We start from the raw sequence: 264,548 nt of genomic DNA, 5'->3' as shown, positions 1-264,548 counted from the left end.
AAACTATATATCAAAGATCAAAGGAGACCAAGGGACTATGGTCATAAAATGCAATGTGGTATCATAGATTGGATCCTAGAGCAAATGAACTGCATTAGTAAAATTTTTACTAGAGTTTAGCTCATAGTAATGTAGCAATATTAATTTCTTAATTTGTGACTTCCTAAACTATAGGCTGCCAGGCTCCTTTGTCCATGAAATTCTCCAGGCAAGAATACTGGAGTGAGTAGCCATTCTCTTCTCCAGGGGATCTTCCCAACCCAAGGATCAAACCCATATCTCCTGTGTCTCCTTCACTGCAGTAGATTCTTTACTGTCGGAACCACCATGGTAGCCCATGTTATAATTCAGTTCAATTCAGTTCATTCGTTTAGTCAGGGCTGAATCTTTGCAACCCCATGTACTGCAACACGCCAGGCAACAAGTGCAACAACTCCCAGAGCTTGCTCATCAAGTCAGTGATGCCATCCAACCATCTCATCCTCCGTCATCCCCTTCTCCTCCTGCCTTCAATCTTTCCAGCATTAAGATCTTTTCCAGTGAGTCAGTTCTTCACATCAGGTGGCCAAAGTATTGCAGTTTCTGCTTCAGCATAAGACCTTCCAATGAATATTTAGGACTGATTTCCTTTAGGATTGACTGATGTGTTCTCCTTACAGTCCAAGGGACTCTCAAGAGTCTTCTCCTACACCACAGTTCAAAAGCATCAATTTTTCAGCACTCAGCCTTCTTTGTTACCCAACTCTCCAAACTATACATGACTACTGGAAAAACCACAGCTTTGACTAGACAGATCTTTGCAGGCAAAGTAATGTCTCTGCTTTTTAATATGCTGTCCAAAAAGAAAGTGTAAGTTGCTCAGTCGTGTCTGACTCTTTGTGACCCCATGAACTATACAGTCCATGGAATTCTCCTGGTCAGAATACTGAAGTGGGTAGCCTTTCCTTCTCCAGGGGATCTTCCCAACGCAGGCATGGAATCCAGGTCTCCCGCTTTCCAGGCAGATTCTTTACTAGCTCAGCCACAAAGGAAGCCCAAGAATACTGGAGTGGGTAGCCCTTCCCTTCTCCAGCAGATCTTCCTGAACCAGGAATCAAATTGCCACATTGCAGGCAGATTCTTTACCGACTGAGCTGTGAGGGAAGCCCTCTATGTGCTGTCTAGGTTGGTCATTGCTTTTCTTCCAAGGAACAAGTGTCTTTTCATTTCATGCTGCATTCACCATCTGCAGTGATTTTGGAGCCCAAGAAAAGAAAGTCTGTCCCTATTTCCATTGTTTCCCCATCTATTTGACATGAAGTGATTAGGAAAATATAATACCAATGAAGAGCATATATAACTCTCCATCTTGCTTTTGAAACTGTTCTATAAATCTAACAGTTTCCAAAATAAAAACACAATAAGATACCACTAAACACCAAGCTGAGAGACTAAAACTAAAAAGATGGCCACGCCCAACCGCCCTGGAGAGACTGGAGCAATGAGTCCTCAGATAATGTTAGCTTAAGAGAAAATTCGTGCAACTACCTTAAAAGACCATTTGGCACCATTCTTTAAAGTGGAAAATAAGCACATATTTGAAAATAGTGTTATTTGCTCAGTCATGTCTTATTTTTTCAATTCCATGGACCGTAGCCTGCCAGGCTCTTCTGTCCTTGGGATTCTCTAGGCAAGAATACTGGAGTGGGTTGCCATTCCTTTCTCCAGGGGATCTTCCAAACCCAGGGATCAAGCTCAGGTCTCCTGGATTACAGGAAGTTTCTTTACCATCTGAGCCACCAGGGAATATATTTTACATTTTCCTACTTTACCTAAAAGATTATGAGAAAATTTTTGTGTGTCCTGATTCACTAAGACTATTGTATTGCAGGGACTTGCTTGGTGGTCCAATGGCTAAGACTCCAAGCTCCCAACGCGGGAGGCCAGGGTTTGATATCTGGTTGGGCAACTAGATCCCAAGAGCTGCAACTAAGTCACATGCTGCAGCTAAGGTTCCCACGTGCCACAGATAAGACCCAATGCAGCCAAATGAATAAACCTTGGCAAAGGGAACGGCGACCTACTCCAGTATTCGTGGCTGGGAAACCCCAGAGACAGAGGAGCCTGGCAGGCTACAGAGCATGGGGTGACAGAGATGGACCCAACTTCGTGAGTAAACACCAATAAACATAGTATTGCCAGATCTCATATTCATACACAGTTGTCTGAAACTCTAAATAGTTTGGAAAGAACTTCCTCTTTAATGAACGATTCACCTCATTTCACTGTTTTATTTTAAAAAAAAATTTAGGCTTATTGTATTGATACTATGCTTTCCAAGATGCTGCCCAGGAGGCCCTCCTTCTGATTCACACATCAAAACTTTGAGAAGACTGGCATGGCAGTAGTTTGGGGAGGGGTAAGAGCAGATATAATATATATAATAATCAAATCCTTTATGATTATACAGTGGAAGTGAGAAATAGATTTAAGGGACTAGATCTGATAGAGTGTGTGATGAATTATGGACGGAGATTTGTGACATTGTACAGGAGACAGGGATCCAGACCATCCCCATGGAAAAGAAATGCAAAAAAGCAAAATGGCTGTCTGAGGAGGCCTTACAAATAGCTGTGAAAAGAAGAGAAGTGAAAAGCAAAGGAGAAAAGGAAAAATATAAGCATCTGAATGCAGAGTTCCAAAGAATAGCAAGACGAGATAAGAATGCCTTCCTCAGGGATCAATGCAAAGAAATAGAGGAAAAGAACAGAATGGGAAAGACTAGAGATCTCTTCAAGAAAATTAGACATACCAAGGGAACTATTCATGCAAAGATGGGCTCAATAAAGGACAGAAATGGTATGGACCTAACAGAAGCAGAAGATACTAAGAGGAAGTGGCAAGAATACACGGAAGAACTGTACAAAAAAGATCTTCATGACCAAGATAACCATGATGGTGTGATCACTCACCTAGAGCCAGACATCCTGGAATGTGAAGTCAAGTGGGCCTTAGAAAGCATCACTATGAACAAAGTGAGTGGAGGTGATGGAATTCCAGTAGAGCTGTTTCAAATCCTGAAAGATGATGCTATGAAAGTGCTGCACTCATTATGCCAGCAAATGTGGAAAACTCAGCAGTGGCCACAGGACTGGAAAAGGTCAGTTTTCATTCCAATCCCAAAGAAAGGCAATGCCAAAGAATGCTCAAACTACCGCACAATTGCACTCATCTCATATGCTAGTAAAGTAATGCTCAAAATTCTCCAAGCCAGGCTTCAGCAATACATGAACTGTGAACTTCCAGATGTTCAAGCTGGTTTTAGAAAAGGCATAGGAACCAGAGATCACATTGCCAACATCCACTGGATCATGGAAAAGCAAGAGAGTTCCAGAAAAAACATCTATTTCTGCTTTATTGACTATGCTAAAGCCTTTGACTATGTGGATGACAATAAATTGTAGAAAATTCTGAAAGAGATGGGAATACCAGACCAACTGACCTGCCTCTTGAGAAACCTATATGGTTTAAGTGGTATATACTTACCCTCAACCTCACTGAATCAAAGCAACAGTTAGAACTGGACGTGGAATAACAGACTGGTTCCAAATAGGAAAAGGAGTACGTCCAGGCTGTATATTGTCACCCTGCTTATTTAACTTCTATGCAGAGTACATCATGAAAAACCCTGGGCTGGAAGGACCACAAGCTGGAATCAAGATTGTCAGGAGAAATATCAATAACCTCAGATATGCAGATGACACCACCCTTATGGCAGAAAGTGAGGAGGAACTATAAAGCCTTTTGATGAAAGTGAAAGAGGAGAGTGAAAAAGTTGGCTTAAACTCAACATTCAGCAAATGAAGATCATGGAATATGGTCCCAGCACTTCATGGGAAATAGATGGGAAACAGTGGAAACAGTGTCAGACTTTATTTGGGGGGGCTGCAAAATCACTGCATATGGTGACTGCAGCCATGAAATTAAAAGACGCTTACTCCTTGGAAGAAAAGCTATGACCAACCTAGATAGCATGTTGAAAAGCAGAGACATTACTTTGCCAACAAAGGTCCATGTAGTCAAGGCTATGGTTTTTCCAGTGGTCATGTATGGATGTGAGAGTTGGACCGTGAAGAAAGCTGAGTGCTGAATACTTTGAACTGTGGTGTTGGAGAAGACTCTTGAGAGTCCCTTGGACTGCAAGGAGATCCAACCAGTCCATTCTGAAGGAGATCAACCCTGCGATTTCTTTGGAAGGAATGATGCTGAAGCTGAAACTCCAGTACTTTGGCCACCTCATGCGAAGAGTTGACTCATTGGAAAAGGTTCTGATGCTGGGAGGGATTGGGGAAGGAGGAGAAGGGGATGACAGAGGATGAGATGGCTGGATGGCATCACCAACTCGATGGATGTGAGTCTGAGAGAACTCTGGGCGTTGCTGATGGACAGGGAGGCCTGGCGTGTTGCGATTCATGGGGTCACAAAGAGTTGGACACGACTGAGTGGCTGAACTGAACTGAACCGAAGAGCAGAAAGGGGGCGGCAAATAAAGTATTTATAGTTAGCAATACTGTATGACATTCTTAAAATATGCTAAGAGAGTAAATCTTATGTTAATTGTTCTTACTACACATAAGTAATAATAATAATAATAATGAAGGTGGAAGGAGACTTTAACTGGCAATGGATGTATCTATGGCCTTGGTGGTGGTAGTGGTTTCAGTGGTATATACTTACCCTCAACCTCATTGAATCAAGTATGTACAGCTTTTCACCTGTCAATGTTGCTTCAATAATATGGTTTTTAAAAAGCAAATAAAATTTACTATATAACAGAATAAAGGATAAAAGCCATATAATCATTTCAGTAGTTAGATGCAGAAAAAGCTTTTGACAAACTTTAATACTGGTTCTTGACAGAAGTACTAACACAACTCAATGGGGAAAGGAAAATTTTTTCAACAAATTATGCTTAGAAATCAAATGTCTTTATAGAAAAGAATGCATGCATGTGTGTGTGCTCAGTCACCGGTCATGTCCGACTCTTTGCAACCCTATGGATAGAGCCAGCCAGGTTCTTCGGTCCATGGGATTCTCCAGGCTAGAATACTTGTGTGTTGCCATGCCACCCTCCAGGGAATATTCCTGACCCAGGGATTAAACCCAAGTCTCCTGCATCTCCTTCATTGCAGGCCAATTCTATACCACTAGCGCCACCTGGGAAGCATATAGAAAAGAATAAACATCGACTTTTACCTTACCACATACCCAGAAATTATTCAGTGAATTATCAGTTCAGTTCAGTTCAGTTGCTCAGTCGTATCTGACTCTTTGTGACCCCATGAATTGCAGCACACCAGGCCTCCCTGTCCATCACCAACTCTCAGAGTCCACCCAAACTCATGTCCATAGAGTCGTTGATGTCATCCAGCCATCTCATCCTCTGTCGTCCCCTTCTCCTCCTGCCCCCAATCCCTCCCAGCATCAGGGTCTTTTCCAATGAGTCAACTCTTCCCATGAGGTGGCCACAGTATTGGGGTTTCAGCTTTAGCATCAGTCCTTCCAACGAACACCCAGGACTGATATCCTTTAGGATGGACTGGTTGGATCTCCTTGCAGTCCAAGAGACTCTCAAGAGTCTTCTCCAACACCACAGTTCAAAAGCATCAATTCTTTGGCACTCAGCTTTCCTCACAGTCCAACTCTCATATCCATACATGACCACTGGAAAAAACCATAGCTTTGACAAGATGGATCTTTGTTGGCAAAATAATGTCTCTACTTTTTAATATGTTGTCTAGGTTGGTCATAACTTTTCTTCCAAGGAGTAAGCGTCTTTTAATTTCATGGCTGCAGTCACAATCTGCAGTGATTTTGGAGCCCAAAAATAAAGTCTGACACTGTTTCCACTCTTTCCCATCTATTTCCCATGAAGTGATGGGACTGGATGCCATGATCTTCGTTTTCTGAATGTTGAGCTTTAAGCCAACTTTTTCACTCTCCTCTTTACTTTCATCAAGAGGTTCTTTAGTTCTTCTTTACTTTCTGCCATAAGGGTGGTGTCATCTGCATATCTGAGGTTATTGATATTTCTCCTGACAATCTTGATTCCAGCTTGTGGTCCTTCCAGCCCAGTGTTTCTCATGATGTACTCTGCATAGAAGTTAAATAAGCAGGGTGACAATATACAGCCTGGACGTACTCCTTTTCCTATTTGGAACCAGTCTGTTATTCCACGTCCAGTTCTAACTGTTACTTCCTGACCTGCATATAGGTGTCTCAGGAGGCAGGTCAGGTGGTCTGGTATTCCCATTTCCTTCAGAATTTTTCACAGTTTATTGTGATCCACACAGTCAAAGGCTTTGGCATAGTCAATAATGCAGAAATAGATGTTTTTCTGGAACTCTCTTGCTTTTTTGATGATCCAGCGGATGTTGGCAATTTGATCTCTGGTTCCTCTGCCTTTTCTAAAACCAGCTTGGACATCTGGAATTTCACGGTTCACGTATTGCTGAAACCTGGCTTGGAGAATTTTGAGCATTACTTTGCTAGTGTGTGAGATGAGTGTAATTGTGGACCTAAATAAAAGAGTCCGAAGTACAAAATACCTAGAATAGAAGATTAGAATATGTTTTCACAAAAATGAGGCAAAGGTTTATTACAAAGCGTATAAAGTGTCTGTGTGCCATTTGGAGGGCTCATGTGTTCTGTCTATGGGGGTATATAGGGTACCAGCCAAAAGGGAGAAGCCAAAAGCATAGTGTTGGGAGCTAGGTATGTGGGTTTGTAGATGGGGTGTTCCTCAGGATCTGTGGTCTGGGCTCTTGGTGGAGCCTCTGAAGCAATTGATAGAACCTGTAGTCAATTGTTCAGATCATCAGGCCATTTACTATGAGTTCTTAACCCTCCTTTTCTGCTGTTAGCCATCCCCAGACTACAGCTGTGACAGTCTTCTCAAAGTTCTGATGAGTGAGTCAAAAATGGGCTGGGCCTCTTGGGGAGCATCCTGCAAAGCTGGGGAAGCATAGTATAATATCTGCTTTAAAGTTCTAACTGATCATATAAACATCTGCATCATCTTGGTTTGGCATCTTGATTGTCTTTATTCTTAGAATGGATTATCTTTCCTAATTCCTTTTACACCAGTTAATTTTGGATCATGTCAAGCAAATTGTGAATATTGTTTTTGTTTGTGTATTATTCTGCTATAATTCTCTGGAAAACATTCTTACTCTTCTTTCTGTGGTCAGTCAATCCAGTTATATTTTGATGGCAAGTTCTAGCTCACCTTCTGAGGATGGTGGCTCAAGTCTTAGTTTAGTTTTTTAAAACTTCGTTGTTTCAGTCAATCCTGTCCATGCAGCTAGGCTGAGACTTGTGTAAGATTCATTCCCAGAATTAAAGCTTCTTTCCTTAGTTTTCTTCTATCCCCTCCCAACACCTAGCCCATTTCTGCTCCTTTTGTTGCTCTCTATGGCCTGAAAAAAGTTGAGTTGTTGGAACATTACTGCATCACTCCATCACTCTGCAGCTGAGGTTGACTTTCAATACCGCCAAATGAAAAAGAATCCTGAAAATTCACTCTCATATTATTCCTCTTCCATATTGTGACTCCTCTTCATAGCTATTTACCTTTATTTACTCTCCTTAGTAAACAAAATGTAGTTGTAATTTTTGTATCTTATAAAATTTGTAGCTGTTGTCAGCAGGAGAGTTGGGTTACTAGGGACTCACATAACCAAACAAAAACTAGAACTCACACTGGTTTTGTTGTTGTTGTTAAGTGTTCTTTTCCTTTTTTTGCCATAAATTCCAAAAGAATTATTCTTTAGAACATAGGGGAGAAAAAAAGTTTGTTACAAAAGAAGCCACGTTCAATTATTTATCCTACACCTTCAGTGTATAAGGAAGCTCATGCTTTAGAGGAAGGAATTTCTGTGTTTTTCTTTTTTTTTTCCTATTTGAAATTAATTGGTTGTTCCTGCTTGAAAAAGTTGCTTTGCTCCTTAGAGCTTCAATTTACTTGGCAATATATTACCAGACCTTGGTATAGAATTTCTTTAAAAACTCCGTATTTCTATGGAAAATAGGAGTTGTTATATTAAAATTTTGACACAGTTATTTCACAGATAATTTTGTTTATTGTTTTTGGTTAGCATAAAGCATTTTAGCGTTAATGCACCCACCTTGTCAAAGTAAAAGAGAAACCTAAAAAGCGTGAAGAGATTGGGTTTTGATCTGTGACTTAATCTACGTTGCTGTCACCCTTGTTAGTTGAGCCTGAAATAATCATCTGCTGATTCTAAGCATATTTTTCTTTGCCTAGTTTTCAGGCAGGCTTTGAATTGGAGATCTAAATTAGAAATTATCCTATCTGTTTATTAACTTATAGATCAGTTTCATTTTTTAGAGAAAGCAATTAAGAATATGGTGTGCCACAGTAAGAGAGGCTGTCTGGAATCTCTTTACGGTCCTCATCACTTAGAAGAATAGCTATAGAATAAAACACTGTGACTATAATTTTTACTTTAATAAGCTTTTTGCTGTTCGATAAATGAATGAGGAGTAATTTTTAAATTAAATTTGCCCCTTCATGCAGTTACTTTTATTTCTACCTCCTCACTACATACCCACTTGTTCATTAGAATTTGTATCCAGATATTACTTAAAACTGGCATATAGATAAAAAGCTATGACTAAAATAATTTATTTGGGATTTCAAGCCATAAATTTTACTTCATCCTGGCCAAAAAGAAAAGAAAAAAGTCAGAATGGAAACAGTGACTTTTAAAATATAAAAGTTATATTTTTTTGAAATACTGATAGCATTTAAGACTGGACTTTGAAATTACATCATAATAGCTAACACTTTTCATAAAACATTATCAAGTCAATTTCCTTGGCAAACTCATTTAGCAATAAATACTGAAATACATTCTGCCTTAAGTTATTTTATCATCTAATTCATGCATACTGTGTTTGAAACTTCACATTTGGGTGGCACATATGAATGGAGCATGATAATTTCCAAAAAGTATTGTTGAGAGCCTCTGAATTTCAGTGACTGTGAATAATTTATTATTTCAGATTTTCAAAGAACTTATCCAAAATTTTCACTTTAATGTAATTCCACCATCTTTATTTTCTACTCATTTTTCTTAGTAACATCTCTGGAACCACAGTGCATGTTTATATAATTATGACTTGGATATTCATTTGTGCTCTTTCAAATTGTGTGATATATAAGAAGATTCTTGAAATGATACCAGAAGAAGTTTCTGGGAGGTTCTAAGTTTTACTAAGCAATTTTTTGATTAACTATCCTTCTGGCTTTCTACCACTTGCAAATGGAGAAATCTTATTGCCATCACTGTAACAGAGGCTTGAATTAAAAGCTCTTTGTAAAGTGTTGTCTTGTTCTCCTAAGATGTCCTATGCATGGTAAGCTTCCAATATAAAGTGTTGATAATGAGCAAAGTGCTAGCCCATCTGATTCTGATAAATTGGTAGGCTAAAATGGTATAAAATTGGCAATTCCCCTGGTGGTCCAGTGACTAAGACTTTCATTCTCAATGCAGGGGGCCAGGGTTCAGCCTCTGGTCAGGGAACCAGATCCCACATGCCATAACTATTCTGCATGCTGCAGCTAAAAGATTACACGTGAATCAGTGAAGATCCCAAGTGCAGGCTCTAAAGAGAATCCCCAGGTGATAGAAATTAAGACTGAAAAGTTCATTGGCTAGATCTCTGGAAACCATTGGGCATGACAGATAGAAGCATTGAGTTTCAAACTTTGTGTGCCTCATGCTTGTATTTTAATGACCTCACTTCAGTAAGAGGCTGCAAAGGGACTGATGCCTGTACCTGGGGCTTTCAGAGAACTGAAACCTCCATAAAAGGGCTTTACCAAAATAAAATCTATTTGCTGACATAGGAAGCAGATAGACAACAATGAATCTTATCTCTGCCTAGATTCTGGGTTGAAAAACAAGGGGTAATTTGTAAACTTGAACCCAAGTTTTTGAATTTTTGAATCTAAAAACTGCAAGAGGTAGGAACCTACATGTCAATAATTAAGATAAACATTGGTCTCACACCAGTGTGTTCCTCAGCTCAGTTCAGTCACTCAGTTATGTCCGACTTTTTGCTACCCCATGGACTACAACACACCAGGCATCTTTGTACATCACCAACTTCTGGACTTTACTCAAACTCATGTCCATTGAGCCAGTGATGCCATCCAATCATTTCATCCTCTATTGTCCCCTTCTTCTCCTCCCTTCAATCTTTCTCAGCATCAGGGTCTTTTCAAATGAGTCAGTTCTTTGAATCAGGTGGCCAAAGTATTGGAGTTTCAGCTTCAACTTCAGTCCTTCCAATGAACATTCATAACTGATTTCCTTTAGGAAGGAATGGTTGGATCTCCTTGCAGTCCAAGGGACTCTCAAGAGTCTTCTCCAACACCACAGTTCAAAAGCATCAATTCTTCTGTGCTCAGCTTTCTTTATAGTCCAACTCTCGCATCCATACATGACCACTGGAAAAACCATAGCCTCGACTAGATGGACCTTTGTTGGCAAAGTAATGTCTCTGCTTTTTAATATGTTGTCTAGGTTGGTCATAACTTTCCTTCCAAGGAGTAAGTGTCTTTTAATTTCATGGCTGCAGTCACCATCTGCAATGATTTTGGAGCCCCAAAAAAGTCTGCCACTGTTTCCACTGTTTCCTCATCTATTTGCCATGAAGGGATGGGGCCGGATGCCATGATCTTAGTTTTCTGGGAATGTTGAGCTTTAAGCCAAATTTTTCACTCTCCTCTTTCACTTTCATCAAGAGACTCTTTAGTTCTTCACTTTCTGCCATAAGTATGTTGTCATCTGCATTTCTGAGGTTATTGATATTTCTCCAGGCAATCTTAATTCCAGCTTGTGCTTCATCCAGCCCAGCATTTCTCATGATGTACTCTGCATAGAAGTTAAATAAGCAGGGTGACAATGTACATCCTTGACATGCTCTTTTTCCTATTTGGAATCAGTCTGTTGTTCCATGTCCAGTTCTAACTGTTCCTAACAAAGGAGAAAGGAAACCAGTCTAAAGTTACATTCCACAATCCAGGTCGAAAGAAAATCTCACAGAAGACCTCCTTAAATGATATCACAGTAAAATATTTTTGTGCATGACCAGCTGTGTGTAATCCCATGGACTGTAGCTCTCCAGGCTGCTCTGTCCATGGTATTTTCCTGACAAGAATACTGGCATGAGTTGTCATTTTTCCTCCAAGGGGTCTTCCTGACCCAGGGATGGAATGATTGTTTCCTATGGCTCCTTCATTGGCAGCCAGGTTCTTTATCACTGAACCTCCTGGGAATCCCATAAAAGTAGTTTATAAGTAGTTATAAGAACTGAAAAGCTAATTAGAGAGTTGTAAGATAAACTGGAGAATATCATCTGTAATGCAACACAAAGATAATGAGATAAAAATATGGAAGATAGGCTCAGGGATAAGGAGAAAGAATAAGAATGTTCAATTATGTTTGAGGGGAATTCCAGAATAAGAAAATCCAGAAAAGGGGTACCTTTATATTTGAAGACAACATGATTGAGAATTTTCAGGATTAAAATCCATTTTCAAGAAGTGTAAATTCTATAAAGAATAAATAATTCTACAGTTAGACATATTTTAATGAAATTTAAGAATATGAAATCAAACAGAATATGTAAAACCCAACTAAATAGAAAAGATAGGTTACACACAAAAGAGTTATAATTAGAATGACTATAGATAGCTCAGCAAAAACTACAGGAGTCAAAATTATGAAATAATATCTTCACAATGTAGAACAAAAATGACTGTCAATCTCCAATTCTCTGCCAAGTTAATTTATCAAGAATAAGGATCATATGAAATGAATTTCAAATAAATAAAGACTCTGGGCATTGGTGATGGACAGGGAAGCCTGGCATGCTGCAGTCCATGGGGTTGCAGAGAATTGGACACAACTGAGTGACTGAAATGAACTGAAAGACTGAGAGCCCCTTACAGACTCATCCTTCAGGAAAAAGGGTTTCAAATCCTGGAAAAATGTGGATACAAGAATCAATGGGGAGCAAAATACTGAGAAATATGTGAGTTAATATATTCTTACAATCTTTGTGTTGTTAGTATAGAAAGTAAAGCTATTAATTAAACTTAAAGTCAAATACAGAAATTAAGAGTAACCACAGAAAGACTACAAATGGAAATGTAAAACTTGAAAACTAGTAGTAATCAAAAAAGGAAATAAATATTACACTAAGAAGCTCCAATCCTTTGGCCACCTGATTGGAACTCATTGGAAAAGATGATGTTGGGAAAGATTGAGGGCAAAAGGACAAGAGGGGTGACAGAGGATGAGACAGTTGGATGGCTTCACCAACTCAATGAACAAGACTTTGACCAAGCTCCAGGAGATAGTGAAGGACAGGGAAACCTGGCATGCTGGAATCCGTGGGGTCACAAAGAGCTGGAGACAACTTAGTGATGGAAGAGAAATCCAATGGAAGAACAGGGAAAAGAGCAAAGAAGAAAGCATGATATGGGAAGCCTAAAATTGTATATTCAAATAAAAGTTGAATGCATACAGTAATAATAGATAGTATTATAAACATATTGGGCTTCTCTGCTGGCTCAGGCTATAAGAGTCTGCCTGCAATGCAGGAGAGCTGGGTTCGATCCCTGGGTTGGGAAGATCCCCTAAAGAAGGAAATGGCTACACACTTCAGTATTCTAGCCTAGAGAATTCCATGGACAGAGGAGCCTGGCAGGTCACAGTCCATGGGGTTGCAAAGAGTCAGACGTGCCTGAGTGACTAACACACACACATAAGCATATTAGATGTGTTTTCTCATTTAATCTTTACACTGATGTTGGGCAGTAAATATAATTGCATGCTTGTTCAGTCATTCAGTCGTGTCCCACATTTGGCAGTGTCCAGGGACATTTTTGGTTGTCATAACTCAGAGAGTCTTATGGTGGGTAGAGGCCAATAATGATGCTAATATCCAACAGTACACAGAACAGTTCCCCCCAGTAGGCAATTATTTGGCCCAAACCATCAGCATTGCTAAGGTTGACAATAGGAAACCCAGTTTTAATTCACAGTATATCCATTTGACTTTTTATCTTCTCTACTTTCAGTTTCCCGATTAGCATGGTGGATGGGGTGTCTTACCTACTTGGATTCCATATAACATGTAGTTTTCATGTCTGCTACATGGGAAGTGAACACTGTAAGTGGACACTTGATCAACTGAATTTTTTATTCAACAGCAATCTTTAGTGTCTTTTATGTCTTGGATGCTCTCTTCAAAGTTTGTGTGAAAGAGTCTAAGTAGGTAGTCTTTACCATGTAGGAATTCTGAACTTAATAGTGAAAGAGATATATAAATCGATAATTTACAATACACTATGTACTTCAACAAATATATGAGGGAAAACTTGCAGTGGGGAATGAAAATAAGCTGAAGTTAATTCTTCTTAGAGGAGAAGATTTAGTTAAACAAGGACAGTGAGTAATGGTTTGAAGAAAGAAAAGAATTTGAAAAAAAAATACAGGAGACATCTTGTGATGGGAGATGAGTAAATGAGTTTATTCTAGCACTTTGATAACAAGTTTAATAAGAAAAACAACTAATTAATGGTTTTTAAAAGTCATAAAATTGTAAGCAGGGAATGATTATAGAGTTTGTCTATAGAACCTCCCAGTTTTATAGATATTGGAAAGAACATATTTGTCATTTTGAGTCTGAAGGCAGGAAAATAACGAAAAAATTGATGTCCCAGCTTAGCAGCAGGTATAGGAATTCATTCTTATTAAAAACATTGTTTGTTTAGGTCTTCAATTGATTGGATGAGGGCCACTTTCATTAACGAGGGCAATTTGCTTTAGTCAGTCTCTGGATTTAAAAGTTAATTTCATCCAGAAGCTTCCTCAGAGAGACACCCAGAATAATGTTTAATCAAATGTCTGGATACCATGTGGCTCCGTTAGGATGACATATAAAATTAACTATCACAATGAGTAACAAACAAATAACTGATACTCTCTACTAACACACTACAAAGTGTTTTGGAGGATTTTGTTTTATTCAGCCTAGAAGAACTAAGGCAATGGCACCCCACTCCAGTACTCTTGCCTGGAAAACACCATGGATGGAGGAGCCTGGTAGGCTGCAGTCCAAAGGGTCGCTAAAAGTCGGGCACGACTTGAGCAACTTCACTTTCACTTTTCACTTTCATGCATTGGAGAAGGAAATGGCAACCCACTCCAGATTTCTTGCCTGGAGAATCCCCGGGACGGAGGAGCCTAGTGGGCTGCCCTCTATGGGGTTGCACAGAGTCGGACACGACTGAAGCAACTTAGCAGCAGCAGCAGCAGCAGCAGAAGAAGAAGAACTAAGGATTTCATATGGTAAATCAAAATAAACCACAGCCTATTTGCAGTGCTAGACAGTTGTGCTGACTATTTTAGCTAGGGAAACTAGAATTAGGAAAAACATGACAGATATAAAGATGTAACACTAACAAAATTGTTTTCTACCAAAATTAAGAATTTTACTAGTTTTGTATAATAGTGAGAGCTTCCCTTGAATGTATCTTTCAGCATTTCTCTTGAATTGTTTATCTGAGTAATTATTCTAAATTCCAAGATCTTCTCCTTGTACTCACTTTTGCTTTTTCCTTTGCATTCTATTTTTGTTTTATTCATGAAACATTTTCTCTAATCTCTCTGAAGCCTCTGATTGGAGTGTTGTTTTTGTTGGAGGATGGAGGGAATGAAAATTACCCACCAAACAGAGGAGACATCTTGAGACCAAAAAGTGAGACAGACAGCTCCATAAAATCAATGGATCAGTTTATTATTGGGGAAATTTATAAGGGCAGAATTGGGCAGAAAATGATCTGTAAGTATTTGCGGTTGCAACCACACTGTTCACCAAAAGGGGTCATTTGGGAAATTTTAAAGTTAACCTAGGGTCTGGGGTAGGGGCTTAGAAGTGGAATGTGCATTCCTAAGTCAAAATTCATGCTGCTGCTGCTGCTAAGTTGCTTCAGTCGTGTCTGACTCTGTGTGACCCCATAGACGGCACACCACCAGGCTCCTCTGTCCCTGGGATTCTCCAGGCAAGAACACTGGAGTGGGTTGCCATGTCCTTCTCCAATGCATGAAGGTGAAGAGTGAAAGTGAAGTCACTCAGTCGTGTCCGACTCTTAGTGACCCCATGGAATGCAGCCTACCAGGCTCCTCCGTCCATGGGATTTTCCAGGCAAGAGTACTGGAGTGGGTGGCCATTGCATTCTCCACAAAATTCATGAATGAGTAACTATTTTCATGGACACCTGGAATAGGTAAGGGAGGTTTTCATCATTGTCTGGGGAATAACGGAGCAGGCCACCTGAACCTAATGATTACTAAACAGTATCTAATGTTCTGTCAACTACCTGGGCATCCCTTAGTCTAGTCAAGTTGACACCTAAAATTAACTATCACAAAATAAGGCTCTTGACCACTTGAAAACATGCTTAACTACCATCAGAATGAGAGCAATGCAAATATGTTAAAATATATTTTTCACCCATCAGAATGGCAATTATTTCCTCTAAAAATCGATAATACACTGCATGGGCAAGAATATGGGGAAATAGATAATCTGATGTAATCTTGATTAGAAGATATTAATATAACTTTATGGATAAGTATTTGGCAATATCTACCAACATAAAAACTTCCCTGGTGGATCAGACTATAAAGCGTCTGCCTACAATGTGGGAGATCCGGGTTCAATTCCTGGGTCGGGAAGATCCCCGGGAGAAGGAAATGGCAACCCACTCCAGTATTCTTCCTTTGAAAATCCCATGAATGGAGGAGCCTGGTGAGCTACAGACCATGGGGTCACAAAGAGTCAGACCCGGCTGAGCGACTTCACTTTCACTTTCACTTTCATGAACATAAAGGGCTTCCCTTGTAGCTCAGTGGTTGAGAATCTGCCTGCAATTCAGGAGACCCTGGTTCTGTTCCTGGGTCAGGAAGTTACCCTGGAGAAGGGTTAGGCTACCTACTCCAGTATTCTTTGGCTTCCCTGGTAGCTCAGATGGAAAAGAATCTGCCCACAATGGGGGAGACCTGGGTTTGATTCCTGGGTCAGGAAGGAAGAGGGCATGCCAACCCACTCCAGTAGTCTTGTCTGAAGAATTCTCATGGACAAGAGGAGCCTGGTGGGCTATAGCCCCATGGGGTTGCAAAGACTTGAACATGACTGAACGGACTAAGCACAGCACAGCACATCAACATAAAAATTCACATACCATTTTACTCTCAGTTATACTTCTAGGAATTTATCCTTCAGCAATCATCCATGTCTCTCAAAGAGAGACAATATAATGCAGTAATTAAGAGCATGGATGCTGGAGCCACACTGTTTGGGTTTGAATACTGATTTTGCATTTACTAGTTGTGTGGCCTTGGACAACTAATTTCAAATCTCTTATTTCAGAGTGTTTGGATTTGTAGATTGGGGATAATAATAGCAAGTGTCTCATAGGGTTGCCATGATTATTAAATATTTAATAATAAAATATTTGGCACATAATAAGTACAATGTAATTAGAGTGATCATGCATCTCAGTTTGCCTGGGATACTGCCCTGGTTTATACTCACCCTGTCCTGGTATAAATACTAATACCCCTGTTCTTTTAGTCTCAAAGATGACCTGATTTGGATGACATATAGATACCTTATAGTTAAGTGTGAAAGTAATTATAGATAAAGATATTAATTGTGGATATGCTTATAATAACCAAGGTAGGAAATAATGTCCATCAATTGATTACTTGTTTAATACATGTACATATATACATATATATATTACAAATTAAATATATATTCCATCTTTTCGGAGGAATAATCTGCATCTATCAAAAAAGAAAATTAAACCTAGCAATTACTAAAACACTGGTTTCCAAACTTATTGGTCTCAGGATTCCATAAACTATTAAGATAATTTTAAGATATCAAACACTTTTTGTAGGTTATATTTAGTGATCTTTACCATATTAGAATTAAGAATGGGAAAAATCTTAAGTATGTATTTAAGGCTCATTTAAAAATAACAATGATAAACATATTCCATGTTAACATTAAAAAAAACTACATTAAAATTAGCAAGAATGTGCATTGTTTTATGTTTTAACTAATGTAAAACACTCTTAACTACTTTAGCATCCAATGTGCTGTACTATCACATTACAGCTTCTGGAAACTTCATTGCACACTAGAAAGAATATGAGAGAAAAAAAATTAACTTTTAGTTTGCTTATGAAAATAGTTTTAACCGTACTGCCTCCCTGAAAGGATCTGTAGTATTCTCAGTAGTTTTATCTCAAAGCATACTCTGAGAATTACTGATTTAGAACTGGAGCCCCAAACTAATTTTTTCAGGAGGATTATTTTATTATTGAAATTTGTTAGAAGTGCCTGCACATGATGATAACAAAAATAAGAATTTTAGTCAGTTTTACTATGGTTTGCAAATCCTCTATCAACAATGCATCTTATTGCTATACTTGAGGTAGACCCCTCTCACCACATCACCATTGTATACCACTGTGTGATTAAGAGCAAATCCATCTGATAGATAAAAGCTCACATCCTACCTGATATAGCATGTTAAAGAATTATGTTGGTATTAAGGTCTAGTGATATACTCACTCATAGTCATTTAAATTGGGGGAAAAAAAAAAACTAGTAAGTTAGGCTTCAGTGTCCATGAATCAAGACTCCAGATATAAAAACTGGATTTAGAAAAGGCAGAGAAACCAGAGATCAAATTGCCAGCATACATTGCATCATAGAAAAAAGCAAGGGAATTCCAGAAAAACATCTACTTCTACTTCTTGGCTATCCTAGAGCCTTTAACTGTGTGGATCACAGAAAACTTTGGACAATTCTTAAAGAGATGGAAATACCAGACCACCATACCTGCCTCCTGAGAAACTTGAATGCAAGTCAAGAAGTAACAGTTAGAATTGGACATGGAGCAATGGACTGGTTCCAAATTGAGAAAGGAATAGATCAAGGCTGTATATTGTCACTCTGCTTATTTAACTTATATGCAGAGTACATCATGTGAAATGCCAGACTGGATGAAGCACAAGCTGGAATTAAGATTGCTGAGAGAAATATCAATAATCTCAGATATGCAGATGATATCACCCTTAAGGCATAAAGTGAAGGAGAACTAAAGAGCCTTTTCATGAAAGTGAAAGAAAAGAGTGAAAAAACTGGCTTTAAACTGAAGATCGTTGAATCTGGTCCCATTACTTCATGGCAAAAGATGGGAAAACAATGGAAACAGTGACAGACTTTATTTATTTATTTATTTATTGGTCTCCAAAATCACTACAGACGATGACTACAGCCATGAATGAAATTAAAAGATGCTTGCTCCTTGGAAGAAAAACTATAATAAACCTAGACAGCATACTAAAAACCAGAGACATCACTTTGCCAACAAAGGTCCGTCTAGTCAAAGCTTTGGGTTTTTTCAGTACACATACGGGTGAGAGTTGGACCATAAAGATGGCTGAGCACTGAAGAATTGATGCTTTCAAACTGTGGTGCTGGAAAAGGTTCTTGAGAGTCCCTTGGACTGCAAGGAGATTAAACCAGTCAGTCCTAAATGAAATCAGTCCTGAATATTCATTGGAAGGACTGATACTGAAGTTGAAGCTTCAGTACTTTGGCCACCTGATGCAAAGAGCCAACTCATTGGAAAAAAAAAAAAAAACAACCCTGATACTGGGAAAGTTTAAGGGCAGGAGGAGAAGGGGCTTTAGAGGAAGAGATGGTTGGATTGCATCACTGACTCAATAGACATGAGTTTGAGGAAACTCTGGGAGACAGTGAAGGACAGGAAAGCCTGGTGTGCTGCAGCCCATGGAGTCGCAGGGTTGGACATGACTGAGCAACTGAACAACAACAACAAAATACACAGAAGCAATTCCCATCAAAGATTATGAGTCCAAGTGGGGAATGAGGATAAAAATTCTAGGAAGAAAAAGAAAAAAACAGTTTTAAATCATTCTCTGGACTCTAAACAGAAAATTCAAACACACTCATACTAAAACAGATTCAGCAAAGTAGAAGGCATTTAAATCTTTTACAACTTGAAAATAGTTAATTATCATTCTGAGATAATTGCAGCTTAAATTCAGTCATTCAGCCTCTGTTTTTACAGCCTGGCGTTTTCCACCAAGAAGAATAATCTGCCCTTCTGAAGAATTTTATTTTCCAAGATCTTTCAAGGGTTCTGCCAGCACAGCCCTGACTCACCAGCTGAGGCTTACTGACGAGGGGCAGGAGGGGAGAGAATTCCCAATGCATATGCTCCAACAAAATTCCTGGAAGCCCCTGTGCATTTTGTCATGACAATTAGACTGTGTACCCACACAAAATATTCTAATCATCTTCATTAAGCTAGTTTGAAGGAAACTAAACTAAAAAAGATCAAAATGTGAAACATCTTTCGGTGTAGCTTGAAATGAGAGAGAAGAGGGTCCATGTGAAAGTCCTGTTAAAACTCAAGAAAGGTGGAGAGCAAGTAGAGTCTGATTAATGCAAATGCAGTGAATTTGGAGGCATACATTATATCTTTTGTGATGAAGAAGTAGAAATAGTGCAAAAATCCCCACAATTTAATGGATGAGGAAATAAGGACTGACAGGGAATATGAGTGGTATTCGTCATGACACATGGAAGCTCCTTAGATTACCAGATGTCAGAACTGGAATGTATTTTACAGACCATCCAGACCACTCAAACCAACCACTTTACTTTTTTCAATGGAAGAATTAAGGCCCAGGGTAGATAAAATAAAAAGACATGATGTTTCTAATGCTGTTACTTTATTTATCATCTGAAAAGCTATAAAAGATACATAATACCTTTTGGAATCTCCATTTTCTTAAAAGGAGCACATATTGATTATAGTTAATGCTTTTGTTATACTTTCTTTCCTTATAACAATATTTAAATATTTTAACATTTTGTAAACTGATAGAGGGCTTCCCCAGGGGCTCAGTGGTAAAGAATGAGCCTGAAATGCAGGAGACACAGGCGACACAGCTTCGATCTCTAGGATTGGGAAGAAAGGGAATGCAGTACTGTCCTAAGTCAAAACCAAAGCCTAATATAATGAGGTGAGCTTTATCATTTTCCAGTAGCTACATTATTAAATAAAATACAAAGACACTGATGCACTTGATGCTTAATGTTTACAGATACTGTTCTTAACTCTTCAGAGAAGTCATCAATCAATTCAACAGGGTTCTTTTCCTCCAATAGTTTACAGTTATCCAAATGAGATTAATTACAGGAAAAAACAAAATTTATAGGCAGAAAAAAAATTTGCCTATACATTTTAAACTGAGGTATTGGCAGAATAGGTCAAGGAGAATTTATTTCTATTTAGAGTTTGGGAAATCTTCAAGAAGTTAATTTGAGAACAGATCTTGAAAGAATGATATGACTTCAGTGGACACAGATGGAGAAAGACGGTCATTTCAAATCAAAAGAAATATACACACAAAGGCAAAGAGATATGAAATTCTAATATGCTTTTTAGGACAGACAAGTATATTGGCTATGTGTACTTAGGATAGAAAAAAGAAAGTGTAGTGGGCTTACTGATTGCAATTCTTGCCCAGACACAGCTGTTCTTCGAGGCCACTCAAGTACCCAAACATCACTGAGAACTTTCTCTTAAGTGGCATGATCATTACCATGTGACCACGTCTCTAAATGCCCCTTGATGAATTAGAGCTAAGCTGTTTCACAAGCTCATCAAAAACCTATACACCGACTTGACCAAAAAGATGAATGAGGCCAATCAAGTGCCATCTTTGATTAATTTAAGAACATAGATTTTCAATGTAAGGTAAAGACATAGAATATATTCTGAATATATTCTGGAAGAGAAGTTATAGAGAAAGAAGAACTTAAGACAGAATCAGGACTATAACAAATTCTAATTGTGAGGGGTTCTGTGAAGAGAACCCATGAAGTTCTTAGGGGAGTCAGAGAGCGGTTTGTCCCCAGCCTTAACCCTTCTTTGATAGGTCCTTCTTATAAACCAAACCTGGAAGGAGTTTGGTTTCTCAAACCAAAAGAAATTGGCTAATCCAGAAACTAAGAAAACTAATGTAGAATTGGGGCACATTTTAGAGTACCTCTTATGGCAAGCTGAGTATTTTAGACTGTACTGTATATATTAACAGTTTCTGGTTTGAGATTTACCAAGAAGATTTGTTAGAAAGGTACTCAAGTTCTGGCTCACTAGATGGAGGAATCTACCTTTTTAGCAAATTCCCATAGGGATTCTGAATCAGTGTTTATGGATCACAGTGTGAAAAACTCTGACATATATATACATTTTAAAGTAAGGAATTCCCATAATAATTTATATTTTAATTTGTGGGACACATGCAAAGCAGTGAGACCAGGAAGTGAGCTATTAAATATTCTAGATTGGAAATAAGCATTGTGGCTATTGATGAAATAATCTTTCATAGGTTTTCTCAATTGTAATTTAGAACTATTATACTATCTCAGTTTCTCATATGTTTCCTTTGCCTTCTTCCATTATTTTCCGCCTCTGTCTTATATATTCCAGGGGAATTGAGCATAATTCTATAGACTGATGTGAGAATTAGTACATCTGATATCAGGCTCTAGTGATCTAACTAAAACTAGCTCTGCTGCTGCTGCTGCTGCTAAGTCGCTTCAGTCGTGACCGATTCTATGTGACCACATAGATGGCAGCCAACCAGGCTCCCCCATCCCTGGGATTCTCCAGGCAAGAACACTGGAGTGGGTTGCCATTTCCTTCTCCAATGCATGAAAGTGAAAAGTGAAAGTGAAATCACTCAGTTGTGTCCGACTCTCAGTGACCCCATGGACTGCAGCCTACCAGGCTCCTCCGTCCATGGGACTCTTCAGGCAAGAGTACTAGAGTGGGGTGCCATTGCCTTCTCCAAAACTAGCTCAGCAGATTGCTAAGAAAATTGGAGGAGGTTTAGACAGAATGAGTAAGATCTCATAGTGTACAGGACAACATCTTACTGCTGACAAGTCATTTACATAATTAAGGAATTCTTAAGTCTTAAGGTAGACAATGGGAAAGGAGGGGAAAATCTAGATGGTAAAAAGAACAGCTTTTAAAATAAGACAGATAAAATCTAGGCACAGGTAACTGTGTATTACAGCTTTTCTTAGTAGAGAGAAATCGATATTTTTAGTTTTATATAACAGTAAACTAAAGCAAAAGCACTCAATATGCCAGCAAATTTGGAAAACACAGCAGTGGCCACAGACTGGAAAAGATCAGTTTTCATTCCAATCCCAAAGAAAGGCAATGTTAAAGAATGCTCAAATTACCACACAATTGCACTCATTTCACACGCTAGTAGAGTAATGCTGAAAATTCTCCAAGCCAGGCATCAGCAATATGTGAACCGTGAACTTCCAGATGTCCAAGCTGGTTTTAGAAAAGGCAGAGGAACCAGAGATCAAACTGCCAACATCAGCTGGAAAATCAAAAAAGCAAGAGAGTTCCAGAAAAACATCTATTTCTGCTTTATTGACTATGCCAAAGCCTTTGACTGTGTGGATCACAATCAACTGTGGAAAATTCTGAAAGAGATGGGAATACCAGACCACCTGACCTGCCTCTTGAGAAACCTGTATGCAGGTCAGAAAACAAGAGTTAGAAGTGGACATGGAACAACAGACTGGTTCCAAATTGGAAAAGGAGTACGTCAAGGCTGTATATTGTCACCCTGCTTATTTAACTTCTATGCAGAGTACACCATGAGAAACGCTGGGCTAGAAGAAGCACAAGCTGGAATCAAGATTGCTGGGAGAAATATCAATAACCTCAGATATGCAGATGACACCACCCTTATGGCAAAAAGTGAAGAAGAACTAAAGAATCTCTTGATGAAAGTGAAAGAGGAGAGAGAAAAAGCTGGCTTAAAGCTCAACATTCAGAAAACTAAGATCATGGCATCTGGTCCCATCACTTCATGGCAAATAGATGGGGAAACAGTGGAAACAGTGGCTGACTGTTTTTTGGGGGGCTCCAAAATCACTGCAGATGGTGACTGCAGCCATGAAATTAAAAGACGCTTACTCCTTGGAAGGAAAGTTATGACCAACCTAGATAGCATATTAAAAAGAAGAGACATACTTTGTCAACAAAAGTCTGTGTAGTCAAGGGTATGGTTTTTCCAGTGGTCATGTATGGATGTGAGAGTTGGACTATAAAGAAAGCTGAGTGCAGAAGAATGGATGCTTTTGAACTGTGGTGTTGGAGAAGACTCTTGAGAGTCCCTTGGACTGCAAGGAGATCCAAGCACTCCATTCTAAAGGAGATCAGTCCTGATTATTCATCGGAAGGACTGATGTTGATACTGCGACTCCAGTACTTTGGCTATCTGATGCCCAGAGCTGACTCATCTGAAAAGACCCTCATGCTGGGAGAGATTGAGGGCAGGAGGTAAAGAGGACGCCAGAGGATGAGATGGTTGGATGGCATTGCCCATTCAATAGACATGAGTTTGGGTGAACTCCAGGAGTTGTTGATGGACAGGGAGCTCTTCGTTGCTGTGGTTCATGGGGTTGCAAAGAGTTGGACACGACTGAGTAACTGAACTGTACTGAACTGAACTGACAGAAAGTGATTTTTGAATTATCATTTTGCATTACTTTGGGGATTTAATTTTAAAGAACTCAAGTAGTTTACTCTGTCTCTGAATGTGCCCAAAGATACCTTAACTATCAAGTTGCAAATCATTTCTAATCCAAAAGGAAAGAAAGGAAAAGGAAAAGGAAAAGACTTGATACGTTTGAGAAGACTTTATGTTCTGTAATTAGGAATTTAATGATAAAATAGAAGACATATAAGGATCCCCCACAGCATTTTTGGCTTAAATTAGCAATATGATTTCCTGAATTCCCTACTTTTATTTCCATCAGTCTACATCTCCTGTGTTGTAAATAAGAAACTGAGTAACTAGGCTCAGATGCTCTTTTGAAGGTTCCTTGAAATAGCCAATCTGCATAGGCTTCTAATTGCCTTAACTTAAAAAGGAAGTATACTTTTAAAGAACATAACTCCTTACAAAACCAAATTGATAGCACTGCAGAATAATTACAGCTTATGCTGGTTGCTATGACACCTCTTATACCTACGTCATTCTTTATCACAAGTGCTTTTGAGTGTTAGTAAAACAAGAGAATAGTGACATAAGATTAAAGGCATGAGAGAAAAAAGATCTACTCATTCAAGGTGACATTAAGAGATAATTTAATGTCAGTATTCTACTTAATGGAAACATAATTATCTTCATAGCAAATATTAGCACATATATCTTATGATGCAATGACTTTAAGAGCTGGTACTTGAGGGAAGGATCAAAAAAGAGTGTAAAAGTTTCTCGCAAATGTAAAACATAAAATACAATAAATCTATATATGATAAAACTGGGGAAATGTTTAAGCTTTTCTTTAACTAACCGCTAAGTAGTCTGAAGGGCCTTCCTTTGTGGCTCAATAGTAAAGAACCTGCCTGCCAATGCACAAGATGTGGGTTCTATCCTTGGGTCAGGAAGATACCCTGGAGAAGGAAATGGCTACCCACTCCAGTATTGTTGCCTGGGAAATCCCACGGACAGAGGAGCCTGGAGGGCTACAGTCCCTGGGGTTGCAAAAGAGTCAGACACAACTTAGTGACTAAAGAACAACAAAGTGATCTGGAACAGATTATTGATCTCATAAAACAGCCCTGTTTCAAGAGGAAAATTCAATAGTAGAGTTCTGTGATGAAGATTTTGTCCTCTGGCAAACCACCTTTGTGTGGGAGGCTGTCAGAACAGGGCTTCACCCATTTGGTGGGGAAAAACAGGATGACTCTTGCTGAGGGAAAGAAAAAGGAAAAGATCAGGAAGAGAACAGCAGTTGAATGAATGAATGGTAATGAGTTCAGAGGAGCTCCTTAATCATTTTTCTACCACCGGCTTCTATCTGGATAGGATCAAAAGGGCTTCACTTAATGAGAAGATTTATCTTTGGTGTCTATGGAGCGAGAGTTGATCTGACATTGTTTAAACAGACAACATCAGAATGCAAGGATTTAAAGCTAGTGTATTACTAAAATGTTCAAAGAATCTCATGACAAATACATTCAAAATACACAATCTAAATCCTTTTCAAAGGGCACCTCACATTAATCCCTCAGCTGGGGTTCCTCATTTTTATAGCATCATTTATCACTTTAATGTAACATTAGTTTAGTGGCTAAAAGGCATGGCAGAAAACCTGCACTGAATGTTGGAACATTAATGACTTAAGCAAAAAGAAAACACTTAAAAGACCAGCCAGTGCTCTAGTTCTTTCCCCTAGGTTATAATCACAGATGCAGGAAGCAATTGCTGCTGTATAAATAATACTGAAATGTGGCTCATATTGGCAAGACCAGACTTATTTGTGACGCTAAAGGGTAAATAACAAAAGGTTTGACAACCTGACTCAAGGGAGAAATGTGTGTTTATGCGTGTTGGTGGGAGTGGTAAGGGGGAGAGGAATGAGATCAAACAGTTCTTTGCTTCCAGTGCAGATTTTTCTAAAGAAAAAAAGATAGGGGTGGAGATGAGACAGAGGGGGTGGAGGGTGGAAATACCAGGGCATCCTAGCAGCACAGATGGCATCGGGACTTACCGCCTCCCACTACACCTGAGGCTGTGGATGCTGCGGAAAGTCGGGTATGGATGTGGGTGTGGGGAGAGTCGGGGAAGCATTGCAAACTCCATTTAGAAGAGGAATAGCCCAGTATTTGTGAATTTAAATTCCCCACATTGCTTCAGCAACTTCTTTTGTTGCTTTCCTGAAATATATATCTGATTCTTTCCCTAACAGGGTCTTGGGAAAGATACTTTTGTTGAATTATTCTATCCACATTTATGAAATGGACCGGAAACGAGAATGGTAAGGATGGGACTGTCTAGATAAACTCTTTAAGCCCTTCGTGAATTAATCTTTTATGGATTTGCTTTGTTATTATTAATATAGCTGATAATTTTTCAAATGATAGCCTTGTGTGTTGATGGCATCATATCAAAAGGCTGAATTCATGGGCACACTTTTCAGAAATTCCAGAATTTCCTAAAGGTGAAGCCATCTAGAAACTTCTGAGCACCTTCAATGTCACATTACTTAGTGACAAATATTTTCTTCTTTGGGCTTCTGCTTGACTAGACTTTACTGTTAGCATATAAACACTCGAACAAAACACTAACATCATTTCTAACAGCTTAAGTGCTTCCCTAGGATGACTCTGAAAACACCTGTCTGAGAAACTCAAGGCTGCCAAGAGAATGTTTTGTTCCTTCCAGCCAACCCCTAAAGGTAGGGCGCCTGTCTTCCAGTCTCAGCGAGAGACCTGGAGCCTAACTTCGATGAAAGCCACTTAGCAAACACAGATGGGTTTCACAAGAAACCCTCCCTTGCTACTTTTTGTAATTTCTCACTTCCTTGACTCTACTGAGCCCTCGTTCACTTCCTTCCTTATTTGTCCATTCTCCCTTTAAATGCCCAGTCACTTCTATATAAGTCTAAATTGAATTTGGCTCATGCTGCACTCTTTTTCCTATTGTGACAGTATATTACTGATTAAAATCTGTCCCAACCACTTAAACTAGTGTCCAGCTTTATCTTTGACATTAGACAACTGCCCTCCTCATTTCAAGGTGAGTACTGCCCTAACATCTGTTTGGTTCAAAAGGGTAAAATACAAGCAAGTTTCTCATCCTGTGTTTTATATAGCCCATGGTGGGCATTTTCCATCTGCCCCACCTCTTCTGCTGTCTTTGGGGCCCATCTGGCTTTTGTTTTAATCTCAAACACAGCAGATGACATTCTCTGCCAATGAGTCCTATTTTCAGCTCCTTTGGGCAAGCTACAGAAGCTGATCCATGCTCCCAGATTTACAGCCAGTTTTAAAACACTAAAAATCTAGTACTTATTATTTCCCACTGACTTAGGCTAGGGTCTAAAAGAACTGACTGATTCTTCTGCAAAGCCTTGAAAGCTCATTTTTAAAGTATCTATATATCAACTGATTGCTTGAGAATGGCCCTGTATGGCTTGTGGGTCTTGGAGGAATTCTTACTAGCTGAATTGGGTCTTCCTCCATGCCAACTGGAGAGGTAGGTCAAGCTTAGACCTTTCACCCTCTCACTCTACATTCTAAAGGTAGAGTGATCCCCATCTGCTAGTTCAGACTTGGTGTCTTCAGGATGAATCCTCACCTAAGGCCGCTCTAGGGCCTCTAGAAGCTAATCTATTGTGACTCTTTGCTATAGAGCATTGCTACTCAGGGATTTCCCCAGGGACTCAGTGGCAAAGTATACACCTGCGATGCAGGAGACACGGAAGACACAGGTTCAATTCCTGGTCAGGAATAGTCCTTGGAAGAGGGCATCACAAGCCACTCCAGTATTTTTGCCTGAAAAATCCCACGGACAGAGGAGCCTGGTGAGCTATAGTCCATGGAGTTGCAAAGAGTTGGACAAGACTGAAGTGACTGAATGTAGCACAGCACTTTACTACTCAGGGGAGGACCATCAGCAACCGCAACACCCAAAGACTTTTTAGAGATGCAGAATCTCAGGTCCTACCCAAGGCCCACTCAATCAGAAACTGGATTTTTAAAAGACACCTCGGTGATTCAAGTGCTCCTGAAAGTTTGAGAAACATTGCTATTTATAGTGCTCTGGCTTTCTCTTGGAATCCTCATTATAATTTCTGACTTCTGTCTTCCTAACATGGCCAGGAAGCTGTGGGTGTAGACTCTTCCTTATTCTTTGCAGAGTCTTCCTGTATAGATTATGGTCCTGCTCTGTAACCTGAAACCCACCACAGAGGTACCTCTCTGCCTGCCTGCTGGCACTCAAGAATCTCATGAATGTTCTATATTCCCCTCTTAAAATACAAGGTTTACACTTGGAAGATGGTCATGCCTTAGCCCCACTACCCTCATTAACACCTGATTCATCTTGGTTAACATACCGGTTCTAGGTCAGCCTGTCCTCACTAGCCCTATACTATAAAGTATACCCTTTTGTGCGCAAAGGATCCAGAATACCAAGAGCAAATGCACTGAAGTGATGATTGGGGGATATTGTAAGTAGATTGGGACTGGGGACACAAAACATGGGATTTAGTTTCATTTGGTAGAAAATATAATTTCACTTATCTCAGAGATTATTATGATTTGAATAGTAGTATGTATAGAAGCACTTGGTAAAGTTAAGCACTAAAGTGCTATTTGACCAAGTGGTAATTATGGGAACAAATGACTTCTCCATGCTGCATCCCTCTTACAGATATGTTTTTAAAACTATTTCAGGACTATAATAAGTGATAGATAAGAACTTAAGGGGAAAATAGGGGGGAAAGTCATTCTCATTGAACGGACTTATATTTTTTCTTTAATTTTCATTTTTGTTTAGATTGTTATACGTGTTTAATACATGTTGAAACCTTTTCTTAAAAAGAATAAGGAAGGAAAAAGAGGTTTAGTATGACATTAATTCAAGAATTTCTATGATGTGACCACAAGACACCCACTTTCCACATCTCTTACTTTTTTCCTCCTTTACCATCATCTCATCGCACCCCACAAAACTATTCCTTCACCTACTTATCTTCCCTGAAAACACTTGAGTTGCCTTTCTCTCAACCTAGATGTTCCCTTCCTACTTTAATCTCTACTGGTGAAAAGATAAATTTTTTTCATGTGCCAAATACCTCCCATTTACTTATTATCCTAAATCAAATATATCTGGATTTTCTTCTACCCAAAAATATTGGCAGGAAATTTACTGCAGTCATTACTTTCAGGAGGGCAGAGGGGTCTCCTCTCTCCCTCAAAATTATGTACGAATCTGGAGGGCTTATAGAGTCCAGAAAACTTAAAAAATAGTTTTTTGGAACTTAGCCATTCATGGTTGTTTCTGCCAGGGCTAAATATACAGAAAATCCAATTTTTATGCAAATTTTCTTGATTTTTAAAAGTTGGCAAACAATTTCGCATCCTTAAAAATCCTTCATGAACCAGTCAAAAGATATTTGTGGCCAAATTCAGCCCACAGGCTGAGAGTTGGTAACCTCTGTCTTAGATACTAGGATCCAAATTCTTCCCCATCTACTTAAAATGATGAAAACAGAGAATTTTTAAATTGGCTTTTCATTCTTATAATTTTCTTACAACTCTGAAAATAACACAGAATTTGAAGATTACTTTGTTATGCATATTAAAACACCATGAAGTCTTCCAAACTTAGCTCAGATACCTTCCGTGTCTTTCAGAAGACAGCGAGTACTATCTCATGCAATGAAATTGATTGGTAACTCTTCCATACCCTATAATGTTTTGGATCCTTTATCCCTACCATCCCCTCCTCTTTCCTCCTTCCTCTTTTCTTCCTGATTTCCTCTGACTAGTTTGATATCTAAGATTTAAACTCAGAGAGCAGTATAATCCAGTGACTGAGTTTTTAAACACTATTCAGTGGAACTTACAATACGGTGAAAGTGAAAGTGAAGTCGCTCAGTCGTGTCCAACTCTTTGCGACCCCGTGAACTGTAGCCCACCAGGCCCCTCAGGCCACGGGATTCTCTAGGCAAGAATACTGGAGTGGGTTGCCATTTCTTTCTCCAGGGGATCTTCCCCACCCAGGGATTGAACCCAGTTCTCCCGCATTGCGGGCAGACGCTTTAACCTCTGAGCCACCAGGGAAGCAAGGAACCAGTAAATTACCCAAGCTGATACTCTTCTAGGGGGAAAAAAAAAAAAAAAAAAAAAACTTCTTATGGACTTAAACAGGGCTGTTTCTCATTAAATTAGTTTATAGACATAGAGTTTTCCTCTACTACACTATTATTCTTTTGAATGGAAGATTTTTATCTGATTGACTTATTAGTCTCTCGTAGAATATGGCACATTAACTGCCCCATAGTAAGCATTAAAAATGTTTATTGAACTGAAGATCCATATTTGAACATTGCCACTCCATGCATTCTGATTTACATGCATTCAATTATTGTCCCACACTCTCCCAACCTTGCCTTCACTGTACTCTACTCTCTTTACAGAGAGACTCAGAAACACATTCTGTATCACCAGAGAGAATCTACTATCCTTTACAAACTTTGTGTGATGGAAAATATAACAAAGAAGGCATAGGTCTGAATTCTGATTCTAGTCCATAGTACATATATGTTGTTTCTCAGGCCTCTTTCTCTTATGAAATAGAGCTTGCACTAAACGTGCTCCTTTAAACTCTGGAAGTACATAAAAGTGGCTTTAGAATTAGCACAGCAGGATTCAAACCTGACGTCTCTATTTTTCCAGCTATATGAATTTATCAAGCTACTTAATCTGTAAGACAAGTAAAGTTCTTATCACAGTACCTGGGAAAATAGGATGCTCTCAATAATTATAAGATATTTTATTATTATACTATTTTTGATTATTATAAATCCTTTAGGGTGACTTTATCTAAGGCACATATATAGGGCAGCTCATTTTTGGTCATGGGATATGTCTGCTTTTAGCTTCCATAAATCCACCTCAAATTACCAGTGGTTATGTAATACATAAGATGCTCATATGGACATGGAACTGAAAAACCAAGTCATGTAAAGAGTTGTTTTGCAGCTGACATTTCCTTGATTTATTTCTCAGTCATTTGACTTGCTTTTCTTTTCAAACCTGAATTGTCCAGATTTATGATTTTGTGTAGGCATAGCTCGTGTCTGATCCTTAGTGAGGCACTGTTAAGAAAAAAACAAGATCAAAAGAATGAATTCGTTATATTTATGAATCTTTCTGAAAATTAATCAAGGGTTTCACTTTCACCAAGAGAAATCAGTAGAGACAGGCAATGCCCATAATTTCTCATTGCGAAAATAGTAAACTTTCTTTCCTTCGGGGAGAGCTGTAAAATTTTAGGAACTGTCTTAAAATATAAATCTACTAAAGACTCAGCTTTGTTGAATTATAGAGTGTTTAGCCTCAGCTCTATATGGATCTTTGTGGTTATTTAGCCTATACGTATATATTTGTTATTCCTCCTAGCATCTGTTATTTGAAAGTTTAATGAATCTCTCTACTCTGTTTTTATCCAGTAGCAGAAACTCTGAACCAAATTAGACACAAGATGGATTCCTGTGTCATTCCATTAGAATGTTCCCTCTAAGTTGAGATGGATACCCTGCAAGCTCCTAAAGGAAGGAACTGTCCAGACAAAAACTTCCTAGCTATTGTGAGAGGTTCCTTTTGCTCCTGATTGTTACTGTTATTTCCTACCTTTCTCTTTTAATTTCAAAATGGCTTCACAATATCAAAACTAGGGGAAGAAGGGACAGATATTTAGAATCAAAATTGAATGTGCACTTTTTAAGGACCCAAATTTCTCCCCAGTCTTCCCTTAAGATTTGTCTGTAGATCTGTCTCTATCAGTTCTCTCTTTTTGCTCCACTAAGTCGATTAGGATAAACCTGAAATCAATGTTTATTGAAAGTATTATTCTTTTTGAAGACTAAGAGCTTCACCCTCCCTCTAATAAATATAATATTCTGTCAAAATGTGTCACAAATTTAATTCAATTGATGTAACAGTCCAGACTCAGTTAAGAGATAAATAGAAAGCACTCAGATTAACCTAATGAAGTTAAGTGTAACGAACTATCAGCCATGATAAAAGAATAACTGTAAGATATAAGGAAACAACCGTAGGGCTGATGGAGCGTCTAAGAAAGCACAAACTTGAAAGTGGTTCAGACTTCACTGCAGAAGGTGTGGTTTGGCCACAGGATAGCAGAGGTCACTGGGACAGGTCTGGAGCCTCCCGGGCAAACAATAGGCAACCCTTTGATTGCAAATGAGGTGCGGGGGCTCAGCAAACTAGTGCCGTAGTGCAGTGGGACAGCTGGCCTTGACAGGGCAGAAAGGCTTCAAGAGGAGACAGACCATGCTGGGGAATGGCAGAGGCCTGCAGATGAAATCACGGCAGGTCTGTGACCCTCTGGACCACAGGGGCTTGGGGATCACCCAGAGAGTCTGTGTGGCTCTGGGAAGATTATCACCATACAGAGATGGAGTGATCCTAGAGAGATTCTGAGACCATGGTTGGAGCAGTTTCCACCATGTCCTCACACCCACACTGTTGACCCGTAGTCTTCAGAGGAAGCTTCTTCCTTCTGCAGTGTCCCTCCAGTAACCTCTCATGAGAAAGCTTGGTGCTCACTTTGAAGGAGAAATGATTGTAGGAATCCCATTGTTGATTACCAAGTGTGCATTGAAGAAAGCATTTGAATCTGAAAGAAAATACTTTTTAAAGAAAACTATTTATTATATATTTATTCATTTATTTGGGGCTCTGCTGGGTCTTTCTTGCTGGACGCAAGCTATCTCTAGTTGTAGCAAGCAAGGGGCTACTCTAGTTGTGGGGCACAGGCTTCTCATTGTGGTGGCTTCTTTTGTGTGTGTGTATATGTGTCTGTGTGTCTGTGCTCAACCACTCACTCTTTGCAACCCTATGGACTAGAGCCCACCAGGCTCCTCTGTCCATGGAGTTTTCCAGGCAAGAATACTGGAGTGGGTAGCCATTTCCTACTTCAGGGAATCTTGCCAACACAGGATCAAACTCGAGGCTCTTGCATCTCCTGCATCAGCAAAAAGATTCTTTTCTACTGAGCCACTTGAGCCCCAGTTTCTCTTGTTGCAGAGCCTCAGCTCCAGAGCATGAGGTCTTCAGTAGTTGCAGCAGACAGGATCAGTAGTTGTTGCTTGAGGACTCTAGAGAACATGCTCAGTAGTTGCAGTGCACAGACTTTGTTGCTCTGAGACATGTGGGATTTCCTCAGAACAGGGATTGAACCCGTGTCCCTTTCATTGGCAAGTGAATTCTTAACCACTGGACTGCCAGGGAAATCTGACAATAGTTGTTAATGTACTAGTGTAATTTGACCCTAACTCAGCTCTAATATGTTGGAAAATTCTCTATACTTAAGGATTAGACAATCAGGATTAAAATAAGAATGTTACTAGTATTACTTAGTTGCCTCTATGTGGTTTTAGGCTATACATTTTGCATTCTTGAGTTTTAATTTTCTTGTCCATGAGATATTCATAGAAACTTCCTCAGAAGATTTTTGAGAGAATTAAATGAGATATAATAAATGAGAATTCTTCATACTGAAAATCTAAGTGTATTTTATTTAGTCTGTCTCTTTAAATCATTACATTGTTCATAAATCACATGCTAATAGATGCATCTGGAAACTAGATTGTTAACAAAAATAAGATAATTCCATCTCTTATTTTTAAGTAAAAAAGAGGCTTCAGAGGTCAGTGAATCATCTCCTTTGACAGTTGTGAAAATGAGTCTCAGGAAGCAAAAGGGACTTGCCTAAGTTTGTACAAAGATGGAGTGGCAGAAATAAAGCTGAGGCTTTTATATAGCACTGCATCTTGAAATTAAAAATCAAAACCCAAACCAAAGCTCCAAACTAAAAAACAAAACCCAGATTTTAATTTGGTTTTATTGTTATTTCCGGTGAGTGTGGTAATAGGAGCAATGAGTGCAGTTAAACAGGATGGGGAGGGATGTTTTTTGTCAGTGTGTCTGTTTTGGTATATGTGGGGAACCTCTGTAATCTGACCAGTGAATTTAGCAGATGCAAAGTTTTCCTATTAAAAAAGGTGAAGGGTTGGGGTGGTCCTTTCATCATCAGCAAGTCACGTTCAAGAGCATGCTCTTTCAGGAACAATTGTTTGAAGCTTTTTCTCAAAAGCCTTTCTTCCTAGCTATTTCGTGTACTTACCAGTTCCTGAATCTCCTCAGTATTTTAGCCCTAGCATCGCTCTGCCTTCCTTGAAGGAGAGAGCTCAATACAAAACGCTTGTTGCTAAGCAGTGCCTATTTTTACTCCACTTGAACAGAATAGAGGCCCACTCGATGAGATTCTATCACTGAGGCTAGCTACTAAGCAGCTTTTGTAGGTTAAACATTCACTGGTGCTTTTCTGTGAAACTATACACTCCGTATTTTGGCATCCAGGATGAAAGTGTAAAGCTGAAGCCAAGGACCTGTAGTGGTAACATGTTCTTAAAATAATTGGAAAAACTCAAAATATCTCAATACTTCAAGTATTTATTGAACTCCTAATACAGTTGATGATTCTGTATTATGTGTGGCGGAGAGGGAAATTATGAAATTAAACAGATTTGGCCCCTGATTAGACTCTATATATTACATTTAAAAAAGAGGCAGGCAAACAAAAATACCAAATAACAAGTTATAATAAGAAATAAACATGCTGACGAGACAGGATAACAAGGAGAAGGGGAATTTGTTTAAACAGAGAACAAAGAAGAGAGATTTCTGAGACTGTGATGCAAAGACTAAGAAGGCATCTATCATGTGAAAGGTTTTCCAGAAAGAAGAAACAGCTTGTGCATATGTCCTGGGAGAGGCAGTGTCAGAATGGGAGGTGGGATAAGAAGTGTACAGTGGGGTATGGAAGGAATGAACTAGCCATGAAGAACTGAGAGACCACTGCAACTGGCAGTTAGTAAGTAAGGAGATGAGGCTGATGTTATAGAGAGGGATGCATCTTAGCTTCACCAAGTAAATGAAAACCATTGGGAGGACTTTATGCAGTGAATGATTTGATGCATTTACATTTTTACAAGATTGTATTCATTTTCTGGAGAGCAACTGATAGTAAGGGGACAGGAATGAAACAGAGAGTCCACTTAGGAGGCTATGGCAAAGGTCCAGGGAAAAGAATGATAGATAATTGATGAGAGGCAGTGGAGGTAGCATAAAGGCAAATCTGAAGTATATTTGGAAAGTACAAGGAAAGAAACTTGGTGATGAACTTCTGGGCTTCTGCCATAAACTTGCTCCTTTTTCAATCTTCCCAAATTTCACTGATGGCCACTCCATCCTTTCTACTGTCCTTTGAAATTTATCCCTTGCACTCTTCAAACACTCAGCAATCGGCTCTACATTGAAAATGTATCCAGAATCAGCCATCTTCACTAACTTTGTCTCTAAATCTCTAGCCAAAGATACCATCCTCTCTCACTTGAATTATTGCAATAGCCTCTCCTGCTTTTCTGCCTTTCCTCCTGCAGCCTATGGTCGCCCAGCTCTCAGATACCCCATTAAAAATTTGATCAGGTCAAGTTAATTCTCTGCTCAAATCTACCACTTCACATATCACTTTGAAAAAGAGAAAAATACCTTACAACAGTTAAAAGTTCCTACATAATTTGGCCAAACATTATATCTCTTTCTTACGTTATACTCCACTACAGCTATACCGGTATCTTTGCTACTCCTCAAACATGGTAAGATTTCTCCCACCTCAGGGCCTTTACACTTGCTATTTCATCTTCTTAGAATCTTTCCCCTGTAAGCTATGTGATTTACTATCTTACCTTTTAAGTCATTGTTCAAATGCCACCTTTTCAAGTAGACCTTCTCTAGCCACTACAGATAAAATGATATTATATCTAGTACTCACTACTCTTTTCTTGCTCTAATCTTTTCCATAGCATTTATTTCATCTCTCATACTATGCATTTTACAATTATTTTTATTTGCATAAATGATTACATCCCATTAAGTGGTGAAATTTTAAAACTGATTTTAATTTTTAGAACAGCTTTTTATTTTCAGAAAAAAAAAAAAACTGAGAAGATAGAAGATAGTACAGAAAGTTCCTGCATATCTAGTACCCGGTTTATCTTATTGGAGAAGGAAATCGCAACCCACTCCAGTATTCTTGCCTCAAAAATCCCATGGACAGAGGAAGCTTAAGGGCTACAACTCTGTGGGATCACAAAAGAGTCGGACATGACTTTAATGACTTTAGCCATCATCAATTTCTCTTATTATCAACATCCTACTGTAGTATAGTACATTTGTCACATTAATGAATGGATATTGGAAAATTATTAACTGAAGTCCATAGTTTCATTCCAGTTTCCTTAGTTTTTCTTTAATGTCCTTTATCTAGTCCTGAATTCTATCTTGTATACTATATTATATTGTTTCCTTAGGCTGTCGTTATTGAGGCTTGCCTTGTTTTTGATATTTTTCATAGTTTTGAAGAGTAATGGTCTGATATACTTCAGGATGTCCCTATATTGGAAAATTTCTTATTTTTTCTCATGATTACACTGACGTTATGGCTTTTGGAGAGGAATGTCACAGAAGTAAGTTGCCATTTTCATCACATCGTATCAAGAGTGCACACTATCTACATGACTTATGACTGATGAAGTTGACCTTGATCACCTGGCTGATCAAGGTTCCTCTACTATACTCCTACCTTCCACCCACAATTCCCATATTGTAATCTTTGGAAGGAAGTCATTATGCAGTCCTCAGTGAATCATTGTACACAGTACACAGTGAGTCCACACAGTCCAACTCCTTGAGGGCAGAGTATCTCTGCAAATTATTTGGAATTTCTCTGCATGAGAAATTTGTTTCTTCTCCCTCATTTATTAATTTATTCAATCAATTAGCTTGATCAGTATAAATATATATTGATTTTATTTTGTTTTGAGTTACAGTCCAGTACTGTCTTATTTTGTTCCTCCAGTTGCCCCATGTTTGGTCATTTGAAGTGCTTTCTGTTGCTCCTAAACCTGTTTGACATATTCCCATCAATTGTTTTTATCACTTTCTTAATTGCTGGCATTACGAGATGGTCCAGGATTATCTGTATAGTCCCTGTTTCTGTCTTAGAATCAGCCGTTTTTTTCAAGGAATGAAGGTGAATCTTTGTCAATTCAGTTGTTTCTATATCCCCAGCACCTAGAACAGTAACTAGCACAGAGGAGTTGCTCCATATGTGTTGAGCAAATGAATGAATGAACTGAAATCAGGATTAAGGGATAGGGCAGTTATGGTCAGAATCCCCTCACCACATCAGACTCTTATATCATCAAGTCCATTGGGATCTAAACACTTTGGCATAAAACCTTCTTTAGCAGAACTGCAGAATCTAGATTTGCTCTCTTCTCAAAATTTTTAAGGAAAATTTTTTAAGAAAACAGGCATCCTGAGAGAAAGGTCTGGAAACATGCAATTTATTACTTTAAATTACTAAGCATTGCTTCCTTCAGTCAGAATTAAATACCTACCCCTCAATGCTGCCGCCTTCTCATGCCCTAATTAGAGAACAGACTTTATCTTCCTCAATCGTCTTGTCTCACTTGCAGTCATTCCCTGGGCTGTGAACAGCCTGATGACAGGAACCGTGTCTTATTCTGTGCAGTGCATATAGTAACCAAGCTGACACACTGGAACGTGGTTAGAGTGGATGCGTTGCACAAAGAGAGAATATGAGAATAAGTTAACCATCATTGCTGAATAACAATTCAAATTACAAGCAAGCATAATCAAAGTATTTTAGCAGTGGGACAATTGTTCACAAAAGGGTATACTTCGGTTTTGAACACTTACAGGATGGAGGAAAATTCAAAAGAATGTATCGACTCTTCGAAAGGCTAAATCATTGTCTTTCCCAACTTTTATCTCTGTCATTTCCCATAAATTCCAGTAATCAAGAATATTTTTATGCATGAAGAATCACAGAACTCTTAGGATAACCCTCAGATATAGTATACCTTTCTCATTTTAAAGCTAAGGAAACTGCAACCCAGAGAATGGAGAAATGATTTTTCCATGGTCACATAGGCTTGATATATGGATCTCAGTCTCCAAACCACCATGGTAGCCTTATTATTGCTCTAGCAAGAGGTCTCCACCAATATTGTTATCTGCATACAAGTGTATCCTTCAGTTCTTTACTACACTAGAAGATACATATCTGCTCAATAAAGCAACAGATAATGTAAGTGAACTAATTCAAAGGTCTAATATTTTTGCTCATTTAATAATCTTGAAAGTGGGAAAAAGAGTGCACATTTAAAACCCACAAAAGTCAAAGTTATTTTTTCTAAATATTAAACAGCTAAAATTTGGTCAAAATAGAAAAGGAGAAAGAAAGCAATATATATTAAGCACTTACCATGTAAAAATTAACTATACAGATTATTTGGTTTGATGCTTCAAACACCAAGGTCAGTACTGGTGTGAGATATTAAATATATTACCTCCAGTCACACAGCTATTAATAACAGAGCTGAAATTCACACCTGGGTCCTGTAACTCCTGTGTCTGGATATGCCCTTTTTCTATATCATACTTCAGAACTCCAAGACTTGAGCTATTCTATAATCAGAATAGCAATAATCTCATTATGCCTATGTTATATATCATATGCCTATGTTAAAGTTGTACTGATTTAATTGATTATTTGTAATGTTCACCATTCAGTCTAATTTACTTCAAACAATATTTACTGTGTGTTCTGTGTTCTGGGCACTATATACCATGTTCAGGACAAATAAAAAGATGGATTCACCTGATCCTAAATAGGAAACACATGCTCATACTTAACTGCAATTGACAAGACTATATTGAAATTCCTCAAACAGATGGACAAAATACTAAATTAAGTACTGCACATGTGTGTTTGTGTGTACACATACATATATAGCAAGGGTACTGCCTGGTGTGTGTGGGATGTGTGTGTGTGTCTTTGGGCATATATGCATATGAAAAATCAGCACCATAAGTTTATACTTGCCCTATATACATATCATATATATGTAAGTAGATGCAAAAATGCTATAGTTTAGTTTCAGTAGGTTCTTTATTTTACCTTCCTGGGGCTTAAAGTACAGTTTAAGGTGTTTATTTGCTAGTTTGTACATAACCCAGATAAAATTCACATCCACCTTATATGCATTTTTTTCATAGTGATGATAGTGGAGATGATGTAATCATGGCTCAACATTTGGAAACACAATAAAAACAGGAATAACAACATCAAAGAAAAAAATAGAAAAAAGTTCTGACTGGCAAAAATTTTTTAAGAAAAGAAACTACAAGGACTTGGGATTTTCTAATAAGTTCATTTTTTATTTCAGACTTGGCACATTGTGTAAGCATGCCATATTTGTCAAATTCCAAATTTATAACTCTCCTTTTCTATTCTCTAGTCTCAAATTAATTTTCTCTGTCATACCTCAAAGAAATTCAGAAAAAATGCTCCTCTGCTGCTCCATTTGTCCTGGCATATATAAATGGTGAGTTTATAATAGTCATTTTATCCAGCTAATCTCTTCAGAACATTTGTTCTTTAGTCATTGTGAAATCCACATATAAGAGCAGGTCACTTGCAGTCTGACCTTTAAAACTCTCAGTAATGGGCTGCACGTTTTACCTGTCAGATGTTGTCTCTCCTCCATTCCCCTTTGCAAGAGATGGTCCTAAGTCAGAAGTCATGAGCTTGAGTACAGACAATTGGGGAAATCCTCTTCTTCTGCCTCCTTTGGAAGTTTAGCTATATGAATGTCAAGACTTCCATCAGCAGAAAATAAAACATAATATTTAAAACCAATTAATGAGCAGAACCCAAACTAAAGCCAGGACTGGGAATAGGAGAGGCAAGAAGTGATCTTTAATTATTTACAGTGATTAATTTAAGAAGACCTGGCATAGGATATAAAGTGAGAGTGTGAGATGTTTGGTTTGAACAGAATTGTTTAAAACCAAGGAATACACATGAAGGAGATTATTTTCCAGATTGAACCTATTGGAGGGATTTTTTTAAAAAGCTTCTCTGAACTCCTTTGTACTCTATAATTGTGTATAGTTCTCACCTCATCTTCCTTCTGTGATATCTATCTGTGTACTCTTACCTCCTCTGAAGGGCTTCCCAGGTGGCTCAGGGGTAAAGAATCCACTTGCCAATGCAGGAGCTGCAAGAGACTCGAGTTCAATCCCTGGGGCAGGAAGATTCCCTGGAGGAGGACATGGTAACCACCCACTCCATATTCTGACCAGGATAATACTATGGACAAGGAGCCTGTCGGGCTATAGTCCATGGGGTCTCAAAGAATCAGATACAATTTAGCAGCTAAGCATTCGCACACCCACATTCTCTGAGATTCCAAAGTTTTGTTGAAGGCAGAAAATGGGTCTGATTCAGAAAATCCTTCTCCATACTGCCTTTCAAGGTGCTTTGTACATAGTAGGTGCATGGTAAACAATGACTGATAGGCTGCAGGCAGCAGGCATGAGAAGAAATTTGAGGATAATATTAAGGTGATGTAGATTAAAGGGTGTGGTTTCTGTATCCCTGAATTGTGTCATCAATCAGTTTCAGAGAATCATTTTTGCTCCTTATACCTTAGAATAAGACATGCCAATGGAATGAGAAATGGAATGATTCAATATTGGCTAATACATTAGGGCTTCTTATGTGATAAGATATTGTCTTGTTAAATCAGGAGGGCTGACTGGATGAAACCAAATCACCTGGCATCTGTGGTCATGTCAGGCAGCTGCCGTCAAATGCCTGGGAAATATGCTGGCAGTCTCCCTCTTGAGATGCCAACTTCATTTAATTAGTTTGCAGACTATGCAATTTTACCTGTTAATTTTACACTGACATTCTTTTCAAAAATCTCAGCTTTGAGTTTTTCATTTTCCAAGGTAAAGAACTCCAAAGAGTGATGATTATTGAATGTGAATGGAGTATGAAAAGCGTTTACTGAGCAGACCATATGAAACAATAATGATAATTACCATAATTTTAATGAAATTGTCTTCTTGTGTCTTTCTCATGGGAAAGTCAAACCACAATGCAATACTAGATTGTCAGTACTAGAGTCTCAGAGTTAACACTGAATCCTAGTGATGAAGAGACCGACTAGCCCTGTGTTCCATGGGCGTAGACAAATAATAAAGCCAGGACTTTAAGGCTGTTTGGGGGCTTGTGATTGAGTAAGACTGTCCCAAAGAAGCTTCATAAAGAAGACATGGTGGCAGACCTAAATTCAGGTCCCTTTGCTGACATTTACTACATATTTACAATCACGTCAACCAATCTGAGCCTCTTGTTAAGATGGGTATACCAATTCCTGCTTCTTAACTTTCTTACATAATCGTTTTGTGGATCAGGTGACAGATGATCATTCCTTGTGAGGTATTGCTAGTTGCTAAGTCACTTCAGTCGTGTCCGACTCTGTGACCGCATAGACAGCAGCCCACCAGGCTCCCCTGTTCCTGGGACTCTCCAGGCAAGAACACTGGAGTGGGTTGCCATTTCCTTCTCCAATGCATGAAAGTGAAAAGTGAAAGTGAAGTTGCTCAGTCGTGTCCGACTCTCAGCGACCCCATGGACTGCAGCCTACCAGGCTTCTCCATCCGTGGGATTTTCCAGGCAAGAGTACTGGAGTGGGGTGCCATTGCCTTTGTGAGGTATATAAAGTACATAAACATGAAGAATTATAATTATTACAATTCCAGGGAAGGGCCTCTCCCTCTTCTTAAATTAAGTAGGAGGTGGTTCTCCAGCTACTCTCCATTTGGTGGCTCTGAATTCTCACAATATAACAGGAAAGCATTTTAAAAACATATCTCTTGCTGCAGTGTTGATTGAGCAAAAAGTGTTTATTGAATGTTTGTGTTAATCAATAAGTATATATCAAGTACCTATCACATGTAAGGAATTGTATTAGACTTTGGGGAGAATAAGAATTAGTGTCATCTATGGTTTCCTTAAGATACATGTGGTTTCTAAGAAACAGGAGACAATTTATTAATTCATTTTAAGTCAAGCAGTGGGGCAAGAACTCCCATTTTCTATGCACCACAATGCACCAGCCACTATGGTAGATGCTTTAAAAGCATTGCCACATTTGATCCTTATACTTATTTACCTTTTGAGGTACAGGCATTTCTAATCCACAATTTTTTATGTGTAAACACTGAGGCTTTATGACTTTATGTCAGATAAGAATCTGCTATCAGTCAGTCAGAAAGTCGGAAATTCCAACCAAACTGGGGCCAGGACAAATAACAGGAAAGCTTGGCCAAGTATGGTAGGGCCTGATAGGAGTGTCTTCGCCTCTCTTCTTTTCTATAGTTCCACTTCCATGTGATCATACTTTTGGAAAACTTACATTTCTCTAGCTCTCACACTCTACTTTTCTCTCCAGGAGTCCACTCCACAATGAACTCTTTATTTAAATGTTAATGATTTTATACGATGTCATTTATCTTCACAAAATATTTGATTATTACAAAGAGATGAGGTTTCTGACCTCATTTTTAAGGTGGGAAAATTATGCATGTTAAATAACGTCTCAGAAACATCTGACATGTTTTGTAAGTATCTGACTTAAATATCAGTTATCACAGGTCATTTGGTGAAGAAAAGAACAAGTGTGCACTTACTGAATGAATAAAACTTAAAGCTAGTATTGTTATCTCTAAATATTATTTACTACAAAGAATGTATACCAAATCATATATTTTTGCCGCATTGTTGTTAGTCAGTCCCTAAGTCACGTCCAGCTCTTTGTGACCTCATGGATTGCAGCACGCCAGGTTTTCCTGTCTATCCCTGTCCAGGAGCTTGCTGAAACTCATGTCCATTGAGTCAGTGATGCCATCCAACTATCTCATCCTCTGCCACCCCCTTCTCCTCTTGCCCTCAGCATTAGGCATGAACAAATACAAAGAAAAATTACTAAACTCATAAAACTATATATCTAAAGGAAAAAAAAAAACCTTTTAAGTAAAATAATAATAATAACCAAAATTAATCACAAGTTAGATATCTAAAACCTAAAATGTTAAATAATATTCTCAATTTACTTATATCTTTGGAATTTTCTGTAGTTCATGATTTAAACTTCAGGGATTTGTTTGTTTTCTTTTTTTTGTTTTTATCCCAAACTGAATACTGTGTTTTGATTTTTCCTTCCAAAGAGGTTTCTCTATGCCCAAATTACTTATTTGTTAACTTCTTTCTTGGGAGAAGGAACATTTATTTTTAATTGTTTTCCATAAAGGAAGATATATTACACTCCCTTTTTAGAGGAGTAGTACCAATTTTATTTCTTTCACAAATAACACTGTAGAATAATTTAAATAGACCATCATGAAGCTTAAATGCAATTCTATCATCTTAAAATTTCCAATTCTTTTAATTTTTGTATTAGACTGTATGCATGCTCTGTTATTAGATTAGGCTACAAGCCTATAAATATGAATTTTGAATTCTGTGTTTTAAAATTTAAATATCATGAGAATTTTATACTGTGTGTAATTATAATGTCTAATGAATACATAATACTCTATCACATAATGGTTTAAAATTGACTAAGTCATTTTCCTAATTTTTTTTAACAAAGCAAAGTTATCATTTTTTAAAATTGTGGTAAGAATACATGCAGCATAAAATTTATCATCTTAAGCATTTTTAACTTCACAGTTTGGAAGTGTTAAGTATATTTGTATTCTTGTGCATCCAATCTCCAGAACTCTAATCTCTTGCAGAATAGAAATTCTGTACCCATTAAACAACTACTCTTTCTCACATACCCCCATCCCCTGCTAACCGCCATTCTCCTGTTTGTCTCTGTGAATTTGACTACCCTAGGTACCACATGTAAACGGAATTACAGCATTTGGTTTCTTGTGACTAGTTTATTTCACTTAGCATAATATCTTGAATGTTCATTCACATTGTATCATGTACCAAGATGTTCTTAATGTTTGAGGCTGAATAATATTTCATTGTACGAGTATACCACATTTGTTTATCCATCCGTCAGTCAGTGAGCATGCGTCACTTCTACATTTTGACTGCTGTAAATAGTGCTGCCATGAACATGGATGTACAAATATGTGTTCAAGATCCTGCTTTTAGTTACTTTGTGTATAAAATGAAAAGTACAATTGATGGATCATATGGAATTATATTTTTCAGTTTTTGAGCAATTATCATACCATTTTCCAAAGAGGCTGCGCCGTTTACATTCTACTAAAAGTGCACGTTTCCCAAACTCTACATATCCTCACCCACACTTCTTCATTTGCCGTCTTAATGGAAACAAGGTGGTATCTTACGGTGGTTTTGATTGACATTTCTCTGGTAATTAGCGATTCTTAGCATCTTGCCATGTGCTTATTGGCCTATATATCTTCTTTGCGCAAATGTCTATTCAAGGTTTTTGCCTATTTCTTAATTGGACTATTTGTTTTTGTTCCTGAGTCATAGGAATTCTTTATCTCTGAATGTTAACTTCAGGTAACCTATAGTGGATATATTTTTCTCTTTGGTTAAACTATTTTTTAGGTAAATTTTCAGGATTAAACTTTTGTCTGGAAGAATATAACATTTTTAGGATCTTGACTTTAATTGCCAAATTACTTCTTCAAAGAGTTGTGCTTATTAAGCTTAGAATCATGGAAATTCAGCACTCCACCAGTAATGCCAACATTTCTTAACAAAATTAGCTTCTTTTTTTCAATAGTAAGTGTAAAAATGTTCCTCATTGTCTACATTTGCATTTCTTTGATTATTAGTAAAGTTGAATACTGTTCCAGATTTTACATTCCCTTGTTAATTAATAGTTCGATCACATATTTGCTGATTTAACTATTGGAATTTGGACGTTCATCTCATAACTTTTCAAATATTCTGCAATATTGTCTCTACGTACATTTTTTTAATTTTAGTCATGCTTTAGTTTTCATTATTAAAAAGTTATGTATACTATCATGTAAGAATTGAATCGCCAGTCTATGTCTGACGCAGGATACAGCATGCTTGGGGCTGGTGCATGGGGATGACCCACAGAGATGTTATGGGGAGGGAGGTGGGAGGAGGGTTCATGTTTGGGAACGCATGTAAGAATTAAAGATTTTAAAATTAAAAAAATAAAAAACTAAACTAAAATAAAATAAAATAAAACAAAACAAGCAAAAAAAAAGTTACGTGTATGCATAATAGTTAACTAAATCTTTCTGAGCTTTGAAATATGATACTAGATTCTACTTCCTGCTGTATTTTTGACTGTATATTTTCTATGATTCTTTCTTTAAAACAAGGTCAACCTGTGCAATTTTTTTTTCAAGGTATCTCACAATTGACAGGCTAGAACTGTGGAATTTACACAATCTGTTGCTCTCCTGAGTGGTGACCAAAATGTCAGGCTATGCTGCTATGTGGCCAGCTGAACATATTTGTGGTAGGAAATGCATCTTTTGGAAACATAGCACCAATAAATACAATGGCCTTCAGGGGCAATGAAAGTGTCTTGGTGTCAATAGCAGCAATCAAAGCCATATCAGAAGCACTGTGGCCAAGAAAAGAAAATGAAGAGTCCTTGTTTGGTTGAGGCGAGAGGGCTGAGAAATAGTATCCAGTGAATTTTACAGGAACAATAAAATTAAAGCTCTGACCACAGAGGGTCTTTCAAAGATCTAGGATGAGTAGCAATATTAAATTTTGAGACCTTGGCTAAATTCCAACCTGGATAATTGTATTCACTCAGTTTTAACTTCCCTCTGCACTTTCTAATGCAATGTCCTTCTGGGCTTCCTGGTGCTAAACACTGCATGCTGCTGCTCTGCGTGGATGAGTAACTGGTACCCTCCATCATGGAGAAGGCCTTGAAGCCACCAGGGAAGCAGCCATTAAACATATCATTCTAGTCTTTCACTTCTGAAGACATACACTTCCAAACATTTAGGCTGTTGTAGAAAAATCTGGAGGTCTTTAAGTGTGACGTTTTTGCCATGGGTATCCTCCCATGACCCTAACAATCCATTTCAATAGATGGAGTTGGTCAAAAAGATCTTGAGACTTCAGATCTGACAGTTTGAATTCCAGTTTAACTCCTCTGCTCTTATTACATGTTTGACCTCAGGCAGCTTACTCCCTAACACATCAACTTTCCCAAGGTTGCAGAAAACAATGCCTGAACATGGCCAGGCCTGCCATGACTAGTCTCTCACTAGCCTTTCCTACCGTAGCTCTTACTTCTAGGGATAGAGATTATAGATAGGGAAACTGGGCCATTTCTTTTCTCCTTTCTGCGCACATTCATGTCACTAGGCCTCTGCCCTTGCTGTTTCTCTTGCCTAAATGGCCCCAACCTTCCTCTTGTCTTGACAAATCTTATCCATCTTTTGGCTTCCCAAGTAGTGCAGTGGTGAAGAATCCACCTGCCAGTGCAAGAGATGTAGGAGACTCGGGTTTGATCCCAGGGTCAGAAAGGTCCTCTGGAGTAGGAAATGGCAACTCACTCCAGTATTCTTGCCTGGAAATTTCCATGGGCAAAAGAGCCTGGCAGGCTTCATCCATGGGGTTGCAGAGAGTCAGACATGACTGAGTGGGCACACACACACACACACAGCCATCATTCAGGAAGAATTTAAATATTATCAATATTTAATTAATATCTAAGTATTGTATACTTACTGTGGAACACAATATTGGGTTTTACATTTACTAATTGTTTAAAATCTCTGAACTGTTTAAACCTTTCTTTTCATATGATAATCTTTCTGAATAACAAAGCAGGTCTCAAATGAGAAAACAATATTATAGTTTATTCCAGGTTAATAAGCATACACAACCAAATAATCTCTTAATTTGTTCTTTTTTCCTGCGGACTTCACGTTATGGTTAATGACTAGAAATGTGCAAATTTTTCCAAATGTATTTTAAATTTACTTCTTGTGATAAAAATTGTGGTGTCATTCTCTCAGATAAATACAATTTAAATCTAAGGTTTTTAAATGTTGTTCTTTTGGAGCCAGGTTAAGTGAACATCTGTGAATTTTTTTCAAATTAATATTTGAACTAATGTATTTTTCTGGCCTCCAAAATCACTGCGGATGGTAATTGCAGCCATGAAATTAAAAGACACTTACTCCTTGGAAGGAAAGTTATGACCAACCTAGACAGCATATTAAAAAGCAGAGATATTACTTTGCCAACAAAGGTCCATCTAGTTAAGGCTATGGTTTTTCCAATAGTCATGTATGGATATGAGAGTTGGACGATAAAGAAGGCTGAGCACCGAAGAATTGATGCTTTTGAACTGTGGTGTTGGAGAGAACTCTTGATAGTCCCTTGAACTGCAAGGAGATCCAACCAGTCCATCCTAAGGGAGATTAGTCCTAGGTGTTCATTGGAGGGACTGCTGTTGAAGCTGAAACTCCAATACTTTGGCTACCTGACACGGAGAACTGAGTCATTTGAAAAGACCCTGATGCTGGGAAAGATGTAGGGCGGGAGGAGAAGGGGACGACAGGGGATGAGATGGTTGGATGGCATCACTGACACAATGGACATGGGTTTGGGTGAACTCCGGGAGTTGGTGATGGCCAGGGAGGCCTGGTGTGCTGCGATTCATGGGGTCACAAAGAGTCGGACATGACTGAGCGACTGAACTGAACTGATAATCTTGGAAATGTAGCTCCTGAAGATAATCACTAAGGAATCATTATACCTAGTTGTTCTCTATATCAAATTTTATTTTTTAGAGTCCCTTCTGGAGTAAGGTGATTCATCTCACACAATGACCACAACCCATAGGTTAGTGTAAGAACTGAGCATCTCTAATTATTTGCAAAAACATTCAGAAAATTATAAAACAAAGTAAAAAAGCCCCAGGTGATTCACCTGCTTAGTGATAAGGGCTAATCATGACTGTTCTAGAACAATATTGCCAAACCCATGGCCATCTTAAAGGAAAGGAGTGAGACAGTCAGAAAAATAGAAGATACTGTGTCCAGATAACACAGAAAATGAGAAGCCACATCTAGGCTGGAGCTCAGGCCACCCAGCATCAGTCAGATGCACGATTCTGCCTCTTTACTCTCTGACAAATTCACTGTTTCTTATCTTTTTCGGGATTTTCTGTATCCAAGCTAACTCTCTGACTAGATTTTACAGGTTACAATTATAGCGATACAACAGACCAGCATGTTAATCACTGCTCATTTTCAAAACTTGATGCAGAAGTCTCACTATCGCTTCTTTCTGCTGCTTGGGATGCAGAGCCAGTCAGATTCGTCCCAGGTCCGACAACGCCTCTAGTGCTATTGCTTAATGGAGATAACCTCTGACTTGAGGGAACCAACATGCTCTCCAAAGACAAGCTATCATTTACTGATTAACTTATTCTCCAGGCAGGTTATGACTCTGTAGCGCTTGAGCTCCCATAAAGAGTGTGTGCCTGAATAAAACTACAAAGGAAGTATTTTACCCCAACAGAAATGAAGAAATTGATACCATATTAAGTCAAACTCTGTCGCTTGTGGTAATGTGATTTTCTTGGTTGTGTTTACTTTGTAAAAATTGATCATGCTATACACATATGATTAGTGCAAATTTATGTCTTTGTGTTATGCTTCCATAAAGTGTTTATCATAAATAATAATAACAATACTAATAAAATAGCACTGCCCTAGCCAGGCAGTTAGAGCAGAGTAGAGAATGAGAAAAACTGCAAGTTCTAGAGTCAAAGCAAAACACAGCTTTATATATTCCTAGCTCTGTGATATTTGGCAAGTCTTTACCTCCCTGAGACTCAGATTTTGCCATATCTCTTAAATAAGAAAAATACATGCCTACCTTGTGGAGATGCTGTGATGATAATATAATATTTGTAAGAAGCACCAGGCTTATAGAATGCCTGGCCCTCAGCAGATGTCAGTAACTCATTCATCTGTTCAAACACTTTTTATGTCAAGAACCATTCTGGGATATAAAAGCCAGTAAGTCATAGTTCTTGCTCTCTAATGAGTAATTTCAGTAATAGTTTACCCATTTTTATTCCCTTTTCCCACCTCTCGGGGGCCACGTGTAAACACCTTCCTATGGGCTCACATGGAAGACTGTACTCTCTTTCCAAAGGCGTGTACCCCATCATGTTGTAGTTATTTTATTTATATATAAACAACAGTTAGATGGATGGATGAGTGAATGCATGCATTTCCTTCGTCCTGTAGTATCTTATCTCTTCCTTCCTTATAACCATATATCTTAATTTCACCTCTCCTTCCAATCCCTGTCACACTGTTTCGTCCCTTGATCCGCTCCAAACAGAAGCAATATTCCTTCCTCAATACTCCAATAATAATTTTATTTGAACTTTTTGGGAAATCTCAGTGTAGTATGGGAAACTGTGACTTTCACAATCTGTTAATCCTGTGGTTTGCTACTGGGTTCAGCCTTAACTGACTGTGTGTCCTTAGGTAAGTAAGCTTCTCTGGCTCTATTATCTCACCAGTAAAAGTGGGGAAAACTATACCTACCTCCGAAGGTTGTTGTAAAGTTTGAAAATGATGCAGTTCAAAGGACATGCCACAGAACAGTTGTTCATTGGAAAAGAGATATTATTTCAACCTTGTTTTGTATAACCTATGTAGACATTGTGTCTTTTTCTATAATTAAAAATCAACATTAACCCTATTTCAGCACTGTTCACAGTGCTCGTAAAGAGCAAATGTTCAACACATGTTTGAATAAATGAGTGAATAAAAGATAAAACAATTTCCCCAATGCTAGTGGTAGAGAAAGAAACCCATACATAGTTCCCAAATCCCAGAAAACTAGTTAAAAATCTCTTTCTGGAGATGGATAATATAACAAGTGCCTGCCTGCTAGGGGATCATTCAGGTTTCCTATTGCTGCACACACACACACACACACACACACACACACACACACACAAACACACACGCAAAAAAGAGGTGAATGGCATAGCCCTTTCATATTGTTGTAAGAACAAGCAATGTTAGCATGATTTTAACTGGCACCAACTGGCTGTTATTCACCAGATGGTGACCAATTTAGATTGAGTCTGCCCTAAAGAATATTGCAGAGTTTTCACTTATGGGATAATACAGGTGATGGTATCTATGTGAAGAACGTGTCTTCCACTTTGATTAGATTTTTGGAGGCTGGAAGCTGGCAAATGTGCTGTTAACTACTTACAAGGCTAAGTTAGAGTCATAAAGGTAAGTTTCCCATGTTTGCATGCAAAGCTCTTGTCTTTAAATTTCCTGCTGTAGTGAAGTGTCAACATTGCATAATAACCATCCTCCAAGACTTTATTAAAATCCTGACCTTTGCTTTAAAGCTTCTGTTTGGAAGGAGAAAAGCAAGGAGAGAAAATTAGGTCTTTTCTAACAGTCTCCAGGAGCTTTAGGCCATAGGCCAAGAAGACTCAGGCTGTCTCTTGGAAAACATGTCTTTGCCTGTCACCCTGTCACTCATCTAGATCGGTTCCCTTGGAGGTACTGGGGGAGCACCACCATGAAGACAGCATTCTAAGGGAGGAGGAGCCAGTTTTAGGAGAAGCAATGGGGAGATTGGGGTGCTGATTCACTAGGGCTATCCCATGAGGGGAACAACAGACCTCTAACAGCTGCAGAACTCTTAGCAGATAACAACTCCATCCAAACCCCTGCACTGACTTGACCAATCTCAAGCATGGCTTCTAGCTGTGTGAGCTCCTGTGATGACCGCAGCCTTCCATTAAAATATCTGCCTGAGAAAACTCAAAGCTGCCAGGAAATTTTACTATTTGTTCCATCCAACATTTAATGATGGATCTCTGACTTCTGTTTCTTAGAGCATTTACAGTAATTGACTATGTATCTGTTACAATTCAAAAGTGTCTTTCTGTAGGACTTGAGAGCTACTTCTTTGAAACATAAGCATCAGGAAAAATAGGGCCTCTGATCCCAGGTCTCTGTGGGAAGACCAAATCCTAACTTCAATAACTTCCAGTCACCAGTGACAGCTGGCCTAATTGGATTTACATTGATCACCCTCCTGTAATTTTTCACTTTTCTGACTCTATTGAGCCTCTACCCTTTCCCCACCTTCTTTCTCTCTTTACAATACCCAAATCTCCTCTGCACAAATTGGAATGGAGCTCAGGCCTTTGCGTTCCTGTCAGGAGTTCCTGAATCTAATCTATTTCCATTGGTTTAACTAATGTGAACTGTGTTTATCTTTGACATCTCCATATGGAAGAGCCCCCACTTATGGGGTTCACCTCTATGCAAAGAGAGTTCTGGAGGGGATCTAGAGTTTACCTTTCACCTTTCTTTCATGGCTGTAGTTAACATAGCCTGCTAGGTTAAAGATATGAATGAAGAAAGCTCCCCACTGCATAGACCGATTTCCTCTTCCAAAATACTTGAGCTTCAGTAGCTTGATATGTGTGTTTTGGCACACGAGCATGGACCTCTGATAAGACAGGACTGAGAAGTTAGGAATCTCCACCTTGATGACTTGGTTTCATCTACTTTTTTTCCTATACCCAATGAACCAAACTGAGGGAAAAGAGGCAATAAGGAAGAAGAGACAGAGATTACATGTAAACACAGGGAACTTGGGGAGTGAGGAAAGGCATAATTGAGTCCTATAAGAGGGCTGTGGACAGCTAGAGAATGCCTATAGGAATTGGATTTGGATGAAAGTAAATTGGGCAGAGAAGTATTAAAAAAAATTGAGAATTTAAAAGGATATGGAAGGTGACATAATTACTTTTTTTCCCTTTTCACATTTTTCTTTTTGGCTCAGTTCTTTTTGGCTCTTCACCTTCCTTCCAAAAACTTAAAGCAAAATATCTCTGTACAGTACTTTCTTTACCCTGCTCCCAGCCAAGAAAAGGTATTTATTGTTTTTCTTCCTCTCTTCCAATTATTCTGGCCTGGCAAAAAAAAAAAAAAAAGAATCAAAATTGGGGGCAATTAATTTGTGACTTCATATCTTTGGGTCTCAGCTTAGCAGTGAGAGTTTTGAACTAGATTCATAGTTCAGCAATTGTTTATTAAATGAATACTATATGCAAATACTACTTATTTACTAGGGAAACATCATTTTATCCTCTTGGAGCTTACACTCTACTGAAATAAATAGTCAGCAAACAAATAAATTAAAGAGTGACATAATGAGATAGAGAATTTAAAATATATTTGATATGATTGTCAGCAAAGGCTTTGATGAGAAGGTAACAGTTGAGCAGGGATATAAATGAAGCTTGGGAGCAAGCCACGGGGAAGAGCATCCCAGGAACAGGCAACAGCAAGTGCAAAGGGCCCATGATGGGACCATGTTAGTGTGCTAGGGGCAGCAGTAAGGAGCACACGGTGAGAGATTTGAGGAAGTAACTCAGTGTCAAGTCATGTATGGCCCTGTCTGGAAAATTTTCTCATCATGATGACAAGTCATTAACTATTTGAGAGCAGAGTATGATTTAATATTACCAGTAAAAATAACAACTAATATTTGCATAGCACTTCATTTGCATTTCACATGTGCCAATCTCTGTTCCCAGTGTTTCACTCATGTGCTGTGCTTAGTCGCTCAGTTTTGTCTGACTCTTTGTGACCCCGTGGGCAGTAGTCCACCAGGCTCCTCTGTCCACAGGGATTCTCCAGGCATGAATACTGCAGTGGGTTGCCATGCCCTCCTCCGGGGATCTTCCCAACCCAGGGATAGAACCCAGGTCTCCCACATTGCAGGCAGATTGTTTACCATCTGAGCCACCGGAGAATCATTTCACTCTTATTAACTCATTTAACTTTGCAACCCTATACTGTAGATATTATTATCATCTTTATTATTTTACAGATAATGAAACTGAAGCAAAAAATGTTAACTAACATGAATGTTTTATGTGAATATGTTATAGAATTTGAATTTGAACCCAGCAATCTGGCTCTGACCTCAACCACTAGCCTATATTTATTCTGATTTCTATTTATAAAGATCACTGTGAAGTATGAGGAAAGACTTTGGAGGGCAAGAGTTTAAGGAGGGGGGGGGCATTGAGGAGAGAAAAGAATGACTTGGACTCTGGTGGTTGCGGTGAGGAGAGAAATAGTGATCAGATTTAAGATGTATTTTGAGGGCAGAGAAGACAGATTTGTTGATAGATTCTATATGAGCTCTAAAAGAAAGAGAGAGATCAATGATGAATCCAACTTTTTGGCTTAAGCAACTGGGCAAAAGTAATGTTTTTTACAAAGCTGGGTTTCCTTGGTGGTTCAGATGGTAAAGAATCTGCCTGCAATGAAGGAGACCCAAGTTTAATCCGTGGGTCAGGAAGACCCCTGCAGAGACAAATGGCTACCCACTCCTGTATTCTTGTCTAGAGAATTCCATGCCTGGTGGACTATAGTCCATGGGTTTGCAAATAGTTGGACACAACTGAAAAACTAACGCTTTCAATTTTTTCACTTTTCTTACAATCCTAGAAAAACTGGAGGAGGAGGCATACATAAACAGCTTGTTTTGAACATGTGAAGTTTCAAATCGGTATGACACATCTAAGAAGAGATAAGAAGGAGGCAACAGGGGAAACAGAGTCTGTGATTCCTATGGTGTATTCAAATGTGAGAGATTTTATCACATAAATGCCTGAGATGAGATGTTCTAGGGAGGGACTGTACGCATGCCAAAGATTGGATGGAAAACAAGGAGTCAAGTAAAAAAGAGTTTGAAGGAGAAACAACTGTATCTGATGCTTCTAAACAGTTAAAGTAAGAAGGCCATGAATTGACCGTTGAAGTTGGTAAAGTGAAAGTCATTAGATACATTGCCTATGAAGCATTAGGGACAAAGTCAGATTGTACGGGTTCAAGAGAAAAGCAAATTCTGAGGCCCCTTTACAACTATTTGCAAAATAATTTAAAATAACTTGAAAAAAGAAGTAGAGGCTAGCAGCAGAGGGAAGAAGCAAGTAATGATACTTTTCCAATAGTCAGTCAATTTCAAAATATTTTGCTGAGCATTTCTAACGCACCCAACACTGTTAGGCACTGACGTCACTGAGTTTGCAACCTCATTCATTCATCCACAGTTGTTCACTGAAGGCCTTGTATGTGAGGTTTCAAACATTTTCTAATTGTACAGTAATATTTTGCCATTAAGCAAATTAAAAAAGAAAAATACTTCCATAATTCTGACACATGAACATTTTCCACAGTCCTTTCAATCACTGTCTGTGTTTTCATACCTTTTACACAACCTTTTTAATTATGTCTTTTCCTTTGTAGATATAGTCTCATGATCCGTTAATTATGACAGCAAATACTTTATTGTGTGAGTATACAGCACTGGTTATTTAACCATTTTCATTCTCAGTCACTTGTTTGTCTTAAAATTACAACATTAACATTGTGATGACTTGTCTATATGATATCATCCTCATCAAACTAGGAATATCTCCTCAAAGTCCTAGAGTATATCTGGTTAAATTCTGAATCACCAACATGTGCCTGGCAGAGTCAGGACTTCTCGAAAGCACATAAGACTATCTAGTGAGGTGGTTAAGAGCAAGAAGACTGCCTCAGTTTTCATTTTGCAGTCTTATCTTGTAGGCTTGTGGCCTTGGGCAAGATATGACTTCTCCGTCAAGTCTTCATATTGGAGATAATAACAGTCACTTAGATGATTGTGAAATTAAATTAACTGATATATACCAAGTGCCTGCTACATTGTAAGCATATATTATAAAAGTGTTCAATGAGTGTATTATATAAGAAAAAAATATTCGATGTCCTGAAATATATTTCACGAGTGAATAATAAATCAAAGACCAGTTTTGCTTCTACTTCATAAAATAAACTTTTAAAATTTTAGGTTGTTTCCGTTTTGGTACAATGTTGTGAACAGGTACGCTGTGCCAGGTATCCAGAGACAAATGCTTTCTCAGGATTGATTTCCATAAACGATAGAAATAAGTGAAACAACATGAACATGACTACAGCTTTAGTAATATTGTTATTTTACCTTAGGAAGTTCAACCATTTGAGGCAGCAGTGTCTGAGCTTTGCATTGCTATTCATCTCTAGCTGGTACCTAGAGACTGGCACCTCCTAGTTTCACTTACTAATTCATGAGGATCTTTTTCCTTCACGTCTTTTTTCTCCTTTTCTTTAATTTCTTTCTTTGGACTCAATTTCATGGATAAATAAATAAACAAGATTCAATTAGGTAACTCTAAGAACAGAAAGAAAGTGAAAATGAAGTCACTCAGTTGTGTCTGACTCTGCGACCCCATGGACTATAGCCTACCAGGCTCCTCCATCCATGGGATTTTCCAGGTGAGAATACTGGAGTGGGTTGCCATTTCCTTCTCCAGAAGATCTTCCTGACCCAGGGACTGAACCTGGGTCTCCCGGATTGTAGGCAGATGCTTTACCGTCTGAGCCTCCAGGGAAGTCCTAAGAACAGAAGGTAAGTCATAAATGTGGTACAGTAAAGCATGTGTGAAGAGACAGGTCAACTTGGCTTTTGTTGGGAGTCTCAGATATTAGGAAAGGTGTTGAAGGGCCTTGCCAGCCGGGAAGGAATGGTGATGGACTAGCAATAGAGAACAACAGAAGGTTCTTGAACAAAGAAGTCGACAGTCATTGTAAAGCTCCGGATGACTACATAGACTACCACTAGAGTGGGAGAAGTTGGCTGAGGGCTCTTTCAGAAATCTGGAGAAAAGGGAGTGAATGAAAACGAGTGATTCTTTTGAGATCGCTTGGTTCTATATCGATTAATTCATTCACTAATTCAGTATGCATGTACTGAGTGCCAACTTTGCGCCAGGCAACTTGCTAGGCACACCAGTACACGCCAGGGGAAAATACAGATTACATTTTGCTGTCATGAGCAATAGTTTGTTCCCAGGACTGTTACTTGCAGCGGAGCGGGGGCTCCGGACCACCAAGGTCGAGTATGTTTCTTCCTGTAGCGCTCTGGGTTTGGCACACGATGGGGGCGCAAATTCTGCACAGACTCATTCATGGCTTTGGTGCAGCAGAGAGTTAAATACACAGAGCCAGGAAGAGGCAGTGTGACAGCGTTCTCGACCATGAGACCAGAATCTTGCAATGAGCCCAAGTGTACGTCTCTGTGTGGAGCAGAGCACATCTACCCGAAGCGCCTGGCGTCGTGCCAAGCTGCGGGACCCACGCTCTCCTCTGCGCGCTCCAGTCTGCCCAGGAGGTGGCGGGGCGCCGAAGGGCCTAGCGCAGCCGCGGGTTGGCGGGCCGCGGGCACGGCGCCGCTCCTCCTCGCCGCGGGCGGGGCTGCCCTCGGTGCCGCCCCACGGCCTCAGCTCTTGGAAGCCCAGAGCGCGGGTGGCTAGCGAGCCGAGGCGGCGGGTGGAGCCGGAGCCGCGCGACGGCGGCCAATCGCGCAGCGGCAGGGGAGGAGCCCCAAAGGGGGAAAAAAGAAAGTGCGGCGGAAAGTAAGAGGCTCATTGCGGGAAGACTGGCCGGATCGGGGTCCCCGGGGCTGGGCTTTGGCCAAGCGCACCGAAAGATTCGGTGCTGGGCGATCCTGCACTCATTCCCGCCGCCTTCACCACGTCCGCTCTTCCTCCCAAGAAAGGTGAGTCTGGTGCGGTGAGGAGGGCTTGTGGGATCACCGACCTACCGAATCTTAGGGTAGACGGATTCTGACAGATCTTCTCCTTCAATCCTGTTTTACAAAAGGGCAAACTGAGGCATAGAGCGCGGCAGCGGCTGGGAGAGGTCGCACAGCTAGTTAGTGCTGTGGTCGGGACTCGAACCCACTGTCCCGAGTCCCATCCTTGCTTTGTAAACATTTAAGTAACGCAGTTACGGGAGGGCTGCGCGTCGCTGCACCCTTCTCCCAGCTCTGAGGGATCTACCCTGGTATACCCCCGCCTTGATTTCTCCGGAGTGCTGCTGTGAACCATGAGGATAGATGGGGGCAGTGTATCCCAGCGTTGCCACTGGGTATCACGTCTCTTCCAGCTTGGACCTGTGACAGCCTGGGTAAAGGCTGCTTACAGCTTCTCTCCCTCTTTCCCGACCTGTTTTCTCAGAAACATGCCCCGCCGAGGGGGGTCTGTCAGACTCCTGGTGGGGTCAGTGGAGAGGTGAGGGATATCCCAGCACTAGTCACCCCGTTTGGTACCCTGCTCTCTTCAGCCATAGGGGAAGCGGGGCCAGTGGTACTGTGGGAAATACGATGCTTCTCATATAGGATTAGCTGACCGCACAGAACCATAGCCACTCTCACTGCTAAGTCCTGGGCAGGAGGGAGGCAGCTGAGTTGCACAGAAAAATCACAAACATAAAAGCAAACTTCTGCCGTTTCCTTTAAGAGTCAGTCCCCAGCCTGTCTTGCCTCCACCCCCTCGTTGTGAAATCCTGAAACACTGCTCTGCTCCAGAGATCTCAGGTTAGCTACCAGCTGAGGAGGAGTATTTACCTGGCTTTCTCTCCAGCTCTGCCACGTTTTAACTGTGTGAACTTGGGCAATCCAGTCTTTTTGATACTCAGTTTTGTTTTTGTTTTGTGTGTGCCTGTGTTTTTGGTCCAGCCATAAAATGGAGATTTTAGTGGTCACAAAGAGTCCTTAGGTCACTTGGGAGGATGAAACGGGGTAATTCAGACAGCATGGTTATCACAGTGCCTGACTTGGCACCCGGTCAATTTGACATTGATGGCAGCGATTGTAAATATTGTTACATGTTAACCTTGGAGACAGTGGGTTTTTTAGAGCTGATTTTTCAGACAGAGTGACTTTTTTTTTTTTTTTTTTAAATCTGGATGTTGTGGTGTTTCCTTCTTTGGAGTCTGAACAGCTCTTTTATAGTGTTTTCTGAATGCCCTCTACATGTGACTTTGATCGTAGATGCTTGACTTGGAATAGAAAATGTTTCTCAGTGATGCCGATTCCCTGCTAGTTTTTAGGTCAAACCTCAGTTCTGTGAAACTTTGATCTGAGGCTGCCTTTATTGGCAAAGAGGGTCTTGAATTTGATGAGAGGTAGACAGACAAGAGGAGAAGTTACAAGTTTCATCTATGTTGCAGACTATTCTAAGCCTTTTATTCCTGCGGTCTCAGGTCAGACTATACTTTTCAGCTAGTATAGGAAAACAAGAAGATTTACATGCATTTCTTTTGGATTATACAGTGGTGCTCCTAAATTCAGTCCCTCTGGACACAAACATCTAATGTAAACACAAACATCCACATATGCCCACCCTCTCTAGTTATCCTTTATTATTGGCATTATTGGTATTTTAAAATGAAGTAGTGTCCCTTATATACCCCCATCTGGAATGGTTGATTTTATTCTGATTGACTTCATACAGTTATATGCTATTATCTCCTGGCTGTGCTATAAGTCCCTGAACTGAGCATCCAGTATTTAGTTGGCTGCCTGCTTCACGGTCCATTGCATATGGCTGTAGTACTGAAGTGTGCAGGGTGGGGGTGTGATACACCTGGAGGAAAGGACAGAGTTTGGTGGTACCCCTTAGGTAGCTCCCACACCAGGAATTTGCAGAGGATGGGAATGCTTGCTTCTGTCAGCCTGTTCCGTGTGCATGCATTGTGATGAGCTGGCCAGGATACATCTGAACGCGTGCCTGAGAGACCGGGGACTTGTAGGGAAAAGGAAAATGTTCAAAATAAGGTCAGAACAAGGGGATGGGAGATTGAAAGCTGACTCCTTTTAGTTCTGGTATTTCAAAGAAAGGTTATTCAGTAATACCTTTTCTCCTTATCTAGACTGTTTGTTACATATATATATATATATGCCTTTACAATTTCTAGTGCATTCCATATGTATTATCTTCATTGCTACTTACAATAGCCTTGAGAGAAGGACATAATGTAGTAATAGTGGAAGGATAATATGATGATATGATAAAGTATGAAAAAGGCCGGTTTTCCGATCAAATTCAAATTCGGTCTCTAATTCATATGTAGCTGGGTAATACTAAGCAGTTCATCTCACTGTTTAAAGTGGAAAAAATGCTTACCCCAAGGATTCATATAAAGAGTAAATTAAGTCAAATAATGTAAAATGAGTGTAGTGAGTAGGTGCTCATTAAATGATATCTTTTCTTAGCTGATCTCAGTTTATTGAGAAGAAAATTGAATGAGAGTCAGAGAAAGGAGAAGTTGTCAAGGGTCAGGTGGTTAGTAAATTTCAGTCTTAGAAATACAGTTCACATCTTTTGACTTCTAGTGGAAGGCCTTTCCCGTCACTTCCTGTCATCTCTCCAATGACATCATTAGCCATTTACTTCAGTTGTTAGGGTGACCTTACTTATTTGGTGACTTCAGGGTATCCATTTTGTCCTGAAGAGGACAGTTCTTTTCTGAGAGAACTATGCTCTGTAGAGGCTGGTGGGGCAGCTGTCGGGAGAAGAAGTTTCAGAGTGATGAATCTCTAGGGCAGCCTGTCTGTTCACATGTGTTTGATGCAGTACACCTTCAGTTCCTAGGCAGAAGAGTACCATGAGGACATAAAGTGCAGAGTTATGTCACGGCTTTCTTCCTGTTCTGGGTGGTTTCTTCTTTCTGCCATCCTCGTGCTAACACTCAGGGTCTTAAGAAGACTGAGGAACAAATGCCATGAGTGACCACTGCATTTTTCTCTTCTTTTGTCCAATTCCAAGGATGGAAAGGGTGGGATATAGTGAACAGTGTGCAGAGGCAGCATTTATAGGAAAGACCACTGCCGGCTGGCGATGCTGATCACTGGTCTGGGGTTTCAGTCTTCCCAGTGGAAACTGATGGCTGCAGGCTTATGTAGGAAAATGAACAGATCTGTTTCTGGCCCAGACAGTGGGGCCATTTATCTGTTGAGACCCCCACAGGCCTTCAGGTTTCTTTGCTTTATAGCAAGCGGACCGGCTGGCAAATACATTTAGGGGAGAAACACTGTGCTTCTTGTTTTTGGCATCTGGAGGCATATGTTTGCTTTTGCCAAAAGGTAGGCGGTCAGCGTCATCTTACCTGGCATGGTTAGAAAAGCAGAAAAGAGCTGGAGAAAATCAGAGGAAGAAGCAGAAGAAAAAGCTAAAGGTTATCTCTGACATACACACAGTTTCATTTGTTGCTCAACTTTGTCAGGCTTTTGCTGGTGACACAGATGTAGGATCTGGTGAGTCACTATTGCCTTGCCTGTGAAATATTAAAGAGAGCCACCTACTGTGCTCTCTACCCATTTTGGAAATTGTTCTGTGGGAGAAATAGAAACCCCAAAGAACAGGAAGGTTGCAGAACATTTAGTATCTGGTATTTGGGGGGATTAAATCAGGTTAGCTACTCATTTCCTCTGTTTCTATTGAAAGTGAGCATTCATGGCTTACATTGGCAAGGTTGTTAGGGGACCTCCTTCTGGTCTGACCATGTTCTGACTAGCCCTAGCAGCTGTGGCAGTGTGGAATCTTAGCGTCTGGAAGGTTCCTGAGGTGAGATATTATGCTCAGCACCTCATTCATGAGAGGTATTTACTATACATTAATTCCTTCTTCTGCCATCAGTTCTTTTAATTTATTAATTTGTTCAGTTGTGAAAATCAAAATGATTTTTGATTAAATCATTCAGTGATCTGTTTTTAGTGATCCCCATGAGGGTCGGATACGACTGAGCGACTTCACTTTCTCTTTTCACTTTCATGCATTGGAGAAGGAAGTGGCAACCCACTCCAGTGTTCTTGCCTGGAGAATCCCAGGGACAGGGTAGCCTGGTGGGCTGCCATCTGTGGGGTTGCACAGAGTAGGACACGACTGAAATGACTTAGCAGCAGCAGCATATGGCTTGTACTAAGTGGTTTAGCAGCATCATATCATTCAATCCTTATAGTCATCCTGTGTACTTTTGAGGCAACTGAGACTCAGAGAGGTTACATAGCTTTGTGTCATGTAGCACAAAGCAGGCACCACTGCTGAGATGCATCTTTGCCTTTCACTTTAGAGCTAGGAAAGACCTGAAATTCTGCAGCCTCTGAACTAGAACTGAGGACCTGAATTGAGACCCATGACCCACCCCTCCCCATTCTATCTTCTGATCCTGGCATTATCTTGCCTGTGCTGGGGGAAGCTGCATTACCTTTGGGCCTAAAGTGTGAAAGAGCTGGTCTAGTGAATCTTTAAGGCTCGTCTGCTGCAATGCATTGTTATTTTTCTCTAAGATTCCTTTCAACTCTGAAATTCTATCACCACATCTCTTTGTAAAATTCAATGCTAAAGATTGAAAGGGAAATGAAGAGAAAATGCCCTGATTGTTTTATGCCAAGAAACCTATTTTCTGGTTAAACAGAGGAGGGCAGAGGAAATCAGCATTCATCAGTGCATGTACTTCTGTCATTTCATTTAAGCATAAAATAACTCTCAGGTCTATATTATTGTCTGGCTTTTACAGATGAAAGAACTGAGGCTCTGAGAAACTTAGAGAATTGCCCACAGTTTTCCAATTAGTGAGGATTAGAACCTGTGTGCCTGAGCACACAGCTCTTCGGTCAACTCTCCAGTGTTTATTAGACACTATACCATAAGACCTGAGGGCTCACATAGCTAGATTTATCAATGTCTCCTCCTGTATGCTCACACCACACCACCTTAAACTACTATCTCCTTTCTCCTACTTTTCTTTCCAAACCTGCTACTCAAATTTTTCTTGATTTTTCCAAGTTTTGGAGATCCTTTAAAATGCTTGTAACATTCTTTCTGTCTCTATGATAATTATGTTTTTTAAAAAATTTCTTTTTGTTACTGTTGGCCAGTAATTTGTCCCTTAGTATTCTTGTACAAGTCCCTGATGACTACCTAAACAACTGAGGGCATGTTACCCTGCCCATTCCTAGTGCGGGGTCCTGCACTCAAAATGTGCAGAGTTTAAGGAATGATGGGTTCATGCTATGTCACGTACTGTAGCATGGGCTTTCTAGTTTCTCATACTTTTATGTGTTCAGTCACTCAGTCATGTCCGACTCTTTGAGATCCCATGGACTGTAGCCTGCCAGGGTCCTCTGTCCATGGCATTTCCCAGGCAAGAAAACTGGAGTGGGTTGCCATTTCCTCCTCCAGGGGTTCTGCCCAACCCAGGGATTGAACCTGCGTCTCCCCCGTCTCCTGCATTGCAGGTAGATTCTTTACTGCTGAGCCACACCAGGGAAGCCCATACTTTATCATATCATTCATTATTGCAAAGCCTGTCTCTACAAACTAATAAAGTAACTTTATTATTATTATTTTTTAATTTTGTAGTCACAAAATCACACAAAGGATGAGGAGTCACAAATTTTAATAAGGTTGAATATCACTGGCTAAATCATGGAAAAAGACATTTTTATCCCAATAATACAGGGCATTTTGCTGCAAACACAGTGAACGATGACACTGAAGTTCATGCTTACATATATTGACAGCAAGGCCAGTGTCAGGTGACATAAATGAATTACCTGCGAGAAAGTAGGAAGTTTCCAGGGAAGTGGGCAGCTGCAGTGAACTTTGATCTTGATTTCCAAGAGCAGTGAAAAAGTCCAGCTCTTACTTGATATAATTGGATGACCTTTTTTGACTAGTTTATATGTAGGAGATGCCTGCGGTTTTTTCCTGTCCAGCATATAAGCCCTTATGATTACACAGGCTTCTTCTTTTCCCAATCAATGCTAAAAGCAACAGAAAAGAGAACCAGTCATTTTATAAACTCTGATAGCTGAAAATGTTCTTTTCATAGATAACACAGTCCCTTCTTTAAGCCAGTTATGGTCAGATGCTATGGTGACCTAAAATTATGGTTGTGTAAGATTGTAGGCTTTACCATCAAACCATCTTCCCTGGGTTTGACCTTGAACAGCTTATGTGGTCTGTCTCTACTTTATTCTTATCATCTGTGAAAGGGATAATAAACACATTTCATCTAGCTTTTGGTTGCTGTTAGTCAGATGCCAAAACATTTGTTAAGATCATGATATGTAGGAATTTTAACCTTTATTAGAATTAACAACTGAAATGATATTCACATGCATGCCCAAATTTATACTGTATTAGAAACTAGAAGGCCTAGGTTGAAATTAACAGTTTTTGGCCCTCAAAATGCTTGTTATTCTATACAATGCAGACAAATTTTTTTTTCTTTCTTACAATAATCTGATGTAACCAAAGTAAATGTTTTCAGCATTATTTAACATCCTGAGTTTGAGAGGCTGAATATTTGCGGAGGTCACACAGCCAGTGAATAGTGGAGCTGGGACTTGGACCCTAGCTTTCTAACTCCAAGGTTGTGTTTTTTCCCCCTTGATCATTCAGTCCACCAACCCTGGTACTGGTCAGTGGCTTTTCCTTCTCTGAGAGTCCATTTTTTCACCTCTAGAATGAGGAAGTTGGATGAGGTGCTCTCCAAGGCATGGTGTGCTATGAGTCTGTGCCTGTAGAGTTGTTGACTTAGAGGCACCATGGGAAGCTAAGAGTAGAACCGTACTCTTAGTCCCATGGAGGCATCCACACATATGTCATGGCATGAGGAATGTCATAAAATCCAGATACCTGGCAGCCTTCTTGACCTCAATGAGAATCACAAGTGAGCACAGGACTAGGAGGCAGATCCTAAAGACACCTTCTGTGTCCTTATGGATGCGGCTTTGCCACATTCTCACAACCTGCAACTGTTTTCCCCTTCTGGATCCAGGTTTTGGGGTGGGAGGAGTAAATAGACACTTGGATTAGGCATATTGACATTTATTGTTTGGTAAATGAAAAGAGATTATATATATTTATATATATATATAATATACATAAAGGAAGGAAGCTCTTCCTAAAGGAAGCTCTGTAGCACCATTGGTCACCATAGTAGTATGTGTTAGTTGCTCAGTTGTGTCTGACTCTTGGTGACCCCATGAACTAGCCTGCCAGACTCCTCTGTCCATGGGATTTTCCAGACAAAAATACTGGAGTGGGTAGCCATTCCCTTCTACAGAGGATCTTCCCCACCTAGGGATCAAACCCTGGTCTCCTGCATTGCAGGCAGATTCTTTACCATCTGAACCACAGGGAAGTCCCTATTAACCACCATAATCTTCTATGAAGAAATAAAGGAATAAAATATGTAGCTTGAATTTGGATTGTTGTATTATGAGTGCATATTTTCTGCTTTCTTCTTTTGAGCTAACTTAGTGCCCATTGAAGAACCTTGGCTGTCACTGAAATAGATATAAGATTTCATTCAGCTTATAGAAATGATGGACACTTGTGAGTGTAATACATACTAGAGAGCACTTTTCCGGAAGATTATACTTCCATTTTCCAATTTCAGTATAAGACAATGATAGGATTGGGCTCTGAATGGATAAAGTGAGAAAGAAAAGCTGCCTGGCTTTGAAGTCAGAGTTGGATTTGAATCCTAAATACTGATTGTTTAGCCTGCCCAGACTTAGTTTTGTCATCTGTGAAGTGGTAAAAAAGTCCGTTCTAGCCATCTCCTGGTTAGACAGACGTCTATATTTATATCTACACTTATATATATATATTTACTTATAGAGGTTAAAGTAAGATTAAATATATTAAGTCCATGGCTCTTAATATCTGGCTCCTAAAAGGCCTTCTTTATCTACTCCTCCCTCTTAACTCAGCACTACTGTTACTCCAAAACCTTTCCCCCATCTTTTTTAAAAGTCTGTATTGAATTTGCTGCAATATTGTTTCTGTTTTGTGTTTTGATTTTTTGGCCGGGAGACATGTGAGATTTTTAGCTCCCATACCAGGGATCAAAGCTGCACACCCTGGGTTGGAAAGTGAAGTCTTAATCAATGGATCACAAGGGAAGTCCCAGCCTCTCCCCTTTGATGAAACTCAGATAAAACCATGCTGAAGCTGAAGCTCCAATACTTTGGCCACGTGATGCGAAGAGCTCACTTATTGGAAAAGACCCTGATGTTGGGGAAGATTGAAGGTAGGAGGAGAAGGGGACAACAGAGGACGAGATGGTTGGATGGCATTACTGACTCAACGGACATGAGTTTGAGCAAACTCCGGGAGACAGTGAAGGACAGGAAAGCCTGGCGTACTGCAATCCATGGGGTCACAAAGAGTTGGACACAACTGAGCAACTGAACAACAAAAACAACAACAACGGATAAATAAAACCAGATAAAAAGTGGGAATATACCAAGTAGGCACTTCAGCCGGTCTGAGAAAATCTTTCCCAGTTTGGCCATCACTGGAGATAAATGCCTGGTAAACGCCAGGAAATAAATATGATAATTTACTTTAAAACATTTAGAAAGTTTTCAGATGGTTGAGGAATTAACCCAGTGATAAATTGTGGAGCGTGGACCATCTACATGGGAATCATCTGGATAGTTTGTTAAAGTAGCAGGTACCTAGGGCCTCTGTACTGAAGTCTGGGGATTGCTAGATTAAAATTTTCTATACTGAGAAGCAGTGTATTCTAAGAGTCCACAGTCATTTTACATAGGTTCAAATTCTAGCTCCATCTGTGTAATACAGGGCAAGTTATATAACTTCTCCATGTAAAATGAGATAAACAAAGTAGATTACTCATTGGGTTGTTATGAAAACTAAATAAGTTGATATCTAAAAAGTACCCATAAGACAGACCAGCATAAGTAACCACCCTTTATTTTCCTCAGTGTATAAGCCAGTCTTTAAGGCCTCCTATGATTTCCATTCTGTTTCCTCTCTGACTCAGGGTCCCAGATAACTACATGGCTAGCTCCTTCATCTCCTTGAAGCCTTTGCTCAGTATCTGGTCAGTGAGGGAAATTTTGACTGTTTTATTTTTTATTTTTAAAATATTTATCTTATTTATTTATTTGGCTGCTCTGGGCCTTAGTTGCAGCACTCGAACTCATAGTTGTGTTGTGTGGGATCTAGTTCCCTGATCAGGGATTGAACCCAGGCCCCATGTATTGGGAGTCCTAGCCACTAGACCATTAGGGAAGTTCGTTGACTGCTTTTATATCATTATAAAATTGCCCTTCATCCTGCTTCCTGTCCACACTCCTGGCATTCCTTACTTACCCTGCTCAACTTTTTCTTTAGTCCATAATAGTTATCACCTTGTTGGCTTCCACATGCTATTTAATATATTGTCTATTGTTTAGTGATTAGTTTACTTCCACTGGAGTAAAATCCATAAGGGCAGGGACCTTTATTTTTCTCACTGCTGTATCCTGGGTACCTAGCAAATAGCATCTGCCTAAATGAGGCAAATAGCATCATGAGTAAATGATGAATGAATAAATGTAAAGATGTTAGTATTATTTATCCACAAAGAGTAAAAAGAAATGGATGGAAACGGATAAGTAAATGAATTACAAACTTAGGTTCAATCTCCAAGGACACTTGGAGAAGGAAATGGCAACCTACTCCAGTATTCTTGCCTGAAAAGCCCCTTGGACAGAGAAGTCTAGCAGATAACAGTCCATGTGGTCGTAAAGAGTCGGCTATGACTGAGTGACTAAACAACAACAAAACGAATATAAAATAATGAAATAACCAGTTCATTATATATACATACACTTATACATAGATGCCTATGTATGTGTACATGTATATTAGGATACTGACTATATATTTAGAATATTGAAATTAAATTTATATGTGTGCAAAATATGTGCATATATATGTGTATATACATACATTTATAAATTATCCAAAATTGCCTTGGAAAGCAGATGTGATTGAGGTGATTCCTTGATGTTAGCATTACTATGAATAGTTTGAGAAAGATACCAAAGGAAATATATATACGTATATGTATATATGTGTGTTTATATATGTATACACATAAACAGATGACAAATAAGTAAACAGAAAAAATACAAATAATTTCAGGATAAGAGATAAGGGGGAAGAGGGACTGAAATGAAAATAATGACAACAACAACAATGTTGGAGGCTTTTGGGGAGGGGCAGTTTTAAGTTTCTACCCCTTAGTCAGGGGTAACATCTCTGAGAAAGTAGTGTTTGAGCTAGAAAAAAGACTGAGAAGGAGCCAGGATCATTCTGGTCATGGTTGAAGTGGCAGAGGTCTGGTGAGAGGGAAAGAAGGCCTGGGGAATGAGGTCCTAAGATAAGCAGGGACTAGATCAGAGTGGCCTTCGAAGCTGAGGTAAGGGGTTTGGATTGTATGCCAAGTGCAGCAGGAAGTTACTGAAAGGGCTAAGGTAGAATGATGACCAGGTTTGACATATTTAAAACCTCAAACAGAGAGTGAAGGAAAATGGAAGAACTTATTTCTAAGGTGAAGAAACAAATTGTTCTGATCTCATGTAGGTTCCTAGAACAAATGAGGATACAATTTAGTTTCATTGATGAGTCATTCATAGCCTTTCTTTCCCATTGTAATGTCCAGCAAAACAACAAAAGAAGCAAGTTAAATAGGCAAAACCAGTTTCCTTTTCTTTTTCTCAAACAGTATCATTATTTTTTCCAAATACACTAAGTAATCAATGGATATGTATACACTGTTGCTCAATTCAATTCAGCTGGTAATTTTACAGTTCTTGTGTAGGTGTTTTATGTAATCAATCCCCCAAGACATTGGACCTGGAGCTCTTTCTTTATAAGATTTTAGGTACCATTTTCTGAAATCTGCTCTCCTAAAGGGTGAGCATGTAAAAGGAAAGTTTAATTCTACCTGAGCTCAATTTCTTCTTGCTAGTCTAAAAGTCTAAATGGCACCTAACTCTTCTCTCAAAAAGTAGAACTTCTCCATGAAGTCTTTACTGCTGTGCATAGGTAGGCTCATACATGCCTTCTGATAATGTAAACTTTACAAGTATTAACTTATCAAAGCCTCAGAGTAAGTTTAAGAGGTAGGTGCTGTTATAATCACCATTTTACAGAAGAGAAAACAGGCCAAGGTTACAGAGTTAGTCAACTGTAGAGTCAAGTTTGAGCTTGGGCAAGCTTAACCATTGTTCCATATTGCTTGCCCTTGATTGTAAGAAGTGACCCGCAATAGTTTATTTATCTCTGTGTGTTCCATTTCACGGTGCTTCCTATGAAGGAATAGTCCAATAAATGTATTGAATCAGTGAACAAATGTGTGACCTTTTAAACTGTATTATTTTATTAGCATAGAGTAATAAACATGTGAGTTTTAGACTGCAAAAACTGGGCAGGGTAATGTACTTAATCTCTCTGAGATATGGTAAAATTACTTCACACCTCTAACCCTGTTGGCATAAGGATGTAGAACTTTTTTAGAATTAAATACTTTTATAAAGTGCTTAGCAGAGTATCTGCAACATAATTAGTACTTAGTTCACTTAAGCTTCTTTTATTATTTTTTGAACTAAAACAACCTCTCCAAACATACTTACACATACCATTTAGTTTTTCAGTTACACTAGTTTTATTAACGTCCTTTAAAAATCAAAGCCCCAAATCCAATCATATAATCAGTGTATAATTTTCTTCCAGGACCCATTCTGGTACCTTGCCCTCAGCAGGACACGTCAGTAGGTAGAAGGGCCAGTCATGGGGAACAAGATGGAGTAAAGGTTCTGTAGATCTCCCTTGATTCTATCCTCCAAGCATCCCCTCAGGCAGCATTTCTAATCCTGCCCATCTCCAGCCAAACCTGGCTTGATGTAAAATTATTTTATCTTCCAGTGATGGCCCCAGAGCATTCTGGGTGACTAAGGAAAAACAGCCAAAGACTCAAATTTTTGCCCCAGATAACACTTAATGAGGCTAATTTATACAACTTGCCAGGCTTTTAGGACCTCTTGGTAATCATTATCACTAATATTGATCCAATGCTTCTTGTGTGCCAGGAGCTGTGCTGAGTGCTTTATTTCTATGATCTCGTTCAATCCTTTCTCAAACGCATGTGAGTTTTAAATTTTAATTGTGAACTACCGGAAAAAAATTTTAAAGTGCCACAGTTGCCTCCTTGTGTGTATTGGGAGCTGTGATGATCAAAAACAAATATTTCTTACTAATGTTTTTTTGCCACATTTTTCTTCCAAGGCTAACTGAGCAGGGTTGTAACACCTTTAGAGTCTCCTGGGACCTTCCCTGCAGTGAAGAGGTGTTTGGCAGAGAAATGAGGCAACGGTTGTGAGGGAAGGCGAGAAGCTTCATTCTAGTTGACAGTTTATTTCTCCCTGGAAGAAGCTGGCAACAATGAACTCCGTCCTATTTTGTTGGCTGCCTTTACTTGCTTCTTGGTAGGAAACCAATGTGGTTCTGATTTATAATGACTTCCTTTTCTGCTTTCTTTATGAGATATTTTAAAGGGTGTGATTTTTTATGGTCCCACTTCTCCCAAATCTGATGATTTCCTTGGAGCAAAGGTACACAAACACTAGAGAAGAGCACCTGAATCATGGTTGATACTCATTACATATTTGTTGAATAAATGCATGGCAAAATCAAAACAAAAAGTCCTTTTTTTTTCTGAGAATGGCTGCCACTATGGGATTTTTAAATGATGAAATCTCAATAGATTTTATATTTTTTTAAAAATAATTTCAAAAGAAGATTATTCTAAAATATGTAACACTTAATATTGGTGATTCAGGACAGTTTATTGGATGGACTGTAATTCCTTTAGAATTTATTGAGGTGAGATCATTTACCTGTATACTAAATGGCCTCAAACTGGTATCCTTGAAATTTGTGTAATCTGATTTTCATACATTTTCTCTTTCATTGTCTGCTATTATTTCCTGCTTTTAACATGTTTTACTCTACCAGTTTTCTCGCTATGCTCTGTACAGTTAGCTCTTCCTGTTTTTCTATAGGTTAAGGAGCCAACTAATGAGTTTTACTAGAACCGTGTATAAGATAAGAATAAATAGTGTTGGATTCAGACTGGAGAGGCTCTTCTTTAAGGGAAAAGAATGGCAAGGTAAGGTAGCTTAGAAATAATCTCCATATAAGTGAGAGAATGCCATACCCAGTAGAATTAGTTCTTCTTGCCCATGTTATTAAAAAGGGATTGGTGGTATGGAGAATTCATTTACTCCTTTGAATACCAAGCAGTTTTTGAGATCCTTCTGTAGTTAAAACCCTGATGAAATTTGGAGATTCAATTGCAACTACATAAGCACAACTCCAGAAGAAGAAGAATTTATAGATCATTATGAAAGAAAGATGCACCAGAGGTTGTATTGATAATATAACTTGTATAATAGTTTAGCCTAAGAGTCTATAATGTAACTTTTAAAATATATGTGGCAAAATATTTTGATGTTTTGAAGGAAGAAGCAGCTGTGTCACTCAGGAAGGGGTTTATGAGAAGTGGTATTTGAAGTGAATCTTGAAGTGATGGACAGGCAGGTTTTGGACACAGAGAGATTGGTGAGGAGGAATGATGAATGACGTATGCATTAGGGACTGACCAGGGAAGCAGAAATGATATGGATGAATGGTATGGACTGTGGATTTGTCATAAGGATTAGCCTCACAATGGTGGGAGAAGCAGGGCAAATAAAGGCCCCAAAGAAGATGGTTGGGGGATCACTAGGAATGCTGAGAAGGAACCAGCAAAGAAATCCGTTGCCTCTGCCTGTGATAGGCAGGCAGTCAGGAAGAAATGCTGTGATATGGAAAAAAGCCACCTGGAGCCTGTGGGAAAAACTGCACCTCACCCCTTAACTATCTTGCTGCGTATCTAACTATATCCTGTGAGTGTCCTGCAAACGGACCTGATACTCTTCTCCACGGAGCTTCATAAATACCTGGCCTTGGGGGGAAGAAATTGAAGGAGGGATCTGGCAGGAGCTGAGGGAGCAGTGGACCTATCTGCAGCGCCCACCTAGGAGGTGATAGGAGGTGAGCCACCAGATCAGCAGTAACGTGCGTTGGACGCAGTAGTACCCAGGTACCTAGACAGATCCTCCCAAAGCAACTTCTGCTGCTTTATTTCTCCCCTGAAAATCCCACGCACATTTCCTTTTGGCTGCAAAGAGTCGGACACGACTGAGCGACTGAACTGAACTGAACTGAACTCACAACCATACAGAGAGGATGATTTTGGAAAACTTAATTCCAGTTGAACTAATCTTATGAAATTAAAAACCACAAATGATACTACAGATAAAGGAAACATGATGAAAACATAAAGCAGAGGAGGGAATCGGGTGCCTTACTGGTCGGAGCCCAGTTTGACCAGGAGGTGGGTATATGCCCATTGGGGTCACTGGAGATTGGACTTTAAAAAGGTGAGTAGAGGCTATGTTTTGAGGACTTTACATACTCAGTTGAGGAATTTGTGTTTAATCCTATGAGGCAGGGGGAAGCACTGAATATTCTTGAGTAAGAGAGGGAAATAATCAGACCTGTGTTTTAGATTGGTCTGGCAATTAGTGTCAAAGCATTGGACCTTAGAAAGGGAATAGGTGGGGCAATGAGTGATCATTCTATTATAATAATCCAAGCAAGAAAATTTACATTTCCAGAGCTCTCTTCTGTTCTCACCGAAGGAGGTGACTCAGAGTCATCATAAGAGGTTGCTCAGGACCATCCTGAGAATAAAAAGTCTTTGTGTACATTGCAAGCCAAGCCGGTTTGATCTATGGCTAATATTGTCAACTATAATGTCCTTGTGGCATACAAGATAACTGTCCTTTAAAACTCCCTAATGCTTCTGCTGTGGTGTGTGAAGAACAAGAGAACGTGTGTATGTAGTTGGAAGTGAAATGAGCTTATGCAACCGCATCAGTATCATTTTGAGAGGAAGATGCTATGATTTATTTATTTTCACTTAGTAAAATAATGCTTTTCGGTTTTACTGAGTGGTGATAGGAGTGTTCCCATATGTCGGTCCAGTGCCTAACAATTTGCAAACCACTTACATGTCCATTATCTCATTTGATTTGACAACAACTCTGCAAGGTCAATTTGGTCTGAATTAGTATAAGTGAGAAAACCGAAGCTCAGAGGTGGCGATGACCATCAAGTGACCTCTTAGCCCTTGATGATTCAAGAACACTCACTGCAGTTCCATAGATTCAATGGACACCTTTCTGTCGCTCATCCTTTCATTTCACTCTGTGCACCACTGCCTGCTAATCTTCTTGGGACACATCTCTGGTTTGGCTCCGTTTCTGTTCTAAATCTGTCCATAGGTTTTGCACTTCATTGCCTTCAAGGTCTGTCTCCATCTGGAAAGCAGGCTCCTTGTAACCCAGGTGTTACCGTTCCAGCTGTCTGACACCTCACCCTCCTGCAGGATTTTTACTGTCTTCCCCTCAAAGCACAGAACACCAAACATAGGGCAAAGAGGAAAGCCTCCTTTACAAAAATATATCTGAGCAGGTACCTTAGCATCCTGAGGAGGTGCACACAATCTGCACTAGGCCATTCCATAAATCTTCCCTAACAGTGGTTCCAAGCACATATTCCTGCACGTTTAACAATCATATCTCCTGGCTTTTTACTTGTCAAAGCACAGCAGAACTCAGTCACTTACCTTGACATTTAAAACACACACTTACACTCAGTACTGTATGACTGAGATTTCAACAGTGAACAGCAAGTGCATACTAAAGCTATAGCCTCCATTCAGTGCACCTCTGCCGTGGTTTGTTCTCCTTGAGGGGTCCCTATGGCATAGCAAGTTAGGATGACAACTTCAGGTCCTATACCTCAGGTCATCTAGGGTTGTTGCTGTTATTAATGCATGGCACAAGGGAGCAGGAGGAGGTGTATAGAAATCAAGCTTCAAGGAATACTTGCGGGAGTTCTCTGAGAAAACTGAACTGTAGAGTCAGAGAGACTAAACCTCTGACTTTGCAAATAGGCTGGAAAAGGATATCCCTGGTTTAGAGTCGGTCAAACCTGTCTATATCTGGCCTTCCAAGTTCTAGTCCAGTGTACTTTCTGCTCTAATATACGGCTTCTCCTACTTTGGTTCTCCCACCTGAGCATTGCCCTCATTTCTTTCTACCCAACAGGTGGGTTTTCTGCTTCCTGAATTTGCTACAGTATGTAGGGGAACATTTAGGAGAATTGAAAGCTAGACTCCTAGTAATGAGAAAAAATAATTATAGCTAAGGAATTGGAATGCTTACTGTGTGTTGGGTGCCTTATAAAATTATCTCACGTGATCCTCATACCTCTAATGCCATGAGTTGTCTCACTCACCCCGCCCACAGATAAGGAGACTCAGCCTGGCTAAGAATCTTATACAGCCATTGGGGATTGGAGGCCTGGTCTCTGGGATTCCAAAGCCCATGCTGAAGCCAGATGCTTTGTCCCACTGTGATGCAGTGTCCCCTCTATCCTGGGACCTCATCACATTGCTTACGCACACATGAGCATCTTGTAAATGATGTTTAATTGCAACGCTGATCAGTCTGACAATTTCCTAGATATCCAGCTTGGGTGAGCTAGTTCACTGGTCATTTCTGGCCTCTTATTGCTTTCCATTCTCCTTTTTCAATTTCTTTTCAAGTCCAGGTAGCATAGAAGGTGCCTTAATGAGTTGATGCCACTTCTTCCTGTTTTAATGGCATTTTCATTTCCTCAGTATGCTTTTCTCACTTTGAGGTTTGGAGAGGTGAGTAGAGGAATAAGAACTTTCCAAAAGCCCTAGTCCCCCACCTTTGGGAGCTCTGTGGAGACTTGAAAATGATGCTTTCAGATACTGGAACTACTGGGTTAAATGTCCAAAGGTTTCTGTGGAAGAGAGAGTCATGTTCCTGACATGGCTCCAGGGACCTCAACCAGGACAGGTAGGCAGAAATTGCAGGGGATCAGAGTCTTGCTTGACATTACGAGATGCGTGTACCATTCAGGTCACATGAAAAGTGAACTGGTAATGATTTCACTATCCCTAGAGATATTTAACCGTCACCCCCCACCCCCACATCCACTTGGCAAGGATATTACAGGGAGAATTGAATATCGGAAAAAGAAGTTTGAATTGAAATGACTTTTGAGGGCCTTTCCGGCTTTGAGATTCTGTCTTGAATTCACTTAGAAACTTTATCTTGGGAATAAAGGTTTGTCCTTGTTATAATGAACACCATCTAGTGATATCGCCCCCTCCCTCCCCACTGTGTTTCCCCCATCTGAACAACTACTCGATTTAAGAAGGGGACTCAGGATGAGGAAGGATGTGGTTTCCTCCCGCTTGGCAGCACTTCGTGTCAGAATGGAAGCTTGTGTCTGTGCCTGGCACGGATCCGTGGGGCCCTCTTACCAGCCCGGTCGTGTCTGTGACCAGAACACGTGGGAGGTGCACTTCCGTGTAGAAAAATCTCCCCCTGGCAGCCAGCTCTGGATTTTTGCTTTTCAATTACTAATGAATGCAGTCTTGCCTAGGGCAGACCTCTTGGAAGAACTGAGACACACCTTGAAACAAGTCTGAATCAGATCAGACAAGCTTCCCCTGCAAAAGAATCCCTCTGCAGTTGGCAGCATGTGAGAAAGCGTCTTTGAGAGCCTTTTCTTCTTGCCATTTCAAAGGATAGCCGCTTGCAGCTCAGGATGTCAGGAGTGCAAGGTTCCTGTACCCACCCCCATTTTCTTTTATTTTAATTTTTTTAATTGGCTTACTACTAATCTGAAAGTTGTGCTGTTCAGAATTGATAATTGATTTAATATCAGAATTGAGATAGTATCTCCGTTCTTGAAAGAAGGAGTGTTAGAATGATAGAAAGTGTCCAGGAGTTGATTAACAGATTAAATTTGAAAGAATAGGAAGAGAGTTACCAAAACTGACAGTGGGTCATTCAGATGGGTACTGCGTGTCCCTAAAAATGGACAGTGCTTTTCAATTAAATGAGATGATCTTTTCCCCTCAGGACTTAAAAAGAGTTTACCAATGTCCAACCCAGCTCAGCTTTTTTTTTTCCTCAAAGAAATGCTATGTAGCTAAGTATGCTTTGAGCTTTCCTGGTGGCTCAGATGGTAAAGAATACACCTGCAATGCAGGAAACCCAAGTTCAATTCCGAGGTCAGGAGGATCCCCTGGAGAAGGGCATGGCTACCCACTCCAGTATTCTTGCCTGGAGAATTCCATGGACAGAGGAGCCTGGCAAGCTACAGTCCATTGGGTCACAAAGAGTCGGACACAGCTTAGAGAATAACACTGTTTTCAAGTATGCTTTGCTGAAATCTATTCTGATTGGGTATCTCAAACTATGAAGTCATATCCCTTAAAAGGAGGCTTCAGGAACTCACAGCTGTCTGATCAGGCCAACCCCACTGTTCTTAGGAAATAAACACGTTGAAAACATCATAGCTCCAAGAGTATCTTGGGATCTGTTCCAACACTGCCTGAGGGTAGCTTGGCCAAGATTCATACATATACAATACATCTTTACAAAGTTGTGGGCCAAAAACACAACTTCAGTTCCCCTGGCAGCAGGCTCATGGCTCCTGGGCCCAAGTAGCTGTCGTCCTTTGACATAGGACAACTGCTTGACTAGAAATGACACTTTGCTGGGATATAAATGGGATATTATTTTATGGGATGGTTATGTTTCTTAGTAGTTTTTCAGAGTTGGAAGGCAGCATGGCTTCAACAGAGAAAAGCTTGAACTGTGAATCAAAAGCATTTTGATTTTTTTTCACATTTCACAAGTGAACTATTGACCCCAGGAAGGTCACCTCTCCTTTCTGGGCTTCTGTTTCCTGAATAGTATCCCAAATAAAATTATTTGACTTCCAAGGCCCTTTCTAACTTTCTAGAGGTCACTTTGATAAGAAGATAGATAAGGAGGGGGGTAATTAAAAAAAGAAACAATTAAGAATAAGGTAAGGCATGGAAGGAAATGTCAGCCCACTCCAGTGTTCTTGCTTGGAGAATCCCAGGGACGGGGGAGCTTGGTGGGCTGCCGTCTATGGGGTCACACAGAGTCGGACACGACTGAAGTGACTTAGCAGCAGCAGCAGCAGCAAGGCTTAGGAAAATCTGTCTATTTGAAATAGAGGAACTCTTTGTTGCAATAAGCATTTACTGCAAATACATGAAACTTCATCTGTACAGGTATTGGATAATACAGGATATTCTGATTTCCCCTTTGCTAAGACCTGACTAGAAATATGAATCATAGCCACAGGAAAGCTTAGAAATCATCAAGTTTAAGTCATTTGCTTTACATGTAAATAACCCCAAGGCCCTTATCCAGAGTTACAGGGAGACCTGAACTATTGCCTTCTTGGGCAATGCCCTTTCAAATGCATTGCCTATTCAGTTTATTTAGCAATGATGAGTCTTTAGAAAAAGAATCAGGCCAAATTCTCAAAGTTGATTTCTTCCAAACAATAGTTTGGTGACTGGAAGAACATGCTGACAAGGAGATTTGATTTATGTGTATGACTTATTTCTCCCATGATAAACATCTTGTACCTAAGTTCCCTTTATGCAACTCTCTTCTGGCCGACATATAACACCTTTCTTTCTCTTAGGTTTAGAAGTCTCTTTTCCTTGGAAAACTACGCCTTATAACTCATCTTTGATTCCTTATGAGGGCCATTCACCTTGACAATTCTGATTATAGTGTTTCTTAAGGTAGAACCTCAGCTCTCTGAAAACACTCAATTTTTTCTAGGATGTGGAACATTATGAAAAGTTAAGTTTTCAAATCCTAATTACCAATTTTTAAATCATGAAATAGCCACAAACATGGGATAAGATTTAATCTATCCTGGATTACTTTGGTCACCTGATGCAAAGAGTGACTCTTTGGAAAAGACTCTGATGTTGGGAAAGATTGAAGGTAAATGGAGAAGGGAGTGGCAGAGGATGAGATGGTTAGACAGCATCCCTGACTCAGTGGACATGTGTGAGAGTGTGCTTAGTCACTCAGTCATATCCAACTCTTTGAGACCCCATGGACAGTAGCCTACCAGGCTCCTTTGTCCATGGGGATTCTCCAGACATGAATACTGGAGTGGGTTTGAGCAAACTCTGGGAGATAGTGAAGGACAGGGAAGCCTGCCTTGCTGCAGTCCATGGGGTTGCAAAGAGTTGAACACAACTTAGCAACCGAACACACACACATTCTGGGTTATAGATCTGATTATTTAACAACAAGCTGACCTTGGATCAGTCATGTTATCTTTGTATTTTTGTTTTTCTGCCTGTCACATGAGGTGGTTGTCCCAAGGTCTTCCACAGGTCTTCTAGGATTAATGATCTTATAACTTTGAATATTAATAGTATGTTTTTCTAAAGTGTATTCCATACGACATAGCTAGCTGTCTTATAATGAGTATCCTGAGAAATTACACTTCTAATTAATAAGTCAAAGCCATCATTTGAGCATCAGTTATTTTTTACCATGCATAATGATGTCCCCAGCACCTACTGAAATATTTAAGGCTCTAACACTATGTGGCCTCAGACTTTTACAACACTGTTTTTTATATTTCTTTTTGCTTTTTAGTTCTCTTGTTTGCATTTTTTTATAATCTTTTGATAATTTAACGGTCACATTTTGAAGGAAACCTGTATTTATTTTGGCTGCACCTTCTGGCTTGCAGGATTTCAGTTCCCTAGCCAGGGATTGAACATGCACTCCCTCAGTAGTGAAAGGTCGGAGTCTTAACCAGGACGGCCAGGGAATTCCTCCTTTGGTTTTAGTGCTTCAAGTTTCCCACTGCCATTAACATGCCTACTCATAAAAAGATTTGCCTTCCATCCAAATTTACTACTCTTCTGTACTCTGGCCTAAAGACTCAGATAACCAAGTTGTTAGAGTGAAGATAAGAGGAATGTACTATAAGCAAATTGACTGATTTTTTTTGGTTGATGCAGAACTGTTTTGGGTTGCTGTCTAGAGCACCATTACTGGCTCTGGAGTGTTTACTTGGTGGCTGACACTGTGTAGTAACTGAGTTACCAACTGTTGAGGTATAACTATATGCCTTTGAGCCTGTGTGTTTTACTTTCCTCCTCTTTTAGAGGTTATGTTTCTTAGCCACTGGAATAATTTAAGATTTTTACTGTGATCTTCTGAGTAGATGCTAGGGATCTTATGGACTTTTTTTTTTTTTTTTTAATTAATACTAAAATCACCATAAGCCTAAGTATGGTATGAGAAGAGCAAATTTTTAAAAAGTAATCAAAATGTCGTCAATAGGAAAATGGTTAAATAACCCATGGTATATAACTGGTTAATAGAATTGTATTTAGCTATTAAAAGGAATAAAGTATAATTTTATAAACTGGTGTGGAAAAAAGGAATGATATATTGTTAAATAAAAAAGAAATTTGTGGACCCACGAGATTTTATTTCTGTAAAAAAAGAAAATAGTTATGTATGAAAAAATGGAAAAACCTGAATCTAAGAGTTACAAATGAATATGTTGGCAGTGGATGTAATTAAGGCTGAAAAGAAAAGAGAAGGGGACATAATGTTTTTCTTCCTATCCAACATAATTTTTTAAAAGGTCATAATGAAAGTTATGACCTACCTAGACAGCATATTAAAAAGCAGAGACATTACTTTGCCAACAAAGGTCCATCTAGTCAAGGCTATGGTTTTTCCAATGGTCATGTATGGATGTGAGAGTTGGACTATAAAGAAAGCTGAGCACAGAAGAATTGATGCTTTTGAACTGTGGTGTTGGAGAAGACTCTTGAGAGTCCCTTGGACTGCAAGGAGATCCAACCAGTCCATCCTAAAGGAGATCCGTCCTGGGTGTTCATTGGAAGGACTGATGTTGAAGCTGAAACTCCAATACTTTGGCCACCTGATGCAAAGAGCTGACTCATTTGAAAAGACTCTGATGCTGGGAAAGATTGAGGGCAGGAGGAGAAGGGGACAACAGAGGATGAGATGGTTGGATGGCATCACTGACTCAGTGGGCACGGGTTTGGGTGGACTCCGGGAGTTGGTGATGGACAGGGAGGCCTGGCGTGCTGCGGTTCATGGAGTCTTAAAGAGTTGGATACGACTGAGTGACAGAACTGAACTGAACCGAATAAGGACTTCCCTGGTGGCTCAGACAGTAAAAGCATCTGCCTACAATGCAGGAGACCTGAGTTTGATCCCTGGGTCAGGAAGATCCCCTGGAGAAGGAAATGGCAACCCACTCCAGTACTTTTGCATGGAAAATCCCATGGACAGAGGAGCCTGGTAGGCTACAGTCCATGAGTCACAAAGAGTCAGACTCAACTGAGTGACTTCATTTCACTTCACTAATGGAATTGTAGATAATTTCATCCTCAACATTGTAGTATTATGAAAATTTAAAAGCATACAGGACAGTTGAAAATATTACAGTAAACACTCATATAACCACCATCTAGATTATGTGGTTAATAATATATAGTCCCTGCCTTATTACTTATCTATCCATTTATGCAGGCTTCCCAGGTGGCTCAGTGGTAAAGAATCTACCTGCCAATGAAGGAGATGCAGGAGACGTGGGTTTGATCCCTGGGTTGGGAAGATCCCCGGAGAAGGAAATGGCAACCCACTCCAGTATTCTTATCTGGGAAATCCCATGGACAGAGGAGCCTGGTGGGTTACAGCCTATGTGGTTTCAGAGAGTCGGACACAATTGAGCGACTGAGCAAAAACACACATCCATTTATATATATATGGGTGATATTTATGTGTTCCAGGATGTTCAGACTTATTTAATGAGTTGACGTCTTACTAAATGAGTTTCATAGTCTATCCCACAGAGCCATAATGCCATATTCACAGATTTTACTGATTTGGACAGAAAGTGAAAGTGAAGTCGCTCAGCCGTGTCCGACTCTTTGCGATCCCGTGGACTGTAGCCCACCAGGCTCCTCCGTCCATGGGATTCTCCAGGCAAGAATACCGGAGTGGGTTGCCATTTCCTTCTCCAGGGGATCTTCCTGACCCAGGGATCAAACCGAGGTCTCCCACATTGCAGGCAGACGCTTTAACCTTTGAGCCACCAGGGAAGTGGACAGACACAGAAACAAATACTGATAGAGGAGTTATGAGTATCCTAGGCATCCTGTGGATTTCCTTGACCTGAATAACCGTGCATTGACTCTGTGCTGTGCCTTTCCATGTAGGCATCTGTGCAAACCCTACACATTCTTCTAGACCGATTTAGTTTCTTTCTCCAGCACATTATATTAAGAAATATTTCTGGAAATTGTCAGTTTAAAAAAATAACTACAGATTATTGGTGATTCCACTGAACCACTGCTTAATTTTATAGTTCTGAATGCCTGTCCCTGAAGAAGCTTGGGGCAGATCACATTTAGTTTTGGTTCTACACAAACTCATTTGATGAAAGGGTATTCAGCTGCTGATGGGCTATGATTTTCAGAAGGCAGTTACATTAAAAAACAATAATGATTTAGGTACTTAGTTATAAATATAAAAATATGGACTATGAATAACATTAGACCAGACCTAACTTCTAGAATGTTCATTCTGCATGTTTTATTTTAACAGGTAGAATTTGCCTTATTGGTGATTAAATGAATGCACCCTACCCAAAAAATGGGCTTCCCTGGTGACTCAGTGGTATAGAATCTGCCTACAATGCAGGAGACCTGGGTTAAATCCCTGGGTCAGGAGGATCCCATGGAGAAGGAAATGGCAACTTGTTCTAATATTCTTGCCTGGAAAATGCTACGGACAGGGGAGCCTAGAAGGCTACCATCCATGGGGTCTCAAAAGAGTCAGATATGACCTAGCGACTAAATAAGAAACACACCCCAAAGGGGGTGAAATCCTTATAAGAACGCCATCATTTTTCCCTGGCTCGTCATAAATGGCCCACTTCCCATAATTCCTTGTGTGCTCCCCTTCCGATTACCCTCTAGTCTTGTAGATATCTTGTATTCGTCTAAATAACTCATGCACTTTTGCTTTCAGCAAATCAGCTGCTGGCCCAGCTTATTTTCTCCTTTTACAATTCCTTCTCCTCTTTCCTTCTGTCCCTTCCTCTCCGCTCCCCCACTCTCCTCTGTGTGACCTCTCTGGTCCCCACCACCTACAATGACACGTCTGTTCCCTCTGCCTCCCCACCTGTTTCAGTGCAGGGTCTTCTATATGAAAGTTCTCTAAACCTATGAGCTAGAAGGAATCACATCCAACTTCAGGTTCACGTATTCTTTATTTACAATTACATTTTATGCCTTAGGCTGTTGCTTCTCAATCTGCATGTGGTCCAGGGAGCAACAGCATCAGCAACCTCTGGGGGTGAATTAGAAAGATAGAATTTGGGGTTCTTTCTTCTTGTCTGTCGCTTCTGTCTTCTCTTCTCTTCTCTTTGCTGATTCAGAGTCTCTAATTTACCAAGATCTGCAGATCATCTTTATACACATTGCTATTTGAGAAACAGTGTCTCCAAAAGTATATCTAGCTTTGCTTTTCACTTGATTGCTTTCAAGTCTCGGATTCTGATAGATTGAGTCTTGGGGTCAGGGACTGTGTCTTCCTCCTCTTTTATCTGCAGGGCATGAGGAATGGCTTTGCATGTAGGAGTGCCCCTTCAGTGTGGATTGTTGAATGAAAGCCTGTTATTTCATTGAGGAGGGTATGTGAGGGAAATATGTATGTGAATGCAGGGTATTTTCACGAATCTTGTCAGTGAGATATCTTTCAAACTGTCTCATTCCTGTCATTGCTGTGGTTAGGTTTTATAACCCTTGGTCCAAAGGGGCTTACCCCATTATCAAACCTGTTTCCTCCTTTCACTTCTTTCAGAACTGCCATAGTGACATGGGGGTATTGGAGCTTTCAGAAGCTCATGAGAATTTACCGTTCGAGGAATTGCTATTAAGGCACAGAGAAACACTTTGTATCTGTATTTTATTAATAGAGTTGTATCTGTACAACAGACATAATTGTATATTTGTGTCAAGAATTGGAAGCCTGATCACAAGCTAGAGTAAGGTTCAGAATCAGATTTTGGTGTATCTGGTCTCAGGAAAATAATGTGTCAATTGATTATACTTGCTTTATGAAAATTTAGAAAAGGAGAAGCTTCATAATTTCAAAAGGGCCTTTTCTACCTCCTGTTATAGACTCTGCAGATTTTTCTCCTACCGTCGCCACCCTTCGCACTCTGCCTAGAGTTACTATTTTTCTTCTTGTCAATCACTTCTGTCTTCTCTTCTAGTCATGATGGATTTGTTTTGTGGTTCTCTCATTCATTCTGATCATTATTCCCACACTGAAAACTTCTGAACTGTATAACTCTGATGAAGTCTCTGGTCCTTCACAAAAATGTAATTAATAAAATTATAAAAATATGAAAAAATAAACCAAATAAAAATATTAATTATGTAGTAACAAAATGAAATAAAATAGTATAATAAAATAAGTCCAAATAATATAAATATAAATCATATTACTATAAATTAAATAAGATAAAGTAAAAATGAAATAAATTACTAAATAGTACATTTTTTTGACTCATGTAAGAACAAACCCAGTGAAAATTTGCATTTTTTCTCCTATTAAAAAATAATCTTGAATATGTCATGCTAGTTAAATCCATTTTTTTATATTATTAAGATGAAATTTTTTGAACACTTCTTTTGACTTATAGTCATTAATTTATTTAGGGGATGTTTCCTAGGTCTGTGCTCTCTATATAGCATTGTAATTAATGAAAAATGAATTATAAAAGAGAAAACAAAATTTGCTTTTCCTTCAAGTCTTTAAAGTGCTCATGATAAATAGAAGAAGTGAGAAGTGTTTAAGAATGGCCATAATACAATGTGCAATAAGATAGATATTAACAAATGTTTAACAAAATTGTCATAGAACTATTATTTAGAGAAATCCAGAAGGTGCTGGATATGTGGAAATGGCAGAAGGTTTTTTAGACCAATGAGGGACTAATTTCTATGAATTATGATTATTATTATTCACATTCATATTCTCATTCTGCCTCTTTCTCTCTTTTCTTTCTCTCTCACTGTCTCCTTCCAGCTCTCCCTTACTTCTTCCCTCCTTCCTAAGGTCTCTTTTTAACTTTCTTAACTTTTGTCTTTACGGTTTTTTTGTCTTTGGTGGACCAGTGTCTGTATGATATCTGTCATGAAGTTGAAAGCCTCAAAAGTCACAGAATTCTTATTTTGGAAATCATTCCAGAACCCTTTTCACGAGCTGGTCTACAAGGACACTGCTACCTGTCTTGGATGTACAATTAATCTTTTATTTGTTTTCACAGATATGAATGTATGTGTGTGTTAATCTGTGACCCCATGGACAGAGGAGCCTGTTAGGCTCTTCTGCCCATGAGATTCTCCAGGCAAGAATATTGGAGTGGGTTGTCATTCCCTTCTCCAGGGGATCTTCTTGACCCAGGGATCAAACCCAGATCTCTGACACTGCAGGCTTCCCTGAGCCACCAGGGACGCTCATAGGTATGAATATTCTTTTGTTATTTTGAAATCTGCTTGCCTTTTCTTCCAGAAGTCCAACTGGCCCTTTCTTCAGGTTTTCCTGCCAGTTTGTAATAACAAAAATTAGTCTCTATCTTTTATGTCTCTATCTTTTAGGGTTTCTTCCTTAGTTTAGTGAAAATTATGTTATTGGTTTTGGAGATGTTGGGAGAATATAATTAAAAACAAAGCCTCTCAACTTAGAAATCCTCTCCACAAAGGTAAGAAAGAAAGAAAACACTCTTATGACTGAATAAGCATTAAAAATAGATGAATCTCATGCTATCCACTAAGAGACTGCAAAAACAGAAAGAAATCTCAAACATTTATATAATCAAGTGGCCTATTGTGTGTGTTTTCAGGGTAAACAATACCTTGTTCTCAAGTAAGAGGATTTCATAGTATCATTTGTTACACATAGTTCATCCTGACATTACTTGGTAATGGGACTGACTGTTAGTTAATTGACTTTATTCAAAGGAAAACATTCTCATATCTTTAATTTTTAAATTATTATTTATTGTGGTAAGAAGACTTAACATATGATCTACACTGCTGACAAAAATTTAAGTCTGCAACACATTACTGTTGACTAGAGGTCAATAATATACAGCTGGTTTCTAGAACCGATGCATCTCTCTCTTAACTGAAGCGGTATGCCCATTGATTATGGACTCTCATTTCCCCATCCCCTAAGGCCATGGCTACTACCGTTCCACTCTTTGGTTGTATGAATTTGACTATTTTAGATAACTCACATAAGTGGAGTCATAAAGTATTTGTCTTTCTATGACTGGGTTATTTCACTTAGCATAATGTTCTCAAAGTTCATCCAAGTTATCGTCTGTTGCAGAATTGTCTTCTTTTTTAAGGCTGAATAGGATTCCATTGTTTGTATTTATACAACAGTTTTCTTTATCCATTCATCTGTAGATGGACATTTAGTTTTTTTCCACATTGTGGCTATTGTGAATTCTGTTGCAGTGAGTATGAGAGTGAGCTGATTTTAATTTGTTTGGATCAATACCCAGAAGTGGGATTGCTGGGTCTGACAAGGACTGGTTTTGCAACCCTAGTGCAGCTGTCAAGGGATTAATCTCCAGATCTACAAACAGCTTTCCATAGTGTTAGTCGCTCAGTTGTGTCTGACTCTTTGCCACCCCATGGACTTTAGCCCACCAGGCTCCTCTGTCCATGGAATTCTCCAAGCAAGAATACTGGAGTGGGCAGCCATTCCCTTTTCCAGGGGATCTTCCTGACCCAGGGATCAGACTCAGGGGTCAGACTTAGGGATGGAACCCATGTCTCCTGCATTGCAGGCAGATTCTTTACAGTCTGAGCCATCAGGGAAGCTCCACAAACAGCTTATGTAGTACAATAAAATAATAATAATAATCCAATAAGAAATGGGCAGAAGACCTAAATAGACATTTCTCCAAAGAAAACATAAAGATGACCAAGAACACATGAAAAGACTCTCAGCATCATTAATTATTAGAGAACGACAAATGAAACCTACAATGAGGTATCACCACATACCAGTCAGAAAGGCCATCATCAAAGTCTACAAATAGTAAATGCTCGAGAGGGTGTGGAGAAAAGGGAACGCTTCTACACTCTGTTGGAATGTTAACTGGTACAGCCGCTATGGAGAACAGTATGGAGGTTCCTTAAAAGGCTGAAAAATAGAGCTACCATATGATTCAGCAGTCCCACTCCTGGGCATATATTCTGATAAAATCATGGTTCAAAGTACACATACATCTTGATGTTCATTGCAGCACTGTTTACCATAGCTAAGGCATGGAAACAACCTGAATGTCAATCAGCAGAGGAATGGATAAAAAGAGAAATGCTACATATACACAATGGAATATTACTCATCCATTAAAAGGAATGAAATAATGTCATTTGCAGCAACATGGATGGGTTTGGAGATTATCATACCAAGTTAAGTAAGCCAGACAAAGACAAATATCATATATCACTTATACAGAGAATTTGAAAAACAATGATACAAATGAACTCATTTATAAAATAGAAACAGACTCACAGACTTAGAAAACAATCTTATGATTACCAAAGGGGAAAGGTGGAGAGGAAGGGATAAATTGGGAGTTTGAGATTGGCATATACACGCTACTATGTTTAAAATAGATAATCAACAAGGATCAACTGTATAGCACAGGGCTGCTCAATACTCTGTAGTAACCTAAAGGGGGAAAGAGTTTGGAAAAGAATAGCTATATGTATTAACTGAATCGCTTTGCTGTACACCTGAAACTAACACAACATTGTTAATCAAATATACCCCAATATAAAATTAAAATTAATAAAGGAAATAAATCTCCTTCCTTATTCTCAACAAGGAGAATAAAGCCTCTTATCTTTAATTTGGACATATGTTAGTATGTTTCGTTAACTCAGTTTAGAATTAAAGTCATTTTGTTCTGAGTTTATGATCAACTAGAAAGCTGAAGTTGGTCTTTAACCTTGTGTAACAAATTATATCCTTTCACAATGGAATCTGATTTGAAAATTCATTAGCATTTTTAACTTTAACAATTTTTTATATTGTGGTAAAATACACATAAAATTTAAAATTTACCATTTTAACCATTTTGAAAGCATACATTTTAAAAGTGACATGTTAAGTAGCTTTACATTGTTGTGTAGCCATCACCACTATCCATCTCCAGAACTGTTTCATCTTCCTCAGCATAAATCCTACCCTTTAAACACTGACTCCCTATTCCCTCCCCTTCTAGCCCCAGGCAACCACCATTATTAGCATTTTTACCTACCTATTAAAAACTGCCCGTGAAATGTCAATACCCTGCCCCTGGGCGATAAGTGGAGTTCTTTTTGGCCTGGATTTGAAACACAAAGGTATTTCCTTGGGAAACTGACTAGGAAAAACAACTTTAAAACCTTTGAATGTGGGGTCCTCATTTATACAAGTGATGCTACACTAATTACAAATAATCTAAGTCTGTGCAGTTCCCAGAAACATCTCATTTGTGCCCCTCCATTACTTTCAAAGTAATAAAAATCACTTTTCCAATGAAAATATTTTTTGCTTATAACTCAAGGATTTTGCTAATATAGATTGGCATTTTTCACAACCTTGGCTCCAGTGAATCTTTATCTTTTCTAAGCTGATATTTTGGATTATTTTGTGAAATATAGCAAACTAAATATTGACTACTTCCTTTGTCTCTTTTATTTGTAGTCTGCCATGGGCATTGGCCGGGGGGGTGGGGGGGGGAATGATGTAAAAGAACCAGGAAAAATACTCTGCTGCAATCTGAGGTCCCTATTTAAAACCAAACTCTGCTATTTGGTTGCTGTGAGATCTTGAGTAAGACACTTCACTTTTTTGCACCTAATTTCTTCATCTGTAAAGAAGAAAAATTATATTCCTTTCTGAATAAGGGTTGCAAATGTCAAATAAAATAAGACTGGAAATAAAATGTTGTCTATACTGTCAAAGCGTGGATTATTTCAGTGGAGTAAGGTACCTAGCATATATAAGGATTTGGAAGATATTTGTTGAATGAATGAAAGGTTACAATGTTCTCAAAGTTAAATTTCCTCCCTCTTGAAACTCCCTCCCATCTCCCACCCCACCCTGCTGATGTATGGCAGAGACCAACACAATGTTGTAAAGCAAATATCTAGCAATTAAAAAAAATTAAAAAGTTAAATTTTCTAGATTTACCTTCTCTTTACAGGTACTCTTGGCTTGGCTTTGAAGTGAAGTGAGTGAAGTGATTCAGTCGTGTCTGACTCTTTGCAACCCCATGGATTGTAGCCTCCCAGGTTCCTCAGTCCGTGGGATTTTCCAGGCGAGAGTACTGGAGTGGGTTGCCATTTCTTTCTCCAGAGGACTCTTTGCAACCCCATGGACTGTAGCCTCCCAGGTTCCTCAGTCCATGGGGTTTTCCAAGCGAGAGTACTGGAGTGGGTTGCCATTTCCTTCTCCAGAGGATCTTCCCCATCCAGGGATCGAACCTGGGTCTCCCGCAGTGTAGGCAGACGCTTCACCGTATGAGCCACCAGGGAAGCCTTGGCTTATTGCTGCTCGACTCTGCTTTCCTCTGGTTCCTGATCATGAGACAAGCCTGGGACCTCAGACCTTTGGCTGCAGTCCTGCGATGCTTGCACTTGGGCATACTTCTCCTCAAGCAACAAAATACCAAGAAACTGTATGAGACTAAAAACAACTGTTTTCATGCATGATTGGGGCAAATTGGACCTGAAAGCTACAAAGAGACCAAAAAACCCGATAGCAGCTTCTGAGATGCCTGGAGCAATAGCAGAGTAGTGCACAAGTCCCACACAACACTGCCCAAGGGGTGTGCAAAACACCTCGGTCACTCCCTCGGTCTGACCCCTGGACGCATCTCTACCCTCACCACATATAAGGAACAAGCTTACCTTTCTTGGGGAGCAAGCAAGCAAGGGAACCTGTTGTTTGTTCTCACTTTCTCATGCTGCGGCAGGGGCCCTGATGAAGCCATGTCTGAATTTGTTGTCTGGCCTCTAGTCAATTTCTGTTGATTGGGGGAAGTTCAAGAACCCTGGTTGGTAAGAGTCACATGCCCCTCTCCTGACAGAAATCATGCTTCAGGCTTTAAGAATTCCAGAGTGCAAGATTTGGGGAGTGATACAAAGGGGTCAAGGAAAGCTTGTTACATTCTTCCATCGGCTTATCCTTTCTAAGTCTAGATAGTGCCTCAAAGCTTTTGAGGTGTTAGAAATGGCAGGTAGAAACACACTCATCCTCTGGAACACATACAGTTAGGAAGAAGGGAATATTCTTCTTGCCCAGCACCAGCACACTCAAGGGGTTTCACCCTGGCCAAAAGATAATGAGCTGTAGTATCGTTGAACCAGACACTGTAAATCCAAATTAAGCAGTATTCCAGGGTTACTCCCAGGAGTTCCCTATATGGACACGTGGGCAGGAGCTCACTCTGGGTCTTTCTCAGTGTATATTATGCACAGAATAAATGCAATTGTGTGTCTTATAAGGCATAACCAGGTCTTACCCTGATGAGACAGAAGACAGTCTCAGGGTATTCATGTAAACTGTCTCTGGATTTTAGTAAGGAAACGCCCCTCTAAAGATGACCTGGAGAGAGAAATGACTGTTGAGAGGCCAGAGCTGTGGAAAACAAATAAAAGAGTTTTGGTATTTTCCTGGACTGAGAAACAGCTTGTAAAATCACGGTGTTCAGATGGTGGCAATCGCTCAGTCCGCAGGTCGGAGCCCTGTCATGTGCTAGGTTTCCTGTGAGGCCTTGTGAGACAGACATTCTTCAGAGGTAGACCCTGTTCTCAAGAGAGAAGACTTATGCACTTAACTATAGTACAAGGCAAAGGATTGCATCACTGCAACCAGATGGGAAAGTTGTAAGGAGAAGAAATAAATTACGTCTGGCTAAAGGAAGCAGGGGGGGTTTCATGAAGGTAAGATTTTTTTGAAATAGATCTTGAAGGATGAGCAGCGTTTGTAGATGTGAAGGGGGGAAGGCAGGGCATTCCAGGCAGAATGGATGATTAAAAGGGAAGGGAGGAGCAGGGTTGATTTATATCCCTATCCATGTGTGTACCTGTGGCCGGAGACTGGGTTGTATGAAGAGTGATGTGGAAAAGCATTTTGCCGCCAGATCCTGGAGGAGCCGGAATGTCATATGAAGGACATCAGGGAAATAGAATTAAGATGTGTTGTGTGGGAAAACTGATTTGGTCCTTGTCGTTAGTCAGCCTTTACAGGTGTCCCCATAGCACCCAAAACTTACCTAAGGCTTTTATATCCTTCTTGTTTGTGATGTGGTAAACGTCTCTTCTTTTGACTTTGGAGAGCGAGATTTCAGTCTGGTATTTTTTTTAAGCATCGGTGGATAGAAAGAATATTTACATGCAAAAAAGCCACTGTTTTTTAGGTCAGCCTAATTAATACACATTCTCTCGTCTTTCTCTTGTTCAGAGTAGGGCAGCCCAATTAAAAATAATAGCACTTTTAATGTTTCTAGCATATTTTAAGGTTGCAGAGGTGAAAGGGTTTTATCTCCGGTCTCTTCATGTATGCTCACTCCTTTTATAACTGGAGAAATAAGAGCCCCCCTCTGTTTTCTGACACTTTCTCTGTGGTAGCTGATGTTCTGATTTGGCAACAGCATCAACAATTTGGAAGAAGTGAAATCATAATCAACTCTAATTAGCGATACTGGCCGAGCATAGCGTTATTGTACTTAAATCCACTAACATGTCCTATGTCTCACTTTAGCTAGTCACTATGCTCCTGTTTCTGAATTCTTGCTTGCCACAGGGATGGCTTCCCAAATTAGAAAATTGATTTGAATTTCCCACTTTTTTTTTTTCCAGTTAAGAATTCATGACCCTTACCTTACTAAGAGTTTTCTCTAACATACCTCCTGGGAGAATTAGCAGGAATTTCTCAAAGCTTGTTCTATTTACTGGGATGCCTTATGCAGATGAAACCCCTGTTTTTCTGAAAGAACTTCAGTCAGCATTTATAAGCTGTGCCCAGAATCCTCCTGCTTATAGAGATATTTTAAACAAGGATCCTAAAGTCAATCGAGTTTGAGGAGCACTGTTAATGATTCTTAAGTAATTTGGTTTCACAGTGTGCATTCTAAAGGCCCAGAGAAGTCATGTAGAAAAAAGATAACTTTTAAACTTAGTATTTCGCCTAATATTAACAACCTCATGTTTCTCTAAAATGTGGGCACAATACCAAAAATGTAATTTCTTGAAATCACTTTGTAGAAGCCCAACCTGGACAATGTGGATCAATATGTGGTCTTTAGAGGCTCCAAGTTAATCTGAGAAGAAAATATAAATATGTATCAAGAACCTTGAATTTAGTAGGTGTATTAGGACCATGTGTCGAATTTATCCTGTCTACCTACCAGGATTTATGTGAGGGTTTTTTGTTTTGGTTTTTGTTTTTTTATGATTTGGTGATCTTTTAAAACCCTGTGTCAACAGAGATGCTGCATCTGATATTATTTTCCTGAATCCAAAGAGACACCAAAGGGACTAAAATAATGAAACATTAATTTCGGCTGCAAGAATGCCAATGTTGCTGACCCTGCCGGGTTATTGCAGAGCGAGATTAATTATGCAGATGTGCTCCCCTAGGCTTTGGAGTTGAAGTGCCCTGTTGTAATTCACTGCAAGATCATTCATGTAGCCAGCATATTGATATGATTATTATTCCACCAAGGTTTTATCCGCCCCTAGACAGTTACAGAACAAGCATCTCTCATTGACTTCTTATTTAAAATTCTCAGGGCCACAGCAGGCATTCAGATCCTTTTGTTGGAGATAGTTACAGATCAATGGCATGAAGCAACATGGGATTTTCTTTAGGACATGAAGAATGCTGAGACTTTCTGCTAAGCAGAAGGTAGACATTCAGACTATAGTAGAAAATGGTGCTTCTGTGGCCCCGTATCTCTAACACAAATTTTTAAAATAATGACAAGAGCAGAGAGGGAGCATGTAGTGGAAAGATTAGGAGGTTTGATATCATGGTATCTTACTTTGAATACTGGGGTCACATTTATTAGCTTCCCTGGTGGTTCAGATGGTAAGGTATGTGCCTGGAATGTGGAAGACCTGGGTTCAGTCCCTGGATGGGGAAGATGCCCTGGAGAAGGGAATGTCTACCCACTCCAGTATTCTTGCCTGGAGAATTCCATGGACAAGGGAGCCTGGCGAGCTATAGTCCATGGGGTTGCACAAAGTCAGACATGGCTGAGTGACTAACACTTTCACATTTATTATCAGTGGAACTTTGGAAAAATCACTACTTCTGTAGAATGGGATTGACATTAAATACCATACTCTACAGAGCCTTCAGAGGTTTAAATATGTGTGGGGAAAAACAAACAAATAAACAAACAACTTTTTGAATGGCAAGTGTTTTAAAAATATTTTTTGTGCTGATGAGAAAGGCTTCCATTCTTGAACTGGCAGTGTCGGCATAACTGAACATGCGTTTTATGGCCCCAGTGCTTGGGTAATGTCCTATTAACTTCTATTATCACCAGTACTGCTACCTAGGGCAGAATGTGGTAACCATGCATTGATACAATTAGTGGCTCCAAGGAGTATATGGCCTTGAAATGATGTGCAGAATAAAATTCTTATTCTGAATCACTGTTCTCTAGTACATGGTTTTAGGGACTTAATAACTGCAAGATAATACTCATCTAATTAGAATCTTTCAACAAGTTTTCCTTCCTGTTCTATGCTCGGTGATAAAAAGTAATTTTTGTTTTAATTTTGTCCTAAATGTCCATCTTTCTATGCCTGGTTGCATTTCAGAGTGTTACCTGTGTTCAGAATCCAGCTGTAAGGCCATCCAGTTCAACCACTCCCACCCAACTTACTCCCAACATTAAAGCACAAGGAATCAAGTAATTCCTTCCTTAGAGCACGTTCTTTGGACTTACATGATTAATAGTAGCATGGATACACACAGCTAAACTTTTGTACAGTTATAAAAATAATGGTGATTTAGTAGCTAAGTCTTGTCCAACTCTTGTGACCCCATGGACTGTAGCCCACCAGGCTCCTCTGTCCATAGGATTTTCCGGGCATTTCCTTCTCCAGGGTGTCATCTTGACCCAGGGATCGAACCCAGGTCTCCTGCACTGTAGGCAGATTCTTTACCAGCTGAGCTGCTGTTATTTTCCCCATTTTACAGCTGAGAAAACTAAGGCACAGACAGATTAAGTAAGTAACTTGACCAATATTCCATGACTACTAAATGGCAGAGCCAAGGATTGGAACTTTTGACTAAAAGTGTAAGCTTTTAGCTGCAAGGTTAAATTAGCAAAGTGTATGCTGGAGATCACTGCTAGGTTTTGATTTTCCTGATGTCTGAGATATATCATTAGTAAAATCTGTTTCATCCTTTAGCATTTAGTACAGAAGGTCCACATAGGGAATATTCAGGTACTGTTTATTAGCTTTGCATTGGGAAAAAACACCCCTAAAAGGCTTATAGTGCAGCAATGAAACACCCCTCTTGTACTCTGTTAGTATTTTTTTTAGTATATGTTCTGCCGCCCTGTTCTATTTTCTTGTCAAAGCATTTTACAATCTTGTATTAAGTACTGCCTGAGCACCTTTCTGTGAGGACACTTTTTTTCCCCTAAGTAGCTGTATAGTGAAGATAAGGCATACTTGTTGAAATTAGGGTCACTTGAGTCTTTAGTGGTTTATAGATCAGTGCATAATAGCCCTATAAAATTCCAGCTTACTCTCATTCTGATGAAAGGGGGATTGCGCGGTCTTACTCTATTTGCAGTAAAGTCACCAAATGTCAAATGCACATATAAAGGGTTATTGCCAGAACTCCCCCACCTTTTCCCTCCATCCAGAGTGATCTGGTTGACTGAGGTCACATCCCAGACTATGGGACTGGTGGGTACACATTACCATCTGTCAGGATGATCCTGGTGTCCAAAAATCAGTGAAAGAAGCCATAGAATTTTATCAACAGGGACACAGACTCACACAGACCTCCTCAGTGTTAGTTCATAAGGGGATTTTCTTTAACACTTTAGATACAGAGTGAGAAGATTTTCTTCAGTGTTCTCTAGTTTTGGCTTACGTGGGTTCCCAGGAAGACTTGGAATGTTATCTTTGTGTTTCAGGGACAAGGTTGAGGATGGGAAAGGGGTGGATGCCTGGTGGGCTGTGTGCCCCAGTAGACAGAATGCTTGACGCTAGAGGCGTCCTGAAGCCCCTGTGCTTTCTCACAATTGGCACAGTGTCAGTCTGGTATGTGAGGAGTCTTCTGTGAATGTTCTGCTTTAGCTTTTGATTTTAACTCTTCTTAACCAAGCCAGCTGTGGAAACTGAGGCACCAGGACAGTTTAGTGCATAGACAAAGTCACACAAAGCAGGACTTGGGACTTATTCCACCTGTATCTCTGTGTAAGTGAAAATGAGGAGCCCCCAAGAGCTGCAGGATCGGTTTTAGTAGCTGAAGCTACTGAAACATCCAGGTCCCTGAACACAGGTGAAGCTCCATTCTGATACGTGATCTCTAGGAATCCAGTCTTTTTTTTTTTTTTTTTTTTAATTTCTCTAATGGGAGCAGGGGAATGACATAGGGACAAGCTGTTGTGAAAGGACGAGTAACTTGATGGGGGATTGCTTGGACGCATTCAAGTCTAATTACTGAAACGTGTTTCTTGATAAGGAGTCACAGAACTCGTAGCGACATCTATGTAAACCCACTGCTGGAGGAGACTTCATTCTCTGCATGACCTTTAGCCTTACTGAAACCCAACATTCATGTGAATATGTGTGACAAATAAAACATCAGCACTTCTTATTTGCATCATAATTCACCATTACGGCTTCCCTAATAGCTCAGTTGGTGAAGAATCTGTCTGCAGTGCAGGAGACCCTGGTTCAGTCCATGGGTCGGCAAGATCCCCTGGAGAAGAAATAGGCTACCCACTCCAGTATTCTTGGACTTCACTTATTTCTCAGCTTTTAAGAATCTGCCTGCAATGCAGGAGACCTGGGTTCAATCCCTGGGTTGGGAAGATTCCCTGGAGAAGGGAAAGGCTATCCACTCCAGTATTCTGGTCTGGAGAATTCCAGAGGCCAAATAGTCCATGGGGTTGCAGAGTCAGACATGACTGAGTAACTTTCACTTCACTCACCATTCATAAAACTTTTCATAAATTTTATCTAATTTGATCCTTATAAGAGCCTATGAAGTATTTATTTATTTTTTTTGAAGTATTTATTATGTTATTTTATTAGTAAGAATATCTGGGCCCACAGGGATTAAGTAAAGTATCCATGGGAGCACAGTTAAAAAGTGACCAACAGCAAACGAGAACTGAGGTTGACTGTATCCTGGGAGATGCTCTTTCTACCACCTAGCAATTGCCTTAGGGTTATATATGTTCATTATGTAACAGCATTGAACTATTATACAATTGACACAAACTTGGAGTCCTAGCCCCAAAAGAGAGGTAAAAAGAGAAAAACCTGAATAAAACAGATTGGACAAAAATTTCTCAGAGCTCTAAGGGAGATATAGATATCTGAACTGAGTTTTCAGAGAAAGCATCAGTTCAGTTCAGTCCGCTGAGTCGTGTCCGACTCTTTTCGACCCCATGAATCGCAGCACGCCAGGCCTCCCTGTTCATCACCATCTCCCGGAGCTCACTCAGACTCACGTCCATCAAGTCCGTGATGCCAGCCATCTCATCCTCAGTCGTCCCCTTCTCCTCCTTCCCCCAATCCCTCCAAGCATCAGAGTCTTTTCCAATGAGTCAACTCTTCGCATGAGGTGGCCAAAGTACTGGAGCTTCAGCTTTAGCATCATTCCTTCCAAAGAAATCCCAGGCTTGATCTCCTTCAGAATGGACTGGTTGGATCTCCTTGCAGTCCAAGGGACTCTCAAGAGTCTTCTCCAACACCACAGTTCAAAACGCATCAATTCTTTGGCTCTCAGCCCTCTTCTCAGTCCAACTCTCACATCCATACATGACCACAGGAAAATCCATAGCCTTGACTAGATGGACCTTAGTCGGCAAAGTAATGTCTCTGCTTTTGAATATGCTATCTAGGTTGGTCATAACTTTTCTTCCAAGGAGTAAGCGTCTTTTAATTTCATGGCTGTAATCACCATCTGCAGTGATTTTGGAGCCCCCAAAAATAAAGTCTGACACTGTTTCTGCTGTTTCCCCTTCTATTTCCCATGAAGTGATGGGACCAGATGCCATGATCTTCGTTTTGAGCTTCTGAATGTTGAGCTTTAAGCCAACTTTTTCACTCTCCTCTTTCACTTGCATCAAGAGGCTCTTTAGCTCCTCTTCACTTTCTGCCATAAGGATGGTGTCATCTGCATATCTGAGGTTATTGATATTTCTCCCGGCAATCTTGATTCCAGCTTGTGTTTCTTCCAGCCCAGCGTTTCTCATGATGTACTCTGCATATAAGTTAAATAAGCAGGGTGACAATATACAGCCTTGAGAAAGCATGCATAGTTTAATTCCAACCAGTGGCAAGAAAAGAGAGAACCCGGAAGGGCTACAGAGGTGAGGTGGAGCTTTAGAACAGCTAGGATTCATTCTTTCCCTGGTTTAGTTTCAAGTGGAGTTAGGTGATTCTGAAACGCAATTGCATCTTGTGGGCTGAAGATTAATAGGGAGTTAAGGCTGGGGCTCTTCTTCTTCTAATTAGAACTGTCACTATGTATTTCAGTATTTTCAGTGGAGCCCTAAGAGTTTTAATGCATCATAAAGGAGTTCATGGTGAGATAACTTTGGTTAATGCTGGGTTAAAACAACTCAACCACAATATTTGCTTGGTAAATGACCTGAGCCTTTAAAATGTTAATGTATACTGTGAATCTCTAAGAAAGAGATACATGACATATTACTTTTTAAAATCATATGGTCACATGATCCTTTGGCAGAATGTTCACCATAAGATATGATAGTTTTTATCATGCATTTTGGTGTGCTTGTGTTGTATTTGATCACTTACTTGTTCTTTTCTTTACTTTTCTTTCTGTTTATTTTGTGTTTAGAAGTCTGACTTTGCTCTCAAACTATGAGATCCATGATTATAAGAGCTGTGTGTTTTATTTCTGTATACTGCACAGTTCCTATTAAAGTGTATGAAATGGGAGTTCAATGAACACTTCTGGGTTTGAACAAAATTCAGTTCTGTATACTCAGAAGCTGGAGCTTGCAGTCTTTATGGAGAAACCTATGAAAACTTGGCTGCAGTTTTGTTCGTTGTGGCCTCTCTAACAGTGTGTAGATGAGGTCTGTCTCTAGACAGCCTGCCAGACTGGATCGTGATCTTCAGACCACCCCTTTGAATTAGAGAGGTTATTAGTGGCAATGAAATTTAAGGGGAGAAAAACCTCACATAGTTAAGAAGTTTTTCTATACTGAAAAAATTAATGAATTTCCTAACCTGGAGGTGACTAGATCTTAGCCTATAAGGTGATGTGACTGTTTTTTGTCAGTGGTGGTTAAATTTCATCTAATTCTGTACCTGAACTTCAAAAACATCACCTTTCCCCAGTGACCTGCTCCCTCCTCTAGGCTTTCACATGCTATGAAATGCTTCTGCTGTAGCCCTGTTCTTTAGACTCTAGTAATTTATATGCCTTAGAACTGCAGGCTCCACATGAGCACAGGGGACATTTCCATTCTTTCTTCTCCTTCAGATTGTGTCCAGAGCTTGATGAATATTTGCCAAGTGAATTAGCACAAATGTTAGGCTCATCATAAATATTTCCCCCCTCTCCACGGGCTTGAGGTTCCCTGAGATGCCTCTCTGTCATATTCTGTGTTGGATTTTAAGCTGCTTTGTTGATTTACAAAGTTATATTGTTATTCTATGCCTTTCTCTAACCTCTCCCTGTTGTTATAAATCACACTTTTAATTTCAATCAAGCAAAGATTTTTTTCCCATAGGTATAATATATTAACACTAAAGTACAGAAATATTAAATGTACAAATTGCTGAATTTTTATAAATAAATGTACAAATTGCTGAATTTTTACAAATCCCCTTCTCCAGAGAATCTTCCCAACCTAGGGATTGAACCCAGGTCTCCCACATTGCAGGAGGATGCTTTACCAGCTGAGCGACAAGGGAAGCTCAAGAATACTGGAGTGGGTAGCCTATCCCTTCTCCAGTGGATCTTCCTGACCCAGGAATCAAACTGGGGTCACCTGTATTGGGATCACAAGAATTGGTGGATTCTTTACCAAGTGAGCTCTCAGGGAAGCTCTAACACTAAAGTATGTAAATATTAAATGTGCAAATTGCTGAATTTTTACAAATGCATCATCATGTAACTGGGCTTCCCTGGTGGCTCAGTGGTAAAGAATCTGCCTGCCAGTGCAAGAGACATGAATTAAATCCTTGGGTCAGGAAGATCCCCTGGAGAAGGAAATAGCAACCCATTCCAGTATCCTTGCCTGGGAAATCCCTTGGATGAAGGAGACTGGCGGGATACAGTCCATGGGGTCACGAAAGAGTTGGACATGACTTAGTGACTAAACAACAACAGCATCATGTAACCATCACCTGACTAAGGAATAAAACATTACCTGACCTTGAGAGCCTCACTCTTTCTCCTCTCTGTTAATACAGCCAAAGGCTATCCATATTCTGCTTTGAATTAAGTCATTTAATAGACTTTAAGATCTCCACTCCTTCAAATGTTTAAAATCTAAACAAACAAACAAAAAATCCCATCTTATCATAATAAAAACCAATGTTGGTATACTTTTATAATAGTATGAAGTAAAGTAAAGTGAAAATAACTCAGTCATGCCTAACTCTTTGCAATCCCAAGGACCATAGCCTCCCAGGCTCCTCTGTCTATGGAATTCTCCAGGCAAGAATACCAGAGTGGGGGTAGCCATTCCCTTCTCCAGGGGATCTTCCTGACCCAGGGATCAAACCTGGGTCTCCTGCATTGCAGGTGGACTCTTTACTGTCAGAGCCACCCCAGAAGCCCCTTATAATAGTATAATACTTTGCAATTAAAGTTTTCCACGTGTCACATCATTCTGATCTTCTACAGCTGCCCTACCATTTGAAAATGAGAGATTAGAGGTCTAGAGAAGGTAACCATCTGAACTATGATTTTTCCAAGCTTAAGTTTTTTATAAAGTGAATCATTACAATCGTGGCTTATCTGTAAGTTACAGAGGCCCGACTTACAATCATGACTGCTTTTCCAGAAATAGTTTGGAAACTAAAGTTGCACCTGGTATGTTCAAAAAATAGGACATGGCATGTTTTGCTTAATGGTCAGTGATCAACCTGAACCAAGTAATTTGGTCTGTTCTTTGTAAATGCTACTAAAAATATCTCATCTGTCTCCTGTGCCACAATTTCTGAAGTGTTTTTCATATATTGCCTCATGTAATAAGTTAATTATAAATGAAATTTGCTGAGAGTTATTTATGTTCCTGGACAGTGCTAAGTACTCTACAGGAGTTATCAAGTACACTACTCCCAACAAACTGATGAGGTAGGTATTATTAATAGTTCTTTCACCTCATGTAAAACTCAAGCCTCAGTATCCATAAGTACAGAATAGCTATCAAATTGTTCACCTACTTAGGAGAATGTACATTGGAATACTCTTCCTGCCCTAAGAAGGGTCCACAGATGTTAAATTAGTCACTGAGACAGTGACCAGGTTATAACTTTAAGTGTTTGCTGTGAATGATTCTCTTGTCCCAGGCCATCCACGATCATACAGTGAGACCTAGTACACCAAGTTCAGTGCACTTTCACCTTCTTCTGACTGAAAACCTTGTTCTAGTTCTCTTTTGTGAAAGGTGAGACTTAATGATGCTATTTCTTCCCTCATCCCATGGAGTGTGTTGCTATTCAAAATATTAAAGAACAAAAGGAAATCAACCTGCTCACATTCTATTCCAAGCTTCTAAAGATGGCAGGTGGTATATTCTGTTATATATGTCCTCTCAGAGTTCCAAACACTTTGAAGCTATTTAGTTAGAAAGAAGAAGGCAGTATCTAAGAAGAGTGTGCTCATGTTTTCTGAACTCTGACTCTGCTGTGGTATCGAGGTTACCAACGCTGGCTTGATGTGCTGGAAGTTGGGACAGTTTCATTGATCTCTCCATGTGCCTCCACTGCTAGGCTTTTTTGGGAACATTTCAGACTTAACGATAGGATTGTGTTACTTTCAAAGTGAAATTTGAAAATAGAAACCAAATTCGGGTTAAAACAGCTTTCATTTATTTAAATTGTCTAAAGGGGTTCACAACTCATTTGTGAAGCTTTTTAGAAATAAAAATCATGTGACTTACACATATCTTGTCAAATTAATATGCAATAAAATTGGCTTTTTTGGAAGTACAACTCTATGAATTTTAACTTATGGATAGCCTCGTTTAATCATTGCCCCAGTCAGGACATAGAACTGTTCTGTGTCCCAAACAACACCCTTGTATTGTGTCTGTAGCAGGAGCTACTGTCTCTAGCCACTGATCTGTTCTATGTCACTTTAGTTTTGTCTTTTGGAAATGTCATTTAAATCTGGATGGTGGATATAATATTGAAACTGGCCTTTTTTTTTTTTTTTTTTCCCCACCCAGCATAATGCCTTTGACACTCAGCTGTTGTTATCAACAGCTCATTGTCACACACTGATGCCAAGGAGTCCGTTTTGGGATTGTACCAGGGTTTGTTTGGATTTCTCAGGTGGCTCAGTGGTAAAGAATCTGCCTGCTCGTACATGAGATATAGAAGGTTCCTGGTTCGGGAAGATCCCCTGGAGGAGAAAATGGCAACCCACTCCAGTACTCCTGCCTGGAAGGTCCCATGGACACAGGAGCCTGGTGGGCTACAGTCCATGGGGTCACAAAGAGTTGGACACAACTGAGTAACTGAGCAGACACAAACACACACACACACACACACACACACACACACACACACACACACACACAAGGATTTATCTGTTTCCCAACTGAGGGACATTTGAGTTGTTTCTAGTTTATGGCAATTAATAATGGAGTCACTATAATCATTCATGTATAGGTTTTTGTCCAAACATAGTTTCCATTTCTCTTGCATAAATAGCTAGGAGTAGGATTGCTAGGTTCTATGGTATATGTGCGTTTACCTGGCTTCCCTGATGGCTTAGATGGCAATCTGCCTACAATGCCGGAGACCTGGGTTCGATCCCTGGGTTGGGAAAATCCCATGGAGGAGGACATGGCAACCCACTCCAGTATTCTTGCCTCGAGAATCCCCATGGACAGAGAACCCTGGAGGGGCTACCATCTATTGGGTCGCAAAGAGTTGGACATGACTGAGTGAATAAGCACACCCAACTGAATAAGAAACTGACAAGTTGTTTTCTTAAGAGGCTGTACTATTTTGTAGTCTCAGCAGTAAGAGAGTTCCATTTTGTATTCTCTTCAGCATTTAGTATTGTATTTCTTTTTTCTTTTTAAGATTAGTTATTTTTATTTTCTGATGTGGACCATTTTTAAAAAGTCTTTATTGCATCTGTTACAACACTGCTTCTGTTTTATGCATTGTTTTTTTTGGCCAAGAGGCATATGGGATCTTAGCTCAATCACCAGGGATCAGACCTGCACGCTCTATGCTGGAAGGCAGAGTCTTAACCACTAGACTGCTAGGGAAGTTCCTACTGTCAGCATTTTTTACCTTAGTTTTTCTGAAAGGTGTTTAGTGGTATCTCATTTTATGGTTTTAATTTCCATTTCCTTATAGCTAATAATGTTGAATTTTGATAACATACCTCTTTAAGACTTTTGACTTTTTTTTATTTTATTTTTATTTTTATTTTTTTTTTAGTTTTAAACATGAACCCCCCTCCCACCTCCCTCCCCATAACATCTCTCTGGGTCATCCCCATGCACCAGCCCCAAGCATGCTGCATCCTGCGTCAGACATAGACTGGCGATTCAATTCTTACATGATAGTATACATGTTAGAATGTCATTCTCCCAAATCATCCCACCCTCTCCCTCTCCCTCTGAGTCCAAAAGTCCATTATACACATCTGTGTCTCTTTCCCTGTCTTGCATACAGGGTTGTCATTGCCATCTTCCTAAATTCCATATATATGTGTTAGTATACTGTATTGGTGTTTTTCTTTCTGGCTTACTTCACTCTGTATAATCGGCTCCAGTTTCATCCATTTCATCAGAACTGATTCAAATGAATTCTTTTTAACGGCTGAGTAATACTCCATTGTGTATATGTACCACAGCTTTCTTATCCATTCATCTGCTGATGGACATCTAGGTTGTTTCCATGTCCTGGCTATTATAAACAGTGCTGCGATGAACATTGGGGTACATGTGTCTCTTTCCATTCTGGTTTCCTCGGTGTGTATGCCCAGCAGTGGGATTGCTGGGTCATAAGGTAGTTCTATTTGCAATTTTTTAAGGAATCTCCACACTGTTCTCCATAGTGGCTGTACTAGTTTGCATTCCCACCAACAGTGTAGGAGGGTTCCCTTTTCTCCACACCCTCTCCAGCATTTATTGCTTGCAGATTTTTGGATCGCAGCCATTCTGACTGGTGTGAAGTGGTACCTCATTGTGGTTTTGATTTGCATTTCTCTAATAATGAGTGATGTTGAGCATCTTTTCATGTGTTTGTTAGCCATCCATATGTCTTCTTTGGAGAAATGTCTATTTAGTTCTTTGGCCCATTTTTTGATTGGGTCGTTTATTTTTCTGGAATTGAGCTTCAGGAGTTGCTTGTATATTTTTGAGATTAGTTGTTTGTCAGTTGCTTCATTTGCTATTATTTTCTCCCATTCAGAAGGCTGTCTTTTCACCTTGCTTATATTTTCCTTTGTTGTGCAGAAGCTTTTAATTTTAATTAGATCCCATTTGTTTATTTTTGCTTTTATTTCCAGAATTCTGGGAGGTGGATAATAGAGGATCCTGCTGTGATTTATGTCTGAGAGTGTTTTGCCTATGTTCGCCAAACTCCTGAGCTACTCGGACCTGGGAAGGACTTTTGACATTTTAAAATTGAGTTGGTTGTAGTGTGATTCCTATAACTTTATTCTTCTTTGTCAAAATGGTTTCCTATATTTAAGGTATTTCTCTTTCCATATAAATTTTAGAATCAACTTGTGTATATCTGTAAAGATCTTTCTAGAATTTTTGATTGGAATTTCATTAAGTCTGTCAAATAATTTGGGGGAGAATTGGCATCTTTTATATGTGGAGTCTTATAATCCATGAGCATGGTATATCTCTTGTATTTTCTGTTACCAATATGAAAATACCAGAAACTTAGTGGCTTAAAGCAACATCCAAAATTAATTAAAAATCATTTATTAACACCAGAGATTCTGTGAGTCAAAAGTGCAGGTTAGTATGGTTCAGTTGGTTCTCTGCTTAGGGCCTTACATGGCTAAATCAAAGGGATCAGGGTTGTCAGCAAGGTGGTGTTCCATTCTGGAGGTGCTTAGAAAGATGACTCTTCAAAGTTGTTGACCAAATTCCACGCACTGTAGCTACAGGCCTGAGGTTCTTATTTCCTTACTGGTTGTCAGGTGAAAATGAAGAGGAACTTTAAAGAGTCTCTTGATAAAAGTGAAAGAAGAGAGAGAAAATGCTGACTTAAAACTCAACATTCAAAAAACTAAGATCATGGCATCCAGTCCCATCACTTCATGGAAAATATTTGGGGAAACAATGGAAACAGTGAGAGACTTTATTTTCTTGGTCTCTAAAATCACTGCAGATGGTGACTGCAGCCATGAAATTAAACAATGCTTGCTCCTTGGAAGAAAAGCTATGACAAACCTAGACACCATATTAAAATTAAGCACAGACATTACTTTGTTGACTAAGGTCTGTTTAGTCAAGGCTATGGTTTTTCCAGTAGTCATGTATTGATTTGAGAGTTGGACTATACAGAAAGCTGACCACTGAATATCTAATGCTTTTGAACTGTGCTGTTGGAGAAGACTTTTGAGAGTCCCTTCAATTGCAAGAGATCAAACCAGTCGGTCCTAAAGGAAATCACTCCTGAATATTCACTGGAAAGACTGATGCTGAAGCTGAATCTCCAATACTTTGGCCACCTGATGTGAAGAGCTGACACACTGGAAAACACCCTGAGGGTGGGAAAGATTGAGGGTAGGAGGAGAAAGGATGAGGATGAGAGGATGTATGGCATCACTGACTCGTTGGACATGAGTTTGAGTAAGCTCTCGGAGTTGGTGATGGACAGGGAAGCTTGACGTGCTGCAGTCCATGAGGTCACAAAGAGTCAGACATGACTGAGCAACTGAACTGACTGTCAGCTGAAGATTTCTCCAGTTTTTTAATGCAACTGGCATTCCATGGCATGTTTCCATATTTATCTTTCAATATCAAAGACCTATAGCATTCTTCTCTTACTTCCCATTTCTTTGGATCATCCTTTACTACATTTCTCTGGCTCATCCTTTACTACATTTCTCTGACTTTAGCCAGAGAAAGTTGTCTGGCTTTTAAGGGCTCATAATGCAGAGTTCCAAAGAATAGCAAGGAGAGATGAGAAAGCCTTCCACAGTGATTAGTGAAAAAAAAATAGAGGAAAACAATAGAATAGGAGATCTCTTCAAGAAAATTAGAGATACCAAGGGAACATTTCATGCAAAGATGGGCTCAATAAAGGACAGAAATAGTAGGGACCTAACAGAAGCAGAAGATACTAAGAGGAAGTAGCAAGAATACACAGAAGATCTGTAAAAAAAAAAAAAAAAAACTTCATGACCAAGATAATCACGATGGTGTGATCACTCATGTAGAGCCAGACATCCTGGAATGTGAAGTCAAGTGGGCCTTAGGAAGCATCACTATAAACAAAGCTAGTGGAGATGATGGAATTCCAGTTGAGCTATTTCAAATCCTAAAAGATGATGCTGTGAAAGTGCTGCACTCAATATGCCAGCAAATTTGGAAAACTCAGCAGTGGCCACAGGACTGGAAAAGGTCAGTTTTCATTCCAATCCCAAAGAAAGGCAATGTCAAAGAATGCTCAAACTACCACACAATTGAACTCATCTCACATGCTAGTAAAGTAATGCTCGAAATTCTCCAAGTCAGACTTCAGCAATACCTGAAATGTGAACTTTCAAATGTTCAAGCTGGTTTTAGAAAAGGCAGAGGAACCAGAGATCAAATTGCCAACATCCGATGGGTCATGGAAAAGAGAAAGAGAGTTCCAAAAAAAGCCTATTTCTGCTTTATTGACAATGTCAAAGCCTTTGACTGTGTGGATCACAATAAACTGTGGAAAATGAAAGAGATGGGAATACCAGACCACCTGATCTGCCTCTTGAGAAACCTGTATGTAGGTCAGGAAGCAACAGTTAGAACTGGACATGGAACAACAGACTGGTTCCAAAGAGGAAAAGGAGTATGTCAAGGCTGTAAATTGTCACCCTGCTACTTAACTTATATGCAGTGTAGATCATGAGAAACGCTGGGTTGGAGGAAGCACAAGCTGAAATCAAGATTGTCGCGAGAAATATCAATAACCTCAGATATGCAGATGACACCACCCTTATGGCAGAAAGTGAAAAAGAACTAAAGAGCCTCTTGATGCAAGTGAAAGTGGAGAGTGAAAAAGTTGGCTTAAAGCTCAACATTCAGAAAATGAAGATCATGGTTCTGGTCCCATCACTTCATGGCAAATAAATGGTGAAACAGTGGAAAGAGTGGCTGATTTTATTTTGGGGTGGGGGGCTCCAAAATCACTGCAGATGGTGACTGCAGCCATGAAATTAAAAGACGCTTACTCCTTGGAAGGAAAGTTATGACCAACCTAGATAGCATATTCAAAAGCAGGGACATTACTTTGCCAACAAATGTTCCTCTAGTCAAGGCTATGGTTTTTCCAGTAGTTATGTATGGATGTGATTGTTGGACTATAAAGAAAGCTGAGCACCGAAGAATTGATGCTTTTGAACTGTGGTGTTGGAGAAGACTCTTGATAGTCCCTTGGACTGCAAGGAGACCCAACCAGTCCATCCTAAAGGAGATCAGTCTTGAGTGTTCATTGGAAGGAGGTTTGTTGAAGCTGAAACTCCAGTACTTTGGCCACCTGTTGCGAAGAACTGACTCATTTGAAAAGACCTTGCTTCTTGGAAGGCAGGAGAAGAGGGGACAAGAGAGGATGAGATGGTTGGATGGCATCACTGACTCCATGTACATTAGTTTGGGTAAACTCTGGGCGTTGCTGATGGGCAGGGAGGCCTGAAGTGCTGCAGTGTATGGGGTCACAAAGAGTCGGACATGACTGAGCAACTGAACTGAACTGAACTGAATGGTTAGTTCAAGCCCATTGTGAATAATCCAATATAATCTCTGTATTTTAAACTCTATAATCTTAATTACATTTGTAAAATTACTTTTGCCAAGTGAAGTAACATTACGGGTTCCAGAGATTAGGGCATGAAGGCCATCTTGACAACCACGTATGGTTTCTTATCAATGTTTTGTAAATTTCAGCATACAGATTTTACATATGTTTGATTAAGCTTTTTAGTTGAACATTTTAGTTTTTCTTTGAGTTATTGTAACCATATTAAGAAAATCTTTATAATTGTTCATTGCTAGTTTATAGTAATATGTTTAATTTTTGTACATTGAGTACACGTTCTGTAATCTTGCTAACCATATTTAGTTCTATTTATAAATAGATTCCTTCGGACTTTCTATGTGGAAAATCATGTCATCTGTGTATAACCTTATTGCATGGGTAGATGCAACTTCTAGAATGATGTTGAATAGTACTAGGAGTATCCTTTCCTTGCTCCTTAAAGCATTCAGTCTTTTAACATTAGATGTAATGTTAGCTGCACGTTTTTTATTAGATGCTCTTTTGCCATTTGAGTAAGTTCCCTCCTATACTTAGGTTCCTGAGAATTTGTATCATGAATGGGTATTGAATTCGGTCAAGTACTGTTCCTGCATCAATTGATATGATGATGTGGTTTTTCTTCTTTAAATCTGTGAAAATACTGAAACCATCTTGAATTCCTGGGATAAACTCTGCTTGATTGTAGAATATCTGTAAATTTGTTTTCTTGTGCTATCTATGGTAGGTTTTGTAATGAGAGCAATATTGATGCCATTAAACGAATTGGAACAGTTTTGTCCTCTTTAATTTTCTGGAGGAAATTGTGTAAAATTGATGTTATTAATTCATTAAATGTTTGGTAGAATTCACCAGTGAAACCACCAATGCTTAAATATTTATTTTTTGGAAGATTTCTACCTACACATGCAATTTCTTTTTAATAATTATAGGACCATTCAGATTGTCCATTTAATTTTGGGTGAACCTTGGTAACTTGTGGTTTTTGAGATGGTCCATTTTATCTAAATTGTGGCATTTGTGTGCCTAGAGTTTTTAGTATTGCCTTATTATAATTTTAATGCTGTGTAATCAGTAGTGAAATACCCTCTTTTATTCCTAACGTTAGTGATAGGTGTTTTACTTTCCTTCTTGATTCTCCTGGCTAAAGATTTAGCTATTTTATTTTTCTTTTCAAGGAACCAGCTTTTGGCTTTGTTATTTTTTCAATGCATATAATTATTTCTGGTCTAAAAATCTTTGAGAAAGAGAAAAAGGAGGCAACAAAGGAAGAGATGGTTGATGGCATCACCAACTCAATGGACATGAGTTTGAGCAAATTCCAAAAGATAGTGAAGGACAGGGAAGCCTGGCATGCTACAGTCTATGGGGTCTCAAAGAGTCTGACACAGCTTAGCGACTGAACAATAGAAATCTTTATCTCCATTCTTTATTATTTCCCTCATTTTGCTTGCTAGGTTTAGTTTTTTCTTCTTTTTGTAGGTTCTTAAGGTAAAATATTAGATTATTTTCTTGGGATCTTTATTATTTTTTTATTGTGAACATTTAATACAGAAAATTATTCTCTAAGCACTGATTTAACTGTATCCCATGCATTTTGGTATGTTGGATTTTCACTTTTGCTCAGTTCAAAATATTTTCTAATTTCCCTTGAAGGACCTAAGCTACTCCATTTTGTTAAAGAAGACTACATTTTGTAAAAATTCCCAGAAAAGAGCTTTGTGGAAATCCCTTAACCTCACCCCACCACCCTGGGACCAATCAGAACCCGTGGCCAGCCTGGGAAATGGGAACCAATCAGAACCCAACACCTAACCCTTCCACAGAAGGTAACCAATTAGACATCTCCCAACCCAGAAACTCCTGTTTTTCAAATTTTTCGCACAAGAATACCCTATATAAGCAATGAAACCCAGAGCTCAGGGCTCCTCCCTATACCTGCTGCTTGGTAATAAAAACTCTCTTGCTTTTGCATCGGATATCGGCTCCCTGGTGGTCATTGGGAGATTTCTCGACTTGGGCCTAACACCCTCAAGACTTGCTCTTTGTTCCATGTATTATTTAGAAGTATATTTTTTAATTCCTAAATCTTTGGAGATTTTTCATGTTATTTATTTATTTATATTTATAGTTTAATTCTATGGTTAGAGATATACTTTGAATTCCTTTAAATTTGTTTAAGTTTGATTTATGGTGCATGATATTGTGGTGAATGCTTATGCATACTTTAACAGAATGTGCTATTGCTTCCAATTTAGAGTCTTCAAAAAGTTGCTCCATGTACTCTCGCCAGGTTTATAGCTACATTCATTAAGAAAGACAAAGTGGAATATGCTTACTTCATAATACCCAGATTCAGAGCCTATTATGTTACTTTGCTGAAAGGTTTTGAAGCAAAACCTGCTCAAACATTATCAGTATATTAGAAAAAGGAAAAGAAAGATCTAGGTGGAATTCAGGCTCAAGGAAGTAATTGGGCTGCAGGGCTGATCCTGCATGTGGATGACCATCTAGCTTCTGTGACTTGGTGTTAATGTCCAAGTATTCAGTGGACAAGTCAAAGCGCAGGGTATCTGTCAACGACAAATGAAGCAGATAAAGCTTCATGGTTAGAGGAGGTTTATCCAGCTTAGAGTAAGATATTACAGGGAAAATAAATGCAGGCTCCTAGAACAGAGTGCTACTAAGAACTAAGTTGAAGGACCATGCCCCAACCAGGTTGCTGAGATTCAGAGAGTGGCTATGATCTAATTATGGAGCTGCATATGGAATTAAGGAAACCAATGGATGAATCTAGTCTGTGGTCTTGCGAAATACTGCTGTATAGAAGGAAGATTGAGCAAATGATGATTCAGAGATAATCTGAATTATTATCTAGGGGTAGATAGCCTAGTTTCAGCCTATCTCCCGGTCAGTGAGAAAATCCAGTGATCAGAGCAAACTCAGAGGTAAGGAAATTTTGAAGCTTAATGTCGCTAGAGAAGGCAGACACTGGAAAGATTAATTTGCATGGATAGATGTTAAAGTGAATATGTAATCAGTTCAGTTCAGTTCAGTTCAGTTCAGTCGCTCAGTCGTGTCCGACTCTTTGCGACCCCATGAATCGCAGCACGCCAGGCCTCGCTGTCCATCACCAACTCCCAGAGTTCACTCAGATTGATGTCCATCGAGTCAGTGATGCCATCCAGCCATCTCATCCTCTGTCGTCCCCTTCTCCTGCCCCCAATCCCTCCCAGCACCAATGTCTTTTCCAATGAGTCATCTCTTCCCATGAGGTGGCCAAAGTACTGGAGTTTCAGCTTTAGCATCATTCCTTCCAAAGAAATCCCAGGCTTGATCTCCTTCAGAATGGACAGGTTGGATCTCCTTGCAGTCCAAGGAACTCTCAAGAGTCTTCTCAAACACCACAGTTCAAAAGCATCAATTCTTCGGTGCTCAGCCTTCTTCACACTCCAACTCTCACATTCATTCATGACTACTGGAAAATCCATAGCCTTGACTAGATGGACCTTAGTCAGCAAAGTAATGTCTCTGCTTTTGAATATGCTATCTAGGTTGGTCATAACTTTTCTTCCAAGGAGTAAGCATCTTTTAATTTCATGGCTGCAGTCACCATCTGCAGTGATTTTGGAGCCCCCCAAAATAAAGTCTGCCACTGTTTCCACTGTTTTCCCATCTATTTCCCATGAAGTGATGGGACCGGATGCCATGATCTTCATTTTCTGAATGTTGAGCTTTAAGCCAACTTTTTCACTCCCCTCTTTCACTTTAATCAAGAGGCTTTTGAGTTCCTCTTCACTTTCTGCCATAAGGGTGGTGTCATCTGCATATCTGAGGTGATTGATATTTTGAAATCCCGGCAATCTTGATTCCAGCTTGCGTTTCTTCCAGTCCAGCGTTTCTCATGATGTACTCTGCATAGAAGTTAAATAAGCAGGGTGACAATATACAGCCTTGAATATGTAATAGCAATCTTTATTATCATGTCGGTTACGTAGAACTAAGTACATTTTTGAAACTTCTTGCTAGGTGATGTAGACGTTATCCTAGGAAACAATGGCATTGAATATAAGGTAAGCACTAATATCTAAGAGGGAAAGTGTGGAATGATCATATAGTAAACAAAATGCAGGGAAGGATGGCTAGGAATTTATTGTATTTAGGTTCCAGTCATCTGAAGCAAAGGCAGAAGCTATTAAACCCCATCACAATAATGTAACGCTAGGTTGTACTTCAGACCATGAGAAACTCTGCATTATTAGATAGATTCCTTTTCTTTTCTGATTGTTTCTCCAGGTCTAAAAATACCCAGTCCCACTCTCCATAAGAAATGAGAATTAAAAGCTTATTACTGGACTTCCCTGGTGGTCCAGTGGTTAAGATTCCAAGCTTCCACTGCAGGGGGTGTGGCAGGTTCGATCTCTGGTCTGGAAAGTTCTGCATGCTGTAGTGCAGCCAAAAAAAAAAAAAATAATAAGATACAATAAAAAAATTGTATTACTTGTAACAATAGTAAACTTCTGAGGCTGAATGCAAGTCTGTGTTAAATGAATCAATCTTGTCAGAAATATTTCAGATCATTGGTACCTTTAGTCTTTTAAAACCAGCCTGCACAATCATATTTTCTTTTCAGTCTGATTTATTCTGATGCATTACAAGGCAGGACTGACCCTGGACTTGTATTTCCACACGTTATTTTAAGTTTACCTTGGTAATCTGACTCGTTGCCTCCAGCATAATCCAGTTACTCCTGGGATTATCAATTTAGGCTCTCAATCACACACTAATTAGAATGTCTTCAAAGTGTTGCCATAGGAACTCAGCAGCTTATAAACAGGCAAACTGTGAAAGTAGAGAGGTGTGAGGCTTTTTTTTTTTTAATAGCCAAAAACAATTTGGGAGGTTAGAATCCTTTAGCATAGCTGAGTATTGGAACTGAGATTACTTTGCCTTATATCAGCAATTAAATGTCTACTTGCTCTCTGTTGACAAGGACTAAACAGAATTATTAATTACTTTTGTTAATGGATGTCTTGAATGAGGACATAGGTGGAATGTTCATCAAGTTTATGGATGACACAAAACTAGAAGCATAATAATTATTGTGATGATCGACTGAGGAATCAAATTGATTTCAAGACAGAATTTAGTGGCAATCCATCCAATGTGTGCCTGGAGGAATGACCTCCATACAGCATAATTTGATCACCATATCATTCCTCTGATCAGAAAATTTCAGTGATTCCCTCCTTGCTGTTTAAATTAATCCCAAGTTCTTAGCCCACTGTTTAAGACCTTGCAATATCCTGATCCTAAAACCCTATGCTTTCCACCAAAATCTTTTATAGTTCTTTCCCTAATACCCTGTGCTTGAGTCAAACTGAATTATTTATAGACGATTTCCTATTTATGTTCCATGCTTTCCTCTGAGCATTATTCTCCAGTGAGTTTCTTTCCCCAACACTTTCCTTCTGCCTCAATTCTGAATTTCCAAACCACTTTTTTCAGTTTAAAGCTACCTCTTCTATTTAGTCTTCTTTGACTGCCTTAGCTGGAGTAATCTCTTTCTTTTACTAATCTTCAATAACACTTATCAGCTCCTGTCTATTTTTCTCACTTTACTTTGTATTGTAGCTATTTCTTGCACACACTTCAAGTTTCTGTTAGACTCCGCTTAGTGCTCAAACTTCCGTCTGATAAATCTTTGAACATCCTGCAGTGCCTCTGCATGTCTGTTGTTCAAAGTTGATGATGCTGAAGTGGTTTGCATGTGGTTTATTTCCTCTACTGGGGATAAGTGCCTTTAGAGAAAGCCCTACATCTTGCTTGAGAGAGGTCTCTGCAATTATAGGCTAGTGACTTGTAAACAGAAAGTGTTCAATACATGTTTTGTTGAATTAAAGAATGCCAAAAGGAAAACTCCCTAAGGTAATGGTATAAGAATTAGAAGGGAATGGTGGTTTTAAGAAAGAGACATTTAATTTCTGAGATAAAATGTTGTTTAAGATAGAATAAACTCTCCTGTGATTTATGTTGCTCTTGTTCAGTTGCCAAGTCATGTCTGACTCTTTGCAACTCCGTGGACCTTATACAAGTCCAGTATGCCAAGCTTCCCTGTCCCTCACCATCTCCTGTAGTTTTCCCAAGTTCATGTCCAATGAATCCGTGATGCCATCCAACCATCTCATCCTCTGTTGTGCCCTTTTCCTCCTGCCGTCGATCTTTCCCAGCATCAGTATCTTTTCCAGTGAGTTGGCTCTTCGTGTCAGGTGGCTAAAGTATTGAAGCTTCAGCTTCAGCATCAGTCCTTCCAAAGAGTATTCAGGGTTGATTTCCTTTAAGATTGACTGGTTTGATCTCCTTGCTTTCCATGGCACTCTCATGTACAATCATGCTAAGAAAGAAGCACAATAGATATTTTTGGTGATGTGTGGCCAATAGAGGTGACAAGTGTATGAAACTTGCATCCTCCTTTAAAATGACCACACATTCTGGATGGCTTGAACAGTACTGATTTATACCTTTTGTTTCAGTGTAGCACTCTTATAAATGTTGCATCTCAAATGCTGTTAGTAGGTCACCCTATTTATTAAATACTTCTATGATTTTTAGACTACTGTGTTACTGTGAAACTTGTGACATAGGCTAATATTTGGGATGATAGATGTCGTTTGTCAGGTGTGGATATAAATCTCATCTCTGCCACCTAGTAGAAATATGATCTGGACAAGTTACCAAGACCTCTGTAATTACCCCCACCCATATGGCTATTATGTTCAAAATAGAGAGTGGAGGTCCTTGATATGGAATTTCTCAATAATATTCAGGTTTCAGTATTTATAACCCCACAGAGGTTTTATCAGGGGCCAGATATGTCTAGAGTACTGGGGAAGGAAATAGTCAACAGAGTTGTTATACCTCTAGCCCTTCTGCATTAAAGATCACACAACCAAATAAAAGGGCATCGTTCTTACTAGTGAACTGTTTCAGCTGGTTACCAACAGAACGGCTAAACATCACAGAAACTGGAATCCAGCATCATTTGTCTCTTGAGTAGGAAGAGTAGAGCATCAGTAAGACATGAAGGTTATACATTTCCCTTTACTATAAATTCAGAGTATGTTGGACTGCAAACCAAATCTGAATCTAGGATTTCTAGACTTTCTGTTCCTCACTAAGAAGTGTCTAGATAATAAAACATTTCCAAGTGGAAATAAACCAAGACAATATGATGAAGGGTAAGAAGAACAAACTTATCTGCCAGAAATTCAACTCTGATGAAAAAAAAATCTAAAAGAAACTGTTTTTAAGTAGGCAGAGTTCAGTGATTAAGAGACCATTCTAGAGCCAGGCTGTTGTAATTTAATCATCACCCTACCACTTTCTGGGGCTTTCCAGCTGCTGCAAGTGGTAAAGAATCTGCTTGTTAATGCAGGAGACTTAAGAGATGAGGGTTTGATCCCTGGGTCTTCAGGAAGATCCCTGGAGAAGGGAATGGCAACCCACTCCAGTATTCTTGCCTGGAAAATTTCATGGGTAGAGGAGCCTGGCAGACTACAGTCCATGGGGTTGCAAAGAGTTGGACGTGACTGAGCATGCACACGCTAGATGCACCAGTTACCCTTTTGTAGCCAAAGGATCTTTTATGTTATTTACACTTGTCTCAGTTTTCTTACCTGTAATATGGAGATATAAAAAAAGCCTATCTGCCTGGTTGGTTCTGACAATATTAACATTGTAAAATTGTTATAATTTTGATTGTGTAATTTTTTATAAATATTAAAAATGTATTATAAATATAATTATATTTTTGTGTTAATATTGTAGAAGTCTTAAAACAGTTTCTAGTCGATAGTCAGCCTACATATGCACTAGTATTATTTAAGCACTTGAGGGTAATAAGTACTCTCCTTGCCTTTGTATTTGTATTGACAGGATGGGACTTCTGTGGTGTGTAATGAGTCTGTACTTCTATGGGATCCTGCAAAGTGATGCCTCAGGTAAGTGAATGTCTTAACAGTCTGTTAAGATGCAGATAACACATAGAGTAATGTCGTATGTCTGAAAATGGGTTAAGAGACCATAATGTTGCTTATTTTCATTGACTTCTGTGGTAATATAAATCTTATATTTGACAGAATCATATAGTTTTGATGGTGGCAAGAACTACTGAAATCTTGAGTCTTTATGGGACAAAGTACACTGGGGGGACTGGTTTGGTGTGTTTGATTATAGAGATTTATCTTCACCTTCACATCTAAGGCAACTAGAATCATATTTCTTCCCCTTACCTCAGGTCCTATGGGAAAAGAAATGACAGTAATAGTGCATGACTTCTGTTTTCCAAACTTGAGCCAGTGGTGGAGAAAGCCTTGGTGGTAACAGCCCATTGATTGATACCTTATAAAAACAAATAAATAAAGATAGAGTTTTGCTCTGATGACTCCTGCAATGGAGGAGACACAAGAGACACAGGTTCAGTCCTTCAGTTGGGAAGATCCCCTGGAGAAGGAAATGACAATCCATTTCAGTATTCTTGCCTGAAAAGTCCAATGGACAGAGGAGACTGAGGCTACAGTCCAAAGGGTCACAGAAAGTTGGACATGGCTGAGCAACTATGCATGCAGAGAGCACACATAGGAAAGAAAGAACCTATCATTAGGCTCATTCTTTCTTTGGATGTTACTTCATGAGCATAAGAAGTTGCAGCCAAAATATTTATTGAGTTTAAATAACCAAACTCAGCTATCATGGACATGGATCGTATGACATCAGAGTTACAGGGGACTTGAAAGTCTGTCTTTGTGGGTCTCATCTCATATGTAGAAGTACTGCTCAGAACTATTTGATGGTACCTCTAACTAGTGATCCTCTCATTTTGGACCATTGTGTCTTTGGACTGATCACATTATTAGAAAATTTTATTACTACACATAACTGAAATTTGTCTTTAGTCACATCCATACATTTCTTTGGTTCAACTGCTTGATTTGAATGGAAAATACCTCATCCCATGAGTCTCTAGTTTTAATTCAAGGAACTGAGTTATCTTCATTTAAAGAAAAACATTCCCATGTATAATTTCCCTGATGATCATGGATCATACTTTGAATATCATTGCTTTAATTCTTCTTCTATGTGAGAGGCCAACAGAGATGTTTAACAGGGGTCACCAAACCATGGCCATGTTCTCCCGTATATACCTTCAACTTTTCTTCATGTGGCATCGATTTGAGCCTTCCTACTATCCTGATTATTTTCCCTGTGTGTGTTTCGGCTTTGCTATACCACTTAAGGCATTTTATTTGAAACCAAAAATAGCACTAAAAGAGGAGTATAACTTGGACAGAGGACAGCTCAAAGCCAAGAGAAGGAGAGAGAACTTCAAACCTTGTTGGCCCTTAGGGGCTTTACAGAGGAGAGGATATATTATAAGCAGGACTGATATTGAACTGGGATTCACTAGTATAGGGCTCTACTGCCTGTTGAAACCAGCATCTACCCTGCTTAACTGAGTGTCCCATTTGGCTGGCCAGTTCCGTGATGTCCTGATTTTAAATATGTTGAGTATAACCCTGATAGTAGTTTCTTATTTGATTTAGTTCTGTCCTTGAATGGCATCTTCTTACAGAGGCCTTCCTTAACCATCTTAAGTAACATAGCCTGCCAATCACTCCAGTCCTCTATCCTTCTGTAGTTTTCCTCATAACATTCAGTATTTTTTGTCACTGTGTCAGTCATTCTCATCCTTTTCTCCTCCTCCTTTTTCATGTTCTTTTTCCTTTCCAATCTCTGTTTTCCTCTCCTTTCTTTCTTTCTCTCTTTCTCTTCCACAGTTCAGTTCAGTTCAGTTGCTCAGTCATGTCCGACTTTTTGCAACCCCATGAATTGCAGCACATCAGGCCTCCCAGTCCATCACCAACTTCCGGAGTCCACTCAGATTCATGTTCACCAAGTCAGTGATGCCATCCAGCCATCTCATCCTCTGTCGTCCCCTTCTCCTCCTGCCCCCAATCCCTTGCAGCATCAAAGTCTTTTCCAATGAGTCAACCCTTTGCATGAGGTGGCCAAAGTATTGGAGTTTCAGCTTTAGCATCATTCCTTTCAAAGAAATCCCAGGGCTGATCTCCTTCAGAATGGGCTGGTTGGATCTCCTTGCGGTCCAAGGGACTCTCAAGAGTCTTCTCCAACACCACAGTTCAAAAGCATCAATTCTTCGGCACTCAGCTTTCTTCACCGTCCAACTCTCATATCCATATATGACCATTGAAAAACCATAGCCTTGACTAGACGGACCTATGTGGGCAAAGTAATGTCTCTGCTTTTCAATATGTTACCTAGGTTGGTCATAACTTTTCTTCCAAGGAGTAAGTGTCTTTCAATTTCATGGCTGCAGTCACCATCTGCAGTGATTTTGGAGCCCCAAAAAATAAAGTCTGACACTGTTTCCAATGTTTCCCCATCTATTACCTATGAAGTGATGGAACCGGATCCCATGATCTTTGTTTTCTGAATGTTGAGCTTTAAGCCAACTTTTTCACTCTCCACTTTCACTTTCATCAAGAGGCTTTTGAGTTCCTCTTCACTGTCTGCCATAAGAGTGGTGTCATCTGCCTATCTGAGGTTATTGATATTTCTACCGGCGATCTTGATTCCAGCTGTGCTTCATCCTGCCCAGCGTTTCTCATGATGTACTCTGCATAAAAGTTAAATAATCAGGGTGACAATATACAGCCTTGACGTACTCCTTTTCCTATTTGGAACCAGTCCATTGTTCCACGTCCAGTTCTACCTGTTGCTTCCTGACCTGCATACAGGTTTCTCAAGAGGCAGGTGAGGTGGTCTGGTATTCCCATCTCTCTCAAAATTTTCCACAGTTTATTGTGATCCACACAGTCAAAGGCTTTGGCATAGTTAATAAAGCAGAAATAGATGTTTTTCTGGAATTCTCTTGCTTTTTCCATGATCCAGCGGATGTTGGCAATTTGATCTCTGGTTCCTCTGCCTTTTCTAAAACCAGCTTGAACTTCAGGGAGTTCACGGTTGACATATTGCTGAAGCCTGGCTTGGAGAATTTTGAGCATTACTTTACTAGCATGAGAGATGAGTGCAATTGTGCTGTAGTTTGAGCATTCTTTGGCATTGCCTTTCTTTGGGATTGGAATGAAAACTGACCTTTTCCAGTCCTGTGGCCACTGCTGAATTTTCCAAATGTGCTGGCATATTGAGTGTAACACTTTCACAGCATCATCTTTCAGAATTTGAAACAGCTCAACTGGAATTCCATCACCTCCACTAGCTTTGTTCATAGTGATGCTTTCTAAGGCTCACTTGACTTCACATTCCAGGATGTCTGGCGCTAGGTCAGTGATCACACCATTGTGATTATCTGGGTCGTGAAGATTTTTTTGTACAATTCTTCTGTGTATTCTTGCCACCTCTTCATAATATCTTCTGCTTCTGTTAGGTTCATACCATTTCTGTCCTTTATCGAGCCCTCTTTGCATAAAATATTCCCTTGGTATCTCTAATTTTCTTGAAGAGATCTCTAGTCTTTCCCATTCTGTTGTTTTCCTCTGTTTCTTTGCATTGGTTGCTGAGGAAGGCTTTTTTTTATCTCTTCTTGCTATTCTTTGGAACTCTGCATTCAGATGCTTATATCTTTCCTTTCCTCCTTTGCTTTTCACTTCTCTTCTTTTCCCAGCTATTTGTAAGGCCTCCTCAGACAGCCATTTTGCTTTTTTGCATTTCTTTTCCATAGGGATGTTCTTGATCCCTGTCTCCTTTAATGTCACAAACCTCCATCCATAGTTCATCAAGTACTCTATCAGATCTAGTCCCTTAAATCTATTTCTCACTTACACTATATAATCATAAGGGATTTAATTTAGGTCATACCTGAATGGTCTAGAGGTTTTCCCTACTTTCTTTAGTTTAAGTCTGAATTTGGCAATAAGGAGTTCATGATCTCAGCCACAGTCAGCTCCTGGTCTTTTTTTTGTTGACTGTATAGAGATTCTCCATCTTTGGCTGCAAAGAATATAATCAGTCTGATTTTGGTGTTGACCATCTGTTGATGTCCATGTGTAGAGTCTTCTCTTGTGTTGTTGGAAGAGGGTGTTTGCTGTGACCAGTGCATTGATAAGTATAGGTAGGAATATATATATATAAAATGAATGAAAAACTGTCCCTTCACATTTTTTTTTTTGCCCAAGTTGGTCAACTATATAATTGGTCAATTATAAAGTTTATAATTGAACTTGTTTGTATTCATACTAGCAATTCATCAATGTAGTTTTATGTCCTCACCTTGAAGGGAAATGGAAAAATGACCTTGTTAACCTTGTTAGAGATCAGTGAATTCTCAGGAGGTAGTGGCTCATTAGGGCTGGTGCCTCCCCACTGGTCCTGGCAGTGTTGCTTTTCTGAATGACCTTTACTGTAATCCATCCAAGGAGCCCCCACCACCACCCCCTCAGATGTTGTTGGAGAGTGAGCTTTTTACCCAGGAACTGACTCATAATTCTGCCAGGGAAGCTGATTTCTTGAATAAAATACGTTCTCATACCAGCCCCATTGAGTCACCATGGGAGCAGGAAACATGTTGTAATGCCCTCGGCCCATCTGGCCCATATTCATTTGCCTTCCTTATGAAAAGGTATATTGTGTCTGTGTCTGTGATGCACTTCCTAGTTGGAAGGAGAGGAACAAAAAGTAAGTGTTATTGACAAAAATAAAAGGGGAACTGGCTCTGAGCTATGAGAGGGAAAAAGGGATCCGATGAACCAACCTCTCCTGCATCATGCCTTTTACAACAGAGTAGATGACAGTAGACTGGTTAGGCTTTCAAAGGCCCTTCCTGTGCTTCAGGTACCCGTGTTAACGGAACCACAGGATTGATGTGAACAAAGAGAGGTATCTTGAAAACCCTAAAGCTCTGTACATGCTTGTGATATTTGTTTTATCTTGTTCCTCTGGACTCCTTCGTGCGGGCCCTTCTCTAAAGGAAAGTTCCAAATTTAAAAAAGAAATCACAATGACACAACAGTTTTATTTCTATGTGGAGCATTTCAAATACAGTCAACTGGACTTTAAGGCACACAATTCTGACTAGAAAGCATAGTCTTTCTATAGCAGTACTGTGATTTCCATCTTCACTGGGGAGTGTGGGATCAATTCTGACTAGAAAGCATAGTCTTTCTATAGCAGTACTGTGATTTCCATCTTCACTGGGGAGTGTGGAATCAACATTTCATTTCTGATAGTAATAAAAGCAAATAATCAAAAATCAGTATTTACTCTCTTTTAAGGAATTAAAGCTTGAATGATTTTAGTAGTGATAATATAATTATAATGTTACAGTTATAGAGGTGATAATAAAGCTCCCTTTGCTGAAATAAAATTTGATTTGAATTTTACATACTTTGTCATTTAGTTCTCACACCCAAAACGCAGCAGTCAAGGTATTTTAACTCCCTTTTAGGGGTCAGAAAATTAGAATCAGAGTGGCTGAGAGCTATCCAAAGTCATACAGCTAGTACTTAACAAAACTGTGACTGCAGCTATTTCCTCAGTTCCTAAGATAGATATTATTTTTACTAAATACATTCCCCTTGGACTCTACTAGCATATAAATAATTTAGAAAAATATATTAAGATCCTAGGGAACATGAGTTTTGCTAATTGTTAAAGGACCACCCTGTAATAGATTGTTATGTTTTTTAATTAATACATGAGAATTATTTTTACTCCCTCTTCCCCCTCATTTGAGATGTTTTCTACCCACAAGGAAGAAAATCACTGTAATGTAAGCTCAAGACTCAATATTCCCATTTTTGCTTATCATACAATTAAATATTTCCAATATTATATGCAAAGAAGCTCTCCTTTGCAAGATTCTAAAAGCAAACTAATTTGTCACACACTTCCCTTTTGGTGTGTTTCTTTGGCAGCATGTTAGAAAGTTGAACTGTTAAAGCCACCTTTAGAGTAGAAATAAATATTCAGAAATTGTGATTCCAAGTTGGGGAGGTAGTTAGAATGGTACCATGTATAATCTGATGAATTTGAAAAATGCTGCCATCTCAAAATTATTTGCTACAGACCATATGAAAAATGATAGCAATGAATTTTCTTCCCCAAATGCACACGCACACGTGCGCGTGCACACACAGACACACACACACACACACATACACTCACATCTTTGAATACGGCTTTTTATTTCAGAGTCAACAAACTGTTGACTGTGTGCCAGGTGCAGGGCTAGATTTTTCACACATTATCATTAGTTTCACAGAAAACACTGTGATGGGGGTGGGGTGTAGAAATTCTTACAACCCTCTTATAAATTAGGAAATATAGAGCCGGGGTAGGGGGCGAGTAGGGAGGAAAAGGTGAGAGGGGAGTGTGGGGTTGGCCTCAGTTAGCAGTACTTCTGATAGGGTTTCAAAGGCCATCTTTCCTCTAAAAGCCAAGTTCTTTCTTTTATACCACATTGCCTAACCTTAGGGCTTTCTTATGCTAACAGAGGTAAGATTCCCTGATGTTTTTATCATTATTTTTAAGAAATTTGCCGAGAGTGGAAATAATAGTGTGACTTATTGGAAATGAATAACACTGTGTAGCATTGTGGCTTAGCAGGAATCAAGATATTGATTCAAGATCTGACTGTTTAACTTAATGAGCTGTTTAATGACATTAAGGTCATTTAATCATGCTGTTTCTCTGTGTCCTTACATATAAACCAAAGCAACCAACCGATTAGCAACAACAAACCTAACCATCCAGCCAACTAAACCAACTGACAATAGCAAAATCTCAACCAGTTCTTCATTATTGCTTTTTTATTAAAGAACATTGTGGGTCTGACAATAAACCATGGACATATCCAAGATACACCATTCCTATTATTTAATTATTTCTAATGAAATATTTGTCTTACAGTGATTTCACTTTATTCTAAATAGCATGTGTTTGACCATTTAACATTGTTAGAATCCAGGGTAAATAATGAAAAGTTCTTATTGTAAGAATCTTACAGTCAAGTCTGAGAGAAAGAAGAGAAAAAAAATACCAAACAAAATTGCATGAGAGAGCAGAGAAAGTTATTAATCCTGTAGGGCAGTATTGAAGATTTCTCAATCAAAGAACAACTGCTCTTTTCTAGGAGAAAATACATCTCTTATTTGGGAACAGAATAGTTCCGTTTGGCTGAAGGGATAGTGTGAAGGTGTTTAGAAGCCAAGCTGGAAAGGTAGGTTGGGAACAGATTGTGGAGGACAGGAATCCCTGCAGGTGAAGGAAATATTTTTGTTTAATGCATTTTAGATACACTTGGGCAGTTCTTTGTTGTTGTTTTTCTTCTACAAGGATCTATTGTATTTTAGTGCCAAGCAATGGTTCCTTCAGTTTGGGGCAAATATTCAATTTGTTGCCAGCTCCCATGGTCTCATATTATTTGAATAGCTTTTTGAAAAACTCCTTACTTGGGTGTACTTGTGACATTCAGTCCTATCTCTGTTGCTCATGGCTGGTCATCCTGAACACATTTTGTTTCTATGCAATTTAGTCCAAACATTTAGAGAATGTGAGAAGAATACAGTTTCATTTTATTCTTAGACCTAAAGGTCATTGGAATTATAACATTCACCCTGATGTCCTTTAAATGTTTCTTCTTGGGAGCAGCTATCTTCACTCTTGTTTTCTTTTCTTTTCTCTTTTTTTTTTAATGCTTTGAAAGACTGATGTTTATGTTTAGTTACTTGTACTTCCCAAGGGTGGGTATTGAAAAGATATTAGGGTACTACAATTTATTGGTGTGATGCTGACTTTGCAGTTATAAATTCTCTAGAAAGGCTTCTTGTAATGCAGTGATAAATCTATGTTTAGAAAAATGACCTGATTTTTCCTTCACATGTATGAATTAAAAGAGGACACTATTTTTGTAGGGAATACGTGAGTATACATGGTTCTCAGTGGCAATGTCTGGCTTATAAGACTTTCTTGCCCTTTGAATCACCTTTGTTTCTGCAGGCCCATCCCACCCCTCACCCCTTAACATTTGTTTCTACCATATTTAGATGAGCTTTAGAGAACCAAATCACCATCTGATTACCACCGACTCACTACTGGGCCAATCATAACCCATTTTATTTCACTACTTTTAAAACAGCTTTTGTATTTAACAGATGAATTTCTGTAGAAAATAAAATATACTTCTATCCTCAATTAAAAAAAAAACCCAAAGTTTGCTTTATTCTAAAATCCACTGGGTGTTGCAATTGTTCATTTATTTTTGAGGGACAGGGAGAAAATGGGTAAATTTTATAAATAATATGAGAACCTTGGTCATAATTTCAAGTACCTGCCATACAAACCTATAAAAGCAATATACAGAATTGCCTTCTTTTGTCTTTCTCTGTTTTAGAGGCAGTGGGAACAATGAAAATATAAGATGGTTGAGAAAATGAGAGAAAAGAGACAAAACAGTCACACACTTGATAATCTAAACTTGGCTGAGTTCTGTTATTTTCATGAATTTCTTTTCTCCTTCTGCCATCAGAATCAAAACTCCTGGTATAACTTTACATTATTAGGAAATAAATACCCTTTCCTACAGTGTTTGTAAGGTCTGTAATAATAGTTTAAGGCTCCTTGACATCATTGTTTATTTTTTTTGTTAACTTCCAAGATACTTTCATATTTTTTGAAGTACTCCTTAAGCTAGGCAGGAGTATGCATTTAAAAAAATTATTGGAGTATGGTTGATTTACAGTGTTGTGTACAACAAAGTGAGTCAGTTATACATATACATACATCCACTCTTTCTTAGATTCTTTTCCCATATAGATCATTACTGTGCATTTTGATATATACGCCACTTTACTGATGTTTGCATTTTTCCCATAACTTATATAACAGAACATTGTGGTCCCTTTAAAGTTTGGGCTTTCCATACCAGGGAGAGGGATGAACTGAAGAGTATTTGCCAGCTATGCTTCCTTCAAGGAACTTACGTAGATACTCAAAAGAAAAGAAATAGAGAGGTCATCCATCAGTCACTGGTAGCTTTTTCTATATAAATATAGCTCTTTGTTAATATAATATTGTGGGTTTTATTTGATTCTTAATTGAAATATAGATCTCTATTAGTGTTAAGGCAAGCACAGATATACAAATTATTGTTCTCAAGCAGTTCTCAACCATTGTTGACCATTATTTAGTCTAGCTTTGTTTACCCTTTTTCACTTTTGGAAGATACCTCTAATCATTCATTGTGGACTACTTTGCTGTTCAAACATTTTATACTTAATAAATTAAATTGATGCATCAGAGTTAATTCTGTCTTTCCCTAGATCTTTGGGACGTCAGATGGCCCCAGAACTCTTAATGAACTAATTTTTGCTTTTCACGTAGAAAGCCTCATATTTTCTAATTTGCTTTGGACTTTTTGATCTATCTAGTCTCCTGGGGAAAACTGAATTTCTCTTATACAGGACTTTTTGACATCCATGGCTTGCTTCTAAATGTCTTTTCAGCGGTTTTTTATTGTTCACTCAAGGTAAAGGAAAACAAAGAGGAGTGGGGGTGAGGAGAGAAGAGGAAAGAAAAAGGAGAGACAAAGAAAGAGAAGATATAGTAATAGAGACAGAGTCAGAGAGATACAAAGACAAAGAGCTACAGAGTCTTTCTGTAGAGGAACATTGCTGCATTTGATGCAATCCCGGTTATATACTTTTTCAGGTCATTAAAAACACACACACACTTTTTTGAAAGATACCACACTTAAATACTCACCCTTTCTAACTGAACTTTACATTGAATGGTGTCATTTCAGAATAGCTCAGCTTCTGTTGTTTGTCTCTACGTCCTCTTTCCTTTCTTCTTAGTATATTAAAATGATGAGATGAAATAGAAGCCTGAAATATTGTAGGAGTTTCCTTGTATCTAGTGTTCTTCTAGCCAAGAGTGCCATCAGCATCTTTAAGATACTTGTATTGTGAAGGCAGAATACGGCAGAGATGGTGGAGGCAGGGAACCGTGCATTGCCGGCATGGTAATGAAGGAAGAGGAGATGGCAGGCAAGAGAGTTCCCTATGCACTCTGCATACCTAAGGTCTAGGGCAGAAACAGTCTGTTTGCAATTGACACTGAGCTGTAAAAGTCTTTTCTATTAGCAGTGTATTGCTTGAGGCTCAGTAGAAACCCAGCTTGTATTTAGGTCTAAGAGAAAGGTATTGCTTTGTTTGGAGGATGGTTGAAATACTGGAAATTGTGAATAAAGCAGTTAGTAAATGGAAGTGTTGGAGGAGTCCCTCCCATGGCATGTACTATTCTTAGTGAGATGCTAAGGGGGATTTCAGGAAGAAAGTGGAGGCAGGGTCTTTGTTTCTGGTTACTTATTAAAGCAAGCTCTTAGCTATTTCACCTTTATTACTCTAAATATCCTGTTATTAAAAATGTTCTTCCTCTCAACTACAATGCAATGATAATTTATGACTGCAAAAATAGCCATGAAGCATTATGTAATATTGAATTTTTTAATCACTAAAGGAAGATCTTGTTAAACTAAGCATGGTTTTAAATATCTTTTATTCTAATTCTCTGTAAATTGGTAATAACTATATAGCAGAGTGTGTGTGTTTAATAAAAAAGAAGGAAGGTGAGGGAGATAACCTTAATTGAATTAGGGAGTTGTGTATATGTATGTATTAACACAAAATAGTACATAAATTTCTAAATAACCTCATAAGATAGAGATAAATGTTTTCATCTGTCTTTACCAGTGAGGAACTCCAGATTCAGAAAAGTGAATTTAAAAAGCTCACTTAACTGAAAAGCCCTATTATGAGGGCTTCCCAGGTGGCTCAGTGGTGAAGAATCCACCTGCCAATGCAGGAGACTTGAGTTCAATCCCTGGGTTGGGGAGATCCCCTGGAGAAGGAAATGGCAACCCACTCCAGTATTCTTGCTTGGAAATCCCAGGGACAGAGGAGCCTGGCAGACTACAGTCCATGGGGTCACAGAGTCGGACACAACTTAGCAACTGAACAACATAACTATTACTCAGTAGTAAAACTTGTCTACACGACTGACTTTAAAATGCATGCTGTTTGCTCAGTACCATGCTACCACTTAATTCTGTATGATTAAAACTCTTCATTTTCTAAATATGCCAACCAAAACTGTCTGTCAATAATTGATACAGAGCACACACATTTAAAAGGAAACATTTCAGCCAATTGAAAAAACAGAGAACATACGATGTGATTTTTTTCATGGTGCAAATACTATGTCAAAATTGATTTGTTGCTTCCTGAAGCATATACTACAGTGCACTACAATTGCATATATTCAGATAACATATTTTTCCAAGGTCATAAAAAAGTTCCTAAAGGAAAGCAGCTCTAAACAAGATCGCAGATGCATGCCGGAACAGTGGTTCAGTGCGGATGTAGTGGGTTTGAGGGGAATGGGAAACTGTTAATTGTAGTATTCAAGGTTCAGTTCAGTTGTTCAGTCGCTCAGTCATGTCCGACTCTTTGTGACCCCATGAACCACAGCACGCCAGGCCTCCCTGTCCATCACGAACTCCTGGAGTCCACCCAAACTCATGTTCATTGAGTCGGTGATGCCATTCAACCTCACCCTCTGTCATCCCCTTCTCCTCCTGCCCTCAATCTTTCCAGCATCAGGGTTTTTTCAAATGAGTCAGCTCTGTGCATTAGGTGGCCAAAGTATTGAAATTTCAGCTTCAACATCAGTCCTTCCAATGAATAGCCAGGACTGATCTCCTTCAGGATGGACTGGTTGGATCTCCTTGCAGTCCAAGGGACTCTCAAGAATTTTCTCCAACACCACAGTTCAAAAGCATCAATTCTTCGGCACTCAGCTTTCTTTATAGTCCAACTCTCACATCCATACATGACCACTGGAAAAACCATAGCCTTGACTAGACGGACCTTTCTTGGCAAAGCAATGTCTCTGCTTTTGAATATGCTGTCTAGGCTGGTCATAACTTTACTTCCAAGGAGTAAGCATCTTTTATTTCATGGCTGCAGTCACCATCTGCAGTGATTTTGGAGCCCCCCCAAAATAAAGTCTCTCACTGTTTCCACTGTTTCCCCATCTATTTTCCATGAAGTGATGGGACCAGATGCCGTGATCTTAGTTTTCTGAATGTTGAGCTTTAAGCCAACTTCTTCATTCCCCTCTTTCATTTTCATCAAGAGGCTCTTTAGTTCTTCACTTTCTGCCATAAGGGTGGTATCATCTGCATATCTAAGGTTATTGATATTTTTCCTGGAAATCTTGATTCCAGCTTGTGCTTCCTCAGCCCAGCTTTTCTCATGATGTACTCTGCATATAAGTTAAATAAGCAGGGTGACAATATACAGCCTTGATGTATTGCTTTTCCTATTTGGAACCAGTCTGTTGTTCCACGTCCAGTTCTAACTGTTGCTTCCTGACCTGCATACAGGTTTCTCAGGAAGCAGGTCAGGTGGTCTGATATACCCATCTCTTTCAGAATATTCCACAGTTTATTGTGATCCACACGAAGGCTTTGGCATAGTCAGTAAAGCAGAAATAGATGTTTTTCTGGAACTCTTGCTTTTTTGATGATCCAGCAGATGTTGGCAATTTGATCTCTGGTTCCTCTGCCTTTCTAAAACTAGCTTGAACATCTGGAAGTTCACGGTTCATGTATTGCTGCAACAGAATGATCTCTGTTCATTTCCAAGGCAAATGATTCAATATCAAGGTATTCAAGGTTATGTTGGCATTATTCATTTGGCTTCCCATGTGGCTAACTCAGAAACATTAATTGGAACTCGTTGTCTTTTCCTTCTGGCCCAAGTACAACAGGCTCTTTCCCTCCTCTTAAGTGTTTAGGGACTTGGTAAATGATGTTTTCATGTGGCTCAGACATTTTTTAGATATATACCACCACAAACTAGCTCAGTTGTGTCTGACTCTTTGCAACTCCATGAACTATATAGTTCACCAGGCTCTTATGTCGATGAGATTTCCCAGGCAAGAATATTGGAGTGGCTTGCCATTCCCTATTCCAGATCATCTTCCTGACCCAGATATTGAATCTAAGTCTCTTGTATCTCCTAAATTGGCAAGTGGATTCTTTACTGACTATGCCACCTGGGAAACATTTTAATGTATAGTCTTAGAAAATAGTTTTTGGTCTAATAATGCCAGTTTTTTTCCTGCTAGTTTTTAGTGGTATTTGGGTATGAATTTTGATATTTGGTGGTAGATTCACTCTGAGTTCCATTTTATTCCTGGTGGGCCTGGAATATTTTATCTTTTTTCATTATAGAAACTGTTTCTTTGTGTATGTGAGTGAGTGAGTGACTGTGTGTGTGTGTATTGAAGGACAGAGGGAGCAAATGCCCCCACTGAACTGAGAAGCATCTTGAGGCTGAAAAATAAGGCAGGTAGCTCATTATAGTCAGTGGATCAGTTTCTTATAGGTAACTTACAGGCTGGGATCTGGATTGGGTGGACAAGTATTCAGAAGCATTTGTAGCTGCTCTCTGTGCCAAGAAGGGGCCATGGGAACAATTTTATAGTTAACCGAGGGTAAGAAGGTAGGCCCTTGGAAGCAGGACATGCATCTCTAAGTCAAAATTCAAGAATGAGTAACCAGTCTTGTGGGTGCTGGGAATATGTCAGCAAAGGCTTTCATCATTTTGTGGGGACTAACAGAGCATAGAGGCCACCGGACCCTAGTAATTATTAAGCAGTATCTACTAACTACAAAGCCCTTGATGACAAAGAAGTGACACACTGTCCAGTACAGTCCTGGGTAGGGTCGGTGAAGGACAGGAACAGCTGTCAGGGCCAGGATGGTGCCAGTTATACTAACAGTCACAGGTGTTCAGTCACCCAGTCATGTCCGACTCTGTGACCCCATGGACTGGAGCCCACCAGGCCCCTCTGTCCGTGTCATTTCCCAGGCAAGAATACTGGAGTGGGTTGTCATTTCCTTCTCCAAGGGACCTTCCTGACCCAGGGATCAAACACACGTCTCCTGCATTGCAGATAGATCCTTTACCGGCTGAGCCACCATTTTAAAGCATGTTATACTTTTAATCACAGAAGGATAAGTATTTCCCTCCTGTTTTGAAAAAGTTCCTCTGTGATGTTATAAAAACAAGTCAAAGATCTATATTATACCCACATCTAGGGGAACTGGTCCTTCATGACTAGATGTGGAACCCACCTCAGCAGATGTTTCCTGGGCACCTGTTAATGTTCCCTTTCCCACAGGGCATGTAAAAAAAAATTAGGACACTTCGCACCCATTCATAGTATAGCAGTATGTGCTGGACACTCTGCTTCTGTATTCGTTGGTGAACAAAGCACAGATGATATCTGCCCTCATGAAGCTTAATTCTTGCAAAAGGTGTAGGACAGAAGAAAATAAGTAAATAAATACATTTTTTAAAAGTTCTGTGATGATAATTTATAGGACATTATACTGATGAAAAGTAATAGGACAATACTCTCATTGTCAGATGGTTGGGAGGATCTATTTGAGAAGATAGCCGGCAGAAGGCAGTGGATGTCATGTGTGAAGGCCTGAGCCACAAGGATCATGATGCCAGTGTTGCTGGCACTTCAACGACTGGGGGGAACTTTCAAATACATGATTCAGTATTATTAACTATAGTCCTCCTGCTATGCATTATATCCCCATGACTCATTTTGTAACTGTAAGTTTGTAACCTGTTTCACCCACCTTTCGATCTCTCATCTCTGGCCACTACCAATCTGTTCTCTGCATCTATGGACTCAGGTTTTTGTTTATTTTATTGTATTTGTTTAGATTCCACATATGAGATAATATGGTGTTTGATGTATATCACTTAACATAATGTCTCAAGGTCCATCCGTGTTGTCACAAATGGCAAGAGTTCCTTTTTTTAACTGAATAATACTGTAGTAATAGTACATCTTCTTTATCTATTTATCCATTGAAATTTGCTAAGTGAGTAAATCTTAAAATTCTTCATCCCAAGGGGGAAAAAAAAGTAGCTATGTATGGTGATGAATGTTAACTAGACTTACTGTGGTGAACATTTCACCATATATGCAAATATCAAATCATTATGCTGTATGCCTGAAACTAACATAATGTTATATTATACCTCAATAAAAATATTTTTAAATGCACACAAAATAAATAAAAAAGAAAAGAACTCTGGAGGAAGAGACCTGAGATGAGGAGGAAGAGATGGTCAGGGTCCAGGGACTAGTAGGGATGTTGTTGCAATCGTTTTCACTATCACAAAAGGTTATTGGAAGGACTTGTACAGATCCCTGACATTATCTATTTATTGAATGTTCATGCTAACCAGCACATCAGAAATAGATTGGAGAAGATTTCAGTTTTTCTCAGTATGGTGGACCATGTCCGCTAAACAACCCTTTTCCTGTAAAGCAGCTAGAAATTCTGCATTTAAAAATAAATGTCTTTTAAAATGAATTGCTGAGTTGGTAAGAAATTCTCCAAGGACAAAATTGAAGTGAAAACAGAAATCCAGAAAAGCAAGGAAGCCAGCCCTGCAGCTGGCGGATGCCCAAGGTAGCATCCAGAGTCAGTGGAAAAGATGTATTTAAATGCTAGGACATTTGGATAATTTCTATAAAAATAAAGTTAAATTTTTTACCTCATTCCTTACTTCCAAACAAATCTCAGTTGAAATAAATATTTAAAGGTTAAAAAATAAATTAAGACCTAAAAGTACTAGAAGAAAATATATGCAAATGTTTTGACAAGGTTGAAATAAAAGCCTTTCTAGATATATCAATCATCAAGGATGAGGCCATTAAAGAAAATTTGATATGTTTGATTACATAAAGATTGACAACATTGGTGGAGCATCGCAATATTATAAGTTAAAGGACAAATGAAAATTTGGGAAAATATAGGTATATGGCAGTGGTTAGTGCCATCACAACACAAGGAGCTCTTGTGCACAAAAGAAATCCATTCACTATAAAATATATTCTTCAAAAAATATGAAAAGATTTTTAACCAGAAGTTCAGGCAGTTCAAAAAGAGAAACAAGTTCATCCTAAAAAGAAGCTCAGATTCATGAGTAAGATAGATACAAATTAAACCAACAATGAGATGTCACTTTCCACCCATTAGATTAGCAAGAATTAAGGGGAACAGTCCTGTCTAGTGCTGGACAGGACATGGTGATCTCATGCCCAGGTGTGGTGTTCTGGTACCCTGTGTGTAGGAGTGTACCTGGAATAGGTTCTGTGGAGGACACCTTGACTGTTTGTTTCAAAGACACAAAAGTGCCTCCCTTTGACCTTTTAATGAGCTTTGCACACATATATCCTGAGGAAATAATCAGAGAAATGCATAAAGACGTATTCACAAGTTTGTTTTTCACACTTCTGTTCAAATAGGTAATGCTGAAAAAAGCAATGTAATCATCCATTGATAGAGGATTCAAAAAAAAAAAATGGAGAATACTGTTGAGTCTTTAAAATTAATTTTATGTTTGTTGACTGTAGCCTCCCAGGCTCCTCTGTCCATGGGATTTTCCAGGCAAGAATACTGGAGTGGATTGCCATTTCCTTCTCCAGGGGATCTTTCCCACCCAGGGATCGAACCTTGGTCTCTTGCATTGCAGGTGGATTCTTTACCAACTGAGCCACCAGAGAAGTGATAAGGAAATGAGTTTATGATAGATATTTCTGTTTAAAAACAGGTTCAATTCAGTTCAGTCGCTCAGTCGTGTCCGACTCTGTGACCCCATGAATCGCAACACGCCAGGCCTCCCTGTCCATCACCAACTCCTGGAGTTCACGAAAACTCACGTCCATCAAGTCGGTGATGCCATTCAGCCATCTCATCCTCGGTCGCCCCCTTCTCCTCCTGCCCCCAAACCCTCCCAGCATCAGAGTCTTTTCCAATGAGTCAACTCTTCACATGAGGTGTCCAGAGTACTGGAGTTTCAGCTTTAGCATCATTCCCTCCAAAGAACACCCAGGGCTGATCTCCTTCAGAATGGACTGGTTGTATCTCCTTGCAGTCCAAGGGACTCTCAAGAGTCTTCTCCAACACCACAGTTCAAAAGCATCAATTCCTCAGTGCTCAGCTTTCTTCACAGTCTAATTCTCACATCCATACATGACCACTGGTAAAATAGGTACCATATAGCATAAAGTTTTCAAAATCTGAAATCTTTAAAACAGTGGCAGTTGTTTGCTGACATTTAGATTGCAGGGCTTTTGAGAGTTATTTATTCAATTTTCAGGAATTATGTGAGCCAGCTATTAAACCATTGGTAGTTTGAAACTGGCTATGGTGAGAGTATTTACCCAAGGGGAAAATAAAAATTGCTACAAATCAGCCCCCATCCTAACCCCATCACGGTTTACCATACACCACTGTGTGCATGTGTGTATAAGCACATTTGTGCACAGATACAGAAAACTTTTGGTAGAATGAGCCCAAATTTTAATAGTGATTATTGTATGAAAGCAAAAATATATTTCACTTTGTTTCTAGCCTTTTAAAATAATTTTGTATTATAATCTGAGTATATTATAATCTACTTATATTTATAGTTATAAATAAGGAGTAAAAATTTTTGGAAATAAAGAATGAAGTCAACATCTGCTTACACTATATGATGTTGTTCACCCACTATAATAATTAGTTGATATAATGATGTTAATAGCATGAACTGCATCTGGCACATTCTATAAGCCCAATAGTGTATATATTTATTGTTAGAGAAATGAAGGAATGCTGACAGATAAAGTAAGAAATTTAAAAATATTTGTATTATTTGATAATCAGAAAAGCAATAAATTATATTATTATCCTTATTTTGCAGATAAGGAAACAGAAACTTAGAGAGACTATGTAACTTAACCATAGTCATAAAACAGTAAACAAATGAACCAGGGAAACAGAACACAAACCCTTGCGTTTTACTCCCAACCTATTATTCTTTTTCCTGGTATATCCAGGGAATTCTAACCCTTTCACTACTGAGGACATTGTTTATTTCATATTTTCTTTCTGAAGACTCCATGTGTTGAAAGCAGTAGCAACTTGTTATGTTAGCAGCCATCACCAAATTTAAGAACATATTCATCCCTTGAAATAAAAATTCTATTCATTAGCTGCCAGTTCACATCCCTTCTTCCCCTTTCCATCATTCCTAAACCATTAGTCTACTTCCTTTTGCCATAGATTTATCTGTTCTGGACATTTCCTATAAATGGAATCATATGACGTTTTTCATGACTGGCTTAGAATAATGTTTTCACTTAATGTTTTCAAGGTACATCCATGTTACAGCATGTTATGAGTATTTTGCTAACTTCTATTGGTGAATAGCCCCCTTGTTTATCCATCCATCATCGATGGGCATTTGATTGTTTTCATTTCTTCTCTGTTATGAATAATTCTATGTGAACATTTATGTCCAAGTTTTGTATGTACATGTTTTTTCCATTTCTCTTGGGTATATACATAGACGTGGAATTGCTGGGTCATATGGGAACTCTGCAATGCAGGAGACCCAGGTTCAATTCCTGGGTTGGAAAGATCCCCGGGAGAAGGAAATGGCAACCCGCCCCAGTATTCTTGCCTGGGAGATCCCATGGACAAAGAAGCCTGGAGAACTGCAGTTCATGAGGTCGCAAAGAGTTGGGCATAACTGAGTGACTTTCACTTTCACTCATTGGAACTCTATATGTGAAAGTTTTGAAAGACTTCCAAACTACTTTTGAAAGTCACTGTTCTATTGTAAATGTCTTTTGAAGTATACAGTAGCAGATAAATTTCAGGTTGTGTATGATAGATACCATAGCACTTTCTAGAATGGTTCCTTAAAGTAAAACACGTCAAAAAAGAAGAGATCACAGTGAATTCAGAGGTCTTCCCAAGACACACACCCCCAATCTGTGATCTAGGAGAGGAACATTTGAGCATTTTATTTTTTATTAGTGTAATAAACTTAAATCTTAGTGCTATGGGGGTTTGGAAAAAGTCCTGAATAACTCACTGTATGTAATGCAGAGAAAAAGTATCCTGGACTCAAGTCACATCTTGTCTCCATGTGACTCTCTGTCTTTATAAAATGAAGATGATCATATGGGCCCTACCTACTTTGCAGAGTTGTTCTGGAGATCCAGTGAGTTAATACACTTCAAAGTTTTCCTGTAATTAGCAAAGGCAAGTATGTAAGCAGATACTCACTTGAATAAACTTGGAAACTGACACCATGCACTTGGCATATGGGTAAATACTACTGATTTTCCTTCATATATTATGAGAGTAGGACTGAGATTTTTGCACTTGAAGGTGGATGTTTACCCATAAGAATCCACATTTTCAAATGCAGGTAAACTCTTGTCAAGAAAGAATTTCGTTTGCTCCAGATATTTGTTTATATACAAATTTTCTAAAAATTAAAATGCCTGTAGTTTGAAAACAAGCCTATGGTCCTATGATTCTCGGCCATTTACTTTGGCTTTGATGACTGTAAACTATTTGTAATTTGTATTATTTTTCAATTGTATTTCTTAATATAGTGGCAAAAGCAAGTGTATCCATTCATTAAGCAGTATTTTATTAAGACAATTTAATGAACCTGGCATTTGCTAAGCTTTAGGATACAGCGGTGAACAAATTTTCCAGTAGTCATGTATGGATGTGAGAGTTTGACTATACAGAAAGCTGAGAGCTAAAGAATTGATGCTTTTGAACTGAGAGTCCCTTGGACTGCAAGGAGATCCAGCCAGTCCATCCTGAAGGAGATCAGTCCTGGGTGTTCATTGGAAGGACTGATGTTGAAGCTGAAACTCCAATAATTTGGCCACCTGATCTGCAGAGCTGAATCATTTGAACAGACCCTGATGCTGGGAAAGATTGAGGGCAGGAGGAGAAGGGGACAACAGAGGATGAGGTTGAATGGCATCACCGACTCAATGAACATGAGTTTAGGTGGACTCCAGGAGTTCATGATGGACAGGGAGGCCTGGCGTGCTGTGGTTCATGGGGTCACAAAGAGTCAGACATGACTGAGCGACTGAACAACTGAACTGAACTGGTGAACAAATAGGTCCTGTTTTTATCTCATTGCTATCTTACAGTCTCCTGTGTTTTATGTCTAAGTGTCTTGGGGTTTCTCTTATGCACCATGACCCATGTATGACATGTTACTGTGTTTGCTTTAAAAATGAAGAATAAAGAAAGAGATTGAATTTAAACTCTAAAATGTATAAATGACAAAAAGGGCAAAAAATGTAAAAGATTTGATACTATGGTTCAGCTCTGTTGCTACTTTCCTGGGTGACCGTGGGCAAATTCCTTAACTTTTCTAAATCTGTGTTTCATCTGTAAAACTGTTGGGTCGCTTCTGATTCCAGCTCTCTGGGATCCCATAATTGGAACTGTGAGGTTGAGGTCCAAGAGCCTCTGAACTGAGTTGCCTTTCTTACTCTGCACTTCTCTTTAGCCTATCTCAGTTCTTTTATGCAGCTCTGTCCACTTCTCTTCATCTTAACTATCATTCCAGTCCAAGGCACACTATTTCATTCTTGGCCTTTTCTACAGTAGCTTTGTCACTGACTGTTGCCCCTCCATTCTGATTCCCTGCAGTCCATTCTTCACATGACAACCAGCACTATCTTTTTAAAACGGCAAATTAAATCCTGTATCCCCTCTAGTGAAAATCTCCTCTGTATCTCCTCTCCTCTGATGAAAATCCTGGAAGTATTTCCTATTATTATTAATATAAACTTTCAGTTCCTTACATATTGCCCGTGTGTTCTCGTGTCTACCTGTTACCTATATCTTGTTGTATTTGACTGTCTTGAACCTGGCAATGAAGCTTCCTGAGATTCTTTCAGTGTGTTTCTTTTCTTCTTAAGGCTTGGCACACTCTCTTCTAAACTTCGCCCCTCACTCCTTCAGTTTACACCAGTCAGCTCAAAAGGCAGGTAGGTCTTCAGCACACAGCCTTCCCTCCCCTCCAAACATTCAGGCTCAGTTAAGATCCCTGTCATATACTTTTTCATATTGCCCTGCATTTTTTTCATGGTATCCATTCATACAGCAACTAAATTATTAATTGTATAATTACTTGTTTAAGTGTCTAGTGATTTAGTTATTTAATATCTGTCACCTTTTCTCAAAGGAAATCTCCATGGGGACAGACACAGTTTTGTTTACCATTGTATCTTTAGTGCCTCGCAGAAGACTTTGCAGTTATTAGGTGCTCAGTAAATACTCAGTGAATGAATGAACAGATGTAGGAAATGCCTAACAGTTCATTCTTTACCTCAGCTATGAATTATTTTGGGTGGGAGAGCATGCTATGCATATTAAGAAGTTCTGAGGAAGCATAGCTTTTTATCTCTATGCAGTTCTTGATCTCTGTTTTTGCAGTGTGCTGACACTGTGTGGGGTGATAAGGATCTAAACCCTCACAGTTGGGTTCACAGTCTAGCAGGGGGTCTATCATAATCTTAATGATTTTACATTGGTTGATGTCATAAGTGAGGTCCAGAGAAACTGCTATTGTGGTTTTGAAGTGAGAGAAATGACTTCAAAATGAGAGTAGCCAGTTGTATCTAGAGGAGTTGTGTCCAGGTTAGGACTTTAGGATTCCTGTGATTTAACTACTTGGAGATGGATAAGAAAAGACCCTGCAGAGTGAGTCCATCACCGAACTCTTGCCCCCTGCCAGACATTACGGATAGAGCCAAATCTCTAATCAAGAGGCTGGAATTATTTGGGTCAATTTGTACTTCAAACAACTCAACCATTAAAAAGAATAAATTATTGAAATATAGTTGATTTATACGTTACGTCAGTTTCAGGTGTATAGCAGAGCGATTCAGTTGCACATATGGAATAGATCCACTCTTTTATTAATTTATTCTCTTCTCTTATAGGTACTCTTGACCTTTTAAAATTTATTAATTCACTTCATTTACATAATAAAATTCAGTTTTGGGTGTGTGAAATAAATGAATTTTGGCAACTACATACAGCCATGTAACAACCACCACAACAATTAAGACACAGAAAAGCCCCACTACCCTCCAAAATTTCTCTCATGCCTTCCTGCACCCCAAGCCCCTAGACAATCATCGATCTGTTTTCTGTTTCTATAATTCTGCCTTTTCCAGAATGTTATACAGGTGAAATCATATGAAACTGGGCTTCCTTCACTTAGCATAATGCGTTTGAGATACGTTCACGTTGTCAAGCATATCAAAAATTCATCCCTTATTGTTGAGATGTATTACATTGTAAAGATAATACAACAGTTTGTTTATTCATCAACAAGTTGAAGTTCATTTGGCTGCTTCAAGGTTTTGACAATGATGATTAAGTCTGCTATAAACATCTGTATATAGGCTTTTGTTTGAACATGAGTTTTCATTTATCTTTGTTAAATACCTAGAACTAATACTGCTAGATCATATTGTAAGTGTATATTTAACTTAATAGGAAAATGTCAAGCTATTTTCTTAAGTGATTGTACTTCATTTTGCTTTTGCATCAGCAATGAATGGGAGTTCGGCTTATCCTTGTTAATACTTGATATTTTCCATGCCATTCCTTATTCAGTTCAGTTCAGTTCAGTCGCTCAGTCATGTCTGACTCTTTGAGACCCCATGAATCGCAGCACGTCAGGCCTCCCTGTCCATCACCAACTCTCAGAGTTCTCTCAGACTCGCGTCCATCGAATCAGTAATGCCATCCAGCCATCTCATCCTCGGTCGTCCCCTTCTTCTCCTGCCCCCAATCCCTCCCAGCATCGAAGTATTTTCCAATGAGTCAACTCTTTGCATGAGGTGGCCAAAGTACTGGAGCTTCAGCTTTAGCATCATTCCTTCCAAAGAAATCCCAGGGCTGATCTCCTTCAGAATGGACTGGTTGGATCTCCTTGCAGTCCAAGGGACTCTCAGGAGTCTTCTCCAACACCACAGTTCAAAAGCATCAACTCTTCAGCGTTCAGCCTTCTTCACAGTCCAACTCTCACATCCATACATGACCACAGGAAAAACCATAGCCTTGACTAGATGGACCTTAGTCGGCAAGGTAATGTCTCTGCTTTTGAATATGCTATCTAGGTTGGTCATATTAACAATTAGTATTTTCCCCTTTAAAAAAAATTAGCCATTCTAATGGGGGTGTATAGTATCCTTTGTGGTTTTTAATTGGCATTTATCTAATGACTAATGATTTGGGACTTTTTTCATTCATTTATTTGCTCTATATATAGTTTATATATATACTATATAAAGTTTCTTTGATAAAATGTCTGCTGAAATCTTTCATCCCCTTTTAAATTGTTATCTCATTGAATTTTGAGAGTTCTTTGCATATCTGTTTACATTCTTTATCAGATGTGTGATTTTTAAAATTTTTTTCTCATCTGTAACTTGTGTTTTGTTAACTTTGAATTTTTCCAGTTATCTTCAACTCTTGTTGGCCTGTCATTGAATCTACCACTATTCTTTTTCACTCTGCATGTTTACAGAGCTTCTTGGCTTGTTCAGGCACAATGTGGGGTATAAAGCTGAAAAGGTCAGTTGTCCTGTGAAAAGGAAACTTTGGTAGTTGGAAAGAGAGTCCCTATATTCAATGGTCTATAACCAATGGACTGATGTTCTGGGTACCATAGGGGATGTACAGACAGCGTGCTACACTATAGAGCAGTGCCATTCATTGAAGTTTCTATTTATTAAAATATTTTGAGCATAGACTCCCTAAGAGAGAAGCAATATAGGTATTGGATAATTAAGTTCCAGAAATTATAGTAAAGTGGCTGCTTCATGTATGATCAGTGAGGATAATATTGGGAGTTGGGGTGGAAAAAGCACAGGCACTGGGCAATGTCTTTCCCATCTTGACAAATCATAGTTTGTCTTTCTCATCTTGATAAATCATAGTTCTCTAATCCAACAATTATGGAGCGAGAGGACCACCTCAGAGGAGACTAGCTTCATTGTCCACCGTCCCTGAACCCAGTTCAGTTCAGTTGCTCAGTCGTGTCCGACTCTTTGTGACCCCATGAATCGCAGCACTCCAGGCCTCCTGTCCATCACCAACTCCCTGAGTTCACTCAGACTCACGTCCATCGAGTCAGTGATGCCATCCAGCCATCTCATCCTCGGTCGTCCCTTTCTCCTCCTGCCCCCAATCCCTCCCAGCATCAGAGTCTTTTCCAATGAGTCAGCTCTTCACATGAGGTGGCCAAAGTACTGGAGTTTTAGCTTTAGCATCCATCATTCCCTCCAAAAAAAATCCCAGGGCTGATCTCCTTCAGAATGGACTGGTTGTATCTCCTTGCAGTCCAAGGGACTCTCAAGAGTCTTCTCCAACACCACAGTTCAAAAGCATCAATTCTTCGGCACTCAGCTTTCTTCACAGTCCAACTCTCATATCCATACATGACCACAGGAAAACCATAGCCTTGACTAGATGGACCTTTCTTGGCAAAGTAATGTCTCTGCTTTTGAATATGCTATCTAGGTTGCTCATAACTTTTCTTCCAAGGAGTAAGTTTCTTTTAATTTCATGGCTGCAGTCACCATCTGCAGTGATTTTGGAGCCCCCCAAAATAAAGTCTGACACTGTTTCCACTGTTTCCCCATCTATTTCCCATGAAGTGATGGGACTGGATGCCATGATCTTTGTTTTCTGAATGTTGAGCTTTAAGCCAACTTTTTCACTCTCCTCTTTCACTTTCATCAAGAAGCTTTTTAGTTCCTCTTCACTTTCTGCCATAAGGGTGGTGTCATCTGCATATGTGAGGTTATTGATATTTCTCCCGGCAATCTTGATTCCAGCTTGTGTTTCTTCCAGCCCAGTGTTTCTCATGATATACTCTGCTGCTGCTAAGTCACTTCAGTCATGTCTGACTCTGCGACCCCACAGACAGTAGCCCACCAGGCTGCCCCGTCCCTGGGATTCTACAGGCAAGAACACTGGAGTGGGTTGCCATTTCTCCAATGCATGAAAGTGAAAAGTGAAAGTGAAGTCGCTCAGTCGTGTCAGACTCTTCACGACCTCATGGACTGCAGCCTACCAGGCTCCTCCACCCATGGGATTTCCCAGGCAGGAGTACTGGAGTGGGGTGCCATTATAAGCAGGGTGACAATATACAGCCTTGAGGTACACCTTTTTCTGTTTGGAACCAGCTTGTTGTTCCATGTCCAGTTCTAACTGTTGCTTCCTGACCTGCATACAGATTTCTCAAGAGGCAGGGCAGGTTGTCTGATATTCCCATCTCTTGAAGAATTATCCACAGTTTATTGTGATCCACACAGTCAAAGGCTTTGACATAGTTAATAAAGCAGAAATAGATGTTTTTCTGGAATTCTCTTGTTTTTCCATGATCCAGCGGATGTTGGCAATTTGATCTCTGGTTCCTCTGCCTTTTCTAAAACCAGCTTGAACATCAGGGAGTTCACGGTTCACGTATTGCTGAAGCCTGGCTTGGAGAATTTTGAACATTACTTTATTAGTGAGTGAGACGAGTGCAATTGTGTGGTGGTTTGAGCATTCTTTGGCATTGCCTTTCTTTGGGATTTGAATGAAAACTGACCTTTTCCAGTCCTATGGCCACTGGTGAGTTTTCCAAATTTGTTGGCATATTGAGTGCAGCACTTTCACAGCATCGTCTTTCAGGATTTGAAATAGCTCAACTGAAATTCCATCACCTCCACTAGCTTTGTTCATAGTGATGCTTCCTAAGGCCTACTTGACTTCACATTCCAGGATGTCTGGCTCTAGGTGAATGATAATCACCATCGTCATTATCTTGGTCATGAAGATCTTTTTTATATAGTTCTTCTGTGTATTCTTGCCACCTCTTCTTAATATCTACTGCTTCTGTTAGGTCCATACCATTTCTGTCCTTTATCGAGCCCATCTTTGCATGAAATGTTCCCTTGGTGTCTCTAATTTTCTTGAAAAGATCTCTAGTCTTTCCCATTCTGTTGTTTTCCTCTATTTCTTTGCATTGATCTCTGAGGAAGGCTTTCTTATCTCTTCTTGCTATTCTTTGGAACTCTGCATTCAGATGCTTATATCTTTTCTCCTTTGCTTTTCACTTCTCTTCTTTTCACAGCTATTTGTAAGGCCTCCTCAGACAGCCATTTTGCTTTTTTGCATTTCTTTTCCATGGGGATGGTCTTTATCCCTGTCTCCTGTACAGTGTCACAAACCTCCGTCCATAGTTCATCAGGCACTCTATCAGATCTAGTCCCTTAACTCTATTTCTCACTTCCACTGTATAATCATAAGAGATTTGATTTAGGTCATACCTGAATGGTCTAGCAGTTTTCCCTACTTTCTTCCCTTTAAGTCTGAATTTGGCAATAAGGAGTTCATGATCTGAGCCATAGTCAGCTCCTGGTCTTGTTTTTGTTGACTCTATAGAGCTTCTCCATCTTTGGCTGCAAAGAATATAATCAATCTGATTTCGGTGTTGACCATCTGGTGATGTCCATGTGTAGAGTCTTCTCTTGTGTTGTTGGAAGAGGGTGTTTGCTATGACCAGTGCATTTTCTTGGCAAAACTCTATCAGTCTTTGCCCTGCTTCATTCTGTACTCCAAGGCCAAATGTGCCTGTTACTCCAGGTGTTTCTTGACTTCCTACTTTTACAATCCAGTCCCCTATAATGAAAAGGACATCTTTTTGGGTGTTAGTTCTAAAAGGCTTGTAGCTCTTCATAGTACCGTTCAACTTCAGCTTGTTCAGCATGACTGGTCAGGGCATAGAGTTGATTTACTGTGATATTGAATGGTTTGCCTTGGAAACAAACAGAGATCATTCTTTCGTTTTTGAGGTTGCATCCAAGTACTGCATTTCAGACTCTTTTGTTGACCATGATGGCTACTCCATTTCTTCTAAGGGATTCCTGCCCGCAGTAGCAAATATAATGGTCATCTGAGTTAAATTCACCCATTCCAGTCCATTTTAGTTCGCTGATTCCTAGAATATTGTCGTTCACTCTTGCCATCTCCTGTTTGACCACTTCCAATTTGCCTTGATTCATGGACTTGACATTCCAGGTTCCTATGCCATATTGCTCTTTACAGCATGGGATCTTGCTTCTATGACCAGTCACATCCACAACTGGGTATTGTTTTTGCTTTGGCTCCATCCCTTCATTCTTTCTGGAGTTATTTCTCCACTGATCTCCAGTAGCATATTGGGCACCTACTGACCTGGGGAGTTCCTCTTTAGGTATCCTATCATTTTGCCTTTTCATACTGTTCATGGGGTTCTCAAGGCAAGAATACTGAAGTAGTTTGCCATTCCCTTCCCCAGTGGACCACATTGCGTCAGACTTCTCCACCATGCCCACCCGTTACTGTAATTGCTTCTTTTGTCATTATTTGTGGTTTGTGTAAGTAAACACAGAAATAGCAAATGGATAACTTCCCTGGTGGCTCAGTGGTAAAGAATCCACCTTCAATGCAGGAGATGCGGGTTTGATCCCTAGATCGGAAAGATCTCCTGGAGAAGGGAATGGCAACCCACTCCAGTATTCTTGTTTGAAAAGCCCCATAGACAAAGGAGCCTGGCAGGCTACAGGCCATGGGGTTGCAAAGAGTTGCACATGACTTAGTGACTAAACAAAACAAAAGGCATTCCATTCTTGACATATCTGGAGACGCACATGTGTGTCAGCCATGAAACAACCCCAGTGAGCAAACGTATTTCCCAATCCAGTCTTCATCTCTACCATAGTCATAATTAATATGTGTCACTCCTAAGTCAGTTTCTTACCCTGTATAAACCTAATCTCCCGCCCTCATGCTTAACTAAATCATCCCACACCCTATAACCCAGTCCTAGCTGATTTATAGACTAGTCATGTCTCCCTTGCCTTCTCTGCCTTTACTTACAATGTTCCACCAGCCTGGACTCCTCCCTTTGTTTCTGTCTGTGCACATTTTATTCATTTTTCAGGCTTAAATCAGATGCTGTCTCTTTTGTGAAGGCATCATTGAAGTCTCCATCCTCCCCTACAGTCAGAATTAAGAGCTCCTTCTGCCCTCTAATGACGTGGTGCATCTTTTTTCTTTCTAGCATTTACTTTATTTTGCTTCGCATTGAAATTAATTATTTGCCTGTCTACCTTCTTGAGACAGTGAGACCTTTGAGGGCAGAAACTGTATCTTCCCTTTGTCTTTATCTCTCCATCAGAGCCTATTAGAAACTATTGTATGTAGTAGGTTCTCACTGAGGGTTTACTGATTGAAAGACATGGCATAACCCACAGTTCCCTTTGCTTTGTGACCCAGACAGAAGAGGTGTTTGAGTGGCTGGTAGTTGTAACTGGAGGTGACAACATGATCCAATGTGTTCTAAGCAAATGCAGTCTGTATCTCTACTGACTGTGATTATGCTTTACTGTCTAGAATAAGAAAAGGATGATTTGATTTTGAGTAATAAGCAACCCAGTTTTAACTGTGTACCTTAAATGCCTTTCATTGTTCTGCTTAAGGTGATTTTCTACCAGCATGAAATGTTCTCCTTCCCAGACAGTTGACAGAGGAGCTGAGTCATGCCTGACTATGCTTAATAAGACAGAGGCAGTCAATGCCCGAGGGAGCTGCCTTCGAGGACGAGCTGACTTTTCTGATTCCTCTGCTTTTTAAAAGTGGGTGTTTGAGAGAAAGTTGAGCATGAAGATAGCTTCGAAGTGTTCACTGGAAACAAGACTACATGATGGCACTCTGATTCAGACAGGTGTGATCTCCCCACTGCTCTGGGCTATGACATGTGCCTGCTGACACTGGAAACTGCTAATCACTGATTTCATTCTCCTCAGTAAAGAGACTCGCTCAGTTTGGTTAGCTTTCTATTAACAAGTGCCCACCTACTCCCACCCATATCCCTGAAAAACAGGCTTGATTTTACATTTTTAAGATTCAAGCTAGAAAACACTCGATAAACCCATCACGTTACAGAGATGGAAAGGGTTAGAGACCATCTGGTTTTACATCTTTGTAGTATCCATGAGAAAACAAAATTCAAGAGAAGAGAAGCTATTTGGCCACAGTCATGATTAAATTTTAGACTCTGGAATAAGGCAGATCTGAGGTAGAATTCTTCTCTCACTTACCTGCTATTGTTAAAAGATAAATTCAGGCATATTAAAAATTTTAAGAGTTTATTTGAACAAAAATCAGTTCAAATTGGGCAGTGCCAAACTGGATGTGGTTAGGAACACTTCACATAAGGCAACTGGGGCAAGACTTCTATAGAGAAGAGGTGGCAGCAAGACAAGGAATTTATTTGCTTGGCCATAACTTAAGTGGTTGCATTAGTTGAAAAAGGTGAGTTGGCTCTTTGTGGCTGATTGTCCTTAGATTTTGACGTTCTTTACCTTGAAGTATCCCAAGCTTAGGTTTTCTATTGCTTAGGTAGGCTTCCAAGACATTACAACCACCTCAGTCTGATGGCCTCCTTTTTTAATTAATTTCATGCCCTGTAATCCTGCAAGTACTCTTTTATTTACTAAGGCTCTCATTCCTCACTTGTTAAATAGGGACAATAATAAAATCATCTGAAAGAGTTGTTATGAGAATTAAAAGAGATAATAAATGCAAAGCACTTAATACTTGGCATATAGAAAATATTCAATACTAGGTGGCCATAGTGGTAATTATTATAGCAATGGTGTTGTCACTGGCAGAGTTAGTGCAAGAAATCAGGTCTGCTGACCCCATATTGTTATTCCCTATAAAGAATACTATTAGATGTACCTCAGGAACTATATTTAATGGCAAGGAAGTTTAAAGATATGTCTGAAAATGAATTTGTATATTCAAAGAAAAGGCTCAGCAGTTTATTATAAGACTTCCCTGGTGGCTAAGTGGTAAAAAAATCTGCCTTTATGCAGGAGACACGGGAGACATGGGTTCGATCCCTGAGTCAGGAGATCCCAAAGAAAGGCAATGCCAAAGAATGTTCAAACTACCACACAATTACACTCATCTCAGACGCTATCAAAATAATGCTCAAAATCCTCCAAGCCAGGCTTCAACAATACATGAACCGTGAACTTCCAGGTGTTCAAGCTGGTTTTAGAAAAGGCAGAGGAACCAGAGAACAAACTGCCAACATCCATTGGGTCATCAAGAAAGCAAGAGAGTTTCAGAAAAAAAAAAAAAAATCTGCTGCTGCTTTATTGACTATGCCAAAGCCTTTGACTGTGTGGAGCTCAACAAACTGTGGAAAATTCTGAAAGAGATGGGAATACCTCCTGAGAAATCTGTATGCAGGTTAAGAAGCAACAGTTAGAACTGGATATAGAACAACAGACTGGTTCAAAATCAGGAAAGGAGTATGTCAAGGCTGTATATTGTCACCCTGCTTATTTAACTTATATTCAGAGTACATCATGCAAAATGGTGGGCTGGATGAAGCATAAGCTGGAATCAAGATTGCCGGGAGAATTATCAATAACCTCAGAAATGCAGATGACATCACCCTTATGGCAGAAAGTGAAGAAGAACTAAAGAGTCTCTTGGTTAAAGTGAAAGAGGAGAGTGAAAAGTTGGCTTAAAACTCAACATTCAGAAAATGAAGATCATGGCATCTGGTCCCATCACTTCATGGCAAATAGATGGGGATACAATGGAAACAGTGAGAGACTTTATTTTGGGGGCTCCAAAATCACTGTAGATTGTGACTGCAGCCATGAAATTAAGAGACACTTACTCCTTGAAAGAAAAGCTATGACAAACCTAGACACCATATTGAAAAGCAGAGACATTACTTTGCCAACAAAAGTCCATCTAGTCAAAGCTATGGTTTTTCCAGTGGTCATATATGGATGTGAGAGTTGGACTATTAAAGAAAGCTGAGCACCAAAGAATTGATGCTTTTGAGCTGTGGTGTTGGAGAAGACTCTTGAGAGTCCCTTGGACTGCAAAGAGATCAAACCAGTCAATTCTAAAGGAAATCAGCCCTGATTATTCATTGGAAGGACTGATGGTGAAGCCACAGCTCCAGTACTTTGGCCACCTGATGTGAAGAACTGACTCATTTGAAAAGACCCTGATGCTGGGAAAGATTGAAGGTGGGGAAGAAGGGGACGACACAGGATGAGATGGTTGGATGGCATCACTGACTCGATGAGTCAGAGCAAGCTCCAAGAGTTGGTGCTGGACAGGGAAGCCTGGTGTGCTGCAGTCCATGGGGTTGCAGAGTCAGACACGACTGAGCAACTGAACTAAACTGAACTCTTTAAAATTCTTTTCCCATATAGGTCATTACAGAGTTTCTAAGCCACCACCTCTGTTGTCACTTTCTCCACAAGGCCAGGAGCCACAGCATTGAGAGATGGAAATTACCCAAAGAGTGTCCTGGTCTTAATAATTTTGCCTTGGGATATATACCTTGAGTGGACACACAGAAACACAAAACAGAGATATATACAATGGCAGGCAAAGTTGTGTGCTCTTGAAAGCCTTCTTGGTATGACTGCAGACCCTTTTCTTGATCTAGCACCTATTTCTCTGTTTTCATTTTTCTTCTTTATCATAATTATTTGCTTTTTTTTTCAGTGGCAGAACATTGGCATACAGCCCTTCATGAGTGTCAATGGAAAATGTGTGTACTGTGTGAAAGAGGGCTGACAGTAGGGTTATTAGCTAAAAAGTTCTGCGTTTGGTTACTTTGGAGTGTTTGCTTTTGCTTCCTATATTAAAAGTTTATTCTTCTGTTTTGCTTCCTATGTTTCAAGAGCTCTGGAGTTTAGAAAAGTTGGTTTGTGTTTTCTGCTTTCTCTTTGGCAGTGAATATATGAGACAAATGTTCGAAACCCTTCAGTGAGTCAAGAAGCTGAGCATAAATATAAGCATAAAAGTTCAAACTTTGATATACCAGGAGTAAAGAAACACAAAAGTTGATGGAAGTGTGGTATAAATTATCTTTTGTAATTGATTTTATAGGCAGAAGTCATGCATGACATGGGGCAGATAACTAGGAATCTGGAAGATTCCATCCAGCCTCTGCTCCTAACTCAGTCTTTTTTTCAGGCATTCCTTCACCCCTCTGGTCCCAGAGTCTAGTCAGTATGACATGTCCTGGAACAGAATGATTTGTAATCTTCAAAGCACAGTGAGTTAGAAGTGTCTTAAACATTCAGAAACTTGGACCGTGATTTAGTCTTGGCATTTATCTTTCCAAGACCCTGCTCCTCCCTTTGGAAGCTGACACTGTTCTCTAGATGAGGAACCACTGGAAGCCCAGTCACTCGGAAACCTGTACCTTATGAATTCTTCCTGTACCCTCCATCATCATTCACACCTAGACATTTCCCAGACCCTTAATGCTCGACTTTGTTGCTTGCTTCACCTGATTTTCTCTCAGAATCTTTTGTTTTCTGCCTGTCACTACCAGCTTTCAAGAAAAATCTACATGCTTGACACATTATTAAAATTGCATTTTATAGGTGATACCTCTCTTAAATAAACTGGGAGGATTGTAACCCATGTCTCTTCCTCTGGCAGGTGATGAAGATCTCAAACACCCTTTTACTTCAGGCAATTTCCTGAGAATTTATGGGGAGATCGCTGGCAAAGCTCACAAGATGCTCTCTCTCTCTTTTTTTTCCTTCAGCTTTTTAGTTGTTTATAAAATATGATTGCCCATCTTGAGGCATGGGAATCATATAGCTTTTAATTAAAAATTGAAGGCCTCTGATGTGCTTTGCACTGAGCACGCCTCCCTGAACCTCCAAATGGGATATAAGACACGAGGAGGGTGGCTATAGAGACCAACTGAGTATAAGGAGGGCTTTGCATTTCCATCACAGGGAAAATTGATCGCTTGGCTATCATTATTAATTAGGAAGTAGGTTTATGCTTAGCCTGCTTTCTACATTTTAAGACTTAGCTCTTAATTTTGAATTTTCTTTCCTGACTCTGGTAAAATGCAATAAAAGCTTGAAAACAAATGCATGTTATTTTTCCCTGCTGTCTTTCCAGTTTTTATTTCCCTCATCTGTGAAATAATTTTAGCTAAAATTTGTTGAGTTACCAGGCATCCAAGCATGTGGTATTTTCATATGTGATCTTTTCTTACCCCTGTCAGTAGTTCCGTGAGGTAGGAACTTTTATTTGGTCCACGAGGTAGGAACTTTCATTAGCGTCATATTTTGCTTCATGTGTTATTACATATGAGGAAGCTGTGGTACGAAATCTTTCTTTCCAGGTGCCACAGCTATGGGCAGGGCTGTCACTTGTTTTAATATCAGCCCCAGCGATAAGACCCATATGTCATCTGTAAAATGAGAGGGGGAATTGGGTGGCTTTATTATTCAGAACACATGTAGAGTTCCCTCCTGCACTTCACTATTACTCTTTTCTGTTTCAGTCTTCCTGGATTGGCTTTCTTACCCATTTCAACCTGTTTTCTAGGAGAATATGTTATTGTACTATTTACATTGCTAATACCAACTGGGAATGTTTGCACAGATCTGTATTTCACCGGAATGATGGAGTAGAAAGAACATGACACTTGCCTTGAAAAAAAGTTTCTGTGCTTGCCCGTGAGCTCTGAGTCATTCATCAAGTTAGCTCTCTGGGCTTAGCTACTTCATATGTAAAATGGGAGGGTTGTTCTAGATGTTTCAAAAACTCCCTTGTAGTCTAACACTCTCAAACACCATGTTAGAGGGAAGTCCCCATAGGTTAAATGTTAACAATATTTGTCGGGCTATATTTAGTTTGAAATTATCCATACTCTGTTTGGAATCAAGAAAGAGAGGAATATAATATTAAGAACAGTGAGGACTACTGAAGAGCTCTCTGTTGAACACATTAAAAAGGATTGTCTGTTTAGTCTTAAAACCAGCCTTCTTTGGCACATAAGAATATTTACTTTACTTGCGCATGCCCCCGTGGCTAGCATGTAGCAAAATAAGGATTCAAACTGGAATTGACAGGCTCCAGAGACTCCGCAGGTGGCTCAGTGGTGAAGAATCCACCTACCAATGCAGGAAACTCAGGAGACTGAGTTCGATCCCTGGGTAAGAAAGATCCCCAGGAGAAGGAAATGGCAACCCACTCCAGTATTGTTGCCTGAAGAATGCCATGGATGGAGGAATCTGGCAGGCTACAGTCCATGGTGTTGCAGAGTCAGAAATGACTGAGAAAGCACATGCAGAGGCTCTACAGGGAAAGCCACGTCAGGATATGAGATCTGTTTGTTCCTTCCCCACCTCTATCATATATAATTAGCCCATCTCTCAGGTATGTCTTTTATCTTCTCTTAACTTTATTCACCTCATCTGTGAAATGAGGATATTACCATATATTCTGCTGGAATAGAAGGCTACAACCAAATCTAAGACCCATGTGTTTTGGGATTCTATGATGATGTCCAAAATGCCTTTACTTCCAATACTGAGGGCCTACTTCTTGAATGGAAATTTAAAAGCAAAGACCTTGCTTTTTGCTACATTTGTTTATATCCCCTAGAACTCATAGGATCCAAGCAAATATTGAGTAATAATGAAAATAAAGAGAGCGAAGGCTGCTTATTTTATGTGAATAGTAATTGGATATTTACATCTTAATCATGGATTAGAAAAAATTGCTTGGGGAAAAAACATAAAAACCAGCTAATGACTGCTTAGAGTTTCCCTAGTGCTCTGTGTCACACTTGACATAAGCCAGTTTATTTATTGTCACAACAGCCCTGCAAAGAAAATCACTCCCTTCAGCCACATGAGGATGCTCATTACAGCGATGTTTTTTTTTTTTAAGAAAATAATGGAACCATGGTAAAGAGGCAGCACATCCACAATCCATTTTTTAGCCTGCTCACCCCTGCTGCCACTTTGATGAGAGAAGCAGAGCCTTTTCTAGGCGGCTGTTAGATAATGCTATTCCATATTCCTCCTTATTATACACAGCAGCAGGAAGGGCAGCCATGGGCCTTTCTTGGACATTAACTCATGATGATGAAGGGTCTCTGTGTTGATGCTCCAAACACCAGTTGGGGGATGACTTGATGGAGACCAAGAGTGACCCTGGAGACCTTCAGCAGATCCTCTAAACCTGAGAACTGTAAACATTTCTAGAGCACCAGGGTTTTTTCTCAAGTCCTCTGTCACAAGGAAAGCTCTGTAGAAAGTGACACTCATGTTCACAGACTGGGAGAGAAACAGCCACATGGCAGGTATTGAATAAAAACCAAACTGTTCAGAGACCCTAAGTGCTGGTACTGCAACAATCATTAGACTTAGAAAGATCGTAACTCTGTGATCCTTCAGATGGTTTGATTTTGTAACTGTAAGTATCACCTATTTTGGTGTATGTTTTAGATCTAAACATCTCTGGTTTGGTTGTTTTCAACCAATTGTGAGATTTCACTGTCCTTTTTCACTTCTTATTTTTATTTTCATGTTTGCCTGGTAATGACTTTCTCTACTTTTTTGTTGTTGTTTTAATTGTAAGGACTACCACTTCTAATTGATATAAAATAGCAGCCTTTAGGTCAGTGTAAAGATAAGTGCTCAGTGTGTCAAGGAAGACTTATATACTATCTGGAATAATACTTTTTCTAGCAGCAAACTCTAAACTGCAAAACTGAAGCTATAACTTGCGGATCCTTACCCTCCCCCAACCCACTTTCTGAATTTGGCATTCTTTTCTTATCTGGCAAATCTTATCCTCTTGGAGCTAGTTCTTTTTTTTCCCAAATTACTCAATCAAGAAAACTCCCTTCTTTGGTGGGAGTAAGGTATGTCTAATTATCTGGTCCAGGAAAGCCATCTGCCAGTTATTAGCTGAATATTATTGAACAGTACAAGCATCCTGAGATGTCTGATGGGTGCTCACAGCCTCTCCAGCTTTCCTCCCCCATCAGGAACTTGTCTCTCTCCTTGTGATGGCTTAGTTGACAACTATTAAATTTCAGCAACATTTTCTAGACCTTTGAGTAGCTCTGCTCTGAATAAAAATTATCTAAGTTTTAATCATCTTTTTCTTTCACTTAACTCATGCTCTAGGAAATGTAGTTTATAGATTTTATTTTTTGAAAACTGGTGGTTTATAATAAGACACTGCTAAAAAAAATATCTAGATGGTTTAAATATTTTTCCCCCCACTGAGGAACAAAAGAGAATATATCTTTAAATGTAAATGTTAATCGGAGTCATAGACTCACAGGGTGGATACAACCTCAGAAATAGTTCAACAACCTACTTATTATAAGAGATGAAATAGGACATTGTTATCAATTAGGATAATGATTAGCTGTGAATAAGAAGATTCAAAATAAATTAGTAGTTCCATAGAAATCACCTAGGGATCTTGCTAAACTGTAGATTCTGATATAGTGAGTGTAAGTGGGGCCTGGAAGTCTGTAATTCTGACAAGTTCCCAAAGGGTGCTAATGAGATAGTGGTCATGGACCACACTTCTAGTAGCAAGAATATTAAAAGATACATATTTCTTATGTAAAATCTAGAGGTAGAATATTCAGGTTAGATAAAGCAGCTCCATACTTCATTCAAGGCCCCATCTCCTCCCACTTTTATCTTCCTTCCTCCATCTTCAGGGCGTGGCCTTTATTCTTAGGGTCAATAAGGCAGTGTCAGCTGTCACTTTGATGTTTCCAGCAGCAAGAGGGAAGAAGTAGGACGATAGCAAAGCCCAGGGAACATCCAGTAAGTCAGTGTTTCTCAAGGCAACTTTCTGAAATCTCCCACATGACGATTTCACACATATTCCATTGGCCAGAACTTAGTCCCCTGACTCTGTCCAGATGAGAGTGAAGCTGGAAAAGGTAGCCTTTATTCTGGATGGCTGTACACGAAAGTGGAAATCCCCAAATGCTAAAAAAAAAGAAGGGTGCAGGGACATGGTAAATGAGGCATGTTTAACAGTTTCTACCGCAGACCTGGAGAGAATCATTTTCCACAGGTCACACTGAGAATGGCAGTCTACATATGAATTGCAACTGGTACATGCATAGAGCTTTATAGTTTCTATAGTACTTTTTATCCCCACCTCACTCTGTTTTTCTTAAGTACTCAGTACTATTATAATCTTCATGTTTTGGATGTGGAAACTGAGGTTCATTATAATTGAATGACTTACCCTGCCTATCTTTTTTTAAAAAATTTCATACTTCGACTCTCCTTTCCCCCATTCCCTCATTCTTGATCCCTCTTATGAGATTCAGTGTTTTTCTTTGTTTCATTGGCTTATTACTTTCCAACGTACTCTATGCTTTTCTTACCATTTTTATTGTCAGTCTCCCTATGTGAGAAGGTGTACTCTGTGAGACCTTTATTTCATTCACCAAAATGAATTCTAAGTACCTGCTTCAGTACTTGGCTTAGGTGGTGCTAGTGGTAAAGAAGCTGCCTGCCAATGCAGGGGACATGAGACTCCAGTTCCATCCCTGGGTCAGGAAGATTCCCTGAAGGAGGGCATAACAATCTACTCCAGCATTCTTGCCTGGAGAATCCGGAGCCTGATGGGCTACAGTACCTACGGTCACAGAGTCAGGCATGACTGAAGTGACACGCACACACAGGATGGGTTGCTCAGTAGTTATTTTTAATTGAGTTAATACAGTCAGTGGGTATTAAAGCCTGCTTCCGAATCACGTTTGTTAACCCCAATGTTAATGCTCTGTGCATGTCTTCTCTCTCAGGGCTCCTGTAAGGGTTTTGTGTCTGACACTTCTCTATCTTACCTCAGAGACTTGCCCACACTTAATTTGTTGATCTACTTCTTGTCTTCATGCCACTCATTCAGTGTCGCTTCCCAGCCCAAGCAGCTTGCTCACCCCTTAGATTCTCTCTGGATCACAGTACCAGGGTACTATTTCATGAGGAGACAAGCATACTACTAGAAAAACAAAACTATTCAAAATCACCAAGATGGTGGTAAAACCAGCCTTCCATTAGACTGTCTCTGCCCTCAGACATAGGACTACTAGAATGGGCTACTAAAACTCCTATCGGAGTTTTTGAGGTGACTTCATCTATGTCGCACTCCAAGATGGGATGTTAAAAGGGCCTGGTTCTCATCTAAACTCAATCTCAGGATTGTTCTTTCTACCTGCACCGTGTATATACGGTACTATACTATACTGTACTACACTATACTATACTCTACAATACTACACTATGCCATACTATACTACACTACACTATATGATACTATACTTCACTACACTACTAGACTATACTAATATAATGACTGCTGTCCTGCTTCAGTTCAGTTCAGTTCAGTTGCTCAGTCGTGTCCGACTCTGCGACCCCATGAATCGCAGCACGCCAGGCCTCCCTGTCCATCACCAGCTCCCGGAGTTCACTCAAATTCATGTCCATCGAGTCGGTGATGCCATCCAGCCATCTCATCTTCTGTCATCCCCTTCTCCTCCTGCCCCCATTCCCTCCCAGCATCAGAGTCTTTTCCAATGAGTCAACTCTTCTCATGAGGAGGCCAAAGTACTGGAGTTTCAGCTTTAGCATCATTCCTTCCAAAAGAAATCCCAGGGTTGATCTCCTTCAGAATGGACTGGTTGGATCTCCTTGCAGTCCAAGGGACTCCCAAGAGTTCTGCTTAGAAGCCTGTTTTAACAGTTGGTTCATTTATTCTACCAAGTATTTTCTTTTAATTAATTTTGTGTCTATGTCTTTCTCTTTCCAAGATTATTAACCTCTTGCTGGACAAAGACCCACTCAGATTTATCATGCAGATCCAGCTAGTATGTACTGAGCTCTTTACATATCTCTAGACCTCAGCATTCCATACAGCACTATACAATAGGCATATGACACATGGATCTGAGGGGGAAGCATTATGTCCAAGGTTATAAGGAAGTGGCACGGGGCAAATAATTACATGTAGACATTAATTCCACTTTAGTTTGTCTAATATTTAAACCCCACCACCACCTTTTTTTTCCTCCTGTACTTGAGCTTCTTGATTTCTTAAATTTACATTCTCTTACTGTAGCACCCAACACAGCAGGCTTCCAGTAAATATTTAATAAATACAAATATATGAGTAGCTTTCCTGTGGGAAATATCTTGCTTTGTATGTGTGAACATAGCTTTGGAACAAGCCTCCCAGAGCTATGTTCAGGCAGCTTTTATTTGTGCTACCACTCAGGCAAAAGTAAGTCAATTAATCTTTCTTTCGTTTCCTGGCATGTAATGTGGGAATGGGCATGAAAGCCCAAGAGGGTGTTGTGAGATTAATTAGTTAAAATGTATACCCTGCTATATAAATGCTAATTGCTGTCAGGAGCGTGGGTTGATTTTCCAGTGACTTGGCTTTGCACATTCCCATTAGTCCTCTGTGCCACCAAGCCCCAGCTTTAAGAAATCCTTTGACCGAGGGAAATGATGACTTTATAGTCCTCCCATGTTAAGGGGCCAACTTAAAGAGGACTTCCACTATGGAGTACACTGGATGAGAAGGGACATTTTAAACAAAAAAGTAATTCTCTGTGCCAGTAATTCGTTAAATTCCCTTTGCTGTTATTAGAGGTACATCTATTTGCATAACAGACATTTCCCCAGTATCTTCTTTGCCTGGTGCCTGCAGTGAATCATATAATTAATTTGGTGTTGCATGACACTCCAGCCTGTTGTCATAGATTTTATTTTTATTTGTTCATTGAATAATTTAAAAATCTCTGACAAAGTTCCCTCAGGTGGCTGGCTAGGGAAAGTTAAAGAACTCACAGAACTAATTTCAAATGGGTAAATGCCCCAAAGAAAAAACTCAATACTAATATCATTTTTACTAATGCTTATAGATACTAATATGTGTGGTTTTTGGTCCCTACTATAAAGGAGTCTGATTCACTCTATAGATACACTCATTTGATCCATGAAATATTCTGTAAGGGAGATACATTGCAGATATAAGATGTCTTTTCCCCTTGACACTGTATTGCATTTAATTTGGTTGAAAAGATATTCAGTGAATAAAACAGAAATTTTTGTTAACCTGTGTTTAAAGTTTAGTATGTAAGGGCCTTTAACATGTTGTTTTAAAAATAAGTCTGTTTGCTCTTGATTTATTATTATATTATGAAAGAAAAATTCTGGCTTCCTTTATTAGTCAATTTGCTATAACAAATTAATGTCTTACATCTCAGTGGCTTAATTGATAGAGATTTGGTTTAACTCTTTGAAAGTGAGAAGCTTTCCAAGCTTTCCTGAGAAGCTCTGCTTTGACTGATGGCAGGAATCCAGGCTCCTTCCATGTTGCATGCTGCACTTTTCACAAATTCAAGGACTCCATGGAAGGGAAAGAGAAAGCATCAAAGATTATGCTGGGAGTTTCAAGCTGTACAGTATTTCTGGTCCCTCACTGGCCAGAACCAAGTCACATGGTCCCAACCCAATTGCCACGGATATGCAGGTTTCATACGGACCAAGAAGAGAAACAGAGCTAATGAAGATTTACCCAGTCTCTGCCACAGTGTGCCCCAGTGAACACCAAAATTCCATTTCAAACTTTGTTCTCTATTTGTCTGCCTGAGTACGTCCTTCTGGTTTTGATGTCTCCTTTTCCATTTCCCTTTCACAATTAGCATTCTCTTATTTTTTAAAAAAATCCACCTGTCACTTATCTGTCTTACTATTAATTGTTGTTCAGGGTCATGAAGACTTCTTAGGGCTGGGACTTCTGCAGCAGTCAGTGGTTAAGACTTTGCCTTCCAATGCACTGGGTGTGGGTTGGGTCCCTGGTGTGGGGGCTAAGATCCCACATGCCTCACAGCCAAAAAATCCAAAACATAAAACAGAAGCAGTATTATAACAAGTTCAATAAAGGCTTTTAAAATGGTCCACATTAAAACAAAACAAAGCAAAAGTCCCTAGCCAAAATAACAATTTAAAAAAGGATGTGGGATCAGTTTAAATTATGTGGGATCTTAGTTCATCGTGTGGGATCTTAGTTCTCTGACCAGGAATTGAACCTGCAACCCCTGCAGTGGAAATAGGGAGTCTTAACCATTGGACCGCCAGAGAAATCCCTAAGTAGTATCTTTTGGTAACTATTTTTATACTTTTCAATTGCCCTTTAGCATGATTGTTCACTGTGATAATCTACTCGGATGATCCATCAGTTATAGTTTTTTTCTTTATTGGGGATCTCCATTTTTCTTCTATCTATACTGATTTTCCACCAAACCCTAATGTATAGCTGCTTTCCTAGGATGTTCTGCATTGTTATCCTGGGAATCCCTTCCCCTCTCCCTTTAGTTGGATCCCCCTACTCCTTGCTCTCATTTTTTCCTCTGTTGTTTTTTCTCTCTTTTTTTTTGGACACACATTCCCCAGAAGCTTCTTGAAAAATAGTATAGGAATAAAAATTACTGAGTCTTTATGTGTCTGAAAATGTCACTTTCACATGTAAATTTTTTAGTTGGGTTTAAGGTTCAAGATTTTTTTTTTTTACACCTGTGCAATCATATTTATTTTTATTTATTTATTTATTTTTACTTTACAATACTGTATTGGTTTTGTCATACATCAACATGAATCCGCCATGGGTGTACATAAGCTCCTTGATAAAACATTTCTGTAAGATGCACTGAGTCATTATCTTCTAGTTTCTTGTCTTGTTTTTGAGAGTTGCAAAGCCGTTCTGATTCCTAGTCTTCCTAGTATGTGACTGTTTTTTTTTTTTTCTCTTTCTTTCTTGCCAGTAGTTTATATAATCTTTTCTATTCTCAGTTTAAAAAAAAATATTTTTTGGTGCAAGTCTGTTTTCATCCACAGTGAGGGAGCAATTGACAGCTCTTTTTAATTTAGAAGGTTATGTATTTTAGTTCTGAGATTTGTTTTTGCTTTGAATTATTTAATTGAGAGTTTTCTCTCTCTCTCTCTCTCTCTCTCTTTTTTTTTTTTCTTTTGGGGATTCTATTAAGGAGATCTTAAGACTCCTGGACTAGTTTCTAACTTTCTTATCTATTTTTAATTTATTTTTCTTTGTATTCTAGTCTTTAGAAAATTCTCAATTTCAACTTCCAAATAAGCCATTTATTAAAATTTACCTCTCTTCAATCATGTGTTTAATTTTAATGAGCTTTTTGTTTTTCTCTGAATATTCCTGTTGTATCATCCTATTCTCGCTTGATGAATGTAGAAGTTTCCTTATCTCTCTGAGGATGTTAATGATAGTTTTGTTTTCAAAGATTTCTTTTACTTGAATAATTTTAGTTTTATTAAATTTTTTTTTACAATGTTTCTTTGGGTGTTGCTGTTAATAGTTGAGATTTTTTTCAGATGTCTCCTAGGGCTGTTCGTATTTAAAAAGTAGTAATTAGGAAGATGATTAGAAATTCTAAGTGTGTGTATGGGGTTTGTTAATCTTGAGTTTTTAATGTTAAATGATATGGCTCTACAAGTTGTTTAAAAAAATTCTCTGTTAGTAAGATTGTTAGATCTTTCCTCTGAAAGTAGTCAGGTTTCCTAGAGGAGATTCATTCATTCTCCCCCCTGGAGTGTAAAGTCTGTTTACACTCTCCTGACTGTTCCAATCCTTGAAGCTCAGTGAGAAAGGTTACTGAGTGCTAGGAGGGTGGGCTTGGAACAAAAAATGGCACTTTTTGATATAGCCTTCATCTACTTCTCCTTATTTTACTATTTCATATATGTGCTTATTTTTAAGGTATGTGGTTGCATTTGCCAGGATAATATAGATGATTCATATTGGTGATAAGCAATCCTAATTCTCTATGACTTAAAATAGTAAAGCTTTGCCATATGCCATCTATATCAAGGGAAATAAGCTAAAGGAGTCTCAATGTCTATGTTTTCCTATTTGCTAAGGCAGAAGAAAAGGAAGCATAGTGAAGCATACTCTGGCTCTTAAAACACTCAGCACAGGTGACACTTGGCACATCATTTTGGCCAAAGTGAGTCACCTGGCATCCTCTTATTTCAGAAGGACATAAAAGTACAATCTTACAATATGCCTAGGAAGAGGGCCCTGAAATATTGGGTGTTAAGGTAGTAGTGATTACTTATCTTGATACTGACAGTTTCTCCTCCTGATGTTTTTTGCAGTCTACTTTGCAGATTGGTTTGTTCTCCAGCTTTCCTCTCCTCATTTAGGACTTTTCATTTAAATGGGCCAAACTGGTCACCATTTTGTCCGTTATGGTATTGATATTGTCTTTTCTCTTATTATTGCTATTACTTGGGATAATGTCTTGAAAAATTAGTTTTAGTGAAGTTTCATTAATAGATGAAATTAGATGCATGTATTCAATCTGACTTATTTATCTGAAAAAAAAAAAAAAACCTGTGGTTAAAATTTCCTATAAACTAAATGACCTAATTCTACAACTTTTCAGTGTGGGTTAAAAATATATTTAAAGAATGTTATGATATGTTTAATTAAAATATTTTAATATCAATTTGTCTTAATGTGAACAAAATGTTGGTCTTTCCATTTTTTTCTGTATATTAGATTTTAAAAGGTGTTTCTAAATGAAGCATTACAGTTGTAAACAGTACTAATTTGTTGAGTCTTAGAAAAGTCAGTTTGTTAAATTTCCTGAAGATCTATTATTTATTTAGAGATTTATTACTTACTTACAAAACATTTTGCAAGTCATAAATCTTCAAATTCTTTGCTTTTATCAACATTAGTCATTGTTAGTTGTTTTATTAGCTATCTGTTACCCCCAAGATGTTGCCTAACAAATGATCACAAACCTCTTTTAATTTATTACTGATGCAAGCTGGCCCTGCTCTTGCATCTTTGATCAGCTATGAAAAGGTCTGACAGTTCTGCTTCTGTAGGGTGTAGCTACCAGCAGGGTGCCTAAGCTCTACCCTATGTATCTCCTTTTTACTAGAAAGCGTTCCTGTGTATTATAGTTGGTCTGATATGTGCAACAAGTGTAAAGTATATTGAACTTTGAAGATTTATTATAAAAAAGAATGTCAGTATAAAATATTAATATTTGCAATGTTTTAGATGTATCAAGTTTAATAAAATATAAAAATTAATTTTACCTGCTTCTTTTTATTTCTTTAATGTGGCAATCAAGACATCTAAAATAACATGGCAAGCATTTTACTTAAATATCTGGCAGGCATTTTAATGCTATTGGACAGTGAAGATCTAGCCCCCAAATTTGGAGACCAGGGGAGAACTAGGAGTCTTCTCTTTTCAGTTATGATCTTATCCTTAGAATTGCCTTTGTCCCCAGAAGAGTGAAAAAGCACATGATTTCTTGTCCAGGTGAGATTCTCCCTCATACCTTGTTGGGTTCAACAGGATCAAACTATCAGATCACATTGTTATCCAAGAGATAGTCAAAAGATGATGAAGGATTGAGAGGAAGTCATCTCTTCACAACACAGCTATTATAAGCTTTTATTAGAAAGAGGCTAATTAATATGGCCCGAGAAGAGGGTCCCGAAAAAGGTTGGGGGTATCCTAAGGAGAAGGTATGTTCTTTGGAGGTGAGATGATTCAGCTGCCATTTCTTTCTTTTTGATTATTCCAGAACGCTGTGATGACTGGGGACTAGATACCATGAGGCAGATCCAAGTGTATGAAGATGAACCAGCTCGTATCAAGTGCCCACTCTTTGAACACTTCTTGAAATATAACTACAGCACAGCCCATTCAGCAGGCCTTACTCTCATCTGGTATTGGACAAGGCAGGACCGGGACCTGGAGGAGCCAATTAACTTCCGCCTCCCTGAGAACCGCATTAGTAAGGAGAAAGACGTGCTGTGGTTCCGGCCCACGCTTCTCAATGACACGGGAAACTATACCTGCATGCTAAGGTAGGCTGACCCTTGTGGTGTCTTTCCCTTTTTGCTTCTGTTCCTGAACCCTTATCTAAATGATGGGTGTAGAAGAAACTCCCGGGGAGGGGAAGAAGGAAGCATTTATCCAGAAAGAGTTACTCTTCACCTCATCGGCTTAGCTGAGATTAGCTGAAAGAGATGTGCAGAGAGAAAGGTTGAGTTTCTGAGAACATTCTCCATTGTGGCTCCTTTTCAAACCAGACATACATCAGAGTTGTCTAGAGATGGAGGTTTATTCATATGTTCCTTTTCCTTGACACTGGAATCTACCTCCACTTTTGAGTCACTTGGAGATGTATCTGTTTCCTTAGACAGTGAACAGGGCTGGCAGTAGAACCCGTTCATGTCTGTTATTCTTGGCAGTTTTTTAAGTGCCTAGCACAGAATGAGGGCTTCTTTGATGGCTCAGCGGTAAAGAATCTGCCTGCAATGCAGGAGACCTGGGTTCAGTCTCTGGGTTGGGAAAATCCCTTAGAGAAGGGAACAGCTACCCACTCTAGTATTCTGGCCTTGAGAATTCCATGGACTATATAGTCCATGGGGTCACAAAGAATCAGACACAACTGAGCAAAAGCCTCAGCATGCCATATAGATGAAAGAATATTTGAGAAGCATCAAATGCACTTAAAACAATGCTTTTCAAACTTTTCATCAAAATTTCCATATAAAGCAAATGAACACCAGATCTCTGGGAATCTAAGAATATAATCCAAAGCATTCTACCATTACTACAAAATTTATTACAAACCCACTTTTTTTTCTTGTGAAGTTTCATATAGATTCTGCATTTTACTTCATAGTATATGAATTTTTCTTTTACAACAGATTAATATTGTTTTTGCTCTGAAGAAAAATCTTGAAAAAACTGAGGTTCCTCTGACAATTTACCATTTTAATGCTTAGTTCTTTGACTCCCTGAGGTCCCCTTTCAGCTTTCAGGCTTTACTTTATTTTTCAAACTCTCATCTAGGTTATGGATATTTTAAAACATTGTTTCCTACCTTTTAATAAGTACATTGGTTTTTCTAGGCTTCCATTACAAAATACTGCAGATTTGTGGCTTAAACAATGGAAAACTGATTTCTTATTGTTTTAGAGGCTAGAATTCCCGGATCAAGGTGCCAGCATGGTTGTTTCATTCATCTCTGCTGGGCTTGTAGAGGGACATCTTCTCTTCAGGTCTTAGCATCTTTTCCCCCATGTCTTCTGTGTCCCAGTCTTCTCTTCTTTTAAGAGCATCAGTTTTATTGGATTAGGGTCCACCCATATCAACTTGCTTTGACTTAATTTCAAGACCCATCTCCAAATACAGTCTCATTCTGAAGTACTCAACTTCAACATATGAATTTGGGGTGGAGGATGCAACCTAGCCCGTAATAGTGGAGCTAGATGACATAACAAAAACAGAAGAATAGGTAATCCCACAGCTTTTGAATGTTCTTTGTCTCTAATGGACGTTAACTGTTCTCTGATGGAGAACCATAACTATATTTTGATAAGTTTAGCCAATGTGATTTCGTGAAAAAGCACTTCTTTATCACAAAAAAAAGCCCACATATTAATCAACGTGACCTTGAAAGTCTCCTGTTACCTCTTAAATCCACTGAGGCTTTCACCCCTTCTATTTCATTTTATTGGATTGAACTCTAGACTGGGGTTTAGACTTCTGAGGAGCTCATGTGTCCATTGTTTATGTTCTAACACAGCTTTGGTATGTAAACCTACAAAATGAAAAAGTTGGCCTAAGTGTTCTTTGAGCCCCTTATTATCTTTGACAATTAATAATCTAGTAACATTCCATACATGGACCTCAGCAAATACCTGGGAACAGGTTGTCAGTAGCTTTCTGGTTGACCTTTGTCTGCTATGCATTCTAGTGTTTCAGTACCTCTATTTCTTTTTCCTTACCAATATAATACTTCTCTAGAGCTCTCTCTCAAACAATTTCAGCCTTCTTTTCATTATAGAAGCAGGGCTCATGATCTTCAAGGTCTGAGTGTATCTTTACTGTTATTTATCGGTTTCCAGATTGCCATCTCTTCAATTCACCTTCTGCCTGTCTTCTACATCTCTAAAGAAAATTTGAATTAAACTTATCTGGTGGGGGCATCAGAAGCCTCCTGTAATCATGTGGTGATTCTTAAACTGAGAATGACCTTAAGCTGAACCATGTGAAATCATCGGCTTGATGTCATTAACACCATAAAGCTCAGGTTCATCCTCTAGGATTTTACTGCTTGTATTCTTGCTTCAATACCTTTGTTAAGATAACATTCATATTTGACCTATGAAGCTGGAAAAGTTATTCTAACTATTATTCATCACTTTATTTTTATAGTCAGAAAATGTATCTTATTAATCTGAAGTTTACCTTCTGTAATGTCCACCTATGGAACATTTTTTCTTCTTGGAAGACCTTTTGTTATTTATAGGCAAAGATCATGCTTGCCACTCACCCTTTCCACCTTATTACCATTGTCATAAGTCATCTTTAAATGCGCTTTCCTCTCATCTTGGGAAGGGTAATGTATTCTCCCACATCTTCCTTTGGATTTAGTCTTAGTTCATGAGTTACTGAGTATATAAGATGTTTTAAATATTGAGAGAAATCACAAAAGAGGGTGAACAATTAATGACCCATTTACATATCACCCTAAAAATCACTTATTGTTATTATCTATGTTCTTTTCATTGTTTTTCTATATGTAACACAATTTTACATCTATCCCATGTTGCTAACAAATATTTATTCAGTGCCAACTGAAAATTTAGGTATTGTGCTAGATGCAAGAAATAAAAGAAAACACATATGGCTATGCCATGCGATAAATTCAACCAAGGAATTGTCTGACATGCTGAGAGGATGAAAGTCTTAATTTAAATACAGGATGACATAAACCTCCAAGTGAAAAGTAGGATGATGGGAGAAGAAGAACCCTCCAGGCAGATGAAATGACTTATATAAACATTAAAGACATAAATACAGTTCCCCAGCCATCTTAACACATTCTATGCATTTGTTAGTTTTTCCCTTCGTGGTTGATTTGTGTGTGTGTGTGGTTGATTTGTGTGTGTGTGTGTGTGTGTGTGTGTGTGTGTACAACAACTCTGGATGGTTGTACCATGGTTTTTTTACAGGCTTCCTTTTCATATGTGTTTCTAATGATTCCAATATCTTCCTTGCTGATACAGCAAAGGATGGACATTTTTGATCAGGTGCTCCCTCTATTCTCACTTTTCCTACTTCTGTCGTGTGAAAACATCTCCAGAAACAGGGTGACTAGGGCAAAGGTTAGGCTTTTAAAAATACTTTTGGAAACATTTCTTTTCCAAAACTTGTTTATACCAGTATCAACCATGAGTTAATATGCTCTTCTTACCTTTGCCTTTCCAGTACTAGTGTTATTAAGAGTGTTTTAAGGGTATTAAACATTTTATATCCCAGGTGACTCAGTGGTAAAGAATCCACCTGCCAGTGAAGGAAACACAAGAGATGCAAGTTTGATCCTTGGGTTGGGAAAAATCCCCTGGAGGAGGGGGAGCAACCCACTCCTATATTCTTGCCTAGAAAAATCCTGTGGACCAAGAAGCCTGGTGAGCTGTGATCCATGGGGCCACAAAGAGTTGGACACAAGTGAGCATGAAAGACTGAAGGCAGGAGGCAGGAGAAGAAGGGGACGACAGAGGACAAAATGGTTTGATGGCATCACCAACTCAACGGACATGAGTTTGAACAAGCTCTGGGAGATGGTGAAAGACAGGCAAACCTGGAGCACTCTGGTCCATGGGGGTCACAAAAAGTCGGACACGACTGAGCAACTGAACAACAGATATATATGTGTATATATGTGTGTGTATATATATATATATGTGTGTGTGTATATATAAATACATATGAAAGTGAAAGGCGCTCAGGCATGTCCAACTCTTTTTTGACCCCTTGGATTACACAGTTTATGGAATTCTCTGGCCTAGAATACCAGAGTGGGTAGCCGTTCCCTTCTCCAGGGGATCTTCCCAATCCAGGGATGGAACCCAGGTCTCCAGCATTGCAGGTGGATTCCTTCCAAGCTGAGCCACAAAGGAAGTCCATAAATACATACACACACACACACACATGTGTATTTAGGAGTATATCTAAAAATGTAAGTAGTTTATCAATAGTAGTTAATTGTGTCTGTCTTTATTTTGTTATGTCTGTTGTTCTAGGAAATACCTCCATAACACATTTAATTGTTACATGAACCTAATATATAAAGTCTCAGTACCTAGGAGTACTTCACTTCGCTCATTTCAATGTGTTTGCAGCATGAAAACAAACGAAACTGCCCATTGACTGAACATTTTTCTTTTCAGGAATACCACCTATTGCAGCAAAGTTGCATTTCCTCTGGAAGTGGTTCAAAAAGATAACTGCTTCAATTCTCCCATGAAACTTCCAGTGCATAAACTGTATTTAGAATATGGTGTTCAGAAGATCTCTTGTCCAAACATAGATGGATTTTTTCCTTCTAATATCAAACCAAACATCACTTGGTATATGGTAAGCAAACTAGAGGTCATTTACCCTCTCTAAAACAATAATGACTATTTGTTAAATTGAATTAATATAGAAACTGAGATTTGTCTCGTCATAATTTCTTCCTTAATAACTTTACACAAATCTTTTACTGCTTCCTCACTTTCCCCATTTTAAAGGAAGTGGTGGAGACTTTGCCTCAACTCATCATGTCTTAAATTATAATCTCTGGGCTACCAGAACTATCTTATTTCTATTAACTTCTTATGAAATACAGTTTGAGAAATATTGCCAACTTCTACTCACTGCTGAGTGAAGTCAGACGCTTCACTAGAAATTCCTCTGGTGAATTTCTACTCTTTAGTTAATCAGTACAGTACTTAATACTTGTATGTGTTTTCATGGTTGCCCTCCTTTGTGGGCACATTTGATCTATGATCTATTTGACATCTGAAACCTTAGGAAATTATTTAATCAAAAATGAAAGTATTGGGAGATGGATTTGTGGCGGCAGCATAGTTTTCTTATCTCTTCAAATATCCACCTGAGCCAAATCCCCAAACTCCTGAGCAACATTTAAAACAAAACTCAATGACAAGTTATCCATAAGAATCACTTTCAGTAAACCAAGTGATATAATCACTAATATGACCCATATAGATTCAGTGTCTATAGAGAAGGAAGCAGATGGAAATGGAAATAATATGGTATCTGGTAGGCTCTAGAACATGAGAATCCCAAAAAGGCCAGTGGAGAACAGCAGCTGGAATTGGGAGGGGTTTTGCCCTCTATAGAGGGTAGGTCTGAAAAGCCTATAGCTAGACATTCTGAAGGAATTGAAATAGGTTTTGTGCTTCAGAACTCTGTAAAACAACCACTCACACTGAGGAAAAACTGCTGATCGAAACAAAGATCAAAATAAACAGGGTCAGGGCAATGTAGAGGATGGAAAGAGAACTGGCTGAGAATGGAAGAGCAGAACAGAATCAGGGGATCTCAAGAGCATAGTTTTGAAGAAGGAGCTCTGTAAAGTTGAAAACTTCAATTAAATCCTAAAGGTCAGGAAAAACTAGCTTTACATAACAATGAACAAGAAACTGCTCTGGCAGTTCAGTGGTTGACTTTGCCTTCCAGAGCAAGAGGCAAAGGTTCCATCCCTGGTTGGGGAACTAAGATCCCACAGGGCTCATGTCCAGAAAAATAAAAACCGAAAACAGAAACAATATTGTAACAAATTCAATAAAGACTTTAAACATGGTCCACATTAAAAAAGTCTTTACAAAAAGAAGAATCAAGGTAAAATCCCATTCAAAGCTATAAGGAGAAAAGAAGAAGAAGAAGCAGAATAACATTTCTATAGAAAAAAATGAATGCATGCAAGGACATATTTGCAACTTGTTTCAAAAACTGGCAAAAAGACGTTAAGAAGTGATGAAAGATGAGGAAGAATAACAAATAAGAATAAAAAATTCCAGAAATTATATAACTCAATAAAATTTTAGAAAAAGATAATTTCAAAAATAATGCTAAACTAAAAGGAAGATAACAGAAAAGGAACACCATAAATAATACCTGAAGATTAAAAAAAATGGAAGATAGAAAATTTTTGATCAAAAAATGATTAATAAAAATAGAAAGGTTAGAATGGATATACCAATATGTAAACTGTAAGATGATTGATATTATGAGATATAAAGAAGACCTTTTAGAATAATAAAAAGGTGAACTCATCAAGAAGGCATAAAAATAATAAAAAAATATATATGCTTGGTAACAGTGTTTCAAAATATATAAAGGAAAAGGTGAAAAAATTAAAAGAAGAAACAGGCAATTCTATAATCCTAGTTGAAAACTTAGTATCTATCTCTGTTTAAGTCATTAATGAAAAAACTTAGGGAGCCAAATTTAAGAGTTTTTCATTGGCCAAAGATGGAATAATTTGAATTTTAGCAAGGCTATTCACAGGTTGCATCTCATGAGTTAAGTTTAAAATCCATAAATTTATAGTGATATTTCAAAATATGGCTGTATTTGGATGTTAATAGGAAATAAACACATTATCTTGAAAACTGGTTAATAAACAGGAAAAAAATCAAGATTTTATTCTGCTTTTTCTATAAGAAATGTACACTGAGTAATGAAATAATTCAGGGAAGTATATTTTTATAAAAGTATATAATCACTTTGCAAATCCCAATGAATTACTAAATCTAAGCATCAATGAGTGCTACTATCATAAGAAGGGAAACAGCCATATTGCTTTTAATGAAAGAATATAGTATTACCTGTATTTGTGCCAAATGGGTTAAATCTGAGTCTGATAAAACCTTTGGCTCCTGCTTCCATTTTTCAGGAAATATAGAGAATGGAGGAATGTATTGATCTGCACCATGAGTTTGCAGTCAGCAAAATCTAAATAGTGAGAAGCTCTATAGGCCAAATATTTTATGTTCATCAACAGATAAGCTGCCAAAAAAAAAAAAGCAGCATAGAGTGAGAATGAACAGATTAAAAGAAACAAAATACATTTAAAATGATTTAGTGATTAAACTATAGTATCTAAGGATACACACATGAATAATAAAATTGTAACTGAAAACAAGGAGTGATTTCACTATGCAAAAACAGATAGTTGCTACTTTGGGAGGTAGTAAGGAAGGTCCAGTTGACATGGAGCATGTGAGCACTTTCAAAACCGACTGTCAATGTTCTATTCCTGGACCTGAGTGGTGATTATAAAAGTATTTGCTTTATACTAATTCATTAACTCATACATATGTTTTGAGTGTTTTCCATATATGCTTCATTCTGTAATCAATACAAGAAAAGGAGACAGGAAAGGAAGGCGAGGTGGAGAAGACTGATTTAAGATACATAACAACAAATTGCAATGTATGGACCTTAAGTGGATCATGATTTATTCAAAAAAAGTTGTAAAACAAGTTAGGAGAAATCAGGGAAATATAAGCACAGACAGAATGTTGATGACATCGATGAATTACTATTACTTTTCAAATTGCAATAATGGGCAATGTAGTTATGTTTGCAGAAGGGATCTTGTCATTTAGAGGTACACACAGAAATATTTATGAATTAAATTGTGTAATGTCTGTGATCTGTTTTGAAATAATATTGGGATGCAGTGAGTAGATATAGATGAAACAAGACATAGCTTGAACTGGTACTTTGACACTAGATACAGGTGAAGGGATCATTGTATAGTCTCTCTATGATTGTAGTTTTTCATGGTAAAAAGGATTAAAAGGATAATATTAACAATTTTACATTAATAAGTATATCTTCCAGTTTAAAAGAATATATTCATCTATTTATCTGTAGTAAGGTCTCTCATTTCTAATGAGACCCTATTCACTTTCTGTATTTTTTGAATATTGTCTGAATAAAAGTTTTACTTTTATACATGTTCTATTATTTTCTCCTCTTTCTCCACACCTGGAACATCCCTCTGCCTGGAACATCATCTTTTTCTCCTTTAGAACAGATGAAATTCTACACCTTCACAAAATGTCCTCTATTCTTTCCAGTTGAAATGATTTTCCCTCACATACCCTTATAGAGCTATTTATTTGTGACTACTTCAGTGTTACTTTTAGCTTCCTTTACTGTTTTATAGTCACTTATTCATGCATTTATTCAGGAGCTACTTGTTGAACATGAGCTGTATTCAATGCAATATGTCGGCAGTCTGGGGAGGACATGGTAAAAAATGCGATATATGCCCTCCTCAGCATAGTTTCAAAGGATTTCAGTATAATTCAAGAAAGTTTATAAATAAGAATTGCTATTCTTATCAAAAAGTAGAATTATGAGTTCTATAAGAGAATTTATTATTGGTTTTAAAAAGAGAGGTTTGCATATAGGCATTATATGAGTTTGACTGTTTCTTGAGGGCAAAATTGTGCCATATCCATCTCTGTATCTCCAGTAATTCCCAGATGTCTGGCTTTCCTGATTAGATGAGTTTCTGTGCTATTAATCAAGATACGAAATAGCAGAGGAGGAACAGATTTGGGGGACAAGTAATGAATTTAGATCCTGTCATATGAGTTGGACTTATCTGTGTGACATCTAGATGGCAGTGGCTAATAGTGGCTACATGTGTATGGGTCTGAAGCTTATTTAAAAAGAACTCAAAGCTGGAGGCAGAGAACCAGATGCATTTATGTGATAGTTGAAGCCCTTAAGTAGACAAAATAAAGTGAGAAAAGGGCTAAGATACAAATCTGGAGGGCATGTTCATGAGGTGAATGAAACCTGAAAGCCTGGAAAGGAGACCAAGAAATAAAATCATGGTTATAAAATCATGACCATGGCAGATACCCAACAATGTGCAGGTGACTAAAGAAGATAACCAGTAACCAGCCATCTTTTCTATTCTCTGATTATGAAAAAAGCTGCTATTGATGTGTGTTACACTGCCTTTTATTTCTCTACATTTTGGTAATTGATCGACAGCTTTACTCCTAAGTGCTTCCATTCTGGGAATAAAATCAAGTTTCTTGGTAACTGCATTCTCCAATCACTGTGTAGCAATGCTGCTACTTTTTTTTTTTTAATTTTGCTTTCTACTTTCAATAGTCACTCCCTGCATCCACCAAGGTATCTTGGCCCTCCTACAATAGCCCTCTTTGTTGTTGCTAACTGAATTCCTTACCTTGACATTGTAGAAATTGTCTCTTTTAGTAATACAAATAACTCTAGAGTAATTAAAAGACACATTAATCAATTCCAGCAAATTTGCTTCCCTGTTAGCAGAAGGATGAAAGCTAATGAAATGAAAAAAGGAAACTAATGTTTCTTTCATTTTACTCAGCATTCAAAAAACTAAGATCATGGCATCTGGTCCCATTATTTCAGGGCAAATAGATGGGGAAACAATGGAAACAGTGAGAGACTTTATTTTCTTGGGCTTCAAAATCACTGCAGGTTGTAACTGCAGCCATGAAATTAAAAGATGCTTGCTCCTTAGAAGAAAAGCTATGACAAATCTACACACACAGCATATTAAAAAGCAGAGACATTACTTTGCCAACGAAGGTCCATCTAGTCAAAGCTATGTTTTTTCCGGTAGTCATGTATGAATGTGAGAGTTGGACCATAAATAAAGCTGAGCACCCAAGAATTGATACTTTTGAACTGTGGTGTTGGAGAAGACTCTTGAGAGTCCCTTGGACTGCAAGGAGATCAAGCCAGTCAATCCTAAAGGAAGTCAGTCCTGAATATTTATTGGAAGGACTGATGCTGAAGTTGAAACTCCAATACTTTGGCCACCTGATGTGAAGAGCTGACTCACTGGAACACACCTTGATGCTGGGAGAGATTGAAGGCAGGAGAAGAAGGGGATGACAGAGAATGAGATGGTTGGATGTCATCACCGACTCGATGGACATGAGTTTGAGCATGCTCTGGGAGTTGGTGTTGGACAGGGAAGCCTGGCGTGCTGTAGTATGTGGGGTCACAAAGAATCACACACAACTGAGACTGAACTGAGCTGAACTGAACTGAATATTTCTTTCATTCCACTAGGGCAATACATTGTGCTATGTACTTTAAATATCATCATACATAATACTCATCACAATCCTTCAAGGTAGATATTAACCTTATGTAGATTGGGAAACGGATGTTTGGAGATACAAACAATAATCACTAACATTTATTGAGCACAGGAATTCTAAATGCTTTAATAATTTCACTCAATTATCTCAACTTGAAGTGAAGTCGCTCAGTCGTGTCCAACTCTTTGCGACCCCATGGACTGTAGCGTACCAGGCTCTTCCCTCCATGGGATTTTCCAGGCAAGAGTACTGGAGTGGGTTGCCATTTCCTTCTCCAGGGGATCTTCCTGACCCAGGGATCGAACCCGGGTCTCCCGCATTCCAGGCAGACACTTTAACCTCTGAGCCATGATAGTCAAGGAAACTGAAGTGTGGAGTGGTTGAGTGATTTGTCCAAGATTCAACACTATGCTATCTATATCAAGAGCCTAGACTTTTCATATTCTCTTATATAATCTACTCAAAGCAATCCAGCTGATAAGATGAGAATCTGGAATTGCAGGCCAGTTCTTCAAACCCTGTGCTCTTCAGAAAGGCCACAGAGAAGGTTGGTCCAGTCTTTACTTCTGGGACAAAGGGCACTTTAAAGGGGAGGACTATCTCTGAACACATATTGGGTTGTAGACTGGACTGTGAGACATAAGGAAACCTATGAAAAGAGGACCCTGGAAAATCAGAAAGAGCTTAGAAAAACTGAGATTGGAGGGAATAGAAAGTCCAACATTTCTGTCTTGGCGTCTTAGGGAAATGGGGCAGGATTTTGCTTTCTTCCCCCACACGTCTTCCCTTCTCTCCTTGTCTTCTGCATGGCATGGTTTTCTTCATCCAGGGCCCAGAATTCACAGTTCTCTAACGCAACAGTCTTGTGAGTGAAATCGATGTTCAGTAAATGTTGAGTAAGCCAGTGTTTGTAACTAACTTGGAAAAGCAAACTGCGGTTTATGTCATTTATTGAATTTCAAATAGCCAGCTTCTGAAAGAACTTCTGAAACACAACATGTATATAAATTGGAGGCTACCTGTTTATTCACAGAGCCTACCAGATATATAGTGGTCATGACACAAGTATGATCTTGTTATTTTCACTATTATTGTTAAATGGTTTGGACACATGAGCTTTAAAATAGGACAAGTCATTTTGACATTCATATAATGGATGGTTACTCTTCCTCGTTGTTATAATTGGGTATTTGAATTTTTTTCCCCAAAGACACTTTATGAAAACAAAGTCAGTATTCCCTTTCTTCCTGAGGATTGGAGAGACCATTTTATTGAATGCTTTGGGTATTACATTTATAGCAGCTGCTGAAATGCTCTCAGTTGGTATTTAACAGTATAGATATCATTCTGGATATCAATTTTCAAAAAAAGCTTGTTGTCTGTGTCCTTAGTATAATCATTAAAATTGGCATTTTATATCTACCTTTAATTTTCAGTATGAAATTCATCACAAGTGGTTGGATATTGTCTAGAAACCTGTCAGGGAATAGGAAAATCTTTGGAAAGTACCATCAGTAAAGCACATTTCTGAAACTGCCAGGGTTGGCCTTCTTGTTGGCATAGCACATATTATCAGGAAGTTAGTGCAAGGTCTATGTAATAGATGTTATTTTTAAAGTGCTCATTTGATCTGACAATGTATTTTGGTTGGTTCTTTATCTCTTTCCTTTCCCTACTGTCCCTATATAGTGATATTTAACTTTTGGTATAAAGGAAGTATGGTTCCCCAGGTCATTCAGTGGTAAAGAATCCACCTGCCAATTCAGGAAATGCAGGAGACATGGGTTTGATCCCTGTATCGGGAAGATCCTCTGAAAGAGGAAATGGCAACCCACTCCAGCATTCTTGCCTGGAAAATCCCATAGAGAGAGGAGCCTGGTAGGCTACTGTCTATGCAGTTGCAGAGTCTGACACAACTTAGCATAGTATAGCACTTAGCCTATCATATAAAGAAAGCATGTATCATAGTCTCTTTCTAAATTATACCTATTTAATTCCCTGCAGAGGAACCTAGCAGGCTACAGTGCATGGGATCTCGAAGAGTTGGGCACAGGTATATGATTGAGCACACACATACACACAATTCCATACATGCATATCTACACACAGCATTTTGCATATAGTTTTAGAGCTTCTGAGGACCTAAAGGTTCATCTTTTAAACTTAAACTCAGTTCAAATATCTGCAATTCCTTCTGGGAGAATTAGGCTGGATGAATTACCTGCTCTATGTTTTGATGGCACTTGATTTATATTTCAACTTTGTTACTGTAATGATTGCATTCCTCTCTTCTGTATGAAGTAGTGTCTTCTCTCTTTTGCTTTCCCTTGATTATCAAGCACATATCATAAAACTGAGTCAATGTATTTTGTATTTAGGAATTGATTAAAAATTGAATGAATTAGTTTGGACTAGAAGATATCATGGGAATAAGGGCCATTTCTGTTTTTACTGGCTACTGAATGCCTAGCTTCTAACTCAGTGCCTGACACCTGCTGCTGCTAAGTCACTTCAGTCATGTCTGACTCTGTGCAACCCCATAGACGGCAGCCCACCCAGCTCCCCCGTCCTGGGATTCTCCAGGCAAGAACACTGGAGTGGGTTGCCATTTCCTTCTCCAGACACCTAGAGGGGATTTTGTCCATTTTTATTGCACAGATATTGCATGACATAGTTCTGCTCACTTAAAGTGACTGGTGTATAAAACTCTTGTGAGTCTTTTTGAACAAGTGTGGTGTATTTTATAACAACTTAATTTTGGGAGCAAAAATGTCAGTAGATATTTTTGACTCTTCTATCCTTGTATCTTAGCTTAACTCTTTTTATCCTTACTTCTACTTTCCCCATTCATCCTACAGCTCACCCATCCCATATCTTTATAAGTCTGTATACTCACTATCTTATTATCATTTGCATTCCACGTGAGCTTGCAGGTCCATGTATTATCCCTTTGCTTCTCTGGTTCAGTTTATAATTTTGATCATGCAACACCAATATATTGAGCATTTACCATGTGTCCAGCATTGAGCAGTTGCTGGCTGTGCAGATGAAGTACTAATCTGCCTACCCCCCACTTTACTCCATAGAAGTAAATATTCTGAGAAAGAGGTAAGATAAATGAAAAGAGATGATTGTGTTGAAGTTAGTTAAGTGCTAACATGGAGAGCAAAATGTTGTAAGAGTAATGAAGGATGTTGTTTGTACTTTTTTTCTGTCCTTGGAGGGTACCTCTCCATGTCTCCCCTGTTCCTGCATGACTTAATAATCTACCTGTCCTTTAAGATCCGGTTCAGATCTTCTTTTTCCATACAGATTTTCTAAATGTTTTCTGTTTGGTCTTCTTCCTCCACTTCCCCATCCCAGTATGCCTTTCATAGTATTTGTTGCAGTCTTCCACTAGACCGCATATATCCATCTGTAGATTTGGTTCAGTTCAGTTCAGTTGCTCAGTCATGTCGGACTATTTGCGACCCCATGAATTGCAGCATGCCAGGCTTCCCTGTCTATCACCAACTCATGGAGTTCACTCAGACTCACATCCATCGAGTCGGTGATGCCATCCAGCCATCTCATCCTCTGTCGTCCCGTTCTCCTCCTGTCCCCAATCCCTCCCAGCATCACAGTCTTTTCCAATGAGTCAACTCTTCGCGTGAGGTGGCCAAAGTACAGGAGTTTCAGCTTTAGCCTCATTCCTTCCAAAGAAATCCCAAGGCTGATCTCCTTCAGAATGGATTGGTTGGATCTCCTTGCAGTCCAAGGGACTCTCAAGAGTCTTCTCCAACACCACAGTTCAAAAGCATCAATTCTTCAGCACTCAGCTTTCTTCACAGTCCAACTCTCACATCCATACATGACCACAGGGAAAACCATAGCCTTGACTAGATGGACCTTAGTTGGCAATGTAATGTCTCTGCTTTTGAATATGCTATGTAGGTTGGTCATAACTTTTCTTCCAAGGAGTAAGTGTCTTTTAATTTCATGGCTGCAATCACCATCTGCAGTGATTCTGGAGCCCCCAAAAATTAAGTCTGACACTGTTTCCACATCTATTTCCCATGAAGTAATGGGACCGGATGCCATGATCTTCGTTTTCTGAATGTTGAGCTTTAAGCCAACTTTTTCACTCTCCTCTTGTACTTTCATCAAGAGGGTTTTGAGTTCCTCTTCACCTTCTGCCATAAGGGTGGTGTCATCCGCATATCTGAGGTTATTGATATTTCTGCTGGCAATCTTGATTCCAGCTTGTGCTTCTTCCAGTCCAGCATTTCTCATGATGTACTCTGCATATAAGTTAAATAAGCAGGGTGACAATATACAGCTTTGACTTACTCCTTTTCCTATTTGGAACCAGTCTGTTGTTCCATGTCCAGTTCTAACTGTTGCTTCCTGACCTGCATACAGATTTCTCAAGAGGCAGGTCAGGTGGTCTGGTATTCCCATCTCTTTCAGAATTTTCCACAGTTTGATTGTGATCCACACAGTCAAAGGCTTTGGCATAGTCAATAAAGCAGAAATAAATGTTTTCCTGGAACTCTCTTGCTTTTCCATGATCCAGCAGATGTTGGCAATTTGATCTCTGGTTCCTCTGCCTTTTCTAAAACCAGCTTGAACATCAGGAAGTTCACAGTTCACGTATTGCTGAAGCCTGGCTTGGAGAATTTCGAGCATTACTTTACTAGCATGTTAGATGAGTGCAATTGTGTGTGGTAGTTTGAGCATTCTTTTGCATTGCCTTTCTTTGGGATTGGAATGAAAACTGACCTTTTCCAGTCCTGTGGCCACTGCTGAGTTTTCCAAATTTGTTGGCATATTGAGTGCAGCACTTTCACAGCATCATCTTTCAGGATAGAACCGTCTTTTCCATCATTGTTCCTTAACAGAGTTCTTTAAAAACAGTAGGCTTATTGAATGGAAATATTTGTTTTCTTATTTAGTCAAGCCATCTGCTCACCCATACCCCGTACCTCACCACATGACTTATTTCCTCTCAAGGATCTCAAAGTCATTTCTTATGCTTATTTTTACCTATATACTGTGGTAGGTTGCCAAGGCTACCATTGCGTGGTTGAAGAGTTGCTCTCCTATTTAACTTCTGTTTCAAATTCAGAATGAGGAACTGATGGCTCAACTCAGTGAATGACTTGTCTTCTAGTCAGATATCTGCTTCATAGTGGAATCCACATGTTGTTAACCTATTTCTTATATTTGGAAATGTCTTTTTATTATTTTGGGGGTATCAAAATCTCTGTTCATATCTTTTTTTTTCTGGATTCCAAGTGAATGATTTTGAAATCACCAAAAATATGAAGGATTTATTTTCAAGAATGATTCATTATGTTCAAAAATTCCCTTTATGTCTTAGGTCCATGAAGGGCCTCGAGAAGCAGATGCTTATAAAAAGCAGAGCTCATCAGATACTACAGGCTAAATGGGTGTTTTTAGTTCAACAATGCCCTTAAGCTACCCCCACTACATACATAAAAACATATAATGTATAAATTTTGTTCATTTCCCCTTCTAACGTGTTGTAAGCTAATAGCTTTTTATTGTTTTTGTTGTTAATTTAATTTTGAATGATCACATTTTTCTAAATGGTAGATTAGACTCCAAAGTTTTTCACTCCTTTGTATGGAATGTTCCTCAATTTGAAATATTTTTCCAATCAAATCAGCTCCAAGAAAACCTGTCCTTGGCCTATATTTTTATATTTCCTTATGGAAAGAGGAGAAAATCCCAGAGAACTTGACTTACAACACTGACACGTAGAACCAAAGATAGTCAGGCATATTCAGCCCAAATTTCAAGTCCATCCTCAAGAGTTTGGAATAAGGTGAAGAGAAAGAAGACTTTAGCAAAAGATCAACACACACTTGTTTTGTAACATTTTCCTTACAGTTTAGATGCGTCAGATTCCATTTCTCTGTTAATGAGAAGTCCATGAGGCCTGACTCTTGTTCTATTCAGTGCTGTACTCTCAGAACCTGGAAAAGTGCCTGGCATGCAGTTTACTGATTAATATTCAAGGGTGAATGAATGAATGAGAAGACTTTGAGTCTGAAATTTCTTTATAATTATAGCACATACTATATCTCTTAAAGCAATATGTTTTAAATAGTTTTTACATAAATGATATGTGGTGAGTTAAAAAAAATTGTGTGTGTTTTTGTTTTACTGATTTGAAAAATATGAAATATTTTTAACCTTTTGACTGTCTTGGGTCTTCTTTTATTAGAGTATAATTGCTTTACAATATTATGTTATACTTTCTGCTATTGACATATATATATGCATATATATATATGTATATATATATACATACTACAGTGGGTAAAAAATATTTTTTAACATTTTTTTAAGGAGTGCTGTTGACAAGTTTAGTATTAGTAGCTAACTTCTCATACCAAAAGCTATGTTTTTCCAGATTACCACTAATTCTAAGAATTAAACTCATAGAACAACCACATCACACTATTAATACTGGGACTGGTCCCGGGTGTGTCAGAACCACTGTGGGTGGGGAGATAGTGTCTGGTGGGATTAAGAGCAAGTCCCTCAAAACATGTAGATCTAGGTTTAAATTCCAGCTCTGACACTGCCTGGCTCCATGATAATGGTAATCACTTAACCTTTATAGGCCTTTGTATTTTCATCTATAAAATGGGCATAAGAACATTCTAGACTTGCTAAGTTTGGAATAGGATACAACGATGCAGTACACCTAAGCACAGTTCAGTTCCGTTCAGTCGCTCAGTTGTGTCTGACTCTTGGCGACCCCATGGACTGCAGCACGCCAGGCCTCCCTGTCCATCGCCAACTCCCGGAGTTCACTCAGATTTATGTCCATCGAGTCAGTGATGCCATCCAACCATCTCATCCTCTGCCGTCCCCTTCTCCTCCTGCCTTCAGTCTTTCCCAGCATCAGGTTCTTTTCAAATGAGTCAGTTCTTTGCATCAGATGGCCAAATTATTGGAGTTTCAGCTTCAGCATCAGTCCTTCCAATGCACAGGTCTCAGTATAATTTTTTCAGCCTCAACTAATGGATGAAGATTAATGTTCATTCTTCATCAAGAAGCTAATGAAAGACCTTTACTCAGCTGTCTAAAAAAATTGGGTTTTAGCTCCGCAGTATGTAATCTAGAATATCTCTTTATCTATCTCGTTGTTTTCCACCCATAAAACTAAGGTATATTTAATCTGATTTGTCTACTTCACATGGACAGCTAAGCTAACACATGAAAGAGGAAAATAACTTTGAACTATTTAACCAAAAGTTGCTAGATAAATTATATAGTTCTATAGATAGTATAAACTCAATGTAAACCAAATATGACATAAATTTATTATAGCATATGGGGTTTTGTTGCCTAGTTTGTGATAACTTTAGAGTGTTGAAATACTGTGCTGAGGTGACAATTGTCTAGAGGCACTGCTTATCAAAACAGGATAAATTGTATTCATATACAAGAAAATAACTAGAGTATATGTCATCTTCCTCTTGATGATCATTACCATGAATCAGAAGTTTCGTACTATTCTTAAAAGATGTTATTTCTTGTGACAGAGAATTACAAAATGTGCCACTTAGTAGAACTGTCATATTTCAAAACATATGTGCCAGGAATTGAAGTAAGAAAACCTTGAGGATACAAGAATTAAAGTTAAATGTATGAGCATAGGAAATTGAAAGTACAAGCTGATAATAGGCTCCTGAGACTTTTAAAGATCTGGAGTACCTTAAGGATACCCAGTTCTTTTTGTCAAAAATAAAGTATTGATTATCAAAAGGAAACACAAATTTTTCTGAAATTAAATGTTCAATGCATATTTTTGTCACATATGATGTATTGGTTCTTTTCTTTAAAGGAAAAGAGTAAAACAATACAGCCAATTAGTGGGGCTGAGCGATCTGAAACAGGATTCTAGTTATGTTGAATGAGATATTTTAACATCAAAATTTTAAAATGCAACTGAGTTATGTGAAAATATGAATTAGAGTACAAATAAACTCTTAACGTTTGCCAAGACTCATAAAATATATTTTACTTTTAAATTCTGGAGTCTTTGCTATTCAAATTAAGAAATGGGATAAACAGAAGAAAAACAAAGAAGTTTGGAAATAACTGATCTGGTGAGTCAACAGATGCCAATGCCAAAACCAGACATCTAAAGCAGAGCCTAGCTTGTCAGAATGACTGTACTCTGAGTTAACATAATCAGCGTAGAAATATTGAAAAATAGTTGTTTTTTAAGTAGCAGTGTATGCATTTGCTTAAGCTTCCTTAACCATCTTTTTTTTTTTTTTTTGAAACTTTGACGATGCTTTACTATTAACTTGAAATTCCCAGAATTTGAACACTAGGTCTTGAGACAGGAACCTTGTGCTTTTGAATTCATATTTCAGTTTAAGAATATTCATTTCCCTTTTATAGAAAGGATAATAAAAGTTACTGCACTCTTAGCAGAAACATCATCAAATATAGGACCAAAATAGTTTTATAAAAACTGTTGCCAGCATAGATATGTCTGTGTTCTGTGCAAAGTTAGATGTGAATGCATGTGTTTGTATATTTTCTATGCATGTAAACATATTTTCCTTTACTTCTTCTTAGGGCTGTCGTAAAATACATAACTTTAATAACGTACTACCTGAAGGCATGAACTTGAGCTTTATCATAGCCATGGTTTCAAATAATGGAGATTACACATGTGTGGTCACATATCCAGAAAATGGACGTACCTTCACTCTCACAAGAACTCAGACTGTAAAGGTGGTAGGTAAGCATGATTTATATTAAGTGCACACAGCAAAGTGCAATAATTTTGTTCAGGCTCTTAATATTTTGTTATAAAGAAGTATGTAAATTCTGAAAGAAGAGTGGCTTAGCATTTTGTTTACTGTAAATATGTATAAAAGAAACAATTGAGGAAGACTTGAAATCAATTAATTGCTAAGTAGTATGAGAAAGAAACCTACCTCCTATAGGCTTTGGAAAGCAAAAACACTGGATAAAATAGTTCTGTTTGAAACATGAAGGATACTTAATGTATTCTTTTCCCTTTGTTTGCTTGTTTTAAATGAAAGAAGTGTTGTAATTGATTATACATGGAACTGTGGGTCCTTTCAAGAATGGACAAATTGTGCCAGGAAGTTGGGCAATCTTCACAGAAGAGCAGATTTTTGAAATAGGTTATGTGAAATTAAAGGTCCGTGATTTGACATCATCTCCCTTGGTTCCTCCCTCTCTACCACAGGCTCCCCAAATGATGCAATGCCTCCTCACATCTATTCACCTGATGATCATGTGGTCTATGAGAAAGAACCGGGTAATTACAGCTGTGCCTCTGAATAGCAGTTAGATTCTCTTAATTACAATATCTAAAAATGTCACTTAAGTTAATGCAAGAGCATAGAGAGCTCTTGTAGAGAAACACATGAGTTGAAACAGAAGTGTTATCAGAAACCAAATCAGCTCTGGGGATGAGCTCCTTCTTTGATCTCTCGGGCAGCTCAGGGATTCTCTGCTTCTCTCAGGGCAGATGCTCTCTTTTTCCTCTGTGAGCAGTTTTTCTCTCCTGATTAGTGACTTCTGTTTGATGCAAACTTTAGCCTGTGCAGGGTTCTGGTATACTGAGACTTCAACATGAGCAAAAGACTTCCTTAAACTTCTACCCCACTACAAAGGAGTGGGGAGTGGGACTGGGGGCAGAACTGGGAATTCAACAGGTAACAACTAATAAAACTAGTACTTCTTGGTTTGAACACTGTCAAATGTTTACACCAGCTATCTTCTTCTGCTTTTAGTTTTCGTATTTTTCATTCTATATAAAAATTATTTGGAACCGACCAGTTAAGGCATAATATGTTGTACTTCTGACACAAAGCCTCTCGTTAACTTGAAAACCACAGAAAATTGTAACATCCTTGATATCGTATCCTTCCCAATATATTCAGTTCCAACCCAATGAAAGATATAAAAGAAAATTTGTTTAAAATGTACTAAAGATAATAGAAGCAGTGTTCAATCCAGCTGGAGAACAATAACCCCCTCAAATTAAGGTACGGTTTCAAATAGTGATCTGCCTTGTGAAAAAAGCAAGACCACACTGAGGGAGTCTGCCAATCCTGGATGGACCAGATTTTCTAAACTCAGTAGTGGTTTTATATATTAATATGAACATTCTTTCTGGCATTAGGGTAAACCCATATTAATCATCTAAATGCCTTTCCTCTGTCTGTCATATTATGGTTACAAAAGCATGCTTGAATCCACGGTCACTTCATCTTTGTACATATTGTTATAGGCAACTATCTAGAGAATGGCATAAGAACCTTGCATTGGAAGAGAGGCTAGGGTATGACCCCTCAGTGAGACAAACCTGAGTTCAAGTTGGGATGACAATATAATTTATCATCTCAACCTTTTGAGAATGAAAGCAGTCAATATTAATAACTAACTAGGAAAGCAAGCATAAAACAGAACTGTTCTGGGCAAACAAAAACAGAAGGTCAGTCTGGGTGAAATCCTGGTCTGTCACTTATTTGCAATTTGACCTTGGGATAGCATTTAAGTTTCCATTTTTGCATCTGTAAAGCATTAATTTAAAAAATAATTCATAATATCTTGTTAAAATTAAATGTATCTATTGATAAGTAGCTAAAACATTTAGCACAGGGAATCATTCAAAGTCCTCAGTGAGTCTGCTGCTGTTGTTACAACTATTATTACCATGTTTTGCCTAGAGATTCCCCCTGTCTTCACCATATTCCATCTCAGAAGGATAGCATAGCATTTCTATTTGTGAGTTGTCTTTAAGCTCATTGACTGAACCATGATAACTTGAATATTTCAAGATGCAGCCTGCCTGGTCAGTCCTCTCAGCGATGGCATTGCCTCATCTTCTCTGGGCCAAGGACCAAATATCTGGATAACCATTCCTCAATCTCTCGTTGTTGGTGAGGGAAATAACAAAGAAGAGCAGTCCATGGAGGTTTAGGGCTAAGAAAAGAAACGTTATAAGAGCCTTTTGAACGAATATTGTCATTTTAGGACATATATCGACTCTATTAAAAGATGGGCATTCTAATAATTTTATATAAAAAGCTGCTGTCCTTTTCCTGGTTTGTTTGTTTTGCAATGAAGTATGGTACATTATCTTATGGTAGTCCACTTGAAATTAATCAGAAGTAAGCTTACAGGTACATAGAACTTTTATAACTTCTGATTAATCACAAAATACAACCAATATAACCATGTAACAGTTAAAAATTCATGAGTTAACTTGTTTTTGTTTTTTTTTAGGAGAAGAGCTACTCATTCCCTGTAAAGTCTATTTTAGTTACCTGAAGGACTCTCGCAATGAGATTTGGTGGACCATTGATGGAAAAAAGCCAGAGGACACCGCTATTGACGTATCTGTTAATGAAAGGTATCATTGACACTGACAAGGGGTTAACTAACCCTTGTTCCTCAACCTAATGCCTTCTGGTTTATGCTAATTGATGAAAATTCTAATTTTTGCCTGTCAGTAACAAAAATCAGCCTAATGTTCAAGTCTTTAGTGGCTATATCCCAAAACAGGATTCTCAGACTTGCAATCCAAGCCCCAGATACTACCTGATGGTTATATCTTTATGATGCCTTCTTGAAAGTAGTTGGCATGAATATCCTATATGAATGAAAGGCCAGGCCTTAGAGTTATAGACAGATGAAAGCCTGCCAGCATGGCCCTATTCTGTCTCTCAAGTCTGGAGTCTGGGCCTATGTTTTTGTGCCTCAGATAGTTGTGTTAGTTCCTTATCTCCTATTAAGCATGTATTTCCTATCTCCTTCCTCTCCTTTTAAATTTTCATAGCATATATATCACATTTATAAGTGATAATTTTTAATATTGGCTAAAAACATTAATGTTCTTTAAGTTTTATTTTTTAAGTGGATGAGGTGGTAATATAACTCACTTTTAAAATAACAAGCTGGGTCATGACATAAATAAACATGATATTTTTTGAAGTGGCTTGATTTGGCAAGGAAGACTGCAACAATAAATAAAAATGAGCAGCTAACTGCATGACAAAGTAGTTCTGAAAACTTACACCTTATCATCTATGTGCTGATAGATCTTAGGTTACTTGAACTTCAAGAAGTTAAAAGATATTTATTCCCTAGTAGTAAACTCAGACTTTATACAGAAATTATGAATATCATCAGGTAATATGCAAGATACATAGTTCCTAACTGAGTAGATTTTACAGATATAACAATGATACAACAGAGATGTCAGTACAATGTGATAAATGCAGTAAAAGGGAAGTATTGGATATTTGGAAAGATTTAGTTGGTAAGTTCCAGGCAGCTTTAGGGTGTTAGGTAATACTTCTCAGATGATACATGGCCTAAATAAAGATTTGAAGGCTAAGTAGAAATAAACTGGAGAAAGAAATAAAAGTATGTTCCCGGTAAAAAGAAAAAAAAAATTTCTTTTTCTTACATCATGCACAAAGGTGTAGAGTTTCAAGAAACAGAACATATTTAATAATACAGAAGGAGTTTCCTGAAATTGGAGCAATTTTTGCTGAAGGAATTGATGAAAGATGTGACTGAATGCACAGAAGGAGAGTTATTGACCATTTCAGGAATTCTGAACATTGCGCTTCCAACCCTTATAAAAATAATGAATGAATAGTAATGACAGTCATACTGTTCCTCCTTGCTGCTATTGAGACACAAGTCACTGTTCATAGTTGAGCAGTGCAGTTCAACTTAGGTTAACTCCATCACAGCCCTTAACCAAGTTTTCATGACTGACAGTAAACCTCATAAGAACCTGGATGTCAGTCAACTGTAAGAGAGAGAATTTTTTTTTTTCCTTTAGACCACAGTAGTTCAGAGAGATCTTCAGTCTTGATCTTAGACCCAAAGCACTTGATCTCTGACTTTCAGAGAATTGGATATACTTATTTTCACAAAGTTTACTTGCTCTGAGTAGTTTCTTCTTTCTTTAGGATATAACCAGGAGGTTTCAGCATTTTGACCAAAATGTTCTATCTGTGTGCAAAATCCAAGTTTTGGGAATCCCTGAAATGCATCAGCTATTACTGTGAGATAATAATAATAGCTTATATGAATATTTATTAAGTATTGTTCTAATGATTCCCAGGTGGCGCTAGTGGTAAAGAACCCACCTGCCAGTTCAGGAGTCATAAGAGACATAGGTTCAATCCCTGGGTGGGAAGATCCCTGGAGAAGGGAATAGCAACCCACTCCAGTATTCTTGCCTGAAGAATCCCATAGACAGAGGAACCTGGCGGGCTAAAGTCCATAGGGTTGCAAAGAGTCAGACATGACTGAAGTGACTTAGAATGTACGCATGCATTGTTCTAATACTTATGAATTAACATACTCAATCTTCAGAATTCTTGAGTAAGTTAATACATGCAATGCACTGTTAACAATAGTTAATTAGACATAGTGCATTAATAATGCATTAAACAATGCCAGTTTCCTCCTTTTCAAAGGAGGAACTAAGACATGGAAAGATTGCTTACCATGCTCAAAGTACATGCTCAAAGTACTTGCTGGTTAGTATGTGCAAAACCTCGATCAAAATTCAAAGGGGTCAGTCCTGAGAAACCTCTCACTGAATCAATGCTGCATCCTGCCTCATATATTTGAGGAAAGTAGACCCTTCGCTTTGCAGAGTGACCTGTAGTATGATGCTAATGCTGGGTGTTGAATCTAGATATTGGGATTGTGAGTAGTAAAGATGGTAAAGAATGATATTAGAATCCGGAGGCTAGTTTCCTTTTGTATCTTCAGGATCATGAGCACACAGCTTATTGACATTCTGCCTGTCCTCACCCGGGAGATCTATGATTATCTAATTGTCTGATTTACATACAGCCTTTGGCCCTTGAATCTCACTAATGCTTTGATTTTCTTTTTCCTGCTCCTAGTGTAATTCTGAAAGTAACAGAAGACGAGACAAGAACTCAGCTTTTGAGCATCAAGAAAGTTACTGCTGAGGATCTCAAGCGCAACTATGTCTGTCATGCCAGAAATGCCAAAGGGGAGGTTGACAGACCAGCCAATGTGAAACAGAAAGGTAATGGATGCACTCAGCAGATGAATGTGTGAAGTCCAAATGCAACCCTCCAGTGAATAAAGGAAAAGGAGAAATTGACAACGAGAGCTCTATCACTTAGCACATTCTGACACATAGTAATGAATTAAACTTGAATGAAAAATCTTGCAAGTTTCCATTTATATAATGATACTGAAAATATGATGTCTTATGGTTTTAGTATTTAATTCCCATATGTGACTTAAAAATTTCATATGATTATGATAATAAGGCACAGTGTCATATCTATAAAGAAAAATGAAAACTAAAGAATATTTCCTGTTCTCAGAGATATAACAAAACTGGTAGAACCACATATCATTGGTGAATTGTAAAGACCATTTTAGAAATCACTGATGGCAGAGTTCAGAAGTCATAAATACTGGTCATACCATATGACTTAATACTTTTGGAATTTTTCTTGAACAAGTAACTTAACAGAAAGAGAATTATGTCCCTATCGATATTCTTAGAAGCATTATCTATAATAATGAAACATTATAAATAGCAATCATCTAATTGCATGTAAGTAGTTAAGTAAGATATAAAATATTCTTAAAAATATAATTTAAAAATGATAATTTTAAATCCTCTGTGCCAATATTTCAAGCAGGTTTTTAGTATGCCACTAGCCACAATTGCTAAAATGAAAATTAATAAAACTATTAAAGTGATGTAAAATGATTTCTATGTTGATATTACTATATTTTCCTACAATAAATAAAAATAATAAAGGTTTCTTGTGTGAGCTGTTGCTCCTGAAACATACTGTATCTAAGATTTTCTTTGGATCTCTCACCTAACAAAGAACCCTAGATAATGAATCCTTTCATGAATGTTTTTCAGTGATCTAGATAATAATAAGGATGATTCATCACACATGAAGTCAACCCATTCAGAATCATTTTGGACCTATGTCAAAGTTAGAGCCCTTAATATATACACAAAAAAATTAAAAATGTTAATTTAAAACTACTGCATTTTGCAATAGGATTAAACCTCTCTTAAAACTGATTTAAAAAAATACAGGCTTCACTTTAGCATTTTATTACAACTTAGGAAGTAAAGAGCAAAAGCCTGAAATATATGCCTCTTAAGGAGACTTAGTGGATTGGTTCTGAATAGTTCATTGCTTCTGGTCCTCAGAAGGCAGTGTAAAAAGAGAAGACTGAACTGCATGTTGTAAGACAGTGTTTCCCAAAGTAAGTTCCTAAGAATACTACTAAGCCTCTTCATAGTACTGCAATTCATTTTTTGTACTCTAGACACAGACGGCCTACGTTGGAATACTGTCCAATTCTGTGACCTTGGAAAAAAATCACTTAACCTCTCTGAACTTCAGTTTCTATTTAGAGTAGGCAAAATATTAATAATAGCACTCCCTCACAAAGTTGTCTTAAAGTACTCAGCATGGTTACTGGCATATAAACATATATAAATATTATATGCTCAATGAATGTTAGATCTTATTATACTTGCACAAGATTTTTGTAGGTATTATTTGACAAAGGCTTTTATACTCAAATATAATTAAGGTCTGTGATAAGCAAAATCAATCAAGTTAATTTAGTTCAGAGCCTCATGATTTTTTCATATGTTAATACTTGATATGAATATCAAATTGGAATGTAGTAGAGTTGAAATGTAGTAGGTAGAACTGATTCAAATTGACTTGATTCCAAATTCTTTAGGTATGGAACATTTTTGTGGGTTTCATCTTCTAAGGCATGTGTTTTGGGAAACAATTATGGAGGAATAATAAATTAATAACAGTGTCAGATAGATAGGATCAAAAGAATCAGTTGAAATCATGTTGAATCTAGGAGTGATATGGCAGTCTGTCCACCAGAGCTGCTTTGAGTAACTCTTCTTTCACAGAAGGCTGTGTTCCCAATGGTTTAATATGAATGGCTTTAGGAATATGGAGTGACTAGTGTCGCACAGAGTCGGACACGACTGAAGCAAATTAGCAGCAGCAGCAGCAGTGTGTCTCCTGGAGAAGGGAATGGTCCCCCACTCCAGTACTTTTGCCTGGAAAATCCCATGGACAAGGAGCCTGGTGGGCTGCAGTCCATGGGGTCGTGAAGAGTCAGACACGATTGAGTGACTTCACTTTCACTTTCCATTTTTCCACTTTTCATTTCCACTTTTCATGCATTGGAGAAGGGAATGGCAACCCACTCCAATGTTCTTTCCTGGAGAATCCCAGGGACGCAGAGTCTAGTGGGCTGCCGTCTATGGGGTCACACAGAGTTTGACATGACTGATGTGACTTAGCAGCAGCAGCAGCAGAGCATCCACTAGACCAGATGATCTCTGCTGAAATTATATTAGTATTACGTATAACATGGTTGGTTCTTTGTGCACTTAGTACCAGAAGAGCTGTGTGATTGCTTATGTGGATTCTATTCTGGGCCGGCTAATCCTGAGATTCATAGGTGATATCTGTGTTCATGTTCATACGCTATATGTAGGGGTCCCTCTCTGAATTCCTTGACAAAGTCCATTTAATAGTTTCTTCTGTTATAGCTGGTACTTTTTTAAACCCTATATTAACAATGTTTCATTTATGAGGACTTTTATATTTAGGCTTATGACCCATGTCTTTTTTTCCCCCATACAGAAACCACATTGAAAGATCTCTCTTTTTCTTTTTTTATTGAATTGATTTTACACCTTGGCCAAAAAAAGACTCTCTTAATGTTAGTCTATTTCTGAATTCCCTATTATGTTCTATTAATCTGTTTGTGTGTCTTTAGTCCAATATTTACGGCACCCCACTCCAGTACTCTTTCCTGGAAAACCCCATGGACGGAGGAGCCTGGTGGGCTGCAGTCCATGGGGTCTCGAAGAGTCAGACACGATTGAGCGACTTCACTTTCACTTTTCACTTTCATGCATTGGAGAAGGAAATGGCAACCCACTCCAGTGTTCTTGCCTGAAGAATCCCAGGGGCGGGGGAGCTTGGTGGGCTGCCGTCTCTGGGGTCACACAGAGTCGGACACGACTGAAGCGACTTAGCAGCAGCAGCAGTCCAATATTACTTAGTCTTGACCGACAGCTTTAAAGTAAGTCATGAAATCATATGCTCATATACTTTATGTCCTTTCCTCCATATTTTCTTTTACAAGATGGATTCAGGGACCATATATTTTTCATGTAGATTTTACTATCAGCTTGTCTATTTCTACATTAAAGGCTCCTGTGATTTGATTGGAATTGCAAACTAATTTATAAATTGATTCAATGGGAATTGAACTTTTAGCAGTATTGAGTTTTTAAATTCATTAACATTATATCTCAGTTTATTTAGGACTAATTGAATATCCTCAGCAATGCTTGTCTTTATTTTTTGCTTTCAAGTCTTTCGCACATATTGTTAAATTTATCTCTATTATGTTGTTGATACTATTATATATAATATTTAAATATTTTCATTACAAATTGCACATTTGTAAAAAAAACATGGAATTAATTTTTATGGCCCTTTGACTTTTCCAAATTCACTAATTAAATAGGGTTTCTGGTTTTTTTTTTTATGTATTAGCATTTTCTATACACTTGATCATGGTGTGCATGCTAAGTTGCTTCAGTCATGTCTGACTCTTTGCACCTCCGTGGACTATAGCCTTCCAGGCTTCTCTGTCCCTGAGATTTTCCAGGCAAAAATACTGGAGTGGGCTGCCATGCTCTCCTCCAGGGGCTCTTCCTGACCCAGGGATGGAACCCACATCTCTTATGCCTCCTGTATTGGCAGGAAGGTTCTTTCCACTAGTGCCACCTGGAAAGCCCACAAATAAATAGACTTTTACTGCTTTTCCAAACTTCCTACTTTTGGTTTCTTTTCCCTGACTGTCTTACTCTTTCAGACCTCCAGTGGCACGATCAGCAAAAATTGAGAACAGCCATGTTTGCATTGCTTCCTATCTTAGATGGCAAACATTCAGTTTTCATAATAACTATGATGCTACTTGTAAGTTTTTGTAGATGACTTTCATCTACATGAAGTATTAAGCTTATATTTTTGGTTTACTGAGAGTTTTGTTTCGTTTTATTTTTATAATGAATGTATCTTGAATTTTTTCAGACTCTTATCCATTGAGATGATGACATTATTTTACTCTTTTATTCTGTTAATATTATACTTTACATTGGCTGATTTCAAAATGTTGATACAACCTTTCATTTCTGAGGTAAACCCCAACATCATCAGAATTTATTACCCTTTTTATATGGATGTATTTTATTTGCTAATATCTTAGAAGATTTCTATGTTAGGGAATTTGCTCATATATTTGTTCATGAGAGATATTAGTCTGAGATTTTCTTTCCTTGCAGTGATATGACTAGTAAAAATGTCATACTAGCCTTATGATATGAATTGGATGATGACCCCTCCTTTGCTATTATCTGGAAGCTTATGTATAAAATTGATATTACGTCTTACTCAAATATTTAAAAGCATTACCCACGAAACTGTCTAGGCCTGGCATTTTCTTTATAGGAAAGCTTTTAATTATGAATTCAGTTTCTTTAGTAACTATTTGGATATTCTGTTTCTTCATGTGTCAGTTTGGGGAATTTGTGTCCTCAAATAATTTTTCATGCTTTATCTACGTTGTCACATTTTTGGCATAAAAAGTTTTTACATCATTTTGTTATTTTTTTAATGCATGCAGAATTTATAGTCATTCTCCCTCCATTCATTCCTGATAGTAGCGATTTAGATTTTCATCCAATCTGTTTATCAATCAATAAAGAGGTTTTCCAGTTTTACTGATTTTTTTCAGTGAACAAAAATGTTTTCATTTATTTCTCTCTATTTTGTATTTTATTCATTTTATTCTGTATTTTTCTTTTTGCTTGTTTTGCATTTAATATGTTCTTCTTTTCTATCATCTGAAGTTGAAAGCTACATCACTGATTTTTAAATAATTCTTTTCTTCCTGTATAAGCATTGAGCTATAAACTTCCCTCATTAGGCCACTTTAGCTTAAACAAGCAAATGATGAAATGTTGAAGTTTCATTACCATTCAATTCAAATTATTTTCTAATTTTTTATAATTATTTTTTGACCCACGATTTATTTAGAAATGTGTTACTTAATTTATACATGGTTGGGAATTTTCCAGATTACATTTTTTGTCATGTTATGTACTAAAATGTAATTGAATTTTAGAAATGACTGTTTCCACTCTTTATCTTGATAATTTTTGATATTTCATATTGTCATTAAGTCTAGGTAATCTAAAAATTCAGCAATGAATATTAAAAGGCAAGGAAAGGGTACCTGTGACTTAGAACTACTTGGGAAGACTGTAGAGTGAAGTAGAAGGAACATAGGATTTGGTGCTAGACAGGCTTCAGCTCAGGTTGTGGTTCTGGTGCAAACTGTATATATGAACTGGTTCAAGCCTTCCATTTGTCATTCTTTCGATTTCAACTCCCAGAATGTCTGTGAGACTGGAGGGAACAAGCAACAAGTCCTTAACATGGTGCAGCACAGTTGATTATAAATTCTAATTTAATTCTGTTATGACCAGAAAAGATATACTCTGCATCATTTCATTTCTTTTACGTTTATTGGTGTTTCTTTAAAAGTCACAGCAGATTGTCTATCTTGGTAAATATTTCACATGCATTTAAAAAGGGTGTATATTCTGGAGTTTTGATGTACGACAAATGTCAGCTAAGTCAACTGATGTCAGTGATGTTCAAGTCTTCAATGTACTTATTGATTTTTTTTAATCTGCTAAACTCTCATCTTCTGAGAGAGTGGTATTGAAATTTTTACATAGATTTATGTATTTTTCTCTCTTCAGTTCTGCCATGTACTTCACATATTTTAAAGCTGTGTTTTTAGATACATACACATTTGGGACTATTATATATTTTTAATGAATTGACTCTTTTAAATTTATGACATGTCTTTTTTTGGTTAATATTTTGTTGATATTAATTTAGCCACTCCAGATTTCCTGTAGTTAGTATTTGTATGGTATATCTTTTGTTCATTCTTCTGTTTTATCAATATCTTCATATTTAATATACATCTCTTATAGATAGCATATTATTGGCTTTTGATTTTTAGTATAACAAGATAATTTCTGTATTTTCATTTATATGTTTAATCCGTTTATCTTTAATGTAATTACTAGCATTATTGGCTTCAGGTCTACCATCTTCCTACTTATTATCCAGGGGTTGCACCTATTCTTTGCTTTTTGCCTCCTTTCCTGACTTCTTATGGATTAATTTGATAATTTCTTGGCATTCTATTTGGCCTCTTTGGCCTACTGACTTTCAGTTCAGTTCAGTCGCTCAGTTGTGTCCAACTCTTTGCAACCCCATGAATCGCAGCACACCAGGCCTCCCTGTTCATCACCAACTCCCAGAGTTCACTCAAACTCATGTCCAGTGAGTCAGTGATGCCATCCAGCCATCTCATCCTCGGTCGTCCCCTTCTCCTCCTGCCCCCAATCCCTCCCAGCATCAGAGTCTTTTCCAATGCGTCAACTCTTCCCATGAAGTGGCCAAAGTACTGGAGTTTCAGCTTCAGCATCAGTCCTTCCAATGAACACCCAAGACTAATCTCCTTTAGGATGGGCTGGTTGGATCTCCTTGCAGTCCAAGGGACTCTCAAGAGTCTTCTCCAACACCACAGCTCAAAAGCACCAACTCTTTGACGCACAGCTTTCTTCACAGTCCAACTCTCACATCCATACATGACCACTGGAAAAACCATAGCCTTGACTAGATGGACCTTTGTTGGCCAAGTAAAGTCTCTGCTTTTCAATATGCTATCTAGGTTGGTTATAACTTTCCTTCCAAGGAGTAAGCGTCTTTTAATTTCATGGCTGCAGTCACCATCTGCAGTGATTTTGGAGCCCCCCAAAATAAAGTCTGACACTGTTTCCACTGTTTCTCCATCTATTTCCCATGAAGTGATGGGACCAAATGCCATGATCTTCATTTTCTGAATGTTGAGCTTTAAGCCAACTTTTTCACTCTCCACTTTCACTTTCATCAAGAAGCTTTCTAGTTCCTCTTCATATTCCGCCATAAGAATGGTGTCATCTGCATATATGAGGTTATTCATATTTCTCTCAGCAATCTTGATTCCAGCTTGTGTTTCTTCCAGCCTAGTGTTTCTCATGATGTACGCTATATAGAAGTTAAATAATCAGGGTGACAATATACAGCCTTGACATACTCCTTTTCCTCTTTAAAATCAGTCTGTGTTCCATGTCCAATTGTAACTGTTGCTTCCTGACCTGCATATAGGTTTCTCAAGAGGCAGGTCAGGTGGTCTGGTATTCCCATCTCTCTCAGAATTTTCCACAGTTTATTGTGATCCACACAGTCAAAGGCTTTGGCATAGTCAATAAAGCAGAAATAGATGTTTTTCTGGAACTCTCTTGCTTTCTCGATGGTCCGGTGGATGTGGGCAATTTGATTTCTGGTTGCTCTGCCTTTTCTAAAACCAGCTTGAACATCTGGAAGTTCACAGTTCATGTACTGCTGAAGCCTGGCTTAGAGAATTTTAGCATCACTTTGCTAGCATGTGAGATGAGTGCAATTGTGCAGTAGTTTGAGCATTCTTTGGCATTGCCTTTCTTTGGGACTGGAATGACAACTGACCTTTTCCAGTCCTATGGCCACTGCTGAGTTTTCCAAATTTGCTGGCATATTGAGTAATTCCATGTTATTTAAAATTTTTTTCTATTGTATTTACAATATTTGTCTTGAACTTATCACAATCTACCTTGAATTAATCACTTGACATATTTTATAAAACCTTAAAATGGTAAAGTTCCATTTTTTTCTCTCCTGTCTTTGTTTTATTGTAACAATGCATTTCAATTTACATTTAACTGCCACAATACATTGCTATTATTTTTGCTTTAAATAAGTATTCTTTAAATACATTAAGAACTGAGAAAAAATTATTATTATATTTATTTGCATATTTTCCATTTCTGACACTATTCATTTTGGTAACATTTTGCTGGAAAACCATTTAATATTTCTAGTGGCATACATCTGCTGGTGACAAATTCTCTCAGCTTTGTTTCAATCTGCAGGTTTATTTCATCTTAATTTTTATATTTTGATACTTTATTGACAGATTTCAAATACATGGAAAAGTTGAAAGAATTATACAGTGAACAATTATATAACCTGTGTAGATTCTATCATTTTGCTATCTTTGATTTATCACATATCTACCCATCAATCCATTCTGCTATGCATACATTAATATATCTTATTATTTATACCTTTAAAGTAGTTACAGTCATGAGTAAAAGTTATCACCTAAACATTTAAGCATCTTATATTATCCAAATTTTAATATTTATTTATAGTTCTCTTAGGTTTTTTTTAGGTAAAGTTTGTATACAGTGACAAATTACAAATCACAGTTATGTGAACTTTGATAATATTTTAAAAATGTGTACATATTTATGGTATAACTTAAAATCAAGTATAGAATATTATCATCACCATAGACAGTAACCTCCCACTCCTTCCCCTTATCAATCAATCCTGCTACTCCTAGCTTCTCCACCACTGTCAAAGCAACTGTTCTGATTTTCCTTATCAGAATGTACTATTTTTTTCCTCTTCTAGAACTTTGTATACCTAGACCTATACAGAATGCACTCTTTTATAAAGCTTCTTTCACTCAGAAAATAATCTTAATAGTCATGCTGTTGTATCAGTCGTTAGCTGCTTTTGTTTGCCAAGTAATTTTTTGTTGTTGTTATTGTGTGTTTTCTTTCTTTCTTTTTTTTTTTTTTAAGAATTTATTGCAGCTTAGTTATTCTTTCTCTGGGTGGAGGTCATCTGGGTTGTTCACAGTTTTGAAGAACTTCTGTTAACATTCTTATCCAAGCCTTTTCATGGACTTTTATTTTTACTTCTCTGATGTGAGTACCTATGAGTAGAATTATCAGCTTAGTTTTATCAGAAACTCTCAGCGCTTTCTTCCCAAGTGGTGGGATCATTCTCCCCTCTCACTGAAACAGTGTATTCACATCTTTGTCATTCAATGTTGTTACTCTTTAGTTTTGGGCTTCCCTGGTGGCTCAGCGTGAAGAATCCACTTGCCAATGAAGGAGTTGTGGGTTCAATTCTGGGTCAAGAGGAGCCCCAGGAGAAGAAAAAGACAACCCACTGCAGTATTCTTGCCTGGGAAATACCATGGACAGAGGGGCCTGTCCATGGGGTCACAGAGTCAAACATGACTTAGTGACTAAAACAACAGCAAACAACAATCTTAGTTTCAGCCGTTCTAGTGAGTGTGGTGGTACCTCATTTTCCAGTTTTTGTTTCACTGATGATTAAGATGCTGAGCACCTTTTCATATGCTTGTGAGTCATTGGTCTTCTTTTGTGTTATGAGTGTTCAAATACCTTGTCCATTTTATAAGTAGGTTGTTTGTATGTTCATTATCAGATCTGAGCAATTCTCTTTTCTACCCTAGATACCAGTTCCTTCTTGGATAGATATTTTGCAAATACTTTCTCCCACTCTGTATCTTGCCAGTTCCTATCTTCAGTGGTACATTAGTGATGAGGTGTAATTTATTAATGTTTTCTTTAATGGTTATTGTTTTCTTTGTTCTAAGAAATCTTTGCATACCCCTAAATCATCATAATATTTTAGATGTTATGGAGAGAAGGCTGCCCCTGTCACTTCTCTAAGACCAGAAGCTGATTTTCAAAATGTACAAGTTTGAACTAAAATAGCCAAACAAATAAGGTCTGAAGATTAATTCAGTTATAAATCTTTGATTTACTATCAGGTGACACTAGTGGTAAAGAAGCTGACTACCAATGCAAGAGATATAAGACACTTCAGTTCGATTCCTGGGTTGGGAAGATCCCTGGAGAAGGGCATGGCAATCCGCTCCAGTATTCTTGCCTGGAGAATCCCATGGACAGAGGAGCCTGGCGGGCTACAGCCCATAGGGTCGCAGAGAGTCAGGCACAATTGAAGGGACTTAGCACATGCACACACATGCACACATTCTCTTTGTTATTCAGGCAAGTGACTATTATTGTAGCACCAAAAATTGTCAAGTAGTAACAACAATTGAGCAAAGAATAGACAAATATTCCATGGCAGGGAATGCTTGAAAATTCAAGAAGCTGGTATTTGGTTGGGAGATTCAGTGGATAACAAGGCCCCTACTATGATACTGAATATGAAGGAGATAAATTTAAGTTTTCAAGGAGAAACAAAATTGTAGACTGATAGCTTGAAACAAGGAAAAAGACTAGAGCTATTGTGCTGGCTTAACCAAGGGTGCTGCTGCTGCTAAGTCGCTTCAGTCATGTCCGACTCTGTGCGACCCCATAGACAGCAGCCCACCAGGCTCCCCCATCCCTGGGATTCTCCAGGCAAGAACACTGGAGTGGGTTGCCATTTCCTTCTCCAATGCATGAAAGTGAAAAGTGAAAATGAAGTCGCTCAGTCGTGTCCGACTCTTAGCAACCCCATGGACTGCAGCCCACCAGGCTCCTCCATCCATGAGATTTTCCAGGCAAGAGTACTGGAGTGGGGTGCCATTGCCTTCTCCATAACCAAGGGTAGTTAGCTGCAAATTTGGGCTCTGGAAAACGGCTAGAGGGAATTCTGATTCAGAAAGAAACATTAGAGCAAGTCACTAAATTTGTCTCCATCCTGTTTAGATGATCAGTGAGAACAAAGATAGAAGTAGTTTAGGAGTCCTATATCACCCCTTTGACTGGAAACCCTTTGGTTTGGGATGGCATCAGAGTAAAATCTCTACCCCCTAAACATCAAAGACTTGAGGTGGGGCAGATGGAAAATGTGGACTAAGGATCAGCCTTTCAAACAAACCAGCAAAGTTATATTGGAAAGCTTTTTAGAGCACTTCCTAAATGTGACTCAAACCATTTAGAAAATCAGGCTTGTGGATTATTTATCTTGAGTTCAATTAGTTAAATAGCATTAGGAACTTCTTGAAATCATCAAGGTGGCCCAACAAAATGCAGTCTGTAAATACGACATGTGTAATTGCATGACACAAAATTAAAAAGCTCTAGTAGAAATAAAACAGACAGTAGTGAAAAGAATGTGGCAGAGGGAAAGCCATGAGTGTAATTGATATCTTGATCACTAAACAAGGTAACTATTGATCTTTTTTAAGAAAAATCCATTTCAGGTAAGTGGATCCACTGACCTTTTTTCATTTTTTCTTATTGTGAAATGTCCATCCAGGCAGAGCCAAAATAGCTGAGCAAATAATGATGACAGTGGGAATTAGCCCAGTGTGTCGTTAACATAACATCTACTCAGAAATACCAAGGACACAGCAATTTTCATGCCAGCTACTCAAACTGATCTTAATAAATTCTCAACTGCACTGACATAGCTTTATGGCATTTATTATCTTATTTTAAAGCACTATTGTTCATGGGTTGAGTACAAGCCTGTGCGCATGCATGCTCAGTCGCTTAGTTGTATCTGACTCTGCAACCCCATGGACTGTAGCCCGCCAGGCTCCTCTGTCCATGGGATTATCAGGCAAGAATACTGGAGTGGGTTGCCATTTTCTACTTCTGGGAATCTTCCAGACCCAAGGAATGATTGAACCCGGGTCTTCTGCATTTGAGAGGAAGATTCTTTACCACTGTGCCACCTGGAAATCATGAGTATTAGAGTACATGGTAATTCTGTACAGCTGACTCCCAGGCTATATCTGTAGCAGGATTAGTACCCTGAGTTTAGGATAATGAATGCAAAACTCAGTGATTTTTCCTCTTAATTAGAGAATTTCAGATTTTGCTCTAGGCTACTCACCATTTTCCCCTTAGAATAGCTACCTGTTTTAAAAGGGATTTTTCACTGGCATGATCAATAATTGAACTTCATGGTAGTGTTGTGCAAAGATCTCTGAACTTTGAAGTCAGGAAGGCCTGATAACAGTTCTAGATTGAAGAACATTTTTCTGTGCCTTGTCCCGGCAAACACTTAATACACACAATGTTCAGGTGTTTGAAAAGGCTTTTTCTCACCTCTACCTAATATACCTCTCCTGCCCCAACTCCTCCCCTCAGTTACCTCCCTCATATTACCCTGGTTTATTTCCTTCATAGCATGGATCACTCTCTAACAGTAACTGTCTTATTTATTTTCTTATTTACTTCCCTGCATTAGAATCTTAGCCCTAAAAGGGCAGAGACCCTTCCTGTTTTATCTACTGTTGTAACCTCAACAGCTTCTAGCAAATGGTAGATGCCAATAAGTAATTGTCAAATCAGCTAATATATAATTTAACCCACTTCTGTTTCAGATCCAGAAATATTTTGTTCCATCTCAAACTCTTAAGTTTCACTCAGTTCAGTTCAGTTCAGTCGCTCAGTCGTGTCTGACTCTTTGTGACCCATGAATCGCAGCACGCCAGGCCTAACTGTCCATCACCAACTCCCGGAGTTCACTCAGGTTCACGTTCATCGAGTCAGTGATGCCATCCAGCCATCTCATCCTCTGTTGTCCCCTTCTCCTCCTGCCCCCAATCCCTCCCAGCATCAGAGTCTTTTCCAAAGAGTCAACTCTTCTCATGAGGTAGCCAAACTACTGGAATTTCAACTTTAGCATCATTCCTTCCAAAGAAATCCCAGGGCTGATTTCCTTCAAAATGGACTGGTTGGATCTCCTTGCAGTCCAAGGTACTCTCAGGAGTCTTCTCCAACACCACAGTTCAAAAGCATCAATTCTTCAGTGCTCAGCTTTCTTCACAGTCCAACTCTCACATCCATACATGACTACTGGAAAAACCATAGCCTTGACTAGACGGACGTTTCTTGGCAAAGTAATGTCTCTGCTTTTGAATATGCTGTCTAGGTTGGTCATAACTTTCCTTCCAAGGAGTAAACATCTTTTAATTTCATGGCTGCAGTCACCATCTGCAGTGATTTTGGAGTCCAAAAAAATAAAGTCTGACACTGTTTCCACTGTTTCCCATCTATTTCCCATGAAGTGATGGGACCAGATGCTATGATCTTCATTTTCTGAATGTTGAACTTTAAGCCAACTTTTTTACTCTCCTCTTTCACTTTCATCAAGAGGCTTTTGAGTTCCTCTTCACTTTCTGCCATAAGGGTGGTGTCATCTGCATATCTGAGGTTATTGATATTTCTCCCGGCAATCTTGATTCCAGAGTTTCTTCCAGTCCAGCGTTTCTCATGATGTACTCTGTATATAAGTTAAATAAGCAGGGTGACAATATACAGCCTTGACTTACTCCTTTCCCTATTTGAAGCCAGTCTGTTGTTCCATGTCCAGTTCTAACTGTTGCTTCCTGACCTGCATACAGATTTCTCAAGAGGCAGGTCCGGTGGTCTGGTATTCCCATCTCTCTCAGAATTTTCCACAGTTTATTGTGATCCACACAGTCAAAGGCTTTGGCATAGTCAATAAAACAGAAATAGATGTTTTCCTGGAACTCTCTTGCTTTTCCATGATCCAGCGGATGTTGGCAATTTGATCTCTGATTCCTCTGCCTTTTCTAAAACCAGGTTGAACATCAGGAAGTTCACGGTTCACGTATTACTGAAGCCTGGCTTGGAGAATTTTGAGCATTACTTTACTAGCATGTGAGATGAGTGCAATTGTGCAGTAGTTTGAGTATTCTTTGGCACTAGTAAAGCTGATAAAGCAGCCACATGAAGTTACAAATACATGGTATAGTACTAGACTTATTTTAGGACTTCCCTGATAACTCAGTGGCTAAGGAATCCACCTGTGATGCCGGAGACCCAGGTTTGATTCCTGGGTCAGGAAGATCTCCTGCAGAAAGGATAGGCTACCCACTCTAGTATTGGGCTTTTCTTGTGGTTCATCTGATAAAGAATATGCCTGCAATGTGGGAGACCTGGGTTTGATCCCTGAGTTGGGAATATTCCCTGCAGAAGGGAAAGAGTACCCACTCCAGTAGAGTCAGACAAGACTGAGTGACTTTCACTTTCAGACTTATTTTAAATATCACATAGTACTAGACTTATTTTAAATAACACTACTTAGAAGTCTGAAATGTTATATCCAGAAATGTTCATTCAGTTCCCAGAGTTCTCAAGATAGGATGGATGAAGAAGACATACTCTCTACCTAGACAACTGTAACAATGTACAGTTTAATGGTGTGTGAGAAAGAGTGGAGAAGCAGGCTTGTAGAATGTATATCCCAGATCTGTACACCTGAGAGATACTTTGAGAGCCAAGCATACTCAGCATTAGGTGGATACCCTCATTTTCTGTTCAATGATAATAAAATTGTTGAGGCCTATTGTGAAATATAAAGAAAAAGGAATTAAATTTCTTCCATATGGCACTGGACAAGAGGTTGAAACTAAGACTGATATAAACACATTAAAATTTTTGCTCAGTTAGCTGCTCCAACAATTACAGTTCTACCAGTGTCATGAGCTGGTCTAGTAAGAGCTGGACATAGGATGGAGTTACACTTTACAAAAATATTTTTGAGAAGATTTAGTTGTCAGTTTGTGAGTCAGATTGGATGACCTTTTAAATTGTTCCTGATAAGATCTGTTTTAATTGTAATATCATCGAAGTGTATTCAAATCATATAGTTGTTTAAAAGCACCTTCTGTGTCAGTTTCTGGGAACAAAAAGATAAATAGGCCACAATCTGGTATTAGAACATAGTGCTTAACCTCCACCATGTGATCTCTGCTTGCTCACAGATATAGGTCAGGTTCATGACTCAGCTGCTTGGTTTAACCAGCTATTTGCAGAATGATGGGTCACCATGACTATCATGCACAAATCAGTTTGTTTCTTTGCTGGTCTCTCCAATGATAGCTCCAAGGTACACAGTGGAACTGGCATGTGGCTTTGGAGCCACAGTTCTCCTGGTGGTGATTCTCATTGTTATTTACCATGTTTACTGGCTGGAGATGGTCTTGTTTTACCGGGCTCATTTTGGAACAGATGAAACCATTTTAGGTGAGTAATGAGAATTTCATGTATATCTCCTGACTACAATCTTGAGAAAACATATTGGCTTGATAAAACCTGGATTAGTTGGAAGATATAATCAGACTAACTTTGGTTTCAGCCCTTACTATTGAAAATCTTTCTAATGCATATTAGTCTGCTTTCTTGAGTCAATATATGATTTAGTCTAGATTGGCACTATCCAAATAGAAATACAATATGAACCACGTATGTAATTTAATATTGTTCTAGTGGTCACATAAGGAAAAAGAAAATAAAAGTGAAAATAATTTAAATAATTATGTTATCTAACATGTTCAAAAGGCTATCATTTTAGCTTGTAATTTAATATTATGTTAACAGAGATATTTTAGTCTTATTTTTGGTACTAAAAAATCTTCAAAGTTCAGCATATATTGTGTTTTATACTTGCAGCATACCTCCATTCAGACCAGATACATTTCCAGTGCTTAATAGCCACTTGTGGCTTGTGGTTATTGTACTAAACAGTGTATGTCCACACTTTGTACTCACAGGTTATCTGTGTACCAGAAGAATCACATGGGAGCTTACTAAAAGGAGCATCTAAAGGCTAGCCCCTATTATGAATCAGCATCTACATTTCAACAGTATCCCAAAATGATTCCTGTACACATTATAGTTTAAGAAACACTGTTTTAGTGCCTCTATGCCAGGTGACAAGAATGAAACATTTAATTACCAATTCTAATACCCATCCCATAAAGAATATCATTGAGTGGCTTGTAGAAGAGACAGGCACCTGTATTTTTAACAAGAGATGATTTTTATAATTAGGCAACTGGGAGAAAAATTGGTTCATCAAATCTAAGCATATTTTAATTGTAGGTATTTTCAGGTATACATGATTTAAACATTTCTCAAGGTTTTTCTCAATGTATTATTCTTATATATTAGTGAGTGACATACGAGGGCAGGAATTAGAAATGTTCTGCATGGTATTTTTGCCAGCATCTCTGACTGAATAACTATTTGCTTCCTGATTCTATCAGTTCATAGTCGAATGAGCCGAACCTCACTCATTCTCCACTGCAAACTCTGAACTCACTGAGATGAGAGTAGAAGACACATCAGATAAAATTTGCAATTACACCTTAAAATAGTCATTTTGCCTGGAGACCTGTCACAGGTGGGGAATCACACTGAAATCTGTCAGCTAATTCACATGCGTAAAAAATGAAAATGTCTAATATCCAAAAGTTTGATTTAAGAAAAAATACAGCACTATTGAGAAACTTTCCTAATTTATATTGGATCTGTGTTTTGTGTCTTTTATTGAATTTTTGCTAGATGGAAAGGAATATGATATTTATGTCTCCTATGCAAGGAATGCTGAAGAAGAAGAATTTGTATTACTGACCCTCCGTGGAGTCTTGGAGAATGAATTTGGATACAAGCTGTGCATCTTTGACCGAGACAGTCTGCCTGGGGGAAGTAGGTATTTCAGATGAGTACAGGTGATGCTACACTGAAAGGCAGAGTAGACCTCTAGCTTCAGGTCACACGTAAGAGTCATGGCACAGTTCTGTGTTGACATCTTTAGACATTTAAATGCCCAATTCGTTTTGTAACAGATAGAGACTCTCTAGGAGTAAATCTGGTCTTCCCAGATGTCTCAGTGGTAAAGAATCGGCCTGCCAATGCAAGAAACACGGAGATGTGGGTTCTATCCCTGGCTCAGAAAGATGCCATAAGGAAGGAAATGCCAATCCACTCCAGTATTCTTACCTGAGAAGTCCCATGGACAAAAAGTTTTGGCAAGGTACAGTCCATGGGTCACAAAGAGTCAGACATGACTTAGCAACTAAACAACAGGAATAATTCTACATTGTAAGATGTAGATTATTCAAGTGCAGTTTTAGGTTTTAAAATATTTCCCCAGTAAGTTTTAAAAACAATGTCAGGAAAGTGTAGATGCAGAGTACATTGGAGCTCTGCTAAGAGCCACAGCTTTAAACATTTTGTTTACTCATATTTAGATTTTTAGAAGGTTTAACTATTTGCACTAATTTGCCTAGAATTTTTTCATAAAGAGTGAGTTTAAAACATTTGTATACAGATAAGATTTACTCGATTTTGCAAAAAGTGAGGCGCAGAAGAGAGTGCATGGAATCCTCCATTATATTACTTACTGATAGTAATTAGAATATTTTCCTTCCTTTTTTTTATTCTTGTTTTCTTGAAAACCAGTGCTGCTCAAATCCCCTCTTTCCTTGTGTCTGTTTCTTCCTTCATATCAAATTACACATTTGAAATGAGTTTAACATTTTACAAAGGCCAGTATATCCTAATAGGTATAAAAAGATTGAAATGCTGAATGATTTAAAATAAAATATACATCTAATTTTCAGATCCAGACAGTAACACGTAAAGTGATGCTACATTTAAGTCTCTTTTATAAATGCATAATAGCACTCATAAACCCACTGTTAAACTCTGTACTGTTAAAATGAATGAATATATCTGATCTTTACAACAAACTAATTTATTTTCTTCCCCTAAATCCTGTTTACATTAATCACTTAGCATATTTTTTAGTTATATTGATAATTTGAGAGAGAGAACGGACATTAATATTTATTCTTATTTTGAATTAGCTGGATCACTTTATGTCCAAAATCATCATCCAAAAGTCCATCATGCTTCTTTTCTGTAGGAGATAGCTCTTTCAGCATAATTTTGTCAGAAAATGATGACTTGACTATATAGATAAAGGACAAATCCCACTCATTTTGAAGCTTAAATCTTAAATAATTTATTCATCTAATTATTCATTCGTAAGTCTATCAACTGATATTTACTACTATCTGAACAGTTATGTGAAGATATACAGTATAACAACAATGTAAGACTCTGGCAGGGATTGATAGTTTTTGTAGAATTTAAGTTCTATGTAATTACTCTTGCACTTTGCTTTTGATGGCTGATCTTTGTGATCTTTTGCATTCTCCCTGCTGCTTTTACTCAGTCCTCTTTGCCTCTAGGTCTCTTTCCCTGCTTACACACAGTCAATCAGCAACAGTGCTTCCTGGATTCTCCTCTAGGCTGCACATGCTATTTTAATTTCAGCTCTCTCCCCATTGCCTCTGTACCTGTGAAGATTAAAGGGCAAAATGACTGCTAAGGGGAGTGAGGAGTATGGTAAACCTTGAGATGGTTTTCCACAACACTGGTGCATTCCCTGGAGTTGCTTTCTATCTGAACCCCAGGAAAAGGATTATTCAGTCCTTGATAAGCAACCTCGAGGAGATGGATTATTCCCAAGAATTTAGTGACAGGAACTAATCAGAACCCTTGACAACAGAATAAAATTATGCAGCATTTCCATTTTCCCCTGCTGCTGCTTCTTTTTCAACCTGAAGAAACCATTTGCTTGCCAGTGAAGGCACACGCATCAGCTAGCAGCTGCTGAAACACATGGCTTCTTAGTAATGACAGGAGTTTAAGGAGAAAGATTCAGGGACTAATTTAGGCTCCAGAGCAGAGCAGAATAGAAAGCTGAGCTGAGAATGTGATTCCAGCCAAAATACCATTCAATTGGCTAGATTTTCTTAAATTCCTATTCCAATGATATAGAATAGTCTGTGTCTGGGAGGTGCCTGACAGTAGAGAGGGACTACCAAAAAATGAAGTGTTTTACTCTTGCTGTTCTGTGTTAGTGAAAAGTGAATTTCTATGATTTAGCACTATAATGTATATTTTTTAATACTCATGGGCAGTAGAGAGTTAATACATGGGTATCTTTGGGGAGAAAGGGATGAAGACCTGATTTTGCTGGGCCAAAATATACCACACAGTTTGAAGAAATTGATTTCAGTACTACCCACACATTCTTCATGTCCCAAATGATGCTTCTGAAGACCAAGGTCATAGGAATACATTTTGACTTTATGCCTATTTGGAATTCCTTCAGGGTTGGAATGTGTGGATTCAGTCTCTATTCTCCCTGAAGAGAGTGACATTTTCTGAACATTTTCTGAATCCTTGGGTCTAAGGATTAAGTGTTGTTGAACAAAGTTTCACCCCAATTCTCACACTATTTTGCTAATTTCTTTTCACTTGGTCCTCAAGCTCCACACTTTGAGGGAGTTCTTGGCCATCACTAATCCCCATGGTGTTTTCTTTCCCAGTTGTCACAGATGAGACCTTGAGCTTCATTCAGAAAAGCAGACGCCTCCTGGTTGTCCTAAGCCCCAACTACGTGCTCCAGGGAACCCAAGCCCTCCTGGAGCTCAAGGCTGGCCTAGAAAACATGGCCTCTCGAGGCAGCATCAACGTCATTTTAGTACAGTACAAAGCTGTGAAGGAAACGAAGGTGAAAGAGTTGAAGAGGGCTAAGACGGTGCTCACGGTCATTAAATGGAAAGGGGAGAAATCCAAGTATCCACAGGGCAGGTTCTGGAAGCAGCTGCAGGTGGCCATGCCAGTGAAGAAAAGCTCCAGGTGGTCTAGAAGTGGCGAGCAGGGTCTCACTTATTCATCCTTGAAAAATGTATGAAAGAGCCAGTGAATGATGGATGAAAAGATCCAGCAATACTCCAAGAAGGGAAGATTCCCCTGCTTTATTCCCAGTGTGTTGTTCATGGACAGAAACAGATTCTATGGAAGCCTCCCCATAGAGATAAATTCAGGGTTACTGTAGAACTGTTCTGCTTCCTCAGGAAATACCCAAGGCTTAGAATGATCATGCCACCACTTGTCACCAGTGCCTGAGGTCACTCCATTTTTTGCAAGAATTGGTGATGCAAAATTCCGCTTCTGCATCCTCCATTCCTGTTTCTACTCATATGTATTCACTCTCACTCTCTCTCTCTCTTTTTTTTTTTTTTGAATAATCTTAGTATTATGGGGAAGCCTTTGTAATTGATTTAGAGACCCCTTATAGATGAGTCAGGACTTCCCTGGTGGCTCAAACAGTAAAGCGTCTGTCTACAATGCGGGAGACTTGGGTTCGACCCCTGGGTCAGGAAGATCCCCTGGAGAAGGAAATGGCAATCCACTCCAGTACTATTGCCTTGAAAATCCCATAGACAGAGGAGCCAGATAGGCTACAGTCCATGGGGTCACAAAAAGTCAGACACGACTAAGCAACTTCACTATCACTATAGATGAGTCATCTGTTAGCAAGGTCATTAAGAGTTTCAAGTATAGTTTTCTTTTCTTTTTATTCATCCCTTAAAAGATAATCAGGGCCTAAATTTATCTTTGCTAAGGAAAATAAACTGTTATACTCATCCTACTATGCTAGACACCCTCACAGCAAGACCAACACCATTTATGATGTTATAAAGCAGGGTGACTAAACGTTCCTTACGATTGGCTTAAAGGGCTTTCCCTCATTGTCTACTGTCATCTCCCCCCACCACCCCCTGCACTCTATCTCAGGTAGTTGGTATCATATTTGTCACCTTGAAAACTATGTAATAGTATTTTATTACAGTAAACTCCCAATTATCTGTAGGTTGACCCATCCATCAGTTGGGTTGATCCATCACTCCATCTCCCTTCCTCCTGCATTTTGGGTCAGTCATTCAGAGCATGCAGGTGGCTCCACACTTGATTCATTGGAGAGGAAGCTTCTCTTACTGGTGCTAATATTGCGTAAAAGAAGAGCAAAAAGCTTTCAAGGGCATTTTCTGTCTTATAAGAAAAGCAAAGAACAGGATGTTTGTCAATTTGTCTTTTAATCTTAGCTTTGCTAATGTGAATATTATGAAAATAATTTCTCTTTACTTGTTTCTGTCTGCCCATTGTAAAGTGTTAAAGTTAGACTTAGGGACCTTGAGAGTGCTTTTAGCATTAATACTCTAAAAGTATTAACTGGACCCTGAGTAGTTTTCATATTTTATTCACTGATAAGTTAATAACACTCACTTCAAACAAGTTAGACGGAAAAGTCACTGTCAACTAAACATGTTTTAGTTTGTATAAGTAAAACTTTACTGTTCTTAAGACTTGGAAAAGTGAAAACTAAGTCCAGGGTTTACAGAGTGGTGAATATCTATGTTACATATAGATTAAAAAAAATATATATGTATATACACACAAAATTATATATATATATATAGCATATATACACATGAATTACAGATACACATACATACATACATGAATTGTATATATATATACACACACACTACACCTACATATATGTATATATATATCCACATATGACTTTAAATAGCCATTGGCACAATATTACAAATTACTGGAACTCTTATCCAGTTTTTAAATTATGTTTTTTACTGTAATATTTTATGTCACTGTTTTCTGCACATTAATAATATTTGTGAATTTACAGCTCCCAGAGTAGTTGTTGTTAACTCCTGCCCTCCTTAAATTAGTAACAATAACTTACTACTGCCACAGCTGATCTGGGTGCAGTGGCTTCTGTTTTGCACAGAACTTCCGTGGTCACTGCTAAGCAGTAGCCAGCCCTCTGGCATTAATTGACCATCTACTGTATTCTGAGCACACATACTTAGAAATTATGTTAATCTTAGTGCTCAACTCTTGGAGAGATAAGTCTCTATTTGGACTTTTAAGTAATAAAGGAAAATAAAATAAAAATACCTATAAATGAGCCTGGGTATCCTATGAAAAATAATAATTCATAATTTAAGGAAATCCTTATCTTAGTAGTATGAATGTTGATAAACTATTCTAAAATTATCTCCTATATTTGTGTCCTTCTGATTACTAAAGTCTATTTAATAAATCATTTTTCTATGGAGGAGTTATTATTTTAAATAAAACAAAAGCTTCATGAATCATTGACTACAAAACTATGGTATGGGGGTCATCTTGGATCTAATGTTTTTAGCTTTGTTAATGCATTTCATTACTACAAAGCGCAATTACTCCTTCTATTAACCCTTTCATCACAAGACCAGGGGAGAACTGACCCCAGATAAGATTTGAATTTCAATTCAAGAATGAGCTTTGGGTAGATGAGGGACAGCCCCATTATCAAGGGGCCATTCTCTTGCCAATGCAGCATCTTTTTGCACTTTTGGATTTCGTATTTATGCTAAATGATGTTTGGTACCCCTAGAAACTTCTAGATAAATTTTGTTCTATTACTGTATTTGCTACTGAACGTTTTCAAATGCTAAAAATCTAAAGCAACTCAAATTGAAATGATATCTCATCCTAAGATAATTTTGTTTCAAGAGTTCTTTTTTTGTTTGTTTGTTTTATGATCCAGAAGATGCCCAGTACAGATTATTTGAGAGAGAAGGAGAAACATACATTGGACAGCAAGGGGAAATCTCTCTCTAATATTAAAAACAAAAGCATCTGATGTTAAAAAGAAAAATCTCAAAGGTTTTAGGTATATGGTATAAAGACCTTCTGCACCCAATTAAACAAACAAACAAAAAAGACATGATATATAGAGTGTCCAATTACACAACCATATAAAATAATTTAATTTTTTCTGCATTGTAGTTTAGATGATTCCCTAATATTCTAATAAACAAGTACTCCATTTTATTGGAAAACAAAAGTTTCACTCCACGTGTTAATTATCTATTTTCTTTCCATAGGTTTTTCATATTTTAAGACTATCTTTTTTATTTTATCCATAAATGTTTGTATTTTCCATTTTCCATTTGATTTGTAAATTTGTTTATTTTAAAAATAAACCATTTATTTTCACCTTTGAATTTTATTTTGTGCATGTGTTTTATGTATTTTTCATGTTTGGGCATAAGAAGTGAGAATAAAAAGAATGATACACTTAGAAAAAGAAATGTTTTAAGGGACATTAGTTTTCTCTTTCTGAGAAAACTCTGAAGAAAACTGGGAACTTCAACTCAACATTTTCTTTACCTCTGAGTAAAAGAGTTACTTAAGTAAAATGGATTAATCTAATATACCAGACATCTGTATGTGTTTGTGTGTGTGCATGTGCACACGTGAATGAGTGTGGAGAGAAAGAATCAAAAGAGAGAATGAGATGGAGAAAAAGATGAGGAATAGAGACAGAGAATAAAGAAAGGCAGAGAGAGAGGAGAGAGTTTTAATATAGAGACACAAACCTATTTCTTTTTGTTCAGCTTGAAACTTGGACAGTTAACAGTAATAGCTTACCTTTTATAAGTTTTCAACTTGAAAGCAGTTGCCTTAAAAAAGATCAACTAACAATGCCTTGCCTTTAGTTAGCATGTCATCATTTGAATCAGATATGCATTTCTATTTCAAACAAATCAGTGATAAATATTTGAAAAGACATTTTCTTTTGAGTTAATATTAAGTCTGTAGTAAAAGGGAGCTTTCTTGCTTTTTAAAATAAATCTTATTTATTTCAAGGATATTTATTGGGCCTCTATAATTTAACCGGTTTGCTTAGTAAAAATTTTCCTCCAAAACATTTCCTTGTTTCAAACCAGTCTCCAAAGAGTAGACTTAGGATCAATGCATGGAAGTTACAAAAAAAGCAATCTTTACTCATTTAAGAAACAGCTTTAAAGCAGAGTTGGAACATAATGTATATCACTGTCTTTGGAGATGTAAGCACCCAGGTGATACAGTGGTAAGGAATCCTCCTGCCAATGCAAGAGATGCAGGTTCAGTCCCTGGGTCAGGAAGATTGCCTAGAGAAGGAAATGACAACCTACTCCAGCCTATTTTTGCTTGGAAAATTTCATGGACAAAGAAGGCTGGCAGACTATACTCCATTGTGTTGTAAAGAGTTGGACACAACTGAGTGAACAACTGAGGTTATTAGGTCTTTGACACAAGTAAACATGAAGTATAACAGACGCATTCAGCAACTTATCTATTTCTCTGTTTCTACTCAAGGGATGTGAAGTATTCTTAGCAATGGGTTAACTAAGTATTTCACTTTTATTTTAAACCCTAATAGACGAGTTTTAAAACTTTGAATCCACAGTTTAAGTCAATCTTCTAAAGTTCCCATTCAAAGTTCCCATTCAATTCAGTTCAGTTCAGTTCAGTCACTCAGTCGACTCCGACTCTTTGCGACCCCATGAATCGCAGCACACCAGGCCTCCCTGTCCATCACCAACTCCCAGAGTTCACTCAGACTCACGTCCATCAAGTCCATGATGCCATCCAGCCATTTCATCCTCTGTCGTCCCCTTCTCCTCCTGCCCCCCAATCCCTCCAAGCATCAGAGTCTTTTCCAATGAGTCAGCTCTTTGGATGAGGTGGCCAAAGTACTGGAGTTTCAGCTTTAGCATCATTCCTTCCAAAGAACACCCAGGGCTGATCTTCAGAATGGACTGGTTGGATCTCCTTGCAGTCCAACAGACTCTCAAGAGTCTTCTCCAACACTACAGTTCAAAAGCATCAATTCTTCGGCACTCAGCCTTCTTCACAGTCCAACTCTCACATCCATACATGACCACTGGAAAAACCATAGCCTTGACTAGATGGACCTTAGTCGGCAAAGTAATGTCTCTGCTTTTGAATATGCTATCTAGGTGGCTCATAACTTTTCTTCCAAGGAGTAAGCGTCTTTTAATTTCATGGCTTCAGTCACCATCTGAAGTGATTTTGGAGCCCCCCAAAATAAAGTCTGACACTTTTTCCACTGTTTCCCCATCTATTTCCCATGAAGTGATGGGACCGAATGCCATGATCTTCATTTTGTGAATGTTGAGCTTTAAGCCAAATTTTTCACTCTCCATTTTCACTTTCATCAACAGGCTTTTGAGTTCCTCTTCACTTTCTGCCATAAGGGTGGTGTCATCTGCATATCTGAGGTTATTGGGATTGATTTGGAATCAATATTAGTCTATCCATTATTTTAATATTGTGCTCAGTAAACATTGAATAATAATAATTTAATCAAGGTGATTAATTCAAAAGCATACCATGCAGTAGACATTGACCTAATGGTATTGATAAATTGTCCAGCAACCCTACAAATTTGCTCTCATTATATGTATTTTATAGATGGATGAATTAAAACTTTAAAGATACTAAAATAAATGATTATACTATTAAGATAAATGGAGAAACCAGTATTTGAATTCAGATTAGTCTTTCAAATTAGATGCCTTTATTTTTTAAAATCTGTACTTCAAGTTTTAAGAGAAAGAGAGAGAGGTTTAATACACTCTCATATACCAGTAATCTAGCTAAAGAAAAAAATTACAGTCCTAGTTTTCTTTTAGTTTTCTTTCTACTCCCAAGTTAATACCTAGGATACTGTAACTTTTATACGCAGGATTATTCTAGAGTAGTGAAGAGTTATAGATCAGAAACTGTCACTCCAAACCCAATTTATGACCACACACAAAATAACTGGTCTTATCAATCTATAGCCACACCTCAGGTTTTCTTCTGGTTTTTTTTTTTTTGGGGGGACCCAAACAGAATAAACAACCTAATTTAAGATGCCTTCTCCAAATAATAGTCATCATTTTAAAAATATAATCATTAACATCCTCAAATATGAAATTTGACAGTATGGAAGATATTAAAATAGGCCATAAAGGAAGCAGTTTCTCAAAGTATTATATGAAGATGCCAAGGTATAGATCAACTCTTATCTGAAAACCATGTTCTAATCTATTCCTCAATGTCTGGAATTCCACCATTCATATTTATTTATTTTATTTTTTTGCATTACCCTCTCTAAAAGGCAAATCCTCCACTTTCAAGTGGATTACCAAAATTAAAAACAAACAAAAAGCCATAAGCTTTAAAGACAATTTTTTTAGAGGGTCTGAGACAATGTTTTATTTTCAACAATGGTACCCACTTTGGACAGAACAAACATTTTGCTAAAGTGACTATTTAGAAATGAACCACCCATACCCACAGTTACACACCTCCTACCTACACGCAATTTGAGTGCACGAGTTCCTTTTGTTGAAAAATTATGCATGTTATCTTAAGGTTATATCATATTCATCATGATACAGGAGAAACAGTAGACTTCCTAAAGTCACATCCTTGGTTTTATGAAAGGTAGAAACATAAGATTCTGAATAAGATAGGAAAGAAAAAGGAGTTACCAAGACACACAGATACACACACACACACACACACACACACACACACACACACAAACAGGCTTTGAAGATAAGTGATTGAAGCAAAAAGAAAAGATTAAAGCAAAAAGTCACTAAAATACTTTGTGCTTTTGATAAAGCCAGTCACAAGTTCTTAAACACTGAGCACATCTCTTTGTTTTCCTTCAAATTCATGTTAAACTCAGCAGTTGGAAAGAAATAATATGGTAGAGAGCAAAGCTCCTTCATTCGTTGTCAGATTCATAATCCAATTCACTGAAAGCTTTCAGCTTGTCTTCACAGACTGAGTTTCTCCCTCAGTGCCTCACTCCTGGCCTGAGAAGCAGAGGTGCTCAATCTCATGGTCTGTTCACAGTATGTGTTTTCAGAGTTGTCAACAGCTGCAATTTACAAGTTTGGAATTACCTTCAGAAAATCTGTTTAAGCTCCTAAATCTCACAATGAGTTTAACACGGAGTTTATCTCAAGAAGCTTCTGTTAGGTTTTGCCCAAATTCACCGCAATAAATATTAGAATTGAATGCTTGGTGAGAAGCCTAATTGGCTGATTTTTACCAGTTATTGTTGTCATTGTTTTTGCCTCTGTAATTGTTATTCAAACCAATTCTGGGCATACAGAGAAAAAGAAAAGGAATTTTGGTTGCCAGCACAGTCAATACTATGAACTGTCTGATATATCCAAAAATTTTAAGTATCAAGAGCTATAACTGTGTGGATCTTAGGAGCGAGTAATGCCCTGTAGATCTTTGCTGATAAGACTGTGTCTGGAGCATTATGTTCAGTCCTGTTCATGATAATACTCTTAGGTGACATATATATAAACTGAATGTTATTAAGAAAAAAATCAATAAAAGTAGGGAAGAGACTTGATACCAATTCATATGGAGAATAAGATTTAAAATTCATGAAGTTATTTAATCTAGAGATGAGGAAAAAAATACAATGAGATCACAATAATTATGAAATACTTAAAGTATTTTAAAATGTCAGATCTAAGACCACTAAAGTACAAGGAAACAACTTTTCAAAACAAGAAATTATTTACAAGTAGAACTGAAATTAGCTGCTTTTACAGGTGGTTTCTTCCTCACCCTTGAAGGTAGCAGACACTGCAACAATAAGAATAGTGTAGATGAGATTCCTTACCTGGGTAGCTTATTTAACACTTCGATCTTGTATTTTCAAGTGTTCGTTGCCTGTCCTCCCTAAGACTATCAACAATGAACTGAAACGTGTATGTTTTCACTAGGGATTGTCCTATCTTTCATTTTCCTATAGATACAGTGGAAGCAGTTTTTGACTTCATTCAAAGGAGCCGGAGGATGATTGTTGTGCTGAGCCCAGATTATGTGACAGAAAAGAGCATCAGCATGTTAGAGTTCAAACTGGGTGTCATGTGCCAGAACTCCATTGCCACCAAGCTCATTGTGGTTGAGTATCGTCCCCTTGAACAGCCACACCCAAGCATCCTACAGCTGAAGGAGTCTGTATCTTTTGTGAGCTGGAAGGGAGAAAAGTCAAAACATTCTGGCTCCAAATTCTGGAAGGCCCTGAGACTGGCTCTTCCACTGAGAAGTCTGAGTGCCAGCTCTGGCTGGAATGAGAGCTGCTCTTCCCAGTCTGACATCAGTCTGGACCACGTTCAAAGGAGGAAAAGCCGTTTGAAAGAGCCCCCAGAACTCCAGAGCTCAGGGAGAGCTGCAGGCGCTTCTCCGGGCCCAGACACGATGTCGAAGCACAGAGGGAAGCCCTCTGCAGGCTGCCGGTGCTGTGTCACCTACTGTGAAGGAGAGAGTCAGCTTAGGAGCAAGAGCCGGGCAGAGATCCACACCCAGCCCCAGTGGGAGACACACCTTTGTAAGCCTGTTCCCCAAGAGTCAGAAACTCAATGGATACAAAATGGCACCAGATTGGAACCCCCTGCCCCCCAGATTTCAGCCCTTGCTCTTCACCATTTCACGGATTTATCCAATAACAATGACTTTTATATCCTATAATTACTGTGTGGTGGGTGGTGGCTGCTATTTCTACCAGCCTGTTATGTGTCATGAACCTATGGGAATAATTGACATTTTTATCATCTAACGGACTATCAGGTTGTGTCCCCTTTATTGATTTTTAAAAACTATTTATTTCTAGGAGACAAAAGACCTGAAGGACCTGAATCCAGATTTATTGCCTCTAATGGCCTCAGAAGAGCACACTCTTCTTGGGCCCTAGAAGGTCAGTATGTGCAAGTTGCCTAAAGTCTGATCCTCTCTCTTACCCCATGGTTTTAAACAGAGCAAAGAATTTCAGTGTTTCCTTTGAGTTTGTTGACCAACCTCATACTATAAGTCAGTCAGGTGTACTTGGGCTATGACACTTAACAGGGTATGTACATCTCAAGGGAGCATCATGGAAAGAAGTCAGTTTCAGTTTTGGTGGAAGCTGTAGGAACAGGCTCAATGGGAAACCTACAGAACATTTTCCCAGGAAGAACCAAGTACTCCCACACAGGGATGCGTAGAGTTCTGTCTCACTGTAAACTAGTGTTCTCTAAACTGCCTAAAGTTGTTAGCATCAATAAAGTTATATTTTTATGTGATTTCATTTGTACTAACAAATTTTTACCTCTCTCTTTCCCTTCTACTTTTTCATGACTTTTAAATTCATATCTGCAGACTATTCTTTTCAGGAAATTGAGATTTGGTTTGGGTACTAGGAAAGCTGAGCTGTATCTTTAGTTTCTTTCTAGGAATGATCTAGGAAAGGGCCAAAAGAGAATGAGAAAATGTCTCAAAGGAAATGAAGAGCTATACAAAAATATCATTAAAATTTTAGAAATGATAGCTGAAAAATCCAGTATGGTTAGGGGTTAGGGTAGAGTTTGGTCCATCAATCCCTTCTTCTCATTTGGAATTCTGAGAATAGTCATTCAAGGGCCTACAAGGATCAAAGAGTAAGAAAAAGGAGAAAAGAGGGCCACATATAAGTATAATACAATGCTCTTCATCTCGTACTCATGTGTATATGGACATAGATAGAGATAAATATCTCTTTAAATATTTTAATACAGTCATAAAAGGCACATAGCATTTGATTTCCAAGTCAGGGAGAAAATAGAGATAATTAAGCCTGGAGGTAAAGTATATATTTCTTTAAAAAGGATCATCCTTCACTCTGTTTCATTTGATTCCTGTCAATGATTAAGCCCCAGTGTTGAAAAAGCGTCATTTTTCAAATGAATCTCAAAATCCAGATTTTTAAGTAATCTGTCAATTATGAAATGACTTTAAAAAAAAAACAAAACAACAACCTAAACACATGAGCACATATTCACCCAAAGGGCCACTAATTTGTAATTTCAGAGCTAAAGTATTCACTCAAAAGGCATATGTCGAATGGGTATCCAAATAACCCTGGTGATATTGAGACTGAAGAACACAGACTGGCCCTAAGGAAATAATGGAAAACATTTATTCCCTCCCCAAACAGAAGACATCCAGACACTCAGAATAGGGCTGAACTGACCTAACACTCCATTAAGGAGAAAAAGCTGGAAATAGCGTGTCTTCCTTCTAGTCTGGTAAAGGGTCCCTGAATGGTGGTTTTACTGTAAGAAAATTAGAAGCACAATCTACTGCTCATGAACAGGAGCAAAGCAAAAGGAGGCAAAGGTGGTACCAGACATTAGCACTCACTTTAGCACGTACACTTGACTCCTCATGAACTATGGCCTTTCTCAGTTATTAATAATGAATGAGGGCTGGAGAAAGATACCAGAGCTTTCACCCCACTCCTCCCCTTGGAAAGAAATACAGAACTCTCTGTTGAAACAAGAAGCGATTAGATCCTTTTCATGCAGAACTAAGATGAGGGAATAGGGCCCTCCAGAGTAAATGGGATTCAACAAGAAACTTGTAATTAGGAAAGGACAGGCCACCCTACCTGAATACCCAGCAGTAAATGACAGTGTGCAACTCATGTTCTACATTGCAGGCCTTCTTAAAGAGATTAATCCATATTTGATGTATGTTCAGGAATCTTCACTTGGAAGACAGATAGTAGTTTCTCTCTAAGTCTGTTAAATAGTGGCTAATGTAAGTTGCTCCAAAACCCAAGTAGGGAGATAATGCTGTTATCCGTAATCAGTCTTATTCCTTATTAGCACAGTGTTTCAAATCATAAAATATGTTTGGGAAAACTGATAGATTACTTTTGTCATTTATAAATTATTTCCTAAGTTAAGAAAATAAATGAAAAGACTAGTGGGAGAGGCATGGAAAATTAAACATGAACTCTTATTATGAATGTGTAGCTGGATAATCGTGGTATTCTCAAAAGCTCAGTTTTGGTCAGTATCAATTTCCATTGACAATATAAGCACAATGAAACCAATAAAATGTTAGGGTTTTTGGCATATAGCCAAAATCTAAAAGATGTTCAGACAGATGATAGACCATACTTGTACTGTATGGAGAAAAGCAAGGAGGTTATATGAGTATTTCCTGACCCAACATGGTACACTTGAATGTAGTGTTCAGTACAATATATTTCAGTTGGGTGAATAAGGAGGAAAATATTTCCTCATGGGTCATGCAGATTCCTAACTCAATTGATATGGCTGTAGGTTAAATGGATATCACTTACACAGGAATATCGCCTTTTTAGGAATAAGTTTCAAGTTAAGCAGAGAGAAATATGAGACCTCCTTCTCTCCTGTGTTTTACCATGGGCTCTAAGGGTCTCCATCTCCTGTGAGCTAAAACGGAGATAATATTATTAAACTTATTGGACTTTGTGAGTATTAAATTGTATAACTCATGTAGGTTCATATCACAGTGTCTGGCGCATTGTAAGTGCTCAATAATTGTCGGCCAATTTTATATCCATAGTGAAACCACTCCATTTGCATAATTATTTATGGCTTACAAATTGATTTTATTACATCATTTTTTAACACAAAAGCAGTACAGAACAGGAACATATTATCCAGACTAAGTGACTTTCCTAATGACACTCAGTCAATTAGCAAGGGTTGGGCTTCTAATCTGGGCTTCTGACCCCTGACCCAGTGCCGATTGTAGAACTACTCTTGTAAGACTCAAGTGGAAATATTCCTATTACAAAGCCACCTAATTAGAACTATTTAATTTGAACTGTTACACATTCCAATCAAAAAGGCAGTTAATGTTAACCCACATGCAGCAAATTAAATGTCATATCAAGTATGTGATGTGACAACTGACCTTGTCATATTATGGTTTATATAATTTCACTTTAAAATATTATAACATTTAAGTATTAAAAAGTAGAATCATTTTGTCTTCTAGAATCAATGATCATATTATAACTTTCCCCTCAAATAGATAATTTATATTTTTCTTTATGGAAAATAAAAATATGTTCATCTTGAAAATAAAATATAATATTTTAGGAACTATCATTTACACCATGGGTTACAATTACTTCTTATAATTAGTAAAAACTCTGGTAATAATATATTTACTTCCTGTGTAAAGATCTGAGGTGGTTAGTAAACTAATGTTCCTAAACTAATGTTTTTGAAAAAGTTATGAATAATAAATTGAACTAATCATAAAGATGTGTACAGAAGGACAAACAATCCCTATGGCACTTGTTTCAAACCTTTGTGTCTAAAAGTTGTTTGGGGAGCCATCTTACAGGTGAAGATCTCAGGTGAAGCCCCTACTCCAGAGAGACTGATTTATTAAGTACTGGACATTGTCCAGGCCCTTGATAATTCAAATAAACTATTCCATGCATCAAACAAATATCTACCTATGATAATTATTTCAAACCCCATCATATTTTTATACTATTCAGGCTATAAGAGGAGACAGCCTTTATTAGAGTCTACTATAAAGCTCTAAAGCTCCTTAAAGTGTATTCCTAGATACATCCACATGAGAGCCAATTTTGGTTTCATATTAAAATGCATATTTCTTGATCCTATGCAATATGAGGATCTCTTGAGTGGAGCAGATTTGCACTCAGAATAAACTTCCCAGGTGATTCTGATTTACAAAAAAGCTTAAGAAATAGTCATTTTTATCTCTCTTTAACTCCTCTTTTACCCTTATAGGCTCTGATTTTCTCCAGCCAAGGAGGACTACGAATCATCCTTTTAACAAGCCATAGGTGTTTACAGGCTATAGATGAAAATATAGGGCAAGTTTAACTCTTGGAGTTGCCTCAGCACGAGGAGATATTTGAGTAGATGAGTAGCTAATGGAATATATTTCTAATATGTGAAACATCAAACACAGACATTTGGAATCTGATAGGACTGCTGTAGCTTATAATATATGATTATCAGAATCACATAAGCAATGCTGTGGTAACAAATAACCTCAACATTTTAGTAGCTTCGTATAACAAGACATTTCTTATATATGCTACTTGTCCAGGCATAAAGGTTTACTTTCTTTAGCACTGCCACCTGAAATGTGTGGCATCCTGTTATTCTATATTTCAGACTAATTATCATACTTGTTACTTTCTTAATTTATTGGCCAGAACTAGCTACACATACTGATCTAGTCATAGAGAAAGCTGGAAAATGCAGTCTTCCTGTGTTCCTGGAAAGAAGAATGAAATAGAGCTTGGAAAACATATAGCATTATCTGTGTCTAAGAATGGGATACTAAGATTGCCTGAAGAGCCAAGAGACCTACAAACTGGGATATGTCACATACTTTGGTAATGAAGGCATAGAAGGACTTTGCGGCCAACACCCTACCTCAGGTTGCCAACCTGTCAAGTCAGATTGCTATCGGAGAAAAAAAAATGTACAGAAAAGTGTAGACCTTGTGTTTAAATGTTCCTCGAAGAAAAGTCACTGAAGAAATGCACAATAAATATAGCTTCTAATTAAGGGGAAGCATTCTTAAAAATTGAAAAATTTTAAGTTTCTGTATTTGGTTAATTTCCATTCAGTTAGTTCTCTAAGCATGTGATGCTCAAACTATCTGCCAATGAGCCATTTCATTTTTGAATATTCAGGAACCCTCAGAAGAATTAAAGACATTTAGAACACAGCAGAGCATGTAACACAGTCATTAGAAAGCATCACTGATTTCATTTATCTGAAAAGCTAAACAGGGAATTCAAGCTGAACATGTTAAAGCTCAGATTAAGGAAGAGACTAATGCTAATGTGTACTTTAGGCAGTCTACTATTATCTAGGCATCTGCTCTATGACTTGAATTCTCTGTACTAAAATCTGAATGTTTATATGACTCTTCTAATATCATGAAATAGCATTTTATCATGAGAAAAAATGCCATTTTGGGGGTGGTAAAGATCGATGCTGAAGAACTTTTTTCCTACATTTAAACGTAGTTGGTTTTAGGCTTCCTGGGTGGCTCCCTGGTGAAACATCTGCAATCAGGAGCCATGAGTTCAATTCCTGGGTCAGGAAGATCCCTTGGAGAAGGAAATTGCAACCCACTCCAGTATTCTTGCCTGGGAAATCCCATAGACAGAGTAGTCTGGTGGGCTACAGTCCATGGAATCACAAGACTCGGACATGAATCAGTGACTAAACCACTACCACCAAACTTGGTTTACAATGTTGTGTTAATTTCTGCTGTACACTGAAGTGATTGTTATACACGTATGGGTGTGTGCATATATGGAGCTTACTCCACACTGATACATCTATCAAAATGATTTATACACACACACATATATATATATATAAAATCTTGTAAAGGATGACTGACTCAAGTTGTCCATACAATATTTGCAAATATTTCAATGAAAAATCAATAGTGACATATTACAAATTTGTCATAAAGAGGTTAAAAAATCCTAATTCACTAGACAATTTTTCCCCTTAAAATGCAAAACTTAAAACTCATTTCCACATACTAGGATTTGAGTCTTTTATTTTTATATCTTAATATGAAATTATATAATCTATGAGAAAAACCAAAGCAGATGATAGCATTATAAAAGTCACCAATGTAATTACTTAAGTGCATAGTCAAAGAAGACCAGAACATGTGATCTGTCACCTAGAACAGGAAAGTGTTGAAGGTGTAGTAACTTGGCTATAAGCAAAACAATTTGATGACTTTTAAGAAATGTCAGGAGAAAATAAATAAATAAATAAATGAACCCATTCATTTTTTCACAAACCCCAGTAATAAAAAGGGAAGGATGATGTATAAAACTCCCCAAATATCATACTTGAAAGCTAAAATGTGGAGTGGATGTCAGGTATTAAGGAATAAAGTTGAATGGTTACTTCCATCAAATGGGCTCTTGATATAGTAGAAAAAATACTAGATAGGAGTCAGAAGACCTGAATTGGAGTAACAATTCTTCTATAAACTGTGTGATTTTCAAGCAAACACTTTTGCTCTCATGTTTTGAATTTCCTCATATATAAAATAAGAGTAATATAATATCTACCTCATTGGATTGTTGTAAAGGTAAACTTATATAATAAATGTGAAGCTGTAAAATGTGGAAACTATTTACTTGGGCTTCCCAGATGGTATTAGTGGTAAAGAACCCCTCTACCAATGCAGGAGAAGTAAGAGATGTGGGTTCAAGCCCTGGGTTGGGAAGATTCCGTGGAGGAGGGCATGGCAACCTATTCCAGTATTCTTGCCTGAAAAATTCCATGAACAGAGGAGCCTTGGTGGGCTACAGTCCATAGGGTTGCATAGAGTCAGACATGGCTGAAGTGACTAAGCACAGCACATGCACTTGATAGTGGGATGAAGATGATAATGATATTATAGAAGAAAGTTGAGGAAATGAAGAGGTCCAAATGAAGCTCCTTAGTCTACTAAATACTGGGGTATTTCCCACAGTACATAGAGTAATTGTAATCTTTCATACCTAAAAGTTAGAGAATAGACAGTACAATTTCATATGACTCTAAACACTGAAGATTACAAAAAAAAATCAGTTTCTGAAAAAGTAAGAAGTAGAAAAATAACTCTATTTGTTTTGCATTGCCATATAATGAATTCCCCACAGCGGCTTGAAACACCTATTGATTGCATCACATTCTCTGTGGGTTAGGGATTTGGGAGAGGCTTAGGTGGGTGGTTCCTCCTCAGAGTTACTCCTAAGGTTACTGTCAGAGTGTGTCCAGGGCTGTGGTCATCTGCAGGCTTCACTGAGGATAAAGGGTCCACTTCCAAGCGCAGGCACATGGATGTTTGTAGGAAGCCTCAGTCCCTTGCCATATGGACCACCCTGTAGGGTCATAGGGTTACTTAGTATCCATATGACACATCAGCTGGCTTACACCAGAGGAAGAGATTCCAGAGAGAGAGGCAGAGAAAGAGAGTCTCTATCACCTATGACCCAGTCTCCAAAGTGATGTATCACTACCTCTGCAATAGTCTATTGGTTAGAAACGGGTCCCAACGTCCAGCCCAGACTCAAGAAGAGGGGAAATTAGCTCTTAAAGGCGGGATCAAAGAATCTGTCAACATATCTTAGAACCAGTCCTGTAACACAGAAAAAAAAAAAAAAAACCTTTCAGTTGAATAAATTGAAGTTCAGAAAAAGAAAGTGATTGGTCATTAGCCTTCCTAACTTCATCCCTAATCCAATAAGCTAAATGCTGGCACCACAACTCAAATGAGAACTAACTAACTTGTTCTGGCTAGGACATTTCTTCCGTCTAGTGAAAGATTATAGACTGGAGAAGAATGATATCATCTGTAGTCCTGGTATCTCTCTTTCTTGCGGTCTCTTTCTTCTTTCTCTCTTTTCCTTCCCTTCCCCTCTTTCTGTTCTACTCCACAAAGAAGCAAGCAGGCTCTGAAAACTGCAGATGGATGAGGTAAGTGGAACTGGTTAGCCATATCTTGGTCTGGAGTTAAGTCCAAATATAGAACTTTTATTCTGGGCTTGCTTCTAAAGATATTGGAAGTGATGGTTTATTTCAAAAAGCGGATGCTGCAAGAGGAAAGATGAATAGGTAATTGCTCTCTTTGAAGTAACCCAGGTTCTAGTCTTAGCTCTGAACTGAAATGATTATATATTAATAATCAAGTCATTGATCCCCTGTATCTCAGACTTCTCAGCTGCCCCAACCCCATAAATGGATGGAGTTGGACTAGACATTCTATTGGTTCAGTTCAGTTCAGTCGCTCAGTCGTGTCCAACTCTTTGCGACCCCATGAACCGCAGCACGCCAGGCCTCCCTGTCCATCACCAACTCCCAGAGTTCACTCAGACTCACATCCATCGAGTCAGTGATGCCATCCAGCCATCTCATTCTCTGTCGTCCCTTCTCCTCCTGCCCCCAATCCCTCCCAGCATCAGAGACATTCTATAGGTTGCTATAATTTTATACTTCTTTGGTTTACTTTGTTGTTGTTTAGTCATTAAATCGTGCCTGACTCTTTGCAACCCCATAGAGTGTAGCCCACCAGACTCCTCTGTCAATGGAATTTCCCAGGCAAGAATACTAGAGTGGGTTACCATTTCCTTCTCCTGAGGATCTTCCCTACTTAGGGGGTCAAACCCACATCTCCTGCATTGCAGGTGGATTCTTACCATGGAGTCACTGGGAAGCCCTTGGTTTATTTAGTAATGCTTAAATAACCCCCTCCTCTCTCACACACATATACACCAGCATCCAAGTCTAGTTATAATTGGAAGAATATTTAAAAGGTATAAGTTTTCTTCTCAAGGAATCGTGAACAGTGCTTTATTTAGACCTAGTTCCTGTAACATGCATTCTTCACTTGTAAAGCTAAACAGCTTACTTCTTTCTGTCCTCCCTTATCTGTTTTCTGTCACTGCCTGTTGCAGTAGCTCTGAGAAGATACATTAAGTTTGTATGGAGCTTCATCATAGTTCAACTCTGATGCCTTCAATTTCTCTAAACCAATTTTAATGTCAAATTTCAAGGTCACCACTTTGTAAATTAGATTGAACAAAAACGTTAACTTCTTGCTTCCTAACAGCTTTATGTTCTTGTCTTTTATCGAAACAAACTCCAAATGACCTTGTCATTGTGATATATGTTCATATATTTCACCATGCCAAAAAATAAATGGAGACTACTTCTGAAACTACACAGTGTATAAACAGTAACATCTATGGAGTTAGAAGATCTGAGTTCTAATTCATGCTATAATTCTTTTATTATGAGACCCTGAGCAAAGCACCAACTGTGTCATAGTTTCAATACAATTCAAGCATCACAATATGCCTTTCTAACTCAGATATTCTAAGAGCTGGTATAATAATGAAGAAAGGCTTTTCTCTTTGTATCAAGGTATAATCCATGATTCCTTCTGAGCTGTAATCCAAAGTCAGATGTCTAAGGAGTTGATTCATCATAAGTACATTAAATGCTAGTTGAGTTGCATAAGGTGAAATCAGATCTGAGATCTCTCCTCCCCTCTCAACCTGAGTCAATTGTTCATCAACTCTTTTCCATCTATTTCCCAAAAATCTTTCAAAAATTTTCTCTTTTCCCCAGGAATTCTAAGAATTTGAGGTACATACACACCAACCACTCTTCTCTGAACATGCCATGGATTTTCATGCTCTATATACCTTTGCTAATGTTACTTCTGTTGGAATGCCTGCTCTTTTCCTCCCCCATGTAAGAGAGTTCTGGCAATGCTTCAACTTCAGCTCAAATGTTTTTAAGCATATGAAATTTCCCAGATAGAGTTGGATATTCCTGCTCTGTGACTGTATTCTTCATAAGACTTCTGTTACTGAATGATACTTTATTGTATTTCTCTTTCACCTACTATCCTCTAAGTGTCTGTGGACAGAAACTATCTATTGAATCTCTAATTTAATTTAACAAGAAAATGAGAACATAACATTTTTCCATTGATGTTTTGTTAAATAAATTAATTAATTATGACCAGTATCATTGAGTAAAAAGTAAAAGAGCCATGCCTCTTTCTTACTTCCATCTCCACTCCATAAAAGATGCAGTGTTCTATAAAAGATAGCATTTTAGGATTTTGTTCATCACTGTGTAAGATGAATTTCAATATTGGAATCCTGGGTGTCCCAACACCACATCCAACTTCGTTGAATTTTGCCCTTGTCATTGCTTGACAACAGATGACCCATGACCTAGTATGGGTGGGAAGAGGCCCAGCTGCACCATGCCTGTCCTGGTTGCCACCCCTACATTAAGGACTCCTGTCCCTGTTTCACACTATCTGCAATCACAGCTGATGCTGGAATCAGCATCGTGCTTGTCAGCAGATGTTCTATTTGTGATCTTGCTATTAAATAAGTCCAAAATGACAGGACACTAAGCTGTGATAAATAATCACTACCTACAATGTACTGTAGAGTATTTTTTGAAAAAAATTAAACCTGCTTATTGTTTCAAAATTCAGGTGATATTGTAAAAAAATAAAGTATTATTTGATTCAGGGTTAATTGGTAATTAAGAGATCAATTCTTCCAAACACCTTGTATAATGTATTTGTTTACTCTAGGGGTCAATAAACTCTTAATACATCTTACAGCCCTCCTTTCCGTGTTTATCACCTCTACTGTGGTTCAGGACTCATCACTTCTTATAATCACTTTTCTAGTTTCTTTCAATGACTCTAGTTCCTCCTACTTCAACTCTTGTGGATACCACCACCAAATCAGTCTTTCTAGGATATAACTTAGACCATGACATGTCAAATCCCAAAGAATCTGCATCTCATTTTACACAAAATAAAACTTGTTTTGGTTTGCTTTGCTCTGCACTTGGGATACTCCATTCCCTATCCTGAGCTTATCTTCAGCAACTTACATTTTTCTGCTTTTGTGTATGTAGTCAACACTCCAGTTCAACTGAGAGACAATGTTTCTTGAATACTTTTCCATCAGTGTGACTTTGTTCAGACTGTTAATTCCCAAAGACCCTTCTACTCATCTCCCATGTCTATTCTCAAGGTTACAGTTCAAATATCATTTTTCTGATACCATTAGCAGAAAATATTTTCTATACTATCAAATCTCTCATTGTATTCAATTTGTTTTCATTAATTTACTCATTCAATAATATTGAGGATCTACTTGAACTAGTTGGAGAATACTCTTGAGAGTCCCTTGGACTGCAAGGAGATCCAACCAGTCCACCCTAAAAGAGATCAGTCCTGGGCATTCATTGGAAGGATTGATGTTGAAGCTGAAACTCCAGTACTTTGGCCACCTGATGCGAAGAGCTGACTTATTTGAGAAGACCCTGATGCTGGGAAGGATTGAGGGCAAGAGGAAAAGGGGACGACAAAAGATGAAATGGTTGGATGGCATCACTGACTCAATGTATGTGGATTTGGGTGAACTTCAGGAGTTGGTGATGGACAGGGAGGCCTGGTGTGCTGCAGTTCATGGGGTAGCAGAGAGTTGGACACTACTGAGCGACTGAACTGAACTGACTCTGTGCCCAGTACTTTTGTAAAAACTCAAAACACATCAGTGAACAAAACAGATTAAAATTATTTATCTCTTTTAGGCTTACATCCTAGTGGTAGGAAACAGGAAAAAAGTAAAGTGTTAATAAGTAATTAAAAGGCGAAAGATTTATACGATCTGAAGAATTAAAGATTTTAAAATTTAAAAAAGAGAAATAAAAATAAAGAAAAAAGAAAAAAACAAAACAAAACAAATAAGTAATTAAGATACAGAGTAAGTTCTATGGATTTAGATAAATCAAACACATGTGACAAGAAGTACTGGGAGGGAATTTTCCTTTTAAATAGTGTTCATAGAAAGGTCCCACAGAGAAGGTGGCTTTTGAGTGGAGACATAAGAGAGGTGGAGGAGTGAATGGACTTACTAGCAAGTATAAAGGCCATGTTTTGTTGTTGTTCAGTCACTAAGACAAGTCCAGCTCTTTGCAACCCCATGGACTTGAGCGTGCCAGGCTTCCCTGTCCTTCACTGTCACCTGAAGTTTGCTCAGTCATGTGCATTAAGTCAGTGATGCCATCCAACCATCTCATCCTCTGTTACCCTCTTTTCCTCCTGCACTCAATCTTTCCCAGCATCAGGGTATTTTTTTTTTTTTAAGACAGCTGTGCTGCTTGCACACAATGGAATATTACTCAGCTATTAAGAACACATATGAATCAGTTCTAATGAGGTGGATGAAACTGGAGCCTATTATACAGAGTGAAGTAAGTTAGAAAGAAAAACACCAAACAGTAACATTAATGCATATATATGGAATTTAGAAAGATGGTAATGATGACCCTGTATGTGAGATAGCAAAAGAGACACAGATGTAAAGAACAGACTTTGGGACTCTGTGGGAAAAGGCGAGGGTGGGATGATTTGAGAGAATAGCTTTGAAACATGTATATTACCATATGTGAAATGGATGACCAGTCCAAGTTCAATGCATGAAACAGGGCAACCAAAGCTGGTGCACTGTGACAACCCAGAGGGATGGAATGTGGAGGGAGTTGGGAAGAGGGTTCAAGATGGGGGATACATGTACACCCATGGCTGATTCATGTCAATGTATGGCAAAAACCACTACAATATTGTAAAGTAATTAGCTCCAATTAAAATAAATTAATTAATTTTTAAAAGTCGGCTCTTCGAATCAGCTGACCAAAGTATTGGAGGTTCAGTTTCAACATCAGTCTTTCCAATGAGTATTCAGGCTTGATTTCCTTTAGGATTGAATGATTTGATCGCCTTTCAGTCCTCTGAACTCTCAAAAGTGTTCCCCAGCATCACAATTTGCAAGAATCAATTTGAAATTTGAAAGCACTCAGCTTTCTTTACGGTCAAACTCTCATATCTACACATGACTACTGGAAAAACCATAGCTTTGACTATATAGGCCTTTGTTAGTAAAGTGACGTCCCTGTTTTTTAATATACTGTCTAGGTTTGTCACAACTTTCCTTCCAAGGAGCAAGTATCTTTTAATTTCATGACTACAGTCACTATCTGCAGTGATTTTAGAGCCCAAGAAAATAAAAATCTGTCTCTGTTTCCACTCTTTCCCCTCCTATTTGCCAGGAAGTAATAGGACTGGATACCATTACCTTAGTTTTTTGACTTTTGAGTGTTAAACCAGCTTTTTCACTCTCCTCTTGCACCCTCATCAACAGGTTTTATAGTTTGTCTTTACTTTGTGCCATTAGAGTAGTATCATCTGCATATCTGAGACTGTTGACATTTTTCCTGGTATAAAATGTCAAAAAAAAAAAAAAAAAGAAGAAGAACAAGTATTGTGGTTTGCACATGGAGTATGAGGACTACCTGGGAGAACAGGGAATGAAGTCGGGGGCACTGGAGTAATTTGACAATAATGTGTGTCTTTGTAGATCATTGTAAGTTCTTATCAGTTTCCTCCAAGCAGAACAGCAAAAGCTTTCTCTATAGTCTCAACAGGAAACAGATGACATTTATAAATTGAGAAAAATAAATATACTTTAACAAATTTTAAATTTACAAATGTAGGCAAAAGGTTAAATAAGCTTAATAAGAGTACTACCACAGTAGTAGCAACAATGAGCAGCATTACTTCCCTAGGCTAAGATGGCAAAGAGAAAGAGTAATTGTAAGACACCAGGAGTGGGCTGCTACACTGCAACTGTGGTTTTCAGTAGAGGGAAACAGCCAACATTTTTGACCATACAGAAACAGAAGGAATACCTAGACCTCACTCTCCTCTTCCCACAAATTTCTAGTTAGTTCCTCTCATTGCTGGATCCAACCAGAATCTAGAGATCAAAGAATCTTGTAGATGAAATCTAATAAGTTCAGCCTACTTTGAACATACACAGGATCTAGGGAACACACAAAGATATTCAGATCTGGAATCATTTGGAGGGATCTGAATAGAGGAGTGACATGATTTATTTTACATCTTTTCAGGACATTTTGTGAAGGATAAATTATAGGGGAACAAGAATGGCAATACACTAAGTGAGAGATAATGAGAATTGGGTCAGCATTTTAGCAAGGAGGCAATGAGAAGTGGTTGCAAGCTTTGCAATTTGAAAGTTAAGTTGACAGAATTTTCTGACCTATTAGAAGAGGGATATTAAACTATGAATGGAACTAAATTTAAATTCATAGTTCTGGCCCGAGCAACTGAAAAATAAAGTGGCAGCTTTGACAGAGGGAGAAGATAGGAAATTCAGTTTGTTTGTTTGTTTTAAATTCAAAATGCTTCAGACTTCAAGGTGATGATGCTTAGGAGTCAGCTTAGTGCTGGGAACTTGCCATTCAAGACAAAGGTCTAAACAGGATGTATTCGTTGTTGTTGTTCGGTCTCGAAGTCGTGTCTAACTGTTTGTGACCCCATAAGCTGCAACACACCAGGCTTCCCTGCCCTCACTATCTCTCAGGGGTGCTCAAACTCATGTCCATTGAGTTGATGATGCCATCCAACCGTCATATTCTTTGCAGCCCCCTTCTCCTTCTGCCCTCAATCGTTTCCAGCATCAGGGTCTTTTCCAATGAAGGGTCTCCTCCAATCAAGTGGCCAAAGTATTGGAACTTCAACTTCAGCATCAGTCCTTCCAATAAATATTCAATGTTCATTTCCTTTAGGATTGACTTGTTTGATCTCCTTGCTGTCCAAGGGACTCTCAAAAGTCTTCTCCAACACCACAGTTCAAAAGTATCAATTACTTAGTGCTCAGCCTTCTTTATGGTCCAGCTTTCATATCTGTATATCACTAATGGAAAAACTGTAGCTTTGACTATATGGACCTTTGTCACTAAAGTGATGTCTCTACTTTTTAATATGCTATCTAAGTTTGTCATAGTTTCCCTTCCAAGGAGCAAGCGTCTTTTAATTTCATGGCTGCAGTCACCATCTGCAGTGCTTTTGGAACCCAAGAAAATAAAATCTGTCATTGTTTCCATTTTTTTTCCCTATCTATTTGCCATGATCTTTGCTTTTTGAATGTTGATTTTTAAGCCAGTTTTTTCACCCTCCTGTTCCACATTCATCAAGAGACTCTTTAGTTCCTTTTTGCTTTTCTGCTATGCATACTGGTATATTCATATTGAAATGTAAATATTGTTTCAATTTGAATATATTAGAAGGAGGTGGATGTACCAGTAAAAGAAAAGGTCCAACCAAACTATTTCTAAAGAATCCCAGTGATAGAAGTTCATCATGATGAGAAGTAACCAGCAGGAAGTTTGTAAAGAAAAAGCAAAGAAAAAACATAAAATGTAGAGCCCTGGAAGTCGAATGAAGAAAGTACTTCACAGTGAAGGAAATGATTAGTAAGTCAAATGCTGAGGCTGGATCAAGTGAGATGAGGATGAGAATTGACCATCAAATTTAGCAACTAGAGAATGTTGTTGAGCTTGATAAGAAGCATTTTGTGGAGTGGTGGGAGAAAAAAACTGCTCTGAATGGGTTCAAGAAAGAGAGGAAACAGCACTAGGTACAGAAAGTAAAATAATTCTTAATGGATTTTACTTTAAGGACAGAGAAGTGGAATTTTTTGAGGTATAGGTGGCATCAAGAAGTGCTTTGTTGCTGTTTCCTCCTTGCTGATTAAAATGCCTCACTTTTTAATGGTAGTCCTGGTTTTTACCTGAGACCATTCAGCATACTTGTGTGTTTTTCATCATCCATATTTAGTTGTACATGGACAGGTAAATAAGCAGAAAGGAGATAAATAAAGATGAAGGACAGAGAGGGGAAAATTGTTGGATGAATAAACCTGTGTAAATTGGCAATAGTGCACAAATGGCTGCTGCTGCTAAGTCGCTTCAGTCGTGTCCGACTCTGTGCGACCCCATAGACGGCAGAGCACCAGGCTACCCCATCCCTGGGATTCTCCAGGCAAGAACACTGGAGTGGGTTGCCATTTCCTTCTCCAATGCATGAAAGTGAAAAGTGAAAGTGAAGTCGCTCAGTCACGTCTGACTCCTAGTGATCCCATGGACTGCAGCCTACCAGGCTCCTCCGTCCATGGGATTTTCCAGGCAAGAGTACTGGAGTGGAGTGCCAAAAATAGCATAAAATTCGGAGTAACAGGAGGTTGCTGGTAGGTAGGTAGGTAGATATAGTGCCAGGAATTTGAGAATTGTCTTTTCTGGCTCTCTTCTATTGCTTTCTAAATGAAAAAATTATAAAGATAAGCAGTGTAGAGTAAGAATAAGAGAAGAAAAATTTAGGACAGGTGGGCCAGAAATGAAATAGTTATCATGGAAAATAAAAAGTGAATAGTCCTAGGCAATATACTATTATTTCTGGGAAGCAATAAGAGTCTACTAGAGGATGATGGTCATGAAATTGGTATGGCATTAGTCAGCATGAATGTGCATTTATTTCTACCACATCTGTCTATAAATATGCAGGTGGTAAGTAGGTGGAGAGATGGATTTGACTAGAATGGGGGTGGATAAAGCCAGCAGAGACATAATTATGTCAATTGACTGGGGATTTAAGCAATATAATAATTACAGTGAGGACATGAGAGAGTTTAGGGATAGGAAAAAGTGATAAGATAAATAGATTGGAGATCTTGGTAAGCTCAAACAATTGTTAAAATAAGAGTACTAGGACAAGAGACATAGAAAGATAGGTAATGACAGAGAGTGTGTGCTTAAAACTGAAAGTATGAGAATTTTAAATTATGCAGCCTCATGACATTAAAGGTAATTTACTGTCAGTGAGGGAGTGAGGTAGGTTGAATATAGGACCACTAGTTGGGAGGAGATCAAGGACTGAGAAGCTAAAATGTTCAAGATATACTCTATGTGACTATTTGAATCACAAGAATTAAGGCAGTACTATTGAAAGAGCGACAGTGATTCAGCTATTAAAATTACAATGTAAGCGGGAGAGATCAGGGTTTGATATATGATCGCAAATATTTATGAGGCAATCTGGGTGGTACACATGAAATTCAAAGCTGGATGATTTTATGGAGGAGTGAGGACAGTGGTCTAGAAGCAGCACAAAGAGCAAGGAGGATACAATTTACTGCAAGTCCTGTTGTATAAGGAGTATGTGAAGACAATAACCATTACCTGAGAAGGCTAGAGAAGAAACAGCGCCTTTGAGAAAACCAGCTTCTGTTAGAGTATGAAGAGAAGGTCATTTACAGAAAAGAAATAAAGGCTACCAGAAATTCTGCCAATTACTGACCATTACTTCCAGAGGCCTTGGTGAAAGTGATGTAGTGCTTAAAGAAAGGAAAGGAATTAGGTCAGAAATGGGGAAGACCAGAACCATGTATGGATTATAATGCAGAAGATGAAAGTCATCTTGGAGCCTTAGAGTCATGTGTCACCTATGATTAACTTGGTCTGATGGATTCCAGCAGATAAATGGAATGGAGGTGGGACCAGGTTGTTTGTGGGGTGGGAGTGGGGAAGAGAGTATAAAAATAACCTATGAAGAGGGAAGTTTAGCAATCTTGAGATAACCAGAGAGTCTTTTGTGGACATAACTGATACAAACAGAACCAGAACATAAAGAGGTTTGTCCCAACACTTTCAGGGCAAAAAGGTGATGAGAAGGATTCAAAGTTCTTGTCAGGAACCTGAGCAATTCTGGGGCTCTCTCTCTCTCTTTTTATTTTTTGTAAATTTATTTATTTATTTTAACTGGAGCTAGTTACTTTACAATAATGTAGTGGTTTTGCCATACATTCACATGAATCAGCCATGGGCGTACATGTGTCCCCCATCCTGAACGCCCCTCCCACCTCCCTCCCCATCCCATCCCTCAAGGTTGTCCCAGTGGGGCTCTCTCTTGACCTGTGTTAATGTTCCTGTGAGAGATAAGAACTATGCCCTTTACTTCCTGTCCTGTATGTAATGATTTGTTACATATTCAACAGTGCCCTAGGACCATTTCCTAACATTTCTTAGTAACAGTTCACTTGAAAGCATGATTACTGTCATTTGCCTAGTTTCTCCATAATCTCTAAGCTGTCCCACATGATAGGCACTTTTAAGCCATTGTCAAGTAATAATCAAGCCACCTTCAGTTACTATTGAACGTTAACTTTTCGATTTCAACTTAACATTGTTCTTTTGAAATTTTTATTGGCGTATAGTTGATTTGCAATGTCGTGTTAGTTTCAGGTGTACAACAGAGTGCATCAGTTACACATATACATGTACCCACTTTTAAAAAATTATTTTCCCATTTAAGTCATTACAGAGCACTGAGTAGAGTTCCCTGTGCTATACAGTAGGTCTTTATTAGTTATCTTTTTTATGTATAGTAGTATAAATATGTCAATCCCAGTGTCTCAATTTATCCCTCCTTCCTATCTACCCTTGGTAACCATAGATTGTTTTCTACATCTGTGAATCTGTTTCTGTTTTATAAATAAATTTATTTGTATTATTTTTTAAGATTCCACATATAAGCAATTTCATGATACTTGTCCTCTGTCTGACTTCATTCAGTATGACAATCTCTGGGTTCACTCATATTGCTGTAAATGGTAATATTTTATTCTTTTTATGGCTGAGTAATACTCCATTGTATACATCAACCTAACTTTGTATAGTATAATTTTTAAATTTTTTGTCCCTAGGATGCCTAGGGTCTCACATGCCCTGTCCCTCTCAGAAGTGACACTGCATGGAGGTGGTTAGTATTAGTGTGACATTTAGCCATAACAGCAACCTATTCTTATTTCTTTTAACTACCACATTCTTTAATTATCCCTGTGTCTTTCTGATCCCTTTGCCTCCAGTGCCCAGTACTCTATCTCCTAACAACTATTTGTTTACCTTACGGAATTTTCTTCATTGATTGTTTCAGGCTCAACACAAATATCGCATTTTTGGCAAATGCACAATGAAGAAAAAAATTTATACAGCTCAAAATTCATTCTCCCAATTCACAGTAATAAAATTCTGATTTTTTTAGGGTATTCAATATTTCCTTTTCTCAATCCTTGTTTTATAGCTAGGATTAGATTCAGAAGAGGGTATGACTTAAACCCACTCAATCAGTCATATTTCCTTGACCTCCATAATTAGTTTACAAAAGACACATGGTCCAAATCAATCCAAAAAAATTAAAATGGGCTTACCATTAGAATTTTCAGAAAGAAATATAATCTTCTGGTGGGATTCCTGAGAGAAAAGTAGCTGCTATGACCAACCTTCCTAGCTTTGCAAGAAGAAATTACTTGGATAAAACCAACAGAGGAGCCAAGAGATAGAGAGGGAATGACTCCTGAAGTGCTATTTTGAGTCCCTGGATTCAGGAATATCTAAAGTATTTTTTTAATCCCTGGATTTTTCAATCATGGGAACCAATAAATTTTGTTTTCCTTAAGGTAAATAAAAGAACCATGACTAATGCCATGATTTAACACGATGTTTAGTCAGAAGTCCAATGTCCAGTAATCAAAGCTCAGTTCAGTTCAGCTCAGTTCAGTCACTCAGTCTTGTCCGACTCTTTAGAACCCCATGAATCGCAGCACGCCAGGCCTCCCTGTCCATCACCAATTCACGGAGTTCACTCAGACTCACGTCCATTGAGTCCGTGATGCCATCCAGCCATCTCATCCTCTGTCGTCCCCTTCTCCTCCTGCCCCCAATCCCTCCCAGCATCACAGTCTTTTGCAATGAGTCAACTCTTCGCATGAGGTGGCCAGAGTACTGGAGTTTCAGCTTTAGCATCATTCCTTCCAAAGAAACCCCAGGGCTGATCTCCTTCAGAATGGACTGGTTGGATCTCCTTGCAGTCCAAGGGACTCTCAAGAGTCTTCTCCAACACCATACTTCAAAAGCATCAGTTCTTCGGCACTCAGCCTTCTTCACACTCCAACTCTCACATCCATACATGACCACTGGAAAAACCATAGCCTTGACTAGATGGACCTTAGCCGGCAAAGTAATGTCTCTGCTTTTGAATATGCTGTCTAGGTTGGTCATAACTTTTCTTCCAAGGAGTAAGCGTCTTTTAATTTTATGGCTGCAGTCACCATCTGTAGTGATTTTGGAGCCCCCAAAAGTAAAGTCTGACACTGTTTCCACTGTTTCCCTATCTATTTCCCATGAAGTGATGGGACCGGATGCCATGATCTTCGTTTTGTGAATGTTGAGCTTTAAGCCAACTTTTTCACTCTCCTTTTTCACTTTCATCATGGAATGAGGTTCATGACATCAAAGCTCAAGCTCCCAATAATTATAAGGCCTTCTAGGACCCAGAACAGAAATAGTTACTGTCTTAGACAGTGGGGGAAAAAGACCTTGCCTAGGACTTCTCTGCAGCTCTAACCCTTTACTTATGATTCCCACTCGATGAATAATAGCAGTCAGGCCATTAATGCAGAGATAATTAGCCAAAGATATTTAATTAAGGAGAAATTCTTCTTCCTTGTGAAAGCCACCTAAAGTCTACAATTAAAGGTTCATTCAATTATGACAGTGCCCATATTCAATATGAGTCACATAGTCTGAGACAAAACCTGCCCTTGAGGGAAACAAAGAAAAGTTTAAAATCAAAGTTTTTCAAAGAAGTCTGCTTCCTATTGCATTTTATCAACCTGCTTACGCTTAGAACAGTTTTTAACATATTTTATTCAGGAGTTTCAATTTTTTTATTCAGAGCTATAAAACAATTAACTAATCAATTATTGTTAATTCAGCAACAACCCAAAACAAAGCAGAGAAATATTACACATAAAAGGCACAGAGAGAACTTCTCCAAATACATTGTATAGTTACTTTCCAATTTTAAAGAGCAGATCAAAGACATATCATTTAACTATTTTTGTGAAAAATATTATCTTTTGAAGAAGTAAAGGAGAGAAAATCTAAAAAAACGTAGTGTTTTTCCTCGGGAGCATAACAGAATCATAGTCAATGTCATGTCCATAACACACTACAGTGTTGTGTTGCACATTCCCCCATCTGGAAAATCCTAGGCTACATATGTGCCTCCAAAGTTATTCAGAGAATTACATTAATTGCATGAAACAGACCATAGTGATTGGCCATAAATCATAATTACCAGCAGATAATTTCTCTTGAAACACATTTATGATGGCTTACACTGATAAAACTGTACCCAAAAAAGTCACAGCTATGTACTTTTAGTCATGCTTATGAATGGTGTTTTCCCTTAAAAAAATAAAGTATCTTCTTCCAACAATGTAGACATTTTCATTCTCTCTAACTTTAAAATTTGCCCTGAGGATTGTATTGGCGAACAGCAGGGTACTTGCTGGAGAGAGGAGATGAAGGGCAGTGGGGTCTACCTACCCTCACTGACCTACACTGTGCCATTTCTATGACAATAAGAATCTTGTATAATTATACCCATTCCAAAAGTTATATAACCAAGATTCAGAAAAACTAACTTACTCAAGATCCGGCAACCATCGAACGGCAGAACTAGTACTTGAAAACCAAAGAAATCCAGTTCCAAAGACTAAGTTTTCTTCACAAATGTGAGGCTGTCTCTTCACATTTCAATCAATGTGATTCTTATGGTTGTTTCTTTATTTTTGACACCAATGACGTATTATTTTAATGAAATACGATCAAGAATGGCTTGATGATTAATAAGCTTTATTATTGTGTCATTACAGATCACAGACTATAATAAGACTACATAAATGGCCTTATGAATCCAAATGCAACTTTCTGTTATATTATGACAATAGCAGTAGCAATAAATCACATTTATACAGCATTTCACAATTTCAATATATTTCCACATACTCTGCCTCATTATGATTCTGCTCTTGTCTAACCCATGAATTAGGCAGAGTCAATTTTATTTTCACTATTTTAAAGTTGAGGAACAGAGAAGTTCTTGCTCAAATCAAAAGACCACAGAGCCTATATGAAAACATAGACCATTCATTCATTGATGTGCTTACTCTATCATATCTATTGCATACTCACTCATATCTATCATATCTATTGCATATCTATTATGTGGGGCTTCCCTGGTGGCTCAGATGGTAAAGAATCCACCTGCAATGTGGGAGACCTGGGTTTGATCTCTGGATAGGGAAGATCCCCTGGAGGAGGGCATGGCAAGCCACTCCAGTATTCTTGCCTGGAGAATCCCCATGGACAGAGGAGCCTGGTGGGCTACAGTCCATGCGGTTGCAAAGAGTCAGATATGACTGAGGACTAAGCCCATCTATTATGTGAGACTCATTTCTTAAGTGATATCCAATCTACTACTCATTTCACAATGAGTAGTAGATTGTAGTAGACTTTTACGTTACAGACTATACAAAATATGTTAATAATAGTACCTACCGGCCTATTACTTTTCCAAGTCCCAACCTAGCACCTCTGCTAAAAGAAGCCAATTTGGGTTGTTCTTTGAGTCAGCTCAGTAGCACAGACTGGCCCCAAAGCATTGAATCCATAAACTGTTTGCTAACATATGATGTGGTCCAGCATAAACTAAAAGAAGCAGGCTAAGGGAATAGAGGAGCCAGACTGCTGGGTTAAAGGACAGATTTAATAGAGCAGAAGCTCTTGCTCTTACTTTGAACGCATAGTAATGCTGACTAATGCATTTTAAATAATTAAAAGCAGCCTGTAAAGCAAGAAAAGAACATATCTAGATGCCAGAAACAAAAACTAATAACGGCATTAATAATAATCCCAAAGCCATAGCTTTAGCAAGAGTTGAACCATGTTGCTTCTGGGAGAATAAGGTTATGTGCCTTAGTGACTTGAATTTTTAATGCAACATGCCAAAATGAAAATATGCTCAACATCACTCATTATTAGAGAAATGCAAATCAAAACTACAATGAGGTATCACCTCACACCAGTCAGAACGTCTGTCATTAAAAAATCTACAAACAATAAATGCTGGAGAGCATGTGGAGGAGAGGGAAGACTTTTGCACTGTTGGTGGGAATGTAAATTGATGCAATCACTATAGAGAACAGTATGGAGATTCCTTAAAAAACTAGGAGTAGAACTGCCATATGACCTGGCAATCCCACTAATGGGCATATACCCAGAGAATACTATAATTGAAAGAGACACATGTACTCCAGTGTTCATTGCAACATTTTTTACTATAGCTAAGACATAGAAGCAGCCTAGATGTCCATCGACAGATGAACGGATATGGAAACTATGGTACAAATATACAATGGAATGTTAGCTTTAAGAAAGAACACATTAATCACTGCAGATGGTTATTGCAGCCATAAAATTAAAAGACGCTTACTCCTTGGAAGAAAAGTTATGACCAACCTAGACAGCATATTCAAAAGCAGAGACATTACTTTGCCAACAAAGGTCTGTCTAGTCAAGGCTATGGTTTTTCCTGTGGTCATGTATGAATGTGAGAGTTGGACTGTGAAGAAAGCTGAGAGCCAATGAATTGATGCTTTTGAACTGTGGTGTTGGAGAAGACTCTTGAGAGTCCCTTGGACTGCAAGGAGATCCAACCCGTCCATTCTAAAGGAGATCAGTCCTGGGTGTTCATTGGAAGGAATGATGCTGAAGCTGAAACTCCAGTACTTTGGCCACCTCATGCGAAGAGTTGACTCATTGGAAAAGACTGTGATGCTGGGAAGGATTGGGGGCAGGAGGAGAAGGGGGCAACAGAGGATGAGATGGCTGGATGGCATCACTGGCTCAATGGACGTGAGTCTGAGTGAACTCCGGGAGTTGGTGATAAACAGGGAGGCCTGGTGTGCTGCGATTCATGGGGTCGCAAAGAGTCAGACACGACTGAGCAACTGAACTGAATTGAATGAGGTGGATGAACCTAGAGCCTATTGTACAGAGTGAAGTAAGAAAGAGAAAGACAAATATTGTATATTAATGCATGTGTATGGAATCTAGAAAGATGGTACTGATTAACCTATTTGGAGGGCAAAAATGGATACACAGACATAGCGAATAGACTTGTGGATACAGTGTGGGAAGGAGAATTTGGGATGAATTGAGAGATTAGCATGGAAACTTATACATTACCCTATGTAAAACAGATAGCCGGTAGGAATTTGCGGTATGACAAGGGGAGCTCAACCTGGTGCTCTGTGACAGCCTGGAGGGGTGGGATGGGGTGAGAGATGGGAGGGAGGTTCAAGAGGGAGGGCACATGTGTATGCCTGTGACTGATTCATGTTGATGTATGGCAGAAACCAGAACAATATGGTAAAGCAATTCTGTTACAATAAAAACAAGTAAAAAATAAAATGATCAAGACTTTAATCCTCACATACAGTGAAGACTGTATCTGAGCTCTTAGTATAAACTGGAAGCAAAATAATTGTTCCTTTGTATATGTGTAGCATCTTAAAATCTCTGAAATCACTTCTCACTGAGCAATGGGTCTTGAGTTCATAGGCAAAAAGACCTATGACCCATAAGAGATTGAGATCTTAGTCCTATACTTGTATGCAACCCAATTATGCACCACCTGAGGTATCTGGAAGAACTCCAGCTAGAACTGATATAAAAGTTGACCAACCTTCCCATGAGGCCTAAGAGAGGCGACTACAAAACTGTCCCATAGGGGAATGTCCAGCGGTTGGAATTTGCACAAGACTCCCTAGGAAGTTTACCACTGAAAGTGTTGTTACATACATGAAAGTAGAAAGCAGACAAGACTCACACATAGGAAAATATATATATCTGGAATCACAGAGAAGAAAAAAAAGTAGAAAGAAATTTTAAAATAAGCATATTTATGAGTTTTAAGTGCTCAGAAAATCTATAAAAAGAAAAAATGGACAAGATAATGATATAAAAATGAGTACTTATGACCAGTCAATCTTAAAGGAAATCAATCCTGAGTATTCATTGGAAGGACTGATATTGAAGTTGAACTGCAGTACTTCAGCCACTTAATGCAAAGAGCCTCTCATGGGAAAAGACCCTGATGTTGGGAAAGATTGAAGGCAAAAGAAGAAGAAAGCGACGGAAGATGAGATAATAGATAGCATCACCAACTCAATGGACATGACTCTGAGCAAACTCCCGGAGGTGGTGGACAGGGAAGACTGGCATGCTGTAGTCCACGGGTTGCGATTGGGTATGACTTAGAACTGAACAATATGACTGCCAGTGAACTTCTTATCACCAAACATTGAAGCTAGCTGACTTTTTGAATAATATTATCAAAGCACTTAAGGAAAAAGTGAACTGTCATCCAGCTAAACTATAATTCAAATTTCTGGATGAAATAAAGACACTACCAAAAAAAAGCTAAGTGAAAACATTGTCCATGGAATTTGTAAATAGAAGTGTACTTAATCAGGAAAAAAGTAAACCCAGAAATAAGCAGTAATATGCAAGCAGCAAATATGAACAAAGAATTAAATAAAATATATTAATATAGAAGCAAAGTATTAAATGTAAATTTTAAAATAATTTTTGCATGTGTAAAAATGAGGTGGAATTAAAATAGTAAGCAATGTAAAAGATTGGAGACAAATAATAAAGTTTGTTAAAGTGGACACATCTTTTCTTTATTTAGAAAAAAGACACATTAAACAATATTTTAGGTGTATTAAAATGTAGTATATGTCACTGAAATGATATAAGTATTTAACTTTAAAATAGTATATTGATAAATATTGATAGTCCAGATAAAAAGACAATTCTATCAATAGAAGGCAGAAGGGAGGGAGAAGAAAGCATGGTCTAGAGAAAACACATAGTCAGACTGCAGCCTGCCAGGCTCCTCTGCTCATGGAATTCTCCAGGCAAAAATACTGGAGTTGACAGCCATTCCCTTCTTCAGGTGATCTTCCACGCCCAGGGCTTGAACCCAGACCTCCCACATTGCAAGCAGATTGCTTACTGTCTGAGTCAGCAGGGAAGCCCCTAAGCAAGGGAAGTCTTCCCTTGTGGCTCAGACTGTAAAGAATCTGTCTGCGATGCAGGAGACCTGGGTTTGATTCCTGGCTCAGGAAGATCCTCTGGAGGAGGAAATGGCAACCTACTTCAGTATTCTTTCCTGGAGAACTCCATGGACAGAGAAGCCTGGTGGGCTACAGTCCATAGGATCACAAGGAGTAGGATAGGACTGACTGACTAACACACACAGAGATAAAACAACTAAGGTGGTAAAAAACACATTCAAATACATTAGTAATGAATATAACATAATCTCCCCAAAAAGCTAAAATGCAGAAAATATATACAGATTATGAATATATGCATTTATATGTAAATAAGTAAAAGCATATAGAATGGTACATTTTAAATCCACCTTAATGATTAGCTGATGGAGAAGAGGAAGAAAAATAGGATTGAGAATGCTTGAAAATGTGTTGTTTTGTCCGTAATGTTTTGCTAGCAAAAAAAAGAGGCTGAAACAAATATGACAATGCTATTAGTTGTTAAGTCTGAGTGGAGAATACTTGAGTATTTTCAATCATGTTAGTGCTTTAATTTTTTTAATGTCTCCAATTTAAATTCATATTAACATATGATCCATATTATACATACATATTAACAGTAGATCCATAAAGTAAAGGTTATGAACCCCTGCTCCTGCTGTGTCAGCAGGTAACTCCATACCTGGAGTTTCTGAGCAACAACTATTCCAGGTTCATCTGAGAACTTTTGTCATATACTAATTCATAAGTCTAAAATAAACTAAACAAATAAAAAATAAACAAAATAAAATAAACTCACTGTATTTAAAGGAGCTAAAGAGAGTCTCTATTGCTTTGAATTTGAAAAACTTAACTCTATGCATACACCCTAATAGCTGCTTTGAAAAAAGATCAATATTGTCACTAATTTGATTAGATTTCATCTGATTTGATTCAAGCCTGCAATGTGGGAGACCTGGGTTCAATCCCTGGGTTGGGAAGATCCCCTGGAAGAGGGCATGGCAACCCACTCCAGTATTCTTCCTGGAGAACTCCATGGACAGAGGAGACTAGTGGGTTACATTCCATGGGGTTGCAAAGGATCAGACACGACTGAGTGACTAAGCACAGCAATGTATTTTAACATTCAGTCAAGCAGGGACTAAACAAGACATGATGAATTTGTGTAAAGCATGAAACTTATCTTCAAGAAGCATATCATTGGTTGAGTTAATAAATGAAGAAAGAAAAAAAAATTACAACACAGAGTAGCAGATTAAAGGAAGATTAAAAGAGAAGAAGGTACATGAAGAAAGAGTTTTTCACAACTGGATGTGATAAGAGAGGTGTACTTAGAGGCGAGGGTATCAGAGTAGTCATTTAAAGAATAAACTGAGGTTTTTCCAGACATCCCTCTCACTCCTCCTGGCATGTAAGGATACAGCAAGAAGACAGCCGGCCATTTATGAACCATGAAGCGGGTTCTGACCCTCACCAGACACCAAATCTGCAAGTGTCATGAACTTGGACTTTCCAGCTTCCAGAACCATTAAAAATAAATTTCTGTTTTTTTAAGAAGTCATTCAGTATATTGTACTTTGTTGTAGCAGCCTGAACTAAGGCAACAAGGGTAAAGAAACAATAATGTGGCAATTTGGGAATTTGAATACAAGATGTATTAATATGGTAGTTTATTTTAATAAATAATCACATCAGTGTTGAAATAATTGTTAATTTTAGATGTAATAAGATATTACTTTTAAGTGATACCATGCACTGATTTTATTTAGAAAATCATTATAAATATTTCATAGTGAAAAAAAGAATAAACTCGGTTTTTATAAAGTATCTCTGTTTTACTCAAGGTATCTCTGAGACCGGTTTATCTACAATAAAAACATTCCAAAGGAAAAATCTAAAATATCATCTTTGAAGACCATAAGTTTTATATTCTTCCAATGAGGGTCCTAGAAAAAGTTTAATATTTCCTCAGTATTAGGTTTGCTGCAGCAGATGACTCAGACATTTCCGAATTCCTTAGAATGTTAATAAGGACTAATTTTCTAATATATTTGCAAGATTATGTTTATTTTATTAATTTAACTTATAAATTGTATATTCATTTTTCACTGTTTTGAGTAGGATGCTTCAGACTAAAAATTGTAATTTGCTTAAAATTGGAAGTTTAGAGTAAGACCCAGTGAGATAGGACAAATGGTTGAATAGAATAAGCAAGTGGGTAGATGCATAGATTTCTACTAGCTCTTCACTTTGCTGTCCTAAGTCTTTGCTTTTCAATTTGAGACTGAAGTACTACATTATTGATATACAGCTGCAGAAATTTCCAGCATTGCCTCAAGTCACATGAACATCCAAGGATTCTGTCTCTTTCTTTCTTAATAGGTGAATACGTATTTGGGATTACTGTCTTCCTGACTGATTTTTTTCATTATAAAATATCCCTCTATCTCCAATAATACTTTATATTTTAAGGTCTACTTTGATATTAATATAGCCATGCCAGCTTTCTCACATTTAATGTTGCATGATATATCTTTTTTATCTTATTATTGTCAACAATCTGTGCTCTATATTTAAAGCGTGTTTCTTGCGAACAGCATATGGTTGGGTCTTTTTAAAATTCAGTTTTTTTAATCTTTGCCTTTTAATTGAAGTGTTTAGTTCATTATCATTTAATGTAATTATAGACACGACTTGAGCTTTCCATTTATCTTATTTATTCTTTGTTCCTTTAGTCTTTCTCTTCTACCTTTTTGTGGGGATGGGCATGAGCATTCTTTTTCATCCTCTGAATTGTTTTTTTAGCTATATAATTTTGTATTTTTTAAAGCTTTTGCTCTAGAGGTTACAATAAATTTCTTTAAGTATTTGCAGTTTATCTTCAAATAATATTACATAATATTACTTTATATAATCTTAATATAATTGCAACTTGCCTTTTCCTAGCATTTATGCTCTAAATTGTCTTACACTTAGCTTCCGCATACAGTATGCATCAGGCTTCTCAGGTGGCTCAGGGCTAAAGAATCTGCCTGCCAATGCAGGAGACATGGGTTCAATCCCTGAGCCTGGAAGACGACCTGAAGAAGGAAATGGCAGCCCACTCCAGTATTCTTGCCTGGAAAATCCCATGGACAGAGGAGCCCAGTGGGCCATAGTCCATAGTGTTGCAGAATTGGACAAGACTGAGCACACAAACACAGTATACATTATAATATACAATTATTTCACATGGTTAATAGTACATTTGACCTTTGAACAACACAGGTTGACTTGCACGAGTCTGCTTACCGGCAGATTTTCTTCGGTAAACACTACAGTAGTAGACGACCCACAGCTTGCTGAATCCACAGATGTGGAACATCATATACAGGAAGGAGGGAAATCTGTGGGACTTCTTCTGTGGATTTGGGAAAGTGAGGTCAGTCCTAGAATCAATCCCCCACTGGTAACAAGAGACAAACAGGATTTTAAATTTAAAACTGCATGTGAAAATAAGACACTTTTTTAAAAGTATTTTTGTATTTACCCAGATATGTATCTATTCTGTGTTCTTTATTTCTTCCTGTTCATCCAGAGTTCCATCTGGTAACTTCTTTTCAGCCTGAATAATTTCAGTTAGCATTTTGGAAAGTTTTTAATAGTGTAGGTCAGCTGGAAACAAATTCTCTGATTTTTTGTCTCTGAAAATGAATCTTGAGGGATATGGAATTCAAGATAGCCAGTTTTGTTTTGTTCATCTTTAATACCATAAAGTCTTCTAGTGAGAAGTCAGCAGTCATTTGTACTGCTGTTATTCTACATGAAATATGCATTGTGTGTATAAAAAGTAATTTTAAAATATTGTATGTGTTAAAAACAAATTTATTTGACATAATTTCCATAAATTTAAAATTTACACATTATGTGTATGTATTAACATCTTACATATGTGAATACACACACACACACACACACACACACACACACACATATATAGCCCAGGTGGTACTAGTGGTAGAGAACCAGCTTACCCGTGCAGGATATGTAAGAGATGTGGGTTCAATCCCTGGTTTGAGAAGATTCCTGGAGAAGGGCATGGCCACCCACTTCAGTATTCTTGCCTGGAGAATCCCATGGACAGAAGAGCCTGGCAGGCTCTCGTCCATGGGACTGCAGAGTTGGACATGACTGAAGAGGCAGCATACTTGCATATGTACATATATAAACACCACTCTAGTAAAGATATAAAATATTTCCATCATTCTAGAAAGTTTCTTTGTGCCCCTTTTCAATCAATTCTCATTTCCTCCCCTGCCTCCTCTGCCAGAGGCAACCTTTTTTATTATTATAAATTTTCTCTTCTCTAAAACTTTATATAAACAATCATACGGATAGATTTTTGTGTCTGTCTTCGTTAGATTAGTATAATATCTTTTAGTGAGGCTAACCTACACTGTGGCATACATCTGTGGTTTGTTCTTTTTCAGTTATTAAATAATACTCTGTTGTAATAATAAACCACAATTTTAAGAAATCATTATATACTTCATGAAATGTTAAGTTGTTTCCAGTTTGAAATTTTTAAGAATAAATCTTCTGTGAAGATTTTGTACAAGTCTCTTAGACAAAATATACCCTCATTTCTATTGCATAAATAAATACATGGTTACAGGATAGGTATATGCTTGAAATTATATAAGAAACTGCTAAACCTTTTCCAAAAGTGATTGTGGTATTTTATATTCCCACAAGAAATGTATGTATGAGAGTTCTTACTGTTTCACATACAATATTTTGTCCTGTCAGGCTTGCTAATTTTAGCCATTCTAGCAGGTGAGCAGTGATATTACACTATGAATTTAATTTGTGTTCTCTTAACATGTAATGATATCAAAAATTTTTTCGTATGCTTGTTGGCATTGAAATTTGCATATATCTTCAAGATTTTTGCCTCCCTTACTCCATTGTATTGCTAAAACTTTTTAGTATTGAGTTATAGGAGTTCTTGATATAGTCTAGATATAAATTAGACACATACTCATCATATATATGCATATATACATTTACATATATGTATGCATACGTATACTGGAGAAGGAAATGGCAGTCCACTCCAGTATTCTCGCCTAGAGAATCCTGTTGATGGAGGAGCCTGATGGGCTGCTGTCCATAGGTTGCAGAGGGTCGGACACGACCAAAGCGACTTAGCACGCATGCATGCATTGGAGAAGGAAATGGCAAACCACTCCGGTATTCTTGCCTGGAGAATCCCAGGGACAGAGGAGCCTGGTGGGCTGCTGTCTATGGGGTCACACAGAGTTGGACACGACTGAAGTGACTTAGCAACAGCAGCAGCAGCATACATATACATGCATTTAGACTTTCTGCAAGTGTGTGTATTGCCCATTAATTTTAATGTAATCTCCTTATAAGCAGAAAGTTTAAATTAAGTCTAATTTATATTTTTTCTTTTATGTCTATCCATTTCTGTGTCTTCCCTATGAAAATTTACCTATCCCCAGATCAGAAAATTATTATCCTGTCTTATAGAAGTGTGTATTTTTAGCTTGTTGTTAGGTTTAGTTTTGTTATTCATTTGAAGCAGTGTTTGTATATCATTCTAGGCAGAGGTTGAGGTTCATTTCTCTTTTTTTTGAGTGTCTAGTTCCAACATCATTTATTGTAAAGATTATTGCTTCTCCATTGAATTATTTTAATGCTTTAATTGAATTTTAATCATGTAACTGTGAATCTATTTCTTCGTTTACCCTTTTGTTCTAATGACCACTTTCTTAGGTGTTTGGGGAAAAGGTTCACTGTTTCCATGCACGTTTTTCAATCAGTCTTTATTCTATCTTCTCTCCTCTCAGCTTCTACAGATATCTCCCTTTATGAAGATGTCTTGATTTTTAAGCTAATCAAGACTTAAACCCAGAGAAGCTAAAATTATTTGCTCATAAGTTAATCTTAAATTTTTCTCAGCTCAAAATCAGCTGTGTTCTATGTCTGAATTAAAGGACTTTTAAATTATTATTAAATTATTTACCATTTGAAGAAATAGCTCATAACTGTCTATGTGCATCTGTTCTCAATGGGCTAAATGTCCCATGAGGTTTAGTGATCTTAATTTTCTATGGGGATAAGAGTGTTCTTCAGTGTTACAACCTGAAGAAGATGAACATTCTACTTCCTCTTCTCATTGATAGTTCAAGGGGACAATTACATATTTGTAATTTGCTTTCAGTTCAGTTCAGTCGCTCTGTTGTGCCCGACTCTTTGTGATCCCATGAATCACAGCACGCCAGGCCTCCCTGTCCATCACCAACTCCCAGAGTTCACTCAGACTCACGTCCATTGAGTCAGTGATGCCATCCAGCCATCTCATCCTCTGTTGGCCCCTTCTCCTCCTGCCCCCAAACCCTCCCAGCATCACAGTCTTTTCCAATGAGTCAACTCTTCGCATGAGGTGGCCAAAGTACTGGAGTTTCAGCTTTAGCATCATTCCTTCCAAAGAAATCCCAGGGCTGATCTCCTTCAGAATGGACGGGTTGGATCTCCTTGCAGTCCAAGGGACTCTCAAGAGTCTTCTCCAACACCACAGTTCAAAAGCATCAATTCTTTGGTGCTCAGTCTTCTTCACAGTCTAACTCTCACATCCATACACAAAGTAATGTCTCTGCTTTTGAATATGCTATCTAGGTTGCTCATAACTTTTCTTCCAAGGAGTAAGTGTCTTTTAATCTCATGGCTGTAGTCACCATCTGCAGTGATTTTGGAGCCCAAAAAAGTAAAGTCTGACACTGTTTCCCCATCTATTTCCCTTGAATTGATGGGACCGGATGCCATGATCTTCGTTTTGTGAATGTTGAGCTTTAAGCCAAATTTTTCACTCTCCACTTTCACTTTCATCAAGAGGATTTTGAGTTCTTCTTCACTTTCTGCCATAAAGGTGGTGTCATCTGCATATCTGAGGTTATTGGTATTTCTCCCAGCAATCTTGATTCCAGCTTGTGTTTCTTCCAGTCCAGCGTTTCTCATGATGTACCCTGCATAGAAGTTAAATAAGCAGGATGACGATATACAGCCTTGACATACTCCTTTTCCTCTTTGAAACCAGTCTGTTGTTCCATGTCCAATTGTAACTGTTGCTTCCTGACCTGCATACAGATTTCTCAAGAGGCAGATCAGATGGTCTGGTATTCCCATCTCTTTCAGAATTTTCCACAATTTATTGTGATCCACACAGTCAAAGGCTTTGACATAGTCAATAAAGCAGAAACAAATGTTTTTCTGGAACTCCCTTGCTTTTTCCATGATCCAGCAGATGTTGGCAATTTGATTTCTGGTTCCTCTGCCTTTTCTAAAACCAGCTTGAACATCAGGAAGTTCACAGTTCATGTATTGCTGAAGCCTGGCTTAGAGAATTTTGAGCATTACTTTACTAGCATGTGAGATGAATGCAATTGTGTGGTAGTTTGAGCATTCTTTGGCATTGCCTTTCTTTGGGATTGGAATGAAAACTGACCTTTTCCAGTCCTGTGGCCACTGCTGAGTTTTCCAAATTTGCTGGCATATTGAGTGTAGCACTTTCACAGCATCATCTTTCAGGATTTGAAATAGCTCCACTGGAATTCCATTTGTTCGTAGTGATGCTTTCTAATTTGCTTTAGTCAAGTATAATGCGGAATAATCACCTCTGAAACCAGGAAGATGTCTTAATAGGATGATAAGGGAGAATATTAATAGCAATTAATATTTATCTTGCTCTTGAGAGTTATTAAAGTGCTTTCACAAACACTCTCTTAGTGATTTTCACATCCCTGTAGGGAGTATGTACTGTCGTTTTTACTATTAGTCTCATTCTACCCATGAAGAATCTGAGGCTCTGAGCAATGAAAGAATATGGTTTAGACCAAGCAGGAAGTAAAAGAGGAAGATTAAGACACAAATCTCAAATTTTACACCTCCCCTGTAATCACACATTGCCTCTCTGTAGATCCCACAGAGAGAAGCTAAGAATCTCTAGGCTGAGAATAGTTATAGTAGCAACAAATTTAAGCTATACAGAGATTTAAATTTCATAGAGCCCTTCCTCTTAGAAGATCTCTTTTGTTAGCTACACTCACCTAATAGACTTTATCATTGTGGTGATGATGACTGTCTCGTCTGAGACTTCCCTAATTCAGTTCAGTTACTTGCAAAGCCAGATAGCTCTGACAGTAAGGGATTACACTGCTTTATACATCCTTTGGACTATTCAGTTAACAATTACCTCCTTCTCACCTTTCTCCTTCTTCTGAAGCCTCATTTGTAAATCTATCTATTTTTTTCACTTTAATATAAGGGTGGGAGCAACCTTAAACTAAAATAAATGGCAGAACCAGGTTAGGAACTTATTTGGGGGAATTGTATCAGATGTAATTTCAGTGTAGATTTTCCTAAAATTAGTTCAAGGAAAAAAAAAACATTTTATTGGTAATGCCATAATGGACTTCAGTTTACCAAAAGTAAAAACAAAAACAACAACAAAAAACAACTTTAAAATAAGGGTCGACTTTGATAGGACTCCAGAGCTCTCTGTCTCCAGGTGAGATGAAAACATTTTTCAGCTACTCTTTGTGGAAATTGGCTAACAACACTGCCCATGTGTCATTGCTTGGGTTCCTCAGGAAAGTGAAACATATTAAAAGGATTTTAGCTATTCCTTTACCAGGGAGAAGGACCCTATGTAATAAGAATAAGGGACAATGGACAAGAAGGAGGGAGGGTAGAAAGAAAAGAGGGAGAGGTGATGCAAGGGTATATTATTAAGTGGTTCACCACTAAATGTGGCTGATTGGTCAACCCCTAGGGACTATCCTCCGAGAAACCATTTTTAGTTTAGATATGTAGTTTTACATATCAGAATAGCCGCTTCATGCAGAAAAAGAAAGAAAAGCTTTTTTCTCATTAAGTCACTCATTTCCTATTGAACAAGTATTTTCCAAAATTGTCAAACTCCCCACACCTCTGGTGGGCTTAAGGGGAGTACCACAACTTCTCTTTTCCAACATGATAAAAAGACTCCAAGATGGGAGGCAAGAAAAGTACAGTGTGGTTATGAGACAAGATACTGTTAAATTTCCCCTGTGTGAAGCTGTAAGCCTATGCAATTATGACTATAGCAGGAGAGAGGTGAGGCTGATAGGATACGAAATGGACAATAAATAAAATCTGATGGAAACCACCCTGTACATCTCTCAGGTCTCCGCACCACGATCTGGAGTTTTCACTTTTGCGAGAACAGCTTGCCTTTTCTTTTTTTTCCAAACTGTCACCAAGTCTCATTCTAAATGTTGGCCACATAGTGCCACTTAAGATGTTAAGATTTAAGGCAACTTAGTTATTGAAATATACTCCAGTCCTTGCTGTAGTAGTGAGGCTGTGTTTGTCATCATCTTCTTTCCCTCCATCTATTCATTATAGTGTTTCCTCGCCTTCAGCCAGCATTTTGGCTATTCTGAGTTGCTAATCCTGAAGGTCCAATTTCTTAGTTGTCTTTCCAGGCTGCGGTTGCTGCTGTTGTCTGATAACTACCGTTACTGGATAGGAAAGCAATAAACCAGTTCCAAACATACTCTTCCCTGCCAACACTGTTGTTCAGTTGCTCAGTCACATCTGACTCTTTGCGACCCCATGGACTGTGGCACGCCTGGCTTCACTGTCCTTCACTATCTCTTGGAGCTCGCTCAAACTCATGTCCATTGAGTTGGTAATGCCATCCACCCATCTTGTTCTCTGTCATCCCCTTCTCCTCCTGCCTTCAATCTTTCCCAGCATCAGGGTCCTTTCCAAAGAGTCAGCTCTTTGCATCAAGTGGCCAAAGTATTGGAGCTTCAGCTTCAGCATCAGTCCTTCCAGTGAATATTCAGGAATGATTTCCTTTAGGATTGAAAGCATTAGCTAGCAGAAACCATCACTTCAGATGATCTGAGCTGCTGCTGCTAAGTCACTTCAGTTGTGTCCGACTCTGTGTGACCCCATAGATGGCAGCCCACCAGGCTCTGCCGTCCCTGGGATTCTCCAGGCAAGAACACTGGAGTGGGTTGGCATTTCCTTCTCCAATGCATGAAAGTGAAAAGTGAAAGTGAAGTCACTCAGTGGTGTCTGACTCTTCATGACCCCATGCACTGCAGCCCACAAGGCTCCTCCATCCATGAGATTTTCCAGGCAAGATTACTGGAGTGGGTTACCATTGCCTTCTTCAAATCTGAGCTGATTGCACCCTTATTACATCAATTATTTACTTTGCCTTTTGATCTATTGACATAAGCAGATGAAAGAAATCAGGTAGTAGGTTCAAGTTCATGGGAAACCTTACTGTGACTCTAGGTAAAAGTGTTTTCTTTTGGGGCAACTGGGAACTCTAATTGGGTGATGCCTAACAGTACAGTGATGAGCAGGACCAATTATACAACTGGAGCATAGAAAGAAAAGGTGAGAGTCAAGGATCTTATTTTCTTCCCTTAATTCCAAGATATACACATACCTTGATTGTCAGAACACAATACATCAAATTCTCCTCTGAAAGGAAAAAAAAAAGACTACATTCTTTTAACTTCCAATTGTATGTACTTTTGTAGTTTCTTACCTTTTATTTTGCACTGGTAATCCAAATAAATCCAGCTTGTTTGTTTTACAATAGGGAAAGAAGCATGATATAAGTCTAGTTTGTATGTGTATGGGTGTGTGATGTTCAGTCACCTATTTTTTTGTTTATCTAAGTGTTTTGCCAAGGGAAGGATAATATTCTCTAAATGTTGGATATCCGGTTCTTCCTACCATCATATGCCAACCTAAAATGTCCTGTACTTATGCTTTAGTTTTCTTTCCATATCTACACCTCCATAGCATGCAGACGAGATGTCACAGTCTAAACTTACAACCCACCCTTGCTATTTAAGGAATTCCCCACACACATCTGTTCATTTAGCTTAAGACTGGCTACAGGGTCTTTTGTTGGTGTGTGCTGTGTGGGTTTCCCAACTGGAGTCCTAATTTGCAACACCTACGACTTGCTCAGCTCATTCTAATGCTAGGGTGGTTTCCTTCTGTGAATAAATGTCAGTGATGTGCTCTAGGCAAAGCTATTGCCCTCATGAGCCTATGAAGTTACTCCGGGAATAGACTCTCTATTTCTATATGCAAGTGAACATTTAGAACAGGTATATTAGCTAAGCCAGATTTAGGAGATTAAAAGAAATGACTCTTAGAGCTGAAGGCAGAAGGACATTCATTGCCATACATTATAATGTTTCATTCAAACAAATTATATGCAAACATCTGTTGAGTGTCTGCTATATGTCAGGCACTGGATATTTTATATTCTACACATATTCATGAGGTTTACCATGAACCAAGAGCCATGTTAAGAATAAGCCAAAAATATACAAATAAAATAGTAAGGATGATGAAACCAGTCAAATAATCATGATAACTAAAAATAGAGTAAGGAGTGGTGATTTTAACAAAATGGCAGAGGGGGTGATTACCAACTTTCATCCTTTCACACACACACAAAAATCAATTAGATAGCTAAACATATGAAAATAGTCTTGTGAAGACACAAGAGTCTCAATAAGAACATACAACAACTTAGTAGGGCAGAAAATAGAATAACCACACAGAAGGGATCACTGGGGAGATCAGCATGGTTAAGCCATGCGAAGACAACTATCGAGCAGCTGTAGAGGGCCATAGTGGAGTGGAAGCTGTCAGTGTCAGCTCTACAGTGGGTGCCACTGGGGCCCTCTGCTCTATAGAAAACCTCAGCAGTCTCTTCCATAGAGGACCTCAACAACTGCTCTGACAGCTAAAGACTCCCTACAGCCTCCTCCATGGAGGACTCAGTAGAGTTTGTTGTCACAGACTTTAGTGACTTGCTCCATGGAGAAAAGTGGCAGCTTTCACCACTGGACCAAAATGGAAGCAGTGACAGATTTTATTTTCTTGGGCTCCAAAATCACTGTAGACAGTGACTACAGCCATGACATTAAAATATGCTTTCTCCTTGGAAGGAGACATATGGCAAACCAACACAGCATATTAAAAAGCAGAGACATCACTTGGTTAACAAAGATCTGTATAGTCAAAGCTATGGTTTTACCAGTAGTCATGTATGGATGTGAGAGCTGGACTATAAAGAAGGCTGAAGGCTGAAGAATTGATATTTTCAAACTACGTTGCTGGAGAAGACTTTTGAGAGTCCCTTGGACAGCAAGGAGACCAAATCAGTTAATCCTAAAGGAAATCAACCCTGATATTCATTGGAAGGACTGACTGATCCTGAAGCTGAAGCTTCAATACTTTGGCCACATGATACAAAGAGGGGACTCACTGGAAAAGACCCTGATGTTGGGAAAGATTGTAGGCAAAAGGAGAATGGGGTGGCAGAGGATGAGATGGTTAAATAGCATCACAGACTCAGTGGATGTGAGTTTGAACAAACTCTGGGAGGACAGAGGAGCCTGGCATGCTGCAGTCCATGAGGTTGCAAGGAGTCAGATAATACTTAGTGACAGAACAACAACATCACTGCCTAACACACCCTGAGAAGGGATAATGCTACAACCCCCAAGAGGAAGCCACTGTAGCCCACCATGGTGTCGACTTGCTTTTAACCCCAAACCCAACACATCCTGGACTCTATGTACACTCACATTCCAGATCCTGGCTCCAGAACCACAGTTGCTCTCACACACCTGTGCACCAGACCCTGATTTCAACCTCAGACACTGGGGCCACCACTATAGCAGAAGTTCCCATGTTTTAGTACCTGGAGCTGTGGTAGCTCCACACATGCCCACTCGTCATGCCTTGCACCCAGTGACTGGAGCCGTGGCTGCAGAAGGAGTGTTTGTCTCCCAGACCCTAGAGCTGCTGTGGATCTGTTCACACTCATATTCTACACCTCAGCTTCACGTGACCACTCCATAATTGTTTGCACCTCTCACACCATTACCAATGCTGAGATGGAGCCACCTTGGGTGGGCTCTAGTGCCCCCGATGCACTAGACCTTAGAGGCACAGTCTTCTCATTCATGCCTATACTCCAGGCTTCAATTCCATGACCACTTCATAGATTCCGACACATCAGGTGCCACACACAGGTGCCAATGCAAATGTGAGAATCCTCACAAGCCATCCTAGCACCAAGAGGAGTCCCTTTGGCCATGACTACTCTGTGTGGAATAAAAAAGATCAGGAAGACCTCAGAAACCTTCATTCTTACACTGTATGCAAACTTGATTGCAAAATGGACTATACAAAATGGATTAAATACTTATTAAATGTAAAACCTGAAACCATAAGACTACTGGTATAAAACATAAGGAATAAGCTTGATATTGATCTTGGCAGTGATTTTTTTGGATATTACATTCAAAGTACAAGGAACTCCTTCATGAAAATATAATAACTTAAATATAATAAATTAAAAAACCAAAAGGAAATTCACCTTAGTTGAGTTAGAGAAACTTACCAGTCAGTCAACCCTCTCTCCACTATCCTAACTTCTATGTGTCAACTAAAAAAATATTCATAACATAAAAGTTGAGAGTTTTATTTGGCAAAAAATTTTAAGACTTTGAGGCCAGGAGGCAGCATCTCAAGTAATGCTGAAAGGAGGTAAGGAGGGCAGCCAGACTATATAAGAGTTTTGCAACAAAGGGTGCATAGTCTGAACGTCAAAAGACTATGATTAATTAAAGAAAACTACATAGCTTGAGTTAAGGAATTTAGCTCTGCTGTATGTATGAGGAGGTGCAAGAGTCTAAGCTCATTGAAGTCATTCCTTTGATATGCACTTTAGCTATCCAGGGCCAGGATCCTATATTTTCATATCTGGAGTTTCCTCAGGGTTCACCATTGGGAGTGTCTGCAGTCTGATAGCTGCTAGATGGCATACATTCTTATCTTCCTGAGTTCCCTCAGGGCTAACCTGGGAAGTGGCTGCAACTGCTGAAGACTGGGACATCCTTTGTTTACTGATATGGCAGGCAATATGATATTTCTCATCTGAGTAAGCTCTTTGAAGCCATAATCTCATATTCTGTTTTGCAATATGATTTTTAAATCACTTCAATTTTTGGTATTCGTGAGTCTAAGATTGGCGTCTATCTGGTCAGGCTTATAGTATATATCATAACCCACTGAGTGCCAAATTTCCCAGTCTCCTGGGATCCTTTTTGTGTAATGGTATACCTGTGCTCTCTATTATCCAGTTTTCTCTACTGAAATCCTGCATATGGCCTGCTTCAATTTTCTTAAGTAGAAATTATAGGAGGAAATAAGCCTCAGATTGTTCCCAGGACTTGGGCCTATACTTTTCCTCTGGTCCTGGATACTAGGCTGGGCTAAAAAGCCCTTCCAGTCTTTCCCCTGGGAAACCAGTCTCAGTCCTTAACTAGAACGGTCAGTTGAATGGCTGGACTGGTCCTAGCTCTCAGGCAGGGAAACTTTAGACTAAAATCTTTGACAAAGAAATTATCTCTCTTAGTCATGTTTTTTTGTTTTCTTTGTCTTAACAAGAAAGAAAGCCTTAACTTAATTTTTGACACATGTAGTATGTATGTGTATGTCAAATTATCGCATTCTCAAGTTGTAAGAGTGCTACAGTGATGCCAAGCAAACTGAAACATCAGAGTTTGGAGCAGAGAGAGGTTGATTGCAAAGAGAGGAGGTGGCTCACGCTCTGAAAAGCTCCTGGAAATTCCCAAAGGTTTTTGGCAAAGCACTTTTAAAAGCCAGGTGATCTCCAAAATATACAGGCAGCTCATGCAGCTCAATACCAGAAAAATAAATGACCCAATCAAAAAATGGACCAAAGAGCTAAAAACAGACATTTCTCCAAAGAAGACATACGGATGGCTAACAAACACATGAAAAGATGCTCAACATCACTCATTATCAGAGAAATGCAAATTAAAACCACAATGAGGTACCATCTCACACCAGTCAGAATGGCTGCTATCAAAAAGTCTATAAACAATAAATGCTGGAGAGGATGTGGAGAAAAGGGTACCCTCTTACAATGTTGGTGAGAATACAAACTAGTACAGCCACTATGGAGAACAGTGTGGAGATTCCTTAAAAAACTGAAAATAGAACTGCCGTATGACCCAGCAATCCCACTGCTGGGCAGACACACCAAGGAAACCAGAATTGAAAGAGACACGTGTATCCCAATGTCCATTACAGCACTGTTTATGATAGCCAGGACCTGGAAGCAACCTAGATGTCCATCGGCAGGCGAATGGATAAGAAAGCTGTGGTACATATATACAATGGAATATTACTCAGCTATTAAAAAGAATGCCTTTGAATCAGTTCTAATGAGGTGGATGAAACTGGAGCCTATTATACAGAGTGAAGTAAGCCAGAAAGAAAAACACCAATACCGTATATTAACGCATATATATGGAATTTAGAAAGATGGTAATGATGACCCTATATGCAAGAAAGCAAAAGAGACACAGATACAAAGAACAGACTTTGGGACTCAGTGGGAGAAGGCGAGGATGGGATGATTTGAGAAAACAGCATTGAAACATGTATATTATCATATGTGAAATAGATGACCAGTCCCAAGTTCAATGCATGAAACAGGGCACTCAAAGCTGGTGCACTGGGACAACCCAGAGGGATGGGATATGGAGGGAGGGGGGAAGAGGATTCAAGATGGGGGACACATGTATATCCACGGCTGATTCATGTCAATGCATGGCAAAATCACTGCAATATTGTGAAGTAATTAGCCTCCAATTAAATAAATAAATAAAAGCCAGGTGAGAGAAGCACTCTCAGGATCAGATCAGGCACGATTCTCGCACACAATTCTATGATGAGCTGATGATGAAGGAGCAGGGTGATGTCACAAGGGTTAACTTTATCAATCCTTTGGCTCCAGGAGACCTAGGGCTAAGTTCTCATAAAGCAGTTAGTATCTTCTATTTGGTGAGGGGTTTTCACATATGAAAAACAATTTAGGAAACTTATATCAAATACCATTATCTAAGTACTTCAGAGAAGAGGTAGAGCAGAGGATGGGGGAAGACCCCATGGAGTCCTTCTTGGTTGCAAGAGGATTTGGGTAAAATTGAGGAATCCCTCAAATCTGGCAGGCTGCCATCGCTACTGAGATGAATTTACTAAAATTATCAAAGAAAGCAGCCAAAATGAAGAATTTAGAACAGGAAAATCACATCATACGCATCATCTATTTCTTTTTTGATAAAGGTTGCGTGGAAAACATCTCTAAAAAGTTTTATCTAGCTCCACCTGGTGGTGGATACTGAAACATATGGCCATCGGTAGTTACGTAACTTTTTTTTTTTTTTTTTCTTCACATAACTGTGGACCTCCTTGGAGAAGGAAATGGCAACCCACTCCAGTACTATTGCCTAGCGAATTCCATGGACAGAAGAACCTGGCGGGCTACAGTCCATGAGATCGCGAAGAGTCGGACCCGATTGTGCGACCATGTTCAGTTCAGTGGACCTCCTTAGGACTTCCTAGGTGGCTTAGTAGTAAAAAATTTGCCTGCCAATGCATGCTGCTGCTGTTGCTGCTGCTAAGTCACTTCAGTAGAGTCCGACTCTGTGTGACCCCATAGACGGCAGCCCACCAAGCTCCCCCGTCCCTGGGATTCTCCAGGCAAGAACACTGGAGTGGGTTGGCATTTCCTTCTCCAATGCATGAGAGTGAAAAGTGAAAGGGAAGTCACTCACACACACACACACACACACACACACACACACACACACACACACGGACCTCCTTGCATGTACTAAACAAAAAACAGTTCTGAGATTGAACTGTAGTTCTTTTCCAGTTGGATATTCCTAGCAAAATAGCAGATAATGTAGGTGCTCAGTGTCAAAGTAAAATCTATTATAACAAAACTTTTCAAGAATAATTTCCAGGTCATTCTTGCTGTAAGAACAAAAAAGGAAAAATGATGCATTAACAGCAGTTATCACTACAGAAATAATTTAAAAACCATAAATGTTATTCACTAGTGAATTTTTATGAGACAAATTTTGAAATACCTTATATGAATTTTTTTCTATAAGTAAAGATGATGACATACAAAATTTTAAAGGGAATAACTTGATAATATTTGTTTATAACTGATAAATCAGGCTGCAGTGTGGTAAATGTGGACAATGAGGGATGGAAGTAAGGAAGTGTAGGAGATTAGATGGCAGGAGGGCTCTGTGACCAATGTTTTATAGGTAAAAGATTATAAGAAAACAACTTGAACTAGGGCTGACGCAGTAAAGATGGTGAGAGCTCAGTTTCCAGTGGCATTTCTAAATTAGAATGAACAAGGTTTGATCATTGAGTTAACTGTAACTGACAAAGAGTGGAAATAGTTGAGTTTGCTAGCTTTCAGGTCCTTGGATTCAAGGAATTTTCCATTAAATTTCAAACTAGCCACTACCTTCCTGAAGTTGCACATTTCTTCCTGGAAATCATCTTGGAATTCATATCTTACCTGGATCAGAAGGAAAGAAGGTAAGCTTTATAGATGAGTCGGCCTGATGATTTATCCTGAGAAACCAGGCCATTTAGAGTGACTAAAACTAAATTTTAGGACAAGCTATAAAACCAAGGCTGGTACCTGGTGTGAAAAAAGATGAGCAGCCAAATCTGCTCTACTTCACTCACTTAATATATCTGCTTCACTCACTAATGATATCATTCATAGCATAATAGTTTTTATAGCATCTTCTGTACTAGACATTATGTAAGACACTTCAGAGTTAAGTGAAAATAAGAGGAAATCTTTGCTATCAATCATTTTATTGATAGTATCTGGTGTTGAAACAAGCAACTAAGAAGGTGATTCTAAGACAGCATGATAAGTGTAATTTTTACAAAATGGAAGAAAGAAGTTATGCATGGTGTCATGAGAGGACAAAGAAAGAGGCAACCATAAACTTGGAAAGTTCAGGAAGCCTCCCCACATGGTTATATCTAGAGTAAAATTTTGAGAAAAGTAAGCAACTCTGATGAAATAATAAAGGAGGATTCTTCTAGGCAACAGAGGAAGGAGCCAGTGAAAAGGCCTAGAGTGTTATAAGTAGCTTAGTATGCCTGAAACATTTAAAAAAAATAAAGAAATAAATAAAGAAGAAAAAGTGAATTTGAAGAAAGGATCATGGTAAGAGAAAATTTTTCAGAAATAACCAGAGGCTAGATCGTGCCTAATATGCATTTATTCAAAATTCATAAAGAAGAAAATTCATTCTTCCACTCTTAATTCTTATCTTATTGTTAAGGGTTAAGATATGGGTCTCAGCATTTAAATAATAACCTATGTTGTCACTGGCTTATGTGGGTCAATTTTCACCTTTTGGTGTTTCCTCAAACCAAAAGCTTCAATTTGTCCCTTAGAAAAGAGAACATTTTGCTACAACAGGATTATCCTATGCTTCAGCCATATATAAGGCCCCATTTTGCATTGCAGGTCCAGCCAGAAAAGAGTATCAGAGCACAGTATTTTCTTTTTGAGATGTGACTAATGTACAATTTTCTCAATTCAAACTAGAATTTTTTTCCTGTAAATTAGTTTTAAATATTTTTCCAAACCAGAGACTGACTTTCAAAATGCAGCTTCCCACCTTCAGCTTGCCTGGGAAGGTTCTGCAAACTCTTCTATCAGACCTAAAAGAAGAGATGGATTATAATATCATATATAGGCTGGCGTGCAAGCAACAGAGAAAGCTTGGACTAGGTCACCAGCATTCACAAGAAACAATGATACTAATGAGTCAGACACAACTGAATAACTGAACTGACTGAATGAGACTATACAAAGGGACTGGAAAGCTGAGATTATTTATATCTCTTTAGGGAAAGGGAGTCTAGGGGAATAACGTGTCTATATCTCCTATCCTTCTTGATATAGTTTCCCTGAGGGATGAGATACATGAAAAAGTTTGCAGGGATCCACTTCCTCAGCCAGAAAAGGTTTGCTAGCCGTGATGCAAATTTAGGGGGAGCCATGTTGGAACAACAGACTTGTTCCAAATAGGAAAAGGAGTACATCAAAGGCTCAATATCATCACCCTCCTTCTTTAACTCATATGCAGAGCACATCATGTGAAATGCAGGGCTGGATGAAGCACAAGCTGGAATCAGGATTGCCGGGAGAAATATCAATAACCTCAGATATGCAGATGACACCACCCTTATGGCAGAAAGTGAAGAAGAACTAAAGAGCCTCTGGATGAAAGTGAAGGATGAGAGTGAAAAAGTTGGCTTAAGCTCAACATTCAGAAAACTAAGATCATGGCATGTGGTCCCATCACTTCATGGCAAATAGATGGGGAAACAATGGAAACAGTGTCAGATTTTTTTGGGGGGGGGGGCTCCAAAATCACTGCAGATGGTGACTGCAGCCATGAAATTAAAAGACACTTGCTCCTTGGAAGAAAAACTATGACCAGCCTAGATAGTATATTCAAAAGCAGAGACATTACTTTGCTGACAAACGTTTGTCTAGTCAAAGCTATGGTTTTTCCAGTAGTCATGTATGGATGTGAGAGATGGAATGTGAATAAAGCTGAGCGCCGAAGGATTGATTCTTTTGAACTGTATTGTTGAAGAAGACTCCTTAGAGTCCCTTGGACTTCAAGGAGATGGACTACAGCCAGTCCATCCTAAAGGAAATCAGTCCGGAATATTCACTGGGAGGGATGATGCTGAAGCTGAAACTCCAATACTTTCGCACTAATTCACTGGAAAAGACCCTGATGCTGGGAAAGATTGAAGGCAGGAGAAGTGGATGAGATGACTGGATGGCCTCACTGACTCTATGGTTATGAGTTTGAGTAGGCTCCAGGAGTTAGTGATGGACAGGGAGGCCTGGCGTGCTGCAGTCCATGGGGTCACGAGGAGTCGGATGTGACTGAATGACTGAGCTGAACTGAACTGAACTGATGTCAAGTGGTGTGAATCTGTAAGTATGTATTTAGGGGAGGTAGGTACTTGAAATACAGATTCTTGACCATGCTAAGAAGTCCAAAGTAAGCTAACATGTTCAGACTATGTTCAGATTGCATTGAGGAAACATCACACTGGTTTAAGTGGAAAAATAGCATGAACATATTTATACTGTGTAAATATCAGTCAAGCTTCCATATATAGAACAATCTGGAGAAGCATATCAAAGGGAAGAAGTTCTTTTAGAAATGTGTATAATCATTGAGACAGGAGCTGGTGACTGAGCTAGCCTGGTGGGATTGTGTATGTTGAGGTATGACTGGACTCAAGAGATGTGAAGGATGGAGAAGCAAAGAAAATTTTGGAAATAGATCAGAGATATCTATGGTGATGGACCACAGTTTAGGGAAGATTTCCTTACCTCAAAACCCATTGGGAACACATGTTACTGCTTGCCCAAGGACTTTTTTCCTTGACTATGGAAACATACTGGTTCTACACTCAAAAGGAAACTGGACGTATCACAGTTTTGCCCCAGAAACAACAACAATTGCCCCCAGCCCATGATATATGAGGAACTGGCATATGAATACTCCAGCTTCCTCTCCCTCAGAAATAGACCTATAAATTCTGTTCTACTAGAGTTTTAGAGTTTCTGGGAGAGATTTAGCTTCAGTTGACTAATGGTAAGTGGCTTTATAATGCACTTTTCTTTGGCAGCCTTCCATTTCATTTTTTTATTTCCCCATGTCTCTGTGTTTCCTAGGATCATTTGAATATTTGCCTCACTGTTTTGAGGGAAACAAAGGGCAGCTTTCCTGGAAAGTGATTTATGTTGGGATGGGAATGAAGAGTACAAATTTTGGAAAAGGTGAGTCTAAGATATTCTACTCCAATTATGTTTCAGTTTAATCTAGCTCTTAGGGCCTTCCTGGGGTTATACGGGACTTCTCTGATAGCTCAGTTGGGATTATAATATAAGCTTGCATGTATTTCTGAGGCTTTGGTTTAAGGCCTGGTCATGTTTTCTTCATGAATTGCTCCTTTTAGAAAAGTAATGTGTTCTCTCATTTAATGCTAGACCACCTGGCTCTAAATTATGCCACCCTTTCTGGATGACATTTAATTGTATTGTACATACTGAATTGAAGAATATTTTCTTTAGTGAATAGAAGTTAAACTAGATGCATTGTGGTGATGATTTTGCAGTGTATACATATGTTGAATTATTATATTGTACACCTGAAAGTAATATAATGTTATGTGTCAATTATGTCTCAAAAACAATGGAAACATATATAGGATTATTTCATTGTTTTTATATAAAAATATGGACGTGTTATATATACATCTCTTTTTTCAGCAATGTTTTTTAAATTAAATTTTTATTTTTACTTTATTTTGCTTTACAATACTGTATTGGTTTTGCCATACATTGACATGAATCAGCCAGAGATGCTTGGGGCTAGTGCCCGGGGATGATCCAGAGAGATGATATGGGAGGTGGGAGGGGGGTTCAGGATTGGAAACTCATGTATACATCTCTTTTATTGCATATTTTACTTAATTCTTTACATCAAGTAGCTCTAATTCACCCTTTCTAATGGCTGTGTAATATTCCACAACATAGATGTGGTCATGATTGATTTACCTCTTGCCTTATTAAGGAACACTCACTTTGCTTTTCAGTTTTGTCTTGTTTTGTTTAAACACTGTGACTTACGCTACAATAAGTATTATTGTAGATACCCCCAATATTTTTGATATCACTTTTAGTTTTTTATTTTATTTACGTAGGATAAAATATGTTGCAATATACTGAATTGTGTATCCCATAATTCACATATTAAAGACTTAACCTCCAATGTGGCTGTATTTGGAGAAAAGCTCTTTAGGCAGGTAATTATGGCTAAATGAGGTTATATGGTAGGACCTAATCTCAGAGGACCAGTGTTCTTATAAGAAGAGGAAGAGCTTCACTAGATATTTCTGTCTTTCTCTCCACATGCTCATGGAAGAAAGGCCACGTGAGCATAGAGTGAGAAAATGGAATTTATGAGAAAGAAAGAGAGCTCTCACAGGAAACTGAAACCATCAGCACCTTAATCTGCTACTTCTAACCTCAAAACTGAGAAAATAAATTTCTGTTATCTAAGCCACCCAGTCTATGGTATTTTGTTATGGCAGCCTGAGCTGACTAATATATATAGGTTCAGTTCAGTCACTCAGTTGTGTTGACTTTTTGCGACTCCATGAATTGGAGCATGCCAGGCCTCCCTGTCCATCACCAACTCCCGGAGTTCACTCTGACTCACGTCCATCGAGCTGGTGATGCCATCAAGCCATCTCATCCTTGGTCATCCCCTTCTCCTCCTGCCCCCAATCCCTCCCAGCATCAGAATCTTTTCCAATGAGTCAACTCTTTGCATGAAGTGGCCAAAGTATTGGAGTTTCAGCTTTAGCATCATTCCTTCCAAAGAACACCAGGACTGATCTCCTTTAGAGTGGACTAGTTGGATCTCCTTGCAGTCCAAGGGACTATCAAGAATCTTCTCCAACACCACAGTTCAAAAGCATCAATTCTTTGGCGCTCAGCTTTCTCCACAATCCAACTCTCACATCCATACATGACTACTGGAAAAACCATAGCTTTAACTAGATGGACCTTTGTTGGCAAAGTAATGTCTCTGCTTTTGAATATGCTATCTAGGTTGATCATAACTTTCCTTCCAAGGAGTAAGCATCTTTTAATTTCATGGCTGCAGTCACCATCTGCAGTGATTTTATAGGTACATTAATGTTTTTAAATGTCCTTACAACTTGTCTGCTTTATTGACTTTGCCAAAGCCTTCGACTGTATGGATCACCACAAACTGGAAAATTCTGCAAGAGATGGGAATACCAGACCACCTGACCTACCTCTTCAGAAACCTATATGCAGGTCAGGAAGCAACAGTTAGAACTGGACATGGAACAACAGACTGGTTCCAAATAGGAAAAGGAACACGTCAAGGCTGTATATTGTCACCCTGCTTATTTAACTTATATGCAGAGTACGTCATGTGAAATGCCAGGTTGGATGAAGCACAAGCTGGAATCAAGATTGCCGGGAGAAGTATCAATAACCTCAGATATGCAGAAGACACCACCCTTATGGCAGAAAGTGAAGAAGAACTAAAAAGCCTCTTGATGAAAGTGAAAGAAGAGAGTGAAAAAGTTGGCTTAAAGCTCACATTCAATAAACTAAGATCATGGCATCCAGTCCCATCACTTCATGGCAAATAGATGGGGAAACAGTGGCAGACTTTATATTTTTGGGCTCCAAAATCACTGCAGATGGTGATTGCAACCATGAAATTAAAAGACACTTACTCCTTGGAAGAAAAGTTATGACCAACCTAGACAGCATATTAAAAAACAAAGACATTACTTTGCCAACAAAGATCCATCTAGTCAAGCTGTTGTTTTTCTAGTAGTCGTGTATGGATGTGAGAGTTGGACTGTAAAGAAAGCTGAGCACTAAAAATTGATGCTTTTGAACTATGATGTTGGAGAAGACTCTTGAGAGTCCCTTGGACTGCAAGGAGATCCAACCAGTCAATCCTTAATGAGATCAGACGTTAAGGTTAAGTTTTTACATTTAATCTGCTGTTTACCTAAACTTGTATGTATCATTTGGGGGTGGGTATGGGAAATTGCTTTGCTAAAAATAAGCTCCCAGGGTGTTTCAAACTTAGAGAAGACCAAGGTACAGTATTTTTTTTATCAAAGGAATCCTATTTTTTCACACTACATAAACTTGGTTGCTCTGATACCCCAGAGAGCCCGCCTGGGGGCCTCCTGGCCCTGGCTCAGGGGCCAGGGCCTGGTGCTGGGCTTGCTGTCTCACCATTGCCAGGGGCTGGAAGCTGGAGGGGGCCTCTTAGGCCAAGGACATCCACACTCCCCACCCCATGCACGCCAGCGGCCCACCACCAAGGGGTCTTCATTTCCATGGAAAGCGGACTCCAAGAGGCGGCAGTGGCCGTGACCCCCAACCTAGGTGCTCCAGGGTGGGCCAGCTGCTCGTGGGGACGGCTGGGGAGGTCGAGGAACTCGACCACATCAATCTGTTTTCTTTTATCCTTCTTCTGTGTGTGTTTTTTTTTCTCCCCCCCCCCCCCACCCCAAGGAATATCATGGTTTCTGAGACACTCAGTGGGGGACATTTTGGTGAAGATGCAATATTTTTATGTCATGTGATGCTCTTTCCTCACTTGACCTCGGCCACTTTGTCCCAACAGTCCATAGCCCCACCCTGACCCATATCACCCCTCTTGTCTGGCGCTCCAGTCCCAGGCCTCGGGCCTGAACAGCTGGGCAAGGTCTGGTGGCTGGGGAGGAGTGCCAGCAATAGTTCATAGTGAAAAATCTGTGGGCTCTTGAAGCTAATTTTTTACTAAAGTTTTTATACAGCCTCAAATTGTTTTATTAAAAAAGATTAAAAATGGTAAAAAAAAATCCTTAATGAGATCAATCCTGAATATTCATTGGAAGGACTGATGCTAAAGCTGAAAGTCCAATACTTTGGCCACCTGATGTGAAGAACTGACTCATTTGAAAAGACCCAGATGCTGGGAAAGATTGAAGGCGGGAGGAGAAGGGGATGATAGGATGAGATGGTTGGATGGCATCTCCAACTCAATGGACGTGAGTTTGGGTAAACTTCGGGAGTTGGTGACGGAGAGGGAGGCCTGGTGTGCTGCAGTCGATGGGGTCACAAAGGGTCGGACACGACTGAGAGATTGAACTGAACTGACAACTTATTTCAAAACTTCCATATTATCTTTCCATTAAAAAAAATCTTTTTTCATAATGTTCTTTATAAACTACATGGATTCTATCTTTTACTTTGATCAAGTTCCTTAAATTTCTTCCCATTTTCTCAAATATAAGAGGAGATTGATATTAATACTTGTTTCCTCATAAGATTGTTGTAGAGATTAAACATGTAAATATACATGTATTTTGCATATATATATTTAGTTTGACAATATACATATATAAAGTCTGACAATATACGTACATTCTTTGAGTATTATTATATATTTTCTCTTATTCCTTCTTGTCTTTTAAATTCAACTGAACTTTTTTGTTGCTCTCTTTCTATTCTTTCTTGCTTTTAGGTCCACTCCTCCCTCTCTAATTCCTTCTTGCCACAGAGCTTCACAGGCTCATCCTCATCTTTCCTCATAAAGAGTAGTCAAACAGACCATCTATTGAGATTCCCACCAGATCAATTGACAATTGATTCCATTTGGTCTCCAGGCAACATATTTTAGGAAAAGAATGTGAATGCTGCGTTTGCATTTATTTTCCAGGAATAAAAATTTCTTGAAATAATCTTTCTCTTTGTTCTAGGATCCATCCAAGCTTAAAATAGCATTTTCACTGTCTGCCTTCGCTTGCCTGATATGCCATAAATTCTAAGCATATATATATCTGTACCAAGATCACATTGATATATTAAATAAGATACAGATTTATGTGTTTAGAAATAATGTCAAGAAAGAAAGAATGTTTAGAAAGAATATCAAGAAAAATAAGTTGCCAGAAGAACCAAATTAAAAAGTGTGAAAGAAAAAAAAATGATTTGTACAAGCTAATGCCCTGGCAATGGTTTCTTGGTACCAGTTAGCTCTTCTTATTCTTACAGTTCATTGGTAAGTTGGGACATTATTTTCAGGGCACTTTTTCCACAGTGACCACTGGAGGGCATTGCCAGTCAGCACTGAGGGCAGTAAACAGCACCCCTTACCTTGGGGAAACTTAAGGAGCAAAGGTGAGGTATGGCAATAAGGTCAGATAGCACCAGGGCAAACTAAGCTAGGACTAAGTGCCTCAAGGCAAGATTTTGCTGGAATTGAGACTGAAGTTTAAAAAAGAGCAGTTAAAATACAGTGGGTGTTCACCCTAGATTTTCTTCTTGGTGGGCTCACTATTAATACTGATACTGTAATTGACTATGGTATTATGGCTGCATGTGCTGTATCGTCATATCATCAGTATGTTACCTAAAGGGTTGATATAGATTTAATTTCTGAAAATTAAAACTTAGTTTAAAAATGATAGGTGATTTCACCAGTAGAAGATGGCATAAGCAAGTCTTTCCAAAATAGGAACTGTTTCTTTAGGAAAGCAAAATGTTATTTGTAATATTTGAACACACCTGTGAATTCCTTGCAATGTTGATTTAAAAACTGACACTTTGTTACATTACCTGAAACTTGATTCTGTGGAATGACATACTGCCCAATTAGACCACTGGCAAAACATAAATTAGAGTTCCAGATCTCCAAGCTATCATTAGCGCATCTACAGATTCTGCTCTTGAGCCCCTGGTGCTTCCTCTGAGCACCTTGAAGCTGTGCCTCTGTAAAAGTCTGCACCCTGCTTGTTTTCCATTCTACCTGCTCATTATATACATTGAAGGGCATCAAGGAGATACTCTAATCTCATGTTTCTGGAAAATATTTTCACCTGACTGTCAGCACTCTGCTCTCCTGGGGTTGTCTCTGACATCAGACCTCTTCAGTGCCTTTTGCTTTCCTCTCCCCTCTGATGTCAGAACACCGAATGCCCCAGGGGATAGACATGGATTTTCTTCTGTGTCTGCCTCATTTCCTTGGTGATCTCTAGATTCAAGGCTTTTAAAAGCCACCTGTAGGCTAGCTATTAATTGCTAAATTTATGTCTCCGGACTAAGTCTCTCCCATTTACCCCAAATTCCTACATCCAAATGCCTGCCTGACACATCCCCTGGAGTGTCTAATAGATACCTCAGACTTAACACATCCAAAACTAAGTTGCTGATCTTTCGTCCAAAATGTAGTTTTCCTATCTCAGTTTAAAGCAACTTACGCTGCCTCAGGTGAAAAAGACAACAGTCACTCTGGCCCTCTCACTCATATCTTACATAAAATCTGTAATTTATATTTATAAAGAGATTTATAACTTACAAAATATCTTCAAGGATGATTATTTCTTTTGGTTCTCAACCTACTGAAAACTGATAAGTTTTCTACTAGCTCACTGGAAAATGAGATGAATAATAACAATGAATTAAATTTTTACAGACCTAAGTTTTTCATTCAAAGAAGAGTTCTTTAACCTTAGATATATTCTTTACAACATTTGATTCATGATGTCCTTTATTTCATAACAATGGTCATAATATTCATAAATGTCTTAAGCAGGTAAAATAAAAAGTTAATTCCTATTTGAAAAGTATTACGATCTACAATATGGAAAACCTGGAATCAATGATCTACACTCTTGTATCTCAGATAAGAAAACTTGAGCTTGGGTGTTCATTAACACATTCTTCTAGTCTATACTTGGACTTTCGAGACTGCTTACTTTTATGTTTATTTAAAGCAAATGAAAAAGTCTAAGGTGGACACCTTCTGTATGTGTTTCATGTAGGATGCTCTTTTCTGGCTCATTGTTTATGTACAGAAAATGAAATTATAGTGATTTGGTAAGTGTAAGAAAATTCATATTACTTAGATAAAACCAGCTTGTTGTACACATCACTAGAAAATTCAAAGTCAATGATGGTTTTACCCAGAAACGTTATCTCTAATTCCTATAAAAATCCCATTGAATGTATGAATTTATTTATGTTTCCCTCCCAAATCCTACTGAACTGATGTAACAGATATAAAAATAGATCCTTAGTACTATGAGTCATTGGGGAAAAGTAACACCAGCTGACCAGAGAAATGGAGGGTTTCTGGAAGATGAAGAATAGGTTCATTCACTTTTTCAACAACTATTTGTTGAGAACTTAAATGTTAGGCACTCTTCTAGGTGATGGGAATGCTTCCAGGAACAAGATGTCAAACATCTCTGTTTTAAAGAACTTATACTATTAAAAGGGATATCAGGCATTTAAATATATATATATAAATACATATATAATAGGTTGTGATAAATGCAACATAAATAATTAAGATAAGTAATGTGATAAAAAGAATTACGAAGTAGTTGCTCTAATTTGGATACTTATAAAGGGCTCTTTAAGAAGCTGATGTTATAAGGTTTTGTCAGATGATATAAGGTTTTGTAAGCCAAGGAGGAGTTTGAATTTTATTCTAAATAGGACAAAAAGTCAATTGGAGAATTGTAGACAGATGAGTAGCATAATGTACTGTATGCTTTTAAGATTGCTCTGATTAATTTTTGGAAAATGGGTTGTAGAAAGTGATGTATTGAATTGGATGATTGTGGCTGTAATTATAGAAAACCTAATTCATAGTGGATATAAAAATTTTTTAATATATTAATTCAAAATGAAAAATCCACACATAGGGGACTTTTCCAGGATTGTTTATTCATCTAAAGCAATGACATCAAGAACTAGAGCCTTTTTAATTTTTCACTCAGACATCATTGATGCATTAGCTTTATTTCCACGGCTTCTCCTGTCATAGTTAGAAGGTATTATTAGTTGTAGTGGTTCCAGACTTTAAGTAAAGATGTGTCAATGCTCAGAGAAACAAGCCTCCCAGTAAACCTTCTTTCAGATCTGCTTTACA

General features: G+C 38.6%; 1 protein-coding gene across 4 annotated transcripts; it reads left to right on the top strand.

Annotated features, from left to right (window-relative positions):
- Nucleotides 1-56,313: 56,313 nt before the first annotated feature.
- Nucleotides 56,314-210,242, top strand: IL1RAP (interleukin 1 receptor accessory protein). Of its 4 annotated transcripts, XM_060404764.1 has the most exons (12): nt 56,314-56,450; nt 106,766-106,938; nt 113,045-113,109; nt 157,669-157,954; nt 162,335-162,521; nt 176,687-176,852; nt 177,330-177,401; nt 179,378-179,504; nt 182,029-182,177; nt 197,049-197,192; nt 198,513-198,656; nt 201,353-204,889. In XM_060404764.1, exons 3-12 carry the CDS (start codon nt 113,046-113,048, stop codon nt 201,718-201,720), a joined length of 1,707 nt encoding a protein of 568 aa, XP_060260747.1. In that variant the 5' UTR covers nt 56,314-56,450; nt 106,766-106,938; nt 113,045; the 3' UTR covers nt 201,721-204,889. The 4 variants fall into 4 exon arrangements, with proteins under 4 accessions (XP_060260747.1, XP_011952465.1, XP_011952501.1 ...); XM_012097075.5 differs by lacking the exons at nt 106,766-106,938; nt 201,353-204,889 and adding an exon at nt 209,509-210,242; XM_012097111.5 differs by lacking the exon at nt 106,766-106,938.
- Nucleotides 210,243-264,548: the final 54,306 nt, after the last annotated feature.

This window comes from Ovis aries, chromosome 1 (genome assembly GCF_016772045.2).
Source record: "Ovis aries strain OAR_USU_Benz2616 breed Rambouillet chromosome 1, ARS-UI_Ramb_v3.0, whole genome shotgun sequence".
NCBI lineage: Eukaryota > Metazoa > Chordata > Mammalia > Artiodactyla > Bovidae > Ovis > Ovis aries.
This window is presented reverse-complemented; position numbering and strand designations above follow the sequence as displayed.

Bases quoted from the DNA above. Each gene is read 5' to 3' on its own strand.
- IL1RAP (XM_012097075.5), top strand. From the start codon at position 113,046: ATGGGACTTCTGTGGTGTGTAATGAGTCTGTACTTCTATGGGATCCTG. The intron at 179,505-182,028 runs GTATCATTGACA...TCCTGCTCCTAG, and splicing joins GACGTATCTGTTAATGAAAG to TGTAATTCTGAAAGTAACAG. The intron at 198,657-209,508 runs GTAGGTATTTCA...ATTTTCCTATAG, and splicing joins AGACAGTCTGCCTGGGGGAA to ATACAGTGGAAGCAGTTTTT.